Below are 288,358 nucleotides of genomic sequence, written 5' to 3' on the forward strand. Positions count from 1 at the left end.
CCATGGTCCTTCAAGGTCTCCTCCACCATGCTCCTCCATGGGCTGCAGGAGGACAGACTTGCCATCTCACCATGGGCTGTGGGAGTCCTTCTTCACTAACCTTGGTGTCTTTTCTGTGGCATTACTCTCTCACCTCCTCCTCTCCTCTGCTCTGAAGGCCTCTTTTTTCATATTTTTTGCAGTTTAATTTTCTTGAACATATTCTTTGCAGAGGTACATCCAGCATCCCCATATCTGTTCAGCCTTGGGCAGAGGTGGGGCCAAGATTGGAACTGGGGGAGCTTCCAGCAGCTTCTCACTGGAGCTACTCCCATGGTCCCCCCACTTCCAAAATACCACTGCACTAACCCAAAACACATACACAGAAAGACAAACAGGTATCACAGTAACACAAGTGGACAGCTTAGTTCTTTGCATATACTTCAATATCCTTATTTCCCCTCACTTCATCAGATCTCAGAAATCCTACCAGATATTCCAAAACTTACTAACCAATGTATTTTTTAAAAGATATCTGTCTTATATGGAAATCTTTTCCTGTCTGCCCTCCAAAGATGGTTTCCTTATACAAAGTGAGGCCTACACATTGTTCATGGAAAAAAGAAAAATTCAGTCTTAGGCTTCCAGTAGCAACTAATGAATGCAAATACCTCAGATTTTGATTGCTAGTTTTCATGCAAAGCTAGAAAGTTATCATTTGGATAACAGAAGTTCTTGGACTTCTCTGGAAACATACTGCTATCCAGAAATGAACAGTCTGATAGGTTATAGAATTTTTTTACCTACAACTGTCAAATCTCTCAAAAACTCCTTTAGATCATTCACAGATGCTTATCATTATTCCCTTTCAGCCCTTTGGCAGAAGACAAAATGTCATCTTTTTCTCCTTTACCTCTAAAATTATAAAAGCTTGCACAAAAATCAATCTCTTTAACCAAGGTAAAATTTGCATATGTGGGCTCTATAAATACACCACTCCATGTCTCCAATCCATTTTAAATTCAAGCCAGTTTGACTTTGTCCCACAGTAACACATCATGAATTCTCTCTCTGTAGGCAAGTACAGACATGTAGAGGACTAGGCCACTATTAATTATCTTTCTGTTTACACTAGCAAAAGCTAGTGAACATAAATCTCTTTCATACTCCAGCTTCTTAACTGCAGAATCATCTAAACTCCATTTTGAAAGCACAGTGTAAATATTGTAATGTGTACACACTAAATACACTGGGAACAACAATTTCAGAGATAAAAGACCTCTTAAGTAATTTTGTCTAGTTAGAGTTACATTTAAAAGAAAAAGGGATGGTACTAGGCGAACCAGCATCTTACTGAAAGAGTGTCTTCTTAATTCTTCAGGTTCAGACAGCAGAGGGGCAAGAATTGGAAAGTTGGTAGATAAGATCTCCTGCTAGGACAGCCTTCAAGCCTAAAGGTTAGAGGTCTGAAATTAAACAACTATAAGGTCAAACACTGAGGCTAGTAAGTCAGATCAGAACTTGGAGAAGGAGTAGGAAGATTTGGAAGCTGTGATATAAAATATCAAGGGCACACAACAGAGGCATGGAAACACTGGGACAATTGAAAGAAGGCAGAGGCCTCAGAAAGTTTGAGAATAAGATAGACAGAATAAGGAAGTCAAGCCAAGTCCGGTCTAATCAAAGGCACAGGCTTTGTTTCCTTTGTAAGAGGGAACAAACTCAAATCCCAACAAGAGAGACACAATCTGAAATTTAACAGTGCAGGCTGCAGTCTGTGTGGTCAGCAGTTTTCTCTGTGATGACATTATAAGGTCTTTGCTAGGGGTCAGTTTGGAATGGCAAAAGAAAGCCTTTATTCTGCTCAGAGGTAAACCAGGTCTCCCAGTGTGACTGGAACAAAAGAAGGGGAAGGGAGGAAGGAGGCGGGCAGTGGCAGAAAGATTAATAAGGTGTATTAGGAAAGGAGAAAGATTTTTTGCCTAGACCAGGCTAGCTGCAGGGCCTAATTTCTTGGCCTTCTTTCCAAGACCTGACATTTATATAAACTTAAAGAACTGTATTTGCTACTTTCTGCTTTATTCCATTAACCTAGTTGCTGACAATACGTGCAACACTGTTTTTCCAGAGCAGTACTGGCTCTTTTCATGAGAACCTGCACTGAGAATGATACAACAGCAGGGGTTAGAAGGGACCCCTGGAAATCACCAAGTCCAGTTCCCCTGCAAAAGCAGGATTAACTAGGGCAGGTTACATAGAAATACATCCAGACAGATATTGAAAGTCTCCAGAGAAGGAGACTCCTCAGCATCTGTGGGCAGCCTGGGCATCTTTCCAGACTACCAGCATTTCTGGAGCCTTTGAAGACTTTGTTTTCATTCCTTTGACATGAGCCTTCAAAGCCTATGAGAATGCATGAAAAAGAGTAAAGTGTGAAGTCATGTCATTGAATATTTATTTCCTTTGCTACAGATTCTGGCACCATTTTTTAAAACTACATTTTCAGTAAATTTAATTTCTGATGAAAACCTCTGAATGAGCTGCTTTTGAGACTAAGAGCTAATATGGCCAGACATGAACAAAACCAAACCCATGGCAGGTCTTGGAGTCACCTGAAGTTCTTTCCTTTTGTAAAAAGGTGGAAAGTTTTTTACAAATAAAAATAAGAATATGGAGAACTCTGTGTGTGTGTCAGTAAATATGAAGATTCAAACTCATGAGTTTGAGTCTTGCTTGCTTTTGGACAGTCCTTTCAGGTGTTTTGCCACTGAGCAGTGTGTTACTCATCCTAGACAAAGTACTTATGCTGTCAGCTGTGCCACGTTTGTCATTACCTTTCGTTTTCATTTCAACAGATTGTCAATATCACAAAGCAGTTCCCAGGCTCAATGCCAGAGAGGATAACTGGAATGAAATTCTCAGTGCAAATCCAAAGGATTGGCTGAAGGTCGATGGAGAACAATGGCTTCAAGAGCTAACAGGAGCAGAAGGGGCTAGTTTTGGAGTAGGGAAAATAAAAAGAGGAAGAGTACCATAGAGTCAGCTAGAGAAAGAAGCAGGAGACACACAGCTCCAGGTTGTGCAGAGATAGTGTCCTGTGCCATGGGCAGGATAGAAAGAGTCTCCAAGTCGGCTGGGCCAGGACAGTCAGAACTGGCTCTGCCCTGAGGGCCTGATCTGCTCTGTGCTCCCTTTCTCCTTCCCATAGTGGAGCACACCTTTCCTGGCACTTATTCCTTTTGCCAGAAAGCAGGGGAGTGTGGCACCCTGAGGCCAATGTCATCCTCTGTATAGAGCCACTTCTGCAGAAAAGCTGGCACAAAGCCTGTTATGGCCCTAACAAAAACTTGGATTTTGCCTATGTCAAGGTCATTCTCAGCACAGTTCGTTTACCAAACTAGCTCCTCTTCCTCAGGAATTTCTTTCTTGTAATGCCTGCCTCTTCTTCCCTTCTCTTGTCTACAAATGCAGGATTTTAGTGGGTAATTATTTTGTCAGCCAAACAGGGAGGAATGACCATTTTGCTCTCTGTTATTACTGAGACATTCAATGTAGAATTTCTACAATCACTAGCACAACATCACAGTGTACATAATCAGAGTACAGCTATTTTAGTGGTGTTCTGCAGGGAAATCACTGTCCTGAGCTCCTAAGAGGCAAAAAACCCCTCAAAAAACAAAAAAACGATTTTGTGTCCAGATAAAGAATTTTAAATGTCAACTTTCACAATGGAGGGGGGAGGGAGGAGAATAGAAAACTACTTGATAAGTTAAGTAATAATTACCACTTCTGATGTGTAGCTGTCAAACTGAGAGGTGGGAAAATAATTCATCTGTAGGTTATGGCCCGACTGTTGTTCTCCCAAACATTTTCAAGATTTTAGAATTAGGGCTTGAGTTTCAGGGAAAAAAAAAAAAAAAAAAGTTATTTAGTATGGGATGTTTTTAGTAATGCTTTTATCAAAGTGGTATCCAGATATTTGATGTCCATTTGTGTAGCTCACACAGTACATTAGGGCAAACCTGGAAGAGAACTCACATGTCTTTCCCAAGCTGTCTGCCTTTCTGACCTGACCATACAGAGATATTAAAGCAAGTACAAATGCAAGAATTGTGTGTGATGCTGCTTTCTTGTAACTTGAGGTGCACTGCAGGAAGAGTCATGGCTTGCTGCTATAAGGTTAATTAAAAGGGATAAAGTTACAGCAGGAACACTTTTGAAAAAAAAACAAAAAACCAAAACAAAACAAAATGAGGGAAACCTTTAGCACACACACATGGTGATGGTCCTCATTTCAATGAATTAAAGCAGTGACTGAAAATGTAGCCTGTTCCTGAACCACTGAGTATGAGAAATTTCCAATTCACCTTTCCCTCCAGTGCTGTTTGCTCCATTCTTGAGACCTTTGCATTTGCAGATGATTTGCAGAGCTGTGCAATTCTTTGTGATTTCTTCTTTCTCCATTAATATGATCATGCTTATAGATGGGAATGGTGTCAGCTCAAATCACCGAGCAGACTAGAACACCCACTTTCTATAGGGGCATATCTTTTAACCCATGCTCTTGTTTGCTTACTTCTGTGTGCTGGGAGAAGCAAAATTGAGGAAAAAATCAGGCATCCCCTTGGAGGCCACAAGTGATTGGGGAAAAAAAAACCCAAAAGAAATTACACTATGAACTCATGAAGTCTGCTAAGTCTGTTTAATTCAATTCAACAAGAGAGCAACGGAGCAGAGAAAGGTCTCCTGAAGAATACAAATACCCAGGGGAATCACTTTCCTTAGTAAAGATAAAAAGGGTTAGATGTCTCAGGCAAACTAGCAAAAGGCACTGGTAAAGAAGGCATTTAAAACAATAGTTAACGTATATTGAGATATGTTGTGCTAAAAAGTAGGAATATTTCTTACCTTAATTTCCTTCAGGATATCACCAGGTAGCAGGATATCAACAACCTCTAGTCACACCTCAAGTACTGTGTCCAGTACTGGGCCCCTCAGTTCAGGAAGGATATCGAGGTCCTGGAGCGGGTCCAAAGGAGGGCAACTAGACTGGTGAAGGGACTCGAGCACAGACCCTATGAGGAGAGGCTGAGGAAGCTGGGGCTGTTCAGCCTGAAGAAGAGGCGGCTCAGGGGAGACCTCATCACTCTCTACAACTACCTGAAAGGAAGCTGTAGCCAGGTGGGGGTTGGTCTCTTTTCCCAGGCAACTCTCAGCAAGACAAGAGGGCATGATCTTAAGTTGTGCCAGGGGAGGTTTAGGTTAGATATTAGAAAGAATTTCTTTACGGAGAGGGTGATCAGGCATTGGAATGGGATGCCCAGTGAAGTAGTGGATTCTCCGTCTGAGTAGATAATTAAAAAGAGACTGGATGTGGCACTCAGTGCCATGGTCTAGCAACCGCAACAGTGGATCAAGGGTTGGACTTGATGATCTCTGAGGTCCCTTCCAACCCAGCCAATTCTATGATTCTATGATTCTATAAATGAAGGGGATCACAACCACAGATTTTCTGGAGCTCCTGTACAACCATCAAAACAAGTAACTGCATACTTGTATATGCAGAAGGGTCTCTATTTGTTACTGTCAGAATGTATTACTTTTTTCAAGTTCATGCCATTTCTCCTGACAGTATGCAGTAAGAAATGCCATAACAATCCAGATCAAGTCATGGTCATAGCACCAATTCTGCATTTTGATCACCAGTAAGAAGAAAGCTTACATTCAACAAAACAGGATGTACTAACCATCAAAAAGACTAGTAAAAAGCAAAGAAGACAGAGATTTGTGCAGCAGAAGACAATTACCACAATGCACCTTGAATTATTGTTAAATATCTCACTTGCATCTTTACAGCCAGTCCTTTATAAGAGTAAACTAAGTCTTTCTGTCTCTACTGACTTCAATGGATCACCTCCAGGTTTGGAAGAAGAGGCCTTTGGAACATGTTGCACCCCTTTAAGTAAGTCTTGGTTCAGAAAAGTCATAATTAATATATAAATAAGCTGATAAACCCTAAAGAATACAATTAAAATCATACACTTACGATCTCATGGTTACACATTCTAGCTCTAAGCAATATACCTGGGAGAGAGAAATAAACAGTCTCCTAGGCAATCTATGCTTCTTCATCTGTCATGTGAACTTTTTCTCTGGAGTGCTGCTGGCCTCACTTCAAAATGCTCTGTTCCCAAGATTAGCTTTTCCACAACAAGCCTCTTATGTAGATAATCGACTTATGGCAGTTCAAACCAAGGCTGATAGAAATTTTGACCATTTAATCAAAAGGCAAAGATCGCTATCACTTAGTACAGCTTTCTGCTAAACTTTACCAGAGTTACACTGTCTCACAAAAATTGCACTGGTGCAAATTGTTTCTGGGGAAAATGTTTTCTGGGAAAAACTGCTTAAAAATTACAAGATCTAGTTTTTATCCTGCTATAATATTATACAGCTTCTCTGTTTTCCCTCATCCTGTCTTCTCTTTTAGTCTGGCGTTTCAACCCAGAGTTGTGGGAGAAACACTGTCTGAGGATAGTCACCAACATGGGATGTAGGCAAATAGGTATAAAAGAAAGACCTCTGATTATTCATTTGATCATTTCTTCACTAGTTTCTGGCATACATAGCACTGCTATTGGGATGGCAGTTTCAGTCAAGCCTGACCTCTATGTTCTCTGTCAGCAGCCATCTCTCCTCTGGTCCCTCAAATACAACTGTAAAGATGTCCCTGTAAAATATGCCCAACAAATCATCTGGAATCTTGTAAAGAATGAAAACCTGGCCACAAAGAGAGTAAAAAGGAGCCATACTAGTTCAAGAACTACTTTCATCTGCATGAAATGCCAGTTCTTCTTCAGCTCACACTAGCCCAACCATTTCTTCATTTACCTACTCCCAACTCCATCATTAAGTTCCATCCCAAATTTCTATGAATCCAGTATTTTATTCTCACTTCTGCATTTGGCTTTGAGTGCTGATGAGCTTGGTAATGCTTCCCCCGGGATAGTAACTCAAGCAACACAAGCAACTTCTGCAAAGCGTATGTGCTTGACTCAGCAACTTCACTCCCCATCCCACCTTTGATGAGAGGACAGGCAGAGTGCAGCAGTGGTCTCTGTGTAAAAAGCTCACAGCACACAGACAGGGAAACTTCTTTTAAAAATTATCTCAAGTGTGCAGCTGGACAAGACTCTGAATATACAGTTTCTACGGAGATACTGACCAACAGTGATTTTTCCCTTACAGATCACCAGCTTGCAAGACCCTGCTTTACTGAGTTGTCACAGTTTAGACCCAGCTGGTAAGAACCAGGCATCTGCTCATCATTCACCCCTGTCCACCCCCACTGTGAGATAGGAAGGAGAAAATCCAACTAAAAGCTCGTGAATCGAGACAAGGACAGGGAGGACACCCACAAATTATGGTCATGGGCAAAACAGACTCATCCTGAAAAAAAAATAAATTTATCACCAATCAGCTCAGCACAGGAGAAAGAGAAAACAAAGAGATCTTAAATCCCTTCCCCCCACCTCTCCCTTCTTCTTGGGCCAAAATTACTTCACTCCTAATTTCTCTACCTCCTTACCTTAGCAGCACAGAGGCATGGGGCTTTTATCTTATCACAGGTTGTTTTCTGCTGCTCCTTCCTCCTCAGGGGGAGGATTCCTCCCAGCCTCACCCCACTCTCCAGTGCAGGGCTCCTCCCATGGGCCACAGTCCTTCATGAACCCCTCCAAAATGAGTTCCTCCCACGAGGTGCAGGCCCTCAGGAACAAACTGCTCCATCATGGGTTTCCCAGAGTCATAGCTGCTTCAGGAACACTCCCCTCCTCTGGCATGGGGTACGTCATTTGCACATCTGCCCCATCGTGGTCCTCCATGTGTTGCAGGGGGACAGCCTTCCATCCCACCACAGCAGCTAAGTCTGCTTGGCCACCTCCTCCCCCTCCTTTGACCTTGCTACCTCTTCTCTGGCATCGCTCTCACCTTCCCTTCTCCCTCTGCCCTGCAGCTCTTTTTGCAGTATCATTTTTCCTTTCTTAAATGTTATTCACAGAGGTGCATCCACCTTCATTAATCAGCTTAATCTTGGCCATAAGCAGGACCACATTTGGAGCTAGGGGAGATTTCAGCAGCTTCTCACGGGACCAACCCCTGTGCCACCTCCACATGCTTGCCCCCCAAAACACCATGTACTTTACACAACTTTTCCACCTGACAAGGTGGAAATAGATGCTACCAGGATTATCCTAACACTTGAGGAAAATGGGAAACAGAGGCATGGAATTTTGAGCTCAGGATTTTGGAGCAAATCGCAGCTGTGTCTGACATGTGTGCAACTAAGCAAATCCATATGAGCATCTCTGACAAGAAGGGATGGTTTTGCCTAAACTCATTCCATTTTCCTGGAATACCAATCCACCTATGAAGATAATGGAAAATTTACTTTTCCATAAACCTGGGACTCTTTCTTACCTTGGCCAGCTTTCTTTCACGGTGCTCCAATATTTTGCTCCCTGTAAATTCATTCTGAAACAGTTCATACTTTGCTATTAACTCCTTCTGCAAATGTAGGAACTTGTTAAACCATTCAGTTTTAATTACACCAGACAAATATGAAGATATGAACAGGTATTACTTGTTGGCAAGCTTTATAATACACTGTTGGCTGTTCTTAACTGGTTTACTTTCCAGTACCATAAACTCCAACACATCTATGTCATCTTTTTTGAGACACGTATGGAGTTTTTAGGTTCCCTTCTTTCTTTTTAAGCATTTTCAGCTTTAATGCTTCCAGTGGAGTAGAAAAATCTGCTGAGGCACTAACACCAATCACAGGTGATTGTGGGCACCTGTTGCTAGGAAAGGAAGATTCAGCCTGTGCTGGAAGCAGGGGGATGGTGGAACAAAAACTACCTGAAAATCTTTTCATCTTACTTGCTCTGTCATTTTCAGCTGGGAATTGATTTCTCTATGTTGTGAAGCAAGTTTGTTTCCTGGCTGAGTACCATCATCCCAGTTTCATTTTCTCTGAAGGATCACAAAGCTTGTTATGGTTTAAGTGTCCAGAGATTTGAAATTTAACATCTGTTCTGTAGGCCATTTTCTTACCATCTAAGAGATGAGCCATGCTCCCCACTTGACAGTTTCTCCCCACGATGAAACAGATCGTTATAGCACACACTTATAGAGGAAGGACAAAAAACACCTAAAAAACAGGAAAAACATTAGATGACAAAAACTTTCAACACAGAACAAAACTCTCACTTCTAGAACAAAGTATTTTACACAGACATGGCCTACAAAAAAACAGTACTGTCTTGTTCACAGTATTATACAAACAATCAGACAGACTGGAGACACCTGTGGGTTCCTGAGAAGCTCAGCCTCTGCCTGCACTTCTTGGTAATGTAGTCTCTGGCTTTTTTCCCCATGAATTCTGCTGTTTGAGCTAGCATCCTCTTCTACCCATTTATTATCACTAGGCCTAAGGTTGGTCCCTTTCTGAGCTACATCAAATAATCTCTTTCAGCAACTCTGAATATTCTTTTTGGTGTGTTGGTTTAGAAATTTAGCCTTTCAAATTTTAAGTTGAATTTCATTCATTATCAGACAATCCTTTATTACCTGCAAACCTTGAGACAGCTCTTTACTATCAATAGTTCTTCCCTTGTAATCTACTCTTTTATGCCATTCATAGAGAAAAATCATAGCTTCTCTCTGCCTTCCTCCTTTCACCCAAGATCAGCATGTGGTATTTACATAAAACTTAATTTTTAAGGTAGGCTCCCCATTCTTCTAGTAATTTCAATAATGGTGCTTTGTTACACAGAGTCACAGAATGGTTGGCATCAACAGGTGCCTTTGGAGATCATCCAGTGCAACACTCTTCAGAGCAGTCAGCTACAGCAAGTTGCTAAGGGCCATGTCTAGTCAGGTTTTAATTATCTTCTGTTCTGATGTTTGACCATCATAATGAAAAATGTTGTTTCTTGTGCGCAAATTGAATTTCCTGTGCTTTCCCTTGCGCCCATTGCCTCCTGTCCTGTCACCACTGAAAAGAGTCTGGATCCACCCTCTTTGCTCCTCACATCTTGTATTAATAGCCACTGATAGCACACTGAGGAGAAGACTCAGGGGCTTTTCTCTGATGCTCTCTCAGCCTCTCCTCACACGTTAGTTTCCCCAGGCCCTTAACTGTTTTCATGGCTCATCACTGGAACACCTCCACTATGTCCATGTCTCTCTTGTACTTGTGTGGTCAGAACTGGACCCAACACTCCAGCAGTGTCTCACCAGGACTGAGTTGAGGGAAAGAATCACTTCCCTCCACCCACTAGAAATGTTCTTCCTAATGCAGCCCAGGATGTGCCTTGCCCTCTTTGCTGCAAAGGTATAAAGTATATTTGAGTTCCCCTCTCCTGAGCATAAGGGGCAGAGTCCTACACAGCATTTACTCATGGTCCCATTTTTAAGTGTCGAGCCAGTTGGATCAGTTGTAAATTAAAAGGACTTTTGGTTCAAAATGGAGCTTACTTATTTGAAAAGAAAACAAAACCAAAAAATACTTATGGGATGAGAGTAGCCTTTTCTGCCAAACTGTCAAGGCACTTAGATCAACACATTAGATTAGCATGGATCTGCCACTGCCAGGACACCATCAAGGACGTTCCTCAAGCATATTAACCAAGTAAGGGTGCTCATACTTAAGACTAAGATGCCTCAGGCTTAGACTGTAGCCCCTTTGGGATGAAGATGGCATAGTCCATTCTGTCAGTCTCATGACTAAGAGGGATTACAAGCATTGCATCTGATAATTAATTGACAGTTGTGGTGGTAATGATTTTGTCATCGATTTACTCACACAGCATGATATAGATTCCACCAGGATTATCTTAACACTTGAGGAAAATAGTAAGTTGATTTTCTGAGCTTTTTTTCATTCTGGTGTATTTGGAAGCATTCAGGCTTACAAACACAGATACTGTGGTCCTGCTGGACCTTAATTTCCTGTTGGGTGAGGCAATGAAGTGCTGGAGAAGAAGTGTTAGGAAGACAACAGGTTTACAAGCTAGTTCCAAGAGACAGGAATTTAAAGGAAAACAGTGTACCTCCTTTCAATGCTGCACTGAGACAAAGGATCATGCGGCAACTGAGGAGCAGGCTGGTGCTTAGACCAACTCTCTGTCTGGAGATGGACAATATCTTAAAACAGCTGCATACTCTGGCAGACACACACACAACACATGAAAGACGCTAGAGCCTGCAGGAGGCTATGCCAGAAAGTCAGGGTACAGCCTGACCTCCACATCACACTCCCCACACCCAATGGCAGCCCATGGGAAAGCTAATGGGAAAGGCAAGAGTACATTTGCATTAATTGTCAGTGTGTGCCAAGAAGCCCAGCTGGTATTCACTCTCGGTGATAGTAACAGGCAAGGCCAGCTTCAATGACTTCATTATTTCCAACAGTCTCTCACTTTTACTCCCTTAGTACAGCTTGCTTCACCTCCTGAAGATGGTGACAACATAATGTGGGTAGATCAGGTTCCTCTTTGCCCCTCCTGTCTCCCCCTCAGAGCTAGGTTTTCATGTCTGCTGTAGCAGCAGCACTTTTCCTGGCAAGCTGACCCTGCCAAGTGAGTGAACGTGGAGGGCTATAGCAAGAGGAATCTTTGACCCAGTAAGCAAGTGCTGTTTCAGTGAAAAACAACATCCAGCAGTTCTGAAATGAAGGGACATGGTTCTCCATGAAGTGATACAGTCCCTCTACAGAAACACATGGAACCATGCCTCTAATTCTAACACCATGTTGAATGCTTTAACATTAGTTTTTAAAAAAGCAAAGAAATGTGGATGCCCTGCTCAATATGGAAGGGTGCAGATGAAAATAAGCTTTTTCATTCAATCTTCACTGAAAAGGTGAGCACATGGGTGGCAAAGGTAACATCAGCAAGAGAATGGCAAATAATGTTAAAAAAAAATTACAGACTGAACAAGCAGATTAGCCATCACTTAAAGTAACATGTTGCTAATTTGGCTGAACCTGATGAATATCTGTCTAGCACATGTGAAAAAAACTTCCTTAAACAGTCTCAGATGCATTAGCAGTCACTTTCAAGCAGGACAGCTGGGGTCAGGTGAGCAAATAGCAGAAATGCAATGGTTTGTGTTAAAATAAGTGGGGAGACAGAAGACAATTAAAAGCTCAGCAACTTTACCTTCAACCTCCAAAAAGAAAAAACATCCTGGAAAAAAAAGTAAACTTGTTTTAAGCACCATGAGTAAAAGGGGGAAAAGCAGCAGCTGTGACATATTTTGTCTTTACTTACACTTTTGTCATTGTCCTGTGTAGCATTCTTATGAACAAGCAAAACAAAATGAAACAAAACAAAACAAAAATCACCTAGATGGAGATAAGCTAGCATGGGTGCAAAATAAAAACAAAACAAAACTCTGTAAAACTATATTCAGTGAATAGTTACAAAGGTTCCCCATCCAAATGGAAGAGGTATCAAGCAGTATGACACAGAGATTAATCATGATTCTGCATCTATTCTCAGCATTTTTTTTATACCCTGAATGAAGGAATACACAGTATGCTTATAAATTTGCAGATGCCATGAAATGGAGCAGAAATATAGATATTCTTAGAGACAGTAGTGGAACTGAAAATGCTCTTGATAAATTGGAAAATTCTGAGAACAGCTGGATGAACATCAAAATGTGCAGAAACAATCAGCTGCCCAGCAGTCAGTAACAGCTGTCTCAGTAGAAAATTATTTAGAAAATATCTGGGATATTTTCTGGAACTATGGTGGATGACACGGTCAGCACAAATCCAAAGTGTCAAGACAAGCTTGGGATACACAGGCTAGTGTCTCACACATAGCAACTGGGAATATTCCTGTCAGCGTGCCCAGCACAGAGGAAGTTTCAACCAAGTGTTATGCCCATTTTCAGGCACTGCTCTTTAGGAAACATTTAGGACAGCTGGAGGATTCCAGAAGAGAGTGAGTTGAAACCACAAACGAGAAGAAAATATATGTGGGTGGAAGAATTTAGTTTAGCCTGAAGAACTGACTAAATGAGGGAGGTATAGCATAAAACATGCTTGTAACATGAGTGCAAAGATTTTAGGAGTCCAGGTATGAAAAACCACCTTCAGAGTTAGAGAGCTCACCTTACTTTTCCTAGTTTTCAAATGAACAGCCTGCATTGGCCAAAGCAGACCTTTACTGCTCTTGTTACCCCAAATACCAAACTGGAAACTGATAAAACACAGCCAGAAAGTCAAATCCTGACCCATCAGCATAGACAGCATGATAATCCACATATCATATATATATATATCTCATATATAATTTATATATATGTATTTATATATATATAAAGCACCTATCACCATATTGATAAACATTCTTTGGAACCACTCTGAAAGCAGAGGTAAGAACAGGAGTTAGCCTGTTACTACCTCAGCACTTCTGTTTCCAACCAATTTAAAGAAAAAAAAAAAAAAAAAAAAAAGCCACAAGATGTTGCTGCCAGCCTGCCCTTGCACAAGTAACTTGTGTTGTTTGAAGTGCATATCTAAATTTGATGCAGTTAGAGCCTTGATTTAGGTATTAAAGAGCAATAAATTTAAGGGAGATTTGTTCACTGGAGGAAGGACCACTGAGGAGAAGTAGCAAAAAGTATGTGGATGTGAGTAGCTTTTAGATATCACAGAGTAAATTTTATAAAGTGTATCTAGTAATGAAGAACTATTCCATCAACAAGATACAGGGAGCAAAAGGAAGAGAGTAAAGCATTTAATTTTCCCTTCCAGCCACTCCATTCTTATCTCTGTTTCAGTTTTAATTGTCACTTCTAATTCCAGAACTGTTTAATTGTTCCCATGATTGACTTGTGCTGGAGGGATAGAAATGAGCATAATAATAAGCTCATGATTTTTTTCATAGAAACATGCAAGAATGAGCATAGTGCAGCATGTTGAGTAGAGAAGCAGCAGCTGCTGCTGAGAAGGATCTGCCCAGCTGATTACATTCACTTCTCTTTTCTGTCTTTAAACAGACACAAAACCCTCTTATGGAGATCAGCATTATTTATTCTAGAAATATAACAGTAGGCTGGTTAGATATAGGGCATAAAAGCAAACTAGTTGTGTTTTCCCATTTGGAATGTAGCCTGGGATGGTCCAGAAAGGAAGTCTGGACCAATGTTGGGGTAAGTTAATACTCAGATGCTGTCCTTCCATTTCCTCTCCAGGAAAATCCTCATAGTCTAAAAACCTAAACAAAAAAGCAGCCCTGAATTCTCTCCTCCTTTAAGCTGAAGCTTTAAGGTCTAAGCGGATAGGAGATGAGGCAAAGCACAAGGCAAGGCCCAAAGCAAAAGCAAGCAAACTGTTATAAAATGGTTTTCTTTAACAGTTGAGGAGCAGGAATTCTCTAATTTGCCTCTTTAGTGACTCAGTTGATGAGCAGATAGGAAAGGTGAACACCTCAGGGCATGTGTTTCCTACAAGGAGATAAGTCTGTAGCCTATCACTATCATTTCTGGTGGTAAGTAGGAGGCAGTTAAGAAAGCAAAAGGTTCCAAAGGCACTGGGCCCAGGCCCTTCCCTTTCCAGGACTCTCTTGACTGCAAGAGTAGTCTGCTACTAAAGCCTCTGTATTCTATAACAAAAGAAAACACTGCTCTAAGGAGGAACTTGATCTTTGAACATGTTTTCACAGCAAGAATGATTAAGCACTGAGCACATACCCAGAGAGGCTGTGAAATCTCCATCCTTTGAAGTGCCTGCACAGGATAAGGTCCTGAGCATCCAATCAAAATTTCTTAGCCCTGCATGGAGGAAAGCTGGACTGGGTGATGTCCAGAGGTCCCTTCTGACTTATTTTCTATGTTTCCAGGAACACCTTTAAGCTTGCTAATGAAATCCTATAAAGTCAGGAAATACCCTAATGTGCTTCTGCTCATCCTCTATCTTTCGCTTTCAAGCTGTGCACTGCAGGTGGCAGAGAAGCAACAGGAAAGAGGAAGAAGCAACGTTACTGTAGTCACAGTGCCTGAAGAGGCAAAGTCTGTAGGAAGAGGTAATCTCTGTTATTAGACTGACTGATACAGTTAGAAGAACTTAGGCAGGATTTCAGGCATGCAAACGCTTCTTCAGCCCCAAAATAGAAGCAGCCCACTTCAGTACTAAATGCAGGTTGAAAACAGTTACTCTGAATTTAGCTGTCTATATTCATCAACTAGACCATCTGAGAAAAAATATAACCACACATAATTGGCACTTGTGGAGTAAAAAATATGTTAACTCCATTTTCATCTCCTTTCCATATACCTCCTGAGGGAGGCAGAGAGATATTTTTGCCTACAGAACATGAGGGTGGAAGAGAAGTTTGAAATGTGGCAAAGCAGGTCGGAACAGCTCAGCACAGTTTCCCAGGAGTTGGAGAAACTTGACCTGTGCACTGTGAAACACGTACATGTGCCAGAGCCTACTGTGAGGTTTTGGACAAGGCCACCAAGCAGGGGCAGCCTCCACAGCATGTGCCACACCAGTCCTCACTCATCAGCATGGAGTAAGGTAAAGGTAATTTTCTATCTTGTACTTTTGCTTTCAGCAAAGCCTCTTGTAAGTAGCTGTACTTGCTGAAATTAACAGCAAGTTGCTCAGTCAGTGTTTGCTTCTGGGACTGGTAACGTTCGATGTTTATAGTTACTGCTTGAGACTGGGATGCAGATCCAAGGACACAGCTCAGTTCTGAGGAACATTTTGCCCGACGGAAGGAGAGAAAGAGTAAAGAGGTCACACCTGCAAATCTCCTTTGGGGAGGAACAGACAAGATAGATGCCAAAATTGACCAGAGTATGGCTTCCCATACACGTCATACTCCGTATAAATTTGAGGGATCACAAGGGTCAAACCCCTTCCTGCTTCCCCTTCTTCACCTGTCCCTGTTTCCTTTGGCATCCTGGAAGGATTCCATTCGTCCATCTGCCTGCGGTCCTGATCCATTCCAGCCCATATCTGTGTGCTCCTGCCTCCAGCTCCTGACTGCTGCTGACCCCAGGAGTCCAGCATGGGCTTCCCCAGGGCTGCCCTGCAGCCTCGGTGGTGACGTGAGAGTTATTGGTGGAAAGGGGGAAGGAACATGGTATCAATTTTCCTGTATATTTGTATATATTTCATAATTTTTCCTATTTATCATTACTGTTTCATTAAAGCTGTGTAATTTAGTTTCCAACCCATAAGTCTCTCTCCCTTATTCTCTCTCCTTCCTTTATCTGGGAGGAGAGGGGGATTAATAGAGAGCATCTGTCATTCAATGTAATTGTTGGGCCAGTGTTTAACAACGACAATCATGCAGGCAACACTCGGCATGGAAAATCAGCGTATCAGTCAGCAGGCTGGACGAGGGCCTTACCTGCTGCATCCCTTGTGGCTTCTTCACTGTACACCAAACACCCCACCTGGCCCTTCAACCACAGCTTGACAGGAGCCACTCCCTACAACCAAATACCTCGACAGCTCTATGTTTCTGTGGAAGCTCGGCCTGGGTTACTACATTCCTTCTGGTGATGGCTTTTGGATGACTAAAAACTATAGCCAGGTCCTCTTCTGGGAGGCTGTGGCTGCCCATTGAGTTAGCCCCTTGAGCTAGGGAGGGGACAGTACCCTTCTCACACACATTCCCTGTCCAAAATGCCATGCAAACTGCCACCATGCACCCTATTTGGGGTTTCATCATATACCCTCTGGGGTTTCATTATATATGGAAAATATTTTAACCTTTAAGGAAAGAGGGTTCCCTTCTTTGCTTTGCTGACAGCAGTCAGTGACTGAAGATTTTAATCCTTGAACCCAGCTGGGTGGCTGTGCTGTGGAGGACCAGCAACAGGCCTAATCAAGCAAAGCAAACTTCCCACTCAGTCACAACAGTATCTAATAGGAGACCAAGAAGCAGGATGAAGTCAAAGTAACTCTCCAGGAATCTGAGGTAGGTGAGAGGGACCTGTCACATTGGAAACAGACTATAAGCAAGTCTGTACTAAGAGCCAGGGATGAGTCTGTACACTCAGATCAAATGAGGGGAAAGCCTTTGGAAGAAATGAAAGAAAAGAAGTGATTAGAAAGTCTTAAGAACATGATACCTAACAAAGCAGCCAAACCAAGCCTCTGAGAGTGTCAGACTAGACTCTTGATTCCCCATCAAGTTGTTGAATCAAACTGTAGACAATCTGATTATATAGGGAGAGTGCAAGAGAATTAAGATGGAAGATGGCCTTCCCCTGACAGATAACAGGCACATCTGACTAGTTTTAGGATCAGGACCAAGGCCCTGTCTTCTTAGAATGGCTGTTCCACTTCAATACACACACACACACACATAATAATCAACAAAAACCCAAAACTAAACAACCATACTGATGGCTGTATGGTTGTTTATACTACATTTATCCTACAAGCCTGCCTAATCAAATCCATTTCCCCTGAAGCCTGAGAAATATCAGACTGTGTGCCTACTTTCGCACAAACTAAATTACAACCACTTTAGTGAACACTGAGCACAGCAGTAGTCATCACAGCTGCCTGACTCAGAAGGCTGTCCATAGTCTAGCAGCCATCCTGCAGACAGGACACCTTCTAAAGGATCTTTGGTTTATGATCAAGATTCACAAAGTAGTATAGCTTAGAGTTAATATGAAACCTCCCCATCTGTATCCAGATGTGATCACTCCAAGGCAGCATTCCTATGTACAGTGACCACAAATCAAGCTAAGCCAATATAGCTTCTTTACCAGTGCAGTATGTAGGTGCCAAGCTGCCAAGCCTCTCTTTCCCCTGAGCTATTGCTCCTTTTCTACACACTATGCATAAGGGAGAAAGAAACAGCAGCATTCCTTCCATTACTGTTGATGCTACAGCAGGATTTTTGTTTGCAATGAACAGAAAAGGCTGCCAAGAAATCAGATCTGTTGCTGTAAGCTTTATGGACATTATCTTTCCCCTCAAATGCCCTGGAATGCAAATGTCTTACAGTTGTTACATACTTCACCACAGTCATGACTTCCATTTACTTTAATTTCATATTGTCACAACATATAAAGACACCACCAACCAGCAAGCAGGGGATCCATTTGAAAGGTTGAGTCTGTTTGTTCTGCAAACCTCTGTGAGAAGCCTGAACCAGCTGCAGCTGGAGTCACCTTGTTCTCAGATTCCCTGGAGCAGGTCACAGGCTGCACAGGCCCACTGAGTTAAGCACAGCCCTATAGTGTGTGGAAAAGGCAGGGGGGGGGGCAAATTCTTTCTCAGTTACCTCCAGTACAGAAACAGCCTGGATGCCATGTTGAACCAGATGTGTAATCATGGGCCTGTGCAGGTTCAGATAGGTACCTGTGTCAAAGGCAAGCTCCAAAGCTGGGAATGTGAGCAAACAGCATTTGCACTATTAAAATAGGTCTTCTGAGGTCACTATCAGACCATATCAATCACTAATTACATTGCTGTCTTTGGAGGCTAAATGGACATTGTGCTTCAGGAAAGGATGGTGATTTAGGAATCTACCCCTGCCCAAACTCCCCTCGGAGACTGGTCTTTATGAAAGGAGTCAGTGGGAACTTTCTGTGAAAATCTTCCATAAACACAGTCAAGATCCAGCTCCAATTTTTCCATGTGGACCAGGACAGAGTTGAAGGCTCTAGGGTGCAGAGTAGAAACAGCAGGAGGCTGATGAAGGCTTCCCATAGGACTGGGATAATTCAAACCTGCCTGCTGTGTAGGGCAGGCTGTATACAAAGGACAAAATTGAGCTCTAGAATACAGTCCACCCACTATAAAATGTTTATAGGATCTTGGGACAGCACTCTAGTCCAGTGAATCAGCAGTTACAGTCTTACCAGTACCATTAGGAAGGGTGGTCTTAACAATAGCGGGCTCCAGCATTGTATTTAAGAGAGTTTCTAAACTTAAATCCTTAAAAAACATCCAGAAGTCCTTAAGTCAAAATCTAAGATTATTTTTAAATATGTGCTACATAGTTGTTTGTTTCCATCCCAGTTTCATAATCATACTTCTGTCACAAAAATATAACCTGTGTGTAGTCCAAAGCATAGCTGCACTGAATCTTGAGACACAGACTTACCTGTTAGGAATCACTGTTCCTCACTGCAGAGAGATGTAAAATATTTCTACATAATACAACTTAAAAACAAAGGTAAACCCCGAGTTGTTCTGAGATACTGCAGGCAAGTTGCACTGTTTAGATTTTTTTTATTAGGAATGCCAAAAATAAAAGTCTGCTGGCATTCATACAGTATGTGGGGGTTCAAAAGTTCTTACTTTTTTACCATGGTTCTAATCTCAGACTTTAAACTGAAAAGCACAGTCTGTTATTTTAGCTTTCAAGCAATGTTAGACTAGACCTTTCACTCCCTGCTGCCTTCATTCTCCCCCCATAAAGCTTTTGAATGCATTGGGTGATTTCATCCAAACTTTAGAGGGGAACGTTCTCAAAATTGACAAGTTCTACTGAATATGGGAATCTGTGCAGCATACCCAAAGCACAACAAAAGATGGATTGTAACAGAAAACAGGGAATTTCAAAGTTATATGTCAAGATATAAGAAAACCTAAATTTTTTTAACCTAAGAATAACTATGCAAACCCATGGGAACCCAGGCTTCATCACCCACAAGAGTCAGAGGAATACCTTTTTAGGACCACAGTGCAAGCTTAGGCTTTTTGGGTGGGATTTCACATCTGCACTTCTCTTATAGATTCCACCAGTTAATACTGAAGGTCTTCCTAGTGGTGCTTACCTCTTCCTTGTCAAACAGAAAGGATCCGCAGTCACAAAAAGCATCCTCCAATCCTATTAAGAAAGTGACAGTCATGGGCAGAACAGTTTCTGAGTTAGCTGACTCTAAACAGCAAGCATTAAATGAGGTGCAGCAACACTTAGATGTATGGGACTACAAGAGAGAAGTGTCTGTAGCTTTCCTAAAGCTTTCCCTGCCCTAACAATACTCCATTCCCAACAAGCTTAGGATCTGCCACATGCTGCAAGAAGTTAAGAAAGATATTTCTCAACATTTCAGCACTTTAAAACACCAATGTTTTGCTTTTTTAAAGTATTTTTTACATAGTTCAATTATAGTGTTTCTGAGTGATCTCAGCCTGTTGCTGTTAAATATACTACATTATTTCCAACAATCACAATAGCTCTTTGGATTCTATGTATCCTGGAGAATTAGTATTCAGGTTTTTTCTTATCAGATTAAATGCAACTATCCTCCAAGAAGGAAAGTGTTTGGGATTTTTTTTTCCAAAATATCACTCTCTCTAATGGAGTTTTCATGAGCACTTCCCTCTCACCATTTCTTGACATGTAGCTATTACATCATGTTATATTTTTTTCCTAGGCTACTTGTGTTTGAAACAGCCAGAGAATGCAACGTGGGTATAGTGTTGGAGACCCATACAGGCTATGGGATAAACTGTGTGCTGTCATGTACATATACATGAAAAAGCATGTGAAAGATCTTGAACAGCCCTGTAGGGTCCTGTGGAAAAATCACAGTTTGTATTTGGTTTCTAATCTTATTGAAGAATGTGGCATAATCTATTATTATTTTTTTTTTCCCCAAGTTGAAACTAACACTAATGAAACTAATGTTCCCAACTGGTTTATCCGCAGGATAACTTGATGAGATAAACTCTAAAAAGGAAGAGAATTCAGCCTGTCCCAGTCCATCCTCTCTGCTGAGGCTACTGGTATCCTCTTCAATGTGGGACAAGCATGACAGTAGAGTCTCTTACAGAAAGAAAGAAAATAGGCTACATCAGCCTACTTTGTAAAGATCATAGAATAGATGTTTCCAGGGTGTGACAACCTCATTAGCTTGACTGCAGCAGCATAAACATAAAATTACAGCATTGCCAGTTACAGGACTCTCTTGTGTAAACTCTAGAATTGTTACTAAAAGACAGACAGTTAGTTACAAGCCACTGACAATAAAGCCTTCCCACATTTGCAAAAAAAAATAATGTTCTGCTCCAGTCTTCCCATGATATGGTTTATGTCAGCTGACTTAACTGAAAAAGATGACACAGATTCTCTCTTCGTACATGTTCCAGATGAAAGAATGTGAAAAAAATATCTTCTGTTTATCATGTGGATCCCTGACAAAGTGTTTCCTGTATCATCAGTGTTTCTGGGGAGGGGAAACTCAATCAGTGTCAGAAGTGTTTTATCATAAATCAGAAATGGAAGCTCGAGGAAAATGCTTTAAACTTTGTTCTGTTTTACTTCCACTATAAGTTAGCAACAATAAGAGTAAGTTACACAAATGTGACTTAGTCTGTGACTTAAGCTGACCAGGATCAGCTACATTCAGGAAATGGGTAGAAGGTCTTGCAAATGAAAAACTCTCTTGATGTCACTCTCTAATCCTTTATTGGCACTTCCTAAGCAGGTCTGCAGTAGAGCTTCAGCTTTAAAAGAAAACTACCAGAATCTCCAACCACAATCTATGACAACTCTGCATAGAGGTAATGTCCATAGCAATTCAGAAAGCTCTGCTGCATGGCAAACATTGCCCAATGCTGCTATGCCCAAAGGGTGATTCTGTGCAATGCCTTTATGTAGAGTTCAGGGCAAATTACCATGCAGGAAGACTGGGGACCTGAGAAGTCAAATTAATCTCCCTACTTGAGGCTAGCCAGTGTGTGAGAGAAGCTTTCCCAATGTGCAAAGCCTTTCTTTCATTTTAGTTCTGCCTTCACTTTAACATGACATGCATGCATTCACTTTATTCCAGGCTTTTCAGGTATGTAATACTGCATGCAACCTATTAATTTCAGGGAAGAAAGAAACTAAGGTCTCCTTTCCGCAGTTGCAGCTCACTAACTCAGTATTTGGTACACACCCTTTCCATAAACCATGGAATCACACCCTGGCAGAATATTTATGCTTTTAATTCTCAGCCATTGGGAATTAATTCTGACCACAGAATGAAAGATGATAGAATAGGCTGTGGAGATGGAAGCCTGTTCTACCCATATAGTCCTCAAAGGTGAAAGAAAGAACTTGCTCCACTATGAAAGCAAATTCATAGGGCAAAGGAGCAGAAAGGGAAAAGGCAGAAAATGAGGAACATGCTAATAACCTTATCAGCAAATTCTATTTAATGATTTCAAGGACTCGATTTCAAAGCTTTCAGATAGCAACTACACAAGTCTCTTATAGGATGTTAGGTTTTTTTTAAGCCTGTAGTAGAGTATATCTTGCTTTTCCAAGACTGGTGGTCCTGGGATTCACAAGCCTTGTGACAAAGGACAGAAAAGATCTTCAACTGGTGCCTTATCACCTAGAATGACAATCAGCTCTTAACACTCAGGTTCTGATCTGTCAACATTGCAAAGGTCTAGAACTAACTCAATGAAGCCTGCTCTCCTTGTACAGTCACAAAGCAGAACTCTGACCAGCAGACATCCTGGATTAGCTCCAAGCCCAAGACCATGTGGAAGTTCTTTCGGTTCTATTGATGGACCAGGCATTTAGTTCATTAATGTTTCTACTCTGATTGCTCTGATGGCAATGCTCTGCTGAGCAAAGGAGGTATTTCAGAGAACTTTTTTTTTTTGTAACATGCAGGGAACAGTAACGAAAACTTACAAAAGGAATATAATCTGAGTTTTTGTGTGTTATATTACACACATTTCAACAACAAACAAACAACATGAGAAACTTCAGTTTATTAATTGGAAGTTATAGTTCTAACATGCTTCTGATTCTAAAGTACCTAGGACATTTACTAGTGCTGTGGCTAATTGCTCATGGAGAGCATGAGGCTCTAGCATATCTCAACATATTTGGTAACTAATCATAAAACCCAGGGAGAATGGCACAGAAGATAGACACAGTTCCCTGGAGAGCTAATGAGTGCAAAATGGGATGTTGTCCAACAGCTTGAGCTTATTCAGCTAGTTTGGATGACCAAGAAAATTAACCATACTCCTACCAGAAGTTTTACGAAATGGCAGGGGAATGGTAACTACATAGATGTGGTACTCAAAATCATTAGCCACTAGTCCTCACATAGAAGTCAGTACAAATTAAAAAAAAAATGTATTAATAAATTAAAATTAAAAAAAAAATAAAAGATAGAGTGTTTAATTAAAGGAGTTTGAAATTTTTAAAGATTTATGGCACTGTGAGAGCTCAAAAGTTGTTAAATATGAAACTATATATGCCAGCTTGAAAGTCTGCACTACAACTTCTTAAGCCTCTCCTCATATCTGGAGAAGATGGTAAGGGAAGTACTGATCCATAGTACTCAGCAGCAGCTTATCTGAGGGCATCACAGCCCTGTGATATTTCTCCTCAGCTGAGAAGTGAAAACCATGACGTCCATCACAAGGTGACTGCCGGATCACCACTACATATATTTCAAATTCTGTTCTGCATGTAAACCAGGAACTTTTCCAAACATGCATAACACACACACAAAGAAAGTGTTTAGAGGCTTAAGTAAGTTAACAAAACCCATACTATCCACTGTTGGTCAACTTTCACAAAGTCATAATGGAAATCTGTCATGGAACAACTTTGTTCACTCAAGTCCATATCTTAGCAGATGTCTATTGTCTTTCCAAATGTACTGTAAATATTCTTCTCCACAACCTTCAATACAGATTCAGGATAAGATGATAGGCACATGTCACCGGCCTTTTCCTTAGGCTAGTCAGAGAAATTACTTTTTTTTTTTTTTCAGCATGGTGGGATTTTCTTTGTCACAAGATGTAAAATATGCACAATATTGAATACTTTCTTTCTCAAGTCACCAACAGAAAACAACTTCTACTTCACTAATCAAAAACTAATGTTAGTTATCATACCACTTCTCTTTATATCACCTTAGCTATCAGCAATACTTCCTTACTACCCATATTCACTGCTGAATTTATATTTACCACTGCTACTAACATTGATAATAAAATTTTGAAAGGCTTTGACACACGCTGACTCTCTCGTGTGCTTCCAAAAGTTTCTTTTTTTGGCAGGGCTTTTTTCTTTTCTATTTTACAAGTCCTATTTTTTTCATAGAATCATAGAAGGCGCTGCTCACTTCCACATGCTTATTAAATACTGCTTATTAACAACTTATGTTGCTTCCGTAAGCAGCATAAATACAGCTCAAGGAACAGAAGCAGCTCTACAAACTTTATATTCTCACCTATACCCACAAGGGTTACACTGCTGTAAGAAATAAATATAATTAATGTCAGCTAAATGTTAACAAACGTTGTGGTGAAAAGCACTTAGCCCTCCCAGCAATGTTGCAAACCAAAAAAACATGAAAGGGAAACTTTACCTGGTATAGTTCTTTCCAAAGCTCTTGATTCTTTATTTTTCTTTTCTTAAGGATTTTAAACAGGTCTTACCCACACACAGACTACCTTCTGAAGCACTTCCCTGTAACTCATTCTTGATGCAAAAATCTTCATCCTAGATAAGCAACATACACTGTACAGGTAGCTCTTCCTTGAGAACTACTGGAACACATTGAAAAAAACTGTTTCTCCCTAATCTGAAGGAGAGACTACAGATTGAGGAAGGGGAATTTCTCCTTAGCAATTGTTTTCAGCAAAATAAGTATAACAAAGTAATTTCCCAATGCTTGTAGAAATCCACTGAAAGCAAAAACCATCAAAGTATCTGTTTCTTAGAGTTGACTCAAATAAGCACAGGATTTTACAGAGCACTTGGATACTTTCAAATAAGCCTAATTCAAAGTTCCTCAAAACAAAAAAAAAAAATACTCCTTTCCTCTCCAAACTTCAATGTGCTTCAGGTGAGCTGCTTTTGCATTTATATTTTCCACTATCTGCAGCCCCTGAATATTGACTTTTGTAGGTCTCTGATGATGTTTTTCAGTAACAAAGTGCTAAAGATGTTAAGGAAAGCATACAGAGTGGGCAGTGACCACCAATGGCAAACACCACGCTGTGCTACAAGAGCCAAGTCTGCATAACAAGCAGAAATATATGAAAAGGAATGTGATTGCCATCAATTTGAAAAGCTTGAGTGCAAACTAATTGATTTCAGCCTATAGTTCCTTGCAAATGATATAGACAAAGGTGCAAAGGCCACATTAACAGTATTCACAAATACATTCCTCTTCTATTGCACATCCCTTAAAATAATGTGGAAAGTTTTAAAACTTCAGCCCTAGAAAACACATTAAATGACAGTGCAGTTTCTGTCTTATTGCAAAAATGAACCCTAGCAGATCCCTTGCAGCAAATGGAGTTTTCTGGAAGGCTTGGTCAAAACAGCACAAACACAGATTTCTAAGGCTTGTTTATAACGCCTAAATGCAATAGTTCAACAGAAACAGTTGCCCTAGAAACCTCTTTCTGACCAAGTCATCCTAGCAATGCTGAGGTTCTTTCAGTGAGGAGGAAGATCAGGAACATTTGGAGGTACTGCTGAGAAGCAGAGACAGAGGCGAGGTTGAACTCTCCCATCTTTCTCTGTGAATGGAAGGGGTCATTTCGAGGTCTATAAATGGCAAATAACCTTTTTACTGAGCATGAGCAGTGCAAGACATCTTTAAACCAAATCAGTGTATTAGGTAGAGAAATGCAAAGGAATTTTTTTCTTCACTTTATAAATATCTGATAATGTGTTGTTCAGAATTTTGTTTTACTGTCCCCTGAGCTGAATGTATTTTTACAGGGTATTGCCAGCTGCCAAAGTCCTGTATCACTCTAAACTAGCAAACCTTTAATCTTTGTGTGCAGGATTATTTTTCTACAATTCAGCAGCTGAGTAACCCACAAACTCCTCAGAAGTAGCAAATGATCCTGCATTTGCTGCACTGCCATTTGTGGCAAAGCAAGGACCTGTGTGGAAGTACCAATCAACAGCAATGCAGGCTCTCTGGCAGCAGGACAATGGGAAAGTGGATCCCTGCGGAGTCTATGACAACGTAAACTTGTAATAGGTGGATGGTGACCCAATTTTCTTTTCTGTTTTTTTAAAAGAAGGAAGTTACGTTGGGAAGATACATCATAGGCAGTAAACTACAATTGCACACACACACTTCCCAACCCTTACTTCCACTCCCAATAATAGCAAAGATAAACATGAAAAATAATATTAAAAAACTCTGTATTCAGTAATATTCACACCAAAGTATATGTATAGATATATCCATTAAAATTATGAACATTTCTAAATATATTTTATGTATCATACATATATTTATATGTATAATTACATATCCACAGAAGTAGTCTTGCTGTGCTAAAGCCAGCAGTAAAAGCAAAAACAGGTTTCACAATAGGACACCCATATATGCATATGTACTGGCTGTTTGGTTTGTGAATTTATTTACAACTTAACTATATCATAATAAATGCTTACTGTTCTATTGTACAAACGTAATAGTAAAGGTTTAGGTTTGTTTTTTAAATACAAAGACTGCAAATGAATACATGAAAAAAATTACACACCATGTACAGTATTTATAATTTATAAATGCAAAGTTAAGACCTCTTTAAATTATTGCACTTGCATATTTTTTTGTTTTTTTTACAAAGATAGTTTATATGTATCATATATATATATATACGTGTGTAAATATATATATATAAAACAAATTTTCAGCTCACTAAGTGTAGTAAAGTTGAATGTTGTTAACCTTGAAGTTCTTTCTTCTTCACATAACAGCCCAACCTGAATTTTGAATATATATGAATCTACTCAACAAATCAGTTTGATCTACCCTAGAAAGCAGTCCATTATTTTAGGTTTTTTGACAGAGTATACACCCGTATTACAATCGAGCACAGTTTTTGGTCAGAAAGCAAAATGAGAATTATGATGTGCCTTTGCTAGATTGGGATATATAACCTAAATTTTGAATGTGAACTTCCTTGTAATTGTGTGCAGAAAGCCTTTTCTGTGTTTATAATGAACAAATTAACTGTTCCACTTCACAGAACTGTTCCTATATCACAGTGTTTGAGGCAAATGCATTATTTCAAGAGGGTCATAATTGTTTTGAGCATCTAAAAATCTCTACTTCTTAACATGAATAGTGCTATTTGCTATCCCAACAATTTTAACACTAAATGCTCTAAATGCAGTCACAGCAAACTGACCACACTGTTCTAAATTTAAACACATGTAAGGAGTCTGTGCCACATAAAAAGATGAATTCCAAACTGCATGTCCAATGTAAATGTTTTACCATATGGCCAGTTGTGAAAAGAATATTGCCATGAGTTGAACTATTACAGCAGAACGTTGAATGACTGTACAAAATCCATAGATAATTGTAACAGTGGAGTTTCTGTCAGTGCTGTAATAATACATGCAACATCTCAGGTAAGTATCATGCTATGTCAACTATTTTTCTCATCTAGTGCACACCTTTCAGGCATCATTTTATAATGCATTAGAAATGCTCAGGTATGGCTTCAAACAATCATTTTACGTTTATCAAGCTAGGAAAGGAAAAGCAATTGGAATTACTAACAAAAATAACACCATTCTGGGAGTATCAACATTTTAGGAAAGGAGAGATCTTCAGGATTTTATACACTCTCATGAACAAAACCAGTTTTACTAGTACAAAAATACAACAAATAATGACTATTGGTAGTTTAACTTACAAACTTCAGAATATAAAATGTGATACTGCCAAATACTTCAATGGTAAGTAACAGAACTAGGGAAGTTATCTTGAGTGAGTAAAAGGTCAATAAAAAAGGGGGGGAATAACAGTAGATATACTTAGCCCATGAATAGAAAATGTTATACCCAGTAGTTTGGGTTATCAGAATTTTTCTAGCCACCAGACTTTGGATAATTTTCAGGCAAATAGTAGGAATCATGGATTGTGCCTCAAGTACTTAGATGAAACATAGCATCTAAAAGATTTAGAACTGCTAAGGAGTAAAGCAGAGGATACAGCATAAGCTACTACTATTCATTCTACTTCAGTGCAATTGTTCCTGCCATTTCTTTGTTATTCCCAAAGAGTTTGCTGTGGTTAACTATGAATTTCTGCACTTGGATTGGCAAAAACTGAAAAAAATTATGGGGTTGCAGCTTTGTAACTTGTATCATACAAATGAGATAACTTAATATGAAGTTCTCAACCTTTGAGATATCTATGTTCTGCAAAGGCTTAGGTGCATTTATACATTATGGGATTACATATTACAAACTCCACACATGTACAAATACTGGTATGTGCTCGACCATAACAGAAGGCAAAACTCAAAGAGTCCAAGTCATTTACATGAAACCCATAAGATGGCATGCTTTTTGGAGCAAAAAAGCTCAACAGACACAAGATGTAAAAAGAGAACCTGTTTTCTAAGTCACTACTATTATTTGTTGCTATTAGTCAAAAGGCCATGTTATCATGGAACCACTACAAGAGTTAAAAAGTATCTGTGAAAAAGTATAGGCTGTATGTGAGAGGTATGCAAATACTGCGTTTTCACCTGTCATGGATCAATATGCAGATTTTTTTTCTCATTATTCTAAAGACAAAGATGAAGGCAAATTAAGTGTTGTTGAAACATACTTTGTACAATTGCACTAAATTTAAAAGAGTGGCATGAAATTTAAGGTCTTAAAGCCTGTGCATCAGTTTGTAAGGCTGAAGCCTAAGTCAGCACAGAACTGTAAACACAGCATTTTAGAGTGCTTTTCTTCAGTCAGCTACTCTTTCATTGAGAAAGGCAGTTCTAAGCTTGGTAATTTTGATGAACTATGGGAAAAAGCAAACAGACAAATGGAGAAGTTTCTTAATTTCACTCACCTTGGGATGGGGGAGGAAAGCAGTAGAAGACATGCAGTGTTACTGTGCAACACAAAAGCTAATCAATACAATAACACTTCTGACTTATTGTGATGGTACCACAATCCCTCTTATCAGACCTGACTTTTCTGACAAGGCTTTTGTTCCCAGCAGATAGTATTCTCCAGGTATGTCTCTAATACCTTTTAAAATAGAACTCAGCCAGTAGAAATAAAAAACATGACTTCACTGAATTGTGAGCTAGGTAAGAAAATTTTTGCTGTCTCATTTAAATTTTAGTCTGATACTTCTGTCACTATGGATACAGAAATTCCAACCTGAAACTCCTTCTCATATATTAGAGATAAATATCCAATATTTCCAGTGTTTTAAGGGAAGAGTTGTCTAGGTTTATAAATCAGTCTGAAGAACAAAACATCACCACTGAGTTCTTTCACTGTTTGCCTTGTGACAGACAATTTGCATTATGATGCTTAATGAAGTATTTAAAACCTTTAACCTGAATGTTGGTTTTCCTTTAGTTTGCAGCAAGAGAATTCACTGTAACCTAAGCATGAATTGTAGTCTCCAAGGATTCTGCTGGAGTTCAAACTGATTACAAGTAGATCACACATAAACATTCACAATAGCAATGGGTATATTGTTCTATTTATAGCCAAGAACTCCCAAGTGACACTGGTGTTAAAGCCAGCCACAGTACGGTATAATAAAAGTACCATTGAAACCCTTACTAGAAAGATATGATTTAGAAGTACCCCCCTAAGATTTTTCCCCTTCCCATAAGTTTTAAATTAAGGCCTCAGCAAGGTAGCCCATGAGATAAGGCCAGTCTTTTATATTCACAAGTTGTAAGTTCTCCTCTGATAGCTGATTCCAAAACATCTGGGTTGTAGCTTTACTTCTGTTCACTTTGTGTCACTGGTGTAGGTCAGGAGATTGGCTGCCAGAGTCATTTAGCTGAGGTAACTCCTCAGTGTCACCCTCCTAGGCAGATCTGCTTCTTAGCTAGCATTTTGTAGCTTTTCTTTTTCTGTTTCCGTTTTTTTTTTTTTTTCTTCAAATAAAAATAAAGCAAAACAAAAAACAACCTCCAGAACAAGAATGAATGCTTTTCAGGTTAAAGCAATCTGTTGCTGCTGTTCAGTCATCAATCTTCACAGGAAGTGAATCTGAGGCCCCAGAAGCAAGAGACTGGGAGGGAATCCACACAGAGGCTTCTTCACCCCTTGTTACTTTCTCCCATTGGTTGAGATTGTCCCTGGAGATGGAAAAAAAATCAAAGATGTAAAGCAATGTTTATTGGCATATTAGAACTTTTTCCTAATTATACTGTCCACTTTGCTATACTTTGAGATACAGCTTTATGCTGTATGTAAGTACCTACCTGTATGTCATCAGGCTTTTATAATCTTTACATTATTTCATTATTTACCTTCAGTTATTCTACTTTGTAATAATTCTTCATGGCTCATATTCATGTTGACTGTATATAAGCCTACAGCATATCTTCTCCAGAACAAGCCCTAGAGCAAGAGGCCAGCAGCTGCTTCCATTACAAATTTCTTTCTAGTCCTCATGGTGGCAAAGAAAGCCCAGCTATGACCCAATAGAGTCACATCTGAAAAAACTCTGAAACACAGTCTGGAAACAAGCTGCCTTCATCATTGCAGGGATTTTATCACAGCATACTTTGGCCCTTTTAAAAGCCACTGCACAGATCAGGACTTTTGCCAGGAAACTTCCTTCACTGGAAACCACAGAAGCACATTAACACTTCTGGAACTCTTTCACATGGGCTACCTGACAGTGCATAAGATGTTGCATGCCAACACCATAGTATCAACTTTCAATTGCTAATGTAGTAATCATACTATCAATCCATTACATTCAACAAGTGCCCGAAGTCTGGACTTCGAGTTTTAGATAGGCTGAGAGAGAAATATTTTTTTTTCCACATCTCTCAGCTTAAGTCCAAGTCCAAAATCTGGTTCACAATTTAGCTGGTAGTATTCTAAGGTTTTTAAGGAAGTATGGACCCATAATCTTACTTACTGTACACTAGTACAGTGACTTGGAAGTCTAGTGATGATACCAAATTGCAGACCATACTTGCAACCTATGGCCAAATCTAGCACTCAGTCTTCAATGGCAGAGTGAAAGAGAGCAAGTACAACTGTTTCAGTTTAATCCAATCAAGATACCTACTTACTAAATCAACATTTCTTAGATATCTTCAGTAAACAAACACCATGGTGAAATCATGAATGTCTTACATGCTTTATGCCATCACACTACACCAGAATTTAAGTGGCAGAACTCTTCTGATCTTTATGTCACAGCTTTGCTGAAACACTTGATAAAACAGCTGAAAGCACAGTGAACAAGAGGAGAAAATTACGTATTTTCTGTGGACGGAAGAAGGCGGGATCTGATGGAGTCTACTAAAGGATGCTGGTGCCCTCTAGAGGAAAACCTACACCATTTTCTGTAGGCAGATGGAAACCTGCTTTGTCCATGCTCCAGGCCAACTGGTAGTCATGAAGCCATTGTTAATATGGAGCTGAATTTCAGCTAATACAATAATGCACAAAGGATAAAAAAACCTGTCACAATTTCTAAGTCCCTTTCCTGACATTGGGGAAAGTAATGAGGAGAATTGCAGCCAAAATGCTTCCTGAAGTATATCAATTTTATCAAGAACAGAGAGACCTGAAACTACATAGAAAATTCTTTAAAATTATTTGATCTGAAATAAAGAAAAAAAATCACCTTACCCTCAAAATAAATATAGCCATCTATAAATATAGCCAGATATATTTACCATCTTGGTATGCCTATTGAGTACTTGGACTATGAAACACACAGAAGACTTATTCCGAACACTGACACAGGTACCTGGTAGTTTTGATCTACACAGAATGAAAGTAATATATTAAAATTTAGAATAAATTACTGAATAAGAAAACCTTATTCTCAGCTGCTACCTTACCTCAAGGAAATGAGTGACTGATACCTTTTATTTTGTTGTTTGTTTTTTTTTTTAAGATGCAGATAATACGATTCATTTGCCTTTGTGCTCCCAATGATGCCCTGGCTCCTAAGTGTCTGGAGTATGTGCCCAGGAACTCTCAAAATAAAAACTTTGGTGCTGACAAGCAGCCTTGGCTGCTACTGCTGCTATTATTTGCACCTGGAGCCTGTGTTCCAAACAACTCAAGGACAAGGCAGTCTAAACACCGAGTTCCCAGAATGAGCACTGTTGGTGAAGGGGTCATATCAAAATCAGTTCAGTCAGCAGCTGAGGCAATACCAAACAAGAATGAGGCTGTATTACTCTCATCACACTAGATAACAGCTACCCATGAAAAATAACAGAAAACCCCCCACACAAAATCATCAATTTGAAACATTCTGGAGGAGTCACCTAAACCCTAAAATAACATGCATTTTAGTAATTGGGAAGTTGAAGATAGATCTGTGTTCTCAATTTCCTACTCTGCATCTCCAATCTGAACTCTCAACACTTCCTCCTCAACTCCCTCAGGCAGCAGAGGATAATTTCAGGGCTAAGATGAAAACTATCAAAATGCTCTTCAGAAGAATTTATGCTAGGATGTGGATTTTCAGGAAGGTCTTTCATCTTATGGAGACCTTAAAACACATCCACTCATCTATGCCCAATTCTGTTTCATTGCAATCTAAAGTAAGGAATACACAAGAGCAGGGTGGGGAACTGTGTCCGTACAGAGCTGTCTGCAGTCAGGACAGTGCCAGTGTAGTTTTCACAAGTATCGGTATTATAACTATAATCGGAATTCCAAGCAATTCCAAATAACAAACATAATTTCTAGAAGAGAAAAAGTTCATATAATATCTGCCATGAATCTGACTGTTACTACTTCAGACATCACACCCACTCCTGAAAAGATGTTTATGCTTTATCTTCAGGAGCATGAAGAACCTTTCATCTAGGACACATTATGTATATGACTGCCTCATACTCTATAATTTAACTTCACATCTCCTCAGCTGAGTACTGAAAGATGCACCACCAAGTATTACAAGCCACTTTTGCAAATAAGCCTCATTTGGATAACCATGTAGCTGGAAAACAAAAGATAGAGATTTTCCCAGAACCCTGCTCCTGAAAAAGATTTTGTGTAGTATTAAGCACTCAGCCTAGCCCCTCTAACCTTCAGGTCCCATTAAGCAGAATAACAGTGCTGATTCTAAACAAAGATATTGGAAGGCTTATACAAATGGTTCTACAGTAAATACAAGCATTTTTTAAGACATCCCATTTGATTGTGCTAGTAATAAACTTCCTTACATCCAGTGTTGAGGTTACTTTCTTAATCATACAGACTCTGCAAAACATTTTCATGCGAAAAGCATATAGGTACTGATTTGAGGAGTAAATAATGTTGACAAATAAGTAATACAAAAGCAATAAAAAATATCTAAAGCAGTTTAACAACAATTGTTAGCTTGAGCAGAAACAAATAACTGGAAATACTCAGGATAAGAATTACTCAATTTCTAATGGTGACTCTATTATATTAAGTGATGATTAGTCCATGTAAGCAAAATAAAGCTATTTCTGAATGAAAGCATGGTTAATGCAAAGGACAATCTGTGTTGCAGTTACATGACCATTTAGCTTTCAGCTACATGCCTTCAAGCAAGAGAAAGAGGTTAGAAAACTTCTGAGATCTCAGAGTATCTCTCACTAAGCAGCTGGATGACTCATGACCTTGTAAAAACTGAAAAGGATTAAAAGCAGTTCTGTAGTTTACATCATGTTCTCCTATTTCACACTGAAAGCAATTCCTTTTTTTGTCAGAGTACACATTATTCAATGAATGCGTCCAGTCCTTGGATGGAGGATTGGAAGGAATTTTAAGTAAGTCTGTGGATGTCACAAAACTGTGAGGAGTGGATGACTTCCCCAAGGGCAGGCAGGCCCTGCAGAGAGACATTGACAGGTAGAGGGATGGGCAATCTCCAGCCACCTGAAGTTTAACAAAGGCAAGTGCTGAATTCTGCACCAGGGCAACTAAAAGAAAAGAGCATAGAAGACATAGCAAACTGACATAAGATGTGGATCTACACTGGGAATAGGACACACTGTCTGTATCTGTTTGGATGCAGCCTGTGGATTAATATTTTACTAGAAGCTGGAGAGGTGGCTATTAGCAGGAAGAGTGAAACACTATGAAGGGCATCCAAAGGAGAGCAATGAGGATGGTTAAGGGTCTAGAAGGGATGACTTATGAGGAGCAGCTGAGGTCACTTGGATTGTTCAATTTGTAGGAAAGGAGGCTGAGGGGTGACCTCATTGCAGTACATGGCTTCCTCACAAGGGGAAGAGATGGGACTGGCACTAATTTCTTCACTCCTGTGACCAAGACAGGACTCAGGGAAATGGTAGGAAACTGAATCAGGGGAGGTTTAGGTTAGCTGCCAGGAAAAGATTTTTCACCCAGAAGGCAGTTGAGCAATGGGACAAGCTCACCAGAGAAGTGGTCACAGTACCAAGCCTGCCTGAGTTCAAGAAACATTTGGATGACGCTCTCGGGCACACGGTGTGATTTTGGGGGTGCCCTACTCAAGGACATGAGTGGGACTTGATGATCCTGACGGGTCCCTTCCAACTCAGCATATTCCATGATTCTATGATTCAATTATCTATGATCAAACTATCAACACATGTATATGAGATCAACATGGCTCAGAGAGTACACATTCCTACCTAGTAGTGCAACTCTGCATTCCAAAACAGGATTTGGACTTAGATGCCATTATGATAGGAACACACTCTACAACATTTTGAAACTAGAAAAAAAACTGCTACATTGTAACCGATGAAGCCACTGAAATATGCATTCATGAATACTTCCACATTACTCAGTTTAGGATAACAAATTACTGCCTGTTATTTACCATCCATTGTATCCCTTTTAAGGATACAAGACACTGCTATAAGGATAACCTAGCCTAGCTAGCTGGAAAAGACGCCTTGGCAATTTCATCACAGTAACTGTGCCTCAGACCACTGTTTTAAAAAGTGTATCTAGATTTGGCTTAAGATCTTCAACATTATTAGAGCCACAAAGATCATGAGGGGAGTAAAACACCTCTCTCATGAGGAAAGGCTGAGGGAGCTGGGTCTCTTCAGCTTGGAAGAGTCTGAGAGGTGACCACATTAATGTTCATAAATATGTAAAGGGCAAGCATCAGGAGGATGGAGCCAGGCTCTGCTCTGTGATGCTCCATGACAGGACAAAGGCTAACAAGTGCAGGCTGGAGCACAGGGAGGCTCTGTGTAAACATAAGGAAAATCTTTTTTACTTTGACGATGACAGAACACTGGAACAGGCTGTCCAGGGAGACTGAGGAGTCTCCTTCTTTGAAGACATTAAAAACCCATCTGGATGGATTCCTGTGTAACCTACACTAGGTAATCCTGTTCTAGCAGGGGGGATGGACTCAATGATCTTTTGAGGTCACTTCCAACACCTAACATTCTGTGACTCTGATTATTCCAAATGCTAAAAAGGACATTCACCTTTTTTTTTTGGCTGAACCTCCAGGCTTCAAGTAGTCTTTAAATGCTAAAGTTACAAGCATTGTCTAATCAGAAAACATACTATGGAGACAGTTTATTATTTTGATCAAGTCATTCTCTTGGGCAAACTCAATACCTTATGTCAGTTTTTTCAATCTTTTACTACTAAGACTTCAAAATGTTCTTTAAGCTATTGCTTCATCTTCTCTTGCTTGCTAATGTCTTTCTCTACTCTTGGTAAAGCACAGACACTAAATGGGATTCCAGTTGCATCCCCATTAATGTAATAACTCCAGAGGTATAGTCTCTAATCCTGTTTAATATTTTCTCTAAATCCACCTAAGGGCTGCACAGCAATGCCCAGCAGTGGTACCTTCTAGGCAGCTCACTACTTCTGATGGCCCCTAAGTACTCACTGGTTTTTGTAAGATGGTATGGACCAATGTATTCTTCTCATAGCTATATGAAATAGTGTGTGGGTCTGAATTAAACTATTTTACTAAACACTACATTTCATTTCACAGTGGTTTGTTTACAGTGTTTTGTTTACTTTCTGCTACTTCACATAGATCATTTAGCCCGTAAGATCAGGAAAGTGAAAAAGTGGGTAGTTCTGCCATACAGATTCAAGAAAAAGTTCAATGAAAGGAACAATTTCAGGAGTTCAAGAGGAAAAAAAAGATTCTGAAAGAGATGGCAGTAAGAACATAGAAAACCAGGCCTCTTTTCCCTGGATGTGACTAAAGATTGCTGGCATTTTATGAACCAACTATTTTTCCTCAGAGAATACTGATTAACCTGAAACCAGAACATTTCTGGTATTTCAACTGAAATGTTGTCAAGAAAGATTACGAAGGTCCAGGATACAATTTTGGAACAGAACTATGTACGAAGAGATCCACCATCATTCCAGGGTACAAGGAGCCAATTGGTTAAATACCCTTGACTCTACTCCTGAAGGTCCCAGTCTACATCCCAACTGACTGACAGGAAAATGCTACATTTGCCACATCCCAATGGTACTAACCTTATGTTCCCACTTACTCAGATATTTTGAGGATTATTTTTTTTTCTGCTTGTAATAAAAATATTCTGGAATTAATTAAAACTACCTGCTGAAACCACATAGTTTTCCATGAAACAGAATTCTAGGCAGCCTTAGTTATGAGAACCATTTTAGAAGTAAAAAGGACAGAAGGAAATCACACTGAACTAGCCTAGTTTGGGATGCATAAGAACTGAACCTGTTTATCTCTAAATGCTTTTGGTGTCAGACACATTTTAATCAGCTGTGTCTGTAGATCTGCATATGATAGTCCCAGCCAGAAGTTATTACCTCTGGGTTTCTGCATGGATTAAAGGAAGATGCATATCCCCTGCATGCAAATGCTAAAATTAAGTCTGTATTTCCAGACAAACTTGCAAAGCATGCTTGGCTTTTATTTAACCAAGCTACATGCTATGGAAAAAATTATGCATTTACTCACCTGCATGCTCGGAGTAGTGGCCCAGTTGGTGGAAAGATCTGTGCAAGTGTAGTGTAACATGGGATGGCTACAGCATTGTAGAACCCAATCTATGAAAAACAACAATGAAAAAATTTAGTTAAATGTTGCCAAATTACAATACTGAAAGTTTACAGCCAACTAGCTAAAAGCTGTAGACTACTTAATTCCTACTTATGTTAGCAGTTCTTACTTCTGCATCTCCTCTGCATCATTATCTGAGTACTTTAAAATGAAGCACTTACAGTGAAGTCTCTGCTAATTACATGTTGCTTACATGTCTCTCTTTTATGATTAATATGTCTGCTTCAGATTGGATTTTCTACAGGATCTTTTATTAGTCATCTGGTTTGCTTAGCATCTGCCTGGCTTTTTGGTGGCAGGAAGCATATGCAAATGGCAGAGCCATATCTACAAACATTATTCTTGTGATTAAATTTTATTTACTTTAAAACCCAAGGTTAAGCAGCATTGCCAAAAATTGGTCAAATTCTGAATTGCTTGATGTCCTCCAGCATATGTGTTCCATAGCTCAATTTACTTGAGATGCAAAGGGCTTTGCACCTTTGGAAAGCTTCTAAAAGGTGTGCACTGTGATCTGTAATTGGTTTGTGATTTCTTTCTTTCAATTCAGTGACAGATTTTTTTACCATTATCATGTAAATCTATTCAGAGAACACCAAATGAGTAGCTTGTCAGTGATATTTGAATCATGCAGACTCATGGGCCTATGACAACTACTGTGTCACAGCTGAATTGTCATGACATGAGGGAATTTTTAGAAAATGCTACTTATATATTAGCAAGGATTACAGATTAAATTCAGACACATTATAACATCACTCATTTATCCCAGACTCTCATGATACTTACAGTAGTGTGCTACAATCCCTTTCTTTGGGCAGAAATTTTATTCTGACCTGAGAACCCAACAGTCTGAGTTGAAGTAATCATGATGTAACTGATAGAAACTGCAGCTGGTGAGAAGGCAAAGCTGCACACAGCTGTGATGTCTGCTCAACCACAAACATTTGCTGTTTTGCATAATGCACTGTTCTCTTTGTGTCTTTCTTTCTTGCTTGTTTGTTTTGTATTTTATTTCACTGAAAAATATCAAAGTGTCTATAGCTACCAAAAATTCAAATGCCACCTTAGGTACAGTCACACTTTCTGGCTCAATGGGAACTATGTTGCCGTTGCAAAATATAAAAGATTTCAAGCAAACTAAGTTCAACTGTGATATATTCTGAACAAGCTTCTCCTTGGAACCCCAGTATTTAAAATAAAATGTGTCTCCTAAAGGCCTGAAAGCCTTTAAGTTGAAATACACATCAATCAAGGAAAAAAGATTGAAGGTTAAAAGGCTAAATGGATTCAAGTTCTCAAGAAAGCCAAATTAACCTAAAACATTCATTTGCAAGAGTTTCCATTTCTGAACAGGTAAAAGTACACAAAATTCCTTTTGTAAAACGTGTAGTTATCTTAATAAACTATTCTAGACTGATTTTCATGATGCTGTGACTAGACAGGAAGTTGAGAGTCCCCTCATATATAAGAAACCTCATACATATGTCACTTCAGGAAAGGCAGCATACATATATCCTAATATGCATGAGGAGAAGGAACTAGAGAATATCTTTTGTTTCTGAATAAACTGATCCCATCCCTTCCAACTCTTTATCCTAAGCATACTGCTAGCTTTAAGAGCTGTATTTTTGATGATGATAATGATGATACACCTTTCATTTTCAACCTGAAAACTGTATTTCTGGCATAAGTTTTGAATGGCTGAAGCATGTGAACTGTTCCTTGTCCCTCCCTTCATTATCAGGCTGGCTTGACTTGCTCTCTTCAAAAGGGCTTTTTAGGTCACAGCTTAGTTTTGGCATTTCTATTTTCTTCAGAGGTTCCAAAAGGAGGGGCAAAAAAGAGGGTAATAGGACCCTTGCTGAGTCAGGAGCAAATCTGCAGTGCAGACTCCACAGAAGGAAGATGTTGAACTCAGAGATCTTACAGGAGTTGTACTGCAAGGGGCGTAAAGCACGAGATCAACTGATCCAGCAACCCAGTGAGAGGAAGAGCAAAGTACAAGTTAGGCTCATCAAAGATGAGCACTTCAGGCAGAAGTTGGGGTTTTTTGAAATTGCATATAAATAAAAAACAGGGAAAAAATAGCTAATTTTTTACATTTGTGCTTTCAACCCATTAATAATTCTTCCACAAATGTCAAGATGAATACAGACTATAATACTACGTATTTTTCAAGATACTCAAAGATAACTAATATAGTGTGTGGAAAAATAAACTAAATGTTTCTTCTCTTTATAGGCTTATACTATACACAGAAATTTAGTATTAATATATATTACTTTTATGCTAAATATGCAAATCATATTCAAATTGTATTAATTTAAAACTAATAACAATTTCCATAGTCTTGATTAATAAATCATTAACCTACAGTGACTTTGCATTACTTTTTCATTTCACATTTATTTTAAATATTTTTGTCAGTTTTAGAATTTACTAAATGCTTTGCAAGTGCTAATTACTAACAAATGATTGGAGGCCACTGAAATAAAAAAACCCACCTCATACATATATACATATGAATGGACAATGGACAATTGAAATCTCTTCTTCTATGCCTAGATAATCAAAGGACAAACTACCTTTTGCATTTACCTAAAAAAGTAAATTCCAAGACCCCCCCCTCAAACTTATGTTAAGAAAATACCAATTTTCCCTGGGGAAAGCATAAACAGAACAATCAGTATCAGTTAACTGAGTATCTTAGAAATACAGCCTTTATTGCTTACCCTCAAGAAAATTTTTAATAGTTATTAAAAAATGGTTATTAAAAAAATACTTAAGATCAATGGTTCTAAAACTACAAATATTTCAAAATCTGATCCTGGATATATTAACCAGAAGCAGAGGAAGAAGTTAATTTTGTATTCAGGATAAAACAGTGAAATCTTTTAGCCAGTGGCTGAAGCAACCACTTAATAAGTTGAAAGAGTGCTATTGAGACTTCTGAAAACCATAGGTGATAGTGGTTTTAGCTAGGGTTACAAGTGCAAAGAACTGAACAAGTGACAACAGCAAAAAGCACATTGTCATTTAAGTGATGTCTTTGAAAAGAAGTTTTAAACTGCTGTTGCAAAAAAATAATCCTGTTTTCATGAAGAACATGGAATTCAGCAGCTTGCATACCCTAATGTCAAATGAAATATTCACATATGTAAAATATTTTTCCATATATATTTTATTAACACTATAAACAATATATCTTCTTTTCATATATGAGACAGTTCGTACCTGACCCTGAGGGACTTCATCTTTTTTGTCTCTGTCCATCATAGGAATAGGTTGGATTCCTGTTTTCTTCATTTCATCACCCTGGAAAAAAGCAAAGACAGAGATTAGGGAAAGAAAAATGAAGGCTACTGGGATCCAAATTGGTTTCCACCAATTGTATGTCAATCTAAAAATCCAGAACTTAAAATAACATGTGGTACCAGTCTAAGGCAATCTCAAAACTGCCTAAGGATAGGCTCATTTTATGCATTCACCTGAAAGTTAATGTTAAGAAGCAGAGTTTGGATTTAAGTCAATGTACACACATTTTCCTTGTTTCCACGGGCATCTGTAATAAAAAAAAACCTGGAAGAATAAAACGGAAGAAATCGGTTCATTCTATCCTGTTCTATTCATAGTTAGTATCACCTTTTGAAACATTTTCAAACCTGTTTTGAAACCTGCTTAAAGTGCTACTGAGTTTGTGTGGCAAGGTTTTGGTGGGGGAGGTGCTACAGGGATGAATTCTGTGGGAAGATGCCAGAAGCTTCCCCCATGTCTGACAGAGCCAGTGACAGCACTGAGAGGGCTGCTATGGGGAAAGTTAACTCCATCCTGGCAAACCTGATACACCTTTAGTAAGGGAGAAAGTTTATACAGGATAGCAGCTCATACAATATTTGTATATTTGTGTCCTTTAATGCGAGATTCAGTTTACAGAGGTTTAGTTATCTGAAAGCTTAGGACATGCCCTAAATTGGTGTTCTATGTTTCTGCTACAGTTCAAAGAACATATTAGGTTGGAAGAGACCTCCAAGATCATCCAGTCCAACACCATAAATGAACTACTAAACCATGTCCCTAAGGACCAGGTTCAAACATCACCTCCATGGATGGGGACTCCACCACTGTCCTGTTCAGGCCATTCCAGCGCCTGCCTCTCAGTTTAAGAAATGTTTCCTAACTTCCAGCCTAGACCTCCCCTGGCACAGCTTACATCCATTTCCTGTCACAGTTCACCAGGGAGATAAGGCCGTTTCCCTCCTCACTCCAACCTCCCTTGAGGTGGTTGAAGAGAGCTCTAAGGTCTCTTCTCAGCCTCCTCTTCTCCACACTGAACAGCCCCCCCAGCTGCTCCTCACAGGACTTTAGCTCCAGGCCCTTCATGAACCTCATTGCCCTTCTCTGGACACACTCCAGCACTTCTCTGTCCCTCCTATAGTGAGGTGCCCAGAATTGAACATGGGACTCAAGATGCAGCCTCACCGGAGCTGAATATAGAGGGATGATCACCTCCCTATTCCTGATGGCCACTGAGTTCCTAACACAAACCAGGGTGCCATTGGCCTTCTTGGCCACCTCCACACACTGCTGAAGTCGACATATGAAGTCAACTGTCAACCAATACCCCCAGGTCCCTTTCCAACTTACAGCTCTCTAACCACACTACCCCAAGTCTGTATCTTTTCATGGGTTTGTTATGACCCAGGTACAAGACCTGGAACATTTGGCCTTGTTAAACCTCACACAGTTAACCTTGGTCCATTGGTCTAACCTGCTCAAATCGCACTGTAAGGCTTCCTTACCCTCCAAGGAGCAACACAGCCACCTAGTTCTGTGTCATCTGCACATTTATTGAGGGTTCACTCAATCCCCTCATCCAAATGATTAATGAATATATTAAAGAGAACAGACCCCAGAACTGAAACCTAAGGGACACCACTTGTGACTGGCCACCAGCCTTATGATGGAGACTCCACAATCTCTCTGATCAACCTGTGCCACTGGCTGACCACCCTCACAGAGAAAAAGTATTATGTTTAGGTGGAACACATGTACTGGAAACACAAGTATGTTCTTGTGTTCAGGATGTGCAAATACCTATGTGATACACCGTGGCAGAAAATACTGTTTTTATCCCTACAGTTATGCTCACAATCATTAAGTTAAAGATGAAATTTTAAGCAAATAATTTTGTCATACTTGCAGTGCAGCTGCAGTAAGTGGCTTGTGAGTCTCTTAAAATACACTGTAGAAAGGGTTTAACAACTGCCTAGTGTCTCACAGAAAAAATACAAGAAAAATGTTACACAAGCTTGTAATCCTATATAATTGATCAGTAAACATATTATTTTGCCTGAGTTGTAGCACTGTGGGAAAGCTTCATGCTTCATGCCTTGAATGATATCAAGGCAAATCTTAGCTGAAAAGACTTGCAATACTGGGCTTCCTTCTTTCAGTGACCTGATCTAGTGGGAAGTGTCCCTGCCCATGTAGGGGAGTTGGAACTAGATGAGCCTTAAGGGTTCCTTCTAACCCACACCATTCTCTGATTCTGTGAAAATAGATCAGTGTGGCATACCAACACAGGTGCTGCAACACAGACAAAATATTATAAAGTGCTCTTATTAAATAATTCAAGATACTAATATTATGAACACAAACAATGATAAGAATTAACATTCTACCCTACTTTCAGAACTGTAACATAGACAATCTAGTCAAATATACTTTTCTGGAGGGTTTTTTTTTTCCAATTAAGTAACAATTTCTGCACTGAAACACAATCTATAAACTTTCTATTGGTTTAGATGTCCAATTTCCAGAAGCAGCTAGACCCATGTTTGTATTTGGCTCACAACATATGCACTTCTGCTGTGTATCAATTAATCTCTTCTTAAAGAAGATCCAGTAAAACACCAATGACATATTCCAATTTCTATCAATAACTTATTTTATTTGTGCTCCAGGCAGCAGCAATATAACAAGATCCATCTTCATTATATAATCCTTGGATTCAAGCTAAAACCTGGGCAGGCTCAGTCATATCCACAATTCCATCTTTACTGTTGCTGAGTGGAAAAAATCAGTTTGATCATTCCTTTCCCACTGAGTTCACAAGATTTGCATTAAAAAGTCTTTTCACTTGAATGTAAAAAAGTTGAGTACGTAATCCATGAGGAACATCAACATTATACTTCCATTATATCACTCATAAGAACATGCATTTGCTGACATTATTAGGAAGCGAGTGCTGAACTAGACCTTTGAGCCCATACAGTGTGCATTTTTCAAATATTTTATTGTAGTCCAACTTGTTCATGCAATCATGTGAATACAAAAAACACACACAAGCCACGCACATATTCAATTTTAAAATGAACATGCAACAAGCAGGACAAAAACCTCCATTTGATATGCATGCTACAGCAACTCTGGAGGCCTGATTCCCATTTTACACCTGTGCAAAACATAAATAAGCCCACTGAATTCTGCAGACTTCCATAGAGCACAGAAAAGAACAACACACTTCAATACACGTGTAGTAGTAGTACTTCTGAAAATACAGTATATCTTCTAAGGCTACAAATTTAATTCCATGCAACACCTTCACAATGTTTTCTTTATTGCAGTCACCTTGGTTTTTAAAATTAAACTATTTGAAAATTCATTCCCCAGTGTAAGATACATGAGATTCCATCATTATTTATGAACATGATTACATTAGTACAGCTCAATGCTTTGTTTCAATTCTCAGGAATTGAATAATCTGATGTTGGATTAAATTTCAGTATATTAAAAAAATCAGCCTTCTCCCAGACACATTTGTTGAGCAGGCTCACAATGACAATACAAATGGTTAGAGGAGGACAATTATAACGTCTGTCATATTTACATAAGCATTTCCTGGACTCATACTTAAGATTTATAAGTGTGTTTCAAGACAGCTGACCTAGAAGTTGCTTTCATATTCTGCATTTTTAGAATACAAATTGACCCTTCACAGAACAACAGTTAGTGACTCAAAAAAACCTTGTGGATTTTCTTCTGTGTTCTGTTGTTTGGTCACTTTGTTATGACATACTTCCTAAATTCATCTTTAATAGAGAAAAAATGCTGCCTGAAAATTAGGAAGCTATCTTAGGTCTTTAACTAGCTTGGGAGTAAACAACAAACAACGTGCATGCAACTCTTTAGAACATAAAGAGTACGTAAAGATTGAAAAAAACTTACGGTTGTGGGGTTTTTTCCTTCATGGATATTTCCATTTATAAAATAAGATAAAGTAAGCAAAAGAAACACACATACCTCTGCCCAGAACTCCGCATATATATCATTTGCTGTCAGTCTTGTTACTGGCCACAGTTTTGTTACAGAACACAAATCACAAGCTGTCATCATCAGTCCAATCACTCTATCTCTAAAACAAAATTACATTAAACTTTTAGTTTGGTAAAGAACTAATGATCACATTGCAAATTCTTTATTTGCCCTTCCTCAGTACAACCAGCAGTGAAGTATAGATAGGACAAATTTTCTCCCACCTTGCTTATTCCTTCTTCCCTTGTTTATTCATAAAGCACAACACAAACTGCAATATAATCCCTGTTGTATTCCTTGCACTGCTTACAACCAGATTTCATTGACCATCTATCATTCATAGAATAATAATCAAGGATGCCACCTGTTAAAATGCTCTTACATCCCTCCTTAATTTCCTGAAAATACAGTGTGTCCATAAAAAGAAAGAAGACACATCCTATAGCTGCATTTCTTTTTGTTCCACCATAAGGAGGACAAACTACTTCTGAGTCTATCTCTAGGTACTCTGTCACTGCTTTGTTGGAATGGATTTGTACCCTGATGGAACAATAAACCTAGTTGTAACCCTGTCCTTCCTGTACACTGACAAACCTGTTCTTAGGTTTAATAACCAAATAATCAAACAGCACCAGTAGTATTATAACCATTATTAGAATAAGGCACACAAACCCCCTTATTTTAACAGTTTTCTAGCAATTGCCTACTATCCAAATCTATGGTTTATGAATCCAAGTTTTATTAAAAAAAAATGGAGAATTCATTAGTGAATTCATGCTTTCCACCCAGCAAGGAACAAGATGAGACTTAAGGACTCTTGTATCTGTTTTGGTAATGCCTGTTCCATGAACAAAACACACAAGCATGCCAATTTGATGCCAGTCCTTAAGAGACAACTAACAGTCAAAAATACGAGGCAAAATAAACAAATTACACAATGTAATCCATGGGTAAATGGTGAAGTACATTTTCCCTGAGTTAAGAATGAGGATTCATCAGCCACACAAAGGCCAAATTTAGTATTCCATTGCATGTACACATGCTAACTGGAAGTTCTGTATTATTTAGTCCCATTGCAAACTGCTATCCTATCTTCAGGTACATAGTTTTGCACTGAGGGCAGGTAAGATAATAAAAAAAATACAGAAATAGAATATTCTATCACACACTAAATAGTTTTTATCCTGTTTAAATTTTATAATCATTAAATACAAAATTTCTGGTAAATTTAATTCTGATATTATCAGGACCAACCATATATTTGACTTTTTAAGATGCTGCGGTTTATTCAACTCTAATAAGCTACAGTTCCATACTGGGAAATAAGCTTTATAAAACTGCCCTTCCTATACAGTTGTAATAATTTATTCAAAACTACTGGCAAATACTTGTAAAACTCTTCAAAATGAAGACCCCAGCACCAAAGATACTTCTGAAAAGACATCAGAATCATGACTCTGTATTTTCCAATATCACCTCTCTAAATTTTTTCTTGCATTAGATTAATGACAGGATCCACTTTGCAGCAAAGCAAATCTGAAGGGCTTCATGAGCCCTTTAATGAAGCCTGTGACCAGGCACATCCCTCACCTAGGGTGCACTATGTTTTGCTTAAGTGGACAGTCATGTATTTATTCCATATGAATACACGCACTTGTATATTTTTAAAAATTAGAGCTATCTTAATTCATAAAGATTTTGATCTGAGAAGATTTCTTTCTAAAAAAGCATGTTGAAAAAAGGGATTTAAAATATCTACTTAAAGGTAAAACTAAGTAATTATTGCACTATAACTTTTTCCCCACAACCTGTCTGTACACTAACTTTCCTGTGCAGACAATCTGTTATTGAGCAGTGCAAATACAAACCAATGGAAATCATTTTACACACAGCTGGTCATGTAAGAAAATTACCATGTACACAGAAGGGTTTTGGGATTTTTTTGAGAAAATTACGTTTTTATTTCTAGGACTACTGCCACAGTGAACTAATACTGGTTTGCTGTTTTACCTGTGTGCTTGGTTCTTAAGGTTTAATGCTCCTGTCTGATGCAGCTCTTCAAGCTGTTTTCTGTTTCCAAAATAAAGAGCAAGGTCTGTGGCAATGATGGCTTTCCGGATGATCTCAAGTACTTGCTCATATTCACTGGAGCTCAGATTGGAGAAGACATTGTGCCCTTCCAGCTATGAAAAAGTAAAAAACAAATAAAAAGCACAAGCTCTAATTCCGAGATATTTCAGTCTTTACTTCACCAGACAGGTTACAACAGTTCTACAGCCAAATGACAATTTTCAGTGAAAATTCAAATGCTGACAGCCTGAAATTCCCATTTTTATATTTCCTTTGTAAATACTGCTATGAAGCATATGACTAAGCCACTGATCTGGTTTGGGGACTACTTCAGAGTCCTAAAGGTATTAATAGAGAAAAATGCTATCTTTTTCTTCTCTGATTTATAAGCACTGTAGACACAGCACTTCCAGACAATATTAGCTTGGTGACTTATGATTCAATCCTGATCCAGAGCACTGCACTTCAGAGTTGCTAAGCTGAGTGCTTCACTCTGAAGCATAATTTTGATACTGCATAACACATAATATGGATAAGGAAATATCCAAGTTGAAGTATCAAATTAATTAGGTTTTCATAGTGTTCCAAATTTCCTGATATATTTTTTCTATGAAAATAGAGATAATTATAATATTTTAATGTATGTGAACAGGTAGGGAAAAAAACCTGCTTTGTTCAACCATAAGTTGACTGACTTGTAAACTAAAGACAATGGTTTCCACTAGGGAGGCTCTGGCAACACACCACCATCATCTCTCCTCAGTTACCACTATGTATTTTTGTGCATTTAACTGACAGTATCCATGTACTATGACTGCTCATGAGAATCATAGAATCATAGAATCATAGGGGTTGGAAGGGACCTCGAAAGATCATCTAGTCCAACCCGTTCTCTAAGCTTTGGAAAACAACTTGTCAAAAGTCTTCCTACTGTTGAGAGGAAACAGAAAAATAAGAGCAAATAAGCCAGCCATGTCAAGGTGTGCACATTCACAAAAAGAAAATATTACTGAAATACATCAAATGCAGATGTTTTGACATTTAATTGGTGTTTTGAGTCTAGCTCATTAAAAGTTTCCCCGAGTTTTGTCAAGCATTTACATAATTTGTTGAAAATAAATCCTCTGTGGTACAAACAGACTTGGTTTCTCTCACCATCCTGAACATGAACATCATTTTCCAATATTTTCACTTGGATAAGTAGATTTATTTAGAATAATGAATAGAAAACATAATCCATCTGTGTCTCAATGCTCTTTCTAAGTCATAGAAAATGATGTTTAAAAAAAGTTCAGAACATTTTAACCCATCATCAACACTTTGGGAGCAGGAAGTGACTACTGCTACTTCTCATGACTCAAGATTTTGGGGACACTTTCCTTGCCTAATCTATGAGAACAGGCTATTTTTCCTAATATCGAAATTATCCTTGAATCTATTCTTCTGGCTTTGGAAGCTACAGAAAGATCACTGTGACAGCTTCTGTTAACACTACTGGGAAAGAATTGATTCTGTTAAATACTGACAAAAGCTGCCAGTTCTGAGCACGTCACTTTGCTTTTTGAGTAGCACATTAAGAGGACAACTTCTAAGATTCTATTCTTTCCCTGTTGAGCTAAAGCTAGTGAATGGACTCCTCTGTATTCACAGGTATGGTGCACACTAGAACTGCAGGTATTTGGGCAAAGCAGCTATCAAGTTTCAGCCAGTGAAAAGTACTACAGCTTGCATTAAATTAAAAATCACAGAGATAAACCCTAAAAGGCTTGGTAGGTTTGGGGTTTTTTCTTCTGGTTTGGATTTTTCTTTCTTTGTTTGCTTGTTTTGGCTTTGGTGGGGTTTTTTCCAGTTTTTCAGTTGGTTTGGGGTTTTGTTTAATTTGGTGGTTTTTTGTGTGGTTTTTGTTTTGTTTTATTGTGTTTTTTTCCACAAGTCCAGGAATTCTGTTAGAATTTTTGATTCAAATGAAAAGTCCTGCTATCCATCACCCATGGGCACCTGGGTAGCCAGTATCTGAATTTACTCTATAGCCCTGACCACCTATCTCTCTTTTACTCACACAGAAAGCCAAGGCAAGGAAGTAGCAGGGAAGCTAAAAGGTTAGCTGCTTTCTTGGCAAATGGGATTTTCACTGATTACAACATTTCTGCAGGAAAAATGCAAAACAGTTTTTGATGAATGACTGAAATCTGCTCCATGCAGTCACAGAAGGGCAGAGAAATGTTAGTGACTGAGGAAGTTGCTCACTGTGCAAAAATTCACATGAAGAATGAACACTAAAAATCTGATGCCATACCACCATGAAGGATTCAATTACACCCTCCTACATGGAGGAGCATTCAGAGATAAAGCTTCCATTCTCTGATGAAATGTGTATGATACCTAAAACCATAATCACAAGATGTGCTTCTGAATACAATACAGAATATATATTTTTTCCTACATGGTGATTAGGTATTTAAGAAAATAAATATCTTCCCCCTGAAAGACCAGAAAGAAAGAAAAGTTAACAACAAATTAGTGGCACAGTAGCATGGTGAAGCTGTGCATGGTAAACTAAAATGAGAGAGTACAAGTATGTTATGGGCTGGCAGTGATTTTATCAGTGAGAGCTCTCACTCTCCTAATTCAGCATGGAAAAAATTTTCATTGAGGAGAAAACATCTGTTTGTCAGTAGCACACTTGGATTTCCTAAAATGCTTCTGCATGCTTTTAGTTTCCCATTCATTAAACAGACATTACCTCACATTAGGAACACTTTTTCACAAAATATTATCTAATTCAGGTTTTGTTGTTTGGCTTTTGTTTGGTTGTTTTTTTATAAATTGCCAATTTCTGAATAACAAAAAAGCACATGCTAACAGAATGGAACAAGTCTAAACTTTTATGCGTGCAAAATTGACATTTTCTCCTTCATGCCACACGGTCACAGAATTTATTACAGCAGGTTTTAGAGTGTGTGTGTCATGCAAACTTTTGCTAAAAGTTGAATTTTCAATCAGAATTTCAGGATGGTTGAAGACTTTGTTGAAGCACATTACATGAGAAATATCTAAGATAAAAAACATATTTTCATTTTCGAAGTTCGTATTCCATTTGATCAGAAGAAAACCCCTCACTGACTTTAGAAGCTAAAAGCTCCAAAGGAAGGACACAAGCAAAGATCTTCAAATACAAAGATTTTTTAATAAAATCAAGATGTTGAGAAAGCTATGTTTTCCACTGTTAATGAATGCTTGTCTTGCTAATTTTGGTACCAGCTTGCTGTAATAAATCTTCTGTTGTTCTAAATGAGCACTACAATGCAGAGATTAAGCATGCTTGAGAAAATCTACTGAGTCATAATGTGACTCCTGTTTCCACCACTGGACTCCACTGCACAGAAGATACAATTTCAATAATCCTACCTGCAGGATGGACACAGTCTGCGAGAAGTGGTGCTGTTCCATTGTGGACGTGGAATAGAGAGCAGCTAAAGGGTGATCAAATTTCTGAAGATAGCTGTTGCTGTAACCTCTGTGATCCAGGTCATGACACAGGCATGCAACTAAAAGACCTTTTCGCTTTAATTAAAAAAAAAAAAAAAAAAAAAAAAGAGAGAAAGATATAAAGATGTATTTCCTGCCCCTAGATGTCACTCTCTTCCCAAAAAAATGTAAAAGTTACACTATACTTACACTGCCTTCAAAACATACATGGAGAAATATTCTTAAAATTTGAAGAAACACAAAAGTGAGGATGTGCTAAATCAAAATTCTAGATCTAGTTTTAATTTAAATATTTTTATATTTTGACTATTAAGAATATTGTTGCACGATCACATATTATTGAAGGGATTTTGTTTCATGAATAAATCTCAGTTTTAAACAGATAGTCTGGTTATCCACTGAATCCTTACCATGTCTATTTAAAAAAAATTAAAAGTGCAGTTATTAAGGGAGTGGAAATACATAAGATATGTGATCTATATGATCTGGTGAAGGCAGCTGCACTGAAGTCTAATGCTAGACCTACCTCTGCAACACTCCTTGAAAACACTGATCAAGTCTCCCAGGTGAATCTTTTCCTAGGAAGTCACTAATGTGAGCCACAGAAAGAATGGTAATTGCAAACAAGGTAACAAAAAAACTGATTTCTTTGTTTAATTAATTCTTAATATCCTGAAGAAACCCAGTCCCTGAAATCTCTCTCAACACACAAAATACATGAACACTTGAAAAAGTTTTTTCACACAGCAGGTGCGAAGCAGTCACTGTTGGCATGAAGTATCACAAAAATGTCTTTATAGACTTAGCAGCTCTGTCTAATAGTTGGCTATAATGAGTGTTCAACAGACAAAAATAAGGCTATACTACATAGCAGGAAAAGAATAACAATTAACCACCTATTCTGTGAGCAACATTCAACCCGTATATTGTACTGAGACATGACCACAATATGACCATGGAAAAACAACAAGGTGGTTGTTCAGGTGTTCAGAATTAAGCCTGCAGTAACCCTAACTATATTTCTGATTTTGAGATCTCCACTTTTATTTTGAATCCTTCACTTTTATTTTTTAATGGTGTATTTTCAATATTGCATCTTGTGAAATGAGTTTTTAAACACACAATAACAGATGATGCAGCAGCACACATCCATTCAGACCCTCATCAGAAGTGGAACCCTTAGGAACATAACACACACCTATAATTAATTACTTTAAGCCATGCAGTAACAGCTGTAGGGAGCTGGTATCCCTTTTGACTACTATGAAGGGGCAAGACCTGTGACTTGAAAAGCAATATCTGACAGCAAAAGAAAGGTGATTCAAAGAATCTTTTGTGCTAGATATTGGTTCTACTGGATATCAGCTTTTCTGTCCTTCCCTCAGAAATTTAATTCACCTTTCACATTCTTTACAACCTGTGTCTTTTTCACTCTTGCAATTCTCACCAATCCGTCCCTTGTACCTGATGCTTCTCCTTGTCTAGTCTCAGTCCCAGTCTCCATATACCACAAAGTCGTTCTTTTCTCAGTCCTTCAGGATTATAAAATGATACAATGCCTAATCCCAGTGCTCTTAACCTTTTGTTTATTGTCCCTGCTTGGATCTTTGACCACTATAAACTGCTGGATCTATTTGACTCTAAATTAGAAATCCCTTTAGAACTGTATACTTCTCTTCCCATCTCTAAGTCTATTGAGGTTCTTGTCACCATCTCTCACCTCTGACTAGCCCATCCTAGTTGCCATAACTTTTCCTTAGCAGTTACCTGAATTCTTGTTGGATTTTTCTCTAGAAAGACGACTGCTAGAAAGTGCTGAAACACAGACAGGGATATGGTATTCAAACAGGTGAAGGATGGCTGGAATTTGGTAGGGAACTGTTTCCATCTTTCTTAACAGTTTACTCTTTTGCTCCCTGTCTTTCTTACTCCCTTACTCCAAAAATATGGGGTTTGCTATTTGGTTAGTACTGAATATTATTAGAGCTTTAAATATTTCCTGAGGCTGCAATACACAGATTTTTGTTGTTAAAAGAATACTGATTTTTTTTCAAACTTGTATAGCTTTGCCAATTTCCAGCACATACTTGGCAAATGTCACTTCCCTTTTCAGTTTCAATTTTGAACTCCTTTGTTTACAGCAGAATAAGCGAGATCTTTTCAAATGAAAGGTGACCAAATTTCTTTTTACTATTTCCCACAGAACAAAAATTAGATCTCTCCCAGCATGTTCTTTTAAAAGAGCAAAACAATTTTTTCTGGAATTTCCATTAATGAATCAGAAGAAGTCATGGAGCTTCAAAAATCACAGCCCAAATGGCTAATATTTGGCAGAGTTACAGACAATTGAAAACAGGTTCTCCCAGTCAGAGGTTTCAGGTAGTAGTATTAATAGACAGCACTCCTAGTTGCACCTACTGTAATTCAGAACAAAAAAACCCAGCAGGTGACAGTTCTTCATGTATATTAACATTTAATTGTTCTAAGCCTTCAGTTTTATTATTCTAACTTTTCCAGTTAGTGATCTATTCAAAGTTGGGGTTTTTTCTCATTGTTTAAAAAAATATGCCTTTATCTTTAAAAAAAATATATATCTGCATGCTAAGAAAACTGTCGTATAATAAAAGTTAATCAGTGAATTCACTTTGGACAACTGTTTTCCTTCCATCATTTCTATTCTTCTCCTTTATTCACATGTATCAGCCATCTCTACAACACCAAGCCTTTCTCCCTATTCAGAATCTCCTAGACCTCACAGGGTGCAAGATCCAGGCTGTTTCCCTCCTCTCAGTACAGATCTGACAGCTAAATAAAATAAAGACTGTGGGCAGGGAAAATCTGAAAATGTGGACATGGACTTACAGCAAATCTACTGCTTTTCCAGTGAGCAGACCTCAAAACTTGAAGCAAACACTAATCTGAACAATTATTCTTCAAACTTTCTATTCATACTTGTTCCTCCATAGGGATCTTGAAATACACTTTGCCCAAGCTGACAGCAAAGCTCTAGCACAGAAGACGTACTTCTACAAGAGGTGTTACTTCTGATGAGATGCAGTAATTTAATTATCCCACCTACCTCTAGATCAGTGAAAAGGCCCTGGTTGTTCTGAAGGATGGCATACATGCAATGTGCAACAGTTACTGCGTGCTTCCAGTTGTGGTAGGGCACACGGCGATAGTTCTTCTTTACAGACATAGTAAATCGGCACAGCTTTTCAAGTTCAAAGCTAGAAAGAAATTGATTTGGGTAGAGACAACAAATAAGAATATAACAATATAAGAAGTAAGAATGTAAGAAATAACCAGCAGAGGAGAAAATACACTGTTTGATTAACATTCCTTGCTAGGATTGACTCTCTCATCATTGTAGATGAATCATTGGTCACAAGAGTCATTCAAGTTTGGGCAAGGACAGAGGAGTGTGGGGAACTGACAAGGCTCTTAGTTTAATCTGTAAAGTTCTGGAACAGAAGTCAAGCTACTCAGCTCAGGCAAGACAATTGCATAACCTTTCCTGCCCTCAGAAACCTGAAGTGTGGTTTCTTCAAATTATTAACTATTCAGCCTGCCAAGTAATGAAACTGCATCTAACAGACAATTTGAAAGCAAAATTTGTGATCAAAACAGAAAATTAGGGGTTTTGAAGCAATTGGCACAGAACCAATAGTCCTTTTAAACTAGAATTTCAATGAAACATGAAATTTTTTATAATTTCTTGGGTATCTCAGGGAAGCAGTGTTGATGTTCTCATTTTGGAGTATACATGGGCTGAAAAAAACAAAGCTGAATATCTCTGACCTACAAATCCTGCATCCACAACCATTCATTCAGGCCTGGAAATAAGCTAACTATACTTTTTTCTAATACAGTAGAAAACTGTATTGAGAATATTCACATATTCTCATGTCTTGGGAAAGACATAAGAGGGACACTCAGGTTTGAATGCACGCTTTGAGGGCATGGAGGTTCATACAGTTACTCAGATGAAATCATCACCAGCAAATGTTTCCTAAATGCTGCTCCTTTTTGCAGGGAGATACTTCCCCCTTCAATTGCCCATCTGTAGCCTTTACCTCTTAAGTTGGAACAGATCCTTTCTTTCAGCAATGAGATTTACTTAGCCAAGTGACTACTGATCTTAGTAATAACAATAAACAATGAAAGATTATTGTAATGTATATAGTTATTGTAACCATATACTTTATTCATTTCATTAATTATATATTTGAAAAATCAATACTCATGGACCTTCTAACCTTTTTTGGCAACAGTGCCTTTAATACCCTCACCACCTTCTGTCTGAAAAGCAATCTCATTTCAGACCCAAACAATAGTTCTATATATTGGAAGGACAAATGTTTGGATGATACCATGAGTTCTTTTACCTAGTTGTTCCCAAATTTTATTAACTGAAGATCAAGCTGGGAGAAGAAATCCAGCCTGGTTAATACAGCCCTATACAAACCAGACATAGTAACTAAACTCCAAAGAAATTAAGACCTTGAATTAGAAAATAATTATGTCAACATTTCCTGATTAATAAACATAAAAATTAAATACAGATTAAAGCAATAAATCATGTACTTCATACCAGGCTGTCCCACAGGACTGGTGAACCATGTAGACAAAAATGGCAGGCCAGACGTCCTCATATGGGCTGATATCAAAGTGGTATCTAAGAAGAAATTTTTAGATTAGTAAGGACAAGCACCTTTTCATTCTTACTAATAGCAAGTGAAAATGACTAGGTAATGTGCATCCAGCACCATTCAGTTGCTTCTGAAAATATAACAGAAAATTGACTTTACAGGCTACATTTTCCTGCTTATATTTAAGCAATGTAAGGGAGTGTATTTCTATTTAGGGCAATGGAACTATCCCTAACAGAATCATTTAGGTTGGAACAGACTCTTAAGATCACCAAGTCAAACTGTTAGTCTTTGGTTAGTGTTTGGCTTTTAATGGTTAATAAACCATAAAAACATAATGTACAAATATCTTTGTTGTACAGCGATGAAAAGAGGTCTACAGACACTCCTAAAATATTTCACACTTCCCTCCCAGGAACTGTAAAGACAGTGTCTCTGATAATACACCAACTGTCTTTTTTCAATAATTTATGTCACAAATTCTGTGACAGTAATTCTAATTTTAATAGAGAAAAGTAAACACTTTTACTGTCCAACAAAAATCAAGCCCACACTTCCAAAACAAAACCTTTAATGCCACATTTTTTAATGTTTCGTTAGCTGAGGACTTCTCCCTTCCCCCAGTACCAACTCTTAGGCTGAATATTAGGGACCTGCTCAGCAGAATTGTTTGTCCTTCGATTAATATCTATAGATAATAATAAATACATTATTAATTAACCCCCTTCCCTGCACCTGCTGTACTGCAAGTCTTCTATTTACTTGCCATTTAACCCAGCTCAAAGCTTGCAGATACGTGGCCCACTGAACAACACAGCAGGTGCAAGAGAGCTGGAGGTAGCTGAATTGCTTGAAAAATGGTTAAATGTATTCAGAATGTTTGAACTGAAGGATGTTAATAGAATTTAGAATGAAGCTTGTCATCTTTGCATGTTAAAAGTTACTTTTGCTGAGGAGGTGGGTTATATAATATCACCTAACAAAGCCCAAGAAATTGTATTGCAAAGAATAAGCTTCTATGAGGCTATAATCCTGCAAGCTGCTAATACTCTGGCTTTCAAGCAAATCACTTCAGCATGTAATGAACTTTAACTGTCAGAAGCCCCTGTAAGGCACACGTTTGCATGAATTGCTCACTCAAAGGCACAATGCTCAGAGCCTGACAGGAACAAGCGAGCTCTGGAGATTAGCTTCACAAAGACAACTTAGACTTTGAGTCTCTGTATCATAGAGTTTTGATTTTAGAGCTGGGTCACTACAGTAGAAATTATTGTCCTGGGACAGAAACTGAGGAAAAAATCAGATGAGTCCCACTGCTAGCATTGAGTGGGGCCTGACTGATAAAAGACACATAGAGGTACATCTTCAGCACATAGCAGACAGTTGACAGGTGAAAGTAACTGAATTCTTTGAGAGAAAGTCTAAAAGGAGTGGTTGGGAAGACTTCGTCCCAATTTAGACTGCAACTCTAAACTCGAGCACCTGGAATTTATAACCCTGAATTATCTTCAGAAGTTTAGATAACTGTAACCACTTTCCCTTCTTCAAGAAATGCGGGCACAAAACACACAGACTCACACACACTCAAAAAAGAAAAAATAAAAGGGGGGGAGAGAGAAAAAAAAATCACAACATCCCCCCACCCTCCAAATCCTAACTTCCTACTACCCCAAAAGAAGAACCAGAAGATACACAATGCAAACAATCCAAAAAACAAGCAGAATCTTTTACTCTAAACATATACAAAGGGACGAGATCATGCATTTGATCATAACTACTGATGTTACATCTCAGCCTCTGGCTCTGAGCTGTTGGTGTCTTGGGACTATCAAAAAGCAAGCTCTACAATCCTTACGTATAAGGCTTAAAGCACTGGCTTAATGCTGTAGCTACCCATGCTTGAGGAAAATGCTATCCTTGAGAGTTGGTATTATTTTACATTTTGATAGATGGGAGATGTGGGAGAGTTGGACTAGATGATCTCTAGAGGTCCCTTTCAAGTCTGATGATTCTGTGATTCTATGAGATGATTTTTTTTCACAGGTCATTAAGTATGGCTAAATATAAGAAAACCAAAGATAAGCCCCTACAATTTGGGGACACATTAATAACAAAAGTGCTTCCTACAAAACTCTCACCTACACCTAGGAAAAAAAAATAAAAATCATCTTTTTCACAGACTGATACAAGATGCAACTATCTCTATATGAGAAAGATGCTTACAGTTCAATTTCTTTATAAATATGTGGAGGCAGTGTACAGTGCATGAGGTTTTGCCACTCTTCTGCTGTACAAACACTGTGGTAGGATAGCTTCTCCATCGTTACACGGTATATACACTCTGAATGGCGAATTCTGTGGTACATCTGCAGATGGAAAGTCCTTCATTAGTGTGAAATTTTAATAAAAGAAAAAACATTTCTTTTCTGTATTCAAGCACTTGTTCTCAAAATCATGAGAATGCTCAACACCACACATTAGAAAACCAAGAGATTACACAAAATTCAGTACTTCTTGAAAACACTGTTCTATCACCCATTCTGCATCTATTCAGTCAGGAAAATATCCAAGGCTCGGCTGACTTTGTCACTGAGTCTGAGCTCTCCCAAGAAAAAGAATTAAAGTTCACAAATTAGAAAGAGAGCTCAGCTTCTTGCAACAGAAAAAAAAAAAAAAAAAACCAAAACTGGTAACAGGATACAATTCATATTTTGGGCCGTTGCAAAAATTCAGCTAACAAGTAGTACAAACAACTACTATCCATGCACAGCAAAAAGTACATAAAATGTAGAGTTCAATATTGAGAGGTTCCTACAGCTGTTATGCCCTTGTATACCAATAGCGGATAAAATGGTTTAATGTAAATAATCCACCCTAAACATCATAGCGTATCTTACTTCCAAGAAATATGACAGATTTCCTCTCCATTGCATTTTTACTGCATTTTTTGCATTTTTTTGCATTGCTACAGCAATGATCATTAAATTGCTTATGTTTCCCACAGGAATACTATGATAAAGGGTTTGAAAACAAAAATAGCAATCCATGTTTATCTAGAAGTACGGATAATTATGAGTATAAAGCATAGTACATAAACGTATAAATAAAGCATATGGAATTGAGAGAATACATAACGTCTTCATCCTCCAGTTAAATCTGTAAAATGTAATCTGAATATATAAAAATAAATAGGAATCATATTTCCTAAAGCAAAAGAGAAGACAGACAGCTACCCTTAATATTTCAGACCTTGGTCTTTCATTTAGTTACATGAAAATGAGGTAAATCCAGAGTAAAATTATTTCAAAAAGCAAAAACTGAATCTCGGCCATCCTCTTAAAATATAATAATTCAACAAAGAATTCAATTACTCCCATTTTCTTGTTAATTCAGTGATACAGGCTTATGAATCACTAATAATATGGAAAATCAAATTCTTTAAATAGGATTTTAAGTCTTCACATTATAACCAGCAGGTTACAGAACTGTACATAGAACTTACATTAGCACAGTGTAAGGCTAAAGCACAAAAGACTGCAAACATTTTAAAGTTGTTCTCATCAGTTTTAGAGAAGGCACTTCCACTTATTTTGTTCACCATCTGCACAACACCTATTACACTTCCTCGGCTTACAATAGGCATGCACAGGATGTTTCTGGTTGTGTAACCTGTGTAGAGGTCTACTTCTCTGGAGAGACAGAAAAGAGAAAGGGAAAAAAAAACAGAATTAATATTAATTAATATCTAGCGTTCTCAATTCTCAGAAATGTTGATGTACAATATATTAGATTTGAAGTAGTTGTAATTAGTACCTGCAAGAAGTTCAGCTGCAAAGCTCTAAAATATTTCCATCTACTGTGTCATATTTTAAAAGATACTTTAATCATTTACTCTCCATTTCCAAGATAAAGAATTAGTATTTCCTCAAAAGTACAGCCAACTTTTTCATAAAACTAAATAATATATTCAGGTACTTAGGCATGATATTTGTTAGTGAACCTCTTTTTCTCCCCTGAACCTAATTAGATTGCCATCAGACTAATAAAGAAAACCAGGAACAGTCCACCTAAGTGGGCAAGGTTCCATAACAGGAAAAAACCCTACATTTTTCTGCATCATGTTTACATTTACTAAAATTAATACTTTTTACTTCTATCTTTAAAATATTTCCAATGGCTGAAGCATTTTAGCTACCTATAGGTTGTCTCCTAATCAAATGTTCACAAATGTTGAGATGCATGAATGCATCTCAGTAGGAAATTTAAGTAACAAATTTAAGTGAAAGTAAATAGTTCAGTGAGCTATCTTTCCAACTTCCCATGAATTACATTGTACCTGTTAAAGCGTGGATCTGCATAGGCATCAGGGATGTTAAGGACTTCTCCTGTTCTTGCCACTTGACCAGCTATTCCTTTTTCTATAGAAAATCTGCAGAAAAGAAACATATGTGTTAGCCACAAAATGAACAATTCGGAAAACATTTTTCCAGTGGAGTCTGTCTTGGGATGATAACAGAAATCTGTTCCAAAGCAGAGTCATTTTGATGCTTTTAGGAGAAAAATCTTACAAGACAAAAACTGGTAGTAAATAATGAAACAAAAAAATTGTTTAATACAAAAGATTCCACAATATAACCATTTCAGTGAAAAAAATTCAAAGTCTTAATAACCCTGGGGGTCACGCCTAACAAACATGACATTTGTACAGAACCTGAGAATTGTGTTTATCTTTACACAATACTAATTTTATCGTGATATTTACATATGGTTTCTTTAGACACACCAGAGACAATACAGAGATCATTTCTTCAGGGTGGGGGAAAAGCAAGTGGATTTAGTAAAACAAACTTCAGGGAAAAATACAGTGGAAATTTCAAAGCTAAACATTATATTCATTTGTCATATGCATTTCAGAATAACTTGCTAGGTCTAGCTCACGATATGCAACCAATGCCATGGTACTAACTATATTCCTTAATCAGCACAAGAAAGTTAAACACAACAGATATATTCTGGAATTCAATCAGAAAAATTTACAAGAGGTAATAGTTTTCAGTTCTTCGACATAAAATAGTTATGACATACAAATACAACAGAATTTGTAGAGAAAGAAGTAGAAAGAATCACGTGGAACACTTTCAAATCTAAATCTAGGCAGGTAGCATCCTCCCTCTACTGAAGTTAGTGGCAAATCTGACAGAATTCACCAAGCACACCCGATTTTAAGTTATTTGCTTCTGCTGCTTGTGATGATACAATCATCACACCATCCTAAGGCTCCTTCCTGAGGAAGTCAGTGTCACTTTCTTTCAGATATTTAAGATATTTAAGCTGTATTTCTCTTTCAGTACACAGTACCCATGAAATAATTCACATCCTTGCACTCAGAGTCAACATTTCAATAACTTTCATACAGAAAAGAAAGGTATAATAAAGAAAAACAATTAGAAAGAAGGAATATATAAGTATATGTTAAAGCAGGCCACCTTCTTTAAATTACACCACCTCCTTACTTGTCAGTATTTAAATTGCACCAATTTTGACTCCTTCCATTCTCACTCACACAATGTATTAAGTGGGAGTAAATTTGTCTAAAGGAATCTAAGTGAAGACATGAATCATATCTCATATTGCCCTAGAACTTTAGAAGTATAAGGACTGAAAAAAAAATCCAAGTCTCTGCTGAGTATTTTAATAACATTTCAGTGCAAGATATTTAGTCATACTTTTCTTTTTCAGATGCTGAAGGTTTTAAATCTGTGGGTCTTTGAAAATTTTGATCTTTATTTATTAAGGGTTCGTAATTTTTTAAAAGTGAAAAATGTTATATTTATTTAGTTGTTTTGACTCTTACATCAAAACGAAAGTTGATATGTGTAAAAATTATGTATTTGTGACATGAAGCAGAAATACACGAGTTTTAGGCAGAGAATCCTATGTATTCACTACAAGCCCATATGCATTTTAAAATTCAGCAAAGACACTTCTGAATCCCATCTATTTAAAGGTTTGAAAATACCCTGAATTTAAGTGAGAAAAAATAATTAAGTTACTGGACTTGAAAATTTAAAAGCCAATGACCAGTCCATACTAGGTTCTACATCTGCCTAATCCATCCATAAGACACAGAAATTGTGATTTCCTTGCTTTGGATGTGCGTGAATCGCACAAGTTTCAATTCCTCTTGGGAAAAAAAGTCCCATACTGTCAGACTACAGATTAGGTGCACCTTTACCTGCACCTTTACCTACCTCAGAACACCTCTGTTTTTTTCCCAACATGATTTCCAAAAGGACCGCCTCCGGAAGACGGCATTTCCAGGAGTGACGTTATAGCTTCAGAGACGCTGTTTCGATGGCACTGCAATGTCATTCCCAGAAGTACTACCTTCTGGAGGCGGGTCCTGGTGGGAATGATATCACAGTATGACAAGTATTGTCAGGGTACCTGCAGATAGGCACAGAGACTGGGTAATTAAATGCCTGCACATCCGTAGTTATAATGAAACTGCATTCTTCTGCTAGCTGCTCTTACCTTATTTCTTTGGTCTTCTTGAAGACTGGTTTCCCATCATTTTCTTCTCCAATATCAAAAAGGTCTGAATACAACTCCTTATTTTTGTGGTCAACCTGGAAGAGTGCACACCTATCTGCATTCACCAGGTTCTTTGCATATATCTAGAGACAAAAACCAAAACGAGAGTTAGCGGTCATGAGTTAGATTCTCTTCAGTCTTTCATCTGACAAAAACCTAAATCTCTAGAAGACATGTTTTTAGAAATTATACAGTATGAATAATGTTCAAAGGAGCATCTACCTTCACAGCAATCTTTAATAATTAATATTTAATAATTAAAAACAAAAATGTGTCTTTTATTCAGTATTTTTAATAGCATTCCTCTCGTTGACAAATGAGTGAACTTGAACACCTGCTAAAATTTAAAAAGGCTGCCCAGGGAAGTGGTTATCATCACTGCTGGAGCTATTTAAAAGATGTATGGATGTGGTGCTTAGGGACATGTTTTAGTGGTGGACTTCATAGCGTGATAGGTTAACAGTTGGGCTTGATGATCTTAAAGGTCTTTTTCAACCAAATCAATTCTATGATCCTGTTACATTGCATTTCAAGTACAAGGAATGTTTTTCAAAATTGTACTTCTCTGTCTGTGTTTACATAATATTCTCCTTTACTTGATTTTAAATACATAGGATTTAGCAATTTGTCTTCATCCTCAGTGACAGTTTATTGGTACTGAATATCCATGAAAGAAAGACATAACAGTGAGGCTAGTTTTTTTTCTAAAAAACCTAGATGTGCTTGTAATACATAGCGATGAACAAACAGAAGATCAGAATTGCCACTATGCATTGTCCTATGCAGTGACACATAAAATGGCTGCACCCACCTGATGATAAAGCCAGCCCTTGCACTGAAGCTAAAACTCAGTAGTTCTATATTAACTAACCAAAGCCCACAAGGTACCACCCATCATCAAGAAAGTACCACAGAACAGCAATAGATTTGCACGGTCTCTGTCATACTTCAAACCAGCTAGTTATATCTTAGCAAAATTAACTGCCTGCCAGCACTGATTGACAGAAAAGTATCTTGTTCTTGGAACACAGCAGCCCTTCACTGAAAGGTTTCTGACATAGGATGAAGTTCTTGAGAACTAGAGGAAAAAAACAAAGTTGAACAAAGATCACCGAGTTAAAGATGACATACAGTTTGGTTCAAGACACATCTCCTATGTTTCTTATCTGCCCAGAAAGCATAATAACTGCATGGTAGAGCACAAACTGAGGTGGATCTCCATCAACTTTTTAATATTGTACGTAATAACTATCTGGTCATTCATCCACAGAAAGAGGCTAAAACTTCATGGTGCACAACACGTGCAGGTGGCATATCTGAAGAATTCTCAAGACTCCCATATGAACAAATGAGTTTGCACCTTACTCCTGTCTTTAAAAAATAAAAATAAAAATAAACCCCTAAAATATTTGATTTCATACTAAGGCAAATAGAAAAATGTTAGCTCTCAGCAGAAAACAAATGAGACAATAAATCATTAGTTGGGAGGCTCTAATTCTATGTCCTATGAGCTGAGTGATGGGAATTACACAGAAAATATCTAGACCAACTTTACAAAACTTGGAAAGCACTCCTGTACAAATGGAATCTATAGCTGGAAAGATTCATTTCCTTTCTACTCCATTTGCTCCATCAGAGCAGTAGATAGTCAGGAAGACTAGAAGCTAAGAGGTAACTTCTGTGAAATATTTCCCACTGAGAGCATTAAGATGTTTAAAGATCTTGACCACTCACACCCTTTATTTCTTTGCTCAAAATCAAGTGATTATAATCTGTGCCAAAAAAGGACAAGGGGTCCAGTAAATAATTCTCTACACCTGTTCAGAAACTGTATCAGATTTCTTTATAAAATCAGTAGCATAGCACCGATTTCATTAAATTAAACTTTTGAGTTGTAATGCAATTGAATTCATATGATTCAAGAACTTACCTTAGTTACAACTCCTGCTTTTCAAAAACAACTACATAAACACTGCTAATTGAGAGAAGCAGTTTAAATGGGAAAGGAAAGTCTCCCTTTTCTCAAAGCCTGAGGTAAAATTCAGGACAGTGGCTGAAGGGGAATATCAGTATAAAAGTTATATCTTACACTGTCAGTGGGGAGTTCAGGAACCACCTGTTGGGTAGGTTGTTTGTAACTATTCAAGCATAATGTTAAGAAAATTTCCAAGACAACTTCAACTTCCGCTTCCCCTCCCTGCATCTATATTAAAAAGACCCTTATGCTGCTAACTTAACTCTGAGATTTTAATGAAAATAAAATTGAAAATAATTCTAAAATCTCTGTAGTTTATTTATTTACTATTAGAGGAACAAATCAAAGCTTAAGCGCAATCACCAAAGGAGAAAGTAGTGAGGTGAAATTGAGTTCCATCCTACTCTCACTGCGTGGCACAGAATAAGTCACATAATGATAAAATCACACTCCTATAAAATGGCTATAAATGTGCAAACATATAATTCCATTCATTGTCCCAAGAAACAGCCAACTGCTATGGCTTACAAAGGAAGCTGAGTATGAAACATCCACTCAGGTTAAAATGCACAATCATGTTGCAGCCAAGTGTTGGAAAAGAAGATGAAAAAGCACATTTTACTGCCAATTGTGTATTCCACAAGACCTCTATTCAAAGGGATGAACAGAGGATAATATCAATATTTGTTCTCACTGCCATATATTATATCACAACAGTTCTTTCAAATGTTAAGCTATTTTTAAGTAGCATTTGAATTGGAAGTCAATATTTAGAAATTTCTCCTATGTAGAGAATTCCTGACTGTGTACAAACTAGAATAAGACAACAAATGCAGAATATTTTCCATTACTAATTCAAGTTTCTAAATAAAACCCCTTTAATGCTATTTGCATTCTGAGTTTGGTTTTGAATAGTCTAGCTAACAATATACTTCAAAGATTGAAGCAAATATCAGAGTACTGTTGGGCAGTAAATTTTTAAATATGCAAATTGAAACAATACAATCACAGACCTGATTAAGATTTACATCCAGGAAAAAGAACTGCAGCATAAATTAAATATGCCTAAAGCTCAAAAGCATAATTCATATATCAAGCACTCCAAATGAGCACAAACAACTAGTCCAGATGTATTTCTAAACACTATTCAGGAAATAATTCTGAACTGAAAATTGATTTAGAAAATTTGAATCTCTTTCTACTCCATGAATGAAAGCACAGTTCAAACAGTTCTAGTTATTCCCTTGGACTTGGTGGTTTTTATAAAACACAACCCTATCACTCCAGTTATGGGTGTAAATACTTTTACAAAACAAACAGTACTTTCAGAAAGGGGTGCCACGTCTTGCACATTTCATTCAGCAACTGCAACAAACACCTGTAGTCCCTCCTACAGACAGTAACTACTTCAGAAGTGTTTTGCAGCATGTAGTATATTGAATTTAGGAAAAAAAGAATCAATACAACAAGATGTGTTTCTGTAATTGTTTTCAAATCATCTCTAAAACACAATTTTAATAATTTAGTTCAGAGACAGTCACATTCCATCACTCATGAAAGCTGCAAAATGAAGTTGTGACAATGAAATTCAAGCTGACCTTTGCCACAACCTTATATATAGAGGTGTTAATATTGTTTGCATTAAAAGTATTAAATGTTATTGTAAACATTATAAATGGCTTACACGTTTCAATGATTTAATGTCTTACTTCAAGGAGAAGAGATCAAAGGACTTTAATAACTAAGAGTAATAAACTTACACGTGGAAAATGCAACTTACCATTATATGTTCAAGTAGAGAATCTATTGCAACTATATTGTCAAAATACGTTCTGTAGAGAAAGAAAAGTCAGTAAATATTGGCATTTAGTCAAATACTTTTCAAATGTCTGCCATGGGCTCTTGTTTCACACCTTGAGTATGATGAGGTGAGGACAAACATCTGCACCTTGAAAAATCACTGAATGGCTTGCCTATAGCAAGAGGGAACTGAGAAACTGCCCTAGCTCTGTTCCTTTAAACCACTATTCTGCAATGAGAGTATCATAAAATATTCTCTGTGATATGCGGAAAAGGCTACTAATATCACTTACCATGAGTTGAATAGATTCCTGCTGAATAACACCAGGAATCTATCAGAATGCTTCAGAGCCCTTTATATACTGAAAATTTTAAAAAGAGAGGCAAAAAGGAAAAGCAATCTAGAAGAGCAAGAAAAAAATTTCTTCTTTTTCTGATACATACTACTGGCAAGCTCTCAAAATACCTCATTAGTTTTATGCATAGAGAACTATGTGCTGAGAACTACTGAAAACTATGCACTGTAGCTAAACTCACATCATATTATCCAACTTTAAGGCTATTTAAAAGGTTACAATTTATATAACTCTTACTGAGTCTTCTCTATAACCCAGGTTTAGCATGTTGAAATTACAGAAAAATGCTGACCTTCTGACTTAAAAAAAAAAAATGCATCTCAGTTTCACAGGAAAGTGGTAACTGTTCAAGGACGGTCAAAACCATCAAAAAATAAATGTCAAACTTATTAGCAATAGAAGTCTAAACCTTCCACATGCCAAGTCTTAATAGCTGTTAGATTAAAATGTTCCTAGCAGACAGAAAGACATTGACCCATGGCCTTGAACATCTATATAGCTCGGTTCTGTTTGGGTCTAGTGGAAAGGAAATACACAACATGCTAGTCTTACATTATCAGGGACATGAAGAGATGGAGCACTGCATACTATGCCCTTTCTAAAATGTTACAGAACATGTCCTATTGACATTGCATGCTAACAATTTCCTCACTGAATAGGAAACCTTTCCATGTAAAAAAAGGTACAAACAATTTCTAGAAGGAAACTAATTATTTTCTTGCTAGTGCAAGTCTTCACCTACATGAAGCTCAAAAAGGTGTTATTAAATTATATCCTAATTCTGTGGCTGAAAGCATAGGGTTGATTTTTTGTTACAGCTAAAAAATCATAGCAGGTAATACTTCTGTCTGAGAGGAACTATATTATTGTTATTGTTGTTTATATAAATAAAGATTAAACACTTGCAGCATTTGTTGTAATTTTTAAAATTTTAAATGTTAAAATAATTTACAAGTTCTTTAAGACAATGTCACTTTTATGTACCAAGAGTAAATTGACAGCCCATAAATTTGGACAGATGAATCCAGAGTAAACTAGCTCAGTACAGATTTTAGCAAAATAAAAGCACTCTGGAATGCAACATAATTGTGCAAGATATTGCAGCAAGTGTGTATCTCTGGCAACAGAATGATGAGTGTCCTTTAGGAGACACATACTGAACCTAAGCTAAAATTTTTAAAACAAGGTCATCCCTGAGGAACAAAGCTAGGAAAAACATCTGGATACAACCAGCTTGCCCTCCCTTTGGTGTCTCATTCCCCATTCCAGCCTGATCAACTTAGCTGTCTGCATTCCTGAGCTATGACATAGGATTCTTGGATGTTCTCTAATCTCATCATTTTAAGAATTCTTCATAAAGATTCACAGAAGTGTTGCAGTCTCAGAAGTCTGAGATATCTTATTTTCCATAGTATCATCAGTCCTTTGTGATGCACTTCAGAAATGCTTCAACCAATTAGTTTGATAAAACACTGTTAAGCACCTAAGACTGTGATTTACCAAAAGTAAAACTTTGGTTTGTCTTTTAATTTTTTGGCTATTTCTACTATTTAAAGATGTTAATAGCAGCAACAAGGAAAAAAGGATGGAGGAAGAGCAGATCACCTATGGCAGTAAATTGACTTTGCAAGTCAAAGTCCAAGCTTTCATAGTCTTACTGTGTTTTCAGTTTAATCTTTTATTTATTGTGATTAGAAATTTGAATAAAACATACTACACTACACACAGCCTTTTAAAATAAAAACAGCCATCAGAAAATGCAGAGGAAGAGCAACTGTTTGCCAGCCTTAATTCTTCATGTACACATCCCTTAATTGTGTATACTTAGGCCTGTGTGTGTATCAACACATACCTGTCAGAAAGAGGGGAGGGGAAGCTGAAGCAAGCTCACTAACTTTTCAAAGTCCTTTCAAAGCCTCTAGAACTGGCCATGAAAAGAGATGGCAAGCCTATTTACCATGTCTCAAAAGAGGGCAATGTTTAACTCTGTTAAAAGCCGTGGCGAAAAAAGACAAAAAACTCATACAAAAGGCTGTAATGGTAAAAATCTGGTAAGTATAATTGGATGTTACACGTTACACCACCACCAAAAATAATTTTAACAGGTTTACACCTCTCCACACACATCATTTGTTTTCTCATCTTCCAAGGTGTGCCTTCACACCTGTTTGTAAGCTACAGTGTAAAACACAGCTAGATTAGAAGAGTCATGTCAGAAAAGCTCATCAAGATAAATTCATAAGATTATAATGCAAATCACACTTACTTTGATACATCAAGCAAGAAGTCATTCAGTTCTGTCTGCTTGGCAAGACCCCGGCACACCTGGAATCAGAGATCATGAAATCATTTCCTCCAGAAAACTGAAGTCAGAAGGAACATGAAGTCACGCAGTCTTGCCATTTAATTTGCAGGAAAAGAATACCATTAGTAGTATATACATATATACTTCAGTCGTAACAACCTTTTCCAGCCCTACAGGCTTGGGGAAGAGTGGTTGGAAAGCTGCACAGATGAAAAGAACCCGTGGGGATGTGTTGGTTGGCATTTGGCTGAACATGAGCCAGCAGTGTGTCCAGTAAGCCAAGACCAACAGCATCCAGGCTATTATCAGGAACTGGGAAGTCAGCAGACCTAAAGAAGTGCCCCTGTACTCAGCACTGGTGAGGCTGCACCTTGAGAAACACATCTTCACTGAAAGGGTTACCAGGCACATAAGCAGGCTCCCCAAGGAAGAGATGAGGGACACGGTTGCTTAGGGACATGGTTTAGTGGTGGAGTTTGCAGTGGCAGACTGATGGCTGGACTCAGTGATTTTAAAGCTCTTTCCCAATCAAATGATTCTATGATTCTCTATAAAACTTTTAGCTGTGTTTTCACTTCACCTAATCGCATACTTTATATCCAAAGTATAACTGTACACCTCTATATTAATATAGAAAAAGCATTGATGTCCAAAAAAAGGCACCTCTATTGTTTCTACTTTTTAAAAAAATAAAACTCAGAACTAATAACATCTTTCATCTGTGCAATGCAGATACAAAGAAAATATGATAAATTAAATCCACAAGCCTTACACTTGCATATAATTTGGTAAATATGTACAACTTGTTGAAATACATCTCTTTTGAAAGTCCAGCTGTGAGCCTGGTAGGTACAGTCCAATGCCAGATCAAAACTCTTGTGTTCCTGTCATGCTAAATCTTGGGAAAGGCAAAGCTTCTGCTTAGCAGAAGGGAGTGAAATAAAAATTTGCAATGGGCAGGCTTAAACTGGACTTCCCATGTTTTGTTTTGTTAGGTGTGAAATACTTTTAAGTTAGAGAGGGAGTCATTGCTATTAAGTAAAGCTACAAATGCACACAATTGCAATTCTACTACTGTACAATAGTCTACATGAGCCAATTATGCCTAAATGTGCAAGAGTGAATGACCATACTAAACAAAGTCAATGACTTCCAACAACAAGGTGGCAAATAATAGGGCCTAGAAAAGCAGGAAGCTTTGTGCAAATCTTCTGTCAAGTGTATGAAAGACACCTTGAAAAAAATATTGTCACGAATTTCCTCCTGTGAGTTGACAGAAAACCCTATTTTTAGCATCTTCTCTGAACTGAGAGAATATGTATAGTTTCAGTGTTACCATCTGGAGCATTCAGTGTTACTATTACCTGAAGTAACAAAAAAAATTAGAAAAGCTGCTGCAGTTTGCTAGAGCAGCTTGAATTGTATGGACCTTCATTAGGCACTCGAGTAGGGACAGCATGAAGCATCCTTAGTAAGAGTAGCTACACGACCATGAAGCAGCTAGCAAGGATGGCTTAAGATAGGCTTAGCCAACACCACCTAAGAACCTCAAAATGAATATCAGAGGAGGTGAAAAGCAACCAGTCGACCTAGTTTTGCCTTCTTATATGAAAAAAATAAACAACAAAAAAAATGCCACAGTAAAGTTGTTTTAATTCCACTTTAACAATTATTTATCTACTTTATTAAAGTTTCTTTTACCTTTAGTAAAAATACTGTTCATTATTTGATCCACAGTTACAACTGAATAAATTAGCTCAATGAGACCCAAAATGTTAGCATATTTTTCCCAGGCTGAGGAAAGGGTCTTGAATCAATGTTTTAGTAGTGAACTTCATTTAAATTTTATCATAAGCCTTGTTCCTACTAATCAAGTTCTAGCAAAAGAGCTATACAATGAAAAAATTACAAAATATCCACACTTACTTGTACTTGATGTATTGCTACTGAAGCCCATGCAAGATTTGCTGTTGCAACCTGAAATAAAAGAGAAGAAACTAACTGAAGGCATCTTGAAAACTGCATATTAGTTAGGTGCTTTTGTTCTCTATCAAGCTGCTTAATAAGTCAAATATGCTGTTCTAGACTGGAAGTAATAATTTCTGTGTAGACTTATTTAGTGAAAGTTTTGTTATACTTGAAAGTGTTTCAATTTTAGTCAGGTACATTCAGTCACAGGAGAAAAATCTTCAATTTTTTTGTATCAAAAATGCTTAATAATGCTTTTCAGATGTTGTATTAGGAACCCATTAGCTCAGAAATTCAACATCAAAACAAACATTTCATAAACCAAGGGCTTCAAAAAATACATTATGTATATTGTTGAAAATTGGGTCCTGCACTTGGGTCGCAACAGCCCCAGGCAATGCTACGGGCCTGGGGAAGAGTGGCTGGAAAGCTGCCCAGAGGAAAAAGACATGGGGGGAGTGTGTTGCAAATCTGGCTGATCATGAGCCAGCAGTGTGCCCAGGTGGCCAAGAAGGCCAAACAGCATCCTGGTCTTTATCAGGAATAGTGTGGCCAGGAGAAGGGAAGTGATGGTGCCCTTGTCCTCAGTACTGGAAGGCTACGCCTCAAATACTTTGTTCAGTTCTGGGCCCCTCATTACAAGAAGGACATTAAGTTGATGGAGTATGTTCAAAGAAGGGCAACAAATCTGGTGAAGGGTCTGGAGAGCAAGTCTGATGAGCAGTGGCTAAGGGAACTTGGTTTCTTTAGTTTGGAGAAAAGGAGGCTGAGGGGAGAGCTTATCACTTTCTATAACTAGCTGAAAGGAGGTTGTAGCAAGGTGGACACTAGTCTCTTTAACCAAGTTACAAGTGATAGGACAAAATGAAATGTCCTCAATTTGTTCCAGGGGACCTTCAGATTGGATATTAGGAAAAAATTCTTCACCAGAATGGGCACCGTAGAACAGGCTGCCCAGGGAAGACATGGAGTCACCATCTCTGGAGGTATTTAAAGATGTGTAGATGTGGAAGAGACATAGTTTAGTGGTTACCTTGGCAGTGTGATAGGCTAATGGTTGGCCTTGATGATCTGAAAGGTCTTTTCCAAACAAAATGATTCTATGAAAAGACAGTGAGTAAATCTTAACTCACAGAGGTGGGACAGGCTAAAGACAAAACATGTCAGCTCGTAGAAGCTAAATAAAAGGCTGATCCAAAACAAGCACATAGAATCATAGAATCTTCCAGGTTGGAAAAGACCCTTGGGATGATTAAGTCCAACCACTATCCCTACTTTATAAAGTTCTCCTCCAAACCATATCCCCCAACATGACAATTAACAACCCTTAAACACATCCAGGGATGGTGACTCAACTGCCTCCCTGGGCAGCATATTCCAGTGTCTGATCACTCTTTCTGTGGAAGTTTTTTTCCTAATGTCCAGTCTAAACCTACCCTGTTGAAGTTTGAATTCATTCCCTCTTGTTCTCTCACTAATTAGCTGTGAGGAGACACCAGCACCAACCTCTCTATAATGCCCTTTCAGGTAGTTGTAGAGAGTGATGTAATCTTCTCTCAGCCTCCTCTTCCTCAAATTAAACAGTCCAGCTCCCTCAATTGTTTTTCATAGGATTTATTTTCCAGGCACTTCACCAGCTTTGTTGCCCTCTGCACTCACTCCTGCACCTCAGTATCTCTCTTATATTGAGGTGCCCAAAACTGGACACAATCCTCAAGGTGAGGCCCCACTAGTGCCAAGTACAGTTGGACGATCACTTCCCTGCTTCTGCTGGCCACACGGTTTCTAATACAAGCCAGCATGCCACTGGCTTTCTTAGCTACCCAGGCACACTGCTGGCTCATATTCATCTGCTTGTCAATTAGAACCCCGAGGTCCTTTGTTGTGAATGTAGAAAAAAAAAGCAAGAGACACAAGGACTCAACAGCTGGCATCCCTCATCTTCCGTATCACTGTAAGGCATCTTGAATACACACATCTTTGTGCATGATTCTTGGAAATACCACCTGCACACATATATATACTGGTGCCCAAGAGGGTGTAGATGTAAGAATGTCAACGTAAAAACATAAAATCTCTTTTGCTTCAGTTATGTTTTAAAATAAAATAGCTTCTTACACCCATGAGACCTAGCATTGAGACTTGCTATACTGTTGCTACAACACTGCAACATTATTTTTTATAATAGGGCTCATTCACTGAGCATCAAAGATGTCAGCCAAAAAACAAAAATTAAATCGTTCCGTAGTGTAAAATAAAGCTTTACTGGAAAGTTAAAATTGAGGCTCAGGACAACTCAGTAGTGTCATTTTTATATGAGGTGATCTTGTTTTTTGACATTTGATTTACACTTATATTTCATTCACCTGCTCTGTATTAACTTCAATATCAATAAAGAAATGTAGAAACTGCTTTTTCAGAAAAGAGAAAATTACTGAGAAAATGTAAAATTACTGAGATGTACTTCTACAGATATTTGTAAATTTTACCTCCTGTGACTGAAAAAACAGACCACTACATTTTTGGGGTATTTTTTTTCAGTAAGTAAATTTGGTGAAATAAAAAGTCAAGTATGAGAAAGGTAAAAACACATGACAAGAGTGAGAGAAGAAAGTAATGGGAAGGAGGGCAGGTGCTGAAGGTGCTGACCGTTTCAGAGAAGTGGGGAAAGTCTGGGCATAAGCTCACCTCTTGGTGACTAAGGTGGAAAGCTTCCTTGCCCCAGTGACGGTAAAGTTCCAGGATACCAATCAGATCACCAATTGCTGTGACAATTGGCAAACACAGAACAGATTGGATACGAGTCCCCGATTCCAGTCCCGTACCTTTGGGGAATCGTTCATCCTAGAGAATGTAAACACAATCTGATAACCTCTAAATATCATAACATTAACATCAAAGACACACTGACATTTTCCTCCTTCTCCTGACTAAATCTGCAGTAAAACAATAACATTCACTAAAACTCAAATCTCAGCCTAATTTAATTTACACACAATATTAAGACATCTACTACATCTATTACAGATTACCTTACTGATGCAAAGTCAGAATTAGCTGTAACATTAGACACATCTTTGGGTTTGTTTTTTGCAAATTAAGAAAAATGTTCAAATTCCTAACCCTAGCCCTATCCATCCCTCGACTTCATTTTAAAAGTAAAATCAAATCATAAAACCCCTGTATATAAGGATATCATTACATTAATTGGAAATTATGAGTAACAGTTTTAGCCTTTATGTGTGAAAATGGCTAAAAAACATACAATCTTTACAGTCCAGGGGTAATATAAAGCACTGCTTGTTAACTGCAGAGAAAGCTTATTCTGCATTTTGGTTTTGTGCTTCTGCTTAAGTGTACTCACATAGGTATTTTATTTACAGCCTGGGTTTGCCCAATAAAAGTCACACTCTTTTAGCAAATATTTTATAAAATAGAGACAGCAGTGTCCAATTTTGGCCACAGAACCCAAAGACTGTTACTTTGGACAAAACTCAAAAGGACAGAAAACACTGAAAAGAGAAGATAATTTAAACTTCTTTAGTGTTCTCAGAGTAGCTGATCATAAAGTTGCCATAAAGTACATTCTAAATACTAGTTTCATACAAACACAAGGATGCAACTAGGGGAGGCAGTTTTAAAAAAAAAATTTAAAAAAACAGCTATACAGAATGATAAGAATTACTGTATCACCTTATGGTTTTCTGAATCCTTTGAGGGACAAAGGCATGAATTTTCATATAAGCTACAAATAAGTATAGCGTACTTTTCATATTATAAGTAGTCTAGGTAAGTGTAAGCAGAGATCAAAATCCTGTCTAATGGCAAGAATTTTGATTGACATTCCTGTCAGTGTGAGCAATGTGTCATAATTAAATCAAACTTTTATTTGCTATATGGAAAATTGTCTAGTTTGAGATTAGCACATTATGTATTTCAAGACCAGGAGGACAGGAGCTTGACAGGTATTTTCTCCCCAGGTGGCTATGGCACCATTACTTTCATTATCTGACAACTAAAAAAATCTTTAAAAGACAAAACCCCATAATCTTTAAATTTATAAATAAACAAAATGTTCTGAAATTATTCTATTTAGCTAATCCAAACTCAAATATATTTCCTCAGTAGCTAGACAGATGTAAATTCTATCATTATACATTCAGCTTAATAAACATTTCAGCACCAAAATATTCATTCTAAGAACATGCTGTAATCATCTCATTAAAAAGAGAAAGCTTCTTACCCTCAAAACATCTTTTACTAACAACGTTTTTCTGGATCTGGCTACAAAAGCAGATACTGTAGTGCCATGGGCAATGGGCCCTGCAGGAATGAGCCGTGGTTGTCCTTCTTTAGCTCCTGGTGGTGTAAATACGCACAGGCTCTAGTCAGAAGGAAAAGAAAAAAAAAAAAAAACAAACCAGAATGTAATCAGAAAACATGGTTACTTTTACAGAGTTACTTGTGCTAGCTATATAAAGAATTGAATAAAGTAGATAACGGAGAGAAACTCAGCTCTAGACAATGAAAAGTAGTTGGATAAACTCCTCTTACTGTTTCTGGAAATGTTAGGAAATCCCACTCTCAAGTCACCAGTCAGACAGTGGGTAACTCTTCCACTGAGCTCAGTCACCACTGAAATTAAGGGTTGGATGGCATTTACCTTGAACACATAGTACACCACATGACTCACAGAGAACAGTATTACCTTGTAAGAGACGTTGTTTGTTGTGGGTTTTTTTTAGGATGCGTTCTTTTTTTATTATTCCAATGGAAAATACTCAAAAAAGTAGAGATAATCTTTAAAGTTCCTGTTCATGTCATCCCAAGGAAAGGTAATTTAATTATCCTAACACTGTATTTCCTTAGTTGATTAGAATCAACCAGAAACATGTGATAATTGTTCTATAAGAAAAATATTAAGCAAGCTAACACCACCTGAAAGTATGGGAATGCAAACATTATTTTATAAAAGGAAAATTCGACACACAAAAGAGGCTGAACCTGCAAACCCTTCTATGTGCAAAACACTCTTCAAATCTAAAATTTAATTAGTTTTTGGTTGAAAAATGAACTTTATGGAACAGTGTAATGCTGAAAAACAATGTCCTTATCACAGTCACCTTAAAATTTTCCCCTCATGAACCTGAAAAAAGCAGTCCGTTACTGACAATTGATTTTAAAGTCATAAAACCACAAAAGAATTCCACTTGTCTCCAATAGTTAACAAGAATAGCTCATTTAACAAGCAAAAAGTTTCATCTTTTGTTTAATTTTTCTGCCTTTATCTCATCACATCCATCAATTTATGTGTTTCCTAATACTACTGAACCAGAGACTCCCAAAATTTTAAAGCATTTGTCATTGTCACATCCCATTCAGCATAAGAGAGCTATTATGCTTTTAACACAAAAGGGAATTTGGCCACATGAAGAATAAATTATGTGGCAAATGACACACAAAGTGTTGGAACAGCAGGGCTCAAATCTGTATTTCCAAGACTTCAGCTTAATGCTTGTAATCTCTTGTACATCCCTCCTTGTACATAAACACTAACACAACTAAAGCACCACCTCAGAGACCCACCTTCTACTGGCAAGTTGTGTTTTCTTATTTACTATAAAAAATTATCCCATTTATACCATGGATAAATTTGTAAGACCAGGAGCACTTTCAGGGAGATCCTACAGTAACTACTGCTAAATAGCCATATGATTTTTAGTTATGATCTTAAAACACAGGAATTGTGATAAAATATTCTAAACAAAGATCCTTTGCTATGAAAATAGAACTTTTATTTTTTTAATTTTACACATAGAATTCAGAAGATAGATGACTGTGCCACTACAAAATCTTTTACTAATATTCTTGGTAAGACTGGCCACATGTTGCACCACTACTTTGCACTAGTTTATTTTACTATCAGACCTTGCATTCATTAGCATTGCTACAAAGCTCAAGCACCCAAGATACTACAGCATCAATGATTATGATGATTAATATTAACTACATCTAATCTCTCTCCTACATTTAGCATTCACAAAGGCTCCTGTAACAGAGACAAAAGCAGGTACATAGGTAGGCCAGATTCCAGGAGCTCAGAATTCAGCATTGCCTTGAAAGGCTGAACAAAGAACTTTTAGTTCATCCAATTAAGATTTTAACTTAGGCTTAGCAGTAAGTAGGGAGTTTCACACTACAACTGTTATTATTTAAATACGAAGCCATTATATGAATATTTAGTTCCCTTAATGAAAGGGGAAAAAAAAAAAGAAAAAAATCAATTAAAAAAAAACCCCAAAACAAAAAAAACAACAACAACAACAAAACCATCAGGAAAAAACCCCAAATCAGCAAACAATAGAAAAGCTAAAAATGATAAATCTATGGGCTTTATTCATTGAAGAAATTAAGTGAACTCTAGGCAAAGTGAAATCAATGGTATTTCTCCTCTTTTGTTTCCTAGACCTAAGATGTCTGTGACACCTGAGTACCTCAAAATCTCCAACTACACATTATTGCAAAACTCCTGGAAGTTGGGCGGTGATGCTATCCTCATTTTACAGATGGAAACTACAACAACTACAACAGTTATTTTAGCTGGGGCTCCAATCCACATTTGAGCACAAACTTCACAGCTCACCAGATAGCCTACAGAATGCCTGCGATATGACTTAGAGCAGTATTGCAAGTCAGGTGGTGACAGGACCAAGAAAACACAAGTATGAAAGAAAGGAGACTCCAGAGATAGAACTTTACTGATTTGGGATCTATGCAATTGGGAAAATTACAAAACAGAGGCTGTTTTCTACCATGGATAGAAGTACCATTTGCATGTGAAAATTCAGGATCCATTGCCAACTGCAGAACATGAAATGATAATATGAGATATATTCTGCCATATTAAAATTTCTTTATTCTGCAAATGTGCAAAAGCACATCACAAAACATACTAAATATTTTCAAGAAGAACATACTGAAATGCTTGGAAACTAAGGAGATGCTGATTAATGTACCATATGTAGGTACAACTGCAGCAATGACAGTACCTTGTCTGTAATGGATTCATAATTTTTTGGAAGGAGAAAGTTGGACTTCATGCTGCAGGGGAAAAGATGCAAATGGTCAAAGAAAAGTGCAGAATTCATAGCCCAGAGAAGAATGAAGTTTATCCAAGATGAATCAGGAGTCCAACAGTTAGGTCATTTAGTGAGTTCAGAAAAAAACCACTCTAGATTATGACAAAACCCAGTAACTGAGTATTTATCTTGTTCAGGAAGATTCTAAAAGCTCAGAACACAAGGTAGACAGTTTTCCATCCAGTTATTCGTTTGCTAATATTGCAATACAGAGGAGAATGAAACTACCTTAAAAGAAAAAATAGAGCTGCCACATAGTATTTTAGCTCTGACAAATCATTTCAGCATATTTATTTCATACATTTTATGCAGTTGGAAGGAAAGATAATTCTTCCATGGAGTAGTTTTTTTCTGAATATGCCTGATATTACTCCATTTTGATGTCTTGCATTATGATAGAAGTGCATGAAATCTTGAAATTTTCTGCTTATTCTGATGCCAAATCTCAGCCTTATTCTTCAAACGTCCTTACACCAACTGCTTCTTATAAGAGTGGCCTTTAACAGTGAATGACATTAGAAAAGTTATTTTGAGATTTTCCATATGAATTACAAGAATGTGCTACACAAAAAAAAACCCAAGCAAACCCAAACCAAAAACATGCACACACAAAAAAAGCCAAGCAGCAAAACCCAGTAAATCAGTATGTTAAATCTGCCAGATATTTGGGGCTCACCTGCTCTCTCCTTACCACAAATCACTCCAATGTTCTTTTAATTTGCAAATGCACATTCAAATCATCCTTCAGCAGCTCAAAAATTAATTGCAATTGTTCCTATGCAGACATATTGCATACAGCTTCAGAAGCAAATGATGAAATGGATGGATTGGGTCCTTTCAAATTACTTGCATTTCTTTAGTGGGTTTGACCATCTTACTTCAAAAACAGATTAAAAGTTTGAATTTCTAGTCATGACACTAAACAGCTATTAATGGTCAAAATAAGGAAATAGTGAATTTTTCAACCACAACAGTCAATAAAGAAAGGAAATGTGAGAATATACAGTCCCATAATTTCCCAAATACTATGCTGATTACTCACAATGCAGTAAAAGGAGAAGATTAAGAAGACAGCAAGATGCCTGTGTATTGCTCACAGTATATTTTATTGCAATAATTTCCAGTGAGAATCTAAGTTAGTAGTAGAATCATTAACAGCTCTTTCTGATATTGCAATATCACTGTCCCTCTCCTGGCAGAAGTAAAAGGAGAAAAGATTCTTTTCTTGAAAAATACTTGAAAGATTCAAAACCTCCCTGAACATGTTTGTGTGTGTTACACTCCAGGTGATGCTGCTCTAGCAGTGGGGTTGGACTAGATGATTTTCAGAGGTACCTTCCAATACCTGCCATTCTGTGACTCTGTAATACTGCAGAGAGAGCATTAGATACCTCTCCTGCCAATGAGGGAGATGGCAACCAAGATGGGAGAGTCATTCAGGGTTTGATAAACTACCAAAAGAGCAAACACTGGCTTGGAGAGTGAATCATTTTGAAGCTCCCAGGTTTGTGCATTCTGGCACTCAGCAGCTCATGGGATCCTGCAGTTCTCTATTTTGATATGTTCCTCTCCTTCCAGGCACAGATAGCATCTCCTTACATCAAACTCAACTACCTTATTACCAATCTTCTTCCAAAAGTTCCATATGGAAGAAGGTGGGCTTCTTTCTTTAAATGTAGTTAGGCAGGGAACACTTAAGTCTGACACCAGAAACTTCCAATACCTTGTTGGGACCTCAGAGTGCACAAAGTGCCTTCTTTCCTGCCTTCTGTGACATGACAGATTGTTCCAGCTGAGCCCAAAATCTTAAAAATTAGTTCTTCCCTCCTCATTTAAACTCTTAATTGACATTGAGAAAGTCTCCAGTGAAAAAACCTCCTGTTAATTTTGACTGATATTAGAGTATGGCTTGGAATCCAGTGATGGCCTCACCATGACCAGAGAGAGCAAGAGATGCTTAAAAAAGAAAGCTGATCCAAAACAAAAAATACAAAACAAATTACAACAATGATTCAACCACTGGTGAACACAAAGAAATGTAACAAAATTCACCCTTTCAGGTCTGATTGGCCCTTTATGTATAAGCAATATATCACAATCTCTAATGGCTTTAAACAATGCTAATATATTATGCTAATACATTAATCAAGTCTTCCAGTCTCTAGGAATGCAGAACAATGTATACTGTAGTCAGTTCTCGAGGGATATTGACAGGACAACATTCTCAGTCCACAGCTAAACACAGCAAACTTGGCTTTCAGGTACATAACAAAATTAGTATATATTCGATAAGCCACAATACCATGGCTTTTGGTGTTCTTCTTGATGCCATGCACACAGTCTGTTGGAATTATGAAATAATTTATCTTTAACTTTCACTGTGATGGAAAAAGCTCTCATTACTCCTCATTTGTTAAAGCTAAGAGCATGCACATGAAGAATTACTGATGTTCATCTTGTCATTCTGTCGCAACTTGGCCCCAGAGGTTTTTTTTTCTACTGAAAATGTAATGTCTGACAGAAGAAGCAGATAAAAATGCCCGTAAAAGAAAAGATGAGGAGTAGCAGCTCAAGTTTCATAACACAATACCATCAGCACTTCTGTCAGATAATCTTACAGTGTAAGAAATTACTTACAATTTTCAGGTGCCCTCAGTCTTTGGCTCTTCTGATGATGAGGTCAACTACAGGTGTAATTGACTCTATTTTTCTAGTGGTTGTTGGTGTGTAGCCCGTCAGAATCTGGCACAACACCAAATCCCAATCCACAAAGGCCAGAAACCATTCAACAAACTATACAAAGTTTGCCAGGGTTAGATTTAAACTGCAAACACCTATTTGCTCACACTGCAGAAACTGTTCAGTTGTTCAATCATAAACTGCTTTTTCTAAAATTTCTTTGCAGAAAAGAGGTCTGGGTAAGAGTCATCTTTAATGATTAGAATGAGGGAAAGAGCACATATGTGACAAGCATTCCATTAACAAACTGTTTTGGTGGTAAGGGTGAATGGATTCTGATCTAGTTTCTTCCACAGTGATTTTTGCTGATAAAACTGGCACTAAAAATGCATAATAGAAAATAATTTAATATTCACCAGACAAAAACGAAAGCCTTAATACCAAACATTGCTATAGGACTTGCTGGTTGGGGGAAAAAAAGGAAAATAAAAATAAAAATGGAAACAAATTTAAAAATTAAGCAATATTAAGTGAGCTTAATAGGGTTTTCTGTTCACATCCTGTTCCATGACAACAATGAATAATGGATTTCTACTCTTGTTAAAGGATGGAACAACCTACAGTTAACACCACACAGCCTAATGATAACTTAATGACAAAATAAAATAGTTATGTATAAAGACTGTGCCCTACAGCCAGATATTTTTCAGGAATAAAACTTATCACAATAAGAAGTGATGAACCAGAAAATCAATGAAAGAGAACTGATTTGGAAAGTGTCCACAGGCAAAAACCTTGGATATGTAAACTGGCAAAGCTGAAGTAGTAGCCCAACACCATCATGCAAAAGTTTTAAAGAGCCATAGGAAGTTATGTCATGGGTTTAAACACAGCTGCAGAAATCCTACTCCATGAAGCACAAAGGGATAAAAGCAGAAAAAATTTCAAGCAACTACCTCTGTTGTTTATAAAAATTTCATATATCCTTCTTTAATAACTGACAGTGTACTTGAGAGGAGATTTGCAGTTTTAAACTAAATTCTGTGTACAAATGTTGGATACTTAAGAAAACAAGACGATGCACTCATATTCCATAAAACAACTGGTATTTTGGGGACTTTAAAAAATGTTTTCATCCATTTTAATGGCATCAATTTCAAACTGCACTTCATTCCTGGAAACCTTACAGATGATTTACTCAACTGAAACCCATCACAATTTATACCAGTTCATTGACACAGAAAACTAAGTTGACACACCTTTTTTCCATCCCTTCCATTTTAAGGCAAATTCAGCTAAGTGTTTTTCTCAAAGATGTGTGTCCAGACAGTTCTCAAACAGCTCCAGGGATGAGGATCCCTGACCTTTAATTGTAGTCATAACTGGGGAAGCTTTACTAATGCCAATTCAAGGCAGTGACCTTCATGCCCTACATGCTGTAGCTATGGAGAAGAATCACAGAACTGTTCTGTTTGGCAAAGACCTTTAAGATCATTGAATCAAACAAACATAACTCTACCAGCAATTAACCTAACTCTACCAAGTCCAGTGTTTTAACCATGTTCCTAAGCACCACATCTACACATCTTTTAAACACCTCCAGGGATGGAGGCTGCACCTCTCCAGGCAGCCTGCTCCAGTGTTTGATAAGCCTTTCAGTGAAGAAATTTCTTCAAAAGTCTAGAAGATTCCCCTGGCACAACTTGAGACTATTTCCTCTTGTCCTATTGTTTGATACTCAGGAGGAGAGGTCAAGCCCCACCTTGCTACAACCTCCTCTCTCCAAACATATTATTCCTTTTCTCTCTGCCTTATCCAGGTACATCTTCACCCCTCAACATTTATTTTTTTTAAAATGATCAATACCAGTTCTTTTTGACCATTCTCCCTGCTCTCCCTTGATCGCTTGGACTCACTTCAGCTCCTCCAGTTTGGTTTTTTTTTTTAAGTGTCGTACTTAAACCAGATGTATTATTTGACTGGAAACCTTAGCAATAGAAAGAGGAATGTGAAATTATTTTACATGAAGACTCTGCTGATAGAACAGTGCCTTCTTTTGCTAAAGCAACAATATTACTGAGTCTTTACCTTAACTGAAAACCCCAGAATCTTTCTCAAAGTCATTGAGCACCTTACACAGAGGTGACCTAAGGAGAGCCCAGAACCTGCCCACACTGAAACACTGTCCAGTTTGTTCTAACCATTTTCTCAATATAGTTTTGAATTGAAAGCTGTTCCTACAAACACATTTGCAGTACTTTCCAATTTCATGGAATGTGCAAATTTATTATGTCTATATTCTTCCTTAAACACAAGCTCTATCTAGTTTTCTAACCATTTCTCAATTCCAACTACAGTATATTCATGATTATCATATTCCACAAGTCCATTTACCCAAATATTAAATGAAATAGGACCAAAATTTCACTAAGATATATATTGACAGCTATTTATCTAATTTCTTTCAATTTGGTAAGTTACTGACTTCAAGTTAAACTCAGATACCAACAGCTTTTTCTCTCTGCTGAGCATCACTATTCATAGGCAAATTAAGAAAGCAAGAGACTTCTTCCACTTCATCTATATGTAATATGTGATGTTAGGACTGATTTGAGGATAGAGAACAACATTTTATGGATTGACTTGCAGGTGGAAAGATTTCACCTGGAAACACCTTTAAAAGTCTTAGACTTCAGAGACCATGGCTTTGTATTCAAAATAATTTGCCTTAGTCCAGTACAAAAACCTGAGACAGCAAGTATTGGATGTTTTCAACTTGGTTCTTAGTAACTGAAATCACCCACCCCAAAAATTCACTAGGTGGCAGTGCACATCAAGCTGCAATAATTTCTGCAAGACCACAAATTCCAGATTAGTTTAAGATACACCCTGAAGCACAGCGTGTGCACATACTTGTGGCCTCACATAATTATTTCTCACAATAAAGCTATTGAAACTGTCTATCTGAAGCAAGGATGATCTGTTTGTCAACAGAATTTGCAGTTTTAGGAACTAAGTAATGCTCATAAGACCTAGTAAAAGCTACTGTCTATTATATTCAAAGTCACACATCTTTATGTAGGAATCACAATGTAATCATGAGGTGAATTACTCACACAAATAATGACTATAAAGAAGACACATCTGAAGAATCAGATAACATGATAATACATTAGAAACTTCGTAGATGTGATAAGTATTTTATAAGTACTCTCTTGTAAAGATATTAGTCTATGGACTTGAATTCATTCCCAGCTAGCATGAGACTTAGGCACATTGATATAAACACACTCACCAGCCAGTATTATGATTTCAGTAAATTCTTTTTGTCATGTCTGAAAATGACATTCAGTTAAGGTCATAATATAAGAATCATGAACCATATTCATCCCCATAAGAAATAAAGGAGAAAACTGAAATAAAGAAGTCTTTTGCTGCAGAGTTCTGAAACATTCCTGTTTGCTTTGTGTTTCTGGTCACCAATATACAGTGTTTGCAAAATTTCTGTTACGTACATTAAGAATAAATAATTTTATTTGCATAACTGCACTAACCCATAGAAGAAGAAAATTTCTTAGATAAGGAAAAAGTTCAAGAGCCAAAGGCATTGTGGGCACAGGGCTGCTGAGATGACTGGACCCTGATGAGGAAGCTATATTGTTTCTAGTACCTTAATATTTTGAAATGCATTCTACCATACGTAGAGCATATGCAAAACCAATTTCTGACACATAAGTCAACTTCATAGGGGAGGAAGGAGTTGATTATGAGAGTGATACTTGCCTTCTCGGAGGCAATCATTTGAAAAGTAGAACCTTACTATCAAAATACCCTTAGAAAGGAGTGGGACTCGTTCTAGTGCTGCCAAGCAATCTGAACAACAAGAAGGTTGCTGAAATAAGCCATATGGCCACACACATCCTGACACCAGTTCTGTGTAATACTTGCACAAAGAAATGCACTGTAACTACAATTGGTATGGCATCTTCCATTTCAAGCAAATTCACTCAAGCGAAGGTCCTGAAGGCATTTGACCTGACAGCACAAACTGCCTTGCATTTACGCTGCCACCCAGCTCTTCATAAAAGTCAAGATTTAGTTTTGTATACTTCAGTAGAGAGAAACAAAATGAGGCCATAAAGAAACTTCATATGCAGATAGGTATTTTAATGGACATTTGTGCTGCTAAACTAAAAAGGAATTTTTTCTCAGACTAGGTCCTCTTTTAAGAGCTAGTGCATCATCTGTGTCTTGTAGAAAGAAAAGGACCAGATAACATAAGAGTTTTTCTTCACATTAAACAAATTTTATTTAATTTCTAATATAATTTTCATGTAAGGGAAGTGCTGTCCTTACTGCACCAAAAAGTATTTATAATTAATCCCAAGTAACCCATGAAAAAAACCAATTGCAATGACACAGCAGCTCTCTCAGTATTAAGAAATAAGACCACACAGGATGCAGTAAACACTTGATGGTTTTCATTTTCTGAAGACCTAGAATTTCTGTAAAAGGAAGTTATCTTATATCCTAATTAGAAACTCACTATTTAACCTAAAGGGAGTTATGGTAATAATAATTTTTGCAAAGCATTCCAGACTATGTGCAAAACATTTGACACTGTCCTGCACGACATTCTGGTCTCTAAACTGGAAGAATATGGATTCAATGGATGGACGATGGGTGACCATTGGATGGTCACACCCAAAGAGTTGTGCTCAATGGCTCATTGTCCAAATGGAGGTGAGTGGCGAGGGGTGTTCCTCAAGGGTCAGCACTCAGACCAGTGCTATTTAACATCTTTGTTGGTGATGTGAACAGTGGAATTGAATGCTCCCTCAGCAAGTTTGCTGACAGTGCTAAACTGTGTGGTTAAGTCAACATGATGGAAGGAAGAGATGCCCTCCAGAAGGACTTGGACAGGCTTGAGAAGTGGGGTCCTGCAAACTGAAGCTCAGCAGTGCCAAGTGCAAGGTTCTGCACTTGGGTCGAGGCAATCCCATGCACAAATACAGGTTGGGAGGAGAAAGTACTTAGGGCAGCCCTGACAAAAAGTACTTGGAGGTGATGGTGGACCAGAAGCTTAAGGTGAGCTGTCACAATGCACTTGCAGCCCAGAAAGCCAACCATGTCCTGGTCTGCATCCAAAGAAGTGTACCCAGCTGGTCAAGGGAGGTGATTCTCTTCCTGTACTCTGCTCTTGTGAGACCCCACCTGGAGTACTGTGTCCAATTCTGGACTCTTCAACATAAGGACAGAAAGGTCCTTGAGCATGTCCAATGGAAAGCCACTAAAATGGTCAGCAGCAGCTGCCCTATGAAGATAGGATGAGGAAGTTGAGGAGGCTTCCCAATAGCTGAAGGGGGCCTACAGGAAAGCTAAGGTAGGGTTTTTTGCACAGGTGCATAGTGAGGGGACAAAGGGAAATGGTTATCATGTGTCAAGATTGTCAAATTTGGATTTCTTTAAACAGGCACAAGCGTAGCTACGCATATTTACAGAGGGAGCTGAAATAAAGTTAGTACTTTTGCTTCAGTTTTGACCTTAAGTTCCTTATAGAATACACAGAATATAGCCAGAACACACATAACTAAACATTACAAAATCATCTGAGAGAAAGTAGCTATCTACTTATCAACACAATTCCTCCATTCTTACAGAATCCCCTCCCAGCACCTAATTCTCAAAGACACGTACACACACCCCAGAAAAGCTGTGTTCAGACACAAATTATTTCTTTGAAAGCATGATGGAAATGAATCCAGCATCAGGTCTTGCTTTGAAACATGAGGCCGCTGACTGGGTAAATACGAGCAGATCTGTGTATATTTCTCAAGATAGCAAACAAAAAGCCAAACGACAAAACTGAACAAAGAAAACAATTAATTTAGCTGAATTCATGTAACTTAAGTCACAAACCAAGCATCAGAATGTTAAGGCACAGAAAAATAGAGGGCATTTTTCAACATGTGACCAGAGGTGTTCAACTACTTTGTCTACACTGATTCCAAGAGTTTTTTTAATTTTTGAAACTTAATCTCAAAGAATTAGCTCCTTTCTGCCATTTATGCTATGCAGAGTCTTTTTGTTCCCATTTAAAAAGGATACTTAATGAAAATAAGTAAAAATAGCTTGCCAATATATCCTGGAAAACAGTTAATCTCACTTGGACACATCCTTCACATTCAATATTGAAGAGACAAAGATACCCAAATTGATTTTCAGTCATAGTTTCTTACAAAAAGTAGACTACTGCATTACCATTTAGTTAAAAGATTACAAACATGAGTCTGGCCCAAGGCCCAATACCGTGAATGGAAAATCTCACACTAACTTCAAAGGACTTGGGATCAGTCCCTGTAATAACTACATGAAAAACATTCCATTTGGGGAGATACAGCTACATAGCACTGGCTAATAAAGTCAATGTGTGTGTTTTCAGTGGTTGGAACTTTTTCAGGAAGAGTTATACTGGGAAGCAAACAGATTCAACTGCCTAACAGATTATTAAAAATAATAATAGTAATAATAATTATAATGTTCCATGGCCATTTGCATCAGCCCCCACCCATGACAGTGGACAGTCACCTGCTACTGAGAACCAAATATTGCATTCACAAGGGGTGACCAACGTGTTGCTTAAACTGCACACCTTAGTGAAATGGCTATTAACAAACACATCCTATTTTCATACTTACAGAACTCATTTCCAAATAGTAAAATGGGTTATCTTTATTATATGAAACAATCATTAAATGGAAAAAAAAAAAAAAGTAAAACCCATTTAAAACCCATTTCCATTTCTTTTAAGAAAGTTCCACATCCTTTAAAATAGGCATTACCTATTTGAATAAGCAAAAATTTCTCAGGCAAGGCTCAAGACACCTGCAGGTTTATAAATCTTCATTTCTATTTCTATTGTTTAAAAGGTTTATTTCTTACCCCTTTTCAGAATGCAAGTATTTTACAAAGGGCATGTGCTATGCAAAAATAAACTATTAAAACTGGCTGTTTAAAGCAAGGAAACAAAAAACAAAACAAAACAAAAAAAAATTTTCCCTCATAATTTTTCAGAAAGAAGAGTTTAATCTGTTTCTTGAATGCAAGAAAGTCATAATATTGCTTTAAAAATGTGAATTATTTGAAAATTTGTGAAGTGTAAACTGCATTTCCTTCTTGGTAGCCATTTGAAGTGACTACAAAATCTTGTATATTGGTAACTGTCCAAATCTATCCATGTAGAAAGAAATGGAATGCATTCTAAATACAAAATACTTAAACAGCAAATATAGGGCTCAGTTTCAGTCAATTTTTTACACCAGAAACTGATTTCATTCATAAATTTTAAATGTAAAATTTATTTCAAGCTAACTAAAAACAAGATCTGAATTTTACATTATCACACTATCAACTTTCTGCTAGCAGTTTAACAGAAGACCTGATAACATTAAAATAAAACAATAATAAATATTTAAAGAGGTAACTAGATGAAACAGGTTATGCTGAGGGCAAATCCAGGTTTCCTGTTTGTTAAAGACAATCAATAATGGGGATAATAATGAGTTAAGTTGCTGCAGTCAGAGAAACAACAGCACTACTGCCAAATCTTATAAAAAATTAAAAAGGCTAAGGATCTAAACACAGGAAACATTTTTTCATTACCACTATGTTCAATCAACTTTTATTTTACAGAACTAATAATAACAAAAGTAATATTTAGCACCCAGATAATATTTCCTGCTAAATGACATGCAAAGTAAAATCAAAATCTCATTGACAAATTGGAAAATGTTCTTGTAATTGCACAGAAAAGTAGCATCTTAATCCAGTATACTTACATTATTGCATTCTCCCAGGAAATACAGTGCAAATCCATCAGCTTTTGTAGCTGCCAAAGCAATAACAAAAGAAATAATTGTACTCACAGGGGGAAATCAAACTTACACAAGACCTCTGAGGTGAAACCACAGATTCAGTTCCATTCGGGAGAAACATTTACAATTCTAAAGGTGGAGTTCTATTGCTGTCTCTTGAAACTTCCCAGACCCTACAAAGTTAGAGGTATGAGATAATTCTTGTTTTCCCCATTGTCATTTACTACATTCTAAGACATAATTAGGAACAACCTCTTTATGCAGCTTATTCTTATTCCAAGGCCTAATGTCTGTAAATTCAAAATAATTCATATGACAGTATACAAGTAATGTAAGAATATGTCTTAACAATATAATCAATGAGATAACATTATTATTTCAATGAGTAAAATAAATACCATTCATAGATGGTAAGCTCTATTAGTCCCTGCCTTAAGATACAAAATTACAGAAAAACAAGACATCGCAAATATTGCTATAAAAATGTGTTTCAAAAAACCCTATTTTCTTCATCTGCTCCATATTAAAAACATGGACACACACCGGAAAGTTTATACTTGTCAGATTTCTGCCAGATTCAGATTGTTGTATGAAACAAAGTCCAGTTCCTTAAACTCTCAAAAGTTGAAAGTCAACAAACCATTGTAACTTATTGCTAACATGAAAACTCTCAGAATCAAAAGAGAAGATAGCAGTCAAATGTTCTGTACTCTGGTTTACACATTACACTTTGGTTTTAATTCTGCTGGTCTTTCTAACAGTTAATAAACACTAAAACCAGTAAATGTACATCGCTGCTACTAGTTTTTTATGAATGAACACAAGAACACATTTAAAACATTTCAGGCAAGTAATTATACTTGTGTGTAATCAAATTAACTGACTTTCTGCCTTTCTTTGACAGAAGGAAAAAAATCCCATTGTTATTTACTTGCTTATTGTCAACTCTAAAACATTAGCGAGAGAATTCAGGGCATAGTAATTTACATTCAGATTTTAAATCCTTCACCTGCAGTATGGAAACACATTGAGTTATGAGGAAAATGGACACTGTAAAGGAAATAGATTTTTTTAAATATCATCTGCTTTACAAAAGAAAAAAAACTTGTAAAATATAAGCAGAACCTGTCTTATAAAGCCCCTTGCTTTCTGTGTATTATAAAATATAGGCTGATTTGCTCTGACCTGGGCACTGATATCCAAATAAACATTTAAGAAAAACCAGTGAACAGAAGTGGTCCTTTCAAAACCTCATGTATATGAGCCAAAACTAGTATTCATCACTAGAAAACAATAAGTAGCAGGGATTTTAAAACCTTTCTACAGAGCTGACTGAAAGCTAAATTGAACATACTACTACTTCCTATTGAATTCTGAGTACATCCACTCTGGCTAAAAAGAAGCCAAATTAGACATATTGTTACTGCAAATTTTTTTGTTTTATTTTTTAGTTTTTGATCAGGTAAATTATTTTCTTGCCACAAAAAGTACTTTAACCACATAGAAAAAAAGGTTAAACAACTGAATGCAATTTGACAACATGCAAAAGATATACCCCGTTTCAGTAACATCTCAGTATTGCTTCAGGAATTCAAGTATGCAGTGATATTATCAATAGGTTGTTGGGTTTTTCTGCTTTCACATTGACATTGCAACACCATCATCACCAGAATAGTTTATTCTTTAGTTCACTTAACAGGGGACTCAAATTTTGGTACTGGATACACAGCTCCCTCCAAAGATGAAGTTCACTTCAGCGCAGCCAGGGATTCACTGAGGGACAGAGGGTGAAGAACTGAGAAACATCCAAAGAAAACACTATTACCCTCAATACCTGTCTTCATTGATTACCTGTCATTCATTACCTGTCTTACCCAGGTAAGAAATGCACTGTGCACTGATGCAAAGTAACAGCTCAGATGCCTGATTCTCTTTCTTACCTATTTTAATGATGCTGCTCAGTTCATACAGAAGTAGTTGGTTATCTCCTCCCGTATCCAGGCGCTGTTCTATGTAGCTGTTCAATTCGTACACCACACCTTGCATATTCGTATCCTGGTACTACGGAAGCAAACCCAAAAAGAACATTATAGAATAACTCAGATGTATTTTGCAAATTTAAAACATATAAATTAATTTAGAATACGTTGAGACCACAATGAAGAGTCAATCACAACTGTCCTAATCCAGCTGCCTGACAAGCTGGGTCACTACTGAGCAAGAGGCAGAGCACTCCACTTTGCTCTGTTAGAGATTTGTTCAAAGTGTACCAAGTACACCCTGAGCAATTAGTAGTCATCTAAACTTGGCCCAGGTCACATGACAATGTCTCAACAAGAAATATAGATGCAACAATTATAAGGTAGGTAACCTTCTTCTCCTGACTTTTAAGTTCATACTAGCTAGCTTCCATAGCATCTTCCACCTTAAATTCATGAACCAGATGCATAACTGTGCCAAGCACCAGAGCCTCGAGGAGGCAGCTCAAGGAGCTCAGCCCTTCAGCAGCAACAATTAACACCAAGAAATCAAAGCACAGAAATTGCATTAGTTGAAAACATGCTAGGCACTTTGGCCTAAGAGCCATTTGTTTCAGCTAAAGACAGCTGACAGCCAGCAAGAGATTACAAATGAGTTAGGATGTTTAGATGGGACCCACAGAGTGCTGACGATGAAAGAGTATGACATGGCGAAAATCTCATAATGAGATGCAGCCTCCTGTCAGGGGCCCAGCTGCATTTTGTTATCCTGAGTCCTGAAAACAAGTCCTGCAGGGCTGACAAAACTGGCAGTAAATGTGCCTGTGTAGCATGACAGCATCATGAAGAACAGTTTCACAGAAAGCAAGACTTGGCAGTAAGTAAAGATTCATCACCCTGCCCAAAACTGGTAATGTGGTAACTGAAGAAAGTAATACAGTCAGTTACTTATTGAACTCGGTGATGCAGTAAATTATGGTGCTGAAACTAAAAATGAAGCCGGTGATATCTAGATGAAATAACGTTAATTGAGAGACTAAGAATTATTTCCCTGCTCATTCATACTTCAGAATCAAATGTAATATCGACCAGACAAATGTAAACTGTACTATGGAAAACACCATGAAGGTTCAGAGTACCACAGTCTACGCACCACTTTCATGCTTTTGTGCATATACATAACTCTGCTCTCCAGATCTTCCCTGTCTGTAAATTCAGGTAAAATTGCACATATGCTGATGTATTAAGCCCATAATTTACACAATATATCCCATGCTATAACTTTTATTTCCACTATTACTTTCCTCTGTTTCTACATACAACACTCTATGTCATGAATAGAGAGGATACACCTGGCTTCTTAATCTGCAAAAAAAATCTCACTAACTCCACCAACAAAAAAATCAAGTCCTTATTGATAATACTAATTAATTCCTTTAGATTAAGCAGATCTTAATCTTGACTTTAAAATAGGTTCGGAGAACATACAATCTTTGCCATGACCCCTTCTTAACTCATGGTATTGTACTCATCTATTGCTCCAGATGGACACATTAGAACACTTGAGACCAAAGTTGTCCAAAATGTTCCTAGCATTTAACAAATATAACACTTAATAATTCTTTTTATAAATTGATGTGATGATTATAAATTTTGACAGCATAAGGTCATGCTGCATATATGCATAAACTGCTGTAAGTCTGAGGTTTACAATACAGCATACCATTACCATTATTAGCACCATATGGCAGCTGGTAAGCTTCCATTGACTGTCCTCTGTTGTGTCCCAGATTTACCACTACATGATTCCTCAGTAGGAAAATAAAATAACAGTTTCATAAAAGTGGAATTTTGATACTTGCAATATAGCGGTAAGTAGCCATACAATAGAAAAATAGCAATCAAGAGATTATGTTATTCATACATGTTAACAGACCTGCAGAGATATACGTAGCCATGTAAGGCAACAATAGCCAATCAAGCACGCATAAAGTCTTTATCATGTGGAAAAATGTCTCCTGGAAATAAATATATATCTCTTCACCCGTGATGCACACTCAAAGTTTAAAGCTAATATATTAAGGAAATGCATTACCAGAGCCCCCTGGCATAACCACCCTAGCAGATTAATAACTTTGCCTGTAATTAAGCAGCAGTTCAGTGTGCATAGTAATTTCAAAATAAGCTATGTGCCCATTACCAAAACCTCTGTAACATAAGCTTGCAAACATTCTCAAAGGAGGACAAATCATTGCTTGCATCCACGTTACTACAAAGATGGTACCTGCACAGTACATATAGTTGTAATACTGCATATTTCTATTGCTGACAGTCTGTGGATCCACAACTGGCCAGAGGAATAGAACTTGTCCAGATTCACAGTTAAGTAATTCTATGATTTGCTCAATCACCAGCAACAAATTACTCCATCATGCTGTAAAATGGTGTTATTTTTATTATAGTGAAATGAAAAAAAGTTTTTTTTTATTTGGTTTTAGGACTTTTAGATTGGATAACCACAATCATGTTTGGTTGAAAAGCCACAATATTCTTTATGAAACCATATATTTAAACACTGAATACGTCATCAGCAAACCTCGGTACAAGCACTATCCATAGGAGTTCCTAACAGACCTGAGCATATTTGGTGTAAAACTTAATTTAGGAAAGTAATTTCTCAAAAAACTTCAAAACACTTTGTGGAAAAAGAATATCTATTTGTCATTAGATATAGCATAAGTACTCTCTCAATTCTTATGGTAGTTTACTTTGCAATTTAAAAATTAATAACACTCAACTCCTTTTACTTAATACTTTGTTCCCATTACTGATTTCCTACTATTTAAGACTCTGTGTCAACAGGTAATTTGGTACAAAACTCTGAATTCCAGCAACATTACATTAATACAATTTAAGTGGACTAAAAACTGGTTTAGTGCTATCATACTGGTATCATATTTCTATGATACAATTGAGAATGGAAATGCTGTTGTAAATATTTATATAAATCCTGCAAAAATGTCATTCTTTCATATTTATAAATTTTAATATAAAAATATTCGTATGGTTATCTGTCATCAGAATATTGTGGTAAAATAAAAGATAGCAATCCCTGACAGAAGATTTAAGAATAGTGCTGTGACTTAGATATAAACAAAAAGGTTGAGAATTACAAACATTTCATTTCATGAAAGCAGACACTAAAATGTCATAGAAAGAGATGAACTTTAAGCATTCATCATTCTGAACAATTAAGCCACACAAAAATATTCAAGGACACAATTTAATATCTAAAGTAAATTTTATGTATGACAAACTGAAATGAAAATTAATTTCCATGCTTTCATGGTTATAGGATAGCTGTGCCAGGGGCATTTTTAGCTCTTGCAGAACAGAAGAAGCCCTTCTGTTGCAACAAAAAGCCTTTATTAATACATCACAGACTAAGTAAATGCCAACATAATCCTGAAGTTGATCTGTTTTCTCTAACTTCTTAAAATGTCTCCTGAAGAGCAAGAGAATAGCAAGTTCCTAGGTAATAATTACTCCCTACTACAGAGCTCCACAGCAACAATTGCCTTGTTCTGTAACAGATAGATGTCTTTTACAGACCTCATAGTATATGATGTTATCATAGGCAAGGGGAAGCTAGAGTAAATGAAAAGCCCAAATCATATGTAACTTGGAGAAATATGGCCCAATATGCTTTGGAGATGCAGAACTTCACTGGATGAGAAAAAAACCCACAAACATGAAACCAAAAAAACAACCAAACAAATCAACTGTGAAAACCACAAAACATGGGATAAAGTGGCCGCATCCAGATTAATTTTGATGTTGGTTATTTTTCACGTGTAATTTTGGCATTGTAAGCTGGTTTCAGAGAATGTCAGAAAGAACCACAAAAGAGAGATTCTTGTCCACTGCTGCAGGCAGCCTCCAGCCAACTGCAGGGCTATGAGATCCAGAGCAGTAGCTCTCTGGGAGAGAACTCTTTGGGAAGGACAGCGCAAGTGTTTTGCTCAGGAAATGGGAAAAGGTGCTGACCTGTCATATGAGTATGCCTCAGAAACAGACTTCTGTGAAAGCAGGGATCAATTCTTCCAGCAAGCACCAAGCGTTTTCTTAAAAATTTTCAAGGCTCCTTACCAACCTACTCAAGTGTTATCAGACTGAAATGCAGAGAGGCCCTGGGAAAGCAATATGGATCTTCATAATCAGTGCTTCAGGTCCAGTCTCTGGTGCTATCCCAAACTTCTCCTATTCAGTTTGCTATTGTGCAGGCTGGCTGGACAGAATGTGCAAGGAAGACATCAGCAGTGCTATGCGAGCTAATGTAATATATGTTGACTCAGAAGAAAGGCCACAAAGATGATCAGTTTCAAACTGAAAGAGGGTAGATTAAGGCTAGACATCAGGAAGAAATTCTTTAGTGGGAGGATGGTGAAACACTGGAACAGACTGCCCAGGGAATTTGGAGATGTTCCCTCCCTGGAAGTGTTCAAGGCCAAGTTGGATGGGGTTTTGTACAACCTGGTCTAGTGGGAGGTGTCCCTGCCCATGCAGGGGGGTTTGACCTAGATGATCTGCAAAGTCCATTCCAACCCAAACCATTCTCTATCCATTCTCTATGATTCTATGTTGTGTCTGTCCAGTGCTACCCTATCCATTTGCAAGGCACTCTAGAGGTGTCAGAGGCCAAAAATGTAATCTTAGACATGTAAGCAGGTTAAAAAAAAAAAAAAAAAAAAAAAAAAATCCAACAAGAAATAAAACAAGGCTCAAAAAAGTAAAGACATGAGACCAAAATGAAATTCATTTTTTTTTTTAAAAAAAAGACATAATCAGCTGTTCAGATAAGAGCAATTCCTGGACCAGTACTAGGAACCATTGGACAAACAGAGGCTCCTGTAAGAAAGCTCAGTTGTTGAAGGGCTTTAAATCACTAAGAACAAAGACTGTAGCTAGGCATGTACATAGGAGGAGTTTAAAATACCTATTCTCCGGTTCCATCAGCTAGCATTTCAGATCACCACTTAATAACTAATCAAACCACCTAAATTAATCTATCGGTGAAAACACCACGACTTGCAAATGGTGAGTCCAAGTAATCCTGTATAGCAGTTTCTAAAAAAAAATTAAAAACCCATGTGCTTAGACAGGGATTGGATTTCACTAGAAACACCTAGGTCATGAGAACTGAAATGTGACAACCTGTACTCAAACATCAGTCTTCTTTTCAGAATCATAGAGGGTCAGGGCTTGGAAGGAATCTCTAGGGATCATCTAATCCCTTGCCAAAGCAGAATAACCTAGATCAGGCCACACAGGAACACATCCAGCTAGGGTTTGAAAGTCTACAGAGAAGCAGACCACAGCCTCTCTGGGCAGCCTATTCCAGTGCTCCATTACCCTCACAGTTAAGAAGTTTCTCCTCATGTTGAGGCAGAACTTCCCATGTTCTACTTTAAACTCATTTAAACCCATTATTCCTTGTCCTATTATTAAGCACCACCGAAAAGAGATTTACCTCATCCTCTCGACACACACCCCTCATATATTTATAGACATTAATAAGATCCCCTCTCAGCCTTCTTTTCTCAAGGCTAAACAGCTCCAGTTCTCTCAGTCTTTCTTCATAAAAGAGATGTTCAAGTCCCTTAATTCGCAGCTTTTCATCCCTGTCTCTCTTGAACCAGGGAGACCAAAACTGGATACAGTATTCCAGGTGTGGTCTCACTAGGGCAGAGTAGGGGGGGAGGGGAACCTCCCTAGACCTGCTGAGCACAATTTTCCTGATACACCCTAGGACACCATTGGGCCTCTTGGCCACAAGGGTACATTGTTGACCCATGGAGAATTTACTATCCACTAGGACTCCAAGGACTTTCTCTATTCCAGTAGGATGACCTCTAACCTGTACTGGTGGTTGGTGTTTTTCCTCCCCAGGTGCAGGACTCTACACTTGTCCTTACTGAACTTCGTGAGGTTGACTTTTGCCAGGCTCTCCAGCCTGTCCAGATCTCATTGGACAGTAGCACAGCCTCCTGGTGTATCAATGATCCCTCCCAGCTTTACATCATCAGCAAACTTTCTGAGGGTACACTCCATCCCCTCATCCAAGTTGTTGATCCAGTACTGATCCCTGGGGAACACCACTGGCCACAGATCTCCAACTTGGCTCTGTGCTGCTGATCACAACTCTCTGAACTCCGTTGTTGAGCCAGTTATCAATCCAGCTCACAGTCCAATCATCTGTCCCACGTTTCTTGAGTTTTGTTATGAGGATATTATGGGAAACCATGTCAAAAGCTTTACTGAATCAAGGTATATGATATCCACTGCATTCCCTTCATCTACCCATTTGGCCATGCCTTCGTAGAAGGCTTTCAGGTTAGTCAAGAAAGATTTCCCCTTAGTAAATTCATGTTGGCTACTCCTGATAACCTTCTTTTCTTTCAAGTGTTTAGAGATGGCCTTCAGAATGAGATGCTCCATAACTTTCCCAGGGATGGAGGTGAGGATCACTGGTGTGTGGTTGCTTGGGTCCTTCTTCTTGGCCTTTTTTGAAGACTGACAGTTACTTTCGTCTTTGTAAAAAATACTACATCACATAAATAGATGCTATATCTGAAACAACCAAAATCTCCTGATTAAGCTCCTAGCCAGCACAAGTTTTCTTTCATATAAAACTACAATCTTGACAACAAGAGTCATGAGGGAACAAATTTAAAGACAAAATTTAACTAAGAAAACCTTCACATAAAAAAAAAAAAGAAAATTATGAAAGAGCACTTGTTTGCAGTCTTAAATGTCTGAATGTTTGCTTGATATTTGATTGAGATGTCAAGCTAAAGTATTTCCTGCTAGGTATGCTCATATACTGGACCAGAGGTATAAAGATACTGATCTTAAATGTATAAGTTGCTGATGTCATCACTAATTGCTTTATAAAAAAAGAATTCCCAACAGCAACACTTTTGCACTTCTTAAAAATAAGCACTGTAGTACACAAAAATAAATAAACAAACTAAATTGTTTGATAACTTGTTGAAACAGATGAGCTTTCCCTTCCTTTCAGGTAGCATTATGAAAAAAACAGGTCCACAGTTACCATTCTAATTTAAAAGACTCAGTTTTATAACTTTTTTTCAGTCACCTCCATAACTTATCTTCTGGAAAGCTCATCCGTATTCAAATACAGTATTTTTTTTAAAAAAAGAAAACCGTATTTCCTTAAAGAATGTTGTAAACATTACTTCATTTGCTCACATAATAAGCAGAATTTTCAAGTATTGTCCTGGTTTGGGCCAGGATAAAGGTGATTTTTTATTGCCTCTTTCCTTTTTACTTTCTGATGACCAATGGGTATAAAGAAATGCTTGTGGAAAAAAAAAAAAAGTCAAAATATTTAATTAAACCAATAATGAAGTTGGGAAAAGGTTACAAACTGTTATTCAGGTAATTTTTATGTTTACATAAGTTAGGTGGTATATCTATTCAGTAAGTATAGTTTTGTGTACTGCTGCCTTCTATAGGCCTGGTAATTTCCCTGGCTGTGGTATTTTGCATTATTTAGCTGCACTAAATAATAAGTGCACATCTTGCATAGAAACTGGTGTTTCTTCTTTTTGGGTACAGATAACTAAGATACAACTGTGTCCTAATAACAGTGAAAACACATCTAAACTGTACTTGTGAAGAAGCCAAAATATGGATCTAGACTTCATTAAAAAAAAAAATAAATACAAAAAGGTAATAAAACTTCTTGCTCGCTTGCTTCAAGGTGGAAATGCTGAACCAAAGGACATCAAATCCTCAGACTGAAAAATTAAAGCAGAGAGAATGGGGTAAGCAAACTTACAGTGCAGAGTTGGCATTCGGAAAAGCAGTGAGCTTGGAGGGGAAGCACATAAAAATGTCTCTGCTCCAGAAAATCAGAAGAGGTAACCAGGATTGACTGCAGTAACCAGTTTTGTTTAAACTTGGACACTGGAATGCAAGAAGCTATAAAGAACAGACTTAGCTGAGGTGATAAATTTTAATGCTTGTACATAGCCTCAGAGAAAATTGCTTCTACACGCATTTGCCTGACGTCTATTCTTCTTGTTTTGACTGGAGAGGACATGGGTTAGAACTTGCTCAGTAAATAAAGTTTAGCATTGCAGCACCGTATGCAGGTGTTTGTGAATTGTTTGTTCACACATCAAATACTGTTCACAACAATGCAAAGAAGGGAAAATATGAGATGGCATCTGGCACGACAGGCCCTATTATGTCAAAAGATGCAAACCAGCTCTCATTCTGCACAGAAAGGGTTCACTGATTTTGAAGGCAAATGTTTCCCAGCCTGTTTATGTAGCTGGCTTCCAAGCCTTGGAGATATAGTGAACACCTGCCCTGGGAGAAGCTTACCAAATAGTCCTCATTCCCTGACATCCAGCCCTCAACCTTCCATCAGCTCCTTCCCTGTTACCAAATGGTCACACTTAAAAAAATTGCTTCAGTAGTAACAGGAAAAATACATAACAAAAGCTAAAGGTTTGACTTAAGAGAAAAGAATGTTGTTATTATTATATAGGAGTAACCATATAAGTTGTTATTAATTGGAAGGCTCATGTAATTGCATAAATATCTCAAAAATATCACCTCTCCAGATTATATAATAAAACAGCATAATGAGTCTCATTATAACCTGACAAGGCTGAATACTGTTCTTCTTTTTAAAAAGACCTTTTTTTTTTTTAAATCAAATTCTCTCCTGATACTTGACTTGCAAGCACTCTGAAGACATGATGTACAAAATTAAAAATAAACTTCCTCATTTTCCTACCACTGTTGCTTATCACAGTATCCACAGGATTTTCTTTATAAAGAAATTAGCTTATACAAGCCTCTTTTTCTCATGACAACGGATGCAATGCTTTTCGCTTCACTTCTGAAGGCTGAATATATATATATATATGTATGTTCTAATTCCCCTAACTTGATTAATTTGTAGCACCTTAGCTCCAGGACTGTGTGAAAACAGTTAAATCCCACCGTTAATAAGGAAATGCTACAAAGAACGAGCTTGCTTTGTCAATGTTGTCATAAAAAGACCAAACTTTTATTACCAGTATTTGCATGGTGAAGATATATGCAAATACTGCAACTATTTACTGAAAACACAATTGCTAATTCAGTAACTGTCAGTGACATACTGTGCTGGGTGCTGGTTGGTGCCAAGGCAGCTGCCAAAAGCTCCAAGCCCAAAAAGGCAAAAAGAGAGGATTAAAGTATTATTCCTGTTTCCAAGAATAAAGTACTGTAAATGAGCTAGTCACTTGCTTGGTAATATTTTTTCTGGTGTTTACATGGTAAACTTCTGCAAAGTGAATTGCTGTTGGCATCACTGGAGTTTACGAAGCAAATGTACTTGCCAAAAGGAAGCTTCACTGGAAGTACAGCACTTCGAGTAAACAGGGAATGGAAAGTCATTAAGCAAAATGAACAACAGCTAATTTTGCTGTGATCATATCAGGAACTTTAAATATTTTTGTTTAAACTTCAGAATCTGAAGTACAAAAGAGCACACAGTGATCATGAGAAAGCTAGCAGCACGTAGAGCAAGATCCTGGCCATAGTTCTTCTAGGAATGGGGTTGTTTTTGCCAGCAGAAAAGAATAACACGTCTCCAATGCATGCTGTTTTCACTAACAGTGTCAAAGAAACATATCTTTAGTCTCTTCAGTCTAGACATATATGAATACATGTGCACCCAGTGCTCAACATCACACTCCTCTATTTTCATTTCTTTTCTGGATAAAAGAGTAAAAGGAAAGCATACATCAAAACAGTTCAATAATTGGTTTCTTTCCTGAAGACCCTCTGCCCAGAAAACAACTTCACTAGCTAGGATGGATAGGATCAGCCAACACACATCTGCACAGGAAGTAAGCAGAAGAAACTCAGCATTTCCAAGGATGTTCCCAATATTTTATCATAGGAAAAGGAGATTCTGTTCCCAGTTATGTACATTTCATAAGTACTGGACGCTAGCACGCAGAAAAAGTTCACAGGAAGTGTTTGGTAACAGATGCACACGAGGTTTCTTGTAACCAGAGTTGGTTGATCTTATGCCAAAAGTGGTCTACAGGAATTGGGAAATCTTTTTTTTTTTTTTTTTTTTTTAACTTTTGTCCCCTACCTGTCAGTTGCTACATCAGGCCAATGTAGGATATCTTACATTTACCTTCTGAAAACCAATATCTTGATGAAATTGCAATTTCCAGACCAGATTTTAAAATAATAATTTTTAATAGCTTCTTTTCTACTCTAGAAATCTCAAAAATCTAAAATATGTAGGAGGTTTCTTCCATTCTCTCCGGGCTTTGAAGACATGCAATGTAATGCTGATAAGCCAAAATTGCTAATTTATTTTCATTTTTCTACTAAACTGATAAAATACAGTTCCTACACAGCATTTCTCAGAATTTCCTCAGTTTTCAAAGTGTGAAACTGCAACACAAACATTTGAAAATACCAAAATTCCCTTCCAATAATTCAAGGAGTAAAACACTTTAAAAATAAAAACAAACAAAAAAAAGCAAGCAAAAAACCCATGCACCTTTAATTCCACTGCATTTTGCTAATAACAAGACAAAAAGGCAAACACATGAAAAGTTCAGTCATTAGAAGCCCTAGAACATTCTTATAATATTGTATGTTTACACCAAAAAAAGTGAGATACTTTGGAGGGAGAAAGAAGTTAAATAAATTTAACAAAAATTAAATTCTTCCCCATTTAATTCTGTAGTCCTCTGTAAGCACAACACGATGGGAGAGTATTGAAGCAACTGATAATACTGATTATGACTATGAATGCTTTAATTCTGCCCCAGAATGAAAAATGGAGAAAAATAAAACCAGCTATGAAAAATACATTTTTTTCAGTGTATTTCTACCTTGGTTCTTAACTGATATAATTATTTAAACTAATTGGTCATTCACTTCTGTAATAAATTTCCTTTCCCTATCCTTTATTTTTCTTTACTTAGAAGTTTTTTCTTGCTGATATTTTCAGGAATTAAAAATATAGCACTTAATTACTTCAAAATTATTTTAAAACTTGTAATTCATCAGTCAGCATGAACGTGTCTCCAGAACTTTCCTAATTTATGTCCAGATTTTAATTAAACTGGCATCTGTTTGAGCTGCCCCTGAAGAAAACGGATGCATTACAATGGTCTACATTACTACATTACAATATTTTTCAAAAACCCTGCAAACTAACCAACTCATTCATTTGGTGTATTACTGAGGGCCATCAGATATTGCACTATAAAAAAAAAAACCCAACATAATGCAACGCACTGTCTCCAGGACTTGAAGTGACAGACCACCCATCTTCAGGAAAACACTAAGTTGAAGGCCTGGGACAAGTGCCTGACAGAGAGAGGGGATGAGTGGCAGGGAAGGCTTAAACAGGGTTCAGGGTTTCTGATCTTGTTTATTTTGCCTTAAGTAGCTCAAATGTGTAACCTGGATGTGCTTTGTAAATCCATTTTACAGAGTTTTAGGTAAAATGTGAATCTATTTACCCAACTAATGACAATATAAAGGAACTTTTTTTCTACAAAAAAACTTACGGCTTCTGAGATTTTTTTAGCAGATCTTGAATTAGTTTGAAATAAAAGCAGTATAAACAGACAAACTAATAACAATAATCTTTGGTTGCTCTCATAGGTATCTACTCTACTGCCAGAACTTTTGAATACCAAGGGAAAAAGGAAAGACATAAGTTAATAAATTATTTAAATCAGTTTTCACTTACATTCTCTACGCCATTACACATCCGTAGCACACCACATATATAGAGAACTTCTGCTTAAATAACTTCATTTTGGACATCATTTTTTCTAGTCTTTTACATGGTAAATTTCATTTTCCCATTATGCTTCAGGGTTACCAAAGTGAGGTTTGCACTACCAGGCTGTTTCCACTCCTTTCATATCCTAGTATTTTCCAAAGGACTTCTACTGAGAGCAAAACCACTCAGCCAGCCTTTAGTCTTTCAATTCGACTTATTCTTCGTATGTGTCTGACACTACTGTGTTTTTCCTTGGGAACATGAAATAGTTCATGCAAGACATTGAAATAAAGCAGAAAACAGAACTATGATCCCCTATCAGAAAGCTATAATTTGCTCCCTCATATGAAGTAACAGTTGGGTGCTTCAGGGTGACTGGACACATCCAAGGGTAACAGATCATCCAGTCCCAATTTTCTGTCTTTCCCAGCACAGGCACTAATTTCTAACCGATCCCCCTAACTATTCTTCAACCATGGACTGATATTCTGCAGGACACAGTGTCAATCAGATATAAGATTAGATCTGGGAAATTGAGTGGTTTTTTAAAGATTTTACAGTACAATCATAATGGTGACTGTGAAGTACTTAAAACTGAAGAATTTACCTCATCTGTGCCATGGCTCATCTCAAAAGGAGTTATTAGATAGGGCATACTCCTTCCCCTGGTTTCCCTTATACTTGCCACCTCTTGAGGCAGTAACACTGAGTAAATAGTCTGCTTGTTATGCTCAAAGTCCCATTATTTTCCTTGTTTTTGTGAAGTACCTTTTTAAAACTGGATCATGAAAATCACACTGTGATTACTTGTTAATCAAAAATATCCTTCAACACATTTACAGCCAATCAAGTGTTCTTAATATTTCTTTTCCTTGTTAATTGTTCCCTAGTCAGTCTGTATACCTGTTTTGTTGGGTTTTTTTCCTTCAGAGATCCACTATGTCTAGGGAATAGAGTCAAACCTTGATCAGCGACTGCACAAAAATCATCTCAAGTGAATAGTGGACCTCAGAGACTACACTTCTTTTCAAAGGGCACAGAGAGTAGCACTTACCCTGCTGACTTCTTTAGGAGTTGATTCATCTAAGAAGAAACAAAACAAAAAAATTAGGCACTCAGGGAACTTTCTAGACTGAATAAAGAACAACATACCATATATCAAACAATTTTTGCACCTTTATACATATTTTTTCCAACTTGATGCAATAATTGAAATATCCTGAGACTGGTGTGCATTTAGAATCTTTAAAATTCTAAATCTAAACATTAAAATTAGGATAAAGTATTCAAGAATTCTGTCCTGACTTAAGAAGAATACAAATTTTCCTACAATTCAATTCACAGGCAAGCTTAACAGAAGTCCTGTATATTCTCCTACATTTATATTCTAATTCAGTAAGTCAATTGTTAGTACTGCACAGTATGAGAAATAAAGGCTTCTTGCTACCAAACACATGACAACATCCTACATATTCCTGTATATAAAACCAAGCTAGGGAGTATACTTAAGAGTTTCTGTTCTGAATATTAAAGATGCTACTCCTCTTGACTTCTGCAGATATGAAAAAAAAGCCTTGCAGCCATACGAATAGAAAAGTAGTACTGATGTGATCTAGCAAAACACATTCATTAAAAGCACAGAGTATTTTATAATATACATACACAAAATAATTTTTTGTCTTTCAAATACAAGCAGGCTCTCATTCATTTTTTTTTAAATTTAAATATTTAAAAATAAACACAGGTACAATAACAGAAAACTGGCTGAAACACTTGAATAGTGTTTCTGAAAATAAAGTGCTTATACAAGAACACATCTGCCACAGGAAGAGTTTCCAGGTCCAATTCAAGCACATAAAACCAGTTTAAACACATCCTTAAAAACCTCCAGTTGCTTAACTGTTTCCAAAAACATAAGGAACTATTTTAAACTTTTAATTTGATACTAGGAATCAAATTATTATGCTCTGGAAATTGATTTTACATCACCAAATAGAGTCAATTTCACAGTGACAGGTTCTATGTTTATATTTGTGGATCTTAATTTACACGTATTTTGATACATCTCTATTAAGTGAATCTTCAAATGTTTCAATCAGAGAAAGTGTCACCTAGGCTGCTTAATAGTAGATGCACTACATTTTTTTCAAAACCATCCCCAGGTGCAGGAGGGATCTGAAGGTCCCCCTTGAGAAGTGCACATTTAAAAGTACTTCAGGTATCTACTGTTATCACCAGTAAAGTCTCTTCATACCTTGCCACTTAAGCCACAAATGTTGGAGGGAAAAAAGAAAAACAAAACAAAACGAAACACACAATGATTTTACAGTAAAAAGATTTGAAACCCAATTTCCAGTGTAAGAACTTTCTATAATCTCCCCAAAATTGAGTGACACCACAGAAAAGAATGCATTTCTCAACTATGAGGCAACAATTCTCTTCTCTTACCCCTAACCAAATGATACACCATTAATTTCCACACATGCAGAACGTGGACATAAACTTAATTGAGCTATTTAAGGTAGTTCTGCTGTTTGCAATATAATGCATAACACACATTTTGCAACATTCAATGATCTTATAATTCTTCACCAACATATCTACATACCAGTTACAAAACCAGCCAAAGCTGGACTCCCTCCCTCCCCCCCCTACTACCCAGTTGCTCACAGTGAGCAACAGAAGATGGAAGAGAAAAATGAGGATTGGTGTAAGGTCACTTCCCCTGGAGCATACTCTCAGTTTTCAGTAACCAATGGATCAAACATTTCTTGAATCACTTGGTGACACTTTTTCTGTTTAGAAGACTAGGATAGAGTTTTCTTCTTCATACTTCCAGGGGATAGGAGGTGTGTTAGATCATGTTTGGTTTTAAACCCAATCCACCATCCTACAGCATTCGTAACATTCTCTGAGTTCACTATTAGATCCATATCGTGAGAAAAGTTCTCTACTGAGAATCTGAACATTATGAATTTCATCTGATGCCCAGTATTCACCTGATCTACAGAGCCTGTGATTCTACAAATCTCTCAGACAAGTCCTTCTCTGCTTCACACACCATCAAACCTTTCCTGGTTTGAGAGGTCTGGTCTGGTTTGCTGATGGCTGCAAGCAAGCTACTTGGCACCACTGGTTGCTATCACTATTATTTCCTCTATCCCATTGCATCCTTCCAGGATGGGAAGGCCAGAACTACAATACTGCACTTTAGCAAATCAAAACAGGGACTTACAGAATAACACAGGGATGATTTAGGGTTTCACTCTCTATTTGAAAGGAATAATTCCTACCTTTTTACTTGTTTCCTGATACTAAACATCAGGCTAACATTTTCAAACATCTCCAGAGCACTAAGAACTAATTAGGAGCCCACTGCTGACTAAGTAAAAATAGAAACATTTCCCCCATGTAAAGCAGTCAGCATTTATCTGTATTAACTTTTTCAACTGTGCTATCTCCTGGTTACTCAATACGTTTAGCACCATGAATAACTTGACACCCTAAAAGAAAGAATATAAAAATATCTCGTTTTTTAAATTAATTTTAACCCTGCAAACGCTTACCCAAACTATTTTTATATGTGCTGAAAAATAAGGGTAAAATATACTAATAACTTCCCCATACTGGAATAAAATTAATTATATATAAATATATATATAAATATATATTATATTATATATAAATATATAAAATTAATATATTGTAATATATCCAGTACAAATTACTACCATTACAACCCTATGGCTTTCACACCATTTAAAGACATAACAACCACTGAAGTTTTCAGTGAAAAATGGGATAGATTAAATGGGCCAAATTTAAAGATTACTGCACAGCATACAAATCTATATTATCTCTATTTGAGATAAAATTTAAGAAAAAAATCAGTGCTCCAATATCAGAAAGAGCAATTAATGACTTTGAGATACTTGAGTTCTTTCAATAATTGAAAATTAAATCCCATAGTATGAAGAGGATGTTACAAATGACATCAACCCAACGTGAAACTTTCCACACATATATAATACTGTGCTTTAATTTCTATACCATGAGATACATAGGTACACACTGAATAATAGTATGCAGGTATACCTCAGTGCTGGCACCACTTTGCGATGGTTTTATCCATAGCATAGAGTACAACACTTCCCTTATAATTAAGTTTCTGTGAACTAAATACAGGCAAAATCATTGGAACAGCAACTTTTCCCACAATTTGTTCTTGCAGCCAAAATACAGGACTAGTTAAAATATGAAAGTTAGCAGGGGGCTGATGAAAACTACTCTCAATTTGCATACTCCTGTTTATTTAAAAGCCATGAATTCCGTTTGCTTAAATGTATAAACATACCAACTTCATTTGTAAATCAAGTTCCATTCCTGTAAAATATGAAGCTTTTAAAGAAACAGATTAACCATTAAACTATCAGAAACATTAAGTACATCAATAAATAGGGGCTTGAATAGAGTTAAATCTCACAGAAAGATTTTGCTTTAACATAAAGGTCCCCATTTATTATGGTATACTGTGTGGCAAAACAGCCAGATATGGGAAAGTTTCCTGTTACTGTCTGCACTGAGGGATGTAAACACCCTAGCAGAAAGCAAGTGCTTGTAAAAGAGAACATGCAAATGCTTCAAGCCACTGGAAACTTTTCAGTTAGAGTTCACTTTTCTCTAAACATCAAATACACCAACTGCGATACATGAAGAAGTGTCACAGTCTCGATACCATTTGTTGGTAGAATTGCTGTTCACAGAACTTACAAAGGTAAAGTCAATTTTTTGTGATACCTGAGACAGTCATTAACACAGAGTAGTACAAAAACCATGTATGACTTACTTCTGGCACTCTGTTCATGCCGACACTGTTCTTAGCAGTTCACAAATAAAGTGATGAACTCTTGAAAAGAAATCACTATACATGGATACATTAATTTGGCTACACTGCCCAGTCAAGGCTTTTTGCAAGCTGTGTTTTTAACAATTTTATTCTCAATGTGGCCTGATGCACAATGAGGTAGATAGTCAGCAGAAGTGAAATGGGAGCAGCTCAGAAGAGCAAATGACCCAAGAAAGAGGTAATTTTGTCCTCCAGAAGCACAAGGCATGCACCAGTAATCTAGCAGAACAGTCAGGTTTAGCTGATGCTATAAACTCCCTTATGTTAATGTCTTACAAATTTGAGCATAAAAATGCATTTACACCAAAAGTGGAAAAACAGGAAACTGTGGGAACAGAACTAAATTTCAAGGGCTTCCCTACCTCTGTCCACCAAGTTTGCAGACCAAAACCCTTTCACGATTGCAAATTATACTCTACCTCACAGTGAGCCAGTTCAGCCCACTAAATGTGTAAAAAATGGTTCACTAAACTTTCAAATCCAAATCACTATACCAGAGCATAAGAATAAAGTTATAGTGTTTTATCTTGACAGCTTTGCAAACGGTACTATTCAGAAAGCTCTCTTCAGACATCAGTGAAACCAGGAGGAGGCATGGAAGAATGAGAAGAATTCTGTGATGAGATTTGACTTTCAAGAAAAAAATTGTAATTTAACAGGCTGTAGGTCTCAGCTTTACAACCTGTACAATTCTAATTAACAACTGCACAGTACACTAGATATACATAAAAATCAGCTTGGTAATTAAAGACAACAACTATCTAGGAAAGCTTCCGTGCTAAACCAAGACAACAAAGGAAGGAAGAAGTAGAAATAATAAAAGGAAATGATAGGGAAAAAAATTCCACAGAAAGTCTTGCATTCAGCAGAGTACAAATAAGGCCAGGTTTGGTATTTGGCAAAATATACACAAGGCCAAGTTTAGTTTAGCTTGGGCTTCTCTTTTTAGGGTCGTATGTGAAGGGGTGTTAATTTGTTTAATAGTTCATTTATCAGGAAAAATTAAAATAAAATTTTGTACTTCTATTTCAACGTATGCCTTCTAAAAAAAAAAAAAAGATGCCAGTCATAAAGGCAACTTCAATGCAAAGCAAGCTTTCAACATCTCAGATATGCTACTCCGACACATGCATCAAGGAAGTAATAATTCTAAAGCCTAGTTGGTTTTATCACAGGAACTCTTTTGAAAAAACAATATTGCATTTTCTCTCTAGTTTTACACTGTTCTTGGTTCTCTGTAGTTAAATACTACTGGCAGGGCCATCAATGTTGCTGATGACAGCAAACAAATGCTTAGGATAAGTTCTGTTTATGAGATTCCAGATAGCTGTACAGTCACATTTTCCCAAGGAATGTTTTCCCACACAGCAGATGTCAGATTGACCTAATAATTTTCTTTTCAAAATTTGCTTTAGGCTTCTTTTCCTTCAGCTAATAAGACAGAAGGTGTTTGGAATGCAATTAGACCAGCATAAATATCTTTGCTGCTTTATTCCCTTGAGGAGTGTCATACACACACAGACGTCAATAGAAATTCCACATCAATAAATGTAGATTGGCTAAAGATTGATCTCACCACCATGAAATAAAGTTTACCAGGTTTAATTTTTTTCTGCGGAACAACGGCATCAATCAGATCAGTTGGTCAGTCTATCTTAATTGCAAATTGCATCCTTCTTTTAGACACCTTACATCCAGCAGCTTGTTTCTCCGCTGAATTTGTTAGATTTTTTCAAAGGCACCTTACCTGAAGGTGAGTTTCCTAAAGTGGTAACTGTCACACATACAGAACAGAAATGCTATTGCCATCACTCAAAAATGTTCTTGCTTTTTAACACAGTCTCACTGAGAGCACCTGAGCAGCTCTCCTGACTTTCAGCTGTCTGGATTCATTTTACAATTCAGAAGCACCTGTAATGTTACTTCACAGAGAACAAATTTAGACATTTTTTTCAGAGATAAGACTTAGACATTGTAAGGGAAAACTCATTAGCATTGATCCCTGGTGGCACACTAGGTTTCTTTCCTTAAAGCATGACAAAACATAAATTTACTTTTTTTTACATCAACAATAAGATCCACATTTTTAAAAATTCCAGGAAAAAAAGAATACCAGTTCATCCTCTTCTTAAAACAACAAAGTAACATGCATCAGAGAATAAATAAGACCTGATCCAAGACTTCTTTGCAGATGGTAAGCAGAGAAACATATTGTCTGCCAGGTGTCCTACATTTTTTATATATGCTTCTGCATAAAATCAAACAGGGCACTACATAAAGAAACAGCCAGAATCCAATGCACTTGATTCCATTTCATTAGAGACACCTAAATGTTTGAAAACTCTTTGTCTTATTTGGTTCCTCATAAAACTGATGAAACAATTTTGCAGGACAACCTTTCCAAAAAGGACCCTCTGAATATATCACCTTGTGAGAACAGAAAGGCACACCGAAGATCCAGACTTTGATTTTTTCTGAAATTGCTCAGTAGTACAAAGCATACTGATAGCAGGTCCACATTTTACATATCCATGGACAAAGAAAATCTCAGCTGTATACTTGATGTGACTATTCAAGCTAATCTAAACACAAAATTATGACCAAGAAAATGGCTTTAGGATTAACATAATCTTACCTTCTTACTTCTGCTTAAATAGCAGGATGATGGATGTGCCTCTGAATTTGTGGAATGATAGATTCCCCAGACCAGATAAAAGTTTCATAAAATTTTGTAAAGTCTCTCAAGTTGAATAGACCTCAACTAAAATTAAGTTGGAATGTGGTTTCTGATCACCAGGAAGAAACTTGATAGTCTCCAGCCTGAATGCACTTCACCAAGAAAGTCTTAAAATTATGACTTATGGCAATTACCCTATGACTTTATATTCTACACAGCATGACTGTTGAATGAAGAAAGTGTGAAATTGGTTAGCTCATCTATCTCGTCACTCAACAAGGTGCAATCACCACAGTTTATTACAGAAATATAGACACTAGACAATGGGCTGAAGAGCATGAATAACAACTTGTAAATTTTTTCAAACATACCAGTTCACAGCTACAGTTTTTTGCCTGTACCCACCCATATCTTGCCTTACACTCAATTTTGGTTGGAATTAACTGAAGAGCTGCTGTAGGCAGCTTTCTTTAAAATTGATGACAGGTCTTGCTATCATGTTTTGTGAATGAAGTCTCTAATCCAGTAGTAAAACTGTTTCAGTATCATTCTTGTCAAATCAAACTTGATTTTCTCCTATTTTTTGGTCCCCTAATCCTGCTGGTTGCCAAGTATAACGTGTTGAAAGATGAACCTCTCCTAGGGCTCAGCGCTCCAAGGTCCAACAGGTGTTCCAGCAGAAGTGCACAAACAGTGCCCCAAGTTGGTTGCCCTCAGCATTGGTTAGCCTGGCTCGGTGCTACTGCTCCAGACTCAACTAACCTCTCTGCTGGCTTGCTCAGGAATGAGCTGAGCCTGTGCTTCAAGCCTCACCTTTTATTGCCCCCTCCCAGTCCTGCTCATGCGCAGTTGGGGCCCGCCCTAATCAGGCACAGGTGGGCTTAACACAAGCTCATGCCCACTACCTGGTAATCAGTGGCACTTGGTTGCCTCATTTACTACAATAATGTATCCTTAAAGTTTACTGAACTTGATGTATTTCGGAAACAACATTAGCACTACTAAGCTGTTATCTAACTACAGGATAGAGATGTTCCTTCACTTTTTAATGCATTTTCAATGAGAAGGAAAAAATTACATCACTGTTGGCTCGAATACTACTCAGACATATACCTTAAGCTATTCCTTTGAAATCAATAGAACTGCTACAGCAAGCATTGGAAACCATAAATGCTTTACTGTACCAAAAGTTGCAACATCATTGCTAAGTATAGTGATCCAGGGCTGAAGGAGATGATTAAAAGAGAATTCTACTCCAAGCAGGTCCTACAAAGCTCGTGAAAAAGACACAGCGGATCTTCTCCATATCAAAATATTTGGATGCTTTGAAAACATATCTTATTACACATACTCTCAGGATACTTCTGTGCCATTTCAGTTTGGCTTGTTCATTCCTAGCCCATTAATACCTCTTCCTTACTATCAGCTGTCTGAAAGATTTGAAGGACAGACACTTCCTCTTCCTTCCCCACCATCTGTATACAGCCCATCCTCCAATCTCAGCCTCCAAGGCAAGTGATGGGACCAGAGAGTGCACACAGCTCAGAGCCATGAAGTTCCTGTCCCTGGCATGGAGTTAGGATTAAAAGGCTCATTGGCTGAAAGAGACCAAGAAATTTGAGCAGGTTCTTGGCTTCTGGAGCAGGAAATAACTGCATATGGCTCAGTGACAGCAAGATAATTTAAAACTTGATGGGAAAAATGTTATCTTACAATTACCTTGGGAAAAAAGAGGATCAGACACCAACATTTCACTACTTTTTTTCCCCTTTTTTTCTTTCTATCTTGTTCTCATCTCTACCTTTTTGTTTACTGTATCCTCAGCTCTTTCTGCTTAGAATCCTGATACAGGATTTTTTAAAGTAAAATCATATCCATGTAATCATACTGCAAGCTACCACACTCTTCTAAAGTTGTTTAAAATTTTCAGATTCTAAAATTCAGATTTCAGAATCTAAAGTAAAAAAAGAAGCTTTTTATCCTGCCTGATTTTCTTGTTTCTGTGTCTCTGACTACGCTGAAAACAAACGTCTTGTTACTGAACTTTGCCATCAAATCCTCAACATCTGCAGAAAAATCAAGACTGAGCATTTTCTTCTCCAGACCAGCTGACAAAAGAAACAAAAGAAAATGCCCCAGAGGAATAGTTTGCAAACGTCAACAAGGGTAAGGGATCATTAGAGCCTGAGCTGATAGGTTACCACATGGGAGGGTGTAGTGATCCGGTGTTACACACATTTACGTCAGGGGAATCATCTCAATCCCTCTGAAGAAAGCCTACAGTAACTACAATATGCATACGTTTGTATTAGAGAAGCATTTTATTTATTTTACCCTGGAGATTGAAAACTGAAAAACGGAGAAAATGTTCAGATGAATCTGGATAATCCCAGAAGAAAAAGTGGCAAATCAAATCTACAAATTAAGGCTTTTTGCTTTTAGGATATTTCAGATGATTTGTTTGTAATCATAATCAAGCTCTCAGTGACTGGGTGTTGAGTGTTACAGAATAATGATGTGTAGATAAGTCAGGACTTTGCAGTCTTTGAAAAATGACATGTTACACTAACATGACAAACAGATTGTAACAAAGAGAAGATGGAACCATTTCTTACTTATCAGTATCACCACCATGAAAGAAACATTTTGCTTTCAAAGACTCAAAAAAAAAATAATTATAACTTCAGTAAGTGTAAATGAGCAGAATATATAACTACAAAATTACAGACAGCTCTCTGTGGAAGATGACAGTACCATCTGAATGTCTAAACTAGACAGTTTTACTATTAAAAGATTTATAATGACAGATAATTATAAACCACAGGAATTATACATAAAAAAAATAAATTTATCTTTTTGACTGCTGTGCAACAACAACACAAAAAATCCAAGACATTGTGGAGTTCAGTATTCTTATACAGGCATTTCACTAAATGCAAAATTTTAAGCCTCTCTTATAGAAAGTACAGTATCAAAGATACTGGGCCAGACTTATTTTCAGGCAGCAATACATGCAGCAGGATTTCCAGAAATCTCTAAAAAAGTCAGGCACCCAATTTCTTGCAATGAAAAGAAATTAAATACCCCAACTATGAGTAACAATTTACCAAAACTCAAGTGAGAATGATAGTTAACTCAGTTGTGGAGACTCAGTCACTTGTGAGCTTATAGCATCATTTGCACTGTGTAATGAAACTCTAATTTAATGTATGAAATAATTCACGAAGGCTATAGTATTGGACAGTGAGGTCCCAAAAAAACAATATAAAAAAAGTGACACATACCAGTTGTTCCTGACTGAAAACAACAATGTTCCAAATGAAACTGTTTACATACCTCTGACTGCTCTTGTCTAAACCTCGAGAACATGCTGTGACAGGCAACATCAGACACCAGCACCAGAACACACTGCAAAGTCACAGCACCTAACAGTACACATACATCTGGAGCTGTGACCATTAAATACCCTAGCACATCAGCATCAAGACCATTTTTACCCACAGTGGTTCTCCAAGAGATTCCACAGAAGTCAACAGGCCTAGCCCTCAATAAACTGATGAATTTCTTGTTTCTGTATATGCCTGTCAGCGTAGCCTCACACTCCACGATGCCAACAAATTGACTGCATGCTGACTTCAAGTATAGAAACTTTGATACAGGCTTCACACAGACTTCTGGATGTACTGTCAAGCCCAGATGGTTGCCCCACAGTAAGGATCTAGCTGACCAAAATATTCAAACACAAGCAAGAGAGTTAAACCACAGTACATCTGCAGTTAGGAACCCTAGAAAGACTGGTGACAGAAAGCATTCCTTTTAGGGGTTAGAAGACAAACATGCCTCAGACACACACCCATACAGAGAGCAGGCTGCACTGGCAGTTTCAGGGGGAATTTTCTGCTCACTGCCCACCTGACAAATAGATACCAAGAAAAAGGAAAAAATAGTTCTGGAAACATCAAAAAACCTTACCAATACAGACATACAAGCTTAGAGTGAATGAAGAGCTGGATGTGTTCATGCAACAAAAAATTACTTTCATGTGTTTTTTTATTTAACTAATAAAATCCAATGCAGATGGTAATATAATTGAAACACTAATAAGAACTCAGGAAGTATATAAAGAAATCAGCTGGGAAGCTAATAAACTATATCTAACACAGCAGTAAGAGAGAGTGGAAGTATCACTTCTGTTGGGAGAATAAAGGGAACCAGAGCCAACCATACCTCTTCAACATGGCTGAAGTTGCCACCTGCTGGGATAAGGAGCTGTGTCTATCTCCCAAATTGTCAATCTAAGAGAACTGTTAATGATCCCACACTGAGAGCAGGCAGCCAAGTGAGAAATCTATTCCTGCAAATAAGAAACAGGTAATTCATAATCTAAGCCCCTTCTCCACATGCATTCAAAATGCTTTTGGAACAGTCACGATTGAGGAATCTTACATATTGTCAGTTACAGCATCACTCTTCCCAACTTCCTTAGAATCATAGAATCATAGAAATTTAAGGTTGGAAAGAGAGATCATTGAGTCCAACTCCCCTGCCAAAGTAGGATAACCTAGGGCAGGTCACACAGCAATGCATCCAGGTGGGTTTTGAAAGTGTCCAGAGAAGGAGACTCCACAACCTCCCTGGGCAGACTGTGCTGCTCTGTCACAGTGAAAAAATTCTTCCTGATATTTATACGGAACCACCTATGCTCCAGTTTATAACCACTGCCCCTTGTCCTATTGTTAGTAACCCCTGAGAAAAGCTTGCCTCCATCCTCCTGGCACTCAGTACTTACATATTTATAAACATTAGTGTGGTCACCCCTCATCCTCCTCTTCTACAAGCTGAAGAGCCCCAGCTCCCTCAGCCTTTCCTCATCAGGGAGATGTTCCACTCCCTTCATCATTTTGATGGCTCTGTACTGGACTCTTCCAAGCAGTTCCCTCTCCTTATTGAACTGAGGGGCCTAGAACTGGACACAATATTCCAGATGCAGCCTCACCAGGGAAGAGTAGAGGAGAACCTCTCTCACCCTACTAACCACCCCCCTTCTAATGCACCCCAGGATGCCACTGGCCTTCTTGGCCACAAGGTCACATTGTTGACTGATGGCCATCCCTACATCCACCAGCACCGCCATGTCCCTTTCTCCTATGTTGCTCTCCAACAGCTCAGTCTCCAATCTGTATTGGTTGTTCTGAGGTTGTTCTTTCCTAGATGCAAGACTTTACACTTGCCCTTGTTGTAATTCATTAATTAATGACATTAAAAAAAATTACATGAATGACAATCCTTCATCAGGCCTTCCATATGGTTCTGTCAACACCAACATATGTTTCTTGCATAAGCAAGCGTCACACAGCTACCTGGAAGAACTGGAAAAACTACCCCATGATGCAAACGCCCCTTAAAATTTTTCTTTATATTCTGCATCTACCTCATCATGGAACACCAAGGCTGCATTAGTTCATCTGTCTGAGTCTCATTTCCTCACAGGCATGCATACAAGGCCATCTGACTTTCACAAGCAATAAATAGCAGCTATAAGTCACTCAGGATCTACTAGAAACTTGACCATTTCTAAACATCAGGCCACATGTTTTGACACGTAATCACAGGAGTGAGATGTAGTTAAAGAACAGCACACCTAGGAGAACAGCTTAGTAACTATGTGATGAGCTCATGGTTTAAAAGACAAACATCCAAATAAACTAAGACTGCAAGTGGAAAAAAGAGACACAGAAACAAGATTCAAAACAGAGTTTAAAGAAGATGCAGGGGGAGAGGGACAGAGATACAAGGATGAGTAAGAATATTGGACAAAGACATCAGAAGGCTACTGATCGTGATCTACTTTACTGACGTCTCTAGGATTACTTTACCTTTCTGCTATGGTAGAAACAAGTTCTACTAAAAAAGAAAAAATGATATTATTTATTCCTGATCAAAAACCCAAACTGCATATAAAAATTCATGTAACTCTCAAAGCAGGATTTTAACAAGAATGTATCCTATAGTGTTCACTCCTACTGCTAAAAAATAACCCAGAAATTTAAATCTTAAGCTTTAAAGTACAGCTTTAAAAAAAAAAAAAAAAAAGACAGTTGCTTCAATGTGTTTTTCCATTTTCCATCAAATGAACAGATGGCATTATTAAAATTCTAGTAGAATAAAGTATTTATAAGTTCATCAGACAACACTGACAACAAAAAAAAGACAGTAATACTGGAAAAAAAAAAGGCAGGATTCAGAATAATATAAAAGTACAAATAAAAATTATAAATTCTCATTTAAGAGTTAGTATACAGAAACAATAATGTCAAATGAAATAAGAAATGCATTAAAAACTCTATAAAGCAGTAAGTTATTTTTTCAGGCTAACTTCTAAGTTACTCCACATATTCTGAGCCTGAATTCTATACAAAAGGTTTCAAGTTAGACAGCTTAGAGGAAAAAAGCCTGTTGCTTTTGCTAAATTTACATTTCTTTAAATGTACATGTAAAATTCATAATACCATATTTAATAAGTAACAATTAAATTATTCTAGAAATCATCCCAACAGAAATTTCATTCTTATTCTTTGTGATTATGGTCCCAGAAAAATTTTAAAAAGATCAGTCAAATGCATCTAGAACACCTTAGAGTGCTTTTAAATGCTGTGCCAGACTGGCTTATTTGATACCTGAGATGCTTTCTCTTCACCATCTTGAATTATTATCCTACAGAGAACTGACTTAGGGATTGTATAATTTTTAATTGCTTTTCTTACTTTCTATAGTCTTTCTTTCAGTCCTATCAATGTCTTGACTTGGTAAAGAGCTGTCTGGTAGTATTCTAATTTACTTGAAAAAGATGCAAATTTCTGTCACCTTCAAAATGTGACAAAATTGTTCACTATAAAAAGAGATAGCTAACACACTGAAAATTCAGCTATCACTCCAAACTAATCTATATCAGTTCCCATATGTGCCCATTTATTCAGATGTACACCAGTTCTCTCTGAAATTTTTATTAGTGGAACTTGTGTTAAGTTTTAACTCCTTCAAGCAGTCTGAGAATGGTCTATTCAGTCTAACATGTCATTCTTGGAAAGTCCTCTCTTTGATACCCAAATGGAAAACTATTCAAAGAGGGATGTATGTTTTTTCAAAATATGTATTCTTTCCAGAGTTTAAGGAATTGCACATCACTTCTTTTTTTCTTTTGATAGATTTATTACCTTTAAACCTTATCCAATGCTTCGCCAATGTGCACCTATTACTCAATCAAATATAACTGATGCAATCTCAGATTAGGATATTTGAAACTCTTTCTTTCTGAAAACCTGAGCCTATCTAGTGAGGAACTGCAAGGTGCAGGTCCACACCAGGAAGAATCAACTTAAGACTGAGCTGTCACCTCTGCACTTTTCCCGCTGCCTTGGGGCATTTTTCAGCTGCAGCAACTCAGTGAACTGTAGATATAATCTACAATTACAGAAACACAGCTACCAAAGCAAGGGAAAGGCTGGATATACACACCCAGGGATGGAAGCTGAGGGCAGGCAGTGCAAGCTTAGATAAACCACAGAGCTATTTCCTGGGAACCAAAATGTTCTGCTTTGAATGAATACTACTTGAGCAGACAGGAGTCATTGACATCTCTTTCTTAATGACTGAGCTATCCAAGACTGGTGCCTTCTAAAGGAGCCTGAGATTCTGAAGTCTCTTAAGGAGGTATTGCAAGTTATCTTTCCCAACATGACTAATAATTGTCTTTTAGCATAACAAGTTCCTTCATATATAATAGTTTCATATTTAAAAAAAAAATAAAGTTATGGCTACCTTCATCCAGGAGAAACAAACAGAAACAAACAGAGCTGCAGAGATGTCTACATTTAATGGGTTCTTTCATTTAAAGAATATGATGGTCTACAGCAAAATTATTTTCTATTTATTAGTTTCCTCTAGCACATTACTGGAAAGAACAAGAAGTTTTAATGTTTTAGATATCTGCAGAGAATGCAAAGAGAGACTTACGTAAGAATTCATACTATTATCTTCAAATCCTGAAACAGGTTTTTAACATTCAAGAAAAACACAGCTAAGTCATACAACTAAGCAGCTTTTGTTGGTCTATCCTACTTTTAAATGATTTATGATCGACTCTTTTGATGAAGAGATTTTTAGGAACAGTCAAAATAGGGAGGGGTTAAGATTTAGAATTATTGTTAGCTTCCTTCTTTTGAATTATTTAGTCACATCGCAAGAAGAAAATGAGCACAGAGAAAAAATCACTTAGAAAGCACAATGGCAGATTCCCTAATTTCGGTCTAAAAGATGTTTGTGATCCCAGTTATTGATTTATGCTGTATTATTTTCTTTAATACTTTCTTTTTTCATAATAATTCCAGGTATAATGAAAGAATGCAAAACTACTCCGTAATTTACTTTTGGTTGCTTGCCTACCATAGTATGGCAATGAAATTGGCTCAGGTATGCCTATGATGTCAGTGAGAGGGCATGAGGTGTCAATTTCCAAGAAAAATCCTAGCTAGGGACTGAAATTTTTACAAAGAGACTGTAGGAATGAAATTAGTCTATTATGTTTCAGCTTTGACTTGGGAGAAATATAACCTACATGGCTTATTATTATTTCTGAGAATATCTAATAGAAAAGATTACCATAAAACGAAAATCTATGGCTGGATGCTGTAAAGGGGTGGATGCAGCCTACCATGCTGTAGGAAGTCCAAAATAATAGCTGGCTTTCTAGTGCAAAGACTGGGCAGCAAGCCATGTGGTGAGACTGGGTTCTGTCCCCAAAGACAAATTCACACTGACAACATATGGGGAGGTTTATTTGGACTCTAAAGAAAAATAATCATTCAATTTAATCTATCACTTGGTCAATGCTAGTCATAACCATATTGTACAGAATTTGATCCAATTAAAACAGCACAACAAATACTCAAAAATGATTACTTTAATGTCAGAATCCTATGTTCTACTAAACATCATTTTATAATTACCAAAACAAGCAAAAAAATCCTGGTTAAAGGCTTCATTTCTCCTTTAAAATATTATCAGTCACTGGATTTATTTCTCATTCCATATATCTTTCAGTGATAGTGTCCTTTAATTTGACATATAAAAGAAATTCCCATGACCTTGAAATAAGTATATGACTGCAGGCATTCTTTTAGAAATCCTAGGTTGTCAGCTCAAGTTAACAGCTAGTATTAATATAAGTAATGTTTATTACTTGAATTGCAACTATTTGTGTTATGGAAATTATGTCTTCTTTAAGCTCAAAGAAACCCAGGCTCTATAGCATCCTACCTGATAAATCTAACAGCTGGGAATGAAAACCAAGAAATATTCCATATTTGTTGGAACGTATGTGCTTTTAATTAGTTGAAAGGGAGGAACCTCTCAGTGTGCCACATCAACACATTATTCAAGCCACTCCTCTATTTTCTGTTCCATGTATATCCACTCCCCTTCTTCTTTGTCTGCTTCTTATCTGTCCTATGCTGCCTCGAAGTGCTCCAGTTTTAGTACATAAGGCAAACCTTAAAGCAACTGCTGGATAAAATGCTTCATATTCCTATCTTTACCACATATGCTAAAAAAGTAGTAGCCAAGAATGTTTACAAAAAGCATGAATAGGATAAGCAGGTAAGTCTCTCTGCTGACAGAGCAGTTCAGTTTGTCGTGTGTTATGGCACAATGTCTTGGAAACACTAATTTTCAGAGCAGTGATTTTTCTAGTAAATGCTAAACCTAGCAGTGGAAAATTTATAAGATACTAAATTTGTACAAGGACTCAATAAGGAAAGGATTTACAAGCAAGCCCAGAGGGTTCTTCAGATACACATTCAGTATGAGAGGCAAGAGTAAATACTTAGGTACTGACAATTTCTTTAACGCAACTACTCTTCACAGTCAGTATCTTTCTGGCCAGTCACAGACACATCATCTCTATGTGTGTTTTAGCAGCAAAACAGAAAGACCATTGTATCACTAACTCAAAAAAAAAAAAAAAAAAGCATCATTACTCAGCACGTACTCCGCAGCATTTCAATTTGCCACGAGAAATTCCAGATACCTTTCACCGAAAAAACCTCATTCTGCCTTTGCATAAACCTAGACATTTTTGGAGCTATGTGTTCTTTTGTGTTTTTTCCCATCTACATGGATGCCAATATTTGGAACTCAACATATGCTTTGTGGAATTACTAAAAGGAAAAATTGTGATGATTAAAGATGTCACATGGAAAAAGTTTAATTAAATATGATCTCTCTTGTAACTAATCAGAGGTACTTTCAAAGCAGAGGTCAGACTGAGATGAAAACAGGATTACTGGAAGGTCAGAAGAGAATTTCAACAGAATTCACAACAGAAATTCTCTAGATTCCTCATCTGTTTTCTGAAAGAAACACAAGAGTTACCAAGCCAGTTTTCACTGATTGCTCCTCCAGGTTTGGATCATGGACGTGTTACAAAAAAAAAGTGTTTTCAAAAATTAAAGTGATATCTTATGCAAAAATGCCAAAAGAGGCCCCAGTAAGTCTCAATAAACATCTGCACTTCTTTCTTTGGTTCTCCCTATGGAAATGTGTGTTCTTGCCATTTACCACAGCAATGACCTTCCTTACTCATTTGAGAAGTACAGATGAAACCAGGAAAATAGTAATTATAGAAATATTTATTAAAGATTTTTTCTAAGAAGCAAAAGTTGAGTCAGAACTCACCAGAGCTCTAATAATGATATTTGATATCAGTCAGAAAGCCCCTGACTGCCTGGCTTTGAGACAAATCTCATCTAACTGCTGCACAAAGGGCTTTAGACAAGTGTCTCTGTTTCTGCACTCTTTAAGAAGTCATCTTCAGAAAGAGCAATGAAAGACAGACAGCCATATCTGAGGGATTTGGACATATCAAGGGAGGAAGAACATTGAAATCAAGTGAATTTCTTCCACCACTGTGACCTTAAAATGAAAATCTACTAAAGCTGTGTATAGATGTGTATCCCTCAATAATCTTAGAAATATATAAATATGTTATTACTTTACATATAAAAAAAATTAAAAGCCTAAGGAGGCAAGGGAAATTAAAAAACATCAGGCTTTAATTCTGCCCATTTATCAAAAGGCCTAAAGTGCACACTTGTGTATTCCTATAAGTGTTCTAGAAGCACCTCCAGGTAATTAGCTGATAGGCAGCTCCATAAACTAACAAATGACAAGTTGTCCACATCTATGAACAGAAATATCATGGCCACTACAAATAAAATGTTCAAATAACCTATACCATCCAGGATAGAAACACAAGTTTGGTGAATTTATTCCAAGTGTGTTTAAAAGCATTGTGTTTATGTCCCTAAATCAAAGGGCAAAACTTGAAAACACTAAAATAAATCTGCCAGGAAAGAGACTCGTAGTATACATATTCCAAAATATGAGTTTATTCATTCTCAGATCAGAAAGACTTATTTGTCTATTTGTCAGTATTCAGTTCTGGGAGTGATCAATGAAAGATGCTGGACTGGCCTATGCCAGACAATAGTATTTCTGACATTTCTTAGGTTTTTTTGACTCTCTAACACTGTTTTGTTCTTACCTACTGTGAATGGAAACACCAAACATGGAGAGTCTAAAATGCTTTCAGACCTCCTAAAATTACATTGATTTATAATGTGATAATTGTTATTAATCAGTGAAGCCAAGTGTTTTTTATTAAAAAAACCCCAGAACTTGATAAAATACCTAAAATACCCTTTTCTTATATTATTTGCTGCCATTTTCAGTGTGCTTGGTGTATACATTTGGGTGCTACAATAAGTAGCATAAACAGTCAAATATATCAGACATTTACTGTCACTGACAACCTCTAAGCAATGCCTTTTGAGGAACACAAGCATGTTGGTAGAGGGGACAGTAACACATTATTCTACAAAAATGTTTTTGGCTGGAGAACAATTGGTAAAGGCTTCCTGGTAAGACACAATACCCTTTGTAGAAATAAAATTTTGCTTAAGAAACATAACAGGCAACAAGGAAAATCTGAATCACTCCTAAAGCATATTTATATGATATACGTGATGGTAAGCCAGCAGATATCAGAATGACCCAGTGTCCCAGGTTATACAGTGCAGAGAGCACATTCCAGTAATTTAAACCTTAAAATGAAGTAACCTCCTCTTGTCCTAAGGAGGCATTCACTGTGTGGGTCAAAACAATTCTGATTCAAAACTATGAGCCTTGTGCAGTTACTAGATTTAAAAGTTATTTTGAGAAACCTCTGTAAGTGTGATACAGTAAATCTAAAATCATTGCCCAACAAGTCCTCAGGAATAGACATTTTTTACATATACCTGATGCACTGCATGAAGACGTTTGAGTGTTCACAAGAAACCCATATGAACTGAATTAGTGTAATTGTTGTAACTTGCCTACCCCAGTCACCAAATCCTAATGCCATTGTTACACCCAATTACTATAAATCTTTCCAAACCTCACACCCATTCTCCTGTCCCGCCTATTATTGAATTGTCTCTTAATTTTTTCCTAACCTTTGTTTGTCATCAACACAATCATCTCTTTCCCTTTCACTCCCCAAACTTATCTAATGAAATATGAAACAAAACTGTAGCCCTTTGGGGTGAGGACCAGGCATCCTGTAAAAGAGTTCTCTTCTGCTAGCTGAATAACCAAACAAGCCCGCAAAACATTCTAGCTTTAAAAAATTTAAAAATAGAAGAAAGTTACTCTGTTGCTCAGTGTCAGTCAGCAATTTCAACTGGACAAAGATGAAATTCTTATTCTACAAGCAAGTTTCACAATCTTATCACTTACGGGTATACCTACATAATGCACATTGGAAAAAAGAAGAAATATTAGCTCTGTACTACAGCTAAGCAACATGAGTCTGGAAAAGGTGCTGTAGCCAAAGGATTTGAATGATTCCTTAGTGTTAAAACTGAAAAGACTTCTTGCAGCTTACCTAAAAAGATCCATAAACAATGTGCTATAATATAAAAACACAATTTCTTTTTCAGTATATTTAAATGTGTTAAGACAACTTGACTCACAAGTGTAACAATGGATGGTATTTAAATCCCAGAGAGGCAGCAGAAATATAATGATAGAATTGAATGCCTCAACTCTGCTAAATTAAAAGTCCATCTAGTTAACTGTCTGCAGCTCATTTATGGAAAAAGTATGAAGAAACTACATTATATGAAAAGGAAAGAGAGTACAGACTACAGATGCAGGTAGTGTACTTATTCTGGTATGTTCTCAGAGCAATCAAATGCTTATGAATTTTCTCAGCTGGAGGCTGCATCAGGATCATAATACGTAACAGCTTTTGATGAAGTATTTTTTCCTTGGAATGTGTCTAATCATTTTTTGAACCCATTTACATTTTAACATTTAAAATATCTTATGCTAATGAGTTCACAATTTAGACATGAGTTGTGTGAAAAGGGACGTCCTGTTGTTTCAAATCTGTAGCAAGTCATTTCGCAGGGTGCCCTTCAGTCCTTCTGCCACAAAAAGGGTAAATCTGTCAAGTGTCTTCATCATGACAGTCATAATTATAAAACTTCTGCTACACTTCAGGTCTTCTGCAGAATGAAAAATCTTCCTCTGCTTTACAGCAACATCATAAAAGTCGTAACAGTGAAGATAACAAGCAAAGCAGGCTTTATAAAGAGGTAATAGTGTTATCAGGAGCGGGGCATTTATGTGGCAGAACTGAAAAAGTGCAAAAAATTCAGACCTTGCTAACCTCCCCCCACCACAACATCAAGCCTCCTACAGAAGAGCACAAGACCTATGGATACTAAATGAATATCCTCAAATGTCAAATATTTAGTTCAATAGGCAAAGAGAAACTCAACATTAATGTCAAGAAAAGATTGTTCTTCAAACAACTAATTCTTTTTTAGCTTTTCCATCCTGATGCTTAAAGAATTCAAGTCCTTCAAATAAATTTACACCTTCTCCTAACCCAACACCAGTTGAGACCTGTTTTATAACTCATTCTAACTTCTCACAAAGCCTCCTTACACCTGAGCTTTAAGTGTTCTACACGAAGGAAAAAAAAAAAAAGATCCATCCCTCTCAGACCTGTAGAAGACTAAAATCTACGTCTTCCTCTTCCATAATCAGTAGTCACTAATTTTGCTTAAATTCTCTAAATTATTAAATTATTAAAATACTTAAACTCAGTTGACTATTATATATGTTCTCCATTGATAAAGTCAGGTTAAGTCCTCACATGCTGCTAGTTGTACAGTTCATTGCCCCCATAAGCAGTGTTAATAGAACTGCTAGTTTGCCGCATGTTAGAATAAAAAAATAAAAATCTACATGAAAAAAATATTTCCTTCCTTGCTTGTTTTTCAGACTTACAGAAATACTGACTTTCACACATCTAGCCATCTTTGCTCTTCTATGCATCCTGACAAGGTGACATTACTTGTACAGAGCACAGGAACTTCAAATTAATCACGAATTTCCCCAATGATGTTTCCTCTTTGGTTGTATTTGGCTTAACTACCTGTTCCTAAGCTGAAATGGCTGATTTTCCCACTATTTTTCCCACTATGATTTTTCCAGCATCTCCCCTTGAGCTGCATTAACTAATCCAGGCTAGAATAAAGAGAGGAAATAGGGCTGAAGACTGGGCTTTAACATCGCTAGTACCTGATTAACTTTTTGCATCCACAGCATGGCTTGGTTGTCACCAATTTGCACTTTCCCAAAACAACATTTGGGCTCAGATGAGAGGACTAGCACCTGCCCAGAACCATTCCAGGAGGCAGTCTAGATGCAACATCATATTTGAGAGGAAGTGAAAAGCAGTTTAGCCTTGTAGATGTGACTTTTGTTGTGCTACTTGGCCTTAAAGGCCAAGATCAGTCAAAATTTCTTTTTATCTGATACCTTATTCTTCAGCTACTCAGCCTTAGGGGGTTCTTTTGAGCCTTTATACACCTGGTTCTAATTTTCAGTACTCCTGAAACATTATTATCCTAGTATGCATCCATTCTTCCAGAGGGTTTATGAAAATAAAAATCCTGTCAGACTACTGAGATACTTCCATGATACTGATGACCTCTGTAGTGAACACTACAGTGAACACTGTCTAGGCATTTATATGGTTTACTTCACAGTTTTTTAGCAATTTAGCAATCTGTAGGAGGAATTTTTCTCTAGTTCCTGTATCCTTGAGTATCATTGAAGAAAGTTCATCTCAGCGCTCTATGGTTTTGTGTTTTCTGTGCTTTTTTTTAACTACCTGAAACTTGAGTAGAGCTTTTGAACCGAACTATTTCTATCTACATGCTTAATATTGTCAAGCCATTTGAGTAATATCTGAGAAATAAGCCTTCAACAAAAGCCTCTAGCAGTTAAACAGAGGTAGCAGAGTTAATTTATGCACAGCACGTCTCTCTCCTATAACATACTTAAATAAGTTTCATCACCTGAAGCAATAATTTAGGGAATGTTACAGCAGTAAACCGACGGGAATTAAGTCATACTTAGTCCTTCCTCTTAGTGAATGAAGTGGGTATCCATTTTATTATGTATTCATAAAAGGTTTAAAAAAATATTAGTTTCTTATAGGTTGGTTGAAAGTCCATTGCCAGCATTAAGTCCCCATTGCATAGTGCGAGGAGAAATTTTTGAGGAATATTTTTGGAGAAAGCTACATGTTCAGAACACTAGACATACCAATGATCACTAGGACTAATGAAGTGAGTATCTACTACTCACCATGAAAAGTGCACTCTTTGAATCAGCTGCCCTAAATCTGATAGCCAAGTACAGGACAACGAGTCTGAAACTCTTATCTAAGCACAATAGTTTGAAAGATAAAGTAACTGAATTATCATCATTATTAACTACAGGATGACACACTGAAAAGTGATAGTTTCCATTAAGCCTATACTATGCATATACTGATGTCTGTGCTTTACTTTTCTGGCTTTAAAATCTGAATTCAAAGTCTTAAGATAACAAACTAGTTTTAGAAGTAAAGCTTCTGCTGAAAATCTTCACTAACAGTCAATATGAGATTAAGACAAATACCACTATTTGCTTTCACCCACAGAAACCGAAAATCATCAATTTACAGAGTATCATTTACATCCCATTAGCCATCTCCACAGTAAAAATGAATTTTCACTCATCCTCAAGGCTTATAGTACTTTCTGGGAGCTAAAAGTAATGGTAGAATTTTTAGTCATGTATCGTACATGGAAAAGGTATCAACTTTGCAGAACTGAGTTTTCATTACTGGCATACAGAAAATCCATTAATAAATGTTACTCATCCTTTATTTGTGCTCAAGTAGTGTAACAGACTATTAAACTGCATGACCACACACTGTTTTCACCAAAGATACAAGTTTCATTTAATGGACAGAACAAAGCTATTGTAACATATACTTTACATTCTGTGGTTTTAACATTATTGGTCAGTGTTTGATTACAGGCCATGTCTAGCCACCATTTTCCAAGTTAATACTTTCACATTTGGAGTAAAAAGCTACTGCCTCATGAAAGTTAATGACTATTCCTTTGGTTTTATTTACTGCTTTTTCAGGTAGCAGACCATGGGAATGTTCCTACTCCATCTTAATGCAGGTAAAACAGGTTATCTTACATTGCCATAAATAATCATTATTAAAAAGTGTCAGCAATGTGGATATACAGCCTGCACACGTGATCGGAATGCAGCTTCTCCATCAGTTAGTGAGGCTTTGTCTTTTTGCTTTTGCTTGCTTAATTTTTACTCTAAACCTAAGGATCTCATAAACAGGGGGAGAAACAACTTGAAAGCAAAGAGCAGCAGGGCCAGGAACCATTAAGGAGTAATGCCTACAAGGGAAATGGTTTTGTACTGCAATACTATCTCACTTTATAGAAGATATTGATAATCTGGAAAGGTTCAAAATGTAAACCAATGAGAAACAATATGAAAACTGGGAAACCTGTTTCTCAGCAAGATACTAAAAGAAGCTCCGTAACTTAATTTAATTGAAAGATTATTAAAATTATGAAAATCAGACTCCATGTACTTTCCAACATAGCTAACATATACTAGCAGAAAATAATTCAATAAAGCAAGGCTTATAAATAAGTAGTATTTTTGACTAGACCGAAAAAATCCTTAAAACTCTTTATTCAAGCCTAAAAAATCACAACAAACATCAGTTTAAGTACATGATGAGAATAATTTCTCTAAATACAATGTGATTAACATAATTAAAACAAGTGGGAGCTCAGACCAAGTAGTGACGTCTACTTCCTAAGGCCAAACATCTCAACACTGAAGGATTACCCTCTGCAAATCTCTGACCATGTAAGCAATTCTAAATATGCAGGCAAGCTCAAGAAAAACAGAAAAATCACCTCCCTCACCTGACCCAGTCAAAAAATAAAAAATAAAAATAAAAATAACATTCAGACAATAAACTCTCACATACTGGAGCAAATTAGAAGAAAACAATCCAGAAAAAAAATTCAACTAATGTACCAGGCTTATTTTTGCCACTGTTTGGAGTTTGTTAGTGATAGCCAATCAAATAATAAGGAATAAAATCAGTAAATGCTTCAACATTGCACACATACTGAACAGAAAACATTACTACCACTCAAAGCCTCAGTATTACCTTCCAAGAGGCCACTGGCTCAATACTTCTGAAAAAAAACATAAAACAATTCCTGATCTATCTAACCTATATTTCCTTTACACTAACTTTTTTTTTTTTTTCTGCCCAAAAGAACAGCCTGAGACTGCAACAGAGAGAAACATTTCCAGTAGCTCCTCACTATTTTCACAGCCAAAACTACCTCACTTCTAAGCTGGCTTGCTTCTGATTTACTCGGGGAAAACAGTTAAAGCTCCATTGAACACAATGCACACAAAAGAAACAAATTCACCTTGAATTATTATACTGCTTCAGGAAATGATGCAGAGAGAAAGTAATTTTTTTTTAAAGCAACGGCACAATACATTGGTCTCCCCAGAATCAGCATGAAAACTTTTCTGTACCTGTGACAGATAGATGTATGCCATTTATTCATCTAGACTAAAATGGCATTACCAGTTTAATCATCTAGACTAAAATGGCTCTCCTACAGCTCTGGGAAGTACCATCAGTTCCACTGTCTGCCTCTGAAATACTGATGCACGAACATAAAATTTCTAGACATGTGATAAATGGCAACCTGTAAACTACTTCATACAGAAGTCTACTGATCAGTTTTATCTCTGTTAAAGACTACACCAAATACATGGAGGAGCAGGTTCTATGCAGTGAAGCCCCCAGATATTATCGCAACTTTTCTAGAAAAGCATCCACAATAAAAACAACTTTTATCAGTCTGGATATTGCCCCAGAAGCACAGCACCTGTCACCATCATAACAATTACATTGGCTCAGAGCAACAAGACCACCTAGCCCAACATCTTCTCTTCAGAAAAAAAAAAAACAACGAAAAAACAAACCTCCAAGAAAAACATCCAAATATGTAAACAGTGAGGCAGTGAGATTTGGTAATAAGAAGCATTAAGGCTATGGTGTCAATGGTACAAGTCATGCATTACCCAAATCATTCCCACATTCAATCTTGCTTTTTGGCAAGCATTTGTTGCCTGCTTGGGTATCTAAAACATAAGCACAGCAGGGATGCATCAGAATGAAACAGCATGTCTGCAGCATCAATGAAATATTGAGACAGCCTAATTATAAATCAAGGAGGTCATTAACATGCTGCCACATCAGTTCTTCTTGCTGAGGATGGGGAGATGTCAGATTTGCAGCAAGCTGTGGCGTATGTCAGCAGTGACAGTCTCCAGCTTCTCAGAATCTTTCTTCTAAATTCTTCACTCTACAACTACTACCCTACGTTACAAAAGAGGTATTTCTGCTTATCTAGAGTGGAAATGGCAAGTATTTAAAAACTAACAAATCGAGCATAGGCTCAATAATTTTTTTATTTTATTTTTTTAATCTGGCAGCAAGCTGACATATTTAGCATAAATATATGTAACCTTCTTGTTTACATTTATCTGTTCATATATTCTATTCCTGCTCATGGAAATGCATGTTAGCCACCCTTCACATATATTACAACCTTAGTTGTAAAGTACAAATAACATTCCTCTACACATCATAATTCAAAAACATGAGTTAATTACCTATTTACAAGAGAAAAAAAGGTATAAATATGATTTATTGTGGAACTATGTACTTCAGTGTTCCTTAACAATAAATACCTAACTCCAGCCTTCCTCTCTAAATAGAGCCACACACTGACATCTCCCCAGGATTTAATGTTTTCTCGCAGGATTGTAGAAAACTTTAAGGCACAGCATGTTGATGCACTAATATCCGAAAATGCAGCACCAGGAAAGAAACAGTTTTCAGTGTATTTAAGATCACAGAACCTTTTTTTTTAATTTTAAATGATGTAGCCTAGCACAGTTTTCCTTTGGTATTATCCTGAAAAGACTACTAAACAAATGCTCTCCGTGCGTATAGCCTCAAAGTCTGGATATAATGAAGTCTTTTCACAGAACTGCAGAAATGTCATTGATGGAAAAGACCTTTAAGCTCACTGCAACCAACCATCAACTTTTACCCCCCAAAAAAGTTTTTTTAAAAAATCACCATGCCCACTAAAACATGAAGTGCCTTATCTCTATCTTTTTTTAAATACCTCCAGTGATGGTGATTTTACCATCTCCCTGGGCAGCCCATTTCAGCATCTGACTACTCTTTCAGTAAAGAAATTCTTTCTCATATCTAGCCTAAACCTCTCCTGGTGCAACTTCAGTGCTATTTTCACTTGAGAGAAGAGGCCAGAACCCACCTCACTACAACCTCCTTTCAGGTAGTCAGAGAGAGTGGTAAAATCTTCCCTCAGCCTCTCTCTTGCCATAGATTATATTCTTCCAGTCCCTTCTCTAGTACAGGAAAAAAAAATAAATAAAAAGACTATAAAGAAAAAAAGACTTACTTGTCTAAAGACCACAGAAGGTATCAGGCTTAAACAAAGACTTAGGCACCAGAGCCATTTCAGTCACTGGTCAGCACAGTTAGTAAAGTAAGAAACAAAAAATGTGTTTAATCTGAACGAGCTGTATCCTTTCTGTGCTCAATGAGCTATCAGAGATATTATTAAAAGCTATCAGAGATACTACTAAAAAATTATATATAAAGGTATATTGGGAAAACCTAAATGAACATGTGAGTGAGCAACTTTATGTAGATGTCTTTCCCCATAAACCCTAAGCAATTTTCTACTAAAGGGAAGATACGGAGATTTTCCAGATGGATAGAATGTGTGTACACAGAGACAACTGCTTTCAGTTCTCTGCCAAACTGAAAGCCATCCAGTGTACCAAATCTGACTACCATCTGACTACCATCTTTGCCCACTTCTAGGGCACATGGTAAAAAGGAAAGGGAAAAGGCTGAAACAAAAACAGCTGAGCTGAACAAAAAAAAGGACAGAACCAGCATTTGTTCTGAATTCTGAACCCACAAGCAGTTGTGATACTGCTTCACAAGAAACAACACAATAATGAGAGATGCCATGAGAAAATTATGCATTCAAATGACTAATGAACAACCACATTTTACACTGCAGACAGACTGCTTACAGTAATTACATGAAAGCAGCAATGAACACACCAGTTGATTGTGTAATAATAAAAAAGAAGTATTTTGAATGTTCAAAAATGTTCTTTAATTGAAACAATCAAATACAAACATAATAATTTGCATATCAGCAACCGTGTGCCTCTCAAACAGCACATATTTAACACTGGCATTAAAATAATGGATCAATTAAGAAAAGCACAACAGGAAAAATCAACAATCCACAAAAGAATATATGTAAAATTACTTTAAAAGTTATTCCATGTTTCTGTTTATGAAACCAATGTCAGACATTATCAGAAAACCAACAAATTTGAGTCCACACCTCAAATACTGTGTTTGGTTTTGGGCCCCTTCCCAGGACATCAAGGTGCTGAAGTGAGTCTAGATGGGCAGTGATGCTGGTGAAGGGTCTGAAGAAAAAGTCTTATAGGATGCACTGAGGGAAAACAGGTTGTTAAGCCTAGAGAAAAGGAGGCTGAGTGGGGAGCTTATTGCTCTGTACAGCTACCTGAAAGGAGGTTGTAGCGAGATGGGGGAGGGAGCAGTCTCTTCTCCCCCATAATAAGCAAGAGGACAAGAGGAAATGGCCTCAAGTTGTTTCAGAGGTTTAGATTAGATATTAGAAGCAACTTCTTCATTGAAGGGGTTATCAAAGACTGGAATAGACTGCCCAGGGAAGTGGTTGAGTCACCATACCTGGAGGTGTTTAAAAGATGTGTAAACACAGTGTTTAGGAACAATGGACTTGGCAGAATTAGGTTAATGGTTGGCAGAGTTAGGCTATGGTTAGATTCAATGATCTTATAAGGTCTTTTCTGACCAGAATGATTAAGTTATTCTGAACTCATTACATAATACATTGTCTTCCAGTTGCAAACTTAAATTAATAAATATTACAGCAATATTACACCAACATTATATAAAGCAATTAATTTTCTAATTTCTTAACTTTTTTTTCTTTTTTTAAACAGGTCAAATAGTAAATTTTGAGGTCTTGTAAATGCATCAAGTCCACTGCACTTAATGGACAGTAACTTCTGACTGCGTGTAATACATGTCATATTATGTACCGAATGAACTATGCTATATGCAATTTTCAACTTTAAAAGTTTACAGAAGTTGTGTTATAGAACTACTTAAAGCCAGCGCTTGCATGGTGGCAAAGCACCTCAAGCTCCCACTATAAATAGCTTTACATGGTTCTGGCAAGAACTAAGGGAAGAAAATAATGTATAAAGCTTTTCTTGATGTGCCCCACTTCAGTTGTAATTAATAAACACGTGACCATGTACTTTGATGAACATGAGAGCCATTCCCTTAGGGAAGTGATTACTTTGCTCCCACAGAGAAATAGGCAATAGAGGCAGCTTTCCACTTAGAAACTCTTTCGGTACACTTTGTTCTCTCTTCCTATACTAAAATGCTATTTAAAAAATAGGAAACACCTTTGAAATTCAGTATCAGCCCTGTAAATGATGCACATCTCAAAATCAATGTGCCTTCAGCTTCATATTGTGGTAAGTCTTTGAATAATATGATTAAGTTTGGAATTAATATATATTTTTTCTAAGAAATTTGTTGGGAGATGAGAATCTATCTATCTATTAGGGCTTCCATAATCTTATAGCTCTCCTTATAACCACCTGTTCCTTTTGTATGAACTATATGGCAGAGGACAAATGACTTGTGTTCTGTAGTATACCAAGGCATCTGGAAAAGAAAAGATCTCCTGCTGGGAGATTAATCCTTCAAGTAAACTGGAAAAAAAAATCTTTTTTTTCTACCCAGATGTACTTTTAATGAATCTTTAAAGCATGATCATATATCTTATTGCTATAACTTACACCCCCACCTCAAATGAGATTATATGATCAAAAGCACTTTTTACTGTATCTATATGAAGATGTTTTTCTGAGCTATAAACTTCATAAAACATCCCATGAGGCCATAATGCATGAAGTACAGATCAGATCCCAGACTACAAGGAATAGGCTTAATATGTGTACAAGTTTCTTCCACAGCTAATAAATAAGCAACTTTCAAGAAGAGTTAAAATGAACTCTAAAATTTAAAACCAGTTTTTTTAGTCAAGACACCCTCTTACTTGGTTAAATTTTGTTTGCAAAAACCAATCAAAAATACTTGGCATGAGAAGCAGTTCTGTTTGTGTTACAGCGTCATTCAAAGTCCTGCCTAACTCAGACACAATATGGATATGAAAAAATCAAAAAACAAACAACAAATTGGAAAAAAAAAAACCAAAACAAAAAAAACCCCTAACAACCTCTTAGAATCTAGAATCCCAGATACGTTACAATCAGCTTGTCATGAGCAACTTTCATATAATAAATATCATTTATTATGATAGATGCAGCATTTATCTAGTATACACTGACACAAGTAATAATATTCTTTGATATAGTCATACCTCAAACACTGCAGTATTTACTGATTGCTATCTTTATCAATATTTTTGCGTGGCTGTTTTTTTTTCAAATCCATCTAAACTAACTCACTCAATGAATCTCACTCACAGATCATTTTTGGTTCATTTAAATCCAACTCAGACATTTCAGTTCATGTTCATGCTAATGAAATTCAGATAAACTGCCCTGGCTGCAGGCCCACTGACTTCTGGCTGGAGAGCACACACAGCTGGATGCCTGCAAGTCAGGCAGGACACGATCTCTGCATATAGGTTAACGACTGCTTTGCGTCACCAACAACTAAAAGTACAGACACAAAGCCTGAGATTTCAAAACAGAATTCTGCCTGCCTGGCAACTTTTTAATAAAAACAAAGCTTATTTTTCTATGTAATATTACATGATGTGAACACTTGCTAAGGAGATTACACTGAAGCAAGAGGGATAGAGAGGAAATTATAGCCCTGTTGATGAAAAGCAACTTAGGATGCATTTCACTTTAACTCACCACAAATATATGCTGACACCAAAAATATCAGTTCCGCTGGTTCCATTTTTCCAGCTTCACACTCTTATCTCTTTAGACCAATAAAAATGCAATGCCATCTTAGTATCAGATTTATAGTCAAAACCACCAAAAATCTGGCTCAATACAGCCTTTTCTGTCTATCACCCACCGTTTTCTTTCCTTATAACTCTGCAGAAAATACTCAGTTTTCTTCTAGGAAGTTGCAATAGCCCCTCTATGTAAAGTGGAAATTACCACCATAACTTCAACTCCCAGCACCTTACAAGTCAGCCACACAGCAATGCACAAGCAGAGTAGAATCAGTGTTTCCTTTCCTCACTTTCTTGGTAATCTATTATCAGCTACATTCCAGATGAATTACTTTAATCTTATGTTTGCACATAATCTCTCAAAATTTAAGGTCATTACAAAAATTTACTATCAATTGTGAACCCAGGCTGACTCATACTGAGCAGTTTCCTGGGTCTAGTAAGTGAAGGATTATAGCTAAAGCAACCCAAAAAATTCAACATATTGCTTTATAACCTCCATTGGTTATAAAATTGGTATCTAAAATTGACTTAATATATGTTGCAAGTCAGAACTTTTGAGATGGTATATCCAGTATTTTACTAAGACTTACAACCCACACATAGTGCATAATTTTAATTCAAAACTTACTAATTTTAGATTTAAGAAGACCCAAATATGTTTTCAGAACATACATTAATAGAACAGAAAGCACAGGTTGATGGAAATGTAGTTGCAATTCAGAATGGGTAATCAGAACATCCAAAACTCATACCAAAATAGAAATGCCAAAAGGCTAAAACCATTTTTAAAGAATTGTTAACCTCTTTTGCCTTTGAAAATATGGACCTAAACACAACAATTGTAACTGTCAAGTTTTCCCAAAACTAGTTTCATTTTTAAATCTACAACTAAGAGCTGAGCTGTTCAAAGATAAGTATTAATCACAAATAAAAAGAACTTACCTTCCTGTCTGTTATTTTTCCTTTTTAGCCATTTTTCCACAGTTTCCACACTCACACTTTCTGACACAAACTCATCCAGTACCTGGGGGTGAAGAGAAAGATAGGCCTTCACTTTTTCATCCGTTAAACCTGAAAGACAGAATATTAATTGATTACTTTATTGCTACGAAATTCCTCATACAAAACATGCCTAGATGCCATGGCAATCAATATTCTTATGTTTAGCATGCTGATTAAATACACGACTATTTAAATTGTCTCCCCCCAGAGAGAAACATACCCAGTCAAAAAAATGAACTGTCATAAAGACAATAATAGAAGTAAAGTCTATTCATGCAAGATATTGAGTACAAAACGTTCCCTACAGGAGTATACATAAAGATTACATTGAAGAAATGGCCAGAAAGAAATTTACTTCTACGATCGTGACTTTAATTACTTATTTTCAAGATATGCAAGATGATATATTGAAAAAGAAAATAGGTGGAGGGAAATAGAAGAATGGGAACCTGTATTTCTCACAGAGCATCAAATCAGATACTCTCACTGGAAGCAGCAATAAAAGCAATAAAAGCTATCGCACAACTCCAAAATCAAGTTCAGTGTTTAAATACTGCAGTTACTTAACTTTAGAAATAGAAACTGCTTTCACATGTACGATTCCTTAGTAGTTCAGCTTTCAAAATAAAAGCAGTTGTGGATAAAAGGCCTCAACAACACGTGCAACAAAAAGAAAACTCCAGTACACACACATTTCAGAAAAAGAAGCAACGTTCAGAATCTCAGAAGTCTGACACAATCATAAATCAATTCCCAAATTCATAAAATTACAAGCTGATCACAGTCTACACAAATCCCCCAAACGAAATCCCCAGCTGCAGAGAGGTGAACCCAAGAGTGCCGAGGCTTTAGGAGAGAGGGCAAGACAGAAGCCCCACATGTCCATGTCCCAAGGGGCTAAGCTTCAGCCTGCCAAACATGTTGTACACACACCAAGTACAAAAGTCTTAATGAGGTCTGATGGGAAGAGGAGGAACAACTACTGTAATGACTCTAAATAGGCTTTCTCTTCAATGGTGTGTATGGAAACATAATTGTAAATTCTCCACAGCAAATGGCCTGGGTGCAAAAGAAAAACTCTTCTCCAAACAACTCTGACCACATTTGGAGAATATTTGTGCTATAAAATAAGATCAATTTTCCTATTTTATGCTTCACACAGTATCAGAGCATGCTGAAAACAGCTATAATGTAATTTAAATGCTAGTCAATGACTGTAACCTTTAAGATGTCCTACAGATGTTTACTACGAAAGCCTTCAGGAAGCAATACCAGAACACAAAGCATCAATGTCTACTTGCAGAGCTCAAACCATAGATGCCATTCTCCCCACACCAGCTGCACCATATCATTCTCACCACCAGCCCCAACCTGGTTTAAAACATCTCTTCTATTAATCCTCACAGGCAGTTGTTCCCACAGAATATCATAGCCTCAAATAACAACTTACTCACTTGCAGTCACGAATCTCCAGATCTGAACCACATGAACATGCTGACTTTCATTAGTAATGAAGGAAAAGTTCTAACTCAGGAAGAACAGGAGATGATCAGCAAGTGGGGGGAAAACAAAGAAATAAAACCCTACGACTTTGATTGCTCAGCCTACAGATGGCAGTTTGTAAATTTGTATCATAATGCATATATAAAAAAGATTGTGTGTCACATGAATGAAAAGATTCAGCCAATACAGGTATTGCCTCCCATACTGAAAAAACAGACTAACTAATATAATTTTGTAATTTGCTCAACTAAAAAAAAAATGCAATGTATAAGTAAAGTAAATCTTTCTAATAAAAGAAGTAAATCTAATAAAATAAGTAAATCACAGTAATAGATTTCGAAAAGAAAACTTATTTGGAGAATCATTCATAAAAACTACAGTGTTATAAAGATTCACCAGAGTTAACCATCAGAAGGTCATCAAAATTTATCTGCCTTTTAAAACCTGAGTGAAAAAAAACTACTTCAAGTTTGTCACAAAACGCCTGTTATTTCCAGGTTATATCTTTGGACTACAAATGTAACTTACTGCTTCTAGTAATAAACTAGGAACTGAAAAGTCTTACTGAAATTCTACAAGGGTTGATATGCGTTTTCAGCGAAAGTAACCTTAACTTTCTTATGAGTGCAGTCTGAGTTTCTTGACTTCAATGGAAATAATGCAAACTGTCACGGCTTGTGGGTTTTGTAATATACTAATCAAAATTCAATAAAATGGCAATTTCAAATACGACTCCAATCTATACGTCAGGAGCTCGATTTCCATTCCAGATATCCCGCAATTTCAGCAACCTGAGCGTGAAGACTCCGCTTTAACCTTATACAGAAAAGTGAGTCATGAAGCTGATATAAGAAATTCTACAAGTCTTTAAATGACCCTACTGCATTTCACTATAGGTACAGATAGTAGATACTCTTTTTTCACTATAAGATTTGTAGGTGTGAGCACACAGAACAGGATGCTTCTTTTCATGCATTCCCAGAAAGCATTGCCTCATACCTGGGGTCTGCCTGTCTTCCAACAGAGCTGTGGCAATTATCAAGAGGCACCATCACTCAGGAGAGCTGAACTCTCACCAGCAGCCTAGCATGCAGCAGGACAGAAAGCAGAGAGACTGGAACAATCTTAATGCCTCTGGGACTTAATAGGAATCCGGCATTTGGGTTGAATGTCCCTTCGTTCCATTTATGCACCTAGAGTTTGTCTGCTGATTCATATGTATGTATATATTTCTCCTATTTAATTAAAAACACACACACACCAGACCACCTTTCTCTCTTGCATTTTTAATGTCAAGTGAGAAACATACATTTCAGGGCTGATACCTTCCTGGTGCAATTTGCTAATGCTGTGTTTCATGCATGCATGAAATACTTGTTCTGGATTTGTGATTAAATAATGAAAATTATAATTACAATATCATGGGAAAGGACAGACAGGTGTCAGATAAGCTGCTCCTTTTTTCATTTCCCTCTGAACAAAGTGCAGGCAAAAAAAGATCTCAGGTGGGCTGCAGCATGTGCTAACTCAGCAGCTCCTCACTTCCCAACCAAAATGCCTGTTTAGGTTCTTGTTAGTCATGCCATCTGCTTCTAAAAGTTCATTCATACCCACGGAAAACATTCATTGTTTGCTTTTATTATTTCCATTTCTTGACCACCCCCTGTCCGAAAAGTAAATGGAAATACAGCTTTTCTGTAAATGGCAGGTTTTATGCAAGCATTTCACCTTACTGTGGTTTTTGTGTCTCATCTAATATAGGGTAGGATGATATAAACTTTGCAAAGCTCCATAGAAAGCAGAGAGCAGAAGACAGCCTGCCCCAACACCACCACCCAAAAGGCAATTTCTTGATCAGCAAAAGTTTTTTTTACTACCACAGGGAAAGGCCTTTCATTCTGGGGCGTTAGGAGCATGAAGGGTGAATCAAATGATAGAAATGAAACAAGTGTATTTACTTACAGCACTTCTACAGGCTGACGTATCAGTGCATTCTACCAAATAGCCCTGTTTTTCCACTTTGCATATGCCCTGAGGCTCAAGCTGTTCATCTAATTTTAATAGTTCATGACAGCCTATCATAATTTTGGGGTTGAGTTCTTTGGTTGGGGGTTGTTTTTCTTTTCATGTTGGTATTTGTGCTTTTCTTAGAGTAACTCCTTCCTTGGCTTTCAATGAGGATGTAGAAGTGTTTTGGGGCTGTGGTTTTTTGCTTCATAATCTACAAGGAAGTTTCTTTTTCACTGAATTTAATAGGAGAAATAGATACAGTTGAAGACAGAATTATGAGTGGCTTTTTTTCCTTTCTTATTTTAAGAAGAATTTTCTTTGGTAAATAACGGTGCTATCAACACTTTAAAAAATAAGTAAATAAAACCAGAAAACACTGTTACTACTATCTTAAGGGAGAAACTGCTTTTTGAGCAGATGTCACAAAGTATACTGAAGTCAGCAACTTAGAAACTCACTATACTGGTATAAATTGTAATGGCACTACAAGCAAACTATAGGTTTGTCTACACCAGTGAACAGAGTAGGCCTAGGGCTGTTCACTGCCTGAAACAAAGTGACTTCTAATTTCCACTGTCCTTTGTATTAAGCTTCCTTAACCAATGACTATGAACATGAGGGAAAACTGCAACAGGAATACATGCTGAGAACCATCCCTGGCCTGACTTACTCCAGAGTAATGCATGAGATTTGCCTGGGACACACACACACAAAAAAACCAACCAAACAAACAAAAAAACCCCAAACAAAATAGAAAAAAAACCAAACAAAAAAACCCAAAACAAAATCAAACCAAAAACAATGCCCAAGAATGTTCCTTCACACTCTCCGCTCACTATCTCAGATACAGCTTCGCTGGATTAAAAAAATAAATCAAGAAACAAAACCTCCTTCAAACATCAATTACCAGTAATTAGCCCTTGCCTTTGAGCCAGTCCCAAACAATTCTCCTTTCAACAAAAAAATTACTAAGAAAGCCCAAAAAATCACTTGAAAATGAGATCTTTGCTTTCAGCTTTTTAGGCTGCCTAAAATATTTAAAACATTTCTTCGATATTAGATAACCTGTGTGGTACTGAATCGATTAATGGCTCCACTCTTTGATTCTTAATCCATGTACTGTACTCTCCTCTGAGAATAGCTTCACTGAGCTCAGTATAAAGCAGAGCTGACTGTGAATGAGCTGAAAGAATCGAAGCCTAGAGCTATATTTAAAAATCTGCTCCATTTAGCAACATGAGTTAATCACATCATTAGCAATTCCTGCAATTTTTTCATTAGTGTTGTGTCTTTTGGACTTTTTTCTAAAACCACTACCTTAATCAAATGTCATAACTAGCCAAGAAGTTTCATTTTCACTTGAAGTTTCTGGTTCCCAGGCTGGAGGACGTGTGGGGATGCAGGGGAGAATGGATGAAAACTGATGAGCCAGCCTACTATTTATACCACTCAAGGCTCACCACCCTATCCTAGAACAGCTACACTCTGACAGAGCACAGCCTCTGCTTCCCTCAAAACCAATGCAAGTGTTTGATGCATGATGCACCTCTCACCCGGTTAGACAGGACCCAGTGTTTTGAAAACACAATGTGAGAGTATACATTGGTCAATACAAGATTAATTTCATGTATTGAGAAAGCTTTTTTACTAATAAAGGTGAAAGGAAATAATTACAGATGTTGCAAATGCTGCAACATTTTTAAAAATTACAAAAAATTAAAATAAAATATAACAAGAAAACAGAAATCATGTGTTTTGCATGTTTGGTTTAATAAACAACTTTTCTCTGAAATTAGGGGGGCCACTAAGTATCAGAAAATGTGGAGAAAGTAACGCATTTTCTTCAAGTAAGAAAATAATTATTACTTATTATTTATTTAAAAATAAGAATAATTTCAATAATTTCTTCAACTAAGTAAAAATATATTGAGCCCCATAGAAAATCTGCAAGCCGAGTGGAAAAAAAAAACATTAAAAATTAAAAAAAAAATCATAAGAACTTTCCAGATAAGAATATACTCCAGATATTTTCTGAAACAGAAAATCTGAAACAATCTTACCTCAAATAAAAGTAAAAAACATGTATTAAGTAATTACACTGTCAGATTATGAAAATGAAGAAGACACGTGATCATAAGATCACCTCTTCTGTGATCACAAAAGACAAAGATCACCTCTTTCGTGTCTTTATCTGTGCCTAATAAATTATATTTGTAGTTATTCTCAAAAGCATTCAAGGCATGTGTGTACATTGCTTCATTTGGATTAAGCATTAATCCCATTAAATCAATCCCCTCTTTGTTCAAAGAATCAGGATTCAAAACCACAGGCACAGTCAGGTTTGGAATACTCTTTTGGAGTCAGACTTTTTATCTTAATCCATTTAAGTATACAGGAATGTAATGCAACCAAGTGCCCAAACTCCGTGAAACCTGGCATTACTGATCTGGGGAAAAGTAGTATCACTAACAAGAAGAAACCAGAATAATCAGAACTCTTTTTTATTTCTCTCTTCTTGAAAAATTAATTCACAGCCTCTTCTATGAGCAGGTCCATTCACCTTTTCTGCCACCCCTCCTCCAACTCCTGCCCAATGAAGCACACTAAAAGATGACACTGTCCACTTTGGTACTTAAAAAAGACCATACATTTGTTTCCCATACAACACACTTTGTTATTAAACACTTCAAATATTCCTATAAAGGTGAATGCTCAATTGTTCCAGCCTCCAGTCACTGCATAAAACTTTTAATATTTAGATCCCAGCTTCACCCACAATCAAGTGCAGTCACTTGTGCAGTGGCTACAGCAGCCAGCAGTGTGTGATGCAACACTGGAGCCAGGACACCAGGAGCACTTCTCAAGTTTTAGAGAGAGAAAACAAAGACCAACTTGGCCAAACAGAACTGGACATGCTTACACGGAAAGAATATCAATAGCCAGCTCATCCTACAATGCCAAATCCCTTCTTTCTGATGAAAAAGCCATTGATGTATCATTGCATCTGAACATGCCAGATGCTGAGCAATGCATGAACACAACCACCTTTAGTTTCCACCAACCTCCATGATGATTCTCTGATATTACCAGCATCTTGCAAGCTTGAGCCCCAAGACACCTACAGATATTCAGCTGGTTATCTCTCCAAAAATCCAGCACTTAATATATGCACAGTACTACTGGCTCTGAGCACTTTTTCAGTATGAAGCTAAAAAGCAAAAAGCCACGTAAGAGCCTTTATGAAAGCACTTCTCATCAGCTAGAGGTAAAAGGCATTCAGAAGAATGATACAGATGCTTAATGGAGAGAATGGGTGTTCCTAATTTAAATAATAATTTTTCATAGGGTATCAATACACACTTCAAATTGAGTGGCATAATTCTGCACAGCATGTATAGTGCTAGACTGTAATAACATCCATTATTTGATGTACAGGGTGTTGTAAAACTCTGAATGTTACTTTCCTGGTTTGATAGTAGCTTCTCTCCAGTTCTCTCATTTTACAGGAACCCTGAGGGGTCTGTAACAACCTTAGTTCTCCTTCCAGCTGCATGTTAAATAAATTTTGGGATTTATTTAACAATCAGCAAAAAAATCTTACAAATATAATACAGAAACGCTTTAGGAGCTGCAAATTGCAATCAAATTAATTTCAAATCTTCGCTTGAGGAGAAAGCCACATACGATCTTAAGGTTACTGACAAAATCATTATCACCACAATCAAAAATAATGCATCACACTAAAGCAAGCAAAAACCTGTTTGCAAACATTTAAGGAATATTTTTTTTTTACTTACAATTTTTTCCTTTTTTATATTGTCTTGTGCAGACACAGAGCTGGGGTACCATGATGCCCAAAATATACCTACCAGCAATACTCAATTTAGCAGTGACAAGGACCAAAAAACAGTTCATTTGCAATTCATTATGAAAATGGAAACTGTGTTTAGGCTGGAGAAAAGGATGCTGAAGGGAGACATACCTCTCTACAACTATGTGAAAGGAGGTTGTAGTGAGGTGGGAGCTGGCCTCTTCTCCCAAGTAACAAACAATAGAAGAGGAGGAAATTGCCTCAAGTTTTGCCACAAGAGGTTTAGTTTGGATACTAGGAAGCATTTCTTTACTGAAAGGGTTTTCAGACACATGGACAGGCTGCCAGGGAAATGGTGGAGTCACCATCCCTGGAGGTATTTAGAAGACACGTAGATGTGGTGCTTAGAGATATGATTTAACTTGATAGTGCTGGTTTAAGGGTTGGATTTGACAATCTGAAAGTTAATTTATGAATCAGGACCTGCATATACTTAATACCTGGGAAGACTATATGCAGATGTAAACTAAAGTACTTCAAATCTAGCAATTATAAAAGGTAGGAATACTCTTCCCTTCAGCACAGGTATTGGGACAAAGTTCCCAATTTATGAGTTATATGATAACACCTCCTTGCTGATGAACAGCTTTCCTCCCACCTGACACCCCCTGAATAACTCCCTGTGAGTAAACTTTTCTCGCTCAAGAACAGTCTGACTGTAGACACTTAAGATTTACTGCTAATATTTTGACATGACCTCTCATGAAGGAAGTTCTGTAAATGTTTCATAATATACTTCGCAATATAAACTTATAGTGCTGTTCCCTAAAGAGCTACTTCAATTATTCCACAAAAAATATCCAGTGTGATAAAACCTCCTTGAAGGATGCTAAGTCCCTGTGCCAAGTCTTTCTCTTATTTTACTGAACAGGATACAGAGAACGTTCTTCCTTTTTAAAGGAGCATTCCACCTCATCCTGACACTTACATTAATAGATGTGTTAGCACAGTTTCCCAGGGCATAGGACTCTTTTTAAATAACTGCACACAAATAACTCACTACTTGCCAACAAGACCAGACACCTGACTGTCTCTACTTTGGTAGCATTAGGACCGTATCTGCAGCACCACGGGTAAGTATATGCCATTCTTCTTTAATCCCCTCCAATCTTACACTCTTAGGAGGCTTAAAGAAAAATGCAATCACCACCCTTTACAAAATGAGAAGATACAAAACCTGGTAAAATCTATCATTAAAAGCTCTGTTAAGAAGAAAGCTAACATGACTGGATCCTGAAAGGCTCGATTGGGTTCAGGGGAAGTGAGCTCTTCAAAAACAAACCATGCTAGTCCAACATCACGGATAAAACAAAATCTATAGAAAACTATATGTGCATAGTTACAGTTGTCTTTCACAAATTTGGTAACCATCCTATGCATAAGCCTGCTGAGTGTACGAATGAAAAACTTCAGAGGATGCAAGGTACAGGCTGTAAGATGTTGTTCTTACCTGACCTAAAGCTCAGCCATGACATTTATGGGATAAAAACTACTGTTAATAAATAGTAACCAGCTGATTAAGAGAAAGAGTGTCACTTGCTAGCTGTACATTAAGCCTAATAAATTGAAGGCTGAATAAGTGCATATCTTAAAAAAAAACAAAAACAAAAAACAAAAAAACCCAACTGATTTTAAATAAAAACTTGAGCTGCAGCAGAGGTAGCAGTTTTCCCAGTTAGCTTCATCAGCTGACTAGTGAGTACTAAATGAGTGTGCCTATTAAAAAATAAAAAATAAAAAATAAAAATAACATTGTAATTCTAGTATGAACTGTTCTTACATCTGCTTCCAGCAATTAATTTTTTTCACATTTTAACTATTAGATTAGAATACATTAGAGATAATAATCTCTTTGTAAAGTTACCACTATGAATTAGTAACATCTGTCCTCTCTACAAAGTGCAATAAGCTCACTTTTCTAAATTATAACAGTGTTTTTATAGCATTTCACAGTTCCATAGATTCCACCCCAACTCTTTATTTGCACTATATTACAGTAATTTCAGAAAAGTCTCTAACCTAACTCAGGTACCCTGACAAAATTTCAACTGTTGCAATTAGAAAAGAAAATTTTAAAAATAAAAACTTCTAGAAGTCACAAAAAAACTCTTTTTTTTAATGTTAGAGAGTAAAACATAGCCTTTCCTCAACCCCACTAAATTGCTACAGTAGATGTTTTATTGAAATACAAGAAGTTAGTACCATGTGAATAATCTTGGAAACTGCTTTTTTTACCTTACATTTCCTCGTACTGTAAAATATAGATTCAAGATGCCTCTTTATTAAAAATTAAACTTTGACTGACATTTAAATTTTAAAAAAACCAAAAAGAAAACCAAAAAAACCCCAACCTATTTAATTCTTTTGTGGGGAAAAGACAGCTTACCTTCAGACTAAGTCTAATTAAGCACTTGAAAGTATAATGCACTGACTTCATTGTCAGGAAATTCACTGACTTCAATTGTCAGGAAAAAGTTAGAAACTCCAATTTATTTAAAACACAATAAAGAGTGAGAATTATTTTCTCTTTTTCTGCCAGCCCTTTCTTTTAGCTGTTTAAATGAACAGAAAGAAAGATGACTTTTCAGAGATGCCATTTCTGCTCAATTTTACAGTGATGGATGTAACATTATCTCCGTGTCAGTAAAATATAGCTTAGGAAAAGCAGTATAATTTGAGATATTTAAATGCATATGCTACTGAAGTAAAAAAAGTTTGAAGTGATAATTAAATGCAAGTGTTACATACACTTGTAGGTTTCAAACAAGGACACATTGTGAAACCCTTACTTGCAGTGGTGAGCACTTAGAGGAGTCCTATTGACGTCAATCAGACTACTTACGTGGATAAGAGCTCACTAACATGTGAAGAGTTGTGCAACAAAGCCCCAAACACGTTTCATTGTACACAGTTTCATGCTTTGTTCCTCAACCACAAGTTACTCCCTAACAGTGTTAATAATATTATTTCATTAATGTTACCATTCAGAAAAAATACGTGAGAATATACAGCTCGAGTATTTACAGACACTGCTAAGTTCCCTTTAGGTCTTTTTTCGTACAGGTTGAACAGTCCCAGTCCCACTCTACTTTATGGTCCTTCACTGGACTCAGCCCAATGTGCACATCTCTATTGTTCTGGAGAGCAAAGAACTGGACCCAGCTCTCCAGACTTGTCTCACCAGAGCTGGGCAGAGGGGGAGGATCAGCCCTCTCAACCTGCTGGCAACACTCTTTCTAATGGAGCCCAGGATATCTTGGCTTTCTTTGCTGGGAGAGCACACTGCTTGTGCAGGTTCAACAGAAAGGAAACACAGGACCCAGTGGTAGAGGGATTCCTACTTTCTAGCAGGTGAAATGAAAGGAAATACCTTCTACTGACTTGCATGCTTGCACCACAGAATAAAAATATAATAAAAAAAACCTAACACAAAAGGTTGGCTGCTTTTCCAGAAGCTTTCACTGGTATGACAACCCTCTACTCTTGCAATTTCATCTAGTAAAATATCTTCCATCAATAGTATATAAAAAATAATTCAAATAATGTACTTGTTACTATTTTAACATTTTTTGTTGGCAACCACAGTAAAACAAAGATGCACTGTTTCTGTCAGGCCCCTATTTTTTTATCACAAAGTTTAAGCAAATGCCACAGAATTCAAGGCTAGTTTCAAAAATTAAAAAGGAGCAGCTGCATCTTTTCCCTGTCCTCCTCCCCCTCATCATCTCCCCACCCTCTTTTGTTTGTTTTGGATACAGTGTAGCTCACTAGCATGTGTTCACCCCAAAAGAACATCCCTAGAAGAAAAAGGTGGTGAAAGAATAAAAGAAAAAAATTTTAAAAATAAAAAAGAAAAAAGAAACAAAGGACAAAAGAAGAAAAAAGAAAAAATGTATGAGTTGGAAAAAGCGTAAGTGAAAAGGAAAAAGATAACAGGACAGATGGAAACTAACAACTTGTGTTCATATAGGATTCAGAAACACCTTAAAAAAAATACAGTCTATATTCCCCCCCTTCACAAAATGCATGTTCTGCATTGTGCCTTTCCTATACAGATTTATGAAAACTTTTCACTGTCAAGAATAACAAAGTACTCAATGAGAAAAAAATTCTGGCAGAATTGCTTCATGTTTCAATGTAATTCAGCTTTGTAATAAACTGACTTTATCTACAGCCTACTTGAACTTGGCTACATTCAGAAAACACTTGAAAACTATAAAGGAATCCATAAGGCAGACACTCTAATACAGGAAATTAAGCCACGGGGCTGCTCATAAATTTTCACTTTAGTGTGTTACAGTCCTGGAAGCTGAGATTCTGATTTCTGTCCAGCACATTGATTGACTGAAACAGTCCTCATGAGACTCTAATTGGCCCATCACAGTACTACGTATAGTGACAAAACAAAAATCCTAAAAACATACCTAAAAATCACATTGGTAGCATTGGAGCAGATTATAAACTATAAACTGGCTAACAAAAATAGCCAGTTAAAAACTGTATCATAAAATTCCCAATAGAAGTAAAAAAAAAAAAAAAAAAAAAACCTATCAGGTGAAGAGATTTAACAAATAAGTATCTTTTAACATTTTTTAACTCTTTCATTCTGAGGAATCCTCCAAGACTACAACTTCCATAGGCTGAACAACATACACGTTAATACTATTCCATTTAACTGATAGCAACATTAAGGACCTGGAGAAAAACCCTGTGCACCCAAGCTGACTAAAAAGTGACCCCATGTTTTACAGCAAGAATAATGGCACCGGGCGACCTCTGGAGGATATGGTATCAATGATAAAAAGTAGTCATAATGACATTATATTATTCTTTCTCCCTTAGTACCACTGTTAAAGTATTTTACAGAGAAATGACTTAGAAATTTTGTCACCAGCAGTTTTGTGGACATAAGAGTGCTGGTGCTCTGTTCCCGTGAGGTCACAAGCTAACAAGCATACCTGACAGTCAAACTCATATGAGTCCTCTGGTATTCCTTTCAGACAAGAAACCAAACCCCTAATGCTTACGTTCAGTTGACAGTGACACACAGACTGTAACTTCATTGCAAGATATCCCAGCACCCTGGGGTCAGTAAACAAAATATCTTCATAAGTTGAGCATGCTTAGCATGAGGGCAGCTGAGGAAATCTTCATCTGCAAATATTCTTTTCTAAGTGAAGGGAGAAAGGGATGCAGAAATTGGTGAAAGGAATGAAGAGGCAAGCAAGGGGCTGATGAGAAATGCATCAACTCAAAGTTTTTAGACACAATTGTCTTCTTTTTTGATAGGAAAGCTCTAGAAATACTGGGTATCTTATCATCAGTAAAAGGTCGCAGGGCTCCATCCATGACCAAGAGTTCATTGTAGAAAAATGGGGAGAGTAAAGCTGGGAGAAAGCACAAGAGAAGATAGAAGTAAACTTGAGGGGCATGAGGATAATACAGGTCAGAAAGAGTACAAAGATTGTATTCAGAGGGTAAGAGAAGGAAGCTTCTGTGTGGGTAGGCACCACACAGAACTGAAATGAGGAATCCACAAGGAAAAAAGTTCAAAATTAACCAGGGGAAAAAAACCCCACCCAAAATCCCAAAGTAACAGCTTTTGCCACAACCAAGTTAACCTGTCTACCTGTGCAAACCTCTGTGTTTTAGAAAAAGAGTAGGCAGCATGAGGGTGGGGATGAACAGCCAGGCTTGAGGAAAGGCAGGATGTCTTAGAGAAACATTAACTTCCACTGGTTTACAATGATCACAGAATCACAGAATATTAGGGGTTGGAAGGGACTTCGAAAGATCATAAAATCCAACCCCTCTGCCAGAGCAGGGTCACCTACAGCAGGTCACACAGGAATGCACCCAGGTGGGCTCTGAATGTCTCCAGAGAAGGAGACTCCACAGCCTCCCTAGGCAGGGAGGCTCTGTCATCCCCAAAGTGAAAAAATTCTTCCTAATATTTATACAGAACTACCTATGCTCCAGCTTACACCCATTGCCTTTCGTCCTCTCATTGGACACCACTGAGAAGAACCTGGCATCCACCTGGCACTCACGTTTTACATATTTATAAACATTAGTGAGGTCACCCCTCGGTTTCCTCCAAGCTGAAGAGCCCCACCTCCCTCAGCCTTCCCTCATAAGGGAGATGTTCCACTCCCTTCATCATCTCGGTTGCTCTGCACTGAACTCTCCCAAACAGCTCCCGGTCCTTCTTGAACTGAGGGGCCCAGAACTGGACAAAACATTTCAGATGTGGCCACACAAGGGCAGAGTAGAGGGAGAGAAGAACTTCTCACAACCCACTAATCACACCCCTTTCTAACACACCCCAGGATGCCATTGGCCTTCCTGGCCACCAGCGTACATTGCTAGCTCTTGGATATCATTGTGCCCACCAGCACCTCCAGGTCCCTTTCCTCTATGGTGCTTTTTAACAGCTCAGTCCCCAACCTGTACTGGTACCTGGGGCTGTTCTTTCCCAGATGCAAGACTACACTTGCCCTTCTTGTACTTCATAAAATTTTTCCCTGCCCAACTCTCCAGCCGGTCCAGGTCCCTCTGAATGGCAGCACAGCCTTCTGGGGTATCAGCCCCTCCACCCAGTTTCATGTCATCAGCAAACTTGCTGAGAGTACACTCTGTTGCCTAATACAGGTCACTGATTAATATACTGAATAGTATTGGTCCCCGTACCAACCCCTGAGGGACTCTACTAGAAACAGACTGTCCCACTGACCACAATTCTCTGACTTCTTTCCTTTAACCAGTTCACAATCCACCCCACTACCTAATCATCCAGACCACATTTCCACAGTTTAGCTGCAAGGATGCTGTGGGACACTATACAAAACTTTCACCTACTGCACAGTTTCCATACCAACAATTATAACAGTAGTCTATTTTATTCTATGTAGTCTACACTCTATGAACATACTTTGAAAAATTTTTTTTTTTTTTTTTTTTACAAAAGCAGAAGTCTCCTAACCTTGAAAGCCTGATTGGAGGATACAATATTATGAACCCTCTTTTATAAACGTAAGAAATATGAGTTTTAAAAAGCTGATGGAAACTGTGCTAGAAATTGCCTGAACAGCCTTGGAAACAAAACCTCTCCAGGCATCTGCAATACAAGAACTAGATAATGCAAATGTCTCTACAATCACCTGATTTACAAGGGTCATTTTCAAGTGTGAGAGCAAGGTTTGCAACAATGATTAGTATCTTTAATCTCTTTTGAGAACTGTTTTTTTTTTTTTTTTTTTACCAAGGGCAATCTAGCCAGCTGAAGATTTCAGCTTTTCTCCAGGAACAGAACACTATAATGTAAAACCTTTTGATGAAAAATAAGTCCCGAATATCAACCATGGAAAATGAATGTTTTTACTGATTTAAAGAATAATTATCTTGATTAAAGAATTGAAAGTTCTCCATATAGGCCAACAGCTGCTAGGTAAAATTAGTCCCTAGTTGCTTCAGTTTTGCAATGAAGTACAGAAGTGCAAAAACATAAGGTGACTTTTTTCTTAAAGTAAAAAAAATGCTACAGTTAACAAATCTTATTTGTTGGAGGCTCTACAGTCAATATCAAATCCATTTTGAGCTTAAAGCATTCTGACAAAGAGTACTGACCGTTTGACAACCATAAAATTTGCAGTGGATACTTCCCTAACTTAAAAGGAAGATAAAATATCTGGGGTTTCATGGGGTTTTATGCTAGATAATAATACAAACTTAAAAATCATTCAATCAAAATCTATTTCATTAAGCAGCATTTTGCTTATCTGAAAGAATTTGTGTCCCAAATGTTCATAAAATGTGTATATATAGCAGAAAAGTTGCACAGAGCAGAAAAAAACAAAACTAAAAAAATCAGATTAAATTGTAAGTAATTCCTGTAAGAAAATACCAAGCAAAGCTGTAAACCTAAGCCACCAAGGTACTATCCCCTGATGTGATGTGGCATGTCTTTGAATTTAAAAAATAAATTAGTAGACTAAGGGCCACTATTACATTATTTCAAGCTGTCATAAGTACAATATGGCAACTTAACTGGTTTCCATTTTGTTGTCATCTTCAGGTATTTACCAAAAAAGCCAAAAACAAACAAACAAAAAAGAAACAACAACAACAACAAAAAAAACCACAACATGAAAATCCTTGGCAAGAGATCGACTGCTAAGTGATTGCTTGAGATGTATCTGGAAATACATGTAAATGGAACAGGCATTTCTCCTCTTATCCAAACTGAGAAAACAGTTTTCTTCTCTGGTATTAAGAAAAAAAAAAAAGTTTGAGCTTTGCTTTCCTTCATGCTCAGGGCATGCATCTACCATATCTCCTGACCTATCCTGACCAGAAACACACATGCGAAATCTCAGGGAGCGCTCTCACTTCTCTTGTGCCCAGAGGCTTGCAAAGGGATGCCTAAACTTTGAAGAGAGTCTGCAACTCACTATGTTACTAATATAACCAACAGAAACAATAAAAAAAATCACCTCTTTATATAACAGCCCCATAGCAGGAACACCTACGGAGAAGGTAGGATGTGTAGCATCATTATCCCCAGTAGCCAAAGCTACTCTTAAATCCCTGTAGACTGCCTTAACAAGCAAACAGTGAGGAGATGTAGCTAGAGACAGGTGGAAGAGTAAAGTAAGTTTTTTGAAGCAGTTCACAGTCCTTCCAGATGTTAAGAAGTGAGAGAGCCAGGAGCAGAGTAAGAAACAGTATTCCTGAACACAAACCACAGCACTCAGAAGGCAGCCAGGGCATAACCTGGTCCTAGTTTGTTCTTCTGAAACTATTTCTTGTTTCAAAACAGTGACTTTTTACAATATAATAAACATAAAAGGTGCCAGTACAGGGCACTTTTTGCCTTATGTAAGCCTAGAACAACTCACATCCATGTTGCACACACGTGCATTTTTTTTTATTTGACCCTTATTTTAATAAGTAGCAGGAAATGCTACTGAACTTCTGTATTAGGTAAGGACTACACTTCCCACTTCCCCAGAAGAAGCATAAAGCCCATGCTTGAAAGATTCTCTGAACAATCACATACATTGAAAACCCAGAGATAAAATTTTACTACTTCATTCTTAGGACATAATGCTTCCCTTCACCACCCTCCTCACACAAACCCTAGAAAAGAGAAATTCAAATTTTTCACTGTAGGAGGCTGCTATTTCAGAAAGCTACTGTACAAACGTCTAATGTGCCAACCATTCCACACACACACTGCAAGTACTCCCTTGACAGAGCTTTCATGAAATTGATAGAAATCTATCAAGGATTAATATCCTGCTCTGACTAAACATACTTATGTCTGCCAAACTAATATAGCATTTGATAATTTTACAGATTTACCTGCTTATTCTATTACTAAAATGCATGCAGCTCATTTTATTTGCACTGTTAAGCAAGAATATTAACTGAAACATTAGGACTAGTTCTAATGTAGTACATACACGTCATGTACCCGTCTGATATTTAAAGAAAAAAAAGCCATAGAAAAGGAAATATTCTGGGCCAGTGTGATAATTAAATCATGGCAACTGAAAGAACAGTCAGCAAGATGCTCACGCACATTAGCATTACGGAAGCTTTTATTGTGGATTGCAGCAATAAATTGTTAGCTGTAGAGAGTCCCCATTTGAGAGAACTTTTGATTTTAGATGAAGTAGTAGGCACTCAAGCAGCTTACTTTGGGGAGCAGCAGAAAGAAGCTAAGCAGCTGAATTCAGTCTACTAGTCTGTCTGTTATGAATAGAGAAGCCTCAGAAGAACAGAGGTACTTTTGTTGGAACATTAGAAGTGAAATTCTTCCTTCTATCCAATCAGATAGAACAGCAAAGGAAAAACATCAAAAGATATACACTACTCTTACGTCCATTGCAGCTTTTCACCCAGCTTTTATATGCCTCTGTTCCTTTTAAATAGCATAATGAAAAAAAATGTTATTTAATTAAGACAAAAATTACCACAGCACCTCACGCAGTCACAAAAAAGCAGCCAATACCATGGTGCCCTGATACTGAAAGTTTTCTACTTCAAAACAATGATACTGAAATTAAGAGGAGTGACTTCTCTCTTTAATAACTAGATTTTTAAAAGCAGCATCTTCAATACATCCTCAGATTTTCTTCACAAAAAAAAAAAAAGCTTCTCAAGACAGAAAAAATATTGTTGCAGAGGCTTACACACTCCTTAATGCCATTCTTCTGAACAACATTATTTGTCATAAACATTAGCTAGTTCTTAATACTTTATCCTTCTGCATGTCTGATAATTTTATTCTATCAAGGTGTAAAAAAACCTGGATATACTTAGACTTTATCAATTAACCCCACAGACATTCAAGAATGTCAATTTTAGGAGGACATAAAAGAAACTGAGAGGTTAGATTATTTCGGCACTTGGTTTTCTTACAGGTTTGGAGGAGTCCAAATTATTACTACATCATATTAAATGAATTCATATAGACTGAAAAGCTTATAATATTCCTGACACTCGAAGACTAAACCAAGAAAGTATTTTAGTCTTAATCTTACAGCTATGCACTCATATCAAATAAGAAATATCTCAATATCAATGCTTCTTACCAGAAAACTTCTATATTATTTACAGGTCCTGAGACAATATCTAACAGTATTCAGACTCATGTACACAGTGACTTTTCTCTACATATCTTGCATAATGAAATGCAGTTTGTGCCAGGTCTTTTTAATCATCTGAAGCACTGTCTTCTATACTCCTAAACAAACAGTACAGCTAAAATACTGGCTGCTCATAAGCACTCATTTCCATTAATTTAACAGTATGCTGTTACTGATAACAAGGAAGAAAGGTTTCTGCAGGCAGCTACCAGCTGGATTACAAAGCTCCAGCTTACTCTGCCTCTAGCCAGAAACGGTAGGTCCTGGCTTTGGTCTTCAGGGTAGAAAAAGGCTCTAAAAAGCTCACTCCCTCACTTCCATGTGAAAATTATCTGTAATGGTGCTCAGCATGGCAGAGGGGAATTTTCATTCTTTGGTCTTACTTTGTTTTGCTGTTAAGTGAGCCAGGCTTCAACACTCCCGCACCCAAGTTAACCCCCCTCCTTCAAAAAAACTTCATACTAGACAACCATTTCTTTCAGTCATTTTCTTCTACCTTCCACATTATTATACAAGCAGTATTTTAGCCTGATGGCTCAACACCAGTCAAATTATCATTAGGGATGTCAATTCTCAGTAAAACACAAAGTTCTGTGAAAAGATATGTCTCACATTGAGAGAAATGCAGCTTTTAAAAATGGTGTGTGAGGGGCCTAATTGTTATGGTCCTAGCATTTTAAGACCTTCATCTGAGTAATCTAATGTTCAGAAGTGCAACACCTTCCCATTAACTTTCACTGAACTCAGTGGGAGTTAACTATAGTATTTCAATGTCCTGAATGTGCAGTCCACTTTTTATATACTGGTTCTTAAAACAAAACAAAACAAAACAAAAACAAACAAACAAAAAAAACCAAAACCCACAGTTAAAATATCCAGAGACTAGTGATTTTTCAGGTCACCTATAAACTCCAAAAGCAATGACAAATTTTCACACTTTCCAGTTCACCCCAAAAGGTAGCAAGTCAACTCAGCCTGAAATACAGCAATGTTTCTACTGAAGTCTTTAAAACCATGTTGTATTAAAGTAAGGCAGAGAACAAATCTTGTTTGTGTCTACATTTGTGAAAACACTCATAAATGCTATTCAACTTTATACCTGCTGAAGGTTATACATTCTCTATGAAAGATCCTCACTGATGAGAGAAAAGAACATAAACACCTTAGCAAAAAAAGGGAACTCGCTATTTCTGGAGAGAGTGAATTGTTCCCACAAATTTCACAGCCACAAGAAAGTATCCCAATGCATTCAGCAAACATAGCATAGTATGACAATAACTTGGATTTAATTAGGTACTTGAAAACAGTAAAGGAGAACAAGCCAAGTTTGCAGAGATTATATCCTCACATAAAGATAATGGATGCTTTGCTAAGCTTTTCAAAGGAGGTATAGCTCTGTAGAATACTAAGAAGTATTTATTTCTTTAACAGTCATCCAAACTGCTTCAGTTCTTCTGGAAATCCTACTGCTTAGTGGGAAGAAAGAAATATATGTATTCGTATAATTCATATCCAGTTATAATAAAGTGCTGTAGTAACATTCTAGCTTTTAACAATAAAAGAAAAACTGTCAGTTTAAATTCATTTAAATTATGGGTGTCCAAAGTTTTCTTTTTGATGTGAAGGCAGTGCAAAACTACGGCTAGGGGCTCTAGACAACAACTGTCCCATCACTCCATCTCTCTAATCCACATGTTGCATTCCTTCAGTGCATGGATTTTGAGTTTGCCTGTCTCCAGCTGTAACCTTCTACCTCCAATTACCCCCTTTTGGTTTTATAGTATTTTCTTCAACACTTACTAAAGGAAACAAGATTACATTTTGCCAAAGAGTGAAAAAAAAAAGAAAGCATTGGTGGCCTATCTAGTCTGTCCACCAAGATCACATGCAAAAAACATGTGTTTTCTATGAAGCTCACATTTCCTATCATTAGGTAACAATTTAACACTCCAAACATGTACTACAATATTCCTTACATCAGGCTTCTGTGACACGCAGTTATTTACACCTAAACTGCCTCCTGTCCAGATTTCTGCAGCTCCCCATATAGTGCAATAAATGCACACATTTTTCGAGCAGTTTGAAAAATGCAGATATATTCTGCAATCATGCTAGTTAGTATGTTTTTATTACCTCTCCTCCCCCTCCACCACACAGTTCTTCCACCAGATTTTCCACCACTCGTCTTCCAGCAGACTTTCTACAGCCACTGTCAGGGTGACATGATGCTTTCCAGAGTTTCCATAGTCAAATTCTCTCACTTGCTGAAATTCAAATATCCACCTAATCTCTCTGCCAGCTCATTTTGATTCTTCTGTCTTGGCTCCTTTTCTGTCTTCATCTTGTATTTCTCTACAACTGGGAACAGAGACACTGAACTTTTGATTCTCTTTAGAATGCGCACACATCAAGAATACTTTGTCCCTCTCTAAACAACTGGTTCCTATTTGAAGTAACATTTAAGTAAACACTGCCCAAATTCCTGCCCTCTTCTACATTATAAATGCCTTCTAATGGATTTTGGAATACACTTTTATAAAGGCAGTATGTTAAAGCAAACTGAACTGCTTAATCACATTAATTTAACAACAGCATAGTGTTCACGTACCAAATTCTATTTTGGAAGAAGTAAAACAGCTGTGAAAGAAATTTAAATTATTGTTCTTTGTGAAAGAAAAAAGCAGGAGGTTTCTAAAATCCAATGAATCTTGCATTTTCACATTTGCTGCCAAGATAAAATGGTGAAAGTTCTAGTGACTTACCAAATGTCTATTTTTTTTTAATTAGTGAAAATATAAACCCAAAATTTTCATTTTCACTATTATGAAACTTCTAGGTTTAAATCCTTGTATTTATAGATTAAAAATTTACACAACAGAGGTGATAAAAAAAAATACTCAATTACACAGTAAACATCACAGAAACATAAAATAGGAGATAATCTCTAAATCTCTGCCTTCTGCTCTGAATCAAGGTCAAATGAGTACTCTTCTAAGCATACCCCATCTTGGGAATCATTTGAAAGCAGTTCCTAAAAGTCTATGCTAGCAAGAATTGCAGCTTATATTGGTTTACTGTCAATTTATTGCTTACTATTTAATCATCACCTCCCTGATTCTCTAAAACCGACAACAATATTCTGTATCTCCTTCTTCAATCCATCTTCACTTTCCTAGATAGATGAAAATTTATTATATTTTCTAAATCTCTTGCAAGTTCTGTTGCCTTCCTCTGGATTCTAACTTGCTCCTCTCCCCAGAGTTTGATCTTCCAGCATAAGCATCTTACTCTGGCTACCAACACACCAGCAGTCAGGAGAGGGGATTAGTTTTTCTGCACTTAACCTGTAATGTTTCTGTTGGTAAAAATTCTTACACACCTTGTTGACTTCTTCATTTTGCTACCCATTACTATCCCTGTATCTGATTCTGCAGTACTACACCTACCTATTTCTGATTTTACACTTGCATATGTTGCATCTATCCTAATTTCTCATACTTTGTTTGGGTCACTACAGATCACTACTCCATCTTATCAAGATCTTTTGAACGATGGACATTCTCCACAACTTCTATCTTGCAGGAAATTGAAACCCTGTCTGAGAGGATGAAGGCAACCCCTGCAGAATCAGAGCCTTGAACAAAGAGATGAAGAAGAATTTCACCAAATCCTACTGCTTAGGCTACACCTGACTTCCAGAAATGTTCCTTGCCTATGTTCCTACTATGCACTATTAATACAGCTGTGTAAAATGTTTGGTCACAATTAACCTTCCTGCACCGCAGCCTTAAGGGGTCACTTCATTTATAAGTGCCTTCTGGCTCTAATGGCTACACTTTTTCTAAGGAACATTTAGGGGTTTGTTTCACAGAAGCTGTAACTCATCTTTCATCTCACCATTTTGAAATTATTTTCTTTTTTTTTTTTGCTTGTTTTGAAGAGTGGTACATTTTTGCAGTTACTCTGCATTAGGGAACTTCCAGCACCATGTGAAAAAGGAGGATGAATGTCCTGTATTAAAATTACAATACATCTAGAACATTAAAAATATATTAATAAACTACCCTTCACACAAAAAAAAATGTTTTTAAATAAATGAATTAGTCTAAAAGAGGTCTGATCAGTGAGATTCAGTATCTGTTTTAAAGTTGCTTTTACTCAAAAAGAAAATTTCATGAATTTTAACTAATATAAGCAATACAAAAATCATTATAGCAAAATCAAAATAAAAGCCTGGTGCTTCCCTTAAAGACAATGAGATCATGCTGCTGACTATAATGAAATCCATTTCAGCCTCCAAATTGCTAGCAGACCAAAATTGTATAATTACTCACATTAAAAGACAATTATCTTTTCATGCTATTATTAAAATGCTGCTGATAAAATGAGAATTTAGAATTATTTTGTATTTTATAAACATTAATATTTTGCCACTGTAAATTAGTTAGAGTCACATTACACAGGAAATTAATACTGTGCATGATAGTTTCCCACTGAGGACTAGTGAAGTGGTTTTGACTTCAAAACAATCATCTCTCTTCTTTCAAAAATTATCTGGGGATAATATTTTTTTAATCCCTAGAGTGAGACATCATCATCCAGAAGCTGGATGGCCAAATCTGGCCTATAATAATTACAGTATGTATCTGTATTTCCTCTCGCAAAATCCAAGCAGGAGAAAAGACTTCAGAGAAAAAACTCTCTCTACATGTGACAGTTGTGAAAATATATAGGAATTTGTACAGTGTTTGAATCTCACTTTTTTTTTTATTTTTGTTGTCAGTAGTTAACTAAGTGCTAGCCCTTTAAGTCATCCTACACAATACATTCTCTTTAATAGGATTCTGCAGTGAACACCATCTCTAGATACCAGAAGCAGCAGATGACTAAAGGAATGCCTCTCCCTTCTCTTCCATAAAGAGGACCAACAAAACACTTTTCATAATCTTTATCTTGAGAAACAAGTATACACCAACCATAATAAGAAGGAAATCAGATCTAAGAAAAAACCTCCTGAAAAACTAGGAAATAATGCCAGGAAATATGGGAGAGAGGAGGGGAGATGAGAGGAAAACACTGTATTATGGATTAAATTCACAGTGTTTTTACATAAAGATTTACCAAAAAGTCTGAGCTGCACAAAGTTAAAACCATGCTCTATTCATTCAAAAGAAATACATAAAGAATCACTTGATGCCCAATTTCATTTCAGGATGACTTAGATATCTCTTAAAACAACTACAGAGTTGAGAAGTAACACAGCCTTTCACAACAAATAATACTGTATTCTCTTCTTTGTAAAAGACTGCATAAATTACCAATAATATGAAGACACATGTTTCTAACACACCTCTGTATTCAGTCCCTACAGAAATGAAACATGTTCATGTTTTAGATTTAACTGTGGTGCATCCAATCCAACTCAGAACCAAGGCACTAATCCTTGGAGTCTCTTCCTGGTTCCTGAGACGTTTTACCAGGGCATGTAGAAATAAGACAAGGGAGAATGGTTTTAAAGTGCAAGAGGGTAGATTTAGGTTAGACATTAGGAAGAACTCTACACTTTAAGGTTATTGAGGCATTGGCCCAGGTTGCCCAGATAAGCTGTGGCTGCCCTCTCCCTGAAGTGTTCAAGGCCAGCTTGGACGCAGCTTGAAGCCACCTGGTTTAGGGGAAAGTGTCCCTGCCCACAGAGGAGTGTTGGAACTACTTGGTCTTTAAAGTCCTTTCCAACCCAGACCATTCTGTGATTAGAAATTCAGCTGAATTTTTGTAAGCATTGCCTACACAGTCAGAAGAATACCAGCCCCAGGAGAAGTACTTCGAGTGGCACCAAGAGGGAGTGTCATTCTGCAACTGGGAAATGACGTTTTGCATCGGGGTTGGCATTTTAAACAGACACACACACACACGTCAGGCAATTTCTGGTCTATGATAAATGAAGTTCTACAAATGTATGACTTCATATGCAAAGTAGCCCAAACCAAGTCCAAATATTTTAATAACTTCTCTAGAATATCTGTAAAAGGGGACATATACCTCATGCACTGATGTTCTCTTTATCACCACGGAAAATAGCGCATTCAAGTTAGCATCCACCTTGCACTTCACAAAGCACAGACATATCCTCTTCAGTTCAAGCAGCACTAAAAGTAGAGCCCAAACAGCTGTATAAGATATTCCTTCAGACCATGAAGCTTCCCAGAAAGCTCCAGATAAAAGTTAAAATTGTAAGCCCAGGTTAAGCATGTTTACCATTCTGTAGTTGTTTCACTACCTGCGGCAGCAACACTTCAAGGCTACCGCTAGCAGCATTACAGGGACTTCAACAATAGTGGCCACTGCAGAAGCTACCCAAGCTTAATTAATCAGGTGATTAATCACCTGTGATTAATCAGGTCATCTTAGCATGTTTGGTTTGGATTTGGCTTTACAGGAGTGTAAAATGAAATTGTCACTTTCTACTTCCGTAAGTGTGTCTGCAAGTCCACCAAAGTGCTAAAAAATGAACATACATATAAAATTGCAACTAACAGCACAGATTTTGAAGCACTCATACACAATGTACCACTTTCAAACAAAAGGCTTACACGAATACACAAAAATATATGTCACTATGAAGCACATTCAATTTCCTATCCTAAAAATACTACAGTTCTTATGGCTTTGAAGTCATGCAAGGTAATGACCCCACCTTATGTCTAGAGGTTCTAATGTCCTGCAATATTTAGCAAAAAGTTATTTTGTCGAGAAAAATTAACAAGAGAATATATAATTTTAAAGCAAGAGCACACATCTTTCAAAATCTGAAGTATAACACTACAATTTAATACACAAGGTCAAACAATAAGAACTAAAAAAGCAAACAGAAACAATAAAAAGGTGAAGGACTACAGAGTACTATTCTATGTTTATTATGAAATAATTTTGATAACTGAATCATTTTTTAATCATAAATGTAGTCTTAAATTTGTGATTTTTTTTTAAATTCTGTTCCACAATAAGGTTCTAAGTTCTTGAAAAGCACTTTCACATAGCTTTAAACAGCACTGTAACTTGAGCTTACCTATCATACTTTATAAACACCATGCACTGTATTCTGTGTCTGATGCTGCAAATACAGTCAATTATATATCCCACATGATGAATTAAAACACACGTTTTTGAGCGGACATCTATTCTTGCCAAACAATTCAGAAATAATACTAAATAGTTTAAACAGACAGAACTCTGGCCTGAATTCAAGAAAAGCAACAAGATGTTAAAAAAAAAAAATATCTCAACAGAGCTGCCTTTTCCAGACAAAGAGCCTTTTTTTTCCCCTCTTGGCACAGAGGTTTGGGACCAGAGCCAAGGTGCTACTTATCAGCTGTTTGACATCAGGGGAGGACTGCGTGCGTCAGTGGACCCAGTAGGGACCCCTGGCTTATGGCAATGCACCATGTGGTTCTTATCTTATCAGTTTGCAAGGTCTGGCACTTCAACTGCTGCAGTGTGAAAAGGAAAGGAAAAAAAAAAAAAAGGGGGTGGGGGGAAGAGGAGGGAGGAAGGAAGGTGTGTATAACTGGGAGGGAGGAGGTCAAAGGAGACTTGTGAGCCAGGTTGGGCTGCAGAACAGAGCCTAAGTTATGTTCTGGCTTACAGCAGTGCATATGGCTGCAAAAACCCTAAAGGAAATTTTCCCCACATACCTGTAAGCAGAGAGGAACTACTGCTTCTCACTTCATTTCAGAGAAGGCAGAAAAATGTGTGTGCTGGGGAGAAAGTGCTGCCTTTCATGTACAGCTGATAGAGGGGGCTGCCAGAAAAATGGGGAGTTTGACATCCTCATGAAAAAGTTTAGCAAAGTGAGTGTATCCTCCAGGAAATCTCAGAACCTGTGCAGTTTCTTATTGCAAGAAAGATTTAAAGGGCCTGGATTATTTCTTCAAATGCACAGTTTCAAGAAGATTTATTATAAAGAATGATTTTTGGGTGCAAACAGGACTTATGATATAGTGCAACTCCAAGCTTACAACTTGATTACACAAATGAACCTTTGTATCTAGTACTAAGAAAAAAAAAACAAAAAAACCCCACTCGCCAAGAAGGCAATCATCAAGTAAAACATCTGCTTTCCAAAGTTTATTCCAACTGACAAATTAATGTAATTACTCAGAAAAATATGATTTGTCTTACCCTAACCATCCTACACAATGTGTATGAATCAGACAGCAAAAGAAAAAGTCACCTCCTTCAGATTAATTTCCTGCAACAGTAGGCAGTGCAGTAGGCTGGAGTATAACCTGGGCTCTCTTTTGCAGTCCATGTCACAACCCCGTTTTGACCTCCTCCCTCCCAGTTATGCAACATTCTACCTCTGAAAATTCAATACAAGGTATAAATTACAAGAAAAAATGTGAAGCTATTAAATATCTGTAGAAATCAGTGGCTTTGTACCCCTGGACCAATCTTTACAACTATTTCCAGGTATATCCCTACAAAAAACTTTTCATTTTATACTGCAGTGAACCAGACACCAGTAGAGAAGAGAACTGCTCAGTGCTTGTTCAGAAACCTTGTTTGCTAAAGATTCAGCAGGGCTCTAAGATGTTCTCCTTGCTCAGGACTGGGCATCTTGTCCTGGACATCTGTTCACTCTAGTAAAGGACCTAGTTTTGTTACTTTAAAACACTATTTTCATAAATTTTAATCTCAAAAATTGCTTTGTTTTGCTGCATACAACCATCCTGTCCTCCAACTTTCATTCCTTATATTACATCAGCTTTCTGAATCACAATAATACAATGTAGTGTGGGGGACATTTGTTCATCTGAAGCACCAGTATGCTTTTTATGCACTAGCAGAAACGAAGAATTAAATGAAAACACATCCTAAGTCTCTGTCAACATTGCCAGTAGGAGCATAAAATCTCCACTGTGAGTTTAGTGTATTTCAGGAAACTTTCCAGTACAATTAGTATTCTTTCTTCTCCAATTATGACCTGACTACTTATTAGGTAAATACCAATAATGTATTCTTAAATAAAACACACACAAAAACAATCATTATCAAGGATCCTGACACTTAAAAAACTCGTCTATAGAGTAAGATCCTATATAAACACTAAAATTACCATCTATGAAATTACCACAGTAGAACACTTATTCTGATTTTTATGAGCCTGATTCATTTTTCTTGTTAATTTGTTTTCCTATTTGGTCAAACATGGTGGTTTTTTATCAGGTTTAAGAGACAGAGAGAAAAATAGAATCAGAAACCTGAAGAGAAGCATCAGCTTTAGAAATTAATCTGCATCCTAACCTCTGCCAATGGATTTCTGCAATTGGATGAAGTCACCACTGTGCTCATCTAAAAGGCCTGGGACATAGGGACTGTGATACCAAATCAGTGGCTTGCAGTGCACGCTGTTTCCCCTTGAGTTAAAGAAAAATATATAAATTATTGGCTGTGAAAAAAAGATCTGTTCACATAGGATCATGTGTCTCAACGTGTCACAAGACTTAGAGAAGATGTTTCTTAGGTTGTTTCATTATTTCAAGAAGCACTTTTTGCTTCAAATCACAATTCACAATGAATCATAGCTGCAGTTACAGATCTATGACACGTGTATTGGATGTGATGCTTCATTGTCCACAAAAAACAGACACGCATGAAAAAATAAGCATTATCTCTGAAGACCACATATGTCACATTAAGCTGCCGCTTGCGTACAAAAAAGGGCCTACCTTGTATCTGCATTAGTCAGCTCTCTAGTTTTTTTGTTTGGGTTTTTGGGGAACAAGACAATCATCAAAATCTCAGTTCAAATATACAATATCAAATAACTTTAGATAAATCAATTTAATTGCTAAACTTAAACTTAAGTCGTACACAAATGCTTTGCCAGCTGTCAGTAACACCAAAAAATTTGACATCATTAAATCAAGTTACATGATCTACACAGTGCATCTATAAACTATCTACTATTCAAGTATGGCTTTCTTGAAATATGAAAGATGATTTGTTTTTATATTAATGAAAATTCAAAGCTACATTCAATTAAGTTATCCAAAGCCAGTTTGGATAACACTTTGCTCAGCTCCTCAAACATGGAACCAACTCAAAGAATAAACTAGATGACACTACTTAACACACTCTTGTTCAATTTTTTATTTAGAATTTATTTAAATTCCAATTAATTAATATGTTCTCATATCTACCAAAGATTTGATGTCACAAGAGGCACATTCTCACCAAGCGCCTACACTTTATGTTGTGTTAACTTACAGAGAAGGACCTCAATTTTGTTTTCCGCTTTAGATTTTAATTTTAAATTTAGATTTTAGATTTTTCTGTCATACACAAAGAAGATGGTTAATAATTTTGCTGTTGGTTTTTTTTTTAGGTTTATTTTAGGTTTGTGTTCAGATTTTAAAGGATTTTTTTTAAAAGGGATTTTTGGTTGTTTTTACAGGGAGAAAGAAAAGAAAATAAGAGGTGAGGGGAAGGAAGAACAGAACAGATTTTTTTTTTTTTTCTATAGAGTAATAGAAAACTAGAATTCAAGTTAATTACAAGGAAGGGGTTACTGTTCATGTTGTTCATATGACTAACCAAGTAATCTTCACCCCACCCCTCCTTCTATACCAGAATATTACAGAAGAACAGTTGTAATACTTTCTGGAAAGGTTTGGGACTGGGACTCCGGATGCAGAGTCTGAAACCACTGTGGAAGCAACCAGAGGAAGGCATCTCAGTCACTTCTTACTATTGCTAGATTCCTTTTTAATTGAAGAGCTGTACTTCTGCCAATCACAACCTAATGCAGAGGAAGAAATTCTGATGACACGTTGGCCTAACCACCAGGAAGAATTAAAAAAATCTGGCTGGCTGGCTGGGTGAGAGTGTGACCTGCCAGAATCACACAGATGAGATTGCTTGAGAGGCACAGTCCTGCTAGGGAGCTCCTTCAAACATGGTCAGTCTTTCAACACAACTACGTGTAGCTGCAGTCCTTAAGGAAGGATTGCCAAATTTCACAAGGAAGTGAAGGTAATTTAGTTTTAAATTAAACAATTTCAAGAAATTTGTTGAAAAGCAGTACCCAAGCTGACAGACAAAGGATATTACTTTTCTTCAGGCACAAATACTCATTTTGTTTCTGATTTAATACAGATTTATAAATATGAATTCTGATTTTAATATAGGAAAAGATGCCACATTAATCTGTCTGAAATTATAAAGAGAACAAAAACAAGATTTTATATGCTTTGGTACTGAAACAGAACAAAAATTACAGATAAGTAGCTAGGGCACTCATTCTTCTACTTAGTTGACAAGCTATATAAGGATGTAGCAGGTTATTTATTTACTCAGCTACTGAATATTTCATGCAACAAATTCAAATTTCAAGCTTAGAGGAACAGTTTTTTGGTAACCAATAGCCTCAGAATCAAAAAAAATTAAGAGTCAATTGCTAATTTTTGCATCTGACCATGGAATACTACTTCACTCCAAAAACTTTTTTTTTTCTTTTTGTATCTGTAAAATGGATAGAACTCTGCATTCAGACTATTTCTTCTCTTAGGTTAATATCCCAATACTTACATGCTATTTTTACTCATGTATTTAAAATAAAGAGGTCAATAGAACTTCACATGCTTAAATATAACCACATTTGTGGTGCCCAGAAATCAGGACATCTGTTTGTACCGCACACAACTTCAATGTCCTTTTTAGCATAGTGTGATCTTGACCATATCTGCTAAAAATACTGTAATAAAAAAAATAAAACTAAAAAAACTCACTTGCCATTGATCACTCTAATGAGCACTGTTACTGATTCCTTTATTTTCCAGAACTTTTTTCTTGAGTTTTCAAACTGTTATGCAAACTGTGGCTGAAAGAAAAGCTTCCCACATTCACATGAGAGGGATAAAGTCATCCCCGAACTTCCCTATCTTGCAAAAGAAACTCGATCAGACCTGGAGCCAACACTGCCTTTTTGACATTTTTATGTAATTCAGTTCAACAGCTTTATGTAGGTAAGTTGGAAAACATTTGGAAACCAAAAATTGCCCAAAGAAGGCAAGTCAGAAGGAAAAGGGTTATGTTAGCTAAAATTAACAAAACAAAGGATTAACTTACCCAGCCAGCTAATGAAGTGCCACAAGAAAGTTAACAAGCCCATCGAGTACAAATTGTTATCTTATCCAAAGATAAGACATGTCCACAGCTAGGTGATTCAGCACAAGCTGGAGGAAAAAATGTTTTTTTCAACCATACGAAATTTCTTAAAATACCCCTTAGCATAATATCCTTCAAAAGATCAAACCATGGGCAAACACTATTTCAAAAACCTCTAGAATGTGCTCAAAATGTATTAAGCACTTAGTAAGAAATTGAAGCATAAATGTGTGTTCTCATTAAAAGCAGTGTAGGTTTGGAGTTTCTTTTTCTGTTTTAAGTCTTCGTATTTTAACTACAGAAATCTTGGTAAACTTTAGCAAGACAAACAAGTTTAGGGTTGTAAAAAGATTGAAATAATTTTTTGTGTATATAAGGAATTTTCAGTCTACTGTGACAAAGTTGTACTTGTTTTTAAATATCAATTCTGTAAAAACATCTAAGACAGGGAATTACTGAACATATCACTCTTCTTGCATTCTATCATAGAAAATAATACAGAAGCAGCACAAAAGAGGCTACTGTGCTATTATATTAACAAGTCTGGCAGCATGAAGATCTGCAGAAAAATAATCTTTAAATTAAGCAACATTTAAAAATTCTTTTATTCTGAGTCTGGAATATCCATATAAACTTATGTTTTTATCTTCACTAAACTATAAGACTACAAGACACTAGTATGGGAATTTATTTTTTTTTAATGAAGAATGTTATAACATACACATGAATGCAATAAATCTTTTATTAGTCACTATTTAGGCAAAAATACTTATTCCTTCACAAAATTCAGTAGAACTACCTGAATGGGTTACTTTCAGGACATTAACAAGTACAATCACTGTTTCTAGTTCTAATATGAAATTACAGATTGTTTAATTCTCATTTCTATTTTCTCAAGGAGAAATACACTTTATAAGGTTAAAATCCCAAACTAAACATTCTGCTTCAAGATAAGTTTAAAAGGACTGTTTTAAAAGGACTGAAAAGAACTCATACCAAAAACATTAGCTCTTAAGCATCCTGGTAACTCATTTTTTCCACCTTAACAAAATCTCTTCTAAAACAAACAACCCCGTCTTCACCACTGTCAAATAACAGATATGGTTCCAGATCTACATACTGCACTAACTGCCTTCACATTGCACGTAGAAATTATACTTTTCTGGAAATTTAGACCATGTGCCACCCTATAAAGTTTGGCAAAAAACATCAACTAGACATTGCTAGCGAAGTGCTGCAGCAGAACATTCCAAGCCAGCTGCCCTTGCTTGGGCTGTCTTTGCAACATCAGGTCAGCTCAGCCTCTGGCCTTGTATGTGGCTTCTCTTTCTTCTGCTGCCAGCTAACTTTTCCCTTCAGGAGAAGCTTAAAGCTTTCCCAGGACAGCCAAAGCCAATGCAGCACACTGAAGAGGACACTTCTACCCTTTCAGGGAACTGCAGCCATTTGCAGTCAAACACCACAAAGCTCTATTTCTACCTGCTACTTTTTCACCTCATCTTTACCTTTGTGGAAAAACAAAAATCCACAAAACCATAAACTCTCAAAGAAAACTCTCCAATCATAAACAGTCCTTCCCTATGCATGAGGGAATAACAAACTGTTTGGCATTAGTAAAGCATCTCTATTGATTGCCCCAATTAAAAGTTCAGTTCTTCGGGAAGGACAGTGCCAACCAATTCTTGAGAATTTTCAGTGGTTGGCTGATCTGGTACTATTTTTGCGCTATTTTTATTTCAAGTTTTTGCACAGAAGCTCCAGGCAAACTACAGTGCATCATCTAGTACTTACTGGATGCCCACTAGTAATGCCATCATAATTCAAAATGACACTGAGCTGCTCACTTGAGGGGCAAAGTGCAAAGTTAAAATTTACTGGCTTACCATTCTGAAATACACACAGGGATTGTACTGTTCACAGTGCTTATCAGGATTGAGAGTTTAAGATTTATCCAGACCATTCATTTCTGCAAGGAGACTGTGTTGCTTGTTCATCAATGGAAAAAGAGTTTTACTGACACAGGTACATGAACATTAGCACCACTAGTACATTTATAAGGGCTTTGCTTTATTCATAAACCTGTCAGCAGATTTGCCAGCAAAATCTAACACCTTTTTTTTTTTAAGAACACCTTTTGAGCAGGGAGGTAGAGGAGATGATGCTTACAACAGAATAAAATTTTTGCTCAGAAAATGTTTCTTGTGTGAAAGCCTAGAACTTAAAACCTGAAAACATGTCAGTAGGTGTCCAATTTTTATTATTGATTTCAGTAGGCATATTCACATATCTAAGAAATTTTTAAGTGACTCCTACGCACAAATGTCTACAGCAGCACAGAAATTGTGAAAGAGACCAAAACTGTCATACTAACATGACTTTTTGTCTTCAAGTTTTAAAATAAGAAAACTTCCCAGCTTTTTAAAGTATTTTTAAAGTAGAGAACGTAAGAGATTGAGCCACTGCAAGATTGCAGTTCTGTAATAATACCAGGGCTTATTTGTTTTTAAAGGAGCCTTCTAGTTAGAGGAGTGTAACACTCAGGAGTTCACCTGGTTTGGGTTGTTTTTTGTTTGGTTTGGGTTTTGTTTTAAAGAAAGTTGACCTTTCCTCCTGAATCAGCCAGGGACAGATAAATCAGCCAGGGACAGATAATCCAAAATCGGAGGAAGGAATGGATGTAGAGATTTCTTCCTGAATGGCATGCCCTGAATGCATTGCACTACCTCTCTGATTCTCTACTTAGACACTAAGGCCTTGTATGCAAGAGGCTTTCAATGGTGTCAGCCAGCCTTCCAGCCTAAGTTAAACAAACTAACCTTTAGCCTTTCAGACCTGAAAGTTCTGGTGGTTTTCTCTTTGATTTGTGTGTTGTTTTCTCAAGCTGACAATTAGGTAGATGTAATCAATACATTTGTCATGCGCTTTTCAAAAAGTCACCCCAGGCTCAAGTGTCTGTGGTTTATCCAAAAGGATTCCAAGGCAAGCCACAAGTGTTTGTAGCTGTGAACAAACATTTAAAGAGTGTCCAGATGATTCTTTCAAATGTGTTGACAACCTTGAGAAAGTAGGATGTAGTGACTCAAGTTGCAGGTCTGGTGAGGACAAAGGAGAACACAGAAAACCGTTCTCAGAGACAGACACCAGTAATTGCTTGCACCTCACTGTAAGAACAGTCGTGCCAGTGGCAAGACTCCCAAATGTTCCCAAAAGAGCTCCGAAAGGTTCATGTGTGCTTTTAATAGATGCTTCAAGCTGGTCACACCCTTGATTTCACATGCCAACTTGTTCATTCGTTTTTCAACCACAGCCCTTTACGCAGCAGAAAATACACTGTGCTAAGAAATCCTAGGCTGATAAGGGGATAGCATGAGAAGAAAAAAAAAGTGTCTTGGATTTTAAGAAATTTTTTTTTAATATTAAAGCTATCAATATTTTTATGTGAACAATGGGGAGAGAGCTGAGGTAAATTCAGGTCAAGTAGTGCAATACCAGTGCTCAGCAATTCCATACAAATGAGTCGAAGGTATGCATACAAATGGCAACAGCATTTAGTTTCAAGCACTCAAGATTTGACATAGGAGACAAGCTGTAATTTTTAGGTTTTCCTTTTTGAATGTAACACAAAATTAAAAATGCTCACGGTGTAAAATTATAAGACTTACATTTGACTTGGGTTCACATCTCTTTTAAAAGAGTGCAAAGCAATTCCATAAACTGATAAATGGTCTGTTACACAACTGATAAATTAATTTTAAATGTTCACACACTGAAACTCCAGCTAACTGCATGCTTGGTACCATGGTGTCCTTTACAGGTTATGCTCAATACTTACTCTTAAAATAAATTCCATATTTTCTCTTTCCCTCACTGTACATACTCTTTTTGTTCTTCCCATTTTCTCCTCCCTCTGTAACAGGTGGACATCAATTACTACCTATTATATGGCACAAACAGAGATTGACTACTTAGAAAATGTGAAAATTTCACAAAAGAGGACACTGGTATGGATGGCAAAGCATACATACAGCTGAGTAGGTCCAGGTGAGGCCTGGCAGTCTGACATGGATTCCAACACCTGGAATACTGAGGTACAAAAAGAGACATCCAATATTTGTGCAGTAACCACCGATGTAAGAAGTATCTAATGCTCCATTAGGCTTAAGGGGCATCAAGTGGAACACACCAAGGTTAACTGTTCATTGATACAGCTCAATCATTTATTATAAAGTGTATTTTCTGTGCAATTCTAAAACTCTAAAAATGACAACATGGCCCATTTGAGACCTATTTTATCTGATCATCCTCATTATGACATCATTTAGGAAGCCACAAGAAAACCATCTCTGAATCCTGCCTTGAAAATTATATCAATACAGAGAACACAGCAAATACAAGAATTTCAAGAGCCAAATAGAGCTAACTGAAGTAGCACAAGCAAAGGCCAAGTTTGGTTTTCTAGAAGCAGCAAAAGAAGTGATGTACCTTCTAACTTTAGCCAAGTTGTACGCTTCTTGCTTTCCCAAGCCCAAAACGTTAACACAACTCCTGTATTGCAAACACCACACTTAATTCAAAATAGTTTAGTTTCAGCTCATGTAATATAAGTAATAACTTTCAATTCCAAGCCTAGCCTGACCCCATCCTGAAGCAAGGAATGAAAAGCTGCTTGTTAAACATATATAAGTTTATTACGTATTAAGCATATGTGCTTCCCTACACCGAGACACTTTTAGGCTCCTTTTAATCACTCCTACACAAATATTCCCACTTTCAGGCAAAAAAAAAATTACCTACAGCATGTTAAGAGACAAAGATTATTCCTAAATAAAACTGTGCTTGTCTTCATGCATTTTAAAAAAACTAAGAGAAGGTTCTTCCAACACTAAAAAAATATACCAAGTTATACTTTGACCTAGTCCATACTTGATACCAATATTGCATCAGCTGCATTTTAAAGCTCTCATATTAACCAGTCCTGTTAAGCATTACTGATAATGCTTGCACAAAAATAATAAATGTATGTTTTTGGAGTTAAAATTATGACTAGAATAAAACAGTTTAAAATCATCATTTCTTATTATTACTACTTAGTGAATTTTCATTTCTGGAGTTACGTCCTTAACAGGGTAATATATAAAGTTGGAGTCTACCTTGACAACAGTGCTGTTCAAATGTTTGCAAAAATCACAGTTTAGTAAGATGACTATGGAAGACACATTGTTAATATGGGCCTGATTTCTTTCATTTTTTTTTACTATAATAATTACTATCTGTAACTCACATATTCTCAACTTAGTCATATCACATTTTTATCTTCACCCCAGTGTTCAAGCTCCAAATCCAGCAATGACTGTCCTGCAACTGCAAGGCATGAATATGTTACAGTCCTATAACCAACACTAAAAGCCTACTAAGTTTCTCACACAGGAATGACTTTACAGTAGTATTCATTTTTTAAATATAGTATTACAAGTTCCTATTACTAGAATTCCTATTAATGATACTTAGAATTATGAAGATTTTACAAAGAACTTAGTGTCCATGCAGAGTATAGCATGCTGTACTGTAGAGCACTATGGATTAGAAGGACGAAGCTTTAAAAGGTTCATTCGAATAACACTGGCAGTTTCTCTACAAAATGTGTTAGTACTTCTCAGCTGACATTTCTAAGCCTTCACACATCAAGCAGTAGTGGCCAACAAGTGCAAAGCAAATCTGAGAAACTATACATTTTAAATCCTAAATACATTTTCTGCTCTGATCCATAGGTCTATATTGTTATGATTAAATCCACAGTCCCACACAGAAACGCAGCTTATCCACACTGATTGGAAAGAACTGCCAATAGATCACAAGAAATTGAACATAAATGTTCTTTAAATATTTTAAACATGAAAGAAGATCTAAATTGAAGATCTCAATGTACATTTATTAATGTAAAAAGAGAAACTATATGACTCAGAAATGCACACATATTGTCAATATTTGCATTCAGGTCTCTGGGTTCCAGTGCTTTGCTTTGCTGTAATTGGCAGCATCAGAACTTCTTAAATCAGCAAAAGAAATGCAATTCCCCATAATTTAGGTGTGAATGCTGTCAACAGCTGTTAGAGAAAAAGTTATCTTTCAGGCTTTGCTCATGTGAGGAAAATCCTTTCAATTAACATTTAAAATTAAAAGCTGCAGCAGTATTTAAATAAAATAACGTGGCTATTTGGCTCCACTGCAACTCTATGTTCATATGCATCCTTCTTATAGCATAAAGAAAAAGGAAAAGCATTTAAAGCACAAACATGACACAAACCTCAAAATCATCAGGAAGATCACTATTTTCAGTCTTCTATGAGAGATGAAATTATTTCCAACTCATTAACTTGAAATTAGACCCCAAACTGACAATTTTTAAGATTACTTGTGTCAGAAAAAGCCCTTTCAGTTAGCTGCAGTTTTCACTGTTCAAGACAAGTTTATCAAAATATTTGCAGCCGGTGAAGATGAAACTTAAAATAATAGTTCAGTTTGTTTCAAAAATGGTTAAATAAGTACTCAACTGCAGTACTAGCAAATTGAATTTAGACAGATCTCCAGTGGTGAAAATCTGTTTTGCATTTGGTCAAGTTGAAAGGTTTAAAAAAAATATATCACCATGTACATCTAGTCTATTTTTACCATTAGTAAGTTTAACAGAAGTGTAACAACTTTAGAAAACACTAGCATAATGTTAACCTTTTCAATGTCTGATCTTGAGATATGAAGCATGAAAACGCTCATTTTTAAAGGATAAGATTCTTGAAATGTGTAAGCAGCAGACCCCCTCTAGCTACTCATTTTATACACTTAATAGAGCTTCAAAGCTTCCTGACATACATTAGTTTTCAAAGCTTTTAAAATAGTCAAATCAAAACCTAAAACACTTCAACAGGTACCTCCTTAGTAAGTAGTCAATAGTCAACTTAAAGTTTTGCTTTCATTTAAATAAAATAAAATTAAAAGTCACTATCATCATTCCCTGTCTCTCCTCTCTCTCAAAATCTCTAATAATGTTAATTCCCAAAATAAGCATTCTCAGAAGAAAAGCCTGGGAATTGCTACCTAAAGAGTATTAAGCTTTAGAGGGCACTGAGCATTTAAACCATGAACTTTGACTGGAAACCATGATGAAGACTTAATTATAACATTTTTGTTAATAAAAATAGATATGCTCTGGAGAACAAAATTCTGTTTCCATTTCTGACGTCATTTTCCCATGAGATCTTGAGGAAGTTATAAAGGCCAAACCACTCAGTAGAAACCAGAAATTCCAGATGTCATGTTCTGGTATCCATCAGAGACTTCTTCAGCCTGATTGTTAGAAGGGTTAGTTTGTTTTTATTTAGGTTCACTCTGTGTTATGAAAGCAACTGGAAAAAGGCAAGAATTTTCAGGAGACATTCTAGCAGAGGGAACTGTAAAATTTGTGGGTACATTTCACAATATGTGTCTAAACGTCTCTATTTCCCACCTATAAAATGGCCTTTGGGCTGAAAGACTACAGAGCCTGACCTGAAAAACATATATAACAACCACAGAGACAGTTATGATCTTTACTGCCATTCACTTATTTTTAGATTTTTTTTCTTTGAAGTCTTTCACATGGAAGAGTGGCTCTCGAATACCATGATTAATCTACGGTGAATAATTCTGTTAATCAACCCAGCAAGAATATAAAGGCAATAAGAATGCTCAAATAAGCTATTACAGAATCAGAATGTAAAAATCACTGTCATACTCAGAAGTTTAAAGTCAGGTGAGTTATTTTATTGCCAAGAATTTGCTGTTTCTCTCTTTTTAAAAAAATTAAATCATTAGCCTTTTAAACCTAGAATATTTTGTGATAAGTAAACAATGATCAACTGCTGCTGTTACAGCACAGAGTAATTCTATCAAAAAAGCTGCATGCTTGATTCAGTCTCCTTAAATACTAAACAAAAATTTTTAAAATACACATTATTACCTTATTTAAGGTCTTTTTCTCAAGTACTTGTTAAAAAGATAACTAGACTCAAATATTTCATAGATGAGGATGATGATAATAATAATAATGAAATACAGAACTGGCCAGCAGGAACTGTTCAAATGCATTAAATGTTAGGTTATTTAAGAATAACTAATATAAAAACTTCATTAAAACATGGAAAGTGTTTTCCCTTTTCACTACTTACATGGCCTACAAAATTCATAACATTGGTGCAATTTTAATTTTGAGCCGCTGTAATTGTCTGGCTAACAGCTTTGCTTTTTTTATTATTAAAAAATAAAATAATTTTAAAAACACAAATGAATACCAAAGACTGTTACTAATCTGCTAGTTTGTAGACTTGGTGACTGAAAAGAAGTAGCATTTGTCTAATGTGACACATCTGTTATAACCTCTGGGGATTAAAATTTAACAGTAAGCTTATAATCAATTGGATTTATATTTTACTTAAATTTGATCTAACCAATATTCCTCCAATAACAGAAAATATACTATTCTACTGTTCCTATTTTCTTTAATATTACCCTTAGCAATACATACTGTTAATGGTTGCTACATACATACTGTAAAACAGCAATTTATTCAGCAGGTTCACAGGAAAGCATCTATACCTATGTTAGCTCCAGTATGTAAACACTATTCTTTGTTCTTTCCCTACCCATTGCTCAAAAACTGAGTCAATTCAAAGTGCCACATACTCACAATTTACAACTGATCTTGCAATGATCTGCTTGTGAGCCATCTAAGTATGGATTCAGAGTTAATTTTGGCTCTCTGGCCCTGCAGGGTCTGCCTCTGTGGACAGCTTTGGATAGTATTCTTTCTGTGGCCATCTGTAATTAATTTCATGATGCAATGCTAGGGGAGTAAATTGTGGCATCAGTCCCTCAATGAACTGTTTGCATGGACGTATTGCTGAACAGAACATGAAAGAAAATCAAGTACCACGGTGGGCAGTCAGTCGCACAGGTGTTACTGTGCAACACCCAAGTCACAGAGTGTAAGGGGATCTCTAAAGCCTGCTTCAAAATAGTCCTGGAGCACACAGACAAACCAAGTTGGGAATCCTTAGAAATGCTAGAGAAGCTCTAACTAGAGAAAAGCTGGGCCTTTAACTCGTAGATCAGTCCTCCTCTCTTAACAGGTACTGAATTAAGTATGCCAACTTAGTTTTCACAGATGTACATATCATTTAATCTTAAAAGTAATTCTCTGTGGAAAGTGGCTAAGATTCTCTCCAAAATACCACAGAGACAAAACTGTAAGCCACCAATCCATGCAGTACATCTGCATAATCAAAGGAGCCCAATTACAGATACTTACAGCTACTTCTCTCCAGTTGTAGATTCAACAGCACTAAATGCACTCCAAGTAAAATACAAACATACAAAGACCATGTATTAATACTCTTGTTAGCAAGGCTTAACAAAACATTGTTTTACATTCTGTTTCTGTGTAACAGTACTTTTTGTTATAAACTGCCGAAGGTACAACACTAACATTTGAGGAACTTACACAGTTGCATCTAGTAGTAAAGAAAGAACTACCTGTAACTTTGCATCAGATTAGATGTGTAGTAGTGTCCCTAGCAGAGGCTAAGTGCCACCAAGCATGTAATTTGATATGTAACCTTAGTGGCAATGCCTAGAAGTGTTCATACTGTTATTGCTGAAACCAGAAAAACTAAAAAAAATAAATGTGAAGGCCATCTATCCTCTACCTCATACTTTAAAGGAGTGCAGGCTATACTCATCCTGGTGCTGGTTTCTCAACACACACTTGGTCTTTTGTACCTCTTGCAGCTACATGACACCCATGACCCTTCTAGAACCATCAGGGTTAAGTGCCATTGTAGCAGCACTAGTACAGCCATTCCACTGCTCATGGCAGTCAGATAGTTCAAAAAGAAGCATAATATAACCACTGTTGGAAAAAAGTAACATGAAACATAAAATAAAAAAGAACATTACACAAAAGCAGTAACAGATGGAATTGTATCTATACTGCAGGCATGAATTAAGCAATATTTTTCAGTATACTCTAAAAAAAAATATTTTCTGACTTGGCAATGTTCCCCCATGGTTATGATGGGTTTTTTTAAACAAAATTTCCTTTCTGCTTTCGCATTTGCACATGCAGAAGGTGAGCAACGAAAATATTATGAAACCTCAACCATAATATCCAAAAGCTTCATCTTGCCTGCAAAACATCACTTTGTCTATGCACTTTCCAAAAATCCATCATTTGCTTTCTCATATATTAAGTACTGTTAGAAGTTTATGAAATATAACATTATAAATTAAAACACCAGTGGTGTTCAGTTTTGACCAGAACAGAATTTGCAATCAATAAATTGGTGAAAAGGGAATTCTACATGATCCTCTTGATTATCCAGCATTTTGGGGATTGCATTGCATAATATCATCTCCCTCAGAAGTGCAGTAGAGCCCCCCAAGAGACACCTCTTTAAGGAATATAATGTTACTCTGGGAATAAGACTTTCAAAAGGAACAATACTCCATGGGTTGGATAAACCTAAGGGGGAAGAGGTTGCTTTCTTCCTCCAATACAAAAAGTACCAACTAATTCTACTGCTCTTCTCCTAAACATAGCACAATGAAAGTGAATTGTATTCAGAGGATTTGTTCTACTGCCAGTTTTTTTCTGCCTTTACCCAAGAAACAAAACTGGAATAAGGAATTCAAATTTCTTAGTCAATACTTAAGCTGCTGCCACTGTCAAGCTGATAATGCTAATTTGTTTTATTACTGCTAACCTGCCAGACCCCAGCTGTTTTCTTAGTCAAAACCTGAGTTTTCCAATAACTAGGAACTGCAGCTGCTCAGAATGGGTCGCCAGGGATTTGAACCACCACAAACATTACTCATCTGGTCCTGCCCTGATCAGACTTCTTTGGCCAAAAGGCAGGGTCAGGCCTGCCTTAGATTTGAGGCATACAAATTGAAAGCTTTTTTTTTCCCTGCTCTTCATAAAAATGGCATTTTTCATTCAGCCTTTGAAAAGTTATCCACAGTTCTCACCTAACATGCACCCAACCTAGCAAGGCCTGCTTTTTGCGGATAATCTAATTAGCTTTTGGGAAAAAAAAATTCATTAATTATAACTGACAATGTCTACTACGTTACTGTTCCCATCGATAAATCTGTCAGTGCCAAAACACAAAACCAAGAAAATATTGTTTATTTCAAATACTTTTACTCAAAAAAATGGAGACTCCAAAGTTTCTACACTATATATTTGCAATCTGCATGTGACAGGTGTAACCATAAACATTAGAAAATGCTGCATTTTGGTGGGAAAATTGCCAAAGCACTGCTAGATTTAAACAACCCAAATCAGAATTATTTTTGTTTTAAAAATGCTGAATCATGAAGTACTTTCAGCTGAGCTCCGGAACTTGTGGGAAATGACTATTTAATGTTTAACATTTCACTGATATTTACTGTTGTTTTTACTTTCATATATTAGTTTCAGATGGGAATCCTCGCCAAAAAAAACCCTAACTTTCCATTCCTCCAACTCTTAACTGTTTCTATTTGGATTACTGATGTCACACATCCTAATTTCTTCCTTTCCTTTCAACAGGTTTCTCTCCAAAAACACAATCAAGCTGTCCTGCTCCCTGAGCTCTGCAGCCCTCTACTGCTTGTCCTCCCTCCTCCATGTTTTCTTTCCTGTTATTCTTGATATATTTCAGAATACCACTCTCCTTCCATTTTTCTACCATTTCTTCATTGTACAGTATACTGAACTTTCCTGCAAAGTAGAAGCACTTGTTAACAGGCAACTATCTATCTGAAGAAATCAATGTAGCTTGACCACTTCAATGAACAATAAAGTGTTTCAACCAGAGAAACTGTATAAATAGGTATTTTCCCTGTGGCCTTGAGATACACCTACATTCATTGTAGAAAGTAAAGGCTAGAGACCACCCAAAAACTGGAGCCAGAGGAGGAAGAGCTCCTGCCACAGACAAAGCACTGAGCTGAGTTTAGTTGAGTACAAGCACATTGTTCAGAAAACAAACACACTTACATGCCAAGTCATACAAACATTTCTTACCTAATGGACTGAACCTTTGGTTTTCATCTTAGCAATTTCAATATTCAAGAGCATACCAGCCTTTCACATCACGGTAAGTTCCTGCTCCCTTACAGACATAGTTTATTTGTTTCTGTCACTTTTTAAAGTTGAAATGGAAAAACATGAAGTAAAAATTGAATAGCAAATCTGAAAATGTACCTTTCACTGACCTTTTAAAAATTGAAAGAGAAAAATTTATAAATGCCAAAGCAATGAATTGCTTTCTGCAAACAAGAACTGAACCCTCTTCAAGCAAAAAAAATCTGTCAGTCACAAATGAATCAGGGAGGCATGTTTATTAGCAAACACTTCTCACTTCAAGTCTCACAGTCTTTACAAGCACTGCCAAAATTTTTAATCCTAGAAAAGCCGATAATTCATCCCATTCAGCTGACCAGCTCTACCTTTCTCCCCCAAAGGAGCTAACACCTTCCCTCTCCCATAAAGCTATCTAACCTTTCTAGGAGAGGCCGAGGCCATGAATGGAGTAACTCAGCAATAGCTTTTTTCTCCTTACACAGAAGAATGACCTTTACATCCACTGAGGTCTGCCTGGCTCTATGTTTTTTCTTGCCCTTTCACTAGCTCTTTCCCCATCTCTCCTCATTTGGCCTTGCTTTTGGCTTGGGATAGCTTGGGATGTGTCTACTAACTTCATTACTGAGGCCAACTACCACTGCCACTAATCTCTGGCTTGCTCTCGGCTACTGAACTTGGGAACTTTTTAAAAACAAGACATCTTGAAATGAGACAAGTGAAAATCGAAGACTCTCTTTTAAATTCACAGAAGAAACTCAGGACCTAGAGAAACTTCTGGGAAGAAAATGTGAACAGCCAGCATGAACTAACTTAAGCTAACAGACTTCTGTAGCCTCTTCTCATTGGTGGCAGATGTGCTGATATTAAAGCCAAGAAATGAACCAACCAAACTGCTGAAAGAATTTTGAATACAGTTAAGTTACTCCAGCCCACACAGGCAACAAATGCAGATAATGCGAAAAACAGCCCTGAATTTTGACATGAAAGCTTTCCCCTCCTCAGCATTCATTTTCCATCATTCTTCCCTCAACAGGACATGCCCATTTGGTGCTGCTCACAAGTCCTGGCTCCCAAGGTTTTTTCCCTCGCCCATTTCTCCTTCTTTTTTCTTTTCTGTCATCTTGCCCACAGATCCAGGTGTCACTTTTCAGTCCTCTGTGACACACTGCTTCATATCACCCTGGTGAATCAGGGGGCAAGGACAAAAATGCTGCCTGTCGCATCAGGGCTGGTGCCACACTTTGGTCACTCAGCTGGCAGCAAGGACAAAGGACGGGGTGCAGCAGCAGTGCAGAGCAGCAAGCACCCTGCCCCTGGGCTGCTGATAGGCCATGCTGGCACACAGCACCACTGGCCTTCAAGCCATCACCACTCTCTGGAAGCTTTCACTGTGGGTCTTTGTGTGCCAGGGGAGGTTTAGGTTGGATATTAGAAAGAATTTCTTTACAGAGAGGGTGATCAGACATTGGAATGGGCTGCCCAGGGAGGTGGTGGATTCTCCGTCCCTGGAGATGTTTAAAAAGAGACTGGATGTGGCACTCAGTGCCATGGTCTGGTAACTGCAGAGGTAGAGGATCAAGGGTTGGACTTGATGATCTCAGAGGTCCCTTCCAACCCAGCCGATTCTATGATTCTATGAAGTGTCTGCAGCTTAAGGCTCACCCTTCCTAGGAAGGGCCAGCACCACAATCCCTGCAGCCTACCACAGACATTGGAGGGAGGGAAACCTGAAGCAAAGTGTTGCTAGAAGATTCCAGAGGTACCCAAAGTGGTCTTTAACAGCACTGCCATAGGCACTGTATAGGGTGATTGTTAGCACACACTCTTTTCCCCTTTGAATCCACTTCTCAGCACAACGCTTGCCCTTTTTTCCACATCTCCTTCCCTGAAACACACATCCCGTCCCCTGCCCCATTTCTGGTGTTATCACTACACACTGTCCTGGAAAGAGTCCCAGGCACTTCACTTCACTTCACTACTTCTGAGCACTGTGGCTCCCATTCTTCATCAGTATATTGGGAAATATAGCTTATCATTAAAAGCTTTTGCTTGAAAGAGCACTTTTTCTCTAATACAAAAAGCACTGAAACAACAGTGTGAATGACAAATGAAAACAAGATTGCAGATAGACTTACCTCTCAAGCCAACAATTCCAGTCCATTTACATATTATACAAGTCCTCAGAGTGTCACATGCTAAGAACTCTTCTTGGTACACTGGATCACACACTAGAAAAGTGAATTTTTAACTAATCACACTGCAACACTCATACCTACTCCACATCAAAAGTCAGTCAGTTTGTTGACTTGCAGAGTTTGGCATACCACCTTCTCAGGCAAAAAAGCAGTTGCTACAAGGTGCCCTGCATCTTGAGATCAGGAATACAAATGCCACAACATAGGAGTGTAAAACAGAGGCAAGATAAAAGCATCAGCTCTGCATTTGCCCCATTAGATTTCTGTAAGTCTGGAAACATCCTGTGCAAGTCAAAGCTACTGCAGGAGTCTAGAGGATAAAACAAACAGGCTCCACAGTTTACACACCTTGAGCCCAGTTCCTGTCTAACTGGCCAGATCAGCAACCTCTCTGCTTTTGTCCCTTAATAACTTCTGGGCTTAGGAGCCAACTTCAACTATAACCAACACAAGACAACAGTTATCAAAGGGTAACTACATTCCTGAAAGTTTTATGGGCACTGGCGTGCCCATGCTTAAAAACTTTTTTTTCTTTCTTCGCCAGGGTTTAGTGAATTAGCACACTGGCATCCAGTCAACCTACACCAACAGGCATGTCACATCTCCATGTGGCTGCTGTGGACTGTAGGAGGAACAGCATTTGGGGACACAGGTCAGAAGTATTACAGGAGGGAAAAGGTACCTCTAGAGATACCAGGTTCAGAATGTGTAATTAAGCTCCATGTGAAAGAACTTTAACTCTGAATGTTTTCCAAACATAAAGAGCAAATTTCATAATCAATGTATGGGCAAACATGTATATGTATGTAAGAAAATATTCTGTTCATTTTCACATAAAAATACTCATCTTTTCAGGGCTTTAATATGTTTGAGATGACATTAGAATACTTGTATTAATGATCAGCCCTGTAGAAAAGAGGGTGTATCTGTGCCTCCACTGAGAAAAAGGATGCAGCATCAGCAGGATGTAAATCCTTTCAATATACAAGGACATTTACAGAGGAGCATCAGCCACATGACAAAGCTTTATTAGTCCCACTTTTCAGTCTCATGGGGCTACTTATCACTTTTTTCTCTCACTTAGGAGTCGACCAACTCAAACTTTTCCTAGCCTGAGGCTAGCTTGACATATAATGGCATCTGGCATACATCAGCATCTCAGGAGCACCCTTTCCTCTTCTCTCAGCTATTCACACTTTCAAAGTCCTGTCAGTTGTTCTTAGGCACACCAACACACTCCCTCCTAGGGGAAATGTTTTGCCTTACCCTCCCTTGAGCTGGCAAGCAGAAGATGTCAGAAACACCAGCGCTGACTCTTTCAGCTGTACTGTTGGTGTGTGCTGGCTTGAAGTATTTGTCAGACTGTCCTAAAACATCAAAGCACAAAGTCTCGTTGGTCCAAGTTCTGTCTATTTTTTTTTTTTTTCATATTGGCATCATAGATCTTTGATCCATTAAGATCATAGATCTTAAGGAACACAAGCAGGCATCACAACTAATTATTATTACTACAATTACTGCGAAATCATTAGGCAACTTATCAAAGTAAAAATAAAATCTACAGTAAATGAATTTTCCAAAATGGATGACTGGAATAACAGTGTCTGTCTTTATAGCTAAGATGGCCCAACACTATTCTTTAAAATCATCACTTCATAAAACATAAATGCACGGTTTTTAAATAAAAGTTTTCCATGGCTGGTTTTAATTCAGTGGAACTTGCATTGAACAAAAAATGAAAACCACAAAGAATTAGTTCAGAAAACAGTGACAGAAAAGGTACAGATTTGTCCATATTCAATTAACTCTGCTCATTCACACACTTGTCTCATTAGTTCTAGTGTCTCGTGGGGTTAAAAATAGGAACAATGATAACAGCAGAGGTCAGAAAGATACACAGTTATGCATATAAAGACTTCAAATATGATTAAACACTAACCAACAGACAGCCCTAACTGACTATGCTCAGAACCTTAACACTTTATATTTTACCTGCATTAAATAGCTTTCTAAACTGTGGGTCATCTCAGGAAAAACATCCAGCTCCACAGAAATCACACTAAAATTGGCAGTTCTGCATTTTATAAGTATGTTATTTAGCATCACAGAATGGTGGAACATATTCTCTTTGAAACCTGCACTTCATAGGATCATAGAATACTTTGGGTAGGAAAGGACCACTAAAGGTCATCTAATCCAACCCCCCTGCAGTAAGCAGGGACACTGTCAACTAGGTCAGACTGCTCTGAGCCTTGTCAAGCCTCACCTTGAATATATCTAAGGATGAGGCCTCAGCTACCTCCCTGGGCAACCTGTTCCATTTTTCCACCACCTTCATGGTAAAATTTTTTTTCCTACTTTTCTCTAATTTAAAACCATTGCACCTCATCCTATTAGTACAAGCCTTTATAAACAGTCCCTCTCCACCATTCCTGTGGGGCCCCTTCAGACAGTGGAAAGTTGCTATTAGGTCTGCCCAGAGCCTTCTTTTCTTCAGTCTGAACCACCTCATCTTCCCTTCACACTCTCATAGGTTCACAACATTTTCACAACCTTTGTTAACAAACAGTGCCACATGCTGCCAAAGTAAGAGGCGCCATTTTACAATTTGGGTATCTGAGTATTTGTTACAATGGGAATATAATTTTTCTGATGCTTCAGGTTTTTTGTTTCTTTTTTTTTTAAAGGAAGTCTAAGACAAAAGCACTATTTTATGTCATCATTTCACACTTCTGAAATGTCAGAATTCAGAATACACCAGCTTCAGATTCATCATTCAAATCTAGCGCCATTTTCCTGTGCCTAAGTGGTATCATTATTGTCATTAATTACAAGAGTATGTACTAATCTATCCTAAGGATTGTCTTAGAGAGCACATAAAGCATGTTTCCTTTGGACAGAGACAACTGTAAACACTTATTAAACTCTCTGAAAGTGTGATCTCACCACATCCTATGCAACAGTTAAACAATGTAAGGGATGTGGAATTATTACTTTCTCTTGGTATTTTTTGAGCTACATTTAAAGAAAGAAAAAAATAATCAAGATTTCAACAGAAATGGAAATCAGTAAGTGTCATAAACAGTTCCCATATATTCTAATGGTTTTTAATTATTTTTTTTTCACATGCAGCATTGATGTTCCATACAGCATTGTTAGGCACAGCAGTCCTCCTTCTGTCTGACTGGCTTATAACTCTATGCTTCCAAATTTCTGCTGGAAGAAACATCATCAAAAACCAAGCACACTATCACAGGTGAAGCTTTCAGATCTTGCTAGGGAGGCAGCCAACCTGAGCTTTTTTACCCTTTCAGAATGAGAAAGTACAAGGTATACAAATCATCAAAATACACAAGTCACCAAGGCTACATTACAAGCTAAATGTCATTATACTGTAATGATTTAAGTATGTATTTATTACAGCATTACTCCTGCAAACTCCTTACAATAGTCAATCTGATTTAAAATCAGTATGGACAAAACAGACTAGATCTGAACTCAGACTGAATTAAACATCAATCATCTTCAGGTAAGCTAGCCTCCCTCTTATGATGGCAGGAAGAGGCTTGGATAATAACCTTATATTTTGGTGATTATTCCTTTTTTAACAACCCACAGGAAAAAGCAACATTTCTTTTGTGCTTACATTTATTTTTACAGTTATGGTCAAGTGCAGCCTAACACCTCCATCTTCTGCAGTTGACAGGAATAACTACTTTGCCTTGGGCATGGGTTAAGAATTTCAAATAAAACATGGGCTCTACAGAAACTGACAGATCAAACACACCTATTCTATATGTTGGTGGGTACAGAATATAATGCTGACAAACCTGGATGAGAAAATTAAAGAACACATGCCAAGTCAGACTCTTTCATCACCACCATTTATCTTACGACAGTTTAAATCCTATTCAGTCTCTACCATAACTTTTCAGAGCGGGGGAGGGAAAAAAAAAAAAAAAAGAAAAGAAAAGAAAAAAGTAATTCACCATAATTTTAGCAGTTATTACAAATGAGAAAATAATTTGCTAAAACAGATTACTACTGTGATGGTTTTTCCAAATCATAGAATCCAACACATGTCTACAGTGCACAAATCTTATGTGTGACTATAAAGGTAACAGAATCAGAGAGGTTGATGGTTCAATTCATCTTAAAAGGGCGTGTAAAGTCACAAACTCTTCTTGGTTAACATGTTATGTGCACCAGTACATTTGCTTACACTATTTCATCACATTCATTGCTTCACAGAAGCAGATTTAGGAACTACACTCCAGCTAACAGTAGAACAGCCTAGAACCCCGTGTAAAAATTATGTCCCTGACAAATGTATCTGCATTTTTTAAATGTTCTCAAATACAGACAGCAAAGACAGAACTATAGTAAGAAGTACCAACACAGTACCACTTCAAGTTACATTGTACAAAAGATCAATTAATAAATTCACCTTACCTGTGGTTAAAACATTGCTGCCAGAGTCTTCCATGTGAGCTACAAGGCACTACTAATATTCAAAAATGCCTAGCTATTTAGCCTAAATTGCTGGAGTCGAAGGCAGCCTCGGATAACTTAACTAAGACCAGTATAGGTACAGCATTTATCACACAAGAGTTTGTACAGTTTACTTCCTAAAGCAACTTCACATCAGAATCTCAGGATATCAAAAACACCTGATAAACACCTAATGTTGCCACAGTGGCACTGACAATGCTTGGCTTAAAAATACAAAAGAAAACAAAAAACAACCACAAAAACAGACACACACACACTCACTGCCTAATGCTAGGAGCAGCAAGCACTTAAAATACGTCAGTGTATGCAATACTTCCTCAATGCTCTACTGAATTACTATAAGAAACAGTGAGGTAACAGCAAACTTTAATATGTTTCTGTCAGTGTAGTGCTTGCAATTGGAACAATTAGCGTTACTAATAAAATACGTAAAATTGCAAGGTAGAATAATGATTTGTTATCAGTCAATAAAACCATTGGAAATAGCTGTGACCATGGTTACAAAAAACATCAGCACTAGGAGAGCATGTTGCACCTGCCGAAGGTAAAACCTGTGAATTACTGAGAACAGAAAAAAGAAAAACAGTATTTAAGAGTAAAATCAATCACAATACACGTGTGATTATTTTTCTTGTCATTTCAGCAAATGTAACAAAAAGGCTTCTAATCAAAATACAAATCACTAAATCACAGTAAGATAGCTAGCCCCATTCTATGAACATCTCTTTCCATGCCAGGTAGAAAGAGCCAGGAATGGTCCCAGTGCTTCAGACCTGGAAGTAGTCACTAAGGGATTCATTTTAGCTCCAGGAAGTCAGGGCAAGCTTCTCTATAAACTTCAGTGAGATTAAGGTCCAGCTCATGCTTATAATACTGGTTTAGTGCTTCATTACTGAAACATATACTTTCTTGAGAGCAAATACAAACTTCTGTATGACTTATGTTACAATGATCAATGTCCTAGGATATCAAATCAGACTGGCCTCAACATAAACAGGAATCAAATTAAAATGCTATCAGCATTGCCCCCAGCAGAGGATGCAATGTTCGCTTTTATTTAATTTTTATTTAATTTTGCACACATGGACGTTCCTGTGGCCTGCCAGTGACACTGCACGCATCCAAATGAGAAGTCAAGGTTAAAGCTCAAAGTTGGCCTTTTGCTTTTCAGCTTGGGAAGATAAAAGCAGAGGCTCCTAATATGTGATCCAACTAGACAACACCTCAAACACTTCACACACTCTCTTCCAATAGCTATTTTAAAAATGCTTTGGATGATTCTCCTTTAGCTTACCTAGCCAGAAATTACTCTAAAACAAAGATAAAAGAATGCAAAGGGAAACTGATTTATACAAAGGACAGAATACAGATTAACAGAAAAGTTCTATTTAAAATTAAATTATACCACTGAGAACAAGCTCACTGGAATTTTCTGCAGGTGAAAAGCAGCAGATCAGGATCACACAGTTCACAGATGTGTGTGTTTAGACCTTTCTGATTAAGTCTATTTCAATTTTAACTAGGTTGGAAAGGGGGACAGAAGCTTGTCCATTAGCCATTAGGAGTCTAGGAAAAAAAGCACTTGGCTAGACACACAAGAACAAGAGAAAAAAAAAAAAGCCAAATAAACCACAAAAAAGATTTACAACTTTTGTCAAGAAAACTCATTATATGGTTTAAATTAGGCCTCTTCTATCAAATATATAGATAAATACAAAATAAATTAAAAAATAATACTCAACAAAAGAATTACTAGTTCAGTCTACAAAATCACTTGTAAACCAAAAAGATAATTGAGTGGCACACCAAGTGTGGGGAAGAATGTAACGTTCCTCCCATCATTAGTGTTTTGAAATAGTACTGCTTTTTTTTTTTTTTTTACTTCCTATTTCAGATTCATGGCATTTCATAACCACACTTATTCGAACTTTCCATAACTATATTGGGCACAGTGCATAGTGCTGTTCTTGGTGAAATAAAAAATCTGATTGTCTTTGCAAGTAGGCTCAGTTTAGTAGGATCAAATTTATAACATTAATAAATCACTAAAACCCAAGATAGCATCCCAAAACAGTGTAATATATAAGCCTTAGCTATGTTTTACAAACACATTAATCATGGACAGATTGAAAGCCCCATGGTAAAATGATCTTTCACCCGCATCTATCTAATTTCCTTTCAGTGGTTGATTAAATATTCTTAATGCAATATTCTGCACTATTTCTACCATGCTTTACCTAAGCTCTTCAGCAGACCCAGATCTTCAGAAGTCATTTTTCAAACACTTACGTAAAAGCCAAACATCAGTCAATGCATGATGTACACCTTGGGTCTCCCCATACCACCACCAGCAAAAAGGATTCCTATGGCACTACTGGATTTTCAAAGCAGAGTGAGCTGCAAATCAGACCTGTGCCTACATTGAAACAGCCTGCCCAGGAATTTAATTCCAGACCAAAGCCTGTAGCAGTAGTGCAAGGAGTAATGGTTTTCAACCAAAAGGAAGATGTAGACTATGTATAAGTAAGGAATTTTTTACAATGAGGATGGTGAAACACTGAAACAGGTTGCCCAGAGAAACTGTAGAAACATTCAAGATCAGGTTGGATGGAGCTCTGAGCAACCTGATCTAGTTGAAGATGCTCACTGCAGGGGAGTTGGACTAGATGACCTTTAAAGGTCCTTTCCAACCCAAACTATTTATGATTACATGAACTCAGCATTCATACTTTTAATGGTTTGGTGTGTTTTATTTCAACCTAGATCTAATCTAGTCCTATGCACCAAGACCTACTTTGTTAAGTAGAATGCTGTGGCTCACATGCCAGTTTTGTTTAGTCTGGAAATAATCCAGTTAATGAATGGATGCTCTGTTGGGCCATTTTCTCTCCTGAAGCAAGAACTAATGAGAATAATTAAGAAAGTCATACCAAACACACACTTCTGACCTGAACACATAAATGTGACCACGTTCCTGGTCACACTTCTCCACTTAATGTTAAATCTGTATGTCAGCCAAAGAAGAACAATCCAGCAGACACTGACTTCAGCAATGGGCAATTTGGTATGCAGTCACCGTAAAACAGGCACCACGAGCCTCCACGAGGAGAAAATTTTCAGTGGTTCTTCATAGTTTGGCAATATTAAAAAAAAAAGAAAAAAAAAAAAAAAAAAAAAAAAAAAAAAAAAAGAAGATCCTGCCCTTCTCTCTGCTTGATCATATGAATCCTTAGACCTAGGCTGAGACTGCTTCCTCCATGGCCTACTCTTTATCCTTTCTCACTTGGCCCATGGCCTGAAAATTCTCTTCCTTAAAAAATTCCCCACTGACTTTGTTCCTTTTTGCCTTAAAGCATCTGTAAGTACAGTAGATATTCAGCATGATCTCTCACACAGGCTTTCTACCAATCTGCACAATCTCTCATTCTTTCAAGCCAAACCTGAGGCTGCAGTAGACCTGCAGCCCTGAAGTACAACGCTGATGCTGAAAGAAGAGATGAGGAACAGGATTCAGCCTGTGCCGTCTTGGAAAGGAAAAAGATCTTGAGCTCTCTGGAGAGTGAAAACCTTGTGTGATTTCAACAGCAAGAGAACGGTATTACACTTGAGTTGTGAGGGTTGCGGATGATGGGAGGGAGCACTGATCTGCCTGAGGGTAGGAAAGCTCTACAGAGGGACTTGGGCAGGCTGGATCAATGAGCTGAGGCCAATTGCATGAGATTCTCCGAGGCTAAGTAAGGATGAGGTCCTGCATTTGGGTCACAACAACCCCATGCAACACTACAGGCTTGGGGAAGAGTGGCTGGAAAGCTGCCCAGAGGAAAAAGGCCTGGATGTGTATGTCAGCTGCCAGCATGAGCCAGCTGTGTGCCCAGCTGGCCAAGAATGCCAACAGCATCCTGGCTTGTATCAGGAGTCGCGTGGCCAGCAGGAATAGGGAAGTGATTTAGCCCCTGTACATGGCACTGTTGAGGCCATACCTCGAATACCGTGTTCAGTTTAGGGAAGGCCACTACAAAAAGGACATGGAGGTGCTGGAGTGTGTCCAAAGAAGGGCAACAAAGCTGGTGAAGGGTCTGAAGAGCAAGTCTTACATGGAATGTCTGAAGCAACTGGGGTTGTTTAGCCTGGAGAAGGCTGAGGAAAGAACTTACTGCTCTCTACAACTACCTGAAAGGAGGTTATAGTGAGGGTGGGGGTTGGTGTCTTCTCCCAAATAACAAGCAACAGGACAAGAGGAAATGGTCTCAAGTTGCACCAGAGGAGGTTTAGATTACACATTAGGAGAAACTTCTTCACTGAAAGGGTTATCAAACACTGGAAACAGGATGGCTAGGGAGATGGTTGAACCCCCATCCCTGCAGGTGCTTGAAAGACATGTAGATGTGGTGTTTAGGAACACAGTTTAAGCACCGGACTTGGCAGAGTTAGGTTAATGGTTGGGAGAGTTAGGTTATGATTGTACTCAGTGATCTCAAAGGTCTTTTCCATCCAGAACAATTCTATGATAATCCCATAACCATGAGTTTTATTTATTCTGCTCTTCAGCATCCTGTCCTCAAGTCCATAATCTGATGAAACACAGAGATAACAGCATTCCATCCACAGCTAAAAGCAGCTCATTTTGTGGTTGTTTAGAGTCCATGTGAGAGAATACTGTTTCACTGCTTCCCCACACAAACATACTCTGTATTTCATAGTCCCCCTGAGTAAAAAGAAGGGGGGCCATAGATAAACACTAAACTTTTTTAATAATTAGAAAATAACACCACAATTCTGCAGCCAACTCAAGATTTGGCTAGCTGTTCCTGCGTCTCCTATGTGATAATGGTCAGTTTGAGCCTCCAAGTCATCAAGGAATACTATGAAAGGTTTTCATACGATGATAAGCAAGCAGTCTACTGAGCCACAGGTGGTCAAAGACAGAAATAATATTGCTTGTATTTAACTTCACCTTCAATTTTGTTTTCCTAGTCTTTAATCTAAAACTAAATAAAAAGGCAGTGAAAGCCTACAGGTCTAGTGAGCACCAGCATCAGTCCATCTCAAATCAAAGGCTGCCAAACAAGTCGGGTAAATGCAAACACACTTAACATGATTAAGATCCATAGCTGTGATTCCCTACCGCACTTCCAGGATACAACCCCAAGCCTGCGTTGCTTTGAAGTGTATTTAGAAAAACAGACATCCATTATTTGAAGCTAGGCCTCCACTTGCAAATCCTTCATTTTCCCAAATCCTGTAACGTTCTACTCTTTCCTGAAAGGATTGTTTTTCCTCAGCCCCGCAAAAGATATATCCATATATGGGCAACCCTGAAGACAACAAATGGCTCTTTTCCCAGTCTATTATCAAGCCAGGAAATTAGACTGCCTGAGGTACTCTACCGTACTTACTCTGTTCAGAGCCGAGAGAGGAAACATTCATGAGTTCGTCAATCACCCAGTTTCACACAAAGGTGAACGGATGCTTTTCCTTTACAGCTTTAGTAGCAATCACCACCACCAATTATATAGAAGATTAAAGTCCTCACACAGCCCTGTGAGATAACAGAGCGCTAATGATGACAGTCAAAGTTAGAGGGCAGACAGCTGTGTCCCCTAGGGCTTGGTGGAGAGGAGAAAAAAAAACAATTTTTAAAAAAAATTAATTAAAAAAAATTTAAAAAGCAATAAACACAGCAATACAGAAAGGTGCTACTTTTCTAGTGAAGTCCCAGATATTTCCTTGCCATTGCAAATATTTAAATCCAGTTCTGTGTGAAGTCTAACACTATTGATATGAAAAACTTTCATCTCTGACACTCAGGTGTCTGTAAAGTTTTTTTCTTTCCACATTCGATTTGCCCTTGAACTCAGTTCTCTAGTAAAAAACATATACACAGAATCTATACTCTGAATAGCTCTGAAAAATAGACTCGAGGCACAAAGAGGTTAAGACTTCATAAACAGCCAAGAAATACCACCCTTGTCTCACACTGGCAATCCTGCTAAGAAACCCTTCTCACAGAGTCAGGTTGGCTGCCTAGAAAATTAGTGGCAGGCCAGTCTTTGCCTTTTTAAGCTGCAACAAAGGAAATTATTAAGGAAGTATTAAAACCTAAGTGCAAGGTATTTACCAGAAAACTAGCTGCTATTTACAATACAGAACATGCATTATTTACACTATAAAAAAAACAATCACAGTCCCTATATCCCCCTAAAATATATAGGGAAAGAACATATCACAAGAAATATGAACAAAGGTTGATATACGTCAGCTCCTCAGACTGCTAGAATTTCTTTCAGAAACTTAAGTAGGTAGGACTTTATCTCCTCAATGGAAAAACATGAACTGCTGTGTCATACTCTATTTTTGTTTTGTTGGGATTTTTTACATGTTCCTCTTCTGCCAGAAAATTCCCTATTGCCCCTTACATTTCTTGATGTCTCAATTGTCTTTCTAGTTATGTTTATTTTCTGATTGGCAAGGAAACTATGAAATTATATCTTGATTCTTTTATATGCTTTCTTGCTCTCTTCCGTTTTCCGCCTATTAACACATCCTGCGTATGTTAATCTTTCAAAGTATACTTCACAGTAGAATCAAGCAGTTTGTATGATGCCAGTGTTAGTAAAGAAAATAAATAGCTCAAAGATGACTACTTAAAGCAGTCACAGAATTGTAACCACTGGCTATCTGTTCCTGATATTACTCTAAAAGATTATGGGTATCTTTTAGATACCTGAGCAGCTGCCTACCCGCTACATGAAGGATACTTGGGAATTTGACAAAGGTACATAATATTAGTAAAGAAAAAAATATATCTACCATAAATCTAAAGCATAAAACTGCAAATCTCATTCATTAAACAGCTGCTCTCCTTTAGTAAAGCTGTCAACACAGGGGAAGGTGTTGGTGTTTCAGAGACAAGACTTGTGAAATAGAGGAATTGTGATGGGATTAAACAAAAAGCAACCAACCAACCAAACCTCTCTTTCTGCAGCTAGTAAGGGGCTGTGGTAGTAATCATTTAACAAAATACCTAAGTTGTTTGGGAAGGAGGAAAGACTACTGAAAGCTCTCTCTCTCTCTCTCTCACCCTTTCAGCAGATAACCCTAGTCGGGGAGGCACTGCCATCATTTTTTTCCACCAGGAATACCACCTCTGTATTTCAGGAGGATATGAACAGATCAGTTCATGTTTTTAAAAACACCATCACTAACACCTGGTAGTACTCTATTTGCTTCCCTAGCTTCCACCAGCTGCCCACCTACTACATGAAGGATACATGGGAATTTGACAAAGGTACAATATATTACTAAAGAAAAAATAGATTACCATAAATGTCAACCATGCACAGCAAAGACAGCAAGGGAAGACAGCAGGTGACTAAGTGAAACCACAACAGTTCTAGCAGTTCACAGTTTAACAGCAGCATTTAAAAGCATTATTTCCCCTCTCCCCTTCCCCTTTTGGACCATTAAACCAATCAGATAAAGGGTTACTTCATCTGGCTTTCACAGCAGTCCACTTAAAAATGCTACAGCATTTCCCTCCTTTCCCTTCATTTCCATTTTCTTTATCAACATAAAATGCAGTTCTGCCCTTCAGCTTGTGCCAGTGTATGATTTTATAGAAAGGACGTGAAAAACTCAGAGGTTCAATATTATTTAAATGACAAAAAAATAAACAAACAAAATACATTTAAAAAAAAAAACCACAACAAAACAAAATAAGAGAATGACAGTTGCTTCAGATTGGATTGCTGTGAAGGAAGAACCAAGCACACCAGCATCTGAAAAAAACCCAAAAACACCAACACCAAAACTTTCACCAGATTAACATACCTTATTCATTATTCAGACCACCCAACAGTGTACTTTCAAGCTCATTTCCTGAATGTTGAATCTAAACCAATCTTCATTTAATTCACAAATGTGTTTAGAGACACATCACCCCCCATAAAAGAAAAATCTATTTGAGACAAATCTGTGTACTATTGTCATCTGTGAATCCAATTCATGTTTAGAAAGTTTTACTGGGATCTGAGTTGCAAATATGTTATGCCTGCAAAAAAAAATCATATATTTGCAGCTCAAATCCCAATAAAACTCTCTAGAAGACCATAAACAGAAAAACTATGTTCAAGATGTTACAAAAACATACTGAATTTTACAAAATCATTTTACCCTACCATTTTTAAACCACTTGTAGACATTTTTTTTCAGCAAGATTTAAGCAGTTAAATGTATAAAAACATGACCATTCTGTGTTCTGCCCTACAGCATACAGAAAGAAAACCATCTGTCTAGTTACCATTCCCTTCCTATCAAGGCCGCCACAAAATCAGCAGCTTGCAAATTTCCTTGAGATCACAGGCTATAAAACAGCACAAGAAATTACCCACAGCACAATTAGTTACCATTATTTTTAATAATACGGAGCAATCAGAGCACCATTATGACCAAGAAAGAGCAGAACTTTTGATAGTAGTCATTTTTTGCTCCCATACGTGCATAAGTAACTGATAAAGTGCCTAAAAAGTTCTACAGAACATCACCACGTAGGTCTGGCTAAATCCTGAAAATATCTCTGTGATCAAAGTTCCTGTACACAGGAGGGACTTATAACCTTCAAAATTATTTTTTTCATTGACTGTGCTTTTCAAACCCCTGTACTACCGTTGCCTTAAATACAGAAAAAATACAGTAGCTAAAGTTCCTAAGCATCAAATGACCTCTACTCTGCTGCTATGATCCCCATGAAAATGAAGGATAAACAAGAATAACTCGTTTCCTTTGGAGTGTTCTTGAAGGTTCTCCGGTCACAAACTTGTTACACATAATTGTTCACTCTACAAAGCATTACCATGGTGAATATCTGTGTATTGTATTCTAACAACTGTGACCAGATAAAAACATTTGGACACCCCAAGCATTCAGACAAACTACTTGTCAAACATGGAGCTCATGAACTAGCAGGACAATCATAATTTTCCTGAGGACAAAAATCAATATTCAGAAGTAGTCAGCAAACACTTCAGTTTTGAATCTTTGAAAACATGCACGGTATTTCTGCAAGTAATGAGATGTTATGTGTTTCTACATGAGAGTAAATGAGTTTTTAGAGAAAACAGTTAAAATAGCATATAAGCAACAGTTTAAAACTGAAAAGGGGTAAGGTTACATTAGGTAATAAGGAGGAATTTTTTTATTTTTTTTTTTACAATGAAGTTAGTAAGACACTGACCAGGTTGCCCTGGGAAGTTGTGACTGCCCCATCCCAGGAAGTGCTCGAGGCCTGGATGGATGGGGCTTGGAGCAACCTGGTCCAGTGGGAGGTATCCCTGTCCATGTCAAGAGGGATGGACCTAAATGAGCTTTAAGACCCCTTCCAACCCAAACCATTGTGTGCTAACACAGCACAATGGTTTGGGTAAACATACTGTTGCAGCAGACAGGTCCAAGGTGATACTGTCTCAATTTAATACGTTTTAGTTTCTGAGACAGACTAAAACAATACTCCTGACAGGAATAGTATGTATTAGACAAATATTTGATCTATTCGGAAAATTTGATGTATCAAGTCCATCCAGTTTTATGCACCTAGCTCCTCTTGCTCTATCAGTTAGATTGATTCCTTGTTTTAGCACAGTTCACCAAGGAAGAGACTAGAAGTGTTCCTGAAATCAGATTTGGCTACACTACATTTAAAAATGTTCTGTGAGAAACTCTTCATTAATAAAAACCTTCATCACTGCTTCGAGGGACTGATGTCAGAAATCTGATTCATAAAGCATGAACAACTTGTGACAACAAAAAGATCAAATTACTGGAGTAAGTATAATGGTAACTGAAATTAATAACAAATCTCGCATTAAATAGAGCAGAGCTGCAATTTTGTTTTGTTTCCAGAAAGCACAAATGCATTACATCAATTGAGATGCATTTCAGTACATCTCACAATGCACAATGACTTGATTGCAGTCCCTCAGTAAATAACACTTGAGAAGGAAGAAGCTACTGAAAACATCACTGACCTCTCCTCCAGAAGCTATGTATCTCTGTCTTGTGCACAGAACATTAAATATTTTAGGAATCCAAAGAAATTAGAGAAATCATTAATAGAGCCTCAATGCTACTGAGAGAACTAATAAAGATGCAACAAAATACCAACACATCTTTAGCAGGTCAACAGAAACATGACATGAACATGTGGCCAAAAGAAATGGATGAAGGAAGCAAAGAGGGAAGAAGCAGCAGGAACTTTCAGACCCAGAGTTCAAATCTAGTGCCCACTGTCTTGCTTGGACATTAGAGATAAAAAAAATCAGGACATTCAAAATAGGAAAACAGCATTTTAGGCAGTACCCAAATCAGGCATTGATAAAACAAGCAAACAAACAAACAAACAAACAAAACCAAAAAACCACCACCACATTATGGGAGTAAGATGACAGTACTTCTATTATAGTTTTAACAAAATAAATAATAGATACATCGCTAATACTTTTCAGAACAGCACTACTACCAAAACAAGTGTGGCATAGAAATAAATACCTAAAAACTATATAAATAAATCTCAAGCTTGAATTCAAAAAGGTTCAGTGATCTTTACATCAGCTGATCAGCTGATATAACTCAAGGGCTAAATTTTCCTATACAGATTATGACAGCCACATTAGTGGCTATTATTGGCATTAATGACCACATTACTGCTATTATTGCACTAAAAAAAAAAAAAAAAAAAAAAATTCATTTCATAAAACTACCACCAGTAGAAAAGCCCACAACTACTAATTCTATACACTGTGGAGGATCTTCACTATATAATTAGAAAGATTTCATGGAGAAAAAAAAAAAAAATGTTTCACACAGAAAAAAAAGATCGATATTGAATAACACTTTCTATGATCAACACAATGCATATTCTGGTCTAGAGAAAAGTACTGGACAAGCAAAGCAAAAGCCCTGTGGAGGACAAAAAACAAAGAAATAGTAAGCAAAACAAAACCACTAACCAAGCATGCAAGTAGAGAGCTTCGTAAAGCTGACTTCCATGGTGGTGAAATCTGTGTCACATAAATCATGCTATTTTCCCATCTCTGACAGATGCTTCCACCCTACATAACACATTTTAAAAATGCACTTCCAACTTACTTTCAGAAATTTATGAACTCTATAAAGTATGCATCTTCTCCCTCTTTAATGCTGGTCTGTTTTCATTAAGAGCAGCTCCTCAATCTAGATCATCATGGGGACACACAAATGTGCCTGCACAAGGCAGGGTACATATGTATAGGAAGGAGCAGCCTTAAGGAAGAAAAATTCAGCCATTTCTTTTAACAGAAGGGTTAGTTTATGTGAACTTCAAGTGACAATCAAGCTATGGCAGAACCGTATTAAGCATAGCCAAGCTGATCTAAGATGAGCTGCTACCAAAGATGGCTCTCTTCCCATCAGCTCCCTGCAACACGCTGATGTGCCTTGTTGTCCCAACAGCACTGGTGACCCTCTGAATGAACTTACTCAGGAAGTAAGGTTCTCTTCTATCCCTCAACGTGAGGCTGAGAAGACTGGGTTTCTTCAGCCTTGAAAAGAGAAGGTTTAAGGTGGACCTAATTACGATGTTGCAGTACTTAAAGGGCAGCTACAAAGAAGATGGAAACTCCCTATGTACAAGGAGACACAAAGACAAGACAAGGGACAACAGGCACAAGTTGCTCCTGGAGAGATTCTGTTTGGATACGAGAGGAAAATTTTTCACTATGAGGACAGTCAGACATTGGAATGGTCTCACAGGGGAAGTGGTAGATTCCTCCACTTTGGAAAGTTTTAAATCTCTGCTCAACGGGGTGATGAGAAATCTCATATAAACAAAAATATTACAAGGGTTGGACCAGACAATCCTTGAGGTCCCTTCCAACCTGACATTGTATGATTCCATTAAGTTATCAAGCAGAAACTTACCCTATATCACACTGAGTCAACAGACACCTACCACTCCTACCTACCTCCGCTCCCTGGAACACCTTGCTGTGGGGTTTCAGCACTAACAGGCAGAAAGGGGAAGTAAGTAAGTAAGTGTAGTTGTTCATGCTGTTATTGCTCCTAACAGACCCTTGCAGCTTGCTTCCAGAGTAGGACCCAAGGTCACTTTTGCAATTTGTTCACCAGTCACAGCAGCCTGCAGTTCAATATATTAGCAGAAATTCAGCTCTGCATGTATCCCACGTTAGGAAGTTAGACAATGTGCTTGAGCCATTCTTCTGCTACCTGTGCTGAGCCAGTAGTGACTTTAAGCAGAGAAGTACAGGTTGGGTATGTCATCTGTCACTGGAAGACCTGCCAAAACTCAACACAGAGGTCTAAAACTTAACAAAATAATAATAGTGTAAGCCAACATAAAAGACTTTATATAAACTTCCAAATCAGATTGACAACTCAGTTTTAAGTTCCATACTGAAGTTAAGCACAGGATACATCTATATTTAAAAAAGCTTAACTCCCTTTCTACTAACTTCTGTTTTAACAGAAGGATTTCAATATTCCAATATTGCTCAATATAACTGTGTAACTGTTCTCATGTTCTCTTTTCAATTTTGATATATGTAGCAGATTTCAACTTCCTTACTATTCCTCCCTTAAGCTCAATAAACACCAAAAGACTTGTTGTCAAACAAGAAAAACAAAAACCTCCTTTCACAAGTGGTAGGGAAAAAGTATTTCTTGGCCCAGCAGAAGGGCTAGTTGCTTTGATGCAAACACAAGTTGTTAAAACAAGATGTTGCAAAGTGCTGAGAGAGTAGTTCAACATATTTTTTTAAAAGGTACACACATCCCAATGAACAAAAACAAACAAAAGTTACCCTTGCAGCCAAACTAGAAGGTAACAACCAAAACACTACCTTGTAAACAAGAATCTAAGTTTGTCGTGGTCAAGTAAGAGCTCACCATCAGCAAAGTAACCAGCCACAGTGATGTTAGCTATACTCACAACATGACTAAAACCATCCTAGACAATTCATGTTAAGAGATGGAGAAGAGACATGTGCTTTAATAAACTGTAAGAAAAAAAGATAAGGTGAATAAATTATTAAATTACATATGAAGGTAAAAAAACAAAAAACCAAAAAACCACATAGGTTAGAACAGTAAAAGTTTCCAAAGTGGCTTGGTAAAATAATGCTAAAAGAAAAGGCCAGCTGGGAGACTGTCAAATAGCAGTTAGCCAATCAGTGAAGATAACATTAAGCCTCAAAAAGTAAAGAAATAAATTAAAAGGTTATCTGTAAGTGCATTCATAAAGTACGTAAGATTCACTGGGCACCATTTATGTCATTTCTAAAGATAGGTAAAATATTAGAGTTAAGCATAAAAAAAAGCATTCCTGACATTAAAAAGAAAAAAAACCCACACACTTAAAAACCCTATAATTTTACACTTCAGGGAAAATTATTTCTTCAAAATTTGATGATTTGCTGAGAGATATTTACATATCAAGTCTTTCATCTACCCCAAAAGAAACCTCTCAGAGTTTATAAATAGCTTTCCCTATAAGGATGAACATTTTCTTCAGCTGTAATCGCATTCCTTTGAGCAATAAAAATGTTAAACTTATCTTCCCATTCCAGTCTTGTCCTTTTTCTGTTTCTGATTTCTGCCCCTTCAATACTACTGCCCTAGATGGATAAGCCTCCACTATTTTTCATTAACATAAAATATGTGATAGCAGTACACACATCCTTGTTAACTGACAAAATTTGGGCCTTCTCATTCTCTTGTGAACATTCATTTACAAATTTTAGCCACAACTTGTAAGAAGCCTTCCGAAGCAGCAAGTTTAGGGAACAAAGACAGACAAGTTAAATAATTGCACAGTCAGGCAGCAAGCCATGTCCTCCAGCAATGGCCCCTTATTCACCAGACACATCTTTCATTCAGGACTTTGTAGAATGTGGTTTATTCACTAAGGAGAACTTGGTCTGTATAGAAAGAGGATCTGCTCTAGTGCCACAAACACTATAAAAAGTTCCTCTGCTAGTCTGTATGTCTCTATACAGGTAAATAAAACAGCCCAGAGCCACAAAGTAACAGGGCATGGCCCAGCTTTCATCCATAAAGCTCAACTCCTCTCCTTATACTAGGCCAGAAAAGTACCATTCCCACTGCCTCTGGGGAATAACTCCCCCTTCTTTTCTCCCAGCATACAAGCAGGCAGTCAGGCATGGGTCTAAACTGGATGAAGGAACACACTAAAAACTAAGAAGAATGGACAGGGCTTGAGCTTGAACAGCTATAAGCACAGCATCTAGTTCCAGTGGAAGTCCAAAAAAAGGTTAGAAATAAATAGCCAATCTACAAGAACATTCCTACCCTCAAACAGCCTATGACAGTTCCTACAACATGCCAGTTGATCCTGTTCTCTCTGCCACCACAAGAGCTGAGCCAGCTGTTCTATAAATATTGGGAGACTGCAGTTCACCCATACCCTTAGACTTCTTGAAAGCACTACTCAAAAGGGCACCTCTAATCCCGAGACCCTCTTGCATTCATAATCATGAACTGAAGGCCACAGAATTACATTTCACACTCAAGACTCATGAAAAAGCAAATGCTCAAGGGTAGCATTCTTGGGAGTCTGAAGAAACAGGAACAGTGAGACACATCCAGACAAAAGCGATTTGCTCAGTAGAGTGAGACACAGGAGCCTGACACGATGAAACCTGAGCATACTGGCTAAGGCAGTGCCTGTTTTGAGAACAGATTAGTTCAGTTTCCTGTTACATCAAACAGTAACTTTCATCAGTCCTACACTTGCTTAAAAAAAAAAAAAAAAAAAAAAAAGCAGTAAAAAAATAATCTCTACTGACATCACACTTGGGCTGGGCAGACAGTGGCAGATTAGGAAATGCAATGAGTCACTGCAAATACAGAACACATAGCAAGAGTTTTCAAACTGCCATGCAAAATTTGACGTTACAAAAAGTTAAAAATAAAAAAAATAAGGAATACAACTGAAGTGAACTACATCAAAAGAACAGTAATAGCAGTGCAGTGCCTTCCCAGACCAAAGCAGCTGAGGAAAATAAGAAAACTGTAAAAACAACAGAGTAAGACACAGGCCCACTGCAGGAAGGAACGAAATCAACACAATTCAGCAATCAAGAAGGAAACATCAGCTAAAATAAGCTGATGAGTGGACAAGGAGGAACTAATATTAAGCCAAAAATACAGATACACAACTGAAAGAGAGAGAACACCATGCAAAGAAAGCACTGCCGACAGAGCTATGTTCCAAGAAAGAATTCACTCCAGAGAAGTTGCCAAGGTATCTGTATATGCACGAAAGAAAATCAAAATCTAAACATAAAAAAATCCCACTGTGACTAAAATAATGAGTTATAATAAACTTAACTGCTATGTGTTAGGGGAAAAAAAACCGTTAATGAAACACTGAGGCACACTTTTTAAAAAGTTACTAATTCAAAGACTCTTAGAAGAGAGAGTAGTAACTTTAGCCACTTTGGAAGTACAATAAGACAGTATGGAAAAAATACAGTGAGGAAATTAAAATCAGGCAGTGAAGAAAAGAAAAACAAGAATAAACAGGATGCACATTTAGCCACCATAATTCATGCTATGCATCTTATTCTCTGAAGCAGCAGAACACTCCAGTGTTGTAAAAATGCTACTAAAATATCAAGGGCAAACAAAGTGGCATCTTTCCTGCCAGTTAGGAAACTTCCCCACAGGGTGAAGCAAAGTAAACAGTATTATTAAGGTGACTGTGGCAGTGCTTGTCAGCAGCTAGGAATATCTGCTATTTTAGGTACAGAGGAATTCGAAAGATTAGAGATGTGCAGTTCCTGTACAAAATTGTTAGAACTTTAGATGCAAAACTTTTATTTCCTTTAGGAACCATTTGTGCCTTAACATTAAGCAGTTTCTTTTTGATGCAAGTAGAAGGGCAAGAGGAAGGAAGAATGCTGGAATTATTACCAGCTGAATAAACTTTGTTAAGAGAAATACAGTTCAGCTGCACGATGGAGTTTGTTGGTAACACAGAAACAAGGAATCCGATCAATAAGTGCTAATGAAAGCATTAAATCTTCATTTTCCAGATGGAAGGTGGATTAACTGGTCTCAGATCTCAAGAATCTATTCTTTGGGTCCCAGCTTCAAAGGTTAGATTACTATGGCTGCTCCTATGTCAAAGCTTTTTGATATTATTTTAATTAGAAACCAGACTACAAGTTTTCTAAATGCAGTAACATCCAAAAGCTTCTCTTTTGCTATCCTTGGGCCAGAACTCCTCCAGAAAGCTTCTAGTAACACAAAGACCAGAGTTCTAGCCCTGTTGAACCAGAAGATTTGGCATCTCTTAATGATCCTACATCTTATTGTTAAAAATCTCACTCACACAGACAAAACATGGTATCCATGTACTTTTCCACACAATATAAAAGTTGGAAGCACAGTATCTTTTTCTTCTTAATGCCACCTATGACCAGGTGCTAAGGAGCTTGGAGTTATGAAAGCTTCCTGTGGTGACGAATAACTGGGAACAAGGTATATAACTCATAAATAAAGGAGTTCCTTGTAAATATGGAAATTATACACTTTTTTTCAACTAATTCATACTCTTGTCAAGTTATGGGTGGGTTTTTTTTCCCCTAAGAACATAATTAGCATACATCCAAGTTGAAATAAAGCATTCACAGTGTAGCACTGCTACTGTGCACTAGCAGTAAAGTAAAAAATTCATCAATTTACCATCAAAGTTTCAAACTTGTTAACTAGACTGTCCTTTTCCAGTGTAAAACAAACACATAATGAGCATTTTGGAATGTTCATTTGTGAATTAGGTCACAATTGTGAGTCTGTTTTCTGCCTCTTGAACCATTTCATTCAAGTGTGCAATATATCAATACACTGTCTGGCACAGCAGAAGCCAAAGTCTTCAATAAACATCGGGCAAGCTGGTTCCTCCCATGCTAATTATGACAGCTTAACAAGAAGTGATGATGAAACCACAGAAGTCTACCACTTTCTCACAGGCTTTTAAAAAGGGGACAAAAGGAGGGGTAAGGCAGGGCAAAGCCCACCTCCCAGGATAAAAATCCTGTTTCCTCACCCTGAAGAAACACATCAGCAGAAAAAAAATGCATAATTTAATAGAAAAATTCAAAGCTGAGGCTTGATCCAGTACAGCTCCTACGTTCAATCACGTCAACTCGTCACATCCCACTAAACAAGTGAGGCTGAGCTGTGAGAGAGCCTTCAGATGGCACAGAAACAAAGTACCGCAAGGAGCCGTCAATCAGTAAGCAACACTCTGCATACTGACAGTCAGAAGTCAAGCAGGAGCACAAGTGAGGACAGGATGACATACCAAAGCCTGGATCTTCAGCAGAAATACCAGCAAGAAATACTGAGCCATTCTGTCCATAACTGACACCCAAGGAATGTGATGGTTTCACTTCAAGAATATGTACAGCAATCTTTCTTCGTGATTTCTGAAGGCCCTAAGAATTGTAATTTTTGAATGCTATAAATATTTTGGATGAACACTACTGTATGCTAGTATACTAAAACCAGTATCTTAATAAATTATCAGTTGCATCTGCAGAATACTTTAAGTTTAGCCTTGCAGATAATTGTGTGGATTTAAGTCAAACTTGTAAATTATAGTTTTGGTCGAGGTTCTGTTTAGCATAACAAAACATGATTACTTAGGTTTTGCCACAGCTATTCTTCAAAGCTGGGCAGTAAATTCATTAAAATGATTGGAGTATGTAACTATATCTTTTGGAACGATGTAGGAGTTGTTATTTCTGTGATAGTCACTAGTGAAGATGTGGCCCCTGAACTAAAGATTCAACTGTTTTTAGAGTTCAAATCAACATAAGATGTAAAAAAAAATTAAAACGTTGCTCCACAAACATATATAAAATTTTCGGTTCTGGAAAATAGTGTTTCTTTGTTTAACAATTATGAATTCTATTGCATTTTTAATACAGATTGAAATCAATACACATTACTGCTCATTCGATAAAACAGTAACAAAGTTCGAGTACAGGTACTTGTAATTGAAACAGCCAGCAGAGGGAGTATAAAAACATTAAAAAACCCTCAAGTAGTCCTTTTTCTTTTTGTATTTTTCTTTTTTACTTTTGATCTTAGCTTTGTTTTAGAATACTACAATAGTGCCAAAAGTGCAAAACTAGAATATCATAAAAACAAACAAAACAAAAAAGCAGAACATTAAATTTTAAAGTTTTAAACATGATTAATTGAAAGTTAAATATTTAAATATTTAAATATTTTTAAAGTAGCTTTAAAAATTTAGCTTATATTAGTCTCACCAAACTGAAATACAGTTTTAATCACAGACAAGGTTGACATCAGTCAACAAGCTGCATTAAGCCATTACCAAATTAAAAAACACACAAACACAGACTCATATTATTATTACACAAAACTAAAACTAAGTTCATGATTTGAGAATACTGAGAAAGTGCTAGGTTTGGATTAGAATGGAGCACAAAATCTTACAACTGAAAAAAGGTACTGTTGTACTCATACGTACAACAGAAGACTTAAAAGCAAGTAAGCCATGTATATGCCCTAGATCACTAGATCACTAGTGAAAATAAGTATTTATAAGACTGTTTCAAAAATCAAGTCACTAAGTCATATATAAATTGAAATAAAAACTCATCTTTAAGCTTTTGCTTAAATATGAGCAAAAGGACTAAGGACATGAACAGGGTGACCGGAGCCAGAAGTCACATGTAAGTCATCAACTTACATGAGCTGCCATCCTTCTTGCTGAGGTGGCAAAAAATTCCCAACTCACCTAGACTATCCCACCAGGCATAACTATGCCTTCCACTGTCCACCTTGGAGAAGGAGCAAGTTTACTGAGTTAACAGCGAAGGCATTACCTCCTTTTCTCACAGCCTGTGTGCGAGCTACCTCCAAGCCACTGGGCAAACATGGGCCGAGGAGCTAAGGAGTCAAAGGGGTTAGAGGATTAGTTAGTTCAAATGTAAACTTGCATTCTTTATAGGCAGCCACTTGTAAAAATACCTGACTAGGACCAACAAACCCTCCTTCACTGTTAACTGCTTGTGCCTGCATGGTTTCCATTCGCTTCCCATGCCATTCCTTGCTACCTGCCCTCTGTGTTGGTCCCATTAGCCCTCTAAACAGAACAGCAATACTGCAGACCAGGAATAGTGGTGTTCCTCAACTTTAATGCAAAATGTGGCATTATGAAACACCCGTCCCGATGGAAACAGCTGCATGGCATCACTTACCATCATAACTATACGCTGCTTTAGTCATAATTTTGTTTCCAATTAATGCGAAACCAGAATCCAAGGTTGAAAATCAGATGCAATTCCATTTTCTACACCAGCATCTAAACTTTAAGGGTGATCTATTTACAAAATCAAACCATTTACATGGGGAGTTCATTGCTAAGGATCAGCATTTGGCTTTAAAAAAAATCCTCATTGCAAGTAATAAATATGCAGACCAGGGAAAAAAAATGGAGTCAAAACAAAATTAACTTCCCTGCCAGCACAGTTAACAATAATACTTTTGATTTTATTTAAACCTTAACTGCTATTTTCTTCCACCACTACAGACCTTGGTACATCTACTCTTTCTTAGAGTACTACTCAATTAGAAAGTTTTAGCATCTGTCAGATGAAGGTGCAGGATAACTATGCTGCATTGGGGGAAAAAAACCAAAAATTTAAAAAAAGAATTAAAAGCCAGATAAGTGGCAATTCTGCATTAAATATCTATATGTTGATAATACCCCGATGAGCAGAAAGCTCCCACACTGTAAAATACCCATACCTGTAAGCAGACTCACGGGGCAGATGAAATAAGCTACATGTGCATCTTGAGAGACCTTGAGTGTAGAAGGAACATGGGATGCTCCCCTGACCATAAGACTTTTCACAGAAAGCTGGAATACATGGCAGCTCACAGTATCCTAAGTATGGCAGAATTCCACTGGAAAATTGGTCCAAGATGTTAGATACTAAGAATTTTTCAAAACACTATGTAATGCACCAATTTACAAATTTTAAACAGTTAAGAAAAACAGCGCACTACACAAAGTTCCAATTAGCCTCTGCAGTTCAGACCAGTGCTTTATTAGCAATCTGAAAACAGCCAGATACAGCACAAAACTGAGTATTGCAAAGCCTAAAATGTTAATATCACAAACTTTCAAACAAAATCTTTACTGGAGAGCATGTAAGTCAAAAGAGCTCACAGGAGAAAGACTACATCTCTAGCAATTTTATTGTTTTCTGGTCTTAACAGAGGATTCTGTTGAGTAATTTTTAAACCTCCCTTCCAAAAGAGCTCATCTATGTTCTCTCCCCAGAACTCCTCAGTTTCCATGTAAAAACATTTAGGTGGGTTTTTTTTTCTTTATCAGTCAAACAGTGCATATGTGTAAGACACAGAATCTAAAATACAATTCAGGAAACAAAAACTATGAGATGCAGCACATTATCTTCATTATTCTACATGATCTCATCCTCTTCAAAACAATAATAGCCTTCCGGCTACAGTGTAACCAGGGCTGAGCACAGTACTCTCAACAGTCGGACAAGTGCTTTTTGCAGTAGCTGCACTGGAACAGAACAGTATCTTGTTTGACTTCCCTCCACTCCTTTTCTCAGCCCGGTTTCCCAAGGAAATCAGACTTATGCAATCACTCAGGGAGGGGGGCAAATGTAAGCATTATGTACATACGCACGCAGGTGGATGTATGTCCCTCTGACCTCACTAATACCTTTTGAGCCCATTGGCCAGTCTCAATCACATCTAAAAGAGAAATAAAGATAGCAGACATCTGAGTTCTTGAAAGTTTCATGAGAGCAGTCTGCTGAGCACAGAAAAGTGTCTCCACAGAGAGAGGCTGCATGTCTTCTCAGACGTCAGTAAATTCACAGGGGAAAGAAACATTCTGCTCCTTTCCTGCCTGCAGGAAAATCTTCAGCCAGAGGTCAATCAGTCAAAGAAGACCAGGTTTCTTGTGTTCAAATGTTCATAAAATAGCTTAGAGCTTACTTCACCACTGCTTTTAAAATGGTATTGTGAACAGAGCTGGTATTTTCCACGTCACCTTTTTCTTGGTCTAGCATATGAGAGATTTGCCCTACATGACACACATTCACTGTCTCGATCCCTTGCTCCAAAGACCACTTATTTGAAAACATCAGAGTTGTACCATAGTTATAATGGCATTCTATCCCACTCAAACAAAGATAAAATAAAAACTGGATGAGCTAAGAATTTCCTTCAGGACTCAAAACTACACAAGCATGTGGTTCTGTAACATAACCAACTGTATAATAAAGGTTTCAAAAAGACATTGAAGCAAATTCATCTTTATTCACCTCTACCTTAGAATAGAACAAGTACTACCACACTTGTGGGCTATTGTGCTAAAGAAAGCTGTAAGTCAGCAAGACAAACAATGAGGTTTCAGCTGACATTTCTGTAGTTCTTCTCACATTCCCCCAAAATACATACATGTGTGAACTACATACTATTCACCTATACCCAAAAAGCCACCTAATAAAAGTATGCTAACAGACTAATACGTAAGTTTGGGAACACTTGACTACATAAATCTATTATGTACAAAATTGGCAAAAAGAAAAAAAAAACCAAAAAACCACAGCAAATAACAGCTGACTAAAGTAACAGTAGGTATCGAAACATCAGGAGAGCAAAAAAAAGATTCTGGTTTAAAAATACGTATTTCAACCCCGATACACGCTCCACTTGGAAATACATTAATCCCACGACCACAGTGAACCCCAGCACATTTCTCGGTGGAGCGCAGGAGTGGAGAGGCTCGCGGGAGCAGGGGCAGCCCGACTCCGGGAGGTTTCATCCCTAAACCCCAGGCGCTCCAGGGATGTCCACCCGGCGGGGCGCGGAGCATTAGTGAACCGCCTCGGAGGGGGGGGGGGATGGCGGCGGCAAGCTCCGGGCTAGACAGATACTCGAGGGGGAGCCAAGCCGCGTTCCTGTGAATGGGGAGTTTCTGCCATGTGAAGCCCTCCTCTGACTCTAACAAGCAGCCCCAGCAACTCGGGCGGGCCAGCGGCCCCTGTTGCCGCTGGGCTCCCCCGTCCAGGCCGGGGAGGGCGCCAGCCGAACCTCGCACGGAGAGTCCGAGCCGCTGCACTCACCACACTCCCGCCGCCCCGCACCCTTCCCCCGCGTTTGGGGTTAGGTGGGAGCCGGGAGGGTTTCGCCGGCAGCGGAAGAGGCTGGCTGTCGAAGCGCCCTTCACGGAGCGCCTGAATGCGCCCTTCGTGCAGCCCTCCCCGCCAGCCGGTCACTATCCCCGGTACAGCGCCAGCCCGCAGCGAGGAGCACATGTTTCCTCTCCGGCTTCTCGCCCGCCTTGCCACGAGCCGTGGCCAGGGGAAAGAGGCGTCCAGTACCAACGCCGGATCAAAGCCATGGAATTTGTAGGCGTGTGGCTGATCTGACGCAGACCGAAGCTATACGTTTCTCCCTTTTCGGTCCCCCGCCGCCGCTTTTCTGTCAGCTGCCGGTAACATAACGCTCCCTTATTGCGACTTCAAGTAAGTAAAGGGTAAAGTCTCCATTCCCTGGCGTTATCATTCCGGAGTAAATTAAGCATGCACCAAGCAAAAGGCTGACACACATACACGGAGAGTTGTCTGATCCCGAAATGCTGCTGAAATCCCCGAAGCGTGAACAGCCAGCTCCCACAAAGAGCACTCGAGCATCCCCTTTGTCCGTGCATCCTCAATACACACCCGGCCGCTCCTCCATGCGTCCACGCACGCCCCACGTATACAACCCCTTTGTGTCTTCGCCTCTCCCTAACTCACAAAGAAATGCCCTTTTCTCAAGACATGCACCCAGCCTCGGACACAGCCCTTAGCCTCCCCCCGCGATACACGCGACCCGCCGCCGGCCACGGCGCTCCGGTACCTACTTGTGTTCAAGAAACAGTCCGTAAACCTCCTAAAACAGCTTGCAGAATTAGATCCATCTTCCATGTCTGTCCCTAGAAGCAGGGGAGACGAGAAGGAGAAGAAGGCGCCGCTCTGCCGCTGCTGCCGCCTAGGAGTCCTGCTCCCGCCGGGGCCGTCGCCTCCTCGGATCCCGTCGCCGCGGGCTGCTGCTGCTGCTGCAGCACCGAGGGAATTGCAGGACCACGGGCGAGAGGCGGCTGGGGAGAGGAGGAGCCGGGAGTGGTGCTGCCGGGGGCCGCTGGCTGCAGAGCGGAGCAGCAAGCCCTGGATGGAGGGAGAACAGAAGAATCTCCTCCTGCCGCTGCTGCCTGGATGGGCGATCAAGTGAGCTGCTGCTGCTGCTGCTGCTCCGCCAACATCTCTTCCTCCTCCTGCCGCTCTGACTGCCTCTCCTCCTCCTTCCCTCCCTTGGAGACTTGTGAGGTTAAAGGAAGACGAGGAGGGGAAACGAGGAGGCGGCGGCAAGAAGTAAAATGAAGATGGAGAAGCGGAGGAAAAGGAGGGGATTGGAGAGAGGAAAGGAGCCGCTGCTGCTCTAGGGACGATGCTGGCGGAGGCGGCGGAGGAGGCTGTCCCTGCAGCGCGGCTCCTGCTGCTGGTGGTGGTTGTTAGGAGGAGCGAGAGGGAGCTGCAGGCAGCCGAGTCTCCTCCAGGAGAGGAGGGAGGAGGAGGAGACCCACCGCTGCCTCCACCTCCGGCGCTCTGGCCATGGGAGTGGAGCGGGCGGCTGCCGGAGCCGGGCTTTTCCCCGGGTGCTGCAGCCAGGGGGGCCGAGGGGCGGGATAAGATCCGCTTCTCCGGGTTGGACATGCTTCCGCTTTTCCCTCCCTTTCGCGGTAGTTTAAGGCAGGACGTCTAGGAGAGAGACCGGAGTAAAGCGAAAGGGGAAGCCGAAAAACGACGGAGCCAAACGAGGGGCAACCGCTGGTCGGTCCTTCGTTCCCTCCAGCAACCCCGGGGCAGTATTTCCTCTGCACCCCGGCTCCCCGCCCTCATAAAATCTTCACATTTCCGTTCCCCCTTTAGGCCGGGGGAGACAGGGCGCTACTGGCCGCCAATCGGTTCCGATCCCCTTTTAAAGTCCGCTTTTCCTCATGCTCCCACCTCTCATTCAAAGCAAGAAAATGGCAACAATCTCTATTTTCTTCTAGCGAGGCAAATATTGCCCCGAAGGTGCGTCCGCGTCTGCAAAGAGGCAGATAAAATCACTGCAGTGCCGCTGCCGGCACCAGCCCCGGCCGCCAGAAAACGCCCACTGGCGGGGCCAGTGCGTCCCAGGCTCCCTCCCTCTCTCATCATCAGGCGCACACACACACACATACATATACATATATACACACACACACACACGAGCTACAGCACAGCGGCTACCTAAAGGGAACGCAGGCAAAGGGAGAGACACAAGAAAAATATCCTCCCTATGCGGCCTCATTATTTTAAACAAATATTTCCAGCCACCGAGATCAAAAGGCAGACGCCCTGCAGCGCCTGGGATGAAGACGCTAGATCCTCGGTTACTGTGGGGCATCAACACCCCCATTCCTGTACAGAGATGCACGGTCCCTCCCCGACACCCCTCATCACACCTGTTTGCTTCACCTCCCTCACACGCACACCTCTTATCCCTATTCGACACACCTGCAGCCACCTACTTCTTAATCCTTGTCTTCTAAGACGTCCGGCTCCCCGAGGGGCTACCTCAGACTTTCGCCTGGGGTACGGAGTGGCTTCGGGGTCGCCACCGGCCTTACTCCGCAGGCAGAGGCGGCAGCGCTCACCACCGGAGCCTGCCGCCACCCTGGCTCCCCTGGTCCCTGGGGAATCGGGGGTACCACCCCGCAGCTCCCAAATAAGAGCGCTTCCCTAGAAGAAGCGTTCCGCCACCGCCTGTGGCCCCTTAGTCGGCGCCTCGTCACCCCATCCCGCCAGCCCGGCTGCAGCCTGGCTGCAGCCCGCCCGTCCCGGCGGCATGGCGCCTCCGCGGGCCATGCTACTGCGTCCCTCAGCGGGGAAGACGCCAGGGGAACGCCCGGCCAAGGGAAGCCCGAGGGCGACCTCGAAACGTAGCTGGGCCGAGGGCTGCGCTGGAAGCCCTCGCTCCACGTATTTCGTTTTCGCCCCGAAATCGCCCTGCCCTGGGTGCCAAGCGCCGCCAAAAGCGGGGCGGGTAGCTTCAATGCTACGGGAGTTTGCCTTTGGCAGTGAGGAGAGAGGTTCAGCATCGCCAGCGGCCGGCGGGGATCCCCTCGAACCGACGACCCCGGCCGCGGCGCTTCCTCCGGGCCGGGCGGGATGCGGCCGTTCGGGAGCCATTGCCCCGCGCCGCCTGTCAGCTGAACGGGGCCCCAGGGCCGCGGGCAGCCCGCTGCCGCCAGCCCCTCGCCCCGCATCCCTGTCAGCGCCGTTAACCGTCGAGGATCGTTCATTACCCGGGCGGCTCCTAGAGCCCACGGTGCCCTTGCCTAGAGGAGGCAGCGGCGCGCACCTGGGCTGGAGCCGCCCTGCCCTGCGCTCCCTTCGCCCGTCGGGCGGCTGCCGGGCAGTGGGGCTCCTCGCCCTCGGAGGGGATTCAGAAGCGCAAAGCCTCCTGCCCGATCGCGGGGCTGGCAGCACACATCTCCCTTCAGGGCAGCCTCAGCACCCATCCCCTCGGCCGGGGACGCCTCCTGGGCCTCTCTGGTGGAGCTGGGCCGACCCACGCCGCAGTGTCATCGCGCCACGGCGGGCCGTCTCGGCCGAGGCTTCCTCTCCTTAAAAGCCTGGACGGGGAGGAGGGAAGAGCGTCCTGCAGGTGGACAGCAGGTTCTCTCGGCACTCTCGCCCACCAGTGAGTGCAGAAGCGGCTGCCGCGGCGGTGCCAACCCGGTCGGGGCTGTCGCCGTGCCCCAGCGGCAGATTTGGTTGCGGTGCAGCGGGGACTCGCCGGCGCGGGGGCTGCCCTTCCTTAGGGGAGATGAGAGCTGGGGCCGCGGACATCGTTGCAGACGCTTGCAGAAAAGCTGTTTTTACTGCTGTTGCCAGCTGAGCGTCCGAAACGCGGGATATTCTGTTTTCCTCCTCTGTCTTTCGGGAGATCAAACCTCCGCGCCGTCCGGTGAGACTCCAGAGGCTGCGCCAGCGGGGCTGAGATAGCAGGCTTCTGCGGGAATCCCCGTCCAACTACCGCAATCTTCCCGTTTTCCTTCAGAATTAAGCTCGGCTCGTTCGATTTTTGACTCCTGCTTTGAAAACAATATAAACCTACTCTTTTGGTTCTTACTTTAATTCGTTCAAATATTTTATATGCAGTATTTCAGGCATTCTTTGGATACTAGAATACACTCTAACTTCAGTCAAAGTTAGAGTCTTTTTGTATCGCTCCGAATCTGGAAGGCTGCAAAAGAAGATATTCCTCTAAAATTATAAGGCTTTCAAATTAAAATGTATTTTCGTCTAGTTGAATGTTAGGAAACAATCCAGAGTTTGCAATAGGTTTAAAACGTTAAAGAAGATCAAAGGCTTGTAAAAAAACAAAAGAACCCCCCCACAAAACAAACAAAAAAAAAACTCGCAAAGGGAGGTTTTACTGAACTGTTTTCACCTGCAACCTGCTTTTGCCTAAAAATCCTGAAGTAAAATACAGAAAACTGCTTCTGTAATCCATTTTCTTGTAGTACACATGACTTTATCATAGGTTTCATAACTTCAAATTCATATATCGATTTGTGTGAGGTGCTTTTATTTTCCTAAGTCCAACCATTACTTACCTACTTTACATATAGAGCTTTTCTCTCATAACTGCAGCAGGATGACTAGAGATCCAGCAAATATTTTAATTCTCTGAGAAAAAGCTTAGCTAATGGAAACAAAACTGCAGTGAATTGTGTTTTGTTGTTGCAGCCTATTTGCTTAGCAAGTTCTTATTAGAAAATCATTTACTAAAATGTTAAAATTGAGATAATCAGATTGAAATGTCTGACTAAAAAACCACAAACAAGAACTAATCACTTGAAAAACTGAAAGGTGCTCCTTTAGACAGTCCCAAATTGTGTCAATATCGAGAGTAAATTACTGAAACTTTACATCGTTAATTTATAATTGTAGAAATCTTTTTGTGTTATGCTAATTTATGCTAAATTCCTCAATTGTCGTTCATCCATATTATAGTTGTTCAAATATCACTGCCTGAAACTGGATATCTGTGTATTTGAACAAGGAATGTGAATAGTGCCTGTATAAATATGTGTGTGTATATTCAGCAAACCAGTGAAAATACATTTTGATTTCTAAGAAATCATCATATATTCTAGACAAAGAGCTTTCAGGTTAAGGGTTATTTACAAACTGGTCATCTGATAATTATTATTCATTAGCCATTGGCAATTCATACCTGATTGGTCATCTGCTTCTTGGCTGGACAAGCAAAAGCAATTACAGAAGAAAAGTTAGATGACAGTGAAAATTAATTTCCAAGCTCTGTACCTATATATTTCTAAAATATACAGATTTGCAGATAAGTCAAATATTCTTGGTGGCCACCTCAATACCTCGGTATAAATTAGTGATGAATCACATTTGGTCATTCCCCAAATTATATCAGTCAATATAAGTTTTCACTGCTTACTCAGGTCATGACAGTTTCCATTGCCACCAAGTAATGATGTCACTAATGTGACTATGGTGCTAACCATATGCCCACGTCATTTACTGGAAAGGTCTTGCCTGCTCAAATAGGATTTTTTTATGATCTGAGACAGCGAGGTTTTCTAAATAGTCCCAAAAAATGATTAAACCACAACTCTGAAACACAAAGAAATGCAAATTAAAATACTCTGATGCATCCACTACCATCAGATGCAAGGGTTCTGGTATGAATGCACAGTGCCAGTGCAACAAGGAGCAAAAGGCTTTGGTTATATTTGGTAAATATGATTTCACAAGAGTTCAGAAGAGGAGTGCCTACTGAAGGCACCAGGAGGTCTACCATATATTGGACTTAGACGAACAGGCCTGGTTTGAAAGCAACAAATAAACCTGCTTGTCAATAATTTGGCAATCTTAATCAAAATACTTGAAGGAAAACACTGTGGAGAAAAAGTAAAAGCAAGTTGTAACAATGGCAGCTTGGCATTAAATCCAACTGAAAACACAACACCTGTCCAGTAGCAGTTCTTATCTGCTACATTTTAACATGGACAGTGACTCATCTTTTATCTGGTCCTACTCTTTTGCCTGGCAAATCCTCTTATCTCCCTCATCATCCTTATATCCTAAGAGTCCTTTCTATGATGTATCACTGACTCCTTGAAATAAGTAAGGAATAAGACAGATTATGGAGAAAGGGACTTCAGAAAAATGTGGGATGATGGCAGTAGAGGAGCTGATGGAACTAACTACCTGAACGTGGGTGAGGCAAGAACAGCCACAAATACAGAGAAGGCAACCTGCTAGAAAAAGGGGCAGAGGGAGTGAAAGGATAAATATAGCTAAACCCCAAGCTCTAGAGGTGAGTAAATAAAGCCCCAAATTAAACCCTTTACAGAAAAGTCAGGTACAAGTTCATAAAAATAGTTGTGATTTATTTTTTTTTCTCTAGGGATTTTCCGCTAAGTGATCTTACAGAATATAGTCATTATTACCCAGCTACTGAATTGCTATCACAAATTAGAAACCTACAGAAAAGACCCGAGACCTTATTCTAAAAACCTTCGAAGAAATTTATAGAGAATCCCATTTCCTGAGTTTTTTTACAAAGGATTGTTCTCAAACACTGTACACATGCTAAGATTAAATTTTTAAAGGGTATGTATCAGCCATTTTCTATGATTGCCACAAACACCCAATACAAGGTACCACTTTTCCACAAGAATGTACCTGCAGGTGTTGATAGCATTCAGACGTGCTAGAAGCCATCTTGAAATTGGTTTTGGCAATTACCTAGTACAGCTGCGAAGGAAATACTGCAAAAGCCAAAATGAGCTGCAAATTCTTCAGCAAACTACAGCAACAATTTTATTTTTATTTTTTTTTAAGAAGTCCAGGTCTGTACAGAGACAGTTGATGTACAGAAGGAAAAAAATCATTTGCTTTCAGTAGTTTGCTCAGCTCTGCTTACATCACTTTACTTTCTATTCTGCAAGCTGAAAAGTTATGTAGCTGGAACTACAAATAATAAATTTTTCTCTGTAAGTACTGTGCCATGTGAAGTATGAGGGTGAGTACATAATAAAGCTGTGAAGACCAGGTCTTTTCCTGGCAATTTTTTCCTTTTAAAACCACAAAACTATGAAAAATTTTCACTATTATTTTCCAGGAAAAAATTGCAGTTATTTATGGAAAGAAGATAATTTTCATCCAATGGTAAAAGTTTGGTTTGTTTTTTTTTAATCTCAGAATTTCCAGGAAGACATATCAAATTGTAATAAAATACAAAATACATTTAGTTTTTAGAGGAAAAAAGCTAGTGACAATGTACAATGGGAAATATTCACAATAACTGTGGTTAGATTTGTTTCCTGTGAAAGAAGCTGAAGAAAACCTTATGATGCCATCTACCATTTTGTGCTGTCCCGTTCAGCAACAAGATCAGATATTTATTTGTTTTATTTAAAGCATGTTCAGAAAAGGAAATGGCTGTTTGGGCTTAGGTTACTTTTACTAACATAGAGGACCCCCCTCCAGAGAAACTATAAATAAAACTCCAACAACATCTTTCTTTACTCAGATGCTATATTATAAATCTAAAGCACCATGAAGACTGTCAGCTCTTTGATGCACAGACCATCTTTAGAATCATGTCCAGCACAACAGGATTCTGGCTTGGAACCAGGGCCCCCTCTTAGGTAGTAATGAAACACAAACAGCAAACGATGTAACAGTTGGCAGGGCAGGCAACAGCACTGTTGTTACCTAATACTATTGGGATAGCCATTTTTATTGCAAGAAAAATAAATAGGTTTACTGGTTTTGGGGTTCTTTTTTAATTTTATTTTTCTGTTTTCATAATGAAATCTAGAGTTAATTTGTAACAGAAGAATGTTGTTATAATTTCCTATCTGCTAGAGACAAATAATTTAGTTATTTCAATACTATATTCAAATGGAAGACAAATTCCAACTTTTACATGAATTAAAGTTGCTTTGTAAGTAAAATATTTAAGGAAAATTAATAAAATTTAATATTGACTTATCTTTTACTTCTTCCCCATGAGCTGTGCATCTTTCTAGCAAGTATCACAGACCATATACTGCTACTGTCATGACGAGAATGCCAAGTCTGCCCCATAACTCTTTCTTGCAACCCCACTCTTCACTTTTCCCCATTTTCCAACCACTAATAATAAACAGACATTTTCCCAACACATTTTGCACAGTTCCTGAGAGATTGTTCTGCCCCATCACTGGCAACTTCTTTGAAGGAACTATCAACCTTGGCTCTGAGTTCACATGTAAGGCTTTGTTCTAGCTTAAGTCTACAGCTCATTTCTCTTTGATATTAACAGCAGGTACAAAAATAAATTAGGAGACTGAGTCCAGCCTTTAGAATTATCTACAAAGAAACCAAATTTATGTTGAATCCAAGCACCTTGTTGTGATTTGAGCATCATTCAGAGGGAAACAAATTTATTTTTAGAACAATGCTTCATGCTTTTTACTTGGATTCCTCCTTTGTTTTACAGTTTCTGACAAGTCCCATTTTGCTCAGTTGCAGTGGCATCCACGTTATCCCCTGGGAGGAACAGGACTTTTACTCCTGCTCTATCCATTTAAAAAGTCAGTCCAGAAACTATGGCTGTTGACAGCAAAATGCAGTCATTAGCCTTAAAAGTTAACATTCTGACCAGACAAAGAGTGCAAGGAGATGCACAACTCAAGCAACCATAGGCTGTTTCACATGTTTTTTTACAACAGTTTGGTTTCAAATCCATGCCCTGTTTCTATGTAGAAACATACGTTTGCAATCCTGAAAACTAGAAAGCTTGACTTTGAAATGAAAGCCTGAACTCTTCAAGCTTTTGCACCCACAGCCCCACTGTGTGGACTCTCAGACTGATTCCATTGTAATATGCATTCATTCAATACCACAACTGAGCTGGTAAAACTCAGAGAAGTTCATTATCTAAGCAACTTTTGCCTATCCCACCCTCACTTTTGGCACCAAGAAATTCAACCTAACTTGCTCCTCCCTACAGCAGAACACATCCACACACTATGAACATGTACCTGCTGCCTTTATACCCCTTCCTAGGACACCCTAACTTTTTCTTGCCTGTCTTTCACACTTGTCTCTCTCTTTTTCTTTCTCCCCCTCTCCCTCTCTCACACACACAGAGCCAGTAGTTCTCTGGCTGAAGAATCAGCATAACAGTATGAAGTTCCCTTGCAAAATCCTTTAATATCAACACGTGAAACACATCACATAGAAAGCTGGGCTATTATTGCCATTGTCCCTGAACAAATACTGTCTAACATATACAACCCTAGAACCATTGCAGACAAGCTTATTTGATTCAGTACTCTTCCTCTCCTCCAGAGATAAGGCACCACTGTCATGTACGTTTATTCATTCTCTTTTATCTGTCTATTTATTCCTCATTATCTCCTTTGCCATCATCCAGCGGTCCCTGTTTTTCCAACATCTTCCTCACCCTCATGCACAATCTATCATCCCATCCTTCTCTACTATTCACCATTTCTCTATGAGCTACTACATCTGCCACATCTCAGCAAAAATACTTCAAACTGGCAGCATCCCTGCTGTCTCAGCTGCAACACAGCTATTCACCTGTTTTCCCTTTGCTTCTTCCAAAGTCTTTTCCCAACAGGAAGCACCTACTCCTGCCCTTCTCTTGGTAGCATCCCATGGAGAGCTCTGGTACTCACAAGGGGGGCAGACTCTTCCTAAGCCATGGGTCTAAATAAAGGTCAGCTGGTAAAGCAGAGGAAGAGGAAGGACAGACACCCCTTGTGCTCTACTAGAAGCCTGGGGCTCCCTATGGAGGAGGCTTTAGGATGGTAGAAATGGAGCATCATTATTTTACCAGCCTGGCCACAGAGACAAGGAGTTGCTCATCTTTCCTGCTTGATATGGGTTCCTGGAATTAATGACTGGGAGACTAAGGAGATGCCACGAAGCTCAAGCAGAACAAATAGGATGCATTCTATTCCCATGTTAGTACAGGATCAGCAGCTACTACAAAAGAGTCCAGAAATACAATAAGCTCAAATTTCTTTATGAATTTTTCTTAGAAAGCAAATAAAGTTATATTCCATAGGTATGATTGGCAAAAGTCCTGTCCAGGCTAGGAAGCTCTGTATTCAGAATGGCATGGGGATTTTAAAAGATATTGATTGCTTTATGATATAGAAAATAAATACAAAGCAGTATACTGCAAAATTCTGCACATATACTGTTTGGAAAGAACAGACCTAAGTTCCTAGCAAATTTTTGCAAACTGTTTATTTGAACTGCTTTATTTATTTATTCATTTTGCAAATCTCCTGTACCTTTAGGACAAATGCAGAAGAGAAGCACAGGGTAACCTACTTGAAGCAATCTCTAGAGTATCCTCAGCTCAGCTCTCTCTTGCTGGTTACAATCTGCTGAGATGCAAATACTTGCACCTATGGATGTGACTGTTTTCAAGACAAAGCAGCAATGAAGCTCCCACTGAATCCCATAACTCAGAATCCCTACACTGAAAAAGCTTCTGGCAAGCCCTCTAGTTTGTAGATTGTAAGAGCTGAAAAAGTAAATTACACAGTAGTCCAAACACAGAAGTTACATCAGACTGTCTCTACATCTGATCTGGCTTATGCACACTCAGATATAATTATCTATCATTACCTTTTTTTTTTTTTTTTTCCAAAGTACAGATTGACATCCAGACTAAACAAGCCATTAATGCAGGAGCAACTCTGGGTTTATTTCTGGAGAAAGGGTTCCTTTGTGAGACTGTGAACCTACCATTTAACTAAAGCTCTCTGCGGGGCTTCTCATCCATGGTTGTTCTAATCTAAGTTGTGGTTTTACTAGATTTGGCTTCTCAAAGTAAAATATAAAGAATTTCATTAGCAAAGCAGATTTTTCTGCTGCCAATAGCTTTGTTGCCTGTCAATCCTTGTTCTGAACATCTTATCACAATACAGACTAAAAAATGGAGATCATAATTCTCACCTACAAAACTATCCCAGTTGATGGAGCTCCAGAATAATAGGCTACCATTAAATGCCTTTTTAAGTGAATTGTGGAGCGGGGTTTTGAATGAGGGGGTGAGGGAGCCACCAGAACCTTTAAAGGGGAAAGAAAACAAAACAAAGACAATGATGCAGAACTCTGGTGTGAAGGGAAGACTGGGAAATGGTGTGTGCCACAGAAGGAGAAATCCCCCACCATCCCCTTGCCTAGAGGATGGGCTCTGGATGCAGGCATTGCCACGTGGGCCCTGTCACTCTCTTCCAGGTCAGTGGAGCTCTGAACCAGAGGCCTGTGAGGGATCCCCTGATCCCTGACGTCAGTCCCTACTATCATAGACTGGTCACACATCCAAAAGTCAATTACACAGCTGTCAGTGTCACAGTAAAAGGTCATTAAGAACCATACTCTTCCTCCTCATCATTTCCAGCTAACATAAACGTATAGTCATTTCCCTTGGAACAGCCTTTTTCCTTGTTTTTACCTTTTCTGCTTTCTTGACCTTTGATATTTCAAAGGAGCAGTAGTATCTTCTTCAGACTTTCTTTTCTTTGACTAATAATCTTTTAGTTCTTTCATATCACAGCAGCTCTGGTCTCAACTTACAAGCCCTTCTTTATACTTATTCCACTTGGATTTCAACTTTTCTCCATACAGTTAACTACAGACACACTCTTACTATGGTTATACAGATGGCTTAAACACTTGCCCAGTTCTTTTTGAGAAATTTTACCTGATATATCATGGTTGCAATTCAAGGGTGTGGGTCATTGTTGCCCACATCATTTTGTGATGAACACAGCCACAAGGGTTTTGTTTCTTGTTGGCTGTTTTCAAGTGATAAGCTCAAAGACAAAATTCATATTCATCCCTAGGTGAATGATTTTGCACTGCTATATTTCATTATTCTTCCAGTAATAAAGACTTCAGAGCTTTTGAATCATCCCAAAAGCTGCTCCAGTCCCCCTCTGTGCAGACAATGGCTTCTCAAATTTTGTAATCTGTAAACTCAGCTAACACATGCTTACTTACATACAGCAAAGAAAATGTGAAACCAGTTAAGGCCACAAACAAATTCTTCATAAATTCAGTGCTGCCTTACAGAGGAAGAAAACACAGAAGTTTAATTTTTTTTTTCCCTGAAGTTATTCAGGAAGTTTAAAGAAAAAAATTATAAAAGATCATCCAAAGAATGAGAGAAAAGTACCATGGCCCCTCCTCTAGTCCTCTGTCTGCAATATTACCCTCTGTTTTCTCATCCATCACACATATGAGGAAAGAGTCCAGGCTGGGGCTGGCTTCAGGCAGCAGCAAAGTAAGCAGATCCCAAAAGCTGCAGACTGCCGGAGGGCACCTGGCTGCCTGCTCTGCCCTTCCAGGAAGGAAAGCAGATGAGCTCTTCCAGCAGGGTAGCCACCCAAAGAGCACAGCTCCAGTCCTGCCTAAAAAGCCTCCTGCTGTCTCAGCCACCAGGGGTATGATCACAATGCATGGCTTGTCCTTAATGCCTGCTGTCCTGCTTTTTCAAGGGAAAAAAAAAATTCTGCTGTTCTTTGTTTTCCCTCTTCCCATGGTCATTTTTCTTTGTTACCCGTGACACTAAACAGTTTTTAAAACAAACCCTCACAGTCAACAGATGTGTTATTTTTCAAAACTGCACTCATTGCTGAGATCCTTGGCTATGAGCTACCAGCCCTCTATGCAAGCCCACTCTGCCAAACTTTAAATGACATTGTAAATAAATGGCTTAATTTGATCTGAGAAGAAATTTAGAACCTCCAAGCAACTCTAACCGACCTGTTATTTGATTTAAATAAAAACCCAAACAATCCTCTTGGATTATTTGTTTGACCACAGTGAGATGTAAAAAGCCCCCAAATCCCCACCTTCTTGTAAGTGAGAATTTGTTCTCCATAACCAGGTATCTGGCCTGTCTGGGGTCTCCCACCAGGAGATTAATGCATCATCAATATTAACAGCTTTCATTAGATTGCTGCATTACTCTGCCAAGTGAAAATATTTAATCTGCATGACCTGTGTTGAAGCTGGCATGCAGTTTGAAGTGCGTACGGAGTTTTTCTTAGATTTGTCCAAGAACTGGTATTTCATTCAGCAATATGAACATAGCTGACATAGAAGCAGCTGCTGCAGTTGCATTGACCTGTACTCCTTTTTGGGATACAAATGACCCAACCACAGCAGGATTTATTCCAGCTGCTGCTTCTGTGTACTCTATGTGTCAGATTAGGTTTTTCAAAATACATTTTGAAATGGCTCTTGTTTTGAGTAACAACAACAGCAAATGTTAATTCACACTGTTAGTCTTCCATGGAAACCAGCATAGATGTGTTTCAGCAAGGATATTTCTCTGTAGAGGAGATCTCAATGTCTACTACTTCCCCAGCTCTCTGTAGAAATCTAAGGAAATGCAAGAATAAATGTAGGAAGGAATGGAAAAGATCTAGAAATCTGATATAAGGAAGTATACAAAAGAGAAAGGAAAAAAAATGTGTTATCAGATGGCAGGTTAACATTCAGAAGGAAGGAAAATTTAGAGAAAGGTAATGGAAATGTAAGTGGATTAAAGTGGAGTCACCATATTAGAGCTCTGGGGAGCCCTAGAAAAGGGTGTATCATCTTCACTGAAAAAAGCAGAAAATTTTTGCAGCTGTTTAGCTAGTCCTGTAGTAATGTAAATCCTACCAGACCCTTGCAGTCGATTCAGGAAATCAGAAATAGACTTTTCTAATGGACCCTACATGCTCTTACTTCCCAAACTATACAACAGTCTTCTTGATGAGAAGTTAAAGCTCAACAATGCTAATTCACTCATTTACCCATGAGAAAGACTCTGTCCTCCCAATGCCTGAAATCTTGTGCCCAATTTTTTCTACTTCATGCCAGCATGAAGGCACAGACTTCAACTTATTGAGTTATTCCTACCACAATCAAACAGAAAACTCAGACCACATGTTTGTGGCCTTTCCTTCAAACCCCTCCCTTGCCTGCCTGACTTATTCACTCTTTCTAATACTTGCTTTTTTTCCATTGCAACTCTGGTTCACAGGGTTCTGCCTGATATGAGGTTCTCTCTCCTTCTAGGGCAAATAATGCTAGAAGTGATCTAAGACTTATGCTGCAAGTGAGTACTTGATGCCGTTATATGTGACAAGGAGTAGTTCTGTTTCATAATGAGCACTGGAAGTGGAAGGAAGTTTTGGAATCCTCATGCAAGTAACACTTTGAATTGCGTGAAATGAGCAACAGCAAACAACTTCAAGCCTACCACTTCAATTAGATGAATCTGCCAGGTGGAAAACTACTTTAAAAACTACCATGACTGCCCTGATTTGCTGATTTGTCAATATGTTCCTTCCAAGTATGTCTGGAGACAAAACAAACTCAGAAAGCCAGGGAAAGCAGAATTTGAGCAGAGCTCTTTGCACGAGATCAAAACAAATTGTCCACATTTGTAGACTCAGACTTCACTGGCCATTTAGATGTAAGGTAAATTTTTCAAGCCCTGCACTAACTGTTAATGAAAGGGATTTCTTTATAGTTCTCTAAAATATATTTTAAAAAGATAAGCAGGAGAAAGCCCATTTGTACTTCATACACCAAAGCAATTGTTTAAGGTTCATTACTCCCTGGTAATGAAATTCATTACCCTGCCTGACTGGGTAACTCACCCTAAGTTACAATGGGAAAAATTCTGACCTGGCAGGTATCTTCAAAACAATTATGTCCTGCTGTTTGGGAAATGCTTTGTTTACTTGGAAAAAAAGCTTTTCTGAATTTCTTTATTTTTGGTATATTTTTTTGTATTGTACTTCCCATAAAAGCCCAGTGGAATGGGCTGTTTGACTCCATTGGTACACATGATGATCATGGTTCTGTTGGAGGTTTGCACAGTCCAAGCATAAAGAACAACCAGCCTCAGTGGACAGGTAATTTTAGGCCATATTTAATCCTTGGGCCATTTTGGGTTTGTGTGTTTAAGGACACTGTGAACACTGTGTTTGTACAAATGGTTAAACATACAGAACTAACTAATTAGTACTAAATATTGAAGTATACCTAAGCACTTGTGCATGGTGATGGTACCTGGCTGTTTTCAGAAACTTGAGGAGTCAGTATAGTGTAGTTAACTAAAAGGGTTTGCTTATTTTTCCAGAAATGCTAAAGCTGATTAAAAATATTTAGAATATGCAGTGTGTTAGCATGCTGTTGGAATCACTGCTATTTTAAAAATTAGGTGCTTACAGACAGCTAACAAGGTTAAGCTTTGCATTAGAAAAGCAGTTCACCTAAGTTTTAGGATACAACCCAGCAATTCAATTAATGAGACTTAAGAAAAATCCTCTCCCATGAACAATTTGTTCCACAAGTGCCTTCACTGAATTTCTTACAGATTGTTCTAAAGTTTCTAAGAGTAGACCATCTAAAATCAAAGCAAGACTACTAGACAAGTTTATCTGTAGTGGTTTATTCTATGATTCTAGCAAACCTAACTGCTGGAGGGAAGGAGGATGCATGGTTTAACCAGAGTAAAGAAACACCACACATTAAAAGGAATTTGGCAGAATGCAAGATGAATAAGGACTTCAGAATATAGACTGACAAATAGACTGCATTGCCAAACAGTACCTGGCTTGAACAGTTGGTCTTACATGTTCCATGTGATATAACACTACCTAAGAGTAGGAAGGGATCTAAAAATATTAGTGTTCATATGTTAGCAATGGTGTTTTTGCAAAACATTAAAATATTTTCAGAAAGTAAAGATTAAAGAATGCAGCATAAGCATTGCGGTTGCCAAACGTCTCTGTCCCATATTGTTAGAAACTCTGAAACATGTCTGTTCAGAAATGCCTTCTGGACACTGATTTTTCTGCCTCACTGTCTCGCTCCTTCCCCCACCCTCAGTTATCAGTTTTCCTTTGTGGCTCTGTGAATCACAAAACTCAACGCACTCTGAATCACCCCAACACTCATCCAAAGGTAATTCCCCAAGCAACAATTTGCTTGATGTGGTGATTGCAAACAACATATACGTGGCTGAGGCACACAGAGCTGCGTGTTGCCACCAGACAGCTTTGGCCACCAAAGCCAGCTGGGCTCAGCTGGGAAAAATGCTCCATATTTTTTCCCTCCAAACGAATGTGTTTAAAAAAAAAAAAAAAAGTTGTTTTAAAGCCATCTGGAATAATAAAAGCTAAACAAGAGACTAAAAGGAACACATAGGTACACAAAGATCCTCCAAAATCTCCTGGAATGTTATCTTTTAATGAGCCTGTCCTCATGTTTAAGAACCTGTACTTTATGGTCATGCTGGGAGACATTCTTGTGACAACTTGTTACATCTAAAAGCAGATAGATAGATATTTTTATTTTGGTTCCAAAAATTGGAACAGGTTTAAAATAAAAGTAAAAAAAAAAAATTTAAAAAAAAGTTGACTTTCTGTCCCAGTAGGGCAGTCGATCTAAGAAAGCATACTCAGGGGACACACAGGGCACTCGTGGGCTGAGGATAGCACTCTACTCCAGAACCAGCTCTCCCTCTGACACCATCTTCCATCCCGCAGGAGAAAAATTCCTCTCTATTGCCCATCCTCATTGTTTTGTGTCCTATCAATACCCTGCTCTCTCCTCCTGCTCTCTGCCAACAGGAGAACCATTTTTTGCTAATAGTCCAAACTGTAAATAGTTTTATCCTTTTGCCTCCCCCTCCATTTAATAACTGTTTGCAATGATGAGGCAAAATTTACACTGCCTACCCCTGATTCTTAAAGCATCCAGGCAGGCATCTACCAGGACACAGGACATATTCTTCAGCAACAGGTGATGGAAGTTTCTTACAGCTTACTTTTGATGTTGGAAACCTTTTAAGTATGTCTGCTCTCCATTTCTGTAGGTGTGAGCATTACTGAGTTAATGTGATCACCTTGTCTGTCTTGTCTTTGTACATGGAGCTTTTACTTCTCCTGTTTCTGACATAATCCCTCCTGTCAATTTTGCACATTTGAGTTTCTTTGAGCTGGTGTCTTGTTTCATTTTAACATCTTTATGATGGTGTTTGAATCATGGCTCCAATGTGGAGCAAAGCAATGAAAGACTCCCCAGAAAGAGCTTAGATAAATCCCACTCACTGTACATGTAAAGACCTTCATCCTTTCTCTCCATACACTCACTGCAGCTCTGCAGCAAGCCCTTGGTATCCGGAGGTGCTGAGTGAATTTTGGTCCTGGAAAGAGGACTTAATAACCTCCAGACCCACCACAACTTGCCCAATGTGCTGAGTTTTGCACCATCCCCTGCATTCAGCACCCAGGAGCTCCCTATATTCTCACATCCCCCCCCTCTTAGTGAATGCCAGACTCCTTACTTTCACTTTCCAGGGTCACTTTACAAGCAAATCCCCTGCCTGCCTGCCCCCACCTGCTCATCGTGGCCCTCTCCAATCTTCATGCATCCTCTCCTTCCAGCCCCTTTATGTTCTCCTCCCATGCCTGCTTATAAGTTCTTTTCATGCTGTCTCTGTGTCTGAATTTCTCTTCCTAAATGCCAACATTGCCATGTATTCACTCCCTTTTATTCACCTTATAACTCTTAAAAAATTGTCTTAATTGAAACTTAAAGTGTGGCCTCTGCCACATTAAAAAAAAATTCATTCAAACTTATACTGGAAAACTCATTGGCATCAGTCACTTGAATTAGTTTTTCCAATAATCATGCTGGTCTTGCCTTCATTTACTTTGTCCCCTGTCTCATCCCCTTTTGCCCTTCCCTCCTGTTTCTTCTCTTTTAACTTGGGCTGGAAGCTTTTCAGGGCATCTTTATCTCAATTGGAAGGTGCCATGCATGTTGATGAAAGAGAGAATTGAGCTGAATGGAACCAAAACGTCTCGCTAACTGCAGACTCTGATGGAGATGCTACATCTGAGCTGTCTCAAACTGGCCAGAAGGAAGAGTTGAGAAATTATAACTAGAGCTTTGGCTTCTGTTTGATTTCCTGAGGTAAAGTCTGATAACCCCTTCTTTAGAAAAAAAAAAAAAAAAGTGTTTTGCCCTCCCAAATGAAGGCAAGAGAATCTACCGGGAACTTGTCACTGTTTTCTAGCAGACTGGAGCAGCACATAGCATAACCCAGGCTCCCTGGAATTTCCAGCCGTGCAGTGGGTGACTCTGCATTTCCCATGCTCTCCACATCATCATTCCTCATCTGGCATTCCTCTCCCACAAGCACCAGCTACTGAACTTCTGTGCTAACTCAGCATCAACAAGCATTGTGCTGCTCAAGTTTCGCAGGCAGGTAACCACACCTGTCTGCCCCACCTTCTCCAAGCCAAACTGGGGATAAGACATATAGCCAAAAATGAGCTATAAAGACTATAACATAATAACATCAGGAAGAGAATAAAGATATGCAGGATATGATTATTTGTATAATGGTAGCACTCAGGATGGGCTGTGGGGGCCCAGGCACTGTGTAACCCCTATTCTGGAAAGTCTGTTGTCCAGACCCTCTAAGGATGTTCCCAGTGGGGGCAATTACACTACTGGGAAAAGCACAAAGGGCAGCAGCAAGAAAAAAGAGGTGAAAATGTCTCCTGACCTGTTGTGAAAGGGGAAGGAACAAGAATCCTGTGACAGTGGCACAACTGACTCTCCTACCAATTCCTTGAGCAGTTCTTGAGGGTGAGTTGATACCATACAACTAATGCATAATCAGTTCCATCAACAGAGGAGTCTAGCAACAAACCCAAAAAGCAGCATGTTTGCATGCTGGTGGTGTATTGAATTAGCATCTCCAGTAACAAAAAAGGAAGAGCAAAAAAATCCCAAACCAACTGCTTTTGCAGGGCAGAGAATCAAAGTCAGTGCAATGGTACAAAACTAGAGTGGAATGGATATCTCAGGAGGCTAATAATAACAGCATTTCGCCTGCAGGAAGAATTTCACCTGCAGGCTGACCAGACTAATAATTGAGTTATTAATGTCCTAAGACTCAATAAAACACTCCTCACCCTTAAGAAAAGTGGTCTCATTTCATTTGCAGGGAGATGTTTCTGTTAAGTACAGCTCAAACCTTCCTCTGTACTCTTCTGGCTTTCTGGTTCCCTGTACAGTATTAATGGTTATAATTCATCTCTGTAAAAGGGAGAGCAACCACACTTCAAAAACACAGCTCTAGAATGAAAAATTATTAACAAGCCTTTTCAGTAGTTTCAGTAGAAGCAGCACAGGGCTGAATTGGCATAGCTGATTTAACTCCTTCCATTCATTTCTAAGAGTCCTCCCAGCCAATGCAGAAGAAAACAGGGCTGTGACATTGCTCCTGTGCCTAAATCTCAGCATGGGCCTGCTAGTCTCAAAGGTATTAAGAGTATTAAGAGCAGCTGCAATGCCTTCAGCTTCTTGGTGGCATTTCCATGGGCCAGAGTTCCTACTGCAAAGAGCAATGCCAACCTCTCATCCAAAAAAGTAACTAGCTTTTTTAACCATTACATTGAAAGGAATCTCATGGATCATCCTTCTAATTTATTGACCTTCATTTATTAACCAGTTGTCAAGATCCGGATTCTTTTTCATGAAGTCTTATGAGAGGGTTTAATAAAGCATTTGACCGAAGGAAAGTGCTAACACCTTCAAAAGCTAACTTTCAAGGACTTGTAAAGCCTCATACACCTTTTTAACAGTACTAAATAAATCTATAGTAATAACCCAACAACCCATTCCTCAGTTCTTATCTCTGCTAGGCTGGCAGAACCCCAGGGACAGTCCTGGAGTTTGACAGTCATGAGGTCAAACTGTTTAGCAGCCACCATAGATTCCCTTAAAAAAAGTCACCAGAATATTACTGCAATATATTTTTTTCTCTTTCACTAAGAAGAGCCTATGAAGTAACCATTGCCTGAACCTAGCTTCACATGGGTTTCTTACACTTCAGTCAGGCTACGTATGTACCAGTTAGCTTGTTAGGACCCTGCTTGTCCCTTTGAAGCAGGGACAGTCTCCTCTTCTGCATTTGAGCAGTAAGACACACTAGCACAACAGACCTCCATTCTAGCTTACTCCAAGGTAATTCTGGAAAAAAAAAAAAAGCAACCGTTCAGTACTGGAGACACAGAGTAAGTACCTTAAAAGCACCATTTTCAATTGACCTTTCTTCATTGCAGCTTAGGAGCAATCTCTGTCCCTGGAATGCCAACATTAGCACAGGGCTCTCCTCCCAGTGTCTACAATGCCATAGTCAGAAGACCTTGGCACAAGCAATTTTTTGACAGGAATACTGGGGCAGAGAAATACTTCACTGGTCTTCCGTGCATGTATATGCAGTGTGCATGAATGTCAGGGCACAGGAAAGTTTAATGAAAATCTGATTAAAAACACCTTATTGCTTCACAGCAATGGTCCAAAATTCTGTAGCCATAACAGAATTCAAAGATGTGGTGGGTTCAGCCACTGCTGTGAAAGAGTAAGTTTTATTTTGGTGCTTTTTAGCAAGAGGGAAGGAAATGCCTCACATTGCTCAGCAATGATTCTTTTGGGCAATTAGGAACGACATCAACAGGCTAGAGGGAGGTTTGCCCAGAAAAATGAAGGGTGCGGGCCAGAAAGCAACAACAGCAGACCCTTGGAGGTTTGAAAGAAACATGAGGGATACCCAGAGGCAAGACTGGGAACATCTTAAATCAGTGAAAACAGCAGTAGCTGCATAAAGCCCATGCTGTTTTCTGTTTTCAGGTTTACAAAAGCTTCTGCAAATGAGTAAGCCATGTTAAAACGTTAAAAGGTTACAGATAAGATGTGGAGTAAACTCAGCTGTATCTGTGTCACAACCAGCAATATGCTGCATTCCAAACTAGAAGATCCTGGATACATTTTGGAAGGGACTCAAGTTGCCAGGCTTAGAGCCAATACAATCTGTGGGTGGGTGCTGGATGCTTGCCTTTAAATCCTCTCCTTGCCAGCTAACCTATGGAGTAATAATGGCATCAGTTTTGGAGGGAGATTTCATAGTGTTTAAAGTTAGATAGAAGAGACCACACGATCTGCCATGATCCATGCTTACCACTGGTCATGAAATTTCACTACTGCCTTTTTTATTGAGAAGAATGATTTTGGTTATAATAGAGCAACTAATTCATTGGTCAACCAAGCTACATGCATGCTGCAAGACTACAAAGCAGGAAAGGAAGGAGCTCAAACACTTGCAACCACAGGTCTGGTATGACCACACATTCCTCAAAGGTGATCCACATACCTACCCTGAGAGAAAATCAAGATGCCTCCCAGGTCTCAGCCAAGTGATCAGGACAGTAATTTTTTCCCCTGTCTGATCCAAATCTGATCAGCAGTTTTCTAGAAGATATAAGACTAGGAGACACAAGACAGGTATCTTAAAATGAGAACTGCTTGGTTATCCACCCTATCTGGTCTCTCATCTACAACTGCTGCCTCTCTTTCAGGAGTTCAAAGAGGGTGAAGAATACTCCCCAGAACATATCTTGCTAATTGTGCATCAAAGGGAAATATCCTTCCTAAACCCAGTGGGCAACCAGCTGAAGCCCTGGAGCATGAGACTTTATTTTAACACCAGGGTGTCTTCCAGAAAGAAAATAAGGGAGGACAGCAGGATGGAAAAATGAACTGTAAAAATAACAGCACTGTCTCAACTCCAAGTAAATCTGCCACCTTCTGACTCCACTACAGTATATGAGACACAAGGTGGGCATTTTCAAAAATCACACTCGGAGGTAAAATCATGTTATAAACTCCCAGTTTCTTCCTCCAGCCTTATTCATCTCTCCAAAAGGAGCAGCATAAGGAATTTCTAACAAAGAAATAAAAACAAGGTAAGCTAAGCCCACTGAGCTGATAGCCCATGAGAAATAAACATAACAAAAACCTGAAAAATGAGAGAGCAAACTAGGCTCATTGAGAGAAAACAAAGCAAGAATTTATTTGCAAGTACAGAGGAATGAATCAGGTTATTCCATATGTAAGGAAAAAAAAATATTAACAATGCTGACAACATTTTCAGGTGAACTAATGAGGGCAAGGAGCAGAAAATTGGTTGTGAATGAGAGGTAAGCAAGCATATTTTAGGCATAGAGGGAGATGAAGGACTACGTCAGCATGAGTTACCTAGAGATGAAAGGTGAAAAACATGACTCATTCACTATTTGCAGAAGTATTTTCCAAGTATTTGGAAACAGACACCATAGTTCCAGCATTTAGCAAATAAAGATTCTAGAAGACAGGCTGACATTATCTTCCTAAAAGACTAACACCTACATTTTTTTTAATCCCTCTGAGATATTTATGAGTAGCCAGGGGGTGCACTTGGAATTGTGAAATTTAATTAGTGAGTCACTACAGAATTATGAAGCATAAATCAGGTCAATATCATTTTTATGCATTAGCTGTTGCTCTTGATTCAGATGAGGAACCAACAGATCCAACCTGACATATTCAGGAGTATTTGCTTTTGAATCAGGTTCCATGTGGACTGGATTACCCCATAATCCACTTATTAACAGCAATTTTAATGAATGAGCCTGATTCTGTAGCCAGCATGTTAAAAAGGCCATCAATTATCGCATTTAGGAAAGTTTTCTAACTAAAGAATGGGAGCAAGGAGGCAGAGGTCTAAACCTGAAGGGTTTGTACCCTGCCTTGGAGCTGCTGAGGAGAACACAGAACACTGACAGGGCTCTATCCTCATCATTTGTTGACCATTTACATCAAATATAAGCATTTCACTGTCCCTTGCACTGTAGTTTCCAGGCAAGGCTCTCCTAGCACTTCCGAAAGGCAGCTGCTACACACAGAAAACCAGAGCTGGAAGAGGGTCAGTGATTTATCTCAAGTCACAGAGCAAGTGCCAAGGTGTGTGCCAGGGAAGAAGTCGTGGTTTGGCCAACAGAAACAATGAGCACAAAAATCAGAGAATTTCAAAGACTTGCTCACTTGTATCAAGGTCATGCTGAATGATGTTGCTAACATCATTCCCACCACTGAAGCAGCAGAATTTTCCTCAAATCTCCCACCTGTTTCTCACTCCTTTCATTATGAAAAAGATTAATGTGCTCCTACTCTCATCATCAGAAACATTTGTTTCTGCACCCACTTTCCCTGTACTCACTAATCTTTTCACATCCCTCTGCTAGTCGACCCCTGATCTGATGATCCCAGCAGGTTCTGCCTCCCTCCCATTCTCTGCTCAGAGCAAAGAGCATTAAAGAAGGCTGCAAGCTACTTGTTTGCAACAGGGACAGCATGATTTATAAACCCAAGTACTTAACAAAAGCAAAACCAAGTAGCATTCAATCACATTCTGCTGTGGTTGTCTGGTATCAAAAGTGGAAATGTATAAAAAGTCTGAACAAAGCAAGGGTTATTTCAGTTTTTCACACATCCACTTGAAACTTTTGCAATGAGTACAGCAACTCAGAGTAACTGCTCTAAAAATCATTAATTATTTGGGCTTTTCATTTAATGCAGCTGACAGTGGTTGCTATATTGTTATGCATTCTTTTTTCTTTTGACCATAAACACAGAAAAAATCCTCTTAGGCTGCTTTACTGTTTTAAAGTCATGGTAAGACTGCTTGAGCTAAAGTCTAAAATTAAACAGTCAAGCTTTAAAATCATGTTAAACTTGGTGATCCAAAGGAAATTGTCCAGAGCATAAGGCAGGGATATTGGGATATAAAGTGAATGAAACACTACTAAAAGAACAGCCAACCAAACAAAAAACCCTGACCCACAATCAAAAAAAAAAACCCAAAAATCCCTACCAAAACCAAAACAAACAAACCCAACAAAGAATCCAAACCAACCCCCAGTAAACAATATTATTTTACACTAATAAATAATTGAATTTTACACTAGTGAATAATTAAAGCTGACACCCCTAGCCAAATGGCAGCAAGTACTTATACAAAATCTGGAAGACAATATGGTCTCTACCAAGAAGATACCTGCTAGTAGCACACAGGAAAAATGCCTCCCTTGCATATTTAGAAACAATTATTCAGTTCTACCACCCAGCCCACAGCCTGATGCCTGAGATATTTCATGTGGCAGAGTTTCTGCAAACTTTCTTCCAGAGATGCTCTAGACAATTTGACTTTCTGTTGAAGGCTCATTTTACTTCCTGGCTACAAGGAGTCAGCACAGGGCTCCTGTGTTTAGCTTAGCAAGATTAAAGGGAACATTTTTACAAACCTTATTCCCCGAAAAATTAAGACTTGAAAACTGTTTGTGTCAGACTAGTTTTGTAAACCAAGGTTCTAAATGAAACTCAACAACTAACTGCTTGTTCCCAACTTATCCAGAACTGTTTTATTCATAAACCTTTGTAATCACTGCTTTTAAAAGAGTTAGAAAGTTATAAGCAATAGTCACAAACTAGAAGGTGGTTAAACCTCCATACTTTACTAGACCAACAGAAGAAGATACCAGAACTATGTCAAAACAACTGAACAAACTAGAATAAATCACTTGAGAACCCTGTGTTTAATAAAGAGCTGTGGGGAGACTGTGTTCTACATTCTCAGCTCCTCTGAACATTTTTGCTGCAGTGAAATTAATTAAAGGATGTACATTCCAGTTCAGCCTGTAGCAGACAGGCACATTCACACATTCACAGTGAGACACTTGAAAGGTTCTTCAGATTTCTGGAACTCCTTCTAGGACTCATCTATACTGCACTATTAGTGTGGTGGGGGAAGATACTACCCACTGGTTGACCAGTGTTACCAACCACACCTGCTTACAGGTGATACAGAAGATGTTTAGGTAAAGGCAGAAAGGGTTATCTTGTCTCCATCAGCACACAGGAATTCAATGGTGAGACAAAACCCATAGTAATAGCTCCCCATGCTCCAGTGAAACAGGCACGGACAGTCTTATACTGTAGAATTCTATTTTTTTGCATATAGAGCAAACAGGAGCAGTACATACATAAGACCTTTGATTGCCAGCTTGAAGCCTGGGGGAGGAAGAATAACAGTTTTATTCCTACATGTATTTGGTTAGGACTTCCATTTCCTCTGCATCACCATTAGGTGATATCTTCAATTTCATCAGGCTGAGGGATCTTGTTAAAAGTGGCAAGTGTTTAAGTTTTACAGAAGCACTTCAGGTGGAAATGGCTTCAAAGTTAGAACACTAAAGAAAAGATAGGTTTGACACCTAAAGCCTCAAACAGGGTCCAGTGAACAGATGCAAGAGACCCCTCCAGTATGATTTAATCCCTCTTGTGACACTTTACAACCAAGCTAATGGTACTTACCAGCCTTGTGAGAATTGTGTTGGGAATAAGCCTCAAGGACTGGAGATACTCAGATGTGGTGATGATGAGGATCTTCAGCAACTTCCAGAACGAGTGACAACTGGCAGTAAAGAGCATGCACCTCTGTTTTTACAGGTATGATATTAGAAAAAATCAAAACCCCACAATTCCCTTTGCATTAGCTCTGAATCCTTAAATGATTGATTCTGGATTTCCATACTTTCAATACACAAAGCCTAAATAGGTTTCATTCAGCTTTGAGGTCATGAAAGTATCAGGGGCAAATATTGTATCAGGGAACGAAAAAAAAAAACAACTCAGAAAGCTGAGCTTGCCTATAAGAAAACCCCCCTTCCTATCTGGAAACTGTAGTAATTTGTTCTCCCTTTCTGTAACAAATTAAATTGCAAGTGACCTGACTATCTTCAGCACTCTTAACCTCTAACTAAACTAAATTAACTGAATAACATTAGTTATTTCCCCTTGGCCAATAATACTTGCAGTCCCAGCAAACCATCAAGTGATGATTCCACATCTCCTACACTGAGGGGATCATGAAGGCTGTGGGGTAATCGGGCTGTGCACCTCAGTGCTCATCACTTTCCTGCTTCCCAGCACATGATGGAGGCAGCTAGCAGAGTACTATCTCTTGGGTCCCTGCAGCACCAGTCCATTCTGGGAAGTCCCCTTCCCAAGACACCAGTGTCTTGCAAGGAGCCAGTACATGCATTTTTCATCTTTTTTTTTTTTTTTTTCATCTTTTACCCTGTAAATTTCCTTTCATGGGTGACTCTTTGACTTATTGTCTGGCTCAGTGGAACAGCAAGCTTGGAGATGCTGGTTGGGTTTGTTTCTTGAGTCAAGTATTTCAAGTAGTACACTGCAGGATTTTCCAAACAGCTCAATAGAAGTGAGAATTTTTATACAGGATGTCTCACTACCTTAAAGGACCATTCTACAGAGGGGAAAAAAAGGACAACATTTGAAGGAGGTTTCAATCCTAGATTTTCAGTTAAACAAGAAGAAAGTTAAATAGTGGCTGATCTGATATATTTATTTAACTGGTAGTGACTGAATGTACAGACACATTTTTAAGCATCTTCTGATCTTTTGTTGAGAATTTCAAAAGGCAGGAGCATTAAAAACAGTCTTTTTCTCCAACTTAAGAAAAAGTCCAAACAAAAACCTCAAAGACAACAAACAAATCTGAACAGAGGGCAGCTTGTGATGGTCCTCACTACCCAATGCCTGCCCAATACCCATTCAGAGGTGAGTTTGATCTGCCCCTTGCACTCCTCATCAGGGCAGTTCAAGATAAATGCTTTTTGAAACAAAGAACTTTACAGATAGTAAAAATTGTAACTATAAAGAAGAATGAAGAGAATAAGTATCATAAACTGATGGATTTTCTGCTTCCTCCTTTACCTGGAAGCTGGGAACCTTACCTGTGCCCCCAAAAGAGACTTCAGTACATTTTTTATTTGAACGTGAGCTCCCAAGGGATTTCCTGTTTCATGAAATCAGTAAGTCTTCAAAGTATGTGAATCAGATTCCAGAAGGATAAAAACAAAAGAAGGAACTGATTTTCACCCTCTCTTTTTTAAAACCACCATCGTGTTACTACACAAATCTGAAGAAATTCAAGTTTCTGGAGATCACCCCCTATGGATGAGGGAGGGGTTAGGGTTAGGGTTAGGGAGAGATGGAGAGAGGTCTCCATGCTACAGTCCATACCCGGGACAGCAACTCTTGGAGATACAGCCGAACTCCTCTGAGACAGCCTCCTCAGGGACCATCTGAACATTGCTGCTGCCCAGCATGCCCTGTTGAGAGAGTGTGTGCAGGGGGTAGGCTGCTGCACAGCCAACATGGGGAAAAATGGAAAAGTTCTGGTCACACAGTATTTATCACTGGGAGTTTTAGCCAGCATGGAGAAAAGCAGTATTATTGCTGCAGGTGTATCCAACATACAGATAGCCATGCCAAAAATTAATTCTATTCCACCCAAAACCAGTACAACATCCTAGGAGGCAAGGGGTGAAACTGGCCTCATTTGAAAACAGGGGAAGCAAGCAAGTCCCCTGAACAAACTTCTATCGGTTCCCTACCTACTTCTTCCCACCAACTATTAGGGTGCCTGGCTGAAACCATATGACAATGTGCATCACTTGTGACTTAGGTTTATAAACAAGGATATTGGGGTCATTCCTGCTATTTGGGTAGGAGCTTGATATACACATCCATAAATATCAGTAGATGCCAGTGCTTCAGTAAAGCACCCTGGGACTAGAAATCATATCCAGCCCTAATCTAGGGCTGGACTGGTCAAATAAAGCATCAGTTGGTATCAAGCCATCATTATGATAACAGGGCTTCATGGAAGAGTGTGAAAGCTCTCTTTCAGTTTGGTGAAGATCATGAAATACTCACTATGTTTTCTTTTAATTTTCCAGAAGGCTTTTCACTGCTTCTCCTACAAACAACATTGAGGAAGGAAAGGTCATAACTTTGAAAAAGGACACAAAACTTAAGTACCAAGGAGCCATGTCATATAAGAAATTAGAAGAGTGGGACGAAATTGAATTTCCTTTAGTGCTTACCCATTACCACACTCAAGTCCACTTCATGCTTATTTGCTACCTAGTATGAGAATTACTGGTGAGCCATAGTTAATAATTCTGCTGATGAGTTAGGTTACCAGGGGGCAGCATACTAATCAGTTTCATACCCTCATAAGCCAGAATAGTTTCCCAGCAAAACTGTTAAGAACAAAACCAATGACAAGCCTTGTTCACAAAATATTGTTTGCTTATTTAGTTACTTCTCCAATACTATTTAAAATTCAGCCAAAAAACTTACAAACAAAAGAATTACATGAGAAAAGAGCCTATTATTTATGGAGACTGTTATACATATAATTACTTTTTCCCGAAACAAAACACAAGTCAGCCCTGGGATCAGCAGACCATCACATGGGTGAGCAGACCTCACTGACAGAGGTTGCAGTAGTGTCACAGCAGAGGAGAAACAGGCAAACTCAAGTCTCTTTAATTCATTAGAAAGAAAGCAGATCATAACCTGCACAAGAGAGATTCCTGAACCATTAAGCTGTGGTTTAAATAGGGAAAACACCCACGGCAACAGTAAACAGGAGTTCACAATTAAAAAGGCCAATTGCTCACTGTTCAGGAACTGCTTTTCCATAAGAAAATACACAGAAATACAATGCCAGTGATGTGCAGCTGCACACAATTCTGCAGTCACCGCATATACAGCCATGCTGTTCTGTCCTTCCTCCACAGACAGAACCAAAACATTTCTCTTACACTGTAGATTTTTCATACAGTTTTAGAGTTTAAAGCCTGTATCATGATTTGAAAACGTGGTTCAGCCTGCCCTGTAGGAAGCAGGGCAGACAAGCACAGAAGCCTTTTGGCCTTTATCAGCTATGAATCACCCATATGTGATAGGACATTACTGTATTTTAGCCACAGGGAAGCATGACATGCACTTTGTACAACAAACTGGAATAAAACACACAAAGCAGCTAAGCTCAGACTCACCCTATATGCACACAGGGGCACAAAGTCATCATGAACAATAGAGGCACTGAAAGGTGCCTTTTGCCTGAGAGCCACACTGAATTAGGATCTGGAGCCATAATGTTGTAAAGAGCTTTTACATATTCACCTTCCATAGATTATACTACTGCCAAAATACACGTGTTTTTCCAGATATGGATTCAGCACACATATTTTATATGAAGATATGACCATACTGCTGAATTTAGCCATTCCCTTCGTTCTTGTCTGTATTTTTTCGTATGAGGCCTTCCAATTTGGTCTCTAGATGCTGATATTCCTTCAGAAACACACACTTTGTCCTTCATTAGCCTCCCCTGCTCCAACAATAAAAGTAAGCAAAAGTTATGGTCTGTCTTCCATCCAGCTCCAGGGAGAACCTCAGAGAAAGACAGAAACCTCATAGATCTGACAGAGCAGACTTTCTACAAGCTCTTCTTAAAATATTTGGCATTACAGACAATTTTTAGTCATAATTAACAAATATTCTATGAGGGGCCCAATTTTATCTTCTAGTAAAGGAGGATTTATAGGAAGATGCATTTGTATTAATAACTCTACTTTAACCCCACATTTCCTAACTTGACCTAGGACTGAAGCTGCACAACCTTAGGAAACAGGGTGGGAAGGGAGGGAACAGACTGTACCATGTAGTATTGCATCACATGCAAGGGCCTATGCTAACTAGGGAGGTGTGGGTGGATGTTTCCCACCAGAGGAAAATCTTTGCCCGACGTAACCCTTCTTACTGACCTGCCTTTCCCTAAACCCAGGAAATTATCATGCATTGTGAAACAACAATCACCATGCCTTCAGCATTGCTAACCCAACCACCTAAACAATACACACTTGCTAATCATCCACCTACAAGAGGGCTTTTTACTATGAGCACAAGCATCATGAATCACAGACCACAAATCCTAGTCCCCATTCTGCTCCACAGCCTTTCCCCATCCAATTACCTCTTGCTCCTCCTGCACACCATCCTTTTCTGCTACCACTCAGTGCTGTAGCTAATATCCACCAGTGCCTGTGTTTTGTAAGAAGGAGCTAGAGAAGTGAGTGCAGAAGTGTAAAGCTCTCTGTCTTGCAGTTAAGTGCATGGAGTTTGCTGTAACAGTGAGGGAAGGACTTGTGGGTGGGAGGTATGCACTGCTTTAATTTTCCAGATTCTTCCTTTTCTTTAGTTTCTGTCAGCAATGCTGCATGTACATCAGCTTTTGATTTTTATCCATTTGTGGCTTAGGACCATCAGGGTTGCTATATACACACAAACTTTTGGCACAGCTGTTTCACAATGAAGAATTTTGTGCATTAATGCCACAAAAGGTTTGCCATCAGAAAGTGGAGGACAAGAACACCAGTTCTATCAACAGACTGATACAAGGGAGTGTTTTTTAAAACACAAATAACAAGAAGAAAGAATAGGAACAGAAGGGGGAAGGGAGTAGCAAAGTCTTTTGCAGATATTTATTAAACAAAAGGACTGCTCAGATGTACTTGTCCAAATTATTTTCTGATGTAAATTCACAGCTTTCAGAGGAGGAGTGAGAATGAAAGTATCTGCTCTTGAAATGTATCATCTGTTCACCATACTCTCGTAGGTGACCAGGTTACCTTTAAAACTATAAAGTGAATATTTTTTTTTATTAAATAATTGGATACAGGTCACTCAAAATCAACTAGTCTACATTAATCTTAACTTCTTATAAATGAGTCACTAGAAACAGAAAGGTACGTTTCATGGAATTTTAAAAATTCAGGCATGATTCTAAAATTCCCTAAGTTTCATCTAAATGATTCAGATTTCCACCTGCAAAACTGGGCTGATCTTGAACTTTTCTGGGATGTCATTCATCGTGGCAGACAGAAGTCACCAGAACCACACAGGGAAAAAAAAAAAATTAGTGAACCCAGTCTCAGATGCATCACTCTTCTCATTTGCCTTCATGAGAAAAGGAACACTGGCCCCATTGGGTTCTGCTTATTTCTAATTTTACCCAGATTTGTTCATGTTTTCCTAGTCTTGAGAAACCTGACTGAGGCCCAGTGAGGAGTATTCAGATCAACAATGAAGAATTTTAAAGACTGTCACTACAAATTTGTATTTGCTCAAGAGGGCTGTCTTATAGAAGGAAGACCAAGGAAAACTTAACAACTAGGGCTACATAGTTTGAGAACTGGATTGCTTTTTATTTCCTTTCCACATTGCATGTGACAATGAAAGGTTGTGACATTTTAAGTGGTTCCAGACTCCATCAGGCTGTCCACAATGAATTAAAAAACCAATAAAATCCAGATGCTTTCTCAAGTAAACACTTCCTTTCTCAGCAAATCAAACCAAATGCAAAGGATACTGCTGAAAGTTTTCTTCTAGCATATATAATGGTATCTTATACTTCACTGGCACTTAAGTGTTCTTCCAACACACTAAAGCCCCTGGCACTTTTTTCCTGTATTTCTGGTGTTAGAAGCCAAATTCTCGAGAAAATATCTCTGCTTACATGAATTATTTTAAATTGCTTATAGATATTTAATGAAGCCTACATTTAAATTAACACTGACAAGTTAAACAGACTCCTGGAGCTCAGCAACAATGAATGAGAGTAAGATAAAAACTTTAGTTCTTTAAACAAAATTTAAATTTAACTTTAAAAGTACAGAATTTGTGTCCTGAACAAGGAGCATGGAATTGCTTGCCAGTAAAAGAAAAACATACCTACTTCTTATTAGCAGGGTGAGTAGTGAAAAAGCAAAAATAATAAACCCACAAAAATTACAAAGTAAATTCATTGTGTTAAACCATTTGTTATAATCTTTCAAAACGTTTTCCATAACACAGGTAAGGACTTTTAAATGAAGCATAAATATTATTCCTAAGTGGAACTGTGTTCTTGACAAAAAACTTCAAACATGAGATTGTAATTGCAATGCATTTTAGTTTTATTAATAAAAATAATTCAAAACCACATCAGACACCTCTTTAATCCTGACTTGCAGTTGACAACTGTTTATCAAACCTGGGCGTACCTGAAGAAGAATATAAAGACCTCAGTGTTTATGCCCTCAATACCTAGAACTATTTTAGAGACATATCTCCATAGATGCTACTTTGAGTCCTCTTTCTTTTCTGTTGTGAGGGTACTTCCATTTTCACAGCCCTTCCAGTGCTCCTGGTCTATATTGAAAAAAAAAAGTTGCTGACTGTTTGCACAGCCAGTTGCTTTGCATTACAGACCAGCATTTCGATTAAAGACACAGCAGACAGACACATCTAGCCTTTCATAGCAACAACACGGACCTGTTTCTCAGAAAATGGTGGCTTCGTTCCTTTTCACCATACAAATGGCTTTCTGTAGATCCACTCCCAGACATCAGGGAGTTTCAGCAGTGGCTCAGTGGAAGGCAAAAGCGCTAGAGCAAATTTATTCCAAAATACAGTTCTTGTAAGGACTGTACAAGGCATTGCTTAATCCAGAAGCATGTCTGAGAGATTAAATAACTTTATACCTATTTATCCTCCAACATGCGGATGTATTTTCAAACCTAAAGTATTACCAGGAAGTTTATTTGCTTTTTGATTTAGGATCTTCAAGCTAATATATATAAATCTGCCTAAGGAGCAGCCTCCCCTTCACCCCCTAATCATATCCCTAATCCTGTCATCTTGAAAGCCAATAGAAGATTTTAATACAAAGTGATAAAAAGCATCCAACTGCATTTAATATAGAGCATGTATGCCAGGTTATCCTGGAATCAGGAAAAAATGGAAAGCAGAGCTTTCTTTTTCATGATGCTTTTTGTTGCCTTTGGAGAAAAAAATGGAAAAAAATAAACTAAGAAGAAATCTAAAAAGAAAACCAAAACCAAAGAAATCAGAACTATAAAAAACAAAAAAAAAAAATTTAAATACAGAAAAGCTTGAAAGCCAGCAATCACAAACAAGTGAAACGAGGTAATCCTTGGCAATAATTGAAATTGTGATTGTAAGCCATTGCTTCACATTTTAAGACGTTAGAAGAGCTGAAAATATCTTTGTATGCTAAAACCTGACATAGCCCCACTTTTTCTGGTGCAGTTGCCTTTGCTCCCTCTAATAGCTGATCCCCTCATCACATACATATCACTTCCTCTAGCTCTGGGTAGCACTGAGACAGGTCCTCACCTCCCTTCTGTCTCTCTGAGCCCAGGGTAACTCCACAGAAAGCAGCAGAAGGCTGCTGGATGTTTACCTCTCAGGGAGGAAATGGGTATCAGTCACACCATGACTTTAGGATGAGGAGATTTTCAAATTACTTCATGTTAGCTGTTACATGCTCTTAGTTCTGAGAAAAGGGGTTTTTTTTCAGTCTTGTAAACTGTTGAAAACATAGCCTTTTAACTTATTGTACATTCTGATAAAGTGATTTGGAAAGCCTTAAAAAAAATTCTTGAAAGGAAAAAGGAGGTGAAACATTCTTTAAAGACGGCTTAGATAGAAAGAATATACATTTTTTTCTGACCAGGCCACATCACAGAGGTTTACATGATAAAAGCAACATGCTGATTTATTCCATTCCTTTCCCCTGCTGCCCAAGCTGTGAAATACAGACAGATGATGCAATCCCTCAGAGAGAGAAGGGAAAAAAAAAAATACCAGCAAGCAGGCAAAAGACTAATTCATAGCATAGTGTTTTGCTGGCATGTCCAAAATTACGTAAGCTGTTCCTGAAGGGAATGCAGGAGCTCCCGAGTTCACTGCACTGCAGGCAGGACTGGAAACAGGGTGTTCCAGACTCCTCTGGCCCTGGGGGGTGGGGAGACAGGACATGGAGCCCACCCCAGGAACCACTCTCCTCTGCCTTCAGCCCAAGCTGGAAAAGCATCCAAAACAGACTGACAATCTTAAAAAACAAACAAAGCTATCATCAGCATTTGTATTTATTAAAAACAGAATAAAACCCAACACTGGTGATTTCTTCTCACTAAAGATCAGCAGAAAGTCTTTGGTTCTGATGCCTGAAGTCATCAAACATGCTTACCCTTTCAAAACAAAACACCATAAAACACAGAGGCAGGAATTCTAGTATCTCCTCAAGTTGGGTGTGTTCCTTACCAAGTTCTGCATATGTTCTCAAGACTAGATCACTAACGTTTACTTGAAATCCAGACCATTCTGTTTATAAATTAGATTCAAATTAAAGTGTTACTTTGCACATGGAATAACAAAATTATATTTACAAAGTTAAAGCATTAGATGATTTTATAACATGATGGGTTCATTTTTTCAGTGAAGAGGTTATTTTAATATAATTTATGTATCTGTTTCCTACACATAGTTCAGATCAAATTCCCTGTAAAGTCTGAATAGGCTTGCTTTATTTCAGGGTGGCTTTGAATGAAACAATATCTAGGGCATTGCTAAATTCTCCCATTTCTCCCATTCTCATTTTATTGTAACTTGAATGTCATGATATTTAGCCTTTTAGACAAATTCTCTAGGTTCTGGCCTAGAAAAATGATTTAGGCCACTCAGTTTTATTTCATATGAATTTAAATAAAAGCTACACTAATTTTTCATCATCAGGGCTTTACTTAAAACATATAATAGTTCAGTCCTTCACTTTCAAAGACCAGAAGATAAACTGAAAAAAAGAAAAAGCAGCCTCCATTTAAAAATTATCACCAAGTTCTCTATAGTACATGAATCGTTATGATCCAGATCATTCATTTATTTCCAATTTCAAGATAAGTAAATTAATTTTAAAACTATAAGTGTCTTCCTAGATTGCATCTTGCCTGTCACAGCCAATTAGTCAAGGACAATTATACACAAGGGCTATGCATCATGAGAAATCAAGTAGTGGTTATAATGGCACATATATAGAAGAACAATAAGATCTGGATACCAATTATGCCTTCTCTAAGCTCAGGGATCATCCCACTTGGTAGATATCTGATCTGTATTGAGAAAACACAACACAGCAGCCTGCAGCAGGAAGCCAAGAAGACCTTGGTCAGCTGAAATAGGGAAGGAAAACAAGGTAGAGGGAGCTTAGCACTCAGCAACATTCTTGCCTTCAAACTTCGTGCCAGAAGATCATGACAAAGCACGTAGGTATGTCCTAGGTTGTCTGAAAAAAACAGTATAATGCCAGCTGTGGGGTAATACTTTATTTTAGAGTGTATCTTCTGACAGAGGAGTCATCCTAGATCTCTCAAAGTTCAAAACACTGGAGAGGGTGACTCAGGAGGTCTATGGTACAGATGTTCACTTGTTCAGGAACCACTCCTGCTTCATCCCAGTCCTCCCCATTGTAACCACTTCTTCAAAATATTTATAATGCATGGCAAGAAGTTTGCATGGATGAAACACCATCTGAAGTCATCACATCTAATTTTGCTGAATGCATAAACAGAGTGGGCTTCAGATCTGCTCTCTGAATGGAGCTAGTGGCCAACATCCATGCATCCTGACTAGTGCTTGTGCTAGCCCAAATAAACCTACCTTGAGGAATCAAATCAACAAAAAAAAAAAAAAAAATAATGCGTCCTTGAGAGAATGCATGATAGTGGCTGAACAGAGGGATTATGAATTCTCTACTCACACCTGATTTGAGATGTGTTTTCCATTGATAGTGCTGTTCAGACATGTCTGAACATTTTCAGAAGAAGTACAACCAGAACAACGAGCCAGAACGTAGCAGGGGGAAAGCCTGTGCCTATGCTTCTGAAACATTTCTCAGATCTGGAAAGACCAGCCCTGCTGAATCCATCTCCAGACACCAGATAAACACTGTAAATTACTTGCCACCACCCTGTGACAGAAGCATTCATCATATCATCACTGCAGCAATTCCAAAAGTCTTTGGCACCAAAAACAGCAGACACAACCTTAAATGACCCTGCCCTGACCTCTGCTACCTCTGACTGCACCAGGAATGAAATCCCTTTTGTTTGATGCACTGTCTGACTTGAAAGCTTGAAGGAGGGGTCTTGTTCCTCTGCAACAATACAAAGTAGAGGGTATTGCATGTCCAGCCACAGCCCTCCCTCTGGCAGTCAAGAGGCTGGTGGCCTTCCAGAAGCTGGTAACGCCAGTAAGGACTGACACTGACTACAGTGTTAAACAAACACAGCAAATTACTTCGGGAATTGCCAAGTGCTGTACTAGTAGGTTTACTCCTGCACAGTGTCAGTACTGCAACCACAGGTCTGGTTAGGATCACTGCTGGGAAAAATAAAACTTGCGAGGTAGGCCACACAGTTTCTTTGAACAATAAATTGTCTCTTCAGCCTGGTTTGATCAGCATTAAAGTGTATACAGAGTTCAACAGGGAAATCTCAACCTCCCCCAAAAGTCAATGACAAAAATCTCACTTGTGTCAGCACCAGCAAGTTTTAACCAGATCCTGTGTTATGCTTGTTACAATGTTAAAAATGCTGATCTTAGATAAAGCAAGCAAAATGGCAGCACCTGAATGAACAAGAAACATCCTCAGCCTGGGAAAACTCTCCTTTAGAAACCAGTATTTGTGAGGTCAAACCATGCTGTGCTCTATTCCCAACATTGATCATGGACCAGTCATTGCAGTTTTTCATGTTTCATTGATGACAGCTGCAATATGGGGGTAAAAACACCCCCAGAAGCACTTTTTTTTAAAAGCTTATCTAAACTGAATAGAGAGGGAAAGTTATATCCAGAGCTCTAGTACAGTATCATTGTGTTGACATGAAGTTTAATATGACCAGAAAAACTTTTCCGGTTCCCTGATTTTTCTTCTCTTCTCTTCTCTTTTGCTTTACAGCCTGCTGAAACAGGGATAGTCCACATCTGGTTAGTGTCTGGCTCAGGACAGACACCGAATAGAAAAGCCCATGTCTGGGATTAAAGAGTCAATCATTCCTTGCACAGGGCAGAAGAACCATTTAATGCTTTTCTGCACAGCATCTGGGGAAGTAAAAGTGTGCTGTAACTTTGGGGACATTTTGTTCTGCTTTCTGAACCCCAAACATTTAGCTCAGATTTAGTTTCGTTGATCTTTCTTTCCTCTGAACAGAGACTAAAAGCCAAGTAACAAGCGATGGAACTAGAGAAATGGCCTCATGTTGTGCCAGCAGAGGTTTAAACTGAGTATTAGGAAAAATTTCTTCACTGAAAGGGCTGTCAAGCACCTGAACAGGCTGCACAGGGAAATGGTGGAGTCACCATTTCAGGAGGTATTTAAAAGACATGTAGATGTGGTCCTTGGAGAAACAGTTTAGTGGTGAAACCTGGCAGTGCTGGCTTAACCATTGTACAGTTGGATCTTAAAGGTCTTTTCCAATTATATTATTAATGATTCTATAACAAAAACAATGAAATATACAATAAGGATTAACCTATTTTAAATGTTTCCAACAGCAACTGAATAACACAGATACAGGAAAAGCATGAAACAAGTTCTTCAGTCTTCTTCAGACCCATAGGTGTTGCTAACTAGACATGTTAGGTCCCCAGCAACCAATGGAAACAACCATCATAGAGGCACATCATATAGTGAGATGCAGCAAGGAAGTGATAACAGGAATATAAGCAGAGATCAATGAAAGCTAAAAGTGAGGGCATTACCCATTAAAAATAGTAGGAAAAAAAAAAAAAGCAGCATAAAGTAGTATTTCTGAAATTTCCATATCTCCTACATTATCAAGACGTGGTCTTTAAGCATCACTGTGATCAGTTTACTTACTGCAACAACAGATGAGTAATTACTTAATGCTGTAATGGATTGTATTAAATCTCTCTGAAATGTGATGAGTCTAACAGCAATCCAGCATGTATAAAAGCATTTTTTTAAATCCAGCATAATTAGCCTCATTTCTGTAAGGAATCAGAAACAAAGACAGCCTCCTCCTTAAACATGGGTGCAGATTTCCCTGTGAACAAAGGCACATGCTATGCTTGTGAAGGAAATAATATCTTTCAGTGACTATTCCTGTAAGAGATGGATGTATGACCAAAAAACCTGAGAGAAAAAATCCGAACAAGCCAAACCAAACCAACCCCCCACAGAGGCAGACAAGCAGAGGCAGCACAACATGACTAAGCACTGGGCTCAAGGACCCCACCCCCTCAGGGAGCACTTTGGTTTTCAAGTAAATAGCATCTATTTGGAGTTCCGTCCCATTCAGTTTCTCTCCAACATCCTCCCACCACCCTCGCACCCAAATACATACATCCCCAGTGCAACAATGCATGCCTTTACATATTCTTTGTTGACATACAGGACAGTGGCACAAATACACAACTCACACCATCATTTGCTTGTCCTCATTAGTGCAGCTTGCCTTGCTTTGAATTTTTTCTCAACTGTTTTGAGTCCAAGAAGGTAAATTTTATGGTAAATGCAGAAAAGATGCTCAGAAATGTGAAAATTAAAATAAATTGAAAATGTTTCATATGCATTATGTTAGTTAGGGGCTAACCTTGCATGTCTGAAATGTAGGTCCTGAATTAAAAAAAAACAAATGCAGCTACATAACACTTGATGTGCTTAGAAACACAAATCATTATTTTAACACATCTACTAAAAGCATTTTCTTCTAGGTTGTGATTACAGGTACTTGAAGAACAAACGTGGCCGTAAGACAGTACATCTCTGGAACCTTCCTACTGCTTTACAACGAGCAGCATTGCACTATATTCACAATTCTCCATTGTACCTGCTGACTGTGATCCTGTTAACGTCACCATGATCACAAAGAACTTAACAGAAAATGAAATGAATTGCAAGAACAAAAAAATGCCATGATAAAGGAAGTGAATCCATAAGAATATTCAATATTCTGCCCATGAGGACAAGAACTGGGTCAGAGTTTCTCCCAGCGATATACCTGTCAAAGCTATGTTACAAATACATAACTATAAAATGAATTAAGCAATCAAAAGAGACAAGATCTAAACCTTGTTATCCTTGTTTTATTCTACAGTGGAGAGAAGAATGAAGGAAGAGATTGATGCTACTGAATCAGAGGCACGTCATCTCCTGCATTATTCTTCATCATGACATACTATGAGCAGAGATTAAATAGAAGCCCAAATAAGTTCAAATGACAGAGTCATCAAACTTAGGTGTTTCTAATAAGCCCTTCGCAAGGGTTTCAGGTTTATTAAAAGGAGGTAATGCAAAGACTCCAAAACGGGTAAGAGAAGAGAAGAGAATCAAAGAAAAGGAGCTGCTCTGAATTTCATAACAGGATACCCACAGGGAAATAGGGATAGGAAAGAAGAGGCAAGACCAACATTGTGTTTAATTTTGTCTCCTCTCAGCCAGCAATGCACATAAGGACCAATTAATCTCTCCTTCATATCAGCATAAATGATCAGAAACTCCACAGAAGACCACAAGGTTACACCAGTATAAGTGAAAGAGAATTTAAATTGGCCTTAGATTACTCCAGGTTGTCCAAATTACATTCATGCTGAAATGACAGAGGTTTTTCTCCACAGGGGTGGAGAAAACCTCTTTTTTATTAACACCCCATTCTAGCTACGATCCAGGAGGCCTCTGCACAATGAAGCAGAAGGAAATCTGGGTTACCACCATATAAGTGCCTTCCCTGAGAGCAAACATACCCTCCACCTATAACCCTTATTAGACATCTGAGAACCTCCTAAGATGCAGTGCATGCCCGGCCTTCTCCAAAGACCCAACTCCACAGGGAAACAGTCTTCATTACTGCAAGGGCTGCTGCCTGTGGATCCATATGCTCCTTTTAAAGGGGATGGTGTAGGAGCCCATTCAGAGCCACTATTCTTCCTGTCACAGTCACTCTTCACTATTACTCCCAGTCACAGGCAGTAAAATAAGGGGATGCTACTGAGCTCCTGGACACGAGCAGAAAATTAGCAACAGCCTAGTGTTTAATAGCAACCCCATTTGTAAGTACAGCATATGGCTCTTTCTCTGTGTCATGGGATTTCTTCAGAATAGAGATTATAAAGCACTGCATTTGTTGAAGAACCACCACAGTAATAATAATAATATTAAATGATACAATCAAGAAGTAAAGATAATAGTGACTTCCATTCACAGATCTGAAGCTTAATGACTCAATCCTGGAATTATCCTGGGAGACTTGAAAAGAGGTTTGCCTAGCTGTTAGAAAAGGGCAAATGAACACACACAGGCAGATTAAATGTCGGTGACTTTAAAAGCAGAAGCATCTGGAGGTGAGGTGGGTAAATCCCCACATTCCAGGCCAATTGTCATGATTTTAGACAGTATCTAGGAGACAGATGCTCTTGGCTATTCCACCACTACCCTCCAAGGGGTAGATGAAGAAAGGAATAATGGAGAAAACCTTTAAGGTTAGAAGAAAAAAATGCTCTCCATTATAACTGCCACACCAATAGCCTGGCAGTTGCTGTTGGTGTCCCAGGCATTTGTTTTTTTCTATCCTGGTCCTCTCAAACCAGGAGACCAATGGTTACATGCTACAACTCTAAGTGGTGTCATTTTATCAAGCAGACTGTTAGTGGGTGCCTCTGTCTGTGCCACCCAGAAAAGCTATAGCAGCATAAAACAGAGCTGAGTTAGGCAGAGATAGGCCAGTGTGATTCCTGGAGTTAAAAGGCTCTTCTTGATGTACTTTTATCATCTGAAGAAAATTTACTATTATACTGGAATAAAAGCATCTATGCAAGGCATGATGTTTCCAACCATCCTGCTTTAATAATATGATTATGGTTGGCAAAAGTTCCCTATATGAACAAACTCCAACAGCTTCCACTAATACATTCAAAGAATTGACTAAATGGGAATTAAATTTGTTTCCACTAACTTTTTAGCAGAGGGGCCTGATTATTAAATGTTTGCCATTGATGTGCTGCACTTAATAATATCTTATATTAATATAATATATCATATAGAGAGTGCCAAGAACCACTGGCAACCTTGCCAGTGGAGCACCTTGCTTGTCCTTGAGCTCCAATAATATTGCTGTCATGAAGTTGAGCTACTCCAGAGAAAAATGACAGGAACCCATTTCCAGTTCTATTGCATACCCTGTCCACAATGTCAAGCTTTGGCTGTGACTCCATTTAAACTCTTCTTAGAGGTATCACTGCATAACTTGCTGTGCTGTGAGTCAATCACATGCAGGGCCAACTGAAGGGGAGCTTTTGTACCCCACTGCTAGTGTGCAACAGCCTGGAGGAAACTGTGGGGAGAGGAAGGCCAGGGAGGATAGGAGGCTACCTGCAATGCCAGGGGCACACCACATCACACTATGCCATGCCACCACCATCATTCTGATATTCATCCCAAATGGTCTTGTGGCAACCCAGATGCTCTCTCAGGGGAAAACCAGCCCACAGGATGCTCTTTTTGATCCTATGTATTCCTGTCCTGCAGCTTCCTCACCAAATCTCTCTGGCCAGTGTCCTACAGAGATGCTCAGCTGGACATTACTAGGGGATCGGAGGAGAAAAAAGTGTTCACAGCTTCTGTAGAGATTTTTTTTTTTTTTTTTTTTTTTTTGCTTTTCAGTATCTTTTATGCGTAGCGGTGATATCTGCTGTAGGGAACTGCATGTGGACCCAACCACCACATTCACCCAAGCCATGGATTTGTGGCTCAAGACTCCTCTTTTTGATGGGTTTGAAACCAATTAGATCCACAAATACCAAGGGGCTGCACACATTACCTGGCAGCTTGGTCTTCAGCAACTAGACCTGCCATCCACTTTGGAAAACATGGCATGCTTAGGGAAGGGACTGGGATTTCAGGAGTCAGGAGACTCTGAGGCAAGAGCCCCACTGTTGCCTTCACCATCCAAGCTGTGGTGAGCCAACACAGTGTGAAGGACCAGGAGAAAAAGAGTAAGGCCCACATCCAAACACCTGCAACCCTGGACTTTGAAACAAAAAGACCCTGATATATTAAAATGACTAAGAAAACACACCTGTGATCTCTAGCTTTTGGGAAAGCCAAGATAAGTAATTTTACAGCCTGTACTGTTGACTACTAGTTAGAAAGCTATGGCAGAAACTCATTAGGTCTTAAAGTTTCTATTCTTAGACTGAATTTGGATGTCCCTCTCTTGTGCACACAGACTGTGGCTGAGAAAGTTAAGTAAAATGCATTTCCTTATATAGCAGAAAGCTTTTAGGCTACAAGCATCCCGTACCAGAAGGATTTTCATCCTAAAAATTACATTAGGATGACAATTCAGACACTAATTCTTTGTTTAAGTCCTGTAGATTCAGCAGCTCTTAAAAAAAATTCTTTTAATAAAAATAATAATGAAAAATAAATGCATGTATATATGGAAAAGGATTATGGAATTATGGAAAGTCTCTCTTTAAGACTGAGAAAAAGATTTTAACATACTTTACTGAGAACTTACAGTATTTTATAGTTCATGGTGCATGTTTCATGGTTCACATTTCTACTATTTTTCTTTAAGATTATCCTACGGAACAGTGGAGACTTTGTCCCCTACCACTGTGCACGGCTCAGAAAATTCTATACCATTTCACTTTTGTATAATGGTTCACCTTCCATGAAAGCCCATTTTTTAAAAAAACGCAGCTGGATAAAAAACAAAACCAGTCCACTTTCTAGACCTGCAGCTGAGTGTAGAAGGTCATTCTTCCTAAAACACCAGGAAACACAATTTCAGTAATGTTTTTCTATAGGATGTAGCTACTTAAGTTCAAGTGTCAGTAAACAGAAGGAACAAATATCCTAATTAATCTGCAGGCCACAATCCTCACCCATTACCCACAGACTCCTTAGGGCTCTTTTTTTCCTTAACATTGATATAATTGACCAAGTGTATCAGTCTGACTGAGCAAAGGCTGACCTGAGAGACCTGACAAAGTTCCCTTTCCTTCTCCAACACCTTTATCCAAAAATCAGAAGATTCTTCCAGAACCAAATTCCGTGATCCCTGTTTTTAAGAGGAATAATTACAAAGACACTAAAAGATTAAATAGTTTGCTCACATTTTTTACAATGAATGAAGAGCAATCTAAAGCCTGACTTGTTGGTCTCTCTTCTATCCACCACTTGTGGGTTTACTCATTAAACCAGAGGGGTCTCACAATTATATTTTCACAACAATAATACATTATTGAGTGCACATCAATAACACCACAACAGTTTGTAAAAAACAAAAAAAAATTGTAAGAAATCAAATCAAACATGAGGACATCTCCCCATCTTCATTAAGAGAACTGCATCTTTCATTTAACTCTGAGCACAGGAAAGTAATTTTTAAACAGTTCTGCTAGAGAAGCCAAATCTGCAGATACACCTCCTGTAATAATCCTGACCCAATGCTTTCACAAACTTCTATAGCTCCACACAGCCACCACTAGTGCCTGGGGTGCTAAACTGCAGGTTCAGTCCTGTCAATGTCTTCAAAGGCAAGAAGAAAAAAAAAAAAAAAAAAAAAAGCTGTGAAAATAAGACTTTTACGTTTCATAAGATTGCAGCAGAGGGTAATGAAGGAGCTGGCAGAAGAGCTTGCCAAGCCTCTCGCTATCATCTACCAACAGTCCTGGCTCACTGGGGACATCCCAGATGACTGGAAGTTGGCGAATGTCACGCCAATCCACAAAAAGGGCCGGAAAGAGGACCCAGGAAACTACAGGCCCGTCAGCCTGACCTCAGTGCCTGGCAGGGTCATGGAACAGATCATCCTCAGTGCAATCACACAGCACCTGCAGGATGGGCAAGGGATCAGACCCAGCCAGCACGGTTTTAGGAAGGGCAGGTCATGCCTGACCAACCTGATCTCCTTTTATGATCAGGTGACCCGACTGGTGGATGAGGGGAGGGCTGTGGATGTGGTCTACCTAGACTTCAGCAAAGCCTTTGACACCGTCTCCCACAGCATCCTCCTGAAAAACTGTCAGCCCGCAGCTTGGACAGGAGCACCCTGTGCTGTGTTAGGAACTGGCTGGAGGGCCGGGCCCAGAGAGTGGTGCTGAACGGGGCTGCATCCAGTTGGCGGCCGGTCACTAGTGGTGTCCCCCAGGGATCAGTGTTGGGCCCAGTTCTGTTCAACATCTTCATTGATGATTTAGATGAGGGGATTGAGTCCATCATCAGCAAATTCGCAGACGACACTAAGCTGGGGGGGAGTGTTGATCAACTAGAAGGCAGGAGGGCTCTGCAGAGGGACCTGGACAGACTGGAGAGTTGGGCTGATTCCAACGGGATGAGGTTTAACACGGCCAAGTGCCGGGTCCTGCACTTTGGCCACAACAACCCCATGCAGCGCTACAGGCTGGGGACAGAGTGGCTGGAGAGCAGCCAGGCAGAAAAGGACCTGGGAGTCTGGATCGACAAGAAGCTGAACATGAGCCAGCAGTGTGCCCAGGTGGCCAAGAAAGCCAATGGCATCCTGGCCTGTATCCGGAACAGCATTGCCAGCAGATCCAAGGAAGTGATTCTGCCCCTGTACTCAGCCCTCGTGAGGCCACACCTTGAGTACTGTGTCCAGTTCTGGGCCCCCCAGTTCAGGAAGGATATCGAGGTTCTGGAGCAGGTCCAAAGGAGGGCAACCAGGCTGGTGAAGGGACTCGAGCATAGACCCTACGAGGAGAGGCTGAGAGAACTGGGGTTGTTCAGCCTAAAGAAGAGGCGGCTCAGGGGAGACCTCATCGCTCTCTACAACTACCTGAAAGGAGGGTGTAGCCAGGTGGGGGTTGGGCTCTTTTACCAAACAACTTTCAACAAGACAAGAGGGCATGGACTTAAGTTGTGCCAGGGGAAGTTTAGGTTAGATATTAGAAAGAATTTCTTTACGGAAAGAGTGATCTGTCATTGGAATGGGCTGCCCAGGGAAGTGGTGGATTCTCCGTCCCTGGAGATATTTAAAAAGAGACTGGATGTGGCACTCAGTGCCATGGTCTAGCAACCGCAACGGTGGTTCAAGGGTTGGACTCGATGATCTCTGAGGTCCCTTCCAACCCAGCCAATTCTATGATTCTATGAAAGGACACTGGGATAACGTATTCACACACCAGCACAGGAGTTCTGAGCCAATTTGCTTGAAGCCTCCACCAAGTAAGTGGAATTTACTTCTAGATATGTACTTTTATATTGGGAGGCCACAGTCCATGACAGACATAGAGCACAGCCTTATGTCCTATTACAGACCAAGGTACTCTCTCCTACCATACCCATCATCAGCAGTTGCACAGGAGAATCCTGGGACAGCTTAACAACCTTTTGCTAGGAGAGAGCAAAAGGAACCTGAGAAAAAAAAGTTTCTCAGGAACGTGAGAGAGCAGCATTAAGATTTAGCGCTGATTCATACAGACAAATTTCCTTAATAAGTGCAAATCACTCAATCTGAGATTAAGCAAGACACAGACTAAGGCACCAGGCTCAATTTTTTGGCAAAAGGAGATAAACCTGGTGTACTTGAAAAAATCAAGATCATATTAAAATGATGACATGCATTTACTTATTTTGGTGTGGCAATACCACACCAGATGAAATGCAGAATTCAGCCATACTGCCTTACATTATGCTTGAGGAAGGCATAGGAACACTAAAGGTATTTTAGAGGGAACTTTTAAAATTTATTTTTAACAATTTTCATTGAAAGAAACAAGTTAAAAATTACATGAGAGAGTTTGAATCCAACATTGCAGTCTTATTGCAGCATATGTTAAATATATATAATTTTAAAAAATTCCAGCTAGCCCGTTATCTCTCATAGCATCTGTGAATTTTTTAAATTGCCTTTTCTGCAGACATCTGAATTGGTCACTGGAGGTGGTAAATAAAATTATTTTCCACAGATGTGAGGAACCAAATCCCAGAGCTCTGCAGAGAACAAATGAGAGCTCTGTTCAAGCCACAGCAGAGCCTTCTTTCCTCCCCATTTGAGGCCAAATGCACCCACAAACAGCTGCAATAAAGCCATCACATCAGTTACGGCCCTATTGCTGCGGAGGAACTGCACAAAGTTGCATTTACTTGTTAAAAATGATTGATTTAACTCTTCCCAGTATCCATGCTCTGTGCAATCTTCCTGCTTGCTATACCATCTGCTATAATTCTCCCAGGTTGGCTTTGGCATACCGTGACATATGAAAATCAATCAAAACTGCTCCATACGTCAGCACCCAAGGAGGAAGGGCCACATGTGCGACCTCACCATTTGTTTCATACTTCTGCTGCCTGCCCAGCTAGTGTGGAGACAGTGCGTTTCTCCCCTTTCCAACAATGTGATCTTATCACAGGCAGCTGGCCTGCACTCTGCACTTTCATTTTTATTGTGTGGGTTCTCAAATGCTGATGCAAATAGTCTGCAGAACATCCTCCCTCCACGGCGTGTGGCTTTTTTTTTTTTTCCCTCTTCAACCTCCTTCCACACGGTGCACTCCAGCGTCAGGCTGGCTCCGGCCAGCTCCCATTGTTCACATTGTTATTTTCACGTCAAGGGCGTGAGAGGAATATTGGACTTTTTTTTTTTTTTTTTTTTTTTTACAAGAATAGCAATTCAAAGCCCAGGCCTTGAAATCACACTTGCCGTTTACAGAAAAACAGCTATTGGATTCACCGCAAGGCCAAAGATGAAGGACAGACCTACGTGGTTAAAAAAGGTGGATGCTAATATATATTAAAGCAGGACAAAAGAAAGAAGCCATTTGCAGAGGAGGATGAAGACACCAAAAATTTAATTTGCTCTGCAGTGGCCTAGATAGAAGAGGAGCTGCCACAGCAGATTAGATGAGCAGTCCGCTGAGGCTGCCGTGCCAGCACTGCCTGGGCTATCTCTAAAAGCGTGAGAGAAATGATGCGTGTGACCAGGAGTGACAAATGGGAAGAGGTAAGTAGCCAGCTAACTGTGCAGGGCTGTACATGTGCTTGAAGAGGAGCTACCTCCCAATACCTGCTTGTGAGCCATAGCACCACATATTTCCTCAGGTGCTAAAATGCAAATGTTGCCTTTTGCTGCAAAATTGCCAGTCTTGCAGCAATGCATCCACACCATTTATTTACCATGCCTCTTGCAACTGCAGGCTGAAGCAGCTGATGAGGTGTCGGGAAAGGAAGTTTAGCCTTTGATTAGCTCTACATTTACTATAGAATCTGTACACTTTACAGTATGGAGTGTGTGATTTTTTTTTTTTTTTTCCTCTTGGCTTCATTCAACAGGAAAAACAGGAGGAAATGAACATGTTGCACTATTCCCCTTCACAGATGGTTTTTTTAAAAAAATATTTTTAGATGCTGATCTCCTTCACAGTTCAGAAAGCCTCAGGCCTGCCTCCTGAAACCTTTCTTTTTTATATCTTATCCACTGATCTTGCCTTCTCCTACGACCACTTTTATCACACCTTTTCCAATTGCTGCCGCCAAAGGAGATGACAACTTTTCACATGCTATTCCAGCCTGCCCTCAATTCTATGCCATACAGGTTTACATCTTCTAGCTGTGTTTGAATGCCTCTTTAATACAGCTGAGTATCCTAGCAATGCCAGTGGTTACTGTGGTTTACCCAATCACCCCCACAAGGTTTACACCAAGAATCCCTGAGTGTTTGGAAGGAGGAAGCCCATGAGAATTCATAGGTACCTCTGGATCTTTGTGGGGTTTTCAGCTAATATGAAATCTCTCCTGCTGCCTTCTGTTCCTTCAGCACCCTTCACCCTCCTTCTCCTCCTCTCCCCATCTGCACTGGTATTTGCAGCCCTTCAGGTGCTCTCTATCCTCTATGCTCATGTTTTGACCTGAAGCCTGAGAGAAGTCTTCCCACTGATTTCATAGGGCCTCAGGTTAGTTCCCAATTTAGTTTCCACTTCCTCCTCAAAATCCTCCAAATCCCTGCAATACTCTTGGTTCAGGTACCAACTTCTCCTAACTAAAAGTTCCCGCTTAAATTTTCTCTGCTCTGAGCTGCAGCCAGTTATCATTATTTATTCTGTGGCTTCAGAGCATGCCCCTTGTTTGGCATACAGTCCCTACACTTCCAAAACTTACCTCATCAGGTCAGGACAAATGCTCCTTGCCTAGTACCACTGTATTGGCTTTCCAAGTTTCTTACACAGGACTACACCAAAAAGATACTAAAAAACCTGAGCTACTTGGCCAGGAATGGGTTCTCCAGGACCCTACACTGGCCTTTCCTCTCCTAATTACTCTTTCAAGTGTCTCAGCAATTTCAGGCACTACAACAACAACAACTTCCTCTCTCCACAAACAGCAAGTCAGAACTTCCTAAGAACCAGAAGTTACACATAAAGCTGCCTTATCCTTTAAATAAATCAGCAATTCTGTTTATGAAACACTTGGGATACATCGGCTATCTGAAGAAGCATTATGATACTCCTCTGGACTTCACCCAGGATTGGAACGAAACCCAAAATTCATTATTTTTGTGATTGCACACTTAGATGTATACTGGTAATTTTTAGTCCTGGTAATTTATTGAACTGCAGGTTCTCAAGAGGCTTTACATATTCTTCCTTAGATACTTTAGTCTCTGTTAAAGAGACAAAGGTTAAATTTGTATTAACCACAGTCAGTGTTCCTCTCCCTATAGCAAGCAGTTGCAGATACACTACTTGGACCTTTGGATCATGTATCTCACTTCTTTGAAAACAGCTTGCAGCCAGATCCTGGCACATCACTATTGATGGTCATGGGAGACTGTACATGTACTGAGTTTTTTTCTTACCTCCATTGGCAGCACATGGAACTAGACTACTGATCCCCCTCTAAAATGGGCACCTGATGCATGCTCTTCCCCCACCACATCCAGCAAACCTTTCACTCATGTTGCATACATCCCCATACAGGCTCTTCTGGATGGCAGCCAACAGGACTATGGCAATGGTACAGGGGCTGGCAGCAGGAGGTAATACAGGGCCTGACAGGGTACAGGGGTTAGAAGGATCCCAGTCCCAGACATGGGGGCCACCTGAGACAAAGAAATGATCAGCCTTTGTTGCACCCAGCTGTTCAGTCCTTCTGTTAAGGAGGGAAGGATATGGTAAGTATGCCCCTCACTACCACAGGATAGGTAATGTAAGTTTCCATGGCTGTGGGGCTAGTCAAATGTAAGGAACAACAGGACTAATCCTTCCTCAGAGGAGTCCCCCACCACCAGTGTGCAGCCACCATTGTTGCTACAGTTGTGTCTCTCAGGGAAGCCTCCCTGCCCGTGCTGTCCTTTTACCCTGCAGAGCATACAAAACCAATGTCATTTTTGTTCCAGACCTGGAGCTACCAATGCTCTCTCCTAAAACCTTCCCTACTGCTGGTGAGAGGGTGACTCAGAGACTGACTGTAGGAGAGGAGCAGCAAGTCTTGGCAAAGTGCTTTGCTAAGACCAGAAACATTATGAGGGAAATTGAATTCTCCCAGAAACTGAAGAATTTATCTGATGTGGGAAGAGATCAGGTCATCCACCTCAAATTAGTATGTGCTACAGTCTTGGAGAGAGATGTACTGAGACAGCAAGGGAAGCACCTCACTTTAAATGAAGGCTATAACCACATGCAGTGTGCTCTGTCATCAGTCCTCCAAATGCCAGAACCTTGGTCTTGGGCTTTGAAAAATAAACCATTGCTTTATTTTACTGCTAGGCCTGCCTAACACTGTGGAACAAGATGAATTAGGGTAGAGAAATAATAAAGGAAGATGACAGCTATGACGTAGGAATGATGTGCACATCAGAAATATGCTCCAAGAGCTTGGGGCAGGAAGATGGAAGGGCAGGAAGGGCAGGGGGAGCAGAATGCCTACTCTTTGCTGTAATAACACTAATCTCATATAGCTTGTCCCTCCCTCTCCATATTATTCCAGCACCCTGTAGTACCCCTTACAGGGGTAAGAGCACAGAGGTCCCAAGGGCTAGCTTCAGAGCCATTGCTTCATGTCACTTGCTACATCCCTGGCAGAGGCAGGCCAGGACATCAGTTCATTTCCAAACCTTCATGAGGGATAGATATATCTTAGTAAGCATCAAACCAGCTGGCTTACAGCACCTGGTATTGATGACACATTTCTCTGATGGAAACATGTCAGGAACACCAGCTCTGCCACACACTCTAAACCTGAGACATGTGTACAAAGGAGGTGCAGGACTCTACTGCCCTATTCCATTCTAGTAGAACTGGAATGGAATGCTTCTTTCAGCCTTATGCTCTGCTGTTCTCATAAAATTCAGTTATAGACAATATCAAAGTTTCAGTACTTTTCTAACAGTAATTAACCAGGCTAGGACTAGCTACAGATCCCCAAAGGGCCCCCTCATTTTAACTCATTTTGGACATCAACATCACTGAGGAAGAGTTATTTCCCAGTAAAGATGGCACTAACACTTCCTGCAGTTTCATTCACCCCTCCGAATTTTGACCATGCAATCAATCAGATTGGAACAAAAACCAAAAACCAAACCAAACCAAAAGCTAAAAAAAAAAAAAGAAAACCAACAGGAAGAAGTCTGAAAATAATTGATTAAAAAACAAAACCAAAACAAGCAAACAAAAAATCCCACTGGATTCCATTTTCAAAAGTGTTATTAAATACTCTTTGGATTTGTCATCTCACCAGAAGAGCCTGGTCTAAAAATTTTGCATTCTTTCTATTTGTGCTGAGGAATGGTGCCCTTAGCTAGTCTCTTGTGTATTTCATTTTTTGTGAGGCTTATGTGGAGAATTAGACAAATTTATGAACTACCTAAAGAACACACTAATTTACTCAAAGCAGTATAAATGACACATTTGATCAATCCAATACATTCAATGCAGAGTTATTCCTGTCTAACTGGTTCTTGGGAGACCTAAAATAGCAAGGGCTTCCTAATGAGTGAAGACTGAGGATGGGGTGGGGAGCACCATCCCATGATTTGGAGACAACCACTTGATTTCCTAGCAGGGCTGGATTCCTGACCTCTAAAGCATATTTAAGGGGAGAGAATGTGAAGAAAAGTGTACGAGGACATACTTCACCTGCTAGATAAGGAAGCAGGTCATGCTATGGGAAGCTAACCCACTCCCTACGAGGGATTTGTGATTTCTCCTTGTTCCTCCAGGAAACACAGTGCTATCAGAGGCATGGTCATGCTTCTCTTTAATCTTGTCCTCCTTTGATTCAGAAGGAGACATTTCTTTGACTTCTTTTCTTAACCTCTACGTTTCATTAACTGCAGGACTTCAAAGCAGGTTTGAAGACTTGACTTGGAAGGGTTAAGTTCCGCTGTAACAGATGCTGATAAAATTCTTTAAAATCATACCCAAACCTTAATTGCTGGTGGCAAAGACTATTTGAAGCACACAGGGATGCCAGGAATACCCTTCTGCCCCAGTGCTGACAGCAAGGAAAACATTGGTCAGCAACGATAGTTTTTCTATGGCACACTTCACACACACTGCTTTGACTGATGCCACCAGGGATGGTAACACTGATGAGAGGGGTACACAGAACTATTTCTCCCTAATCTAACCTAAAAATAGAAAATCCATGGCCAGAATAACTCCCTCCAGACACTCCATCCCTATGAAGCTGCGGGAACTGGAGGGCATTGAAGTGAATTGCTCAGTCCCATCTTTCATGAGCCAGCTGCTGAGATGGAGAAATAAGGGTGGAGGAAGACGGGTAAAGAAATGGGAGAAGGTATAACTAGGTATACAGACTGAGTGGTCAGGGCTGTCAGGGATACCTGTTGGGCAACCCTATCCTTGATTCACACAGCTGGGGCAGAACAACAAACCAAACCTGCTGCTCAGATCATATCAGGCTCATCAAACCCAGGTCTGCCATCTGGAGAAGCAAGGGGATCCTGGCTGCCTTCACTGACTAGCAGGGGAACATCCAGGATGGAGAGAGCAAGTGTAGCATAGCACCAGTGCCCATCCAAGGCATATTCCTTGCAACACCCCATTTTTGGTTCCCCTATTACTTGCCAGGGAAGCTGACCACTGAAGACAATATCATTCTCATCTTCCTGCAATTTTTTGTCTGAAATGAGACATCTTGCCCAATTAGCATCAGGGGATATTGTAGATATGACCATATAGCCTCAACACAGCCACCAAGCAGTACACGAAAAGAAAAAAGAAAACCATTTTTTGACAGCATTCATCCCTTGCAAAATTTTACATTGCTTAGGAAGTTCCCCAAGGGACCTGAGCTTACACAGGAGCCACCCCCTTTCTGTCACCATCATTATCCTTCAGTCCCTTTGTCATATCCACCCCAGCCCCTTTCAGAGCAGGCTAACGCTTTGCTTCCAGACAGACACTCCATATACTGTGAGCCTTTGGTAATGCTCATTAATAAATTTCCTTTGCCCAGGACCAACCTTTGTCCTCCTACAGGCTTTTTCTGGCCTCATTCATTGCTTTTAATCCTCATGGCCTTCACTTTCCCCTTCCACAACTCACTGAAGAGCCCCCATGTCCTGAGTGAAGGCCTTTTGTATCCCATTACCAGCCATGGGAACCTCCTAATCCCTTGTACTCAGTTTTGAGATCACATGGTAGAAATGCAGTCGGAGGCCTCCCAAGGCATCAGACTAAACAAGGTATCCTCTGTCTTTCAGCTAACCTTCCACTGAGCAGCACTGTAATACTCCCTTGCAGACAGTGTAAGTGCAGAAGCCCTTTTTTAATAGTAATAAAAAGAATGTTCTTTTCACTTCACTGAAAACATTGAGGATTTCCAGAAGCAAGTCAGGCAGGCAGCCTCCCCTCTACACCCACTCCCACAGGCGTGTGTAGGGCAGAAGCTCGCTTTCTGTCACTCCTCCAACCCCTCTCTCTTCTCTGATGCCCACAGAAATGTTTTTATACTTTTTTCCTGGATGCCGTCCCTCTTTCAGAGCTTGACTGAACCTCTCATCCCAATCACAGGCCTCCACATTCAAGGTGTAGCTCAAAAAGTAAAAAGAGCATATTTTTATAAGGCCACGGTAATGTGGCCTGGCACAGTAAAAGAACAGACAGGTCAGCCTCTCTACACCATCATAAATTCATGTTAAGTGATAAAACTATTCATTCACTCATTACTACCTCCTCTGACAAAGACTGTGTTGGTCAATTATTTCAAGGGATGCCCCATTACAAGCTGGAACTCAGTTCATTCACTGAATTGTTTTATAGGCCAATGTACATCAATTTTGCACAGGCTGTTTTGTTTTTAGAGCTAATTTCTCATCCTAACTCACATCACAGACACATAACTCTGCTTGGATTAATTCAGATCTCAGAGAAGCTTCTGCTCCATTACCCACTGTTACTGACGTATCAGAGAGGCCATGAAGTAATGCTCTTAATGATAACAAGGGGGATATTTTAGCCTTTAATACCATTCCTGCTTCCCGTGCCTAAAATGCAAAGAAAGAGACATGGGTATTTTGGGGGATGAAGAGAAAATCTTTGCTAGCCACATGGCACTCTTCAGTGGCAGATGCAACCCTTCAGCAGGTGACCCCTTTTTCTCTCTGTAACAAGCAATTCGATCAGTGATTCCTCACGCTTTAAAGCAGTAACAGGAAAGGAGAGAGACCACTGTCACCCAAATCAAAGGGAACAGACCACCAGGAGCAGGAACTAATTTATACCACTAAAGACATGAAACAGCTTTAAAGGACTGAAAGCAATAAGGGTCAAAGAAAAACAGAGCTTTCTTTGAGCAAAATGAAGGAAGATGCTAACAACTGGAGACATGAAGACTGTGCAGCTGCTGCAGGTAAGTACAAGCAGCATGTGGGAAAACACTGAGGAAAAGCTCCAGACCAAGTGAGTCCTCCTCAGGGACTTACCAGGCTGCTCAGTCTCCTCAGCTGAGAGAAACCACTCAGGCTGATTTTACACAGCCAAAGTGAAAATACCCACGTCAGCTGTGACTCAGTGACCAGAAAAATTCAGCAAGGTGGGTAGCATAACATTCCAGATTTGCCCCTAGCAAGCTTCTAACTGATGGGACAGCCAGCTCCTGGCAGGAGAAAGCACCAGGGGGAAGGGGGAAAAACTGAGTTACAGCAAGAGGGTTGGATTCTCAAAGGGGACCAAACAGCCAATATTCTGGCTCTCAGGACCATTCCTTCAAATTTATTTGAACAGGAACCCCCAACCATCCCATACCCACCACAGATTTCCCATAAACAGGAAACAGCAGTGAAACTGATAAAAATCTTCACAGCACCATGATTGACAAAAAATGATAAAATTGATAAAAATCTATAAACTTCACAGCACCATGGAGGGGAATCCTGGGATGTTCTCTCCCAGGTAGTCATCTTTCTGCAAATATCAGAGACCTGTGGACTCTGGGAGGACAGCCTGTATTTGCTGGGGACAAGTCCTTGGTAAACTGAGACACCTTTTCCCTCAGTGTGTCCCCTTCACTGCCTGCTTCTCTGCAGCTCCCAGCATTTGTTCACAGTTATTTTCTCATAGAAAATGAGGCTATTGAAAAAAAGTTATCTTTATTTTAAATGGTTTATTTAATCTCATCCAACCCCAATTTTAACCATGTCATTTTTGCAAGGTTAAGCTGCACTGGCTAATCAAAAAGTTTTGTCTTCTGCTTACCTACAACATCATCACACACAAAATTATACTGTCAAAACCACATCTGCTTTCTTCCAAAAACACTAAGGAACTAGTCAGGTAGCCCACAGAAGGATTTATCCAGGGCTTTTCTTTAGCATCCAGGCACATCTGTCCCTGTGTTTTATACTAGTTGGGCAGAATTGTAGAACAGGAGTTAAGTTCCTGTATGTCACACACAATAAACAAATAAACAAACAAACCCAAAAAAACACACACACATAAATAAAACCAAACAAACCAGAACTGAGAAGCCCTGACTCTTTCAGAACCTATAAGTGACACCAGAGAGGTGAGCAAGCCATGTAGATGGGTATATGCAACACCAGGCCTATAGGAACAATATCCCACTTAAGAGTTTGCTCAAGTTTTCTGAAAAAAAAAAAAGAAAGAAAAGAAAAGAAAAGAAAAGAAAAGAAAGAAAAGAAAAGAAAAGAAAAGAAAAGAAAAGAAAAGAAAAGAAAAGAAAAGAAAAGAAAAGAAAAGAAAAGAAAAGAAAAGAAAAGAAAAGAAAAGAAAAGAAAAGAAAAGAAAAGAAAAGAAAAGAAAAGAAAAGAAAAGAAAAGAAAAGAAAAAAAGTGTATCTCAGACTGCAAACTAACATAGTTCATAATACAGGACAAGAGGAGGTGGCCTGAAGTTGCATCAAGGGAGGTTTAGACTAGATCTGAGGAAGAACTTCTTTACTGAGAGAGGAATTAGGCATTGGACTGTGGTCCCCAGGGAGGTGGTGGGATCATGATCCTTGTTAAGTATTTAAAAACTGTTCAGATGAGGCACTTCAGGACATACTCCAGTGAGTGATACAGAAACGGATACATACATTTTATTCAGGGGTGGAGAATGCTGACAGTTGGATGTGGGATCTGAGAGGTCTTTTCTAACTGTGACAATTCTGTGAACATTTACATTAGTAGTATTGAAAAGGAAAGCTATAATCCATAGCTATCTAACACTTCTCCACCAAAATTTCTTTGCCACTGATGTGAAGGGGAATTTTACCTTTGCTGAAGCCCTAATCTGTCTGGATTCTTCAAAGAACAGAGGACAGGCAGAGTTGTTCTGGCTCATAGCATGAGAAAGATAAATATTCACCAGTTATTCACCAATACAAACTATTTTGTAATTGAGTTGGGTTTGGCAGGTACAAGTAGAATCAAATTAATTGAGTCTGATTGGGTCAAAATAGCATTCAATCTGAGCCACTAAAAGGAAAACCTGTTTACATTTTACAGAGTGTTACCTGGAGGTGAGATTTCCTTCCTAGCACTGCTGAGATGCAGCACCCTGCTGACCCAGTAAATGTTCAGAACCACATGGGACCTTCCCACTGCTTCCTGAGGCATGGCTAATGAGAGAACTACTGTGTTACAGAGCTGCCAAAAGATAATGTCCTTTACTCTATAGGACTGTTTCATCGATGCTGATGGCTGTGACTTCTATGTCAGTAAAGACAACGGCTGAGTAAAGACAATGAAAGATGAACCCCTTATATTTGCAGAATGCTGCTGGCATTCATTTGCTCCCACACACTGTTATTTCTTATCCACTACAGAGCTCTGCATTTTAGCCAGAACCTCTCTGTGCCAGGTCTCTCATTTTTGAACCTAGGAAAAGTTAACTTGTAAGAAAGCTGTCAAATAACTAGGAACCTCACAGGAAGGAGCAATTCCAGGAACTATCTGCAAAATAAAAACACATGCACGCAGGTAGATGGTGATTAACTTCACACCCGATGGACTCTATGCAATCCATATGAAGCAGCATGTGGCAAACACAGAACTATTGATCTATTCATGGAAATCCTCTCCCAGCTTATGGGGGAGGTCTGGGCAACACTAGGTGAGAGTTGAGCTTGTTCTGCATCAGTGCCTCAGCCCTTTTGAAGAGAGGAAAGGCAAGGCCAAGATTAACATAGTGAAGAAACAACTGCAAGGGATCAGTCAGAGGAACTCAGTGACAGATTGTCTATGAATTTAAATGCCCTAGGCATGTGAAACTGAGCAGGGCAAAAGAACCACATCCACCTTTTCCAGATTCACTACAATGACAGCAATTTCTTACATATACTGTGACAAGATGGCTCGAAGGAAATGCAGCACAGCATTTCCTTTCTGGGATTACTGCCATGTTGTAAGCAATCAGCCTTGCTTCCATTATATTTCTACACAGACAATGAGATTTTTTGTTTTGTTTTGTTATTTTAATAGAAGAAGTGTAAGTGCTCGATTTTCCATTAATTTCTTCAGAGATGGATTTTCCAGCTGCTTCTGATTATCACCTCTTCATTCAGATCTTCTCAAAGACAAGATTAAAGCAAAAATGCCATTTATTGTCCCCATGTTTACAGTATTTCTAAAGCTGACAGTTTGTTCTTCAGGACTGATGGGGGGTGAGGAGGGTAGGGAAGTTATATGCTTGCTTTCAAATGAAAACAGGCAGTCTTGGGGAACAGAGAAGATAAAAATCTCATCAGTTTAAAGCATTCTTTAAAAATTCCACAGAATCAGTTTAATAGCACCAAAGGTTGAATCACATAATAAATGATGCATCAAATGCATATAATTTTCACAGTTACATCAAGAGCTGTCTACATGTATGTCCTCATGTGCAGTCAAAACCTTCAATGCAAATAAGGCTGAGTCAGACTGCAAAAAAGGCTGCTTCTTTCTCTAACATGAAACATATGTTAAGAGTGTGTTCTCTTTACAAATTTCAGCAGAAACTCAGAGTACATTGATTTAGATACCAATATGAATTCTGACAACAAATTTGTATCTTTTAAGCCTGTGCTCTAAGTGGCTATACCCCAATAAAGAGAAAATGCAGTGTCTAAATTCTGAAGCTGAAAGTTTCAAAGTATTTAGTAATTTTAGATACTCCTCCTGAGATGCTTTGGATACGTGAAAGTTGCAAGATGAGAGCTCAGCATTTTCTAAATGTCAGGCTCTCTCCAAATCCAGATGTAATAGCTTAGGCACCTAGTTCTATATTTGAACACATTCAAATTTAAATACTGACAGTTCCAGCACATAGTAATAATTCATACTCTCTTCTGAGATACAGATTCCTATAGTCAATATAGTTTAGCCACTTAAATGTAAGCAGTTTGGTTTCTTAGGCATTTACTGGCTTCTCTTTCAGTTGCATTTGCTCACCACCTCTGAAAATCATACTGTTTTTATTTAGGAGTCCAAAACCAGAATTAAGTGTAGCATGATGTTTAACAGTCATAACAAGTGCTACCGGCCAGAGGTCTCAATACTTTGCAACAGTAATGAAGTACCACAATCCTTTCATAAATGGGAAAACCTAAGTGAGAAAGACATCTTATTCCAGTGCAGATGGTCTAAAAAAAGATAAAGAAAAAAAGAAGACTACTTCTTTAAGTGAGAAACATGGAAAGATTGCAGTATTACAAGCTTCTACAAAGCCAATACATTGGAGACCCTTCAATAGCCAAGCATGTTACTGAAGTTAGCCAAGAAACTAGCCACATACTTAATAGATGCTTAGAAGACTAAAACAACTAGATTTTTGTAACAAGAGATCTCATTATTATTTAAAAGCAAAATAGAAAACCTTAAACAATTAACCTTCTGACAAGCAGTCCTAACAGGGAATTTCCCCAATAGCAAACCTGTGGACCAACAGGTGGTGAGCCACCCAAGTGGCTGATTTGGGAAATGTATTCCTTTGATAGCAATGGTGTACAACGCCAGTCCCCTACATGGCTGAATGTTAGCTAGTCCTGTACAAGCCCAAAGCCCCTGATCTAAGAATCCAAGGATAAAACATGGCACTGGGAATTCCCCAGAAGTGGGCATCCTCCACTTTCAAACAAGAACCCCTGAGGTAGTCATGATTCAAAGAACTATTTTCTATGGCTGCATATAAAGCAGCAGTCAAAGCTTCAGATCTCATCTAAAGCTATGCTGAAACTATGCTAAATACAGGTTAATTTAGATAGATGATTCGCTTTCTGTTTCTACTTCCAGTTGAACATGAAGATGTATTTTTCAAAATTCCTCTCCTGTTCGATCTTTTGCATAAGTGAAGTGCTGGGCATCACACCACAGCAGTTCTATCTTTCTTCCTTTCAAACTCCAGGCCATGGTTCTGTTTACAAATGTTGATAAAAATGCTTTTGACAAGAAGTATAAACTGCAATACTAAATGAACAGGAGCCTGCCATCCTGATGAAAATTTACAAACCATAAAAGTAACTAATAGAACTTGGCCAGAGAGGCAAGACTTACAAATATGCCTTCAATAACAGCTACATAGGGAGCTGTTTGTTTTAGTTGAGGGTCTTAAGAAAAGAATATGGTAATTTTAAAGCTGCATATTTTATGTAGTTGTCAACAGTTTTCTGCTGCTTTTTGTTCTGTTGCTGTTCTGTATTATAAAGAGTGATTAGTTGGGGAAAAGCTGCACTTCTGGGTTAAAAGAGGATGCCAAGTGCCTCTGGACTATATAGGATGGGAAAATAATGTTTTGTACCTCTCTGCAGGGAGAGATTAACAGGTGCTTCTTGTTTCTGCTAACCTTATTTCCTGCAGCATCATCATACCAGTGCAGGGACCCCCCCACTTTCATGGGCTCCATATGGTTCAGAACAGGATTAAGTTTTGGCAGCACCGAGGCCAGGCCATCTCCCCACACAAAATAACAAATTCAGTTTTTAATTGGAATATTTTAATCTAGACTAACTCTAGGGATCTCAGCAGACTTACTTAAGAGGTATGATGACAAACGTGAATACAGGATCCCTTGCTCTACACAGGTAAACAATCTGTTAAAAAGAATGTAACAAACAGGGCATAATGCCTTAGTTGCATTTTTTCCACGTGGGTCTCCACCCTTCACAATAAATCTAGCCTTGACATCTTAACTGAATAGTTCAGCCAGGAACCCAGGTAGACAGGTTGGTTGCTTGTTGGCTGGCAACCTCACTGCTGTGTTTAAAGGTCTTTATAAATTAACGTCAATGCTTCACGTAATTGTTTTTTCAACCTGGTCAGGTTTCTGTGCACTCTAATTGTTCTATAGCAATGTGGTAAACACTTCCTGCAGACAATTTGTTAGGAAGTTGGGATTTTATATAACCCAGGAAATGAAGTCACCAGACCTGTGGGTTGTGTGTAATGATTCAGTAGCCTGGTTCCTGCAAAAAGCAGGCACTTCAGACACAAAAATCCAGAGGCAATAATAACTACTGGAAAGAAAATGGGTGTATAACAGTTCCTCCATTCACTATTTTCAGAAACTCAGAAAACTTCGTAGAATGTCCCCAGATTTCCAGCCATTTGTTTTTTTCCTTGATGCCAAAATTATAACTAAATTCTGATCCCTCTCATCCTCTCGTATTCATTGCATTTGGGAACAAAACAAGACACAAAGCATTGAAGGGGATGGAATTTTTCATCCATATATCCATCCATATATCACGTGTCCATTTCTATTAACATCTGATTTTGCATCAATCACTTCATCAGTGTTCTGGAAAAAAGTGCTATATAGCTACAGCTAGTGCAGCATTCCTTGAAATGGCCCAAGGGCTCTGAAAAGCTTATAGCTTTCTTGTTCTAAATTAACTTGGATTTGACTATCTTTGGATATTTCTGAATCTTTTGTTTCAGAAAGCCTTCGAGGAAATTCATGGAAATGCCAGATGCTTTATGACTTACATTATTTGCATTTTACCTGAATAACTGTTTCCTGGGAAAACGGATAATAAGATCAAATTAAAGTGCGCTGATATTTCCGGAATATGAAGAAAGCAGCATACTGCTGGGATCCTCCAATTGAGTGCATTCTTAGAGCACACCAAAATAATATCCACATGATTTTCCAAGCACTGCCACAGTTTGAAATTCATTTATGGCACTATCCCTGTACAGTTGTTTAGAATTAGATTTACGCTTTTGTTCCTATTCCACATCTTCTACTTCACATGCCATTAAACTGATCTTTTTAAAGTTTGTTTTATATAGCAGAGATACTAGTTTTTTACATAATCCTCTTTCTTGAAAGTTTTTTTCCCCTGTCTTTATGAACTGTAAGATGTTGTCTTCTTTGCTGTGAGTTGATCTCCTGAGCCACGCTATTCTGTAGCTCTGCAAGCTTTAGTCTAACCTTCATCACCATGCAGCTGTGGTGTGTGACCTCAACACAGTCTTCTCCCTAAGTCCTCTAACTGCGTAAGAGGAACCAAAATATTAGTAAGCAGAACCACGTTTCCTCTCAATGGCCACAACAAATGCCAATGCAAAGGAGGAGGAAAGAAGGTAAAATGTAAAAAGACTAAAGGAATTTCACATTGTAGACAAAGGAATAAACCTTGCCTGCCTAGTATCCTGGAAAAGATTTCCCGTTTAATAAAATAAGAGTTAAAATCAGGAAGTCTGTTCAATCCATATATGTTCAAGTGGAAATATTGAACCACAAAATCATCTGCTCCCAAATTGACTGGTTTTGAAGGTAGTTACTGGAACCTGAGGTCTTCTACAAGTCTTAGCTTTCTACAGACAGGAGTGATCGCTCTGCAAACTACTGTCAGTTCTTCTTTAGCACAGCAATTTAAACACTGTAAGACTTTCATTGTTGATGTGGGTGGGCACACATAGGTATCTTCCCCCTTATCCATCTGACTCATAGGCAGAGGGTTGAACTGGTACAGCTCCTACCATCCTTTCTCAGTAGTACCCCTCTTCTCCCAGAATTATACCATATCTGGAAACCTGGGTCTGCTCCTGGCTTGTACAGTTTAACAGAGTGCTACATTATCTTCACAACGCTTCAAACACTATCAGGGCTTAGCAGAAGTCATTATTTGCCTGTGAACTCTGAGTCTAAATTCAGAAAAATATACCTAGCCCCATATCTGGAAGGTTTCTTTTCTGGCAGGGATACAGAAAAAAAGTCTGTGTTGGAGAGGAAAAGGAGGAAAAATCTGAATGATCACATCAAGGTAAAACATCGGGAGTGGTAGAAAGCAGATGAGAAGAGATAAGGGAAGGCTTGAGTAACCTTTCATGTAGTTGAATCCTGACTGGCCAGATCAGGTTTTATGCTAGCCACATTTAAACACTGTATATGAAAGGAATGAGTAGAAGACAAGTACTTTTTTGAGTTTCCTGGAAAACACCAGTGAAAGCAAAGAGTAGAAAAACAGGTGGGTCTAGCATGTGTGGAAATAGAAAACAGGCAGTGAAAGATACAGCACCAAGTCTCAGGACAATGAGAAAACAAGAGAATTTTGGTTCCCTCATTACAGAATATAATCATCTATTATTAGATGCTGCTTAGTGTTCTTACCCTACTTTGATTAAATGAACCTAGCTTCTTTCCTCTTTTTGTCTTTGATGTTTCAAAGCTATTAGCTAGACTGCAGAATTTACTTCTTTTTTTGTTCAATTTTGATCTCACTGAAGTTTTTCTCTTCAAAGGTCACTTGATAATGAAGCCAGTGATAAAATTGATCTTCAAAAGGGGAGTGGAAATAAAACTAGGGTTAAAAAAAAATTATTGTGGAGAACATCCTACACTGATTTTGATAGGAATACCCCCTGGAAATTAAGCAAGCCTGGTTTATCCTCCCATTACCCTCAATACTGACATTTCTTAACTTCCAAACATAACAGCAATTCTGTTGCACGTTTTTACACATTATATGCATGCACTTAAGCTGCTAAGTTCTTCACAGTTGGAAAATAGATTCAGAGCTCCAAATGGATAAGAGAGGCAACAGTTGTAAGTAAAACCCAAGGGAGAAATAAAAGGACTTAATAGCAAGCTATTATTAAACTCTATTTGATATATTAAAAAAATCACAAGGAAGCCTGTCAAAAAAATTACCGTGATCAAACAAATTATAAGGCAAAGCTGCCAGTCATGTCTTGCAAACTGGTACATCAGAGACACAACGGGAAATAAAATGCTCAGAGCCCAACACAAAATCAGGACTGTGCTCTCAAATGCAGGCCTGTCCTGCTCACTGCCCATCCTGCCTCCATCAAGCCAGCACTAGCTGCCACCTCAACACCTTGTTCTGCACACCTGGCCAGCCACACAGCAGCTGAGGATGCTGCAGAGGCTCAATGCTGGGCTGGGAGCCCCACTCCCACTTTATTCCACCTCCTCCCCAGTGAAATGGTTCTTCTCCTCAGCTCCTCGTTATCTTCTGCCTACGCACCCACTGTATTCACATGTACTTTGCCACTTTGCAAAGTGCTCTTGGGATTACTTAGGTACTGCGTCAGCCCAAAGTTGCTCTGCTTTACAGAGCCGCAATCCTGGCTTTATCAAACTCAATCTCACAGAGCAAACAAGTGCCAGAGAGATTAACTTTGAAACGTTCCCTTTAAAGTTCACAGAATATCACAACCAGTACTTTTTCAAAACCCATCCCCTTCTTCAAGAGGTTTACCCCGTAAAGCACCTGAGGCTCAGGCAGGGTGGAAGCCAAGGCTGAATGTGCAGTTTCTTCTCTCTCCTATGTGCCCACTCATGACAGTACCTCCCAGATGTGACTATATAAACCCAAGTTTCTCTTTCTGTAGTGTTTCATACGTGGCATTGCCCAGGGGCAAGCTACTACAACTATAAAACAGTAGCAGTATTATAGCCTAACAACATATCAGTGCATTGGGGCAAAATTTGAAGGAGCAGCAGTACTTTTCCAGGTCAACTGGCAAAGCTGGAGAAATGGGAAAAGCATCTGGACACCTAAGATCTTTACCAGCTCTTAAGAAGCTAAAGACCGTACCAGGGGACAGAGAGGTGAGATTTTTTTTAACTCTAGTTTGTAATATTAGTGTAATCGCAGGTAATCTTTTACCCTTCATTACATTTGCCAGGCTTTTTGCATGATTGATTGTTTCCCAAGTGGCAAGTTGAGCATCTGAAAAACCCTAACAAATGCTAGTCAAGAAAAACCAACCAGAAGCCTAGGCGGCTCCAGGGCATGTGTGATTCCACACCTTGGTGTCCCTGTGCACTTCTTGGGTTTTCCACTTAAATAAAAGCTTACAGAGCAAAAACATGGCTCTGCTTTCCAACTTCTTGCTAGTCCCTGAAAAGTACTGCTTCCATTTAAGGAGCATAAAGATCTTCCATTTCATTGTGGTTTATGTTTTTTTCCCTCAGAGTCTAAAATCTTGATAACCTCTAACCTAGATGTCAAATCTAGTATGTTTTAGTGAGAAAACCCACTGACATCAACAAAACTACTCACATGAATAGTTACAGCTTGATTTGTCCTTAAGGCTTTAGATGTATTTAAACCATTTAGATCAGTTCTAGGCCTCTGATTATTTTTGAAGTTTAAGCCATTTAAAACAAGAAGCAGGCCACAGGAGGCCACAGATGGAGCACAGGAGAAATGAGGAGAGTTGCCACTGTTTTATTCACCATGGAATGTGATTCATGGCAGTCCAGGCGCACTGAGACTGGCTAAGGCTTTCTGTACACACCCTGGAAAGCCCCTCGCCCAAGGCAAAAAGTCAGACAAACCAAACCCCACTCTCCATCTTCAGTCCACAGTCATCGTGCAAACACTTCTAACCATTTATTTCAAAGCAAACAGTGTTCGGCAACTGAGCAGAACTCACAACGTTCTCAGAAGTGCCAGCTCTGTGCAGGTTGCTGGGAGTAACCCCGTGGCAGTACGAAGTTGTGCCAGCAGAACTGCAAGGGAGGCCCTCGCTGCTGCAGATGCACAAACTTCCCACTGTGACAACAGCTTCTATAAAAACGAGCTACCTTCTCCCAAGGAAAATCAAGAGGTTAAAAATAAGAATTATAATAAAATAAGACACCCCTGGCCCCTGATGACTGGTGGCCTAATCTTTGGGGGAAAGATGGCATAATACATCCATCACATGAATCACAATCATGCATGAAATGGATGTTCCATTTCAGCAGTCCCACTGGTAACAATATATTTACTGATCAAACCCAGGCCAAAAAGTTAGATAACATTTAACTCCTAACTTGCATTATGTAAATGGGAATGTTTGTACCTTGGTCTTTAACAGTGGAGGGTTTGAACACAAATCTGTTTTGAAGAGCAGGTTCTTTTATCCTCACTTCCTTCATTTGCATTGAGCTGTCAAAACTCGGACAACTACTGTAATCCTTTATACAACTAGCTCACTGCTGATGGGTTTGATGCAACATTACACAGAGAACCTGTCAGACTGCTCATCTAAGTCCCTCCCAAAGAAAGTTCAGGACACTAAATCAGTGTACTTGTTGGTAGAAAGGCTTTTTTGCCCCAGGGTTCTTCCTCCATCCATCCCTCTTGGCCTCCATGTTCTGCTACAGCACTTGTAGCACACAGATATTCACTAGTCACTACGCAACCTGGCTGTCACCTGAAAATTCAAGACAAAAAAGTAAAGCAGAAAGGAAGAGAAACTGATATGTATATGGCATATCTGCATGGAATATGTGTATTTTCTAAAAGTAAACAAAACACGTTAAACACTACAACCCCAGTGATCACTCTGCAGTCAGCACAAACACCATATACGGGAAAGTGCAGACTACATCCCTACCTGTCACCTCAACATGTCTAACTCCTGCAGTGCTCCTCTATACCTCCCAAGCTACATCCACAGCACCCTCTGTCTTCTCCCACCCCCGGCACATCCTCCCATACACATTCTCTACCATGCCTTTAGCCTGTGTCTGGCTCACTGACCAGACATGAGGCAGTACATGTCATGACAGACACAGAGCCAAACACACAACAATCTCCTGGTTCCCAAACACACTTTTGGCCAGCTCTACCTAGCTGACAGGGAAGCCCCAGCAAAACTAAGTATTAAACCCTCCTTGTGCCCCTCACAGCTGGGTATTATGGGGTCATCTGCTGCTGAGTCCTGCAGGGACTTCAGGGAGATACTGCTGCCAAACTGCTCAAACTGAAAAACAGTCAGGTGCCTTATACAATGAGAGATAATCTGACTCTGAAAGCCTTTTTTTCCCTAGGCATCCTCCATGGAATTACAGGTAGATTTGTAAATTATCTCCAAACCAAGCACCTGCAGAGCCCAGAAATGCTCGGCTAATTCACTGTAAAAATATGTTGATGTATTTGACAAATATCTAGTAATAAAAGTGCAACTACAGCATGCTGACTGCCCAAAGTAGGCCCTGATGTGATCCTAGGCAATAACTCTGGGATGATGATGTGGACATCCTTGTGTCAGTACAGGCCAGGTGACATAGGGGATTACAGTGACTACCTCAAAGAAAGTTCAACAGCATTGCTTCAGCATAATCTCTGCCTGAACCTATCATCACAGAGGCTGGGCCATGAAGTTCTAAGTTAATATGGTCTCACTGGAAGGCATTCTTCTATTCACTTCCTCTTGTTTATTATTCTTTCCAATATCTGATAAGATACTTTTCAACTGTGGCTATTCACTTTCTGTTTGCGTAGGTCTTGGGTTCATCACAAGCTACAAGGTCAGCATTAATCTAAACAATGGTTGGTTGTGGGTGATTTTGCCAAGTGGAAAACACTCTAAAGGCTAGATTGTTATCATCAATAGGGCAACAAGCAGGCGGGAGAAACAACCTCTACTTACAGGCGTAGAGATGAAGCAGAGCTACTCAGAGACCAGGTCATGGGTGTAGCACATGCACCAGGAGCCAGGGCTCCTGCCCAGGGATGGTTGAGAAGGAAAAGTAGGGAGAGGAGAAGGAGAAGCCACCCTTCTACCCCAGTATATCAGAGTGCCCAGCCAGCCAGGCACCTGTGAGGAGGATGAAGGAGCCATCTAAAAGGTGCAGGAAGCTACCTGCCTTCTACCTGAAGAACACATTTAAGGCAATGAAATATCTTGCAAAGCTTGCCTTTTCCAGCTGTGCCCCACACTGCCATCCAGCTCACACCAAGATCTTTTATGAGCAATGTACTGACAAAGTGCCCTGAAGAAATTTGAAAAACAAAACCAAAACTCAGTAAAACTAACAGAATAATAAATCTGTATGAAACCTTTAAAAGTATTGGACTGTTGATTGATGGCAGACCAAAAAGAGTAAAGCTCTATTGGTTTGTAATATTAAAATATTATAACTGTATTTACAGTTTGACATTTGCTGAGCCAAAATCTTCCAAAACATACACCCTAAACCTGGAAAGCATGCAGTTTCCCTCTTGTCCTTTACAATCCCTTCTACAAAACACACCCCTTCCTGCAGTCTCACCAGCAGTGACTCACACAAACCTAATGAAAAAATTTAAATCCCAACAGCAAAAACAAAAAACAAAAAACAAAAAAACTAACCAAAAACAAAACCTATGACTACTAATCAAGTCCTGCTTATGCAAGCAATTTCATAACCCTGTTTTACACCAATCTATTTTCTGTAGGTCATCTCCTCATGAGATACACCCCCTGTGTACATTGTGTTTCTCCTCACCTACATGTACATTTCTCAAGTTGGGTCTAAGTATTACGGAGACCTTAATGCTAATATCCATCTATTACTATTAATGGAACAGACTGCAAGTGGTATTTGTTCTCCAGGTTTTGTTTGACCTCCAGACTGACAGATCAACCTTTCCAGAGTCCAAAGCCCTTTGTAAAGGGAAGGTAGATACAAGCTGTGGCAGTACAGGCAGCCAAAGAGTGTTAACCCTGACTCAGGAAAACAGAAGCTCAAGAGCATAAATTTCTATGGTTAAGTAATTTTTGGTCTCCAAGAAGAATGGAAGCTAGCACTTTTCTGTGATTGCTATTTTGCAATGTGAGCCAGAAATACACTAAATAATTTCTTTCCACTGCTCAATATTCATGGTTTGCAGAAGCTGCTGCCTTAAGAGAGATCTGATCTAGAGGCCTTCAAGGGAACCATTCCTAATTCTCTTATTAAACACCTCTGAGATATCCTGTTCTCTGTATTACTTTTATAAACACCTGAAGTAAAAATATTTACAGTATGAGTTAACTATTCACTCTGATTGTGCAGTAACCTTGGGCTGACAATCTGTATTGTGTTTTTTTAATCCCATTTTGCTCAGTGATTGTTCAATACACAATGGTCTGATGCCCCAGCTGCAGCCAAGAAGCACACCACAAAGCCAAGAAAAAGTGGAAGCATCCAAAACTGATTCTCTCGCCATTGCTGTGCCACTGCCCAGCTAGAAAGGCCAGTTATCTTGTCCCTCTCAGTCAGAGCAGTTGCCACCAGCCACAAAAGTTCAAAAGATCTGCTGGGGATGGAAGGGCTGAGGGGACACCACTGAGACTTCAGCCATTGCTAGGGTGGCAGCATTGCAGCTGGGCATTTAAAGCTGTACAGCCATGGCAGATTTTTACATGTTGAGGTAATCCTTCAAATCAGCCAAGGATGAGTGCTTAGCCCTGGCAGCATAAAAGCTGTTGTATTTGAGGTGATTATTTTGAAATAGTGAACTTCGAAGGGAAAAAGGTAAGGGGCTGACTCAGTCTGTACTACAAGTAGAGTTTGCTACTCTTCAATTCTGCAGCTATTCAAATATTCACATACTTCTAAGCACACTCACTAGTATCCTACAAGGATATTTAATCCTGTTAATCAAGAACAAGGTCAATGAGAGAAGCTGGATTAGATTTTTCAAAAGACGTGATAATTGCCTTTTGTTGCCACAACAAAGAAAGGTACTTTAAATCAACACTGCTAAACTGAATTCAGATTTATGCAGCCCTCCCTGGAGAAGAACCAACACCCTCAAATGCCTCTTGTTACAAGATGCGCTGCTGCAGTCAGGATTACATCACCACTATACATGTCTTTACCCCTTAGCAACCAGCTTAATTTTATTGATTTTATAGTTGATTATATAGCAACAAGCTCAATTCTTACTGTTTATAAACTTTTTTAAGGGCCATCAAGAAAACAGAAATACAGGCTGTTTTTCTTGACTATTTTTGCGGCCTGCAGAACTCAAGAAGCTACTGGAAAAAAACAACAATGCAACCAGATGAGAAGCCAAACCCCAAAAATCCCAAACGAGCAAAGGAAGGATATGCCCATGGCTGTGGCAGGGATACATGTATTCTCTTCTCAGTTCTGCCATAAGATTCCACAGTGACCTTGGATGGGAACTGGGTCTTACACCACCGTTCATGCTTTGAAAAGTCTCTTGTTCCCCAGTTCTGTGGAGCTTACCTTAAAGTTATTATTCTAAAGGCTATTTTTCTGGCTTTTTTTGTTTTGTTTTGAATCCCAAGAAGAGATCATGGATAACTTCTTAAAAAGAGTTAGGAAGCAAAAGTGAGTTTAATGATTTTAAAAAGTACAGGACTTGGAGACTGTTGCAGGATTTCATCATCTGGCAGAGAAACCTTTCCCCCAGCTGCATAGCTGCAAAGATATCCGAGTGAAAAGTGTGTGACCAGTCTGCATTACCCCAAAAAACAATGATTGGATTTCAAGTCTATTCCATAGCTCTGACCTGTAGCCCAACACAAGTTATACCAAAGAACTACATGATCCCATGTAATATTTCTGTTCCAACCACTCAAAGCTGATGCTCCTTCGACAGCACTGCCAAAGCATACCCTGATGCCACCTGCATGGAGTCTTTCTTAACCCCACAAGACACACAAGTTTGTAAAGTAAGCAAAGAGCAGACTATGTAGTGGCCAATTTCTTGTTCAGAGATTTATCTGGGAAGAATTCCAACTCATGTGATGTGTGAGACCCCATCTTATCTTTAAAAGGAAATATCACTTCACAATATTTTAAATTTACAGACAGGGAATAGCTAACTAAACATCAACATTTTCAAATAAAAGAACAGCATTTCCTCTGCTTCACTTCAGATATTCATAGGTAGGCTCACATCACTTGTGCTTTCATACAGTGTACTCAAAAAATGCTTTGATACTATTTCAGAAATTAGAATAATAGTTAGTTTTACACCCTCATTTGAATTAGATCTGTGTTAGCAAACTACTGCATTTCCTGAACATCAGGAATATTATCCTTATGAATGAATCAACTATTTCCAAATATGGATTGGAAAGTATTCAGCTACCAGCTATTTGGAAGAGCAAGCATCAAAATAGGCTCACAAGTCTGATACAGATGTCTAGGACTCAAGAAAGCATTCCATCCAGTCAGTCACTGGATTTAGAGTCAGTCATCTCTCTGAGTCATCCATTTCATTGCTATTCTTCACTTGTTTTGGGTGCGGACTGAAAGCATTTGCTCTTAGTTCCTGAAAACTCGATGCTGTGAAATTCCCACACCCCAAAGCAGAAGAAATAGAGAAAAAAGATCATAGTTTCCTTCTGCAATGAGCCCGTTCCCTTTATGCAGTAGCTTCTTTTCCACATGCCCTATTCCTTCTATGTACATGGCAAATGGCTGCTGCCAACCAGTATTACCCATCTTCTGAGCTTTCCAAGTTCCTACTTCTCTGCTCTACTCAATAAGAATTATTTATTGCAGAGTTTTGTAGTGGTGTCTATGACCATAGACTCTGAGGACTTAACAAACATTAACTGTTCTCTCGTTAAGACTCCCACAACAAACAAAAGGCTCAAAAGCCTCCTTTCTTCCTGCTCTTTTCATAATGATACCATTCATTCTCTGTCCATCGTCGCTCATCATTTATCCATCTTATATCCATTATAAGTTCAAAATCTCAGCATTACAAAACAGCATTCCAAACAAAAGGCTCTCCAGATATAAATGCCATCTCTAATCAATTACCAGGGTATTAATCCTTCACAGTAGTATCTCAATTATATTCTCCTCCTATTGAATTCAAATATTACACTGCTGATATGCTTTCAGGGTTTATGGCAGTGGTGGCCATAGCAAGTTAAGAGAATCATGCTTTTCAGGTTTCTTAAAACTTAAATCTTAAGCAAGAGGAACAAGGAGCATCTTTTTTTTTTTTTTGTTAGTTGTGTACGCTGTACGTAACACAGAAGTGCCCGACACACCCACAGGGTGCTGCCAGGATGCAGTCATCATCAGACAAAATCAAATTCATCATGAGGAGAATGACATTTCCACTGGAGAAAATAAAAATTTCACCTTCATTTAGACCTCCCTGCATCACATTGCTCAAAAACAAATGGAGACCACAAGAGAACACTTGACTCTTAAAAAAGCAGCAGGCCCAAACCATCACTAACCAATTATTAGTTATCATAATTAGCAGTTTCAAGATGCAGACCTTTTTTCAATTAAGGGATGGATAGTTTGAGTCACAGCAAACTAATGAGAAGACTGAAGAACAGAGTCAAATAACTGTTTGTCCCAGGAATCTCCATTTAAGTATCTTGAAGCACTTTCATTATATGGTTGAAAATTTGATATACAGAATAAATGTTTAAGGAGGTCAAGCATGAAATATTGTGTTATACATAAAATAACCAATCTCTTGCTCTAACAAGCTGAACACAAGCAAGATTATGCAATAACTCATCCATATAGGTAACACTGGGATAACAACTAAACTCAATTGTCTAAATACCTTCAAAAATGTTTAACACATTCCAGACTGTAACAGTCACGCACATCAACTATGAGTGGGTATACCAAAACCTTAAAGAAATATATGCAGCCTTCAAAACCACAGCATGCTTCATGATTCATTCTCCCTTATCAAACCTCCTTTCATTTCTTGCCTCTTCCTACTGTTTCCATCTTACGTTGCAGCCCTTCACAGCCAGGATTTTGCCTTTACTTGTGCATGCCAGCTTCTAATTACAGACCCTTTGGCACTGTATCAACAACGACAACACAAAAACAAATAATAGAAAGTGCTGATTATAGACATGTTTATCAGACCTCCAAGTCCAACATCCATTAACCACAGTCTTCTCTGACACTGTCAATATCTGTTTTTAGGCAGCCAAAACGATATCACAGAGATGCTGCAAAGACCACATCATGAATCACTTTGATGGTTCACGCAGCTGATGTGTTTGGGAGCACAGAAGTCAAGTGAAAACTCCAGCAATGAACCATCTGAAATATGGCTCATGCAGTCAGCCTATGCTACAAAGGCCTCAGGGCTACCACCCAGTAGTTAGGCATTGATTTCTTCTGGTTTTAGTTCTGTGCTCTGGATTAAAAAAGCAAACCTTGAGGAAAGGAACATGGAGAGCCTTCTGGACAGGACTTTACACTTCCCTCCCTAGCAGGAGAATGTTCACAACTTATGCTGAAGGTGGATGCATTGTTCCAAAATGCATTATTAAAAATACACTTATTTGTTTATAGACTATGTTATTATCATCACATAAAAAAAAAATGCTGGAGCACCATGAAATACCCAAAAACCTCCTTCTGAAATTCCAGTTTTCGGGTGAACTCAGAAGTAATTTTAAAATGGCCATATGGTATATCCTACATATTTCAAGTATTCGAACTTCAGACATGTTCTGTTTTAGAAGAAAAATTATTAGTTGACCCAGCTTCCCTCTCTGCCATAGTTTAACATACTTTTTTGATATATTAACTGTACTTTTATACTTTAATGTCCTCTTTAATTCCCATTTTCAGTACCAGCAGATTTAGCTTCTCTATCCAAGTTACATTTTCATTCTTGAAAAATTGCAAGTTAAAGGATTTTATTTACAATAGTCCAAAAGAAAAAAACCTATGAGAAAGTCATAAAATACTTTTAATTCAAGAAGAATGTTGCAAAAACTGTCTGCTCATGGCCCATGATATAAACTGTTTTAAAACTTTTCACATGGTATTGTGAATGCATTATATATGGTATGATGTGTGCTACTATCTCCTATAAATACGATATTTTACATTGATTAGAAAATCCTCAGAAATTAAGCCAGAGCTTGACCGATTCACTGAAGTAACTACAGATAATTTCTGAAGACAACATAGCTTTCTACACACTTGCAAAGAGTTCACCACATTTCCAATGGGAAGACTAAGCAGTAATAAGCTTATATTTTAGCAAGAAAGATTCAGTCTTGACAGTAGTAAAAAATCCAAAACTGAGACCAGTGAAACATCAGAGTAGATTGCCTGCAGAGCTCTTCAGATATTTGTCATAGGAGGCACTGAAGACAAACACCCATCAGGATTCATTGCTCTTGGTAATCTCCTGCCTTCAAAGAGATGGACCTGGTGGCCTCCAGCAGCTCCTACCCAATCTTTCTATGAACCTATGACCCCAAGAAGCACTTTTACAAACAGAATTAATGCACCATATTTCCTACACATTTCTGTCCTACAACTCCCAATGCTTCCTTGCTCAGTCAACTCCCTCCTGCACGCTGAGTGACTTTCTGGCTCTACATGTTTCCCCCATCACTCCATGCTTGGCTAACCCAAGTGACAGTGCATGCTTTGACCATCCTGAAGCCACCAGTGTTTACCACTGCTGATCAGATGCCTAATGATTAATCTTCAATGGGGTTGAATTTATTAGAAAGTTTTGAAATCTTTTTCAAACTAAAAATTAAAAGAAAAAAAAAGCAAAGAAATTTTATGATACTAACTTTCCTGGGCAAAGTTTTTGTAAAACACAGAGTCTTAAGTCATCACATGAATCACTGACAACTTAATCAGCTTCTGGGAGTTTGTCATCCTCATCAAGGTTTGAATTTAAGACCTTCAAATAGTTCTCTCGCTCCATTTATGAACTGCTGCACCTACTGATTCAGCCACCCACACCACATTTTAGACTACCAGAGATTCAGCCAAGAATACAGAAAGCTAATATTCATCTTGGAGGCTAAATTATCTCATACCATGTAACCCCTAGGTCTCAAGAATAAGCAAGCTCTATTCCTCAGATGCAAGAACTTTAGGAAGTCATTAATTCTCTAAAATGGAGCATCACCAGATGAGAGCTCCTTTCACCCAAATGCAGCGATCTACACATTTGTTGAAGACTTTATGTGAGCATCAGTGGGAGACCCTCATGCATTGCAAGAGGCAGAGCAGATGCAAAATCCAGTGCCAGATTCATCCCATCTGCCCTAGAGCTCTTCTGGAAAATAACTGTCAACGTGCTTAGGCCAGGAGTTTGTACTTAAAATAAAATTACTTAGAATGAATGCATGTGGCACATAACAGGAATAGCTGTTTAAAACTGAAGTTCTGTAGGTCACAATCTGTTCCTTTTGCCAAATGAAATGAATACTGCCATCACTGACAACAAAGACTGCAGTTCAATGTTCTGGGAATGAGATTTTCAATCCCTAAACCAGTGCACTTCTTGATTCTTCTTCAGAGTGAAATAATAGCATCAACAGTGTGGATGTCCTATTTTTAACCTTCTTTATTGGTTATGCAATTCATAACTGACAATTTCTTTGCAGAAAAGTCAGTGTTGAGATTTCTAAGCAGCTCTGGGCAAAGAATCTTGCTGAAGTACAAACAAGTGCAACAATAAATAGGTTAGCTATTTCTTTGGGCTTCTTTTGAAGAAGTCTTTATTTCATCTTTAAACAAATGGTGACCCTTTAAGTTAAAGAAGTCATTCAACTGCAGCATTCCATGTTTCAGATTTTTCTAAAGTCTGAGAAAAACTTGAGACTTTTCCAAGAAAAGAGTTAGACTTTAATTTAAAAGACAGAGGCAAGGTGTTGAGTAGCCCATCATTTGAGTACTTGGTACAAAGTCATTCATCTGCCTGCAGATTTGTGGATAACGTGATTGACATTTCATTGAACAAGATCAACATAATTGCAATACCTCATTTTGGTTCTTGTTCCCTGACTTTTAGTGACATCCAGTGGAGACACACTCAAACCTCTTTCAAGAGCTAAACAAACTACTTTCTTGTAAAACATCTTTAAATTAAGTTACCAATTTGATGGAAAGCGTGCCTTGAACGTGGTCTGCTTTTTGGAAGGTTCTTCCTCTTTTAATATGTTCACTATATACATTCCCCTACAAATTCAAACTTTAAAATGGTCTCATTATTTTCAAATACAACTTTTTCCAACTTCTAACAAAACCATTCTTGTGGTTTAGTTTCTATTGCAGCAGTACATTTTCATATTCTTCTTATCAGCCTACAAGTAGAGGAAAATAGATTAGAAACAACATCTGCCTCAAAGACTGTGTCCTCATCACTGTCAAATGAAGCCATCTCTGTGCTCTCATTATCATTGGAAAGAAGGCCAGTGTATTATTTTTGTATGTGTGAACTCCACTTACTGACTGGAGGAAGACTGTGAATACCATAATTAAACCTCCACATAAGTATACACAAGACACGGATCCCAACAAGGAAGCGTGTGGGATTCATTAACCAGAATAATTTTAAGATTAAATGGAATTTAAAAAATCTTACCTGAACTTTTTCCTTATCCTTCTCAACTAATAATAGTTCCTAGAATCCATACTTACTACCAACACTTGAAACATCTGCAATCACACTAAGTTCAGTGCAGTGGATTTGGTCAGGCTGAGCTGCTCAGCAACACAAAGCAAACTAAAGCCCACACTTCCACATCCTAATCCACAATACTGACTGCTACTAAATAGTATATTCAGAAAAGCAGAGGTGCTCCAAGATTTACATAATTCCAAGTGTCTACAACCCTTTCAAGAGAAAGAAAAGGGAAACATATCCAGACATGAGAATGCCTGATTACTATAAACTGTATCCACCTGTATCTCAAGGTGGAACATGTTCCTCCTTTAATACTTGTATGTAAATCCCACTTAGATTAAAAGGGAGCTCTGGACAATGAAGAGAGCTGCTAATACAGCCTCCTATGAAAAGCCTGTGCTCAAACATCAAATAGGGAAAATCATGACAGAACTCATTACCCATGGTGAGTAATTTTTTATCACAAAGAGTGTTCTTTGCCTCAACAATTGTTAATTAGCAGCAGGAGTGGGAGACAATCTTCTTTCAAAACACTTTTTTTTCTCCAAATATGTAAAATGTCTTTATATTTTAGAAAGGTATGTTCAGTCATCAATTTCTCAGATAAGCAGTTCTGACCTTCATGCTTAGGTTACAAAACATTAATGTAGTTTACATGGCTATATGAACCTTTCAAAATCTGGATCAAATGGCTAGCAGCAACAGAAAAATCAGCTCCCACAATGATGCCTACAGACCTGGAGAGACATGAGCTCACTCAGTGTGAAATACAGGTTTGGTAAACTGCAATTATCTCTACAGTGAAATTATTGTTAGTTAAACTGACATAGTGGATCCTTCACTCTCTTTATCATAAAAATAATAAAGGAGTAAGAACAGCAACATCAAGGATATGCTGAACTAGTTCAAAACTATTACTAATCTCCCCAATTCAGGCAAAACTTATCTATGGCCATATGTACAAACTGTGTGGTTTAGTTGCCTCTCAAGAAAAAGCAATTCTACTAGATTCTGCTTATCTAAGTAAGGAAAAACAAATGGGTAATATAGTCACTCTTGTGTATCTGTGAACACAAGAGCAGGAACATGTTCACTGAAATATGTAATCACTCCAGAGACAGTGTCCTGAGATGTCTCAGGTAATCCGTATGACCCCCTAGCCTGTACCTCAAACAGGAACACCTTCTTTGTTTGTTTTCTTTGGCATGGATCTCCTTCTTACTTCACCTCTAGTTTAAGCTTCCTGCTTGCAGAAAGTATTTCCCTAACAGACAGAGAGTGCTATCTGGAAAGGTTGGATGTGAAACTTCTCCTTGGGCAAAAAAGAGTGTTTTCTGTAAAGCCTGGGATTGCTAAACAAGGTAATCCCACCAATCTTGTCCTTCTTGAGAGAACTCCTTTTAGAAACAGCTTCACTGATTGTCAAGGGTCATAGATATCCTGATCTGTAGAGATGCCTTCTCGTATCTATTAATGTCAAAATGACTGTAGGATGTGGCCCTGATAAGGACTGGTAGGCTCATTAATAGTCAATAAGTCAAATCATTAGTAGTCTATGCACACAATGTTGTTAGGTTCCCTGGGGTGCTGCAGCTTGGATTCCTCAAGGGAAGGACTGATAAGAAGCAGGCCACTAGGATGAAATCATGATGCAGTTCCAAGTTAGGCTTTCCATGAAACAGCGGATGAGAAGCAAAAAGGAAATAATTTCTTGCTGGTTTTGGAGGCATCCACACAAACATTCCATAGAAATCTCACCCAGATGCATTATAAGGAGAACCAGGTTTAGAATCTGCATCTATTTTATGCATTTCTCCTACTGTCCTGCATATCAGCTACAGACCCAGCCATGTCAATCTCTCAGCAATAAACGAGGGAGCCATCACCTGCTTTTGCTTTGGGCTGGTTCATGCTGTTACTCTTTTATCCTGTTTTATGGTATAGCTAAGCTCTCATGCCTACTCTTACACTGAGCAGCTTAAATGATGTTTCAAATAACAACAGGCAAAGGTGTGATACTGAAAACCAAAGAAAGCTGTACAAAGCTTTTGACTGAAGCTTGCAGATCAAAACAGAATCCCTCTTGAAAGACAACAGATTTTATTTTAAACATGTTCCTATACCACTGACTATGTGTCCTGTGATGCATAAACTGTGTTAAAACCCTGGCTGACTTTTCAGAGCAGAAACACCATCAGAAGGCAGTAACACTCCTCTAGTTAAAATGCACAAAAGCAAACAGAAACAACATTCAGGTTCCACCCTCAGGACTCCAATGTCTTATACTGTCAGCAACTGACTTGAAAAGTCAACTGAACCCTCCTTTTGCTCTCCCAAGCCCTTAACTAAGGTATACAGGTAGGATATTTAAGTTTTCTTTAAAAAAGGAAAGTAAATGTTTCTAAAATGTGAGCTAACTATTACAGACAGAGAAAATTACATTGCTCTGATGTGTTTGTTTGGATATTAATCACAAAGTACTGAGAACAGAGGACAATTGATCATTACTTGCCTTCAGCTGCCAATTACTAGGGGAAAAGGTGGAGAAGTTAAAAAAATAATAAAAGAAAAAAACCACAAAACTAAAACAAAACAGGCAAGCCCATAGGACTGTCTTTCAGAAAGGAAAAAACCAAATATTTATTAAAATACTCATCTTGCCCACATACTGCCTTGATGAGTACCATACTTCTCCATGTTTCATCGCATCTGAAATGCCAACTGTAAGCAGTACCCTAAATACATTGACAAGCTGTCTAATTTCATTTTACATGCAGCTCTTTGTCTTTTGTAATTACTTTCTTGAAGACTTTCTTCATTTTTCTCAGTGAGTTATCTTAAATATGCCTATCCTTGCTGGAGAAGTTTTAATGAGGCACAGCCTACATCCATGATTTTGTTACAAATGATTGATTAATAACACCTCTCTTCACTAGCAGGACACCATCACAACAGAGTTAAGAGCAAATTGTTACTAAGTGCCTCAGCTTACACCCTGAAATGCAAACTGACATTTGGATTACGTTTGGTGTAATTCATAATACAAAAGGACTCAACCTTGTGCTTGAGTTCAGATACCAGAACATCATATGAATGTAGTAGTTTAACAAGAATTGTTCTGCCTACTTCAGATTTGGGGTCCCAGTTTATGATCTACATCTTAGAACAGTATCAGTCTACCTACCTGAAAACTTCAGTTTGCCAGCTTGCCTGAGCATCATGTTCTCAAATATTAGGTATGCCAAATTAGCATAAGCACTTCAGTAAATATAAAGGCAGCTAACTCAGAAAACAACATGCAAGCTAGACGCTGACAAAATACTTAATTCCCTGATCCTGTCTGAGAAAGTCCTTCCACTTAAATAAAAGCCACAGGCTGATCAGGCATTTGCCAATCAGAATCACAGAGTTCTCATGTTTAAAAAAAGACTTCTAAGATCACCAGGGGCATCTCATCTCCTCCCCCCCCCCCTCAAAAAAAAAGAAAAAAAAGAAAGAAAAAAATCACCGTGCCCACTACAGCTTGTCCTGGGGCACTTCATCTACACATTTGTTTAGTAACTCCAGGGCTAGTGACTCCACCACCTCCCTGGGCAGCCTATTCCAGTAGCCTGGCTACTCTTTCAGTAAATAAATCTACCTCCCCTGGTGCAACTTCAGGCCCCTTCCTCTAGCTTATCGTTATTAACTTGAGAGGAGAGGCCAACACTCACCTCACTACAGCCTCCCTTTCAGGTAGTTGTAGAGAGTGATAAGGTCTCCTCACAGACTCCTCCAAACTAAATATTCCCAGTTCCCTCAGCCTCCCTTCATAGGACTTTTTTCTCCAGACCCTTCACCAGCTTCTTTGCCCTTCTCTGAACTCACTCCAGCAGCTCAAGGTCTTTCTTGTAGTGGGGGGCCCAGAACTGAACCCAGTACTCCAGGTGCAGCCTCACCAGTGCTGAATACAAGAGCACCATCACTTCTCTTCTCCTCCTGGCCACACTGTTCCTGATACAGACCAGGATGCTGTTGGCCTTCTTGGACACCTGGGCACACTGCTGGCCCATGTTTACCTGGCTTTCCAACACGGTCTCCCCCCAGGTCCTTTTCCTCTGGGCAGCTTTCCAGCTGCTCTTCCCCAAGGCCGTAGCATTGCCTGGGGTTGTGACTGAAATGCAGGACCCAGCACATCTGTCTCTGCCATGACCCACTACCTTCTCTAGGAGAATGCTGTGAGAAACAGTGTCAAAGGCTTGGACACTTTACCACTGACCACAGCTCTCTGGGTGTGGCCATCTAATCAATTACTTAGCCACTGGGTGGTCCATTTGTTAAATCCAGGTTTTGTCAGTGTGGAGACCAGGTTGTCTCATGGAACAGTTTCGAACACCTTGCACGCTTTTTCTGCAAAAGGAATCCTATTTCCTTCATAATCAGTATTCAAAGCACATAACTACAACTAATCCTTAATTTCTAGTACATGCAGACTGTAGTGGGATGTACAAAGGAGTTGAAAGGAACTCGCTGTTCTTCCCCATCCTTGGCAGGTGCAGGAGAAATTAAACAATCAAGGGATTAATAAAACATCTACTTCTAGGATGACATCTATGTTTAGGGCAGAAAAAAGCTCCACTTTAGCTCACATTTGTTCTGGCTTCTCCTAATAAAAAGGCTAGAAGATGGAGAAGAAGCCAGTTGTCATGGAAGACAACCATGCTACTTTTAGGAGTTTATATCCCCAAAAACTCCTATAGGCAGCTTCTGATGAATGCCATTCTTCTGACCTCTCTCACTTGATACTGCCTCAGACTGGGTTCAGGTATACCTTGGCTTGGGAGGAACAACCAGGCTATTTTTTATATAGCTAGCATAGGCCCCATGTACACCTACTGCAAGTAGATGAAAACCCACAGAAACTGTGGGTATAAGCAGCTGCCCCACAAAAGCTCTGCTTCATGACTATAAATACCTCTTCTAATCACTTGCTGTGCTGTGGCTCAGATATAAGTGAGAACCATTAAAACATTCTGATGCATGCATAAATAGCACAAAATGTGTTAAGCAATACAGTTAATTATCAGATCCTCTTAAAATAAACTAATTATACCCACAGAAATATAAATTCAGCAATACCTCAACACAACAGTGAAGTATCAGAGCTGACTTATCCAGTGTTTAGTGTCTTTTTCACTTGGGCTTTATGTTATGAACCACACACAACATTAGGTATTAGCAAGAAAACTCAATTTTACCCTCTCTTACAATGCAAATGTTGACAAGTGCATATTCCCCAGGAGATTGAAGCAGATTTGTGCTATCACTAGCAGAAGTGTGTATGGACTCTACACCTCACCTCGTCTGATGTAGTTGCAGTAATGCCTCTCTTCGACATAGATCAGAGGTGATTCTGTCCATGACAGATTAAAATCCTCAGTGTGAAAATAAATTTAGTAGGCTACAAAAAGACTTTTAAAACCCAAACTAAATTGATGTAATTCAAGAGACAAAAGTGCCTCACGCTTCAATTTTAAACAATCTTCTAACGCAAGATTGTGTGGAAGAAATGACTTCCTGACATCTAAAATATTTAAAATATACGGCTGGCATCAATAACAAACAGCGTGACACAAATATAAAATGTAAAGTAATCATGTGCATCAGAAAAGCAAACAAAAACTGACGCTTCAGATGAGTCAATACAGACATCAACTGGAAGAAATCATACGTGCAGTACAAGCCAGCTAAGGGCATGCCGTGCAGGTTTTGTACCATACACAAGCAATACCAATAAGACACATTTGGGTCAGATTCATATTAGACCAAAAATATATAAGAAAAACTACACAGCAAAACCAGAAAAATTGTTTCCTCATTACAATCTTTCTAGAAATAAAAGGCAAATTCTGCTTTTAATTATCATAGATTAAAGAAAAGCCTATTAAAGTATTTAATTTTTTTTTTTTTTTTTTTTTTTTTTTTGGCATAATAAAACTATTCAAAGCTAGGTCACAGCTGGTCTTTGCACAAATATACAGCAGGTAGAAAACAGAGAAATACCTACTGTAAGGAACATACAATTTTAGCTTCTGTTTTAAAGGACAGCAGCAATTGCTCTATCCTAGAGCGTGTACAGGAATAGACACACCCCACCAAGAGACTCACATGTATTCAAGAACAGGAGATCTTTCACCAGAATCACTGAGATATTTCATAATGCTCTGAGTTAAAGCGAGATAGCTTGGACAGTGAAGAACAAGTGCTGGGCCTGAAAGCTGAACCTAAATGCAAGAGGAAAATGGGCGCAAAATCTAAACAGAGATGATTAATCACTGGAACTAACTACCAAGAGGAGCTGCAGACTCTCCAGCCCTTAAGATCATTGAATCACATCTGAGCACCGCTCGGGAAGATCTGCTTAGTCAAACAAACGTTTCACAGTACAAGGCAGCTGAGACTGGTAACATGAAACTGCTTCTATTACAAAACCACACAAGGTGATCTAATGTCCCTTCTGGCCTTACATCCTGGATGGTTCTGTGAATCACACACAAGAATCTCAGAAGGGTCAGGGCCTTGGACTGCAAGTTACCCACAGAAAGAGAAATGCCTTCATATTTTTTTAAAAAACACTGCATACATAAACATATAGCATGTAAAAGGCATACTTTCTGCAGCCATTATGAAAGAACATGGCTCATCTGCTAAGATCTTCTCTGACTTTTAAAAAGCATACTGGAAAGAAATACTTCTTTAGTTAACTCTAGGAAAAATCAGTTTTCCCACTTATCTAACAAAATGCTCTTCTCTAAATCTTTAGATGTTACTTTAATGCAGCAATCTTTGCTTTCTTCCTGTAGTTTAGGTAAACAGTAATCTCCAGACATTTTACTTGGCTAGTTGGGCTTGTCGCACAAACTTAATAATGAGGGAAAAAAAGTCCTGTCCTCATTATAGTAAACAAATGCTGAGTAAAGCTGGTTAAGATTTGGGTTGTTTTATTCTCAGTTCAGTTGTTGCATAATAATAATAATAATAATAATAAACCTCTTGTGCATAAAATGAACTTTGAAATACATTCTTTTTTTTGTAAGAGACAGAGGTGAGGGAAGACAAGGAAATTTCCATTAAAATAAACTCTCCTTCACATTTCCAGTCTTTCTTTCTTCCTTGTATTGAAAGAAAGAATACACCTCTCACACTTACACACAATGTAATTGGTTTTGAACAATTACAAGAGTGAAGGAAGGCAAGCAAGGGCTAGATTCAGAGTTTGTAAGAAGTCATCACCCATCTCTTCATGAAATATCAAACTGGTCAGAGACCTGCCACAGCATCACACACACACACACATCACACTTCAGTCTCTGTACCCAGTTTAAATTCCCTTTACTGCCCAAAGTGACTTGAATACATTTAATTTCTCTTTAAGAAAAATGTCCAAACCTCCCCTCATGGAATATCCATTAAAACATCTGCAATATCTCCTGCTAGAGCTGTTCTACAAAATCAGCTACATCCGAGAAAATGACTATCACAGAACTCACAAATTTCAGACCTGCTATGTCAGACTAGGACAGCTTCTGCAGGGGAGAGTACACGCTCCCTTGCCCAGAACATCCTCTGGCAATTTGCTTACATTACTCTTGTAAAATAGAAAATAAGAATTTTAAACCCTTTGCATCAGAGAATGTAAGTCTCCCGTTAGATTTGGAGATAGCAAGGGAATAATTGGTCTTGATCCTTTTACCCAATCTCCTCTCCTTCTCCTCTTCCCTACCAGTAAAAAATGAGCTCAGCATTTGACCTCTGTTTTCAAATCGTCTTAGGAAAACAACTTAGAAGAAAGTGGGTCCATTTCATGGAAGTGAGTCTTGGAAGGACAGAGCAAGTCAATGTATGAAAAGCAGAAGGAAAGCCTCCCCTCCCTAACTTAAGAAATAAGTATTTTTTTCTGCACTAAAACATAATTGCTGAAAGTTTTGACACTTTTAAATACACATACAACTGGAACCTACAAAGTTCTGATTATCCTCCTCCTATCACTCATATTCCTATTTTTTTTTCCTCTGGATGCAGCTTGAACATCCTAATTTAACCTCCCCATTTCAGAAACACTTAAATTCACACTTAATTTTGGTACAGGTTTTCAAACCCATTTGTATAAATGGAGGGATTAAATTCTTTGAACTCTGGCTTAGCTGTACTGAAGCAGAAGTAGAAGTAAAGCTTCCTAACAAGCCTTTTATATAAATAGTCAGCTTTACAGTTCCACTCTACAGACTGAGGAATGGATAGAGAAAAAGCACCAGAGTTGGGAAAAGAACAAAACAAAACAAAAAAACCCAAAAAACATCCCCCAGCCCAGAAAAAAAAAACCCCAAAACCAACAAAGAAAAGGAAAATTTAAAAAAGATGGTTTATACACTTATATTAGGCTTTTGACAAAGTCAAGATTCAGGAAGAGGATAAAACAGACCTCATGACAGGTGTATAAACTGTACTGGAATATGGCAGGAAAGTCATTTGTCTCCATCAGTATTTTTCTTTTGCATATAAATCAGGCTAGGTCTTTTAAAAGACTACAAAGACAATATAATTGCATACATTAGCAACCTACACATGCTTCAAAAGCCAAAGGGAGCTTTGCTACTGATTATCCATGGCACTGGCAACCATGCTTGGAAAGTAAATTATGTAAATCATATTTTAAGGAATAGTTTTATCTATACTTCTCTTTTCTTTCACAATAAAAAGCATTTTAGAGAACAAACACATGAGAATAAAAAGTCTTCTTGAATTTCTCACAATAAATTTTTAAAAACTGAACATATTCCTACATCAAAATGTATATATCAAAGTGTGGACCAGTTAGGTAAACATCTGTCTGAAGAAAAGTCTGAAGAATTAAAAACAGAGTAGTAATGATCCACAACAGTTGTGCAGCATATTACAAACCTTTCTTTTTAAATTAAGATTTCATAACAGAACATCCATAAAAAATGGTATGTTCTTTTGTTTAAAGGCTTGTTTCT

General features: G+C 38.4%; 1 protein-coding gene across 2 annotated transcripts; it reads right to left on the reverse strand.

The window, feature by feature from the left end:
* Positions 1-26,157: 26,157 nt before the first annotated feature.
* On the reverse strand, positions 26,158-206,531 carry PDE10A (phosphodiesterase 10A). 2 transcript variants are annotated; one of them, XM_008504991.2, is made up of 22 exons: positions 205,357-206,530; positions 133,224-133,352; positions 102,102-102,130; positions 89,158-89,278; positions 87,182-87,231; positions 73,769-73,909; positions 72,214-72,369; positions 69,484-69,534; positions 67,519-67,577; positions 64,877-64,928; positions 61,062-61,204; positions 58,864-58,956; positions 58,030-58,216; positions 56,751-56,893; positions 54,470-54,553; positions 52,955-53,105; positions 49,795-49,950; positions 46,327-46,499; positions 44,305-44,416; positions 40,237-40,317; positions 36,898-36,986; positions 26,158-30,100 (listed from the first exon to the last, which is right to left on the reverse strand). In XM_008504991.2, exons 1-22 carry the CDS (start codon positions 206,204-206,206, stop codon positions 29,983-29,985), a joined length of 3,168 nt encoding a protein of 1,055 aa, XP_008503213.2. In that variant the 5' UTR covers positions 206,207-206,530; the 3' UTR covers positions 26,158-29,982. The 2 variants fall into 2 exon arrangements, with proteins under 2 accessions (XP_008503213.2, XP_030304450.1); XM_030448590.1 differs by having other exon boundaries at positions 29,462-30,100; positions 46,327-46,496; positions 205,357-206,531.
* Between the last annotated feature and the right edge of the window lie 81,827 nt (positions 206,532-288,358).

Source organism: Calypte anna, chromosome 3, assembly GCF_003957555.1.
Source record: "Calypte anna isolate BGI_N300 chromosome 3, bCalAnn1_v1.p, whole genome shotgun sequence".
Classification (NCBI taxonomy): domain Eukaryota; kingdom Metazoa; phylum Chordata; class Aves; order Apodiformes; family Trochilidae; genus Calypte; species Calypte anna.

What these genes read in the sequence shown, in the direction of transcription:
- PDE10A (XM_008504991.2), bottom strand. Translation starts at nt 206,206, where the DNA reads ATGTCCAACCCGGAGAAGCGGATCTTATCCCGCCCCTCGGCCCCCCTG. An exon ending in TTCTTGCTTGATGTATCAAA is followed by an intron (nt 64,929 to 67,518) that starts GTAAGTGTGATT and finishes CTTTCTCTACAG; the next exon opens with AACGTATTTTGACAATATAG. An exon ending in TAGCCTTACACTGTGCTAAT is followed by an intron (nt 56,894 to 58,029) that starts GTAAGTTCTATG and finishes TTCCATCTGCAG; the next exon opens with ATGTACCACAGAATTCGCCA.